General features: G+C 44.4%; 1 protein-coding gene, 1 non-coding gene and 2 pseudogenes across 3 annotated transcripts; 1 reads left to right on the top strand and 3 right to left on the bottom strand.

Moving 5' to 3' along the window:
• The first annotated feature begins 15115 nt into the window (after window positions 1-15115).
• NEDD4 (NEDD4 E3 ubiquitin protein ligase) lies at window positions 15116-166533 on the top strand. Of its 2 annotated transcripts, XM_062205969.1 has the most exons (29): window positions 15116-15251; window positions 34995-35068; window positions 38358-38436; window positions 38536-38574; window positions 67356-67409; window positions 116747-116797; window positions 118149-118210; window positions 120492-120594; window positions 126653-126819; window positions 128587-128704; window positions 128790-128957; window positions 134369-134434; window positions 138493-138612; window positions 140160-140363; window positions 141301-141381; window positions 141604-141658; window positions 141749-141807; window positions 142812-142877; window positions 149269-149498; window positions 150157-150278; window positions 150368-150438; window positions 151490-151585; window positions 151911-151984; window positions 152248-152308; window positions 158058-158117; window positions 158202-158309; window positions 159664-159760; window positions 163062-163134; window positions 163629-166528. In XM_062205969.1, exons 1-29 carry the CDS (start codon window positions 15207-15209, stop codon window positions 163729-163731), a joined length of 2706 nt encoding a protein of 901 aa, XP_062061953.1. In that variant the 5' UTR covers window positions 15116-15206; the 3' UTR covers window positions 163732-166528. The 2 variants fall into 2 exon arrangements, with proteins under 2 accessions (XP_062061953.1, XP_062061952.1); XM_062205968.1 differs by lacking the exons at window positions 15116-15251; window positions 34995-35068; window positions 38358-38436; window positions 38536-38574; window positions 67356-67409 and adding an exon at window positions 74567-76573 and having other exon boundaries at window positions 163629-166533.
• LOC133770832 (small nucleolar RNA SNORA38) lies at window positions 83902-84015 on the bottom strand. Its single transcript, XR_009867514.1, has one exon. It is a non-coding gene; the product is annotated as a small nucleolar RNA SNORA38 (small nucleolar RNA).
• A 56980-nt stretch (window positions 166534-223513) lies between the features above and the next one.
• Window positions 223514-225246, bottom strand: LOC133770585 (serine/arginine-rich splicing factor 6-like; annotated as a pseudogene).
• A 3178-nt stretch (window positions 225247-228424) lies between these two features.
• On the bottom strand, window positions 228425-230053 carry LOC133769574 (alpha-enolase-like; annotated as a pseudogene).
• Between the last annotated feature and the right edge of the window lie 12399 nt (window positions 230054-242452).

Genomic DNA, 242452 nt, shown 5'->3' with positions numbered 1-242452 from the left:
ACATTTGGTTGTTTCTAATTTAGAGATATTAGAAGCAAAGCTACAAATGAATATTCTTGTACATGTTTTTTTTCAAGTTTTTATTTTCTAAAGGTAGAACTGCCGGGTGATAAGGTAAGTATGTATTCAAATTTATTAGATTATTGCCAAATAAATTTCCAAAGAAGCTGTATTTTTATATTCTACCCATAGACAAAGTTCCAGTTGCTCCAGATTCTTGCCAGCACTCCATATTATCATTTAAGACTTTGTATCTTTACTGTTATTTGGGTAGTGTTATCTCACTGTGTACCTTCCCCTGGTGACTAATGGTGCTGAACACTCTCTTTTGTTATGCTCATTGATCAGTTAGTCACCCTTCTCTGTGACTGCCAGTTTAAGCATTTTGCCTATCTTGTTAATGGGTTTTGTGTCTTTCTTAATTCCCAGGAGAGTATTTGATTGGTCTTAGCACTGAGTTATGGATGTGGCTAGTTGTGGTTGGCATGCTTTCTGTTATACAAAGTAGTAATAATGAACAGTTTCCAAAGGAAGATCCCCTGGGCAGGCAGAAACTGATGATAGATGCTTTATAATAGTTGTAAGTTAAAAACTGATCTCTGTGCTTCATTCTTTTTAAATGACAGTATCCCAGAGCCATCATAAACAATATTTTGATTCCTTGTTTGAATAGAAATCTTGTTATCCAGAACATCCTCTTGTTTTTATTAATTCTAAAATTATTTCCTTCAAATAATAGCATCAAATAAGAATTAGGGATAATGTTGGTCAAACCTTATACCAATTCACATCTAATAGGCAGAGAAAGAGAGTGTGTGCTTTTATCCACTGGTTCACTCTCCAAATTCCTGTAACATCTGGAGCTGGACCTGAGGGTGAAGCTGGAAAACAGGAATGCAATCCAGGTCTCCCCGTTACTTGGCTATCAACACACTGCCTCTCAGGATCTGCATTGGCAGGAAGCTAGAGTCAAGGATTGAACCCAGGTACGCCAATGAGAGATGATGCATTTTGACTGCTAGGCCAAACTCTCACTCCTATATTTTGTCCTAAAGCCTTATGTTATTGTAACACTGTATAATTAACAGTATTTTTCATTTATTATCTCAACCCTGTCTTAAGTAATTCTTTTTGTTTAAAGTTTATTTATTTATTTGAAAATCAGAGTTAGCAGGAGGGAGGAATAGAGATCTTCTATTCACTGGTTCACTCTGCTGTCTCCCATGTTGGGTGGCAGGGGCCCAAGTAGTTGGAGCATCTTCTGCTGCTTTCCCAAGTCATTAGCAGGGAGCTGGATCAGAAGTGGAGCAGCAGGAACATGAACCAGTGCCCCGTGGGATGCTTGTGTTGGAGAGGCTGGCTTTACCAGCTACGCTACAATGTCAGGCCCTTAAGTAATTCTTTATAATACAAAAAGTAAATTAAAGCACTCTTCTTTTAAAAAATTAATCCATTATAGATAAGGCTATGGTTAGTTCCTTTTGACCTTAATTCCCCAAAATTCCATATCCTTCTCCTGTGCCAGGAGTAACTTTTTTTTCTTACAGATTTATTTATTTATTCAAGAGGCAGATTTACAGACTGAGAGAGGGAAAGACAGAGAGAGAGAGATCTTCCATCTGCTGGTTCACTCCCCAAAAGGCTGCAACCAGCCAGGGTTGATCCAGGTCGAAGCCAGCAGCCAGGAGCTTCTTTCTGGTCTCCCACGTGGATGCAGGGGCCCAAGCACTTGGACCATCTTCCACTGTTTTTCCAGGCACATTAGCAGGGAGCTGGATGGGAAGTGGAGAAGCCAGAATACAAACTGGTGCCCATATGAGATTACCAGTGCCTATATGAGATGCCGGCACTACAGGCAGTGGCTGTACCTGCTACACCATAGTGGCAGCCCCAGAAACAACCATTTTTATGTCTGATGTCCACTGTTCACTTACCCAGTAAATAGTATATATATGTTATTCTATAACTTTCTCTTTTTCTTCAACACGTTGTCCTGTCATCAATGATGTTACCTACTTTATCTAATTCATACATTTCAGCAGCATTATAAAAATATGCAGTATCAATATACCATGATTTATTTAAATGATTTCCCTATTAAAATTAATTATGTTGTTTGGATTTTATCTTGTTTCCTATAAATTTTTTCCACATAATAGGGAAAACATTCTTACAGACAAGATTGACCAACAAAGCTCACCATGGAAAAAGAAAAAAAAAAAAAAAAGAACATCACACTTCCAGTCAATATGTTTGTGTTTATCCTACAGTAAAACTGTGGTGTTCCTGAGCATCGGCTGGCACATGTAGTAGGGAACACCCTCCTGTTCTAAAGCCTGTGGTTCTGCAAGTAATCCCAATTATAGGTGCCACGTTGTTTGTCTTTAATTCTCACTGTACACAAGGCAGGTATAGCATAAAAATGTCAAAACATCAGCTTAAAAATAACTTCATTTTTGCCTCAGAAATAAGTCAGGAGAAGGAAGAAGAATTGAAATCTAACTTATTTATTTTTAAGAATGCTTGCAAAGTTTTCACTGCTGCTGAGTCTCTTCAACCAAAAGCTAAACAAGTTTGTGCAGGCAGATAAGACCTTTAGCGTAATTTATAAGTGGTTGCATGCAAAAACCCTGCAGCCATCTTATCACTCATCATCTTTTAATAACAAAACTTGAATGTTACTCTGTATTTGGTTAAGAAGACTTGAAGACAGTTTTCTCAATGCTTAAACATTTGAGGCTGTGTGTAAATGAAATGTGTGAAAGAAATGACTTCTTTGCCTCAGAAGTGATGCATTTAAAGAAAAGAAGACAATTACAGTGGGTGTAGCTCATCACTGAATGCCCCACTTGGGATGTCCGCACATTGATCGAGTGCCAGGGTTCAAGTCCTGGCTCCACTCCCAATTCCAGCTTCCTGCTCACGCATACCTTGGGAAGCAGCAGGAGTTAGTTGAAGTGCTTGGGTCCCTGCCACCCATATCATCAAGTTATTGCCTTCTGGCCTTGGCCTGATGCAGCCCTGGCTCTTAGGACATTTGGAGAGTGAACCAGCAGATGGGAGATCTCTCTGTCTCCCTTTCAAATCAATATAAATCAATTATATTTTTAAAAACCACACACACACACACACACACATACTCCCTCCCCTCTAGGATACTAGTGAGCACTTCCAATTTCTTGCTAACCTATCGCCTTATTCTCATATGGAGATATTAGCTTCATTCACATGTTAGAATCATTTGAAATAATAATGGAGAATCATACGGCCTTCAGTAGGAATTCTCATTTACAATGCTTTTAGTCTTCATGTTGGAATAATATAGAAGCAGTAGATTAAATGTTTGATCCAAACTCATTTTTTAAAATATGTATTTATTTTAAATTCAGAATTACACACAGAGAGAAGGAGAGGCAGAAAGAGAGAGAGAGAGAGAGGTCTTCCATTCGCTGGTTCACTCCCCAATTGGCTGCAACGGCTGGAGCCACAATGATCCGAAGCCAGGAGCCAGAAGCTTCTTCCAGGTCTCCCCTGGGTGCAGGGGCCCAAACTTGGGCCATCTTCTTCTGCTTTCCCAGGCCATAGCAGAGAGCTGGATTGGAAGAGGAGCAGCCGGGACTTGAACCAGTGCCCAAATGGGATGCTGGCACTGCAGGCAGCAGCTTTACCCACTATACCACAGTGCCGGCCCCAATCTGGGGTCATTTTTAAGGACAGATTCTCTAATTGAGAATTAAAGGAACTCACACCATCAATGTCTTTTATTCTTCCAGGGAACTATAGACAACCTTTTGCATTCAAATTGTTGCCTCTCTGTCTTTGTGATAACCCAAGCAAATATCACCACACAAGTCCTAGGTGCTCATTTTAACTAAAAGATCAACAAGTCATTGTAGAAAGAACACAGTGTTAAGAAAAAGCCTGAAGGGGCCAGCAGTATGGCATAACATGTTAAGGCATTGCCTATGACACCAGCATCTCATATATAGGTAGCAGTTCCTGCTCTGAATGCTCTACTTCCAATCCAGCTCCCTGCTAATGCACCTGGGAAAGTAGCAAAGGAAGGCCCAAGTCCTTGGGCCCCTTGGACCCATGTGGGATACCTGGCTGGAGTCCCAGACTCCTGGCTTTGCCCTGGCCCCTTCAGGAACAACCCTGTGCTTCATACAACCCTTGTCTGTTCCAAGAAATACCCTTCTTAAAATTAATCAGAAACCTTTTCAGTAGCCTTCTTTCAAAGACGATGTTTGTGGGACCGGCACTGTGGCATAGTAAGTTAAGCCTCCGCCTGCGGCATTGGCATCCCATATGGGCACCTGTTCAAATTCAGCTGCTCCACTTCTGATCCAGCTCTCTTCTATAGCCTGGGAAAGCAGTAGAAGATAGCCGAAACACTTGGGCCCCTGCACCCATATGAGAGACCCGGAAGAAGCTTCTGGCTCCTGGCTTTGGATTGGCACAGCTCTAGCCATTGCAGCCATTTGGAGAGTGAACCAGTGCATGGTAGACCTTTCTCTCTGTCTCTCCCTTTCTCTGTTTGTAACTCTACCTCTCAAATAAATAAATAAATCTTAAAAAAAAAAAAAAAAAGACCAAAGACAATGTTTGTAACCAATTATGTTCTTTTTTTTTTTTTTTTTTTTTTTTGACAGAGTGGACAGTGAGAGAGAGATAGGGAGAAAGGTCTTCCTTTACCATTGGTTCACCCTCCAATGGCCACTGTGGCTGGCGCGCTGCAGCCGGCACACCATGCTGATCTGAAGCCAGGAGCCAGGTGCCTAGCCCTGGTCTCCCATGAAGGTGCAGGGCCCAAGGACTTGGGCCATTCTTCACTGCATTCCCGGGCCACAGCAGAGAGCTGGACTGGAAGAGGGGCAACCGGGACAGAATCCGGCGCCCTGACCAGGACTAGAACCCGGTGTACCAGCACCACAGGCAGAGGATTAGCCTATTGAGCCATGGTGCGGCAGCCCCAATTATGTTCTAAAGAAAGTATTCACCAACCTGTGAGAAATTCATTCCCACTTCCCTGAAGCCCACCTGTTTGGGCCAAGCCAATATTTGTTCCCACTGTAATGATAAATAAAAATTTGCCATCGTGGAATAAATCCTGACTCAAATCTGGCCACTTTGGGTACTTCCCAAGACTCATTAGAAGTACTTGGTTTATGTCTCCCAGACCTGGATCACACATTCTTCCCTGGATAAACCTTAAATTCACCTTTTCTCAGAGCCCGTTGATTGCTGTTGACACTTCCGTAGTAACTGGTTACCTTTTTTCAGCCCCTCTTTTCATTTTATCACTAAAAATGGCTAATAGCTACAACTGAGCGTCCTTTTTATTTTATATTTGAGGGCTAAAGCAATAGCATTTGCTCAAAGGTTTTGAATTACAAAGTATTACTGCTTTAAATACAGCTTATGTATTGTAGGTATATACAATAAGAAAAGAGCATAAAATCCATAATTATAGAGATTTTGTGAGGAAAATGTATGAGCTTTCCGTATGTATTTTTCCCTCATGCTGCCTTCCATTTAACGTGGAACTGTTGATTGGTTATTCTGTGTCAAATAGTATAATAAATACACACAGCTTCGATCTTCAGCTACCTCTAAGACTAACTCCAGAAGAGCTGCAAGACCATTTATAAGGGCATGTTTTGGCTACAATAACATGGTATGGATATATATGTTTTTAAGAATAAAAACTGGGGCAGGGATTATGGCACAATGGGCTCAACTGCTCCTTGACACCAACAGCCCCCATTGGAGTGCCTGGGTTCAAGACAAAACTCTGTTCCCAGCCAGCATTCCTGCTACCACCTGTTCTGAGAGGCAGCAGATGACGCCTCACGTACTAGGGAACCCTGCTACACATGTCGGAGACCTGCCTGCAGCTTCTGCTGTACAGAGTCTTGGCTGTAGAGTGCATCTAGTGAGTAAAGACTCGGCGCCCCTTTCCCCTCTTCCCTTCCCCCTACCCCTGCCTCCCGTTTGTGGAGATCCTTCGTGCCTACCCTGACCCTTCTCAACTCCCTGCAGTGCAAATGGCAAAGCAGGGAAGCTGCACAGGGCAGCTATGAAACAGATCAGAGGAAAGTTCCCTGAGGCTTCACAGAGCCCCCTGCTCTTCTGCCAGCTGCCTTCTAGCCCCTGCCCCCAGTACTGCACATTCCCTCCTTAGCTGGAGAAAAACTCAGTTCCAAACACGCTCTGTGTGCAGTCTGTTCACAAGAATAGACTGCTGCCAGCCTCTTTGCTTCAAATAAAGCAACCTGTCTCCGTTAAGGTCAGTCTCTCTCTTTTTCCATCTCTCCTTTCTGGGGGTACAAAAGGCCAGAACCCAGAGCTATTCCATACCTAGCAGGGAGTGGACCAGCAGATGGGAGATTCTCTCTCTCTCTCTCTCTCTCTCTCTCTCTCTCTCTCTCAAATAACTACAAAATAAACATTTTAAAATAAAAATGCCAAGGTAGGAAGGAAAAGAATTTCCATTGTAAAACAAATCAGTGGTGGGAAGGAGTAGGAGGCAGGCAGAACCTAAGAACGTGAGGATACTCAGAAGTTTCTAGCCTCCAAGACTGGAGAAGTAACAGTGCCATTTCCAGAAACACAGGCTGTAGAGTGATGAGTGGTGGGTTTTTGGATCTATTACATTTTGAGTTTCTTCATGGTATTCAGAGACATCTTAAGGAAAATAGGAGTCTGAAGCTGAGGAAAGAGATAATGTTGTAGAAGCTGAGACAAGATATTATTGTGAAATTCTGCTGTTGATAACTGTTTTTGAATTCCTGGAATCCTGTCGCCCTGTCCTCCCCCCAGCCAGGAAGTGTGAAGCTCTCTCTGTCTCACCGCCCTCAGGGTATGGCTGTTACTATAGAAATGAAAAGAGAAAGATGACTCAATGTTCAGTTTGTATGTTTCAAAATACAGCTTTGAATCTCCTGGCAAAGAAAACAAGCTGGGAGAAAAGGGGGTTTGTGTGTGTGTGTGTGTGAGTGTGTCTCAAAAGCCTGGATTTTGAGTATTAAGAGCCAAAGTTGAATCCATAAGCAACAGGTTTCAGTAGAGTGGCTGATGGTGAAAGAGCCAGTATCCCCGCTGGAAGCAAGGTAGAGATGAGGGTCTCTGAGCAGGACCTCCCCTCCCTGCCTCCATCCTCACTGCTGAGACTTGTGGGGCACAACCATGGGATTCCCTAACAACTGTGGAGACCTAGAGGAAATGCAGTGTGTTCCACCTGCTGTCAGCAGCCAGGGGAGATGTGAAGCCCAGCTATTCCCCTCTGCTGGCACCATCTCGCAGCAGTGGCTGCCATACAAATGACAGACAAATGACTGACAGAGTATGGCTCTCATTATCATTCATATGTTTACTTATTTACTTATTGATTTCCCTACAGGTGACCAATTTTCAGTTGCTGCTGTCACCCCTCCACCAAGTGGATCCTTGCTGAACACACACTGGCCTCATCACACACACAGGTGCCCTGTGTCTAGCTGACTCTCTCAGGGGTACCTGCACCTCCTGGGGATGCCCACCTCAACCTGCTAAGACCCCACATCCCAACTCCCACTGCCTACCTCTATGTAGACTACTTCATTTTCTCCCCACACTTCTGTGAGAAGCCAGAGTTAACACTCATATTGCCAAAGTAGGATTTGTATCAAGAATATGTAAACAAAGTGGGCATTTAGCCTAGCAATGAAGATGCCAGCGAAGACCCCCATCGTATCATATCGGTGCTCTTGTCCCAGGTCAGTGTCAGGGTTCCACTCCCAGCTTCAGCTCCTGACTCCTTTCCTGCTGATACAGACCAGGGGAGGCAGCAGGGATGGCTCAAGTGATAGAGTTCCTGACACCCATGTGGAGACCTGGATTGAGTTCCTGGCTCCCAGCCTTGGTCTCAGTGAGGGGGCCCTTGAGAGCAGTTGGGGAGTCAACAGTGGATAGGAGCTCTCTCTCTCTCTGCCTTTCAAAAAATTAATAATAGGCCGGCGCCGCGGCTTACTAGGCTAATCCTCCGCCTTGCAGCGCCAGCATACCGGGTTGTAGTCCCAGTCGGGGCGCTGGATTCTGTCCCGGTTGCCCCTCTTACAGGCCAGCTCTCTGCTGTGGCCAAGGAGTGCAGTGGAGGATGGCCCAAGTGCTTGGGCCCTGCACCCCATGGGAGACCAGGAGAAGCACCTGGCTCCTGCCATCGGATCGGCGCGGTGCGCCAGCCGCAGCGCGCCTACCACGGCGGCCATTGGAGGGTGAACCAACGGCAAAGGAAGACCTTTCTCTCTGTCTCTCTCTCACTGTCCACTCTGCCTGTCAAAAATAAAAAAAAAAAAAATTAAAAAAAAGAAAAGAAACAAAAAATTAATAATAAAAAGAATATATCAATACCTAGGAAGATTGGTGCAAGACAAACAACTCAAAAAAGAAAAAAAGACTTGGGGTCCGGTGCTGTGGCGTAGCAGCTAAAGCCGCTGTCTGCAGTGCCAGCATCCCACCCATATGGGCGTCTGTTTGAGTCCTGGCTGCTCCACTTCTGATCCAGCTCTCTGCTATGGCCTGGAAAAGCAATGGAAGATGGTCCATGTGTGTCCCTGCACCTGCATGGGAAAACTGGAGAAAGCTCCTGGCTCCTGGCTTCAGATGGGCACAGCTCTGGCCATTGCGGCCAACTGGGGAGAGAACTAGCAATGGATGACCTCTCTCTCTCTCTCTCTGCCTCTCCTTTCCTCTCTGCGTAACTCTGACTTTCAAATAAATCAATAAATCTTTAAAAAAAAAGAAGAAGAAAAAAGACTTGAATAAGCAATTTTAGAAAAGAAAATAAAAATAATATATATGAAAATTTGCTCAACCTCATTAAAAACTAGTAAAATGCAAATTCAAATCAAAATGAGAAATCAATTTATAGTTACAAGAGTAACAAAACATTGAGTGTAGGCAAACAGGAACAGCAATAAGGACTTTTCAAGCTATTAGTGGGAATGTAAGCTTATATACTCCTTTGGAGGAGACTTTGACATTATACAAAAATGTGCTTTTTAGGCTCAGCTATAAAAACCATTCTTAAGACAGGTACCCTGGAGAAGCTCTTTTACATTCATTCCAAGAAACCCGTGTATCTGTGTTTATAGAGGCATTATTTGTATTAGCACACAAAAAGAAAACCCAAAACAATTATATCTCTAAACATTTTTTAAAGAATGAAATATTGTTTCTCACTGCTCAGAATGTGAAGTGCAAATTACTAAATATGTTATGGAAAAGAAGGTTCGAACAAAAATCATTGTTCTGTATTTGGGGTACAGATGGGGCAAAGTTTTATATTTACTTCATTTTTTTAAAGATGTAGGTATTTGAAAGACAGAGTTACAGAGAGGCAGAGGCAGAGAGAGGTCTTCCATCCGCTGGTTCACTCTGATACAGGCTGGCAGATAATAGTCTCAAATTGATTAGATTTGTAAGCTGAAGAACATGCCTTGGTCCTGCCCCCTGTGTGATCTCAGGCCCCTGCCAGACCTCAGCTGAAGGACCACCTGGCAATCAGACCATGTAACCACGCCCCTTTGGAAGTGGATACAAGGACTGGAATACAATGGGCCCTACCCTTATTGCCTGTGCCTTTGGGGCCTCTGCCCTTCGCCCTGTGTGCTCCACATGGCTCCTGGCCTGCTCTCTGCCTGGTATGGATCCAACTTAGCTTCTAGACCTCTTTGTCCCCTAATTAAAGCCCTGACTTTCCTATGCATTTCTCTCACTGAATAAAATGCTTAAAAACTTACCATGTCAGGGCCGGCGCTGTGGTGCAGTGGGTTAATGCCCTGGCCTGAAGCGCCAGCATCCCATATGGGCGCCTGTTCGAGATCTGGCTGCTCCACTTCAGATCCAGCTCTCTGCTATGGCCTGGGAAAGCAGTAGAAGATGGCCCAAGTCCTTGGGCCCCTGCACCCACGTGGGAGACCCGGAAGAAGCTCCTGGCTCCTGGCTTTGGATCGGCACAGCTCCAGCCGTTGCAGCTATCTGGGGAGTGAACCATCAGATGGAAGACCTCTCTCTCTCTGCCTCTCCTGTCTCTGTGTAACTCTGACTTTCCAATAAATAAATAAATCTTAAAACAAACAAACAAAAAAACTTACCATGTAATCTGATCTATTTTGTGCCGGTATTCAGAATTCTTTGAATAGATGGCAAGAACCCACAGGAAAATTACTAAGCTGGATGATATCAACTCCCCAGATGGCTGCAACAGTGAGAAGGAGGAAGGGAGAGAGAGCGAGAGAATGAGAGGGGAGCCTTCCATCCACTGGTTCACTCCCCAGATGGCTGCAAGGGCCAGAGCTGGGCCCATCTGAAGCCAGAAGCTTATTCCTGATCTCCCACATGGATGCAGGGGCCCAAGCACTTGGACCATCTTCTAGTGCTTTCCCAGACCACAGCAGAAAGCTGGATCAGAAGTGGAGCAGCTGGGAGTTGAACAGGTGCCCATATGGGATAGTGGTGTTGCTGATGGTGGCTTTACCCACTATACAACCATGCCGGCACCTAATTCATTTTTTTAAAAAAGTAAAATAGGTAGCAGGTAAAGCCTCTGCCTGCAGTGCTGGCATCCCCTATGGGTACAAGTTTTGTATCCCAGCTGCTCCACTTCCAATCCAGCTCCCTGCTAATGTGCCTGGAAAAGCAGTGGAAGATGATTCAAGTCCTTGGGCCCTCACACCCACGTGGGAGACCTGGAAGAAGCTCCTGGCTCCTGGCTTTGGATAGGCGCTGCTCCGGCCATTGCAGCCATTGGAGAGTAAACTGGAGGATGGAAGACCTCCCTCTTTGCCTCTCTCGATGGAAGACCTCCCTCTTTGCCTCTCTCTCTCTCTCTCTCTTTGTAACTCTGCCTCTCAGATAAATAAAAATATTTTTAAAATGTAAAATGGGGTGACTCTTTGAACACTATAAATGCAAATTGATATTTTTATCTTTAAAGATAATGTACCTTTGAGCAAGGATTGGCACTCACTGATACTTCTTTATCTCAACTGATACAACCTGAACCAACATTAAATCTCAGACATACCATTGTTATTTATCTAAACAATGTGCTGAAAATATTTAAAACAGCTAAACCATATAACAAGAGATCTTTCAAACTGAAAACAAAATGAACACCCAAGGTCCAACAACAGAAGAATGACTGTTATATTCATCCAATAGAATCTTTTTTAAAGATTTATTTATTTATTTGAAAATTGGAGTTACACAGAGAGAGAAGGAGAGGCAGAGAGATCGAGGTCCTCCATCTGTTGGTCCACTCCCTAACTGGCTGCAATGGCTGGAGCTGCACCCATCCAAAGCCAGGAGCTTCTTCCAGGTCTCCCACGTGGGTGCAGGGGCCCAAATACTTGGGCCATCCTCCACTGCTTTCCCAGGCCACAGCAGAGAGCTGGATGGGAAGTGGAGCAGCCGGGACTCAAACTGGCAGCACCTCTATGGGATGCCAGTACTGCAGGTGGCAGCTTCACCTGCCACGTCCCAGTGCCAGCCCCATCCAATAGAATATTACACAGCAGTGAAAAAATCAGTTACTACAACACAAGTCACATGAATTGACCCCAAAAATAGGATGTCAAGTGAAGAAAACGCAAGTCACTTACGATTTCATTTATATGAAGTTCCAAGAAGCAAAAATGAGCAATGTGTTTAGAAAGAGCCACACATGTGGTAAACAACTTTTTTCAAGATTATTTATTTGAAAGGCAGAGAAAGAGAAAGAGAGGGAAGGAGGAGGAGGACGGGGAGAGAGAGATTGATTTCTACCACTGGCTCACTCCCCAGATGCCCACAACAGTCCAAGCCAGGAGCCCAGAACTCCTTCCAGGCATCTCATGTGGGTGACACAGCAGTTAAATATGGCTTGGAATGCCTACCCCCCATTTCAAATTGCCTGGGATTGAGTCCTGCCTCCTCTTCTGATCCAGCTCCCTGCTATTGCACTTCGGAATCAGCAGACGATGACCCTAGCGCTTGGGCTTCTGGAAGGCACCTGGGAGAGACACGGGTGGAGTTCTGATCTCCTGGTTTTGACCTGTGCCAGCCTCAGCGGTTGCAAGCACTTGGCCGAGGGAACCAGCTGATGGGAGATTTTGCTCCTCATCTCTCCCTCGTTTGGTCAGTCTGCCTTTCAAATAAAGGGAAAGTGTGTGAAAAATGAAATGAAAAGATGCTTATGTTAAAAATCAAGAAAATGGTAAATGGAATTCAGAATTGGAGTTATCTCTTGGGAGTCAGGAAACAGGTTGAATAGGAGGGTAGAGAGTAGGCAAAAACGGTTTGGGTAATATTCTCATAATAGTGGGTGATAGATACACAAGGTACATTTTATTGTTATTTTTTATACCTTACATATTTTTTTTTTTTGACAGGCAGAGTGGACAGTGAGAGAGAGACAGAGAGAAAGGTCTTCCTTTTGCCGTTGGTTCACCCTCCAATGGCCGCCAAGGCCGGCGTGCTGCAGCCAGCGCACCGCGCTGATCCGATGGCAGGAACCAGGTGCTTTTCCTGGTCTCCCATGGGGTGCAGGGCCCAAGCACTTGGGCCATCCTCCACTGCACTCCCTGGCCACAGCAGAGAGCTGGCCTGGAAGAGGGGCAACCGGGACAGAATCCGGAGCCCCGACCGGGACTAGAACCCGGTGTGCCGGCGCCGTGGCTCAACAGGCTAATCCTCCACCTTGCGGTGCCGGCCTATACCTTACATATTTTTATACTCTTTTGTATGTACTCAAAATGTACATTTCAGGGGCCTGCATCGTGGTGCAGTTGGTTAAGCAGCTGCCTGTGATAATGGCATCCTTTATGGGCACCGGTTTGAGTCCTGGCTGTTCCACTTCCCATCCAGCTCCCCGCCAATGCACCTGAGAAAGCAGCAGCAGATGGCACAAATATTTGGGCCCTTGCACCTACGTGGGACACTCAGATGGAGTTCCAGGCTCCTGACTTTGGCCTGGTCCAGCTCTAACCATTGTGGCCATTTGGGGAATGAACCAGTGCATGAAGGGAGCATAGGTTCAAAAATAAAAGATAAAACAGTGATGCCATTGGCACTGTCTGAATTACCTGTGCTCTGGGGATTAGTCCTAGCAGAGCTATGAGGCTTGGAGCAAACTCTACACACAGTATCCCATTCCTCTTACATAGTTATACAGTTACTGGACGGTTGGTTATTGGACCACCAGCTGACACACCTCCAGTATCCGAACTTCATGTTACTTTCAGGTGCCAGCTGCACAGGGCCCAGCCTGGCTGAGATAATTGCTCTAGTTCATCATATATCAGTAGTAGTCTGTTTAATTCTTCATTATGATTTTGGATCTAGACAGACAGAAAACGGATTAATGACACTTGGAATTGTTTCCACTACTACCTATTTGCTGTATCAAGTGTTTAACTTTATAATCCCTCGGGGATTGATTTCATTGCCAATTTTAGGCTGCATATATACTTGTGGATTCGTTACCTGTTGGTAACAGCAAGGTAAGCTGTTTCTATATCTCTGTAATTATGCCCTGAAATGACATGAATGGCTCACTTAAATGTAAAAAACATGTATCATGAGAAATTGGGGGAAAATATTCCCAAATTAAAGGGGCACACACTATTTTCAGATTATTTTATTTGTGACGCCCCCTCACACAAACACTACACAGTTATGTGACAGTTTCTAAAACTGAAGTTAATACTGTGGCTTCTTAAATTTAGATAAACAATTCCTGACATCCTAGACTTTTCACTCATTTATTTAAATATCTCTTCTTTCCTGCAATGCACATAACATTTGGAGTGTGTATTAACAGAATTCAGATAATATGAAACAGACCTTGCCAAACATAAAGTACAAAATCTTACATAAGCTGTAATACAGGCTGCAGTATTGCTCCCACCTAGCGGCATCTTGAGCCACTAGGAATCTTTCCAACATACTCGGAATTCTTTTAGGAAAATTACGTTTTTGGGGCCTGGCACTGTGGTGTAGTAGGTTAAGCCTCCGCTTAAGCCGCAAGCATCCCATATGGGCACCGGTTCGAGTCCTGGCTGCTCCTCTTCTGCTCCAGCTCTCTGCTGTGGCCTGGGAAAGCAGTGGAGGATGGCCCAAGTGCTTAGGCCTCTGCACCCACTGGGAGACCAGGAAGAAGCTCCTGGCTGCTGGCTGTGGATCAGGCCAGCTCCCATCTTTGTGGCCATTTCGGGAGTGAACCAGCAGATGGGAGACCTTTCTGTCCCTCCTTCTCTCTGTTACTCTGCCTCTCAAATAAACACATCTTAAAAAATAAAAATTTTGTTTTGGGATTGTAGGGTTTTGAAAACTTCTTCCACTGTACAAACACGAACAAGATATGAATTCTGCCGTAGACAACAAGAGCTTCTATTTCCCCCATTCCCTTCTATAGGCGCTTTATTCGGTGGGAGTCTTCCTGCGACCCAGCAGACACGGATATTCAAAAATCCTCATCATTCCCTCGCACAGGAGGTTTTCTAGCGCATTTACTCCCCCACTCCCTTCCAGTCACCGCTTAGCTAAGCGGGCTTACGGGGTTAAGTCTAAGAGCTGGATAGACAAGACCCCTGGACGGCAGACGGCTTACGATCTGGCTCAGGGACTAAAACCACAGCGAGACCAGGTCCCAGACCGATGGGGTCCCTTGGAGGCTGCCCTCCTGCTGCCACGCTCGCGCGGGGCTTTCCCCGGCGGTGCCCAGGTCCAGCTGCTGTTGGAATGGGCATCCCAAGCCAAGAAGCAAGCGCTGGGGTTTCCAGACAGAGGCCACGCGTGTCTGTCCCCGGGTGTTTACTCCGAGGCCGCCTTCTGAGTGGGCTCCCGGCGAGACCTGCGGCTTGGGGAAACCGCAGCTGCTTTTCGCTGGGGAGGGTCCACGCTCCCGGGTGAGCCCACCGCGCGCGCTCCTCGGGCCGAGGCCCACAGCGCGCTCTCCCCGGCCACGCGCGCCGCCGCCGGCCCTTTCCCGCCGCGCGGTCCCGTGCCGCCCGCGCGCGCCCGCCGGGGGAGGTACCGCTGCCGCGGGGCGAGCGCCGCCTCCTCTTCCTCCAACTCCTCCCCGCCTCCTGCCCCTTCTCCTCCTCCTCCTCCTCCTCCTCCACGCTCCGGTTCCCAGCCCTGGGCGGGGGCGAGCGCGGCCGCTTTGCGGGAAGCTTTCGGAAATGGCAACTAGCGCGGTGGAGGTGTTCGGGCTCCTGGAGGACGAGGTGCGGGGGCCGCGGGGCCGCGGGGCTGCGGGGCGGGCTTCCCAGGGCGCCGTCCATCCTCCGGACCCGCGCAGGCAGGGCGGCGCCGGCGGCTCCGGCCAGGGGCGCTGCCGTCCGCGCCCCCCCCCCCCCCCCCCCCCGCCCCGTGCCTGCGCGAGCCCGGGCGGCGGCGCGCGGGCCGGCTCGGGGGCACTCCGCGGGCTGCCCCCTCCCCGGCTCCCCTGGGCAGCCGCCTGCCTGGTCAGTTTCCGCCAGGAAGTGTGCGGCGGCGAGCGGGCCGCGTGTGCGCGGGGACCACAGCGCCCCGCCAGCCCCTTCCTGCCGCCCCCGCCCCGGGTGCGGGAGCTCCCCGGGGGCGGGGCGAGTCTCCCTGCAGCTCAGCATCCCCGCGGCGGAAGAGCGTGTTGGGGCGCGGGCCGGCCGGACTGAACTTTACCGACTTGGGGCTGGAGACTTCCAAGCGGGTCTTTTTTTTTTTTTTTGGTATTTTCCCCTCCCTTCTTATCTGAAACATCCTCTTTCAGTCTCCTAACCGGAGTCGGGCATGGGAGAGCTGGCAGATAGTGTTTCCTGCGCGCCTTCAGCAACAAGTGTGGGGAGTTCATGCCTTGTTTCTCCGCTCTTGGCTGCTGTTAAGTAACAGCCGGAAAGAAAGATACTTTTAAAAGAACTTCCCACGACTGTTTCCTCTGAGAACTAAACCCTGGAGTGCCGCGATTTGAGGCGTGTGTCCGCAGCTCAGTGGCTTACGCTGATTGTCCCTTGCCCTTCTTGCAAGTCAGGCGTTTTGGAAATGCGATATGGCTTCCCTATGTTCTTGGAGATTGTCTCTGAACTGGGGATGGGTGGAGAATGAAAAGGCTGTGTGTTCAGTGACAGATACAGGCTAGGAAAACAATCACATCTATTCGTTCCTGCTGGCTGATTAAGCCTCACGTGCACCTGTTCTCAACATGCGACCACCCACACACACCGCACCCCCCCCCCCCCCCCCAGTTAATTGGAAAGTCAGCACCTTATTGCTTTGCTTAGTTGTCTTCTGATAGGGTCTGCACAGTGCCTTCTCTTGGGAATGTAATGTCTTCAGAGGTCTTGAACTTCTCTTGAGAGTTCTTGGTTCATGAACAGTGAGCAGTTAGTGAATGCAGGCAAGTTAACTCGGAGTGTTGAGAATGCTTATGGGATGTGATTAGAATTTAGTTTCCTAGTTACTGCTGTGGGAAGAGAAGGCAAGCAGGGCTGGGTAGATGGTGACAGCTCGGCTGTCCCTCAGAAACAATGGTGTTAGAGCTAAAGATAACATTCCAGGGAATGGCCCTACGACTGCCCTGAAAAGGCCACCTGGAAGAGAGAATGTCGCATGGCACCTGTGGTAGCTTTCTTCCTGTGAACAGATCCCCAGCCATGGAACTGCCGATGCAGAGAGCTTCAGGCTGGCTTTGGACTTTGATTTCCCTGCTGCTGTTAACTGAGAGGCAGGCCTTGTGTTCTGAATTTCCCATCTGACCCCCTCCAGCAGAGCCGATTGAGCATGGCACACAGGAAAGCTGTCCTTCTCCCTGTCTTCTCCTTTTTTTTTTTTGACAGGCAGAGTAGATAGTGAGAGAGACAGGTCTTCCTTTTTGCCGCTGGTTCACCCTCCAATGGCTGCTGCGGCCGGCGCATCTCGCTGATCCGAAGCCAGGAGCCAGGTGCTTCTCCTGGTCTCCCATGCGGGTGCAGGGCCCAAGCACTTGGGCCATCCTCCACTGCACTCCCAGGCCTGGAAGAGGGGCAACTGGGATAGAATCCGGCGCCCCAACCGACTAGAACCCGGTGTGCCGGCGCCGCAAGGTGGAGGATTAGCCTGTTAAGCCACAGCGCCGGCCCCTGTCTTCTCCTTCTAAGACACGATCTTGGTTTCCAAGTTGTCTGCTTCTTGCATCACCCCTCTACCCAGTTGAAATAAAGCTACTTGGGGCAGTAGGCAGTGAGGGCTGAAGACCAGAAGCTGCACCCTTTGAAATGTGGAGTTCCCGGGCTGGCTAAAGGGTTGGGACTTCTGGAGAGTTTCCTGGGGCCGCCTACCCTGTTTGTGTGATGAGGGTCTTGGTGTAGATGTGTGACTTGTGTTTCTTCTCATCTCCCGAGGTTTACTTGTCTATATCTAGCAAGAGAGTGGGGTAGGATGGGAGATGTGATGTTTTAATTGTGTTATTAATTCAATAGAGGTTAATTAACTGCTCTGTGTCTTGTATTCTGCTAGGTACCAGGGAAACAGAGAAAACAAGATGGCCTTGGTCTTTAAGGAGCTTACCACCTACTAGAAAAGACAAGAATCGCTTGTCTTCTGGTAGTGGTTGCCATCCCACGTGTATCACTTGCTGTTTATTTACAGGTCCTTCACACAAGTAACAGAGGGCTTGGAAAACTCAACCTAACCCTCTTTGAAAAAAAAACACCATTGTAGATATGTTGTTTCTAAAGCCCACAGAATAGTCCTGGGATAGGACTAACAGCCCTCTGCTCTTGATGACAAGTAGCTCTTCCATTGCAGCTAAAAGAGGGGATTCTTACTTTAAACTTGAGATTGAAACAAGGAGAACAATGTGTAGAAGTGGATAAAAGATAGGAAATTGTAAACTGTATATAGTGAATAGCCACTGAGTCACACTGTGGGAGCTATTAGTGTTAAGGATGGTGAAGTTAGCATCATAATACCCTCTTTTCACTTTTCAGTGAGAGTGAGCTCTTCTATGTGTAAGTGGATTTCCATGAAGATGGCCCTGGCTCTGGGTGCACCATTTCACATGAATGCATGAACAACCAAGGAAGAAGTGTAATGTAATGTGTACCAAATTGGTTCTGACAGTCTTTTGGGGTTGACAGTACAGAAGACTCTCCCGAATTGTTGGTGGGGGATACAGATTCTGGGAAGAAAGCTCCTAAACCTTCATGCGCCGCCCACAAAGAAGGAGCAGCCTGGTTGAGGTGCATCTGTGTTAGTAATCATCCCAACCTCTGATGGGCTGTTTGTGCCACTACTGCTTTTTTGTAGTTCTTTAGCTCCAGAACCATTCTCAAGTATTTTTCCTAAGTCTCCATGGGACTAAAGAAGTGTGTAAATACTACAGCTTTGTTTTTTAATAATTTATTGTAAAATTATTGAAACCAACAGAATCGTTGAAATTGCTGCATAAAGAACTCAGGAACCTTCTCGTGCAGATTCTCCAAATGTTAACATCTCACCACAGTTGCTCCATAACCTCTTGTTTTGTTTTGCCATTTTAATCATTCTTTCTGTGAACTGTTTGGAGGCAAGCGACAGACACAGTGTCCCATCCTCTCTAAATATTCTAGCATGTACTTTTCTAAAAAATTTCTTCCTACAGAACATCCATGCATTTCCCCAAACTAGGAAATCAAGATTGATGAAACAGTACCGTTCATTGCTCAGATACTTTTCTAATCATTTCTTTTTCCTTTGGAGTGGAAGATCCCTTTTGGACGTTGGACACATGTTGCCTTTCCTTGTCTTGTGCTAGCAGTCTCTCACACTCTGTACCACTTCCTCCATCTCTCTGGCTCTTGATAGTTTTAGGGAGTTCAGGCTGTGCATCCTATAGGAGAGTCATCAACTTGGGTCTTAACACTAGTCAGCTTTTCATTACTTTAACTATAAAATACCCGAGAGGAGCTTTCTAGGAAGGAAGGTTTATTTCTGCCTACAGTTTTGGAGGTTTGCAGTCCAAGATTGGGCAGCCCTATTGGTTTAGGCATCTGATGAGGCTGGAAGATGGCAGAGGGATGATCACGTGTTGAGCCAGGTGGCACACTGTTCATCTACCCAGGATGGGATATTGCCTTAGCAAGTCATCATGATTTGATCATGGAGCTTCACCCCAGCAACCTAATCCAATCCAATCACTTCCCAAAGGCCCTGCTTCAGACACCATGGTTGGACCAAAGCCTCCATTGTAATCCATCATTAACATGGATTCATTAACTGTGACCCTGTGGTGTGGAGACTTACATGTCTACTTGTTTGGGAAGCCACATCATGTTCAGACCACAGTGTGTCTGTTTAATGTATAAGTCCATGTTGAGGTCACGCTGTATTGGCAGGGATGTCAGTGCTTCACATCAAGGGGGTGAGTGACGCCTTGTGCCATCACTGCCAGTGACAGCCTTGATCACTTGGTCATGTTGGCGTCTGCCAAGTTTTTTTCCTTGAAAAGTCACTGATTTGTTTCTTTGTAATTGATTAGTATTTTGTGGGGAAGTATTCTGAGTTTGTATCAGGATCCTATTTCTCATAACACTCTTGTCCCCAGTTTTAGCATCCATTGATGCCTTCTATCAGATTCACTATTTTTTATCTCTATAGTTGATATTCTGTGTCAGAAGAGCTTTTCCTTTCCTCTTGCTTGTTTTTTCACTTATTTATATCAGCACAGATTTGTGCAGCCCCACTTAGTGAATTATGTTACTGTCATTAATTATCTTTTTTTTAAAAAAGATTTATTTATTTATTTATTTGAAAGTCAGAGTTAGAGAGAGGAGAGGCAGAGAGAGAGAAAGAGAGGTCTTCCATCCGCTGGTTCACTCCCCAATTGGCTGCAACGGCCAGAGCTGCACTGATCCAAAGCCAGGAGCCAGGTGCTGCTTATGGCTCTCTCACGCAGGTACAGGGGCCCAAGGACTTGGGCCATCTTCTGCTTTCCCAGGCCATAGCAGAGAGCTGGATCGGAAATGGAGCAGCTGGGTCTCGAACCAGCGCCCACATGGGATGCTGGCGCTTCAGGCTAGGGCATTAACCCACTGCGCCACAGCACTGGCTCCAGTCATTAATTATCTTGTTCAAATGGTCCCAGTTTGGCCAGTGGGAGTCCTTTCAACAAAGTTCCTAGGTCTTTGTGTCAAATCATCCTTTGAACACTGCTCTGGTATATGGTGTTTAGGCTTGTACTTTGCCTGGCTCAGCCCTGCCTGGAATCAGCAGTTTTTCTTAAGAGCATTGAGTTCATTTGGTAGCATAGGGGTTTTAGAAGCCAAAATATAGGTGCTTGTTATATTCACTGCTTCTAGGATGTGCTCTTTGGCCATCTCAATGAACAGAGTTTAAAAAAAAAAAAAAGTGTGTGTGTGTGTTTGTGTACGTACTACACACACACATCTGTAGCCATTTCTGTGTCAATCTGTGCATGAATATTTAAAATTCTTGGATTCATACTCCTCCAATTGAAATCTAACACTATGGCTCCTTCCTAGCCATAAGTACCTTCTTTAACAGTGAAAAATCTGGTTTTCCTAATCTTTCATGTATGTGCCTGTTTGTTCACTGCATTTACTTATGTGTTCACTGTGACTGATTTCCCAGCACGCAGACGCCACCGCTGTGTCTGTGTTCTGCTTTTGGCTCTTTGCCTCCTTGGACCTGTTGCATCCACTGCTATGGTATCTCCACGTGGCCCTCCTCTGCCTCCATGCTAGCGGGCACCCTGCTAACGCATCTCGCTGTGGCACCTCCTTCCTTCCTTCAGTGCCCCTTGCTGGTGTGCGTGCCGACCACTCACCTCTATGAAACTCCACTCTCCCCACAGACCCTGCCTATTGTGGGCCTGCTGTTGACACCTCTGTTCACAAGATTCATATGTCACATGGGAATAGACAGAATCTTGGAGCTGGAAAGGACCTTGTAAACACATCATTTTTTTTTTCTTTTTTTTTTTAACTTTTATTTAATGAATATAAATTTCCAAAGTACAGCTTATGGATTACAATGGCTCCCCCCCCATAACTTCCCTTCCACCCATAGCCCTCCCCTTTCCCGCTCCCTCTCCCCTTCCATTCACATCAAGATTCATTTTCAATTATCTTTATATACAGAAGATCAGTTTACTATATATTAAATAAAGATTTCAACAGTTTGCACCCACATAGAAACACAAAGTGAAACATACTGTTTGAGTACTAGTTATAGCATTAAATCACAATGTACAGCACATTAAGGACAGAGATCCTACATGAGGAGTAAGTGCACAGTGACTCCTGTTGTTGACTTTACAAAGTAAACACATCATGTAGGGTGAGCAGGAGTGTAGAAAATGCTTGGAATTTTGGCCTGTCACATACTTTGTGACATTGCCTAATTATCTGTCAGAGGATGTTATTCTGATACTTATTTATTTGAGATCCAGACAGATGGAGGCAGTTGTCATCTGCTGGTTCACTCCCCACATCCCTGCAAAGGCTTGGCTGTGTTGAAGCTGGGAGAGGGGAACTCAGTTCAGGTTTGCCCTATGAGTGGCAGAAATTCAATCACTTGAGCCATCGCCAGCTGCTCCCCAGGGCCTGCATTAGCAGGAAGCTGGAGTCAGGAACTGGAGCCGGGTCGCAAACCCAGGGGCTCTGGTATGGGCTGTGGGCTTCTTAACCATTAGGCTCAGTTCTCACCCTGAACAGAATTTAAATCAACCGATTGGCCCACCCCCTGGCTATCTCTGATATTAGAAATATTCTAATGGAGACACATGAAAACTGATTGAACACAGTTATTACTCAGTGTGTCATCGTCATCCATTCCAGTACTGCTTTAAGTCAAACTGCCAATTTTTGAATTGCTACACCCGCTGTTGTGGTGAGTTCCGTCACTACTGATGTTACTGATGTCCGCCCTGTAGCTTCTGTTTTTCCTGGCTCCCTTGCAATCCTATCCATGTATTAAGAGGGTGAATTAATGAACAAGGTGAGAGAAGTCTGGTGATAAATGCAGGGAGAAAGGCACAGCACAAACAAATGGAAAAGGGTTTTGATAATACTTTTCTGAAAGTCTTGAAGAATTATCTGTGATCTAGTACTGTAACTCATGGCTTGACCCAAGTGTCTGGCTTCCAAGTGAGATATGTTGGGGCAATGAAGAGAGTAATGGAAACAAAGAATCATATGTTTTAGTAAAAATACTCTCCAGGAAAAAAGAGTCACCTTAATTATTACAATATGTCTCTTATTGAGCACCTGCTACTCATGCCATGTTAGATGTTTTCATATTTTTGCTGTGAACATGGCAACAATCTTGCACAATTAGACAGTGTCATCCTCATTTTAGGGATAGGGAATCTGAGATGGTGATTTGCTCAAGGATGCCCTGAGCAGCCTGCTGTTCCCTGTAGGTAGCAGATGAGGGACTGAAACCCTTATGATACTAAATCTCTTTAATTTAGTGCCACAGACTTGATCTTTCCATTTTTCTGCTGTGAATAGTTCCCCAAGTAAAATCATTTAGCAAAGAGATTCTTAGATCATGAAGTGTACAGTTAACCTCTAGTTGTTCATAGGTCTTTACTTGGTCATTTTTAAAAAAATAGTTATTTTTTATTCGAAAGGCAGATTGGCCGGCGCCGTGGCTCAATAGGCTAATCCTCTGCCTGCGGCGCCGGCACATTGGGTTCTAGTCCTGGTCGGGGCGCCGGATTCTATCCCAGTTGCTCCTCTTCCAGTCCAGCTCTCTGCTGTGGCCCGGGAGTGCAGTGGAGGATGGCCCAAGTCCTTGGGCCCTGCACCCACATGGGAGACCAGGAGAAGCGCCTGGCTCCTGGCTTCAGATCAGCGAGGTGCTCCGGCCTCAGCGGCCATTGGGGGGTGAACCAACGGAAAAAGGAAGACCTTTCTCTCTGTCTCTGTCTCTCACTGTCCACTTGCCTGTCAAAAAGAAATAGTTATTTTTTATTCGAAAGGCAGGTTTACAAAAGCAGAGAGAGAAGTCTTCCATCTGCTGGTTCACTTCCCAGAATGCCGCAACAGCCAGAGCTAAGCCAATCCAAAGCCAGGAGCCAGAAGCTTCTTCTGGGTCTCCCACGTGGTGCAGGAGCCCAAGGACTCAGGCCATCTTCCACTGCTTTCCCAGGCCATAACAGAGAGCTGGATTGGAAGAGGAGCAGCTAGAACTCGAACCAGCCCCATATGGGATGCCAGCACTGCAAGCAGTGACTTTACCCACTATTCCACAGTGCCGGCCCCTTCACATCTTTTGTCTTCATGTGTCATAACTTCTAGGGAGATCCCTGACATGCTTGAATTCTGAATTTCAGTAACTGGGTTTTTTTAACTTAATATTTATTATTTTTGTGATAAAATATTTTTTAAGATTTATTTATTTATTTGAAAGAGTTACACAGAGAGAAGAGAGGCAAAGAGAAAGAGAGAGGTCTTTCATCTGATGGTTCACTCCCCAATTGGCTGCAATGGCCAGAGCTGCCCTGGTCCAAAGCCAGGAGCCAGGAGCTGCTTCCGGGTCTCCCATGTGGGTGCAGGGGCCCAAGGACTTGGGCCATCTTCTACTATTGTCCCAGGCCTTAGCAGAGAGCTGGATCGGAATTGGAGCAGCCAGGTCTTGAACCGGCATCTGTATGGGATGCCAGTGCTTCAGGCCAGGGCATTAACCCACTGCACCACAGCACTGGCCCCTGATAAAATGTTTTTTAATTTACATTTTAGTAAAAGGCTTGCTGGTCCACTAGGAGTTCAACAAATAAAAAGACCGTAGTCCAGCAGGAAACTAGTTAATGGCTATACACAATAATCAAATGAAAAGATGAAAAGTTGTTCAACCTCCCTCATATAAACTTTAAAATGTCATAAAGTCATTGACACTATAGTACTGTATGCTTTCAACTTGTTTAGCAGAGATTTAAAGCAAAGTTTGGCAAACTACTATTTGTGGAAAAACCAATATAGGCATTTCTTTTTTTTGGTTTGTGTGCTTATTTTTTGATTTTAGTCCCCACATGTAAGGGAGAACTTGTAATCTGGGGCTTTCTGTGTTGCGCTGCATTTACTCAACACTGATGTCCTCCAGTCCCCACCATCTTGCTGCCAGTGACAGAGTCCTTAACCAGTGTTTGTTGATGCTTACGTGTCAGACTTTGGGTTGGGCCGTGAGGCTAAATGATGGACAACAGACTTCACTGAATTTGTAGTCCAGGGATGGGATATTAAATAAATAGTCACAAATCATCAATGTTTTATAAATGTTAGGAAGGAAAAAAAAGTAAGATGAGAGCAACTCAGAAAATTAGCCTTTTCTGTTGTGGAGGAGGGGAGTGACTACCCAGGAGGGCCGAGGAAGCCACGTTTACGTTGAAATTAAGGGTGCCGAGGAGTGAGCCCGGAGAGTGAGGCCCAAAGCCTTCCAGGTAGAAATGCTGGAGCTGGAGAGCACAGGGCAGGTTAGAGTGGTGCAGGAAGAGGGGCGGGGCAGGAGAGGGGCTGGGAAGCAGAGAGGAGAGGAAATGAGGCTGGAAAGGAGAGAACAGGACAGGGATTTGGAATTGGATCCCAAGTGGAATTGACATTATTAACTGTGCATGAACACACACAGCATCTTCATTACATATTGTTATTGTTGTTCATAATGTTTGTTCCTCACATACCAGGGTGCTTCAAAAAGCTAACAGTGTCCATGTCCCATACTGGAGTGTGTGCGTTCGATTCCTGACTCCAACTCCCGGCTAATGTAGATCCTGGGAGGTAGCTGGGATGGATTAAGTAATTGAGTTCCTGACACTTCCATGGGAAACCTGCACTGGGTTCTTGCTCCTGGCTCTGGCTCCAGTCCAGCTGTGCCCAAGCCACAGATAATATTTGCAGGCAGTGAACCAGTGGATGGGAATTCTGTGCCCATCCATCTCTCCTTTTTGTTTCTATTCTATCTCTAGCTCTCTGCTTCTCAAATTAAAAACAAAAAAGGGGTAGGTGTATATGGTACAATTTTTTTTAAATCAATGTATACAAAGGATCTTTAAAAACTTCATGGAATGGGGCCAATGCTGTTGGTGAAATCGGTTAAGCCGCCTCCTGCAATGCCGGCATCTTTTGTAGGTGCTAGTTCAAGTCCCGGCTACTTCACTTCCGATCCAGGTCCCTGCTAATGTACCTGGGAAGCTAGTGGAAGGTGGGCCAGGTATTTGGGTCCCTGCACCCACAGGGGAGACCGAAAGAAGCTCCTAACTTCGGCCTGGCCCAGGCCCAGCAGTTGCAGCCATTTGGGGACTGAACCAGCAGATCTCGCTCACTCTCTCTCTAACTCTGCCTTTCAAATAAATACATCTTAAAAAAAAAAAAAAAACTCATGGAAATGTGTATTATAAAAAAGTATGCATGAATTTCAAAATTTTCTGCACCCAGATAAGCATATCTTTTCATTTTTTCCCACAAGCTTCTTGAAGTACCCTCATGGCTACCATTTTATTTGCTCATTTTTGCTTCTTGCATCGCTGGCTTTCCATCTGGGATCACTTTTTTTTTTTTTTTTTTTCATCTGAAGTCCTCATCTAAAGTTTGTTTAACAGAGTGTTTGATGGTAATGATTTTCTGAATTTTTATTTTTCTCTGAAAATGTTTCAGTTTGCCTGCCTTCTTTTGCCTGGGTGTGGGGAGAAGAAAAAACGTATGGTGAAGTGTACATATTATATATATACGATCTGATGATTTTCAGCCTGTGTGGCCAACAACCTAATGAAGATCTAGAATATTTCTATTGCTCCAAAATAGTCTCTTGAGCCCTTGTCCAGTCAGCTCCCGTCTACTCTCCATCAGCAACCATCGCGTGGGTGATTTTTTTTTTTTTTTGACAGGCAGAGTGGACAGGGAGAGAGAGAGACAGAGAGAAAGGTCTTCCTTTGCCGTTGGTTCACCCTCCAATGGCTGCCACGGCCGGCGTGCTGCGGCCGGCACACCACACTGATCCGAAGGCAGGAGCCAGGTGCTTCTCCTGGTCTCCCATGGGGTGCAGGGCCCAAGCACTTGGGCCATCCTCCTCTGCCACAACAGAGAGCTGGCCTGGAAGAGGGGCAACCTGGACAGAATCCGGCGCCCCGACCAGGACTAGAACCCAGTGTGCTGGCACCGCAAGGTGGAGGATTAGCCTGTTAAGCCGTGGCGCCGGCCGATTTTTGCCCATTCTGTAGCATCACATACGTGGAACTGAATACTGTGTACTCCTTTTTTGTCTTCCTTTTTAAACAATGATTTACTTACTTGAGAAGTGGAGTGGAAAGAACAAGAGCATTCTGCCATTCACGGGTTTACTACTCAAATGCCGACAGTGGCCAAGCTAAGCAGGCTGAAGTCAAGAGATGGAAACTCAACCCAGGTCCCCTCCATAGGTGGCAAGGACCCAGCTACGTGCTCCATTGTCACTGTTGCCCCAAGATCTGCATTAGCAGGAAGCTTGAGTCAGGAGCTGGAGGTAGGGGTTGAACCCAGGTATTCTGATGTAGGACTCGGATATCCTAACTGGTATCTTAATTACTAGGCCAAATGCCCACTCGGCTTTTTTTTTCCCCCAAAGAAACCTTTTATTTAATGAGTACATTCATAAGTACAACTTTAGGAATATAGTGATTCTTCTCACCAAATCCACCCTCCCACCTCCACTCCCACCCCAGCCCCTCCTCCCTCTCCCATTCCCAGTCCCATTCTCCATTAAGATTCATTTTCAATTAACTTTATACACAGAGGACCAACTCTATGCTAAGAGTTCAACAATTTGCGCACCCGCGCATGCGAGTGCACACACACACAGACACAAAACTGAGAAGTTTTACAGTTAACTCTCATATACAACTCATTGAGGATGAAAGTCCTGTATGGGAAGTAAGTGCACAGTGACTTCTGTTGTTAATTTAACAATCAACACTCTTAGGTATGATGTCAGTGATCACCCAACCACTCTGGTTTTTAAAAACAAAACAAAACAGTGGTTTTGAGAGCCATCCATGTGGTTGGTTCTATCAGTAGCTCAGTCTCACGCAATGCCTTAACCCACGGCACCAAAGGGCCACCCCCAACCCCAGCTTTCTTTAAATGTGCATGCTGGGAGCCAGCAGTTGGTGGCTCACGTAGTTGGGTCACCTATGTGGGAGACCTGAAGTGGGCCCCCAACTGCTGGCTTTGGCATGGCATAGTCCCAGCTGTTGCAGGCACTGGAGAGTAAGCCAGTGGATGGGTGCCCTCTTTCTGTCTCCTTGCCTTTCGAGTAAATAAAAAATAAGTAATTTCTTTAAAGAATTTGCTGTTCGTGGCAGTTACATAGCATGCAGAGTGAGGTTCCGTGTTCTGAATGAGGAACATGCCTATAACTGCATTAACCATGGCAGTTCCTTTTCCTCCCCCTGTGTACTGTTCCTGCGGTTCCTAACATCAGTATCCATCAGAATCACCTGGAGAGTGATTCAGAAAGTGCAGGGCCTGAGACTTGGCTTACGCAATGAATTCCCATGTGATGTTCATACTGCCGGTCCCACGGAATACACTTTGCAAGCCTCTGCGCTCTCCCAAGTGTGGGGATTCTGGCTATGTGTTATCTCGGTTATTTCTGTCGAAAGTTCCTGAGGAGTTTTGACTCATTCACACAAAATATTTAGCAATCATATACCCTGGCTTTCCCAATATACTCCTGATTTCATTTGTTTTATTTCCTGGGGCAGGGCTGGGCTGGTGTTTTAACTTTTGTAAGGTGTTTCAAATAAATTTACACATCAGAAAAGGCAGCCTGCTCTCAACCCATAGATTCCAATTGTCAGTTTGGGAAATATGGTCACCATAAATCATATATTTGTCTGTTGCTTCCTGAAAAAGAAAATACATCCACCCCTCCCACTCTAGCAATTTTTTATTAAGCACTTATCCAGTGTTTACGTTATTACTACACACTATATAAATGCAGCTTTATGTGCATCAGTGTCCCATGTTTACTTGTACATTTTTGTGCTTTAGTTCTCTGCACACCTATCACAGACTTTGCCAACTGTCAGAGCGTGACGCTGCTCAGTGCACTGAAAACTCTGTGTTTATGTAAAACTAACGCTGTCCACGTCCTTTCCCTCCCTGTGATTGGAGGCAGCCTTCTGCTGGGCTGCATCTGGAACACCTGCTCCCTCTACCTGTTGTGCAGCGTCACCTGGAGCTTTCCACTTGCGGGAAATTTCCTCTTCTGTGGGAAATTCTGCTTCCCTTGTGGGAATTCTCCGCGTCTCTTTTCTGGGTTGAATCCACTGTTTCCTTGATCTCTTGTCTCCCTCCTGCCCAATTTATTCCCTTATTTGGTGGCGTTCATCTCCCGTATGAATGGGCAGGTACTGCTGAATGCAGAATTTCACAGTCCAGTGAGGAGTTACCATTTCCCTGTGGGCGTCTCCTGCGTCCATGCTTAGAGCATGCCTTCACTCCTTGGGTCACGCAGTTTCCTGGGAGAGGAGGCCTCCCGTCTCCTCTAGGTGGGCAGAGATCTGGCCATCAGTGTTCTTGAACAGGTGTTGGGGGAGGAGATGGTGGGCTCCCAGAGCAAACTTTTTATTGCTTTTAATAAGGTGTCATGGGGTCACCACAGTGGCATAGCAGGTAAAACTGCCACCTGCAGTGCTGGCATTCCATATGGGCACCAGTTCAAGTCCCATCTGCTCCACTTCCTATCTAGCTCTCTGTTATGGCCTGGGAAAGCACTGGGTGATGGCCCAGGTCCTTGGACCCCTGCACCTGCATGGGAGACCTGGAGGAAGCTCCTGGCTCCTGGCTTCGGATTGTCCCAGCTCCAGGCGTTGTGGCCACTTGGAGAGTAAACTAGCAGATGGAAGACTCTCTCTCTCTCTCTCTCTCTCTCTCTCTCCCTCTCCCTCCCTCTCCCTCTCTCCCCCTCTCTCCTCCCTCTCCTTCTCCCCCCTTCCTCCCTCCCTCTGTAACTCTGCCTTTCAAATTAATTAATTAATTAAAAGAAAATAATAAGGTGCCCTATTCCTTCCTTCAGCCACTTCAGAAAGGCTTGTTGTTCATCACCACTTCGGCAGGCAGCCTCCCGCGTGCGATGTGTTCTGCTGCAGGGGGGGGCGTCCTCCAGATGGCTTGGTCTGGCCCTGCCAAGGCAACTGCAGGCAGGACCTGAAATTCAGTAAATCTGGAGCAGGCTAGGTTTTTTTTTTTTTTTGACAGGCAGAGTGGACAATGAGAGAGAGAGACAGAGAGAAAGGTCTTCCTTTGTCGTTGGTTCACCCTCCAATGGCCGCCGCAGCTGGCGCGCTGCGGCTGGTGCACCGCGCTGATCTGATGGCAGGAGCCAGGTGCTTCTCCTGGTCTCCCATGTGGGTGCAGGGCCCAAGCACTTGGGCCATCCTCCACTGCACTCCCTGGCCACAGCATAGAGCTGGCCTGGAAGAGGGGCAACCGGGACAGAATCTGGCGCCCCGACCGGGTCTAGAACCCAGGGTGCCGGCACCGCAGGCGGAGGATTAGCCTGTTGAGCTGTGGCACTGGCTAGCAGGCTAGTTTTTAAGTTGATCATTTTGTGTGGTCTGCACATGATGGTATAAATCTCCAAACGGCCTTTGGCAGAGAAGAGGTTCCCCACCTCAGCATTAGAAGATGCAAAGATAAGTTTCTGAGGCCCAAGAACTCCATAGTTTTATTAGTGAAGAAAGGCATAAAGTTTATTGCTTCCAACAGATAATAGTATATGATGCAGCTGTCACCATTTGACATTAAGAAGATTAATTTCAACTATGAAGCATTTTAGAAAAGACATTTGGGCTATGAAGAAAAGAACTTTTTGAGAAGAAAAACTAGGTAAAATTTACAAAATGTTTCAGAAAAACAAAAACCTTCAGGATGTCATTACTTTTTTTTTTTTTTAAGAATTATTTTATTTATTTGAAAGAGGAGTTACAGAGAAGTAGAGCCAGAGAGAGAGAGAGAGGTCTTCCATTCCACTAGTTTACTCCCCAAATAACCTCAACAGCCAGAGCTGTGCTGATCCGAAGCCAGGAGCCAGGAGCTTCCTCCATGTCTCCCACACGGGTGCAGGGGCCCAAGGACTTAAGCCATCTTCCACTGCTTTCCCAGGCCAAAACAGAGAGATGGATAGGAAAAGGAGCAGCCAGGACTCGAACCGGCGCCCATATGGGATGCTGGCGCAGCAGGTTGGGGCTTTAACCCACTGCACCACCGCACCAGTCCCAGGATGTTATTACTTTAACAGAGATTCCTATTGTTGCATATTTTCTTCTAACCTGCATTGATCTGTGTACCTTTTGTTTACGGTTATCGTAGAATAGATCTGCAACATTCTGATTTTTCTAGTTAGCATCGTTAGTCTGTCATTAAGTAATAATTTAATTTCTGATAATTTCAGAGGATTCTGCTTGGATATAGAGGACTTTGACAGTGAAGCTGTATGGGAATCTATTTTTTTAATATTAAAAAATATATTTGAAAGGCATTGTTAGAGAGGGAGAGAGAGAGAGCTTCCATTTACCAGTTCACCCCCCTCCCCAAATGGCCACAACTGCCAAGACTGGGCCAGGCTGAAGTCAGGAGCCAGAAACAAAAATCCACATACTTTGGCCATCTGCTGCTGCTTTCCTAGGCTTATTAGCAGGGAGCTGAATTGGAAATGAAGCAACCAGGACACAAACTGTTACTCCATTATGGGATGCCAGTATCACAGGTGGCGGCTTGACCTGTGCCACAGAGCTAGCCCCAGGAATCTAGTTTGCACTTACAGTCAGAAAGTTAAACTCAGGGTATATTGAAATTTTTATTTATTTGAGAGAGAGTGAGCACACAAGAGCATATCCATCAACTGGTTCATTCCTCATATGCCCAGAGCAGCCAGGACTGACCCAGGCCAACACCAGAAACTGGGAATTCAGTCCATGTCTCCTACATGGGTGGCAGGGACCCACCTACTTGGGCCATCACCTGCTCTCTCCTAGGGTATGCATTCGAAGGAAGCTGGAATTGGAAGCAGAGCTAGGATTTGAACTCAGACACTCCACTAGGGGCTGCAGGCATCCCCAGCAGGATCTTAACCACCGTGTCAAATGTCTGTCCCCACAAGGCATATTGGGGAAAAAAAGTGTAGATTGTGAGAGTAAAGGCACAACAGAGGAATGGAAGGATAACGAGTAACAAACAATGGCGTCTTCCAAGAACTTTGAGAGATGGAAAAACCTAAAGCCCTGCCTTTCCTCGTCCTGACTTTAATGAATACTTCTTACAGTTTTGTCTAGGAGAGTTTCCAGTCAAGGTCAGCATGGATGATTTTTAATATCAAGAGCTTAAAAAAAAAAAAAATGGACTTGGGCCGGTACTATGGTGTAGCAGGTAAAGCTGCCACTTGCGGTGCTGGCATCCCATATGTGACCCTGCTGCCCCACTTCCAATCCAGCTCCCTGCTAATAGCCTGGGAAAGCAGCAGAAGATGGCCCAAATGCTTGGGCCCCTGCACCCACGTGGAAGATGCAAAAGAGGCTCCTGGCTTCAGATCTCCCCAGCTTTAGCCATTGGACCATTTGGGGAGTGAACCAGTGGATGGGAGCGCTCTCTCTCTCTCTCTCTCTCTCTAACTCTGCCTTTCAAATAAAATAAATACATCTTTTAAAAAATTAGTGGACTGACCTTTTAGAGGGTTATAACTGCCTTTCTTCAGTGATGATCATATGCAGATGATAAGCACTGTCTGAGCTTAGAAATGATGATATGGAGCCAGTGCTGTGGCACAGTGGGTAGAGCTGCTGCCTGCAGTGCTGGCTTCCCACATGGGTGCAGCTTCAAGACCCAGCTGCTCCACTTCCAATGCAGCTCTCAGCTGTGGCCTGGGAAAGCAGTGGAAGATGGCCCAAGTGCTTGGGTTCTGCACCCAAGCACACCTGGCTCCTGGCTTCAGATCAGCCCAGCTCTGGCTGTTGCAGCCATTTGAGGAGTAATCCTGTGGATGGAAGACCTCAGTCTCTGCCTCTGCCTCTCTGTAACTCTACCTTTCAAATAAATCTTTGAAAAACAAAGTGATGATACCAAGATAACATTATTTGCTATTGTCACTTTAAAATTTAAAAAATAATTCATTTTGTTTGAAAGACAGATGGAGAGAGATGTTCCATCTCTGATTCATTTCCCAAATGCCCTCAACATGTAGGGCAAGGCCCAGCCAAATCCAGGAACTCAATCTGGCTCCCCTGTATGAGATCAAAGGCCCAAGTCTAAGCCACAACCTGCTGCCTCCCAGGATGTGCATCAGCAGGAAGCTGGATCAGAAGCAGAGCAGCTAGGACTCTGATATGGACTGCAGGCATCACTAGAAGCTATGTAACTGCTGTGCCAAGCACCCACCCCATATTGTCACCTTTGATCACACTTTACCCCGTGAACAAATGTCTACTTGTTAAGACATAACAGAAAAGACTTTTTAATTTTCAGAATTCAGTCTTGAAGATTTATACCTATGTAGTGTAAATAAATACTTCAGTGTGTATCTTCCCAGTCAGCTGGTGTAGTGAGAATTTGGTTGTGAGGGCCGATGGCATAATTCAGTTAGTTCATTTATTCTCCAATAACTTGGGGTAACTGTCTTCAGAGTTTTGGGAATCATCCCTCTTAGAAAACTGAAATTTCAACTTCTTCTCTGGGTTTTAGTTCTTTTATTTTTTTGATGATTTTACTTATTTATTTTGAGTGGTAAAGTTACAGATGGTGAGGCGGAGAGACAGAGAGAGACAGGTCTTCCATCCGCTGGTTCACTGCCCAGATGGCCGCAACAGCCAGAGCTGAGCTGATCTGAAGCCAGAGCGAGGAGCTTCTTCCGGGTCTCCCACACAGGTGCAGGGGCCCAAGAACTTGGGCCATCTTCTATTGCTTTCCCAGGCCATGGCAGAGAGCTGGATCAGAAGAGTAGCCAGAGCTCTAACCGGCACCCATATGGGATACTGGTGCTGCAGGTGGAGGATTAACCTACTGCACTACCACGCCAGCCCCTAAGTTCTTTTATACCTGATACCCAAGGATTTCCTTTCTTTCTAATGAGATTAGCTGTGTGTTTAATTTTATTTGGTGATGAAGGAAAGTTACATTTCATTCAGCATCTCCAGTCAGGGTTTTTGATGGTCTCTCAATCTACCATCTGGGTTTCAGAGCTAATGGAATAGTCTGATTGCCTTATTTATGTAGTGAGACCTCCAGGAAAAGGGTGGTTGGAAGTCTTCCGACATGGAAGGAGATTAAATAGTCTATGATGTCTATTTTTTCTCCCACGCAGACCTCTCCTCAGAAGGAATGCAAGCCGCTGCTTGCCAGTGGAATCATTTTGGAAAAGAATCAGCTTGCTATCTGTTGCACTGCAGTATTTCATATTTGTGGATCTGAATACTGTTTTGCTTAGGTCCCTGTATATATAACTGCAAGTTGGTCCAGGAGTTCCATTGGAAAGCAGGGGAACCATCACAACGTGGAGCTCCTGCATTACTGCTTTAGGACTCCTATCAACCTCCACTGCACCTGACAGCAGACTAGCCTTCTCCCTTGTTACTGGGGACGTTGGGTGTCAGTTTGTGTGTTTCACGGGCATTCTCCGTGAGTTCTTGTATTAGGTTGATTATATTTTACTTATTCATCACTAGGAGTTCTTCATATCTTCTGAATCGTCATTTGTCTTCAGGTACTTCTGTGTGTTCCCTTGCTTTGTTCATTGTGCTCATGACACCTTTTTTAATATAAAAGGTATATAATTTTAATGGTGTGAAATCTAACAAATTATCCCATTAGGGTTTGTTTCTTTTTAAATCTTTCCTATTCACATGTCATAGAAAAAGTCTTGTGAATTTTTTAAAGCTTTCTTTTCCATTTTTAGACTTTATCTGGGATTTGGTTCTATGTGTGGTATAAAGATAGTGACAGAATGTTGTTCTTATTTAATTTTTCACTCATTATGAATTTTTAAAGTATTTATTAAGATTATAAGAAAATCAAGGAGGAAGACAGAATTATATTGAATTTGTAGGCTACTTTGGATAAAATGGTCCACTTAATGATACTGAATATTTCCATCCAGGAACATAGTGAATTTCTCCATTTATGGAGAAATATTATTTAGTAAAATTTGATTCTTTTTTCTAACATATTTTTACATTTCTGTTAAGTTTTATTTCTGCATCTGACATCTGTTTACTTCTGATGTTTTTAAATGTGCGTGCTGTTTCATAATGTTATTACCCACCTTGTATTTTGAACAGTTCTAAATGTACAGTAAAAACAACAGTGTAATGAACAACTACATATACAAAATTGGATTCACAAATTGATAGCATTTTTGCTTATTCCCTTTATTTCCATATACCAAAGGCAGTTATATTCAAATTTTATATGTTAGTGAAATATTTAGTGAAATTCTAAGCCACTTGAGAATAATTTGCAGACTTTGACACTTTATCTGTAAATACTTTAATATATTCTCTTAAAATAAAGACATTCTTACATGTAACTTCAATACAGTCATGATGTCTAAGATGTTTAATATTTTATACTTTATGGTATTAACACATTATTACCTATAGTTTAGTGAATGAGAGTTTGAAAATAATTACTTTTTTTAGGAGATTACTATAAATGAATATGAACTTTTCATTTTGTATTATATTCATAGCAACAATGATAAATTCATATTAGTTATACTTGGCTTTAGATTTCTTGGAATCAGTGATAAATTCTTATTCAGTATAATAATGTGATTCTAGTTTTTTTGCTCTTTGTTGATAATTATATCATCTGCAAATAATTTAGTTTTGTTTTTTCCTACATAATTTTTATAAAAGATTTCTCCAATTTTTAAATATCAAAATTGTGTATATATATGTATATATAAACATACACATATATATATTTAAAGACTTCTTAGCTAAGTTATAGGTTCACAAAAATAAACTAAAAATTTTTGTGTTGTAGGAGAATTCACGTATTGTGAGAGTTAAAGTTATAGCTGGAATAGGCCTTGCCAAGAAGGATATCTTGGGAGCTAGGTAAGTCTATGAGGTTGGTTATGATTGTAAAATGTGGCATTTGTTAATTTTTCCTAAACTTTGGTTAAATGAAAAATTCAACAATATTAAAAATCGTTACATTGTGTTTGTGGTGTTTATAATTTACTAAATGTTTTGGAGTCTGAATTACAGAATTTGTGAAGTTAGGTAAAGGCACAGATGGATTTCACATTTTTTGTACTAAAATAACTTTATCTTTTAATTCCACTTTCCACAAACTTCTTGAACTCTTCTCATATAGTAGGGAAGTAAAAACACAGGAGCATATCAGTTAGTGTGGAATTGTGCGTTTGAGAAAACCCAGCACCTTCCTCATTCATGATGAAAACTTTCAGTAAACTACAAAAACATGTAAAAATTAATCAATGTCATTCACCATATTACCAGAAGGAAAGAAAAAGAGACAGTCATTTCAATAGAAACAGAAAAGGCATCTGACAGAAATTCACCATGCTTGAAGGGAGGAGAGAACTTCCATTTTGATTATGGTCCTGTCTAAATAATGTTGGAGTTTATGAACTCAAGAGGCTTCCATAGCCTTGGCAGCTCATGACAAGAGCCTCAGGTGATCACTGACGTCATAAATAAGAGTGTCAATTGTTAAATCAACAACAGGAGTCACTGTGCACTTGCTCCCCATGTAGGACCTCTGTCCTTAATGTGTGGTACTATGAGTATTAATGGTAAAACTAGTCTTCAAACAGTACCTTATACTTTGTGTCCGTGTGAGTACAAACTGTTGAAATCTTTACTTAGTATAGAGTTGATCTTCTGTATATAAAGATAATTAAAAATGAATCTTAATGAAGAATGGGATGGGAGAGGGAATAGGAGATGGGATGGTTTGTGGATAGGAGGGTGGTTATGGTGGGAAGAGCCACTGTGATCCAGAAGTTGTACTTTCAAAATTTATATTTATTAAATAAAATTTCTCTACAAAAAAAATTCACTGTGCTTTCAAGGTAGAAGCTCTGAGAACAAATGAAAATGCCCTGAACCTGGTTAACACTATGAGAAAACCAGTAGAGAAAGACATCCTTTTTTTAAAGATTTATTTTATTTATTTGAAAGAGTTACAGAGAGAAGTAGAGACAGAGAGAGGTCTACCATCTTCTGGTTCACTCCCCAGATGGCCACAACAGCTGGAGCTGCACCAATCAAAAGCCAGGGGCCAGGAGCTTCTTCTGGATTGCCCACATGGGTGCAGGGGCCCAAGGACTTGGGCCATCTTCTACTGCTATCCCAGGCCATAGCAGAGAGCTGGATCAGAAGAGGAGCAGCCAGGACTAGAACCGGCACCCATATGGGATGGCGGCATTTCAGGCCAGGGCATTAATCCGCTGCGCCACAGTGCCAGCCCCAGAGAATGACATACTTAATGGCAACCGGTTTGAATGCTTTCTGTTTAATCATGGGAATAAGGGAAAGCTGTCTGTTTTCACACTCTGTTCGACACTGTGCTGGATGTCCTAGCCACATTTTATTGGCAAGGGAAAAAAAGTCATGCAGATCACAAAGGAAGAAGTAAAATTACCTGTCTTTCCAGAGGACATGGTCATGCATGTAGAAAACCCTAAGAAAGCTCCTAGAACTAAAATTCAGTTTTAGCATGGATGCATGACAAAGTCATTGTACTGGATGGAAAAAGAATACTAAAAACCTCTGTTTATGGGACAGGCCTTGTGGTGTAGCAGGTTAAGCTTCCACTTAGAACACCCACATGTGCCTCAGAGTGCCTGGGATTGATTGCCACCACTGCTTCGGATGTGTGCCTGGGAAGCTGCAGGTGACGGCTCAAGTACTTGGGTTCGTGCTACTATATGGGAGACCTGTTTGGAACTCCTGGCTCCTGGTTTTGTCCTGGCCCAGCCCTGGCTCTTGTGGACATTTAAGGTGTGAATCAGCAGATGGAGAACGCCAACACATTTCAAGAGGAGAATAAAGTGCTTGCAATACCTGGTACTGCAACTACAGATCTGTGTGGGACACAGTGAAACCCGTCCTTTATCATACATCATACAGAAAATTATTAAAACCCCAAAACTATAAAACTTCTAAAAGAACTCATAGGAGAAAATTTGTGGTTTACTGAGTTACACAAAGATTTTGCAGTAGTGTCCCCACAAGCAGGAGCCACGGGAGGTGGCAGGAAGCTGCAGGAGGAGGGTTAGCTGCACAGAAGAGGAGGCTTCCTGGACCACTCAGGTTGGGGCAGGGATGAGTCCTGATGAATACCTGTATCTTGGGTGGCTTGGATTTTTGTTCAAATGAAGTAAGAGGTGGAGTGGTGTGAGGAATGAGATGGAGAGAGAGGGCATTGGTGGCCCAAGAATGGTGAGTTCCTGGGATACACAAGGAAAGTGGAAGAAATTTGGTTGTGGACAAGTAACATGTGCAAAGTCTCGTACTTTGCAAACCTGTGTATCACAAGATTGTCCTCCACATCTGCTTGTCAGACGGGGATATGGAACACCGTTAGTTTTAATGGCAAGGAGTTTATTTTTTAAGAAATGTTTGTGGGGCTGGCATTGTGGCAGAGTGGGTAAGCAGCCACCTATGCTGCCAACATGGGAGTGCCGGTTTGGGTTCCAGCTGCTCTGCTTCCAACCCAACTCCCTGTTAATGCACCTGGGAAGGCAGCAGATAATGGCCAAAGTACTTGGGCCCCTGCTACCCATACAGGAGACCTAGATGGAGTTCCAGGCTCCTAGCTTTGGCCTGGCCCAACACCAGCCACTTCAGCCATTTAGAGAGTGAGCCAGCCAATGGAAGATAGTTTCTGTCTCTCTCTGTCTCTACTTTTCAAATAAATTAAAAAAATATTTTTTAACTAAAAAGAAAGAAAAACAAGAGTTTGTAGCCATGAGATTAACTTGGAACTACCTGAGGTCTTGTAAAACCAACCTTAGAGTTGTTGAAATAACCATCTGAACTCACAGGCAGAAGGAATGTAATAAAAATCGAGGAGATTTTCAAAAATATAAAGACCTAAATCAGTAACCTATGATTGAAAGGTTTTCTTTCCAGTTCATCATCAAAATGTTTTACTAACGTGGTACTTTAACTTTTTAAGAAGATGCAAAATCCACCACCCTTATTACCATGCCCAAAGAACCCTGACATTTAAGAACAGGAAATAATTGTAGAAATTGTTAACAGAGGAAAACTCTGGGAACTGTTTAGTTGGGGACTCTGAGCTTGGGCTAAGCAATAACTAAAATGTCTGTTTTCTTTCTTTCCTCTTTTTTTTTTTTTTGAATTTTTGCAGCGACCCTTATGTGAGAGTGACGTTATATGACCCAATGAATGGAGTTTTTACAAGCGTGCAAACAAAAACCATTAAAAAGGTTAGATTCCATGATATTCAAAAAAACTGCAATGTCTTTTGTTTGATTGTTATGGCAAAATGTTTTAAAATTAATTATACTGTATTTATTATCTTTTAGAGTTTGAATCCAAAGTGGAATGAAGAAATACTATTCAGAGTGAGTATGCATTTTATTTTATTAAAACAAATAATGTTTCTCAATAGGTTAGATCTACAAGTTCTCACTGGTAATATTGTAAAATATGGGTATCCTCATGTTGACATGGCCTTGGAGCCATTTCTGTTATTGTGAAACATGAAAGTAAAGTACTGGGTAGGCAAAAGACGACTGTGAAACTGGAATTATTTAATTCTAACAAGCAGAACTGATTCAGAGACTATAAATAGTCTTACTCCAATTTAACAGATTTTGTTGTTTTCCTTTAAAAATGATTTAATACTGTGTCTTCCCAACTGTTATTAAATAGACTGACCAGGCAAGAGCTGATGAAGCCCTAGCAAGAAATCTGTTTCTTCTTACACTTCCTTCATTCACGTTGCTTCCCGCAAGCCTACCTCACTATACCATAAGAATAAACTGTACTCAGCATTACTCCAGGATTCCTGAGGGCTTTCAAACTGACAGGGTCTCATTGTACCTGTTTATCATCATTCTCACTGTTGTCACCATCAACACCCTACTGGCAGTGGTAGAGAGACAGAGAGAGAGAGCTTCCATCTGCTGGTTTACTTCCCACGTGGCCACAATGGCTGGTCCAAGGTGAAGCCAAGAGACAGTAACTTCATTCAGATCTCCCATGTGGGTGGCTGGCCAATCACCTGGGCCAGCTTCTGCCTTCCCAGGCACATTAGCTGGGAGCTAGATCAGAAGAAGAGCAGCTAAGGACTCAAACCAGCGCTCTGAAATGGGACGCCTGCTTCCCCAGCAATGGTTTAACCCACTGCCCCACAACACTGGCCCCTAAGAGATGTTTTTTGTTTGCTAAAAAACATTGAAAGCCATGCCTAGTTATAATATACATTTTCTATGAACCTTTTGAGAATTTCTCTGTGCATGGATTTCAAAATTTTTTTTGCTTATCTTTTAATTCATTTTCCCATGAATATTTTTTAAAGTTTTTAAAAATTTTAACTGATGCATAAAATTGTACACATTGGGGCCAGCATTTGTACTAATGGTCACGATGCCAGTTAAGATGCCGACATCCCATATCTGAGTGCTTGGGTTTCAGTCCTGGCTCCCATTGATACTTGAACCCTGGGAAGCAGAAGGTGATGGGAGAAGTGGTTGAATCCCTGCCGCCCACTTGGAAGACCTGGATTGAATTTTTAGCTCCTGGCCCAGCCTCAGTGAACCAGCAGATGGCAGCTCTCCTGAGTGCGCGCTCTCTCGCACGTTCTCTCTCTCTCTCTTATTCTCACTTTCACTCTCAAACAAAAAACTTGTACATAGTTCTGGCATCATACCAGATGAATTTTTTCCAGGAACTTTTTGTTTTGTGATTTATTTATTTATTTGAAAGGCAGAGTTACAGAGAGGCCTTCTATCAACTGGTTCTCTCCCCAAATGGCTGCAACAGCTGGAGCTGGGCTGATCCAAAGCCAGGAGCCTGGAGCTGCTTCTGGGTCGCCCACGTGCGTGCAGGGGCCCAAGCACTTGGGCCATCTTCTGTTGCTTTCCCAGGCCACAGCAGGGAGCTGGATGGAACCTGAAGCAGCTGAGACTCGAACCAGTGTCCATATAGAATGCCGGCACCGCAGGCAGTGGCTTTACCCTCTATGCCACAGTGCCGGCCCCTCCATGAACTTTTTAAAATACCTTTGTATATCAGTGATCTCCCCTTCTCCATCGGAGTAATCCCACTTGTATCCTCCGTAAAACGTGCTTGGCCTTATATTCCCCTTTAGCTGTGGACTCATTTCTCTGTTCATCCGAATAACCAGCATTTTGGGGAGAGTTGTCTGCCCCTGCCATTTCTGCTTCTTCAGTATGCTCAGTAACCCACGGTAATCTGACTCACACCCCGTCACTCCAGTGAAACTGCCCTTATTGAGGTCACCACCGAGTTCCGTGTCGCCAAGTTCATCTCATCTCATTTCACTCATGTTCTCAGCAGCTGTTGACATGGCTGACCATCCCCGTCACACCCGCCCCTCTGCAGGCCTCTATGGTGCCACATTTGATTTCAGTCAGAAAAACAGAAGCCACTCATGTGTAGTCCACACTTGAGGATTATTTTTTTTTTCACTTGTAATAAAGTGAATGAGAAGGGAAGAACTTTCTGAAGCAAAGGTCAGAGAAACTGTTGCTAAAGATCCAAACCCCACTGGGTTTCCTATTTTGTCGTTCAGAGACATTTTTCCCCCACTCTGTTCAGGAGGACATAAAAAGAACATAAATCAGTTTGGAAATTTTGGATTCTTGAAGAAATAGTATTGAGTCAGTTGAATAGTCATATGGAGAAAAATGAATTTTTACTCTTTCAACAGAATAAATTCCAGATTTGATAATGTCTGGTTCTGATTGCTTCTTTGGCACGGTATTGCTTAGGAGACAGCTTTTAAAAGTCCCAAGTGGTGAAGTTTTCATGTATTTACAATTTTATTTTACCTATTTTATTGTATTTTCTCCAAAATAATGTTTTCAATGTTTTGCAGTTTTCTGTGTACCTCTGACTTTTTTCTTTTCTCATATCATTGGTTTGCTCACATCAGGACATGTTTAGTCATAAAAATGGTGGATGTATAACTTTCTCATTCTCAGTTTTAATGGGAATGCATGCTGCATGTCTCCATCAAACATGGATAACCTTTCTTTGACCATTTTAAAGAGGTGAACAGCTATTGCTTTTTTTTATTTCAAGAATTTATGAAAAAAAGATCAAGAGATTGACAAGTCCAGTTTTAGCCATAATGCAATTAATAGGGTGTTAAGCTTAACCTTGTATACTGGATTATTGTAAACAGGTGTACTGCTGGGTTGATGGAGTACTGGGGAGATGTTGGTCCAAGGGTACAAATCTTCAGTTGCAAGATAAGTAAGTTCTCTTGAGTCTAATGCACAGCATAGCGGCTCTAATACTCTCGTTCTCAAAGCTAGTAGTACTGTTCTGTTTTCTTGAGATTTGCTAAGAGTAGATTTTAAGTTTCTTTATATGTACATACAAACATTCTCACACAAAATGGGAACTACAAGTGGTGATAGATGTGTTATTTGATTGTCATAGTCATTTCACAAAATATATGCATATCAAATCATCACATTATGCCTTGAATATGTATAAATTTTATTTGCAAGCTATGCTTCAAAAAATCTGGAAAAAGGAAGAAACATATAATAAAATAGGTTAAAGCTAAAAAGAAGCAAAAGACCATATCATGCAAAAAGTAATCAAAGCCGAAGTGGTTGTATTAATGTCAGACAAAATAGACAAGAACAGGGAAAATCACCATGGATAAAGGGGGACATAACAGTGATAAAAGGGTCAGTTTATGAAAAATCCAAAACAATGCATTTTTTAAAAATTCATTTTCTTTTTTTTATTATTGTTGTTGCTTTTATTATTATTATTATTATTTATTTGAAAGTCAGAGTTACACAGATTGAAAAGGAGAGGCAGGGAGAGAGAGAGAGAGAGAGAGAGAGAGAGGTCATCCATTCGCTGGTTCTCTCCCCAGTTTGCTGCAATGGCCGAAGCTGCGCCAAACAGATGCCAGGAGCCAGGAGCTTCTTCCAGGTCTCCCACAAGTGTGCAGGGGCCCAAGAACTTGGGCCAACTTCTACTGTTGTCTCAGGCCATAGTAGAGAGCTGAATTGAAGTGGAACAGCCAGGACATGAACCAGCACCCATATGGTATGCTGACACTGCAGGCGGTGGCTTTACCCACTACACCACAGCACCAGCCCCAAATCACTTTTTCTTTTTAAGATTTTTAAAAAATATTTAATTATTTATTTGAAAGAGTTACACAGAGAGAGAAGAGACAGAGACAGAGAGAGAGAGAGAAGTCTTCCATCTGATGGTTCACTCCGCAGTTGGCCTTAACGGTCGGAGCCGTGCCGATCCAGGATCCAGGGGCTTCCTCCAGGTTTCCCACATGGGTGCAGGGGCCCAAGGACTTGGGCCATCTTCTACTGCTTTCCCAGGCCATAGCAGAGAGCTGGACCGGAAGTGTAGCAGCCAGGTCTCGAACCGGCGCCCATATGGGATGCCAGCACTGCAGGCCAGGGCATTAACCCACTGCACCACAGTGCTGGCCCCTCTTTTTAAGATTTATTTATTTATTTGAAAGACAGAGTTACAGAGAGGTAGACACACACACACACACAGAGAGAGGTCTTCCATTCACTGGTTCACTCCCCAAATGGCCACAACGGCCAGAGCTGTGCCAATCCTATACCCGGAGCTTCTTCTGGGTCTCTCATGTGGGTGCAGAGGCCCAAGGACTTGGGCTGTCTTCTGTTGCTTTCTCAGGCACATTGGCAGGGAGCTGGGTCAGAAGTGGCACAACGAGGCTCAAACCAGCGCCCATATGGGATGCTGGCATTGCAAGTGGTAGCTTTACCCGCTACACCACAGTGCCAGCCCCTGTCAAATCACTTTTACCTAATTGATATCTGTGGACTTTCTGTGTTGCAACAGCAGAATACTGTTTTTGAATGCACAAGGGATATTTACTGAGTAATCTGGGCCAAAAGTCAAACCTTGATGATTTTGAAAGAGCAGAAATCATACAATTATGATCTGACTGTAGTGGAACTAAAATAGGAATCAAAAGGCCGGCGCCGCAGCTCTCTAGGCTAATCCTCCGCCTGCAGCGCCAGTACCCCAGGTTCTAGTCCCGGTTGGGGTGCCAAATTCTGTCCCAGTTGCTCCTCTTCCAGTTCAGCTCTCTGCTGTGGCCCGGGAAGACAGTGGAGGATGGTCCAAGTGCTTGGGCCCTGCACCCGCATGGGAGACCAGGAGAAGCACCTGGCTCCTGGCTTCGGATCAGCGCAGCGCGCCGGCCGTAGCAGCCATTTGGGGGGTGAACCAACGGAAGGGAGACCTTTCTTTCTGTCTCTCTCACTGTCTAACTCTGCCTGTCAAAAAAAAAAAAAAAAGGCATCAATAACAAAAGCTATCTGGAATATCCCCCAAATATTTAAAGTTAAACAGTACTTGCAAATAACCCATGGATCAAATAAGAATTTTCGAGGGAAATTTTAAAATATTTTAACAGAATAAAAATAAAGATACAACACCAAAATGTTTAGATTGTGGCTAACACAGTTCTTAGAGGGAAGTGCAGCATTAAATGGTTATACTAGTAAAGAAAAAAAGATCTGGAATTGTTGAGCTTCTACCTTAGGAAACTAGAAAGTAGCATTATTGGAAAACCTACAGACATTAAAAGGATAATTAGGGATACTTTGAAAAACTCTGTGCTTGTGAATTCAATAATTTAGATGAAATGGACCAATTCCTTTAATATGCATATGAAGGATCTTCAAAAAGTTCAAAGAAAATGTATATGATGAAAAAAACCATGCATGAATTTCAAATATTTTTGTACCAAAAAAAGTCCTTATCTTTTTATTCCATTTTTCTATGAACCACCAAATCACACTTAGGAAAAACTAGATTACCTAACATGGCCCTATATCTTTTTTTAAAAAGATTGAATTTGAAAGTAAACACCTTCCAACAAAGAAAATATCAGGCCAGATATTCCACTGTTGAATTTATCACAGTTTAAGAATTAAATAATGTCCAGTTCTACACAGTGAGTTCTCATAATGTCCATTCTGAAAGGGCCAGTAATTTGGCTTAACATGGATGGATGCTTTTTGCCTTTCTTGTCCACGAAGTCTCAGCCAGCACAATTACTGGGGGCTTCGAGGACGCATGACCCATGCAGATGGCAATGACCAGTTTGTCCTCCCAGGGGACCCATTTCATAGAGAGAGGGTGCATGAGTGAGCCTTGGGAGCCTGGGTCAGTGAGAGGCATCCACCACGTCACTCACCACACCATCCAGAAGCAAGCGGCCTCATAGAGTGCTGGAATGACCTACCAAAAGCAGTTGGAAGTCACATTCCTGAAGGATGGGTGCCATTGTTTGGGATAAAGTTTATTCATTAGATCAGAGCCTCGGTATGTGTCTGTCTTTCCAACAGGAAGTGCTCATGGATCCTGGACAAAGCAGTAGAAGTAGGAGTGGCTCCACTTAACCTCTGCCTGTGATACCCTGGAGGACTTTGTGCTTCTAAGCTCACAACCCTGGGCTCTGAGGATTAGAGGTTCATATTCTCAAATGGAACACGCTCTTTCCAGGGGACACAGGAAGGGTCCCAGCTGCTTCCAGACACCTTGTATCCAGGAACCAGCAGAAAATTACAACTATTACTTAGTTGAGATTGTTTGTGTGGCTTTTCTCCAGGATCTATTGGGTTTCTACAGGGACCAGACTAGAGGTTAAATGGACACGTTATAGGAACCACTTTATATCTTTTGTGTCTTCAGGGGTGACCCTGATCTCTGACATTCCCACTGGGTTGCAATATTTTCTTTATTTTTTTAAAGATTTATTTATTTATTTGAGAGGACGAGTTACAGAGAGAGGAAGTCTTCATCCACTGGTTCACTTCCAAAATGGCCACAATGGTCAGAGCTAAGCCAATCCAGAACTAGGAGCGAGGAGCGTCTTCAGAGTCTCTCATGTGGGTGCAGGGGCCCAAGCGCTTGGACCATCTTCCACTGCTTTCAGGCCATAGCAGAGAGCTGGATCGGAAGAGGAACAGCCAGCACATGAACTGGCACCCATATGGAATGCTGGCACCGCAGGCAGAGGCTTAGCTTATTACACCACAATGCCCGTCCCTTTATTTTTTTAAGCAGCCTTGTTGAAATATAATTTGTGTGACATTTAATACATTCACTTAAAGATTATAACTCAGGTGGTTTTTAATATCTTCCCAGAGTTGTATATCAATTTTAGAACATTTTCATCACTCCATAAAAAAACTCCATACTCACTAGCTGTAAGTCTCCAGTTTCCCCAGATGCCTGTACCCCTCCCCAAGCAACTGAAATTCTACCCTCTGTCATACTGTATGTGGTCTTTGTGCAGAAGGATTCTTTCATTTAGCATATTTTTCTTTTTTTCTTTCTTTTTTTTTTGATTTATTTATTTATTCATTATTTATTTATTTGAAAGTCAGAGTTACACAGAGAGAGGAGAGGCAGAGAGAGATATCTCCATCTACTGATTCACTCCCCAGTTGGCTGCAATAGCCAGAGCTGCACTGATCCAAAGCCAGGAGCCTGGAGCTTCTTCCAGGTCTCCCACACAGGTGCAGGGGCCCAAGGACTTGTGCCATCTTCTACTGCTTTTCCAGGCCATAGCAGAGAGCTGACCAGAAGTGGAGCAGCCGGATCTTGAACCGGCACTCATGTGAGATGTTAGCGCTTCAGGCAGCGGCTTTACCCACAATGCCATAGCACCAGCTCCAGTATAATGTTTTCAAGAGTCAATGTGTTGTAGTATGTATTAATAATCATTTTTTTAAAGGAGATTTTTTTTTACTTTGAAAGAGTTGGAGAGAGAGAGCACGCACTTCCATCTTCTGGTTCACTCCTGGATGGCTGCAGCCACCAGGGCTGGCCCAAGCTGAAGCCAGGAGCTAGGAGCTCCATCTGGGTCTCCCACATGGATGGCATGGGCCCAAACAGTTGGACTGTTTTTCTCTGCTTTTCCCAGGCCATTAGCAAGGAGCTTGATTGGAAGTGGAGCAACTGGGAGAGCAACCGGCACCCACATGGAAAGTTAGCATCACAGGTGACAGTGTGACTGCTTTACTGTAACACCAGCCCCAGTACTTCATTTTTAAAATTGCAAAATACTGTCCTACACATTTTATTTATCCGTGTTTCAGTTGATGGACATCTGAGTCTTTAACATTATGTAGCTATTATGAATAATGGTGCTATGAACATTTGTGAACAAGTGTTTGTGTGGGATATATATATATATTCACTTTCTTGGGTATATACATTGTAGTGGAATCGCTTGGTCATATGAAATCCAGTGGTGCTGTGCGTTCCCACCAGCAGGGTCTGAGAACTATGATTTCTCCACATTTGCTGCAGCACCTGGTATTATCTGTTTTTATTATAACTCTTCTGATGGGTATGAAGTGGTGTCTCACAGGGGCTGTGATTGGTATTTCTCTAATGGCTAATGATTTTGAGCATCTTTCTGTGTGCTTATTGGCCATTTGTGCATCTTCTTTGGAAAATTGCGTACTCACATCCTTTGCCCATTTTGCAATCAGGTTGTCATTTTATTACTAAGTTGGCATAGTTTAAATATCCTATATACCAGTCCTAATCAATTATATATTTACAGAATTTTTCTCCCATTCTCTGCATTGTCTTTTTACTTTATTGTTAATGTTCTTTGAAACACAGAAGTTTCTCATTCTGATGATAGTAAATCAAAAACAATATTGATTAGATATGATCTGTTTTCCTTTTGTTGCTAGTGCTTTTGGTATCGTATCTAATCAACACTGGTTTTGATTTACTGTCTTGACCAGGGGCTCTCTATTAGCCTTTTCATTATACTCTTCTTCCATGGGCTGTAGATCCCATGGTAAGGATTGGCGATCTCACTACCAGACATGTCAATTCCAATTTTACACTTGAGAATCAGGGAATGACCACTGGGTGGATCCAGTGCACACACAGCCAGTGTACTCACTGTCACCTGGAATTTAGCCAGTCCGTTTATTATCTGGACCCTGTATATCCTTGCTCTCCTAGCAGGGCCATGATGATGCCGTGGGTCTCCAGGCATGGACACAGATCTTGTTTCCAACATTGCTAAATAAGCCCAAGCATCATTTTCCCCTAATACATAGTTACCCAAGTGCCATAGGTTCATTTGGAGAAGGAAAGGAAGGCCCTTGCAATATACTCTTCTTGCTGTCACTTAGAGTCCTTCTTCAGCCAATGGAATCTGGATCTCAGAACCTTAAAAGGATGGGGAATGGAAGAAGCAATCATGATTTTTTTTTTATAACTAGTGCAACCATCCTTAGCCTCCTATCTTTCCATTCTTGCCTTATGATTGTAGGTGTTAGGCAGCGCTTGCGTTGGCCACCTGCCTGTTTTGGCCCTGGAGGTGCCATGCTCTGTTTTCTGCGAGTCAAGTCTACTTCACTGCCCTTCCAGCCTGGCTGATCATTACCATAAATGTTGCCCCCCTTGCTCCTGGCAGTTAAATGCCATCTCATAACTCTTGTTATTGGCAAGTGTTGGGGAGGGTCATCCCAGTCATGGTTATTAACAAGCCCAGTTCTTTGACCACCACTCCCACCATCAGTCCTGGGTTGCAGCAGGGAGGCAGTAATGAACTTGGTGATGTCACTGACTGAGCAGCAAGCTGCTGATGACTCCAGTTAATGGTGTGTCCTCTGGGCCCTTCCATGGGATACGTGTATCTGGTAGGTCTTTTGGCCTCCCATAATTGGTTCCAGCATTCCTGCTTTTCTCTGCTGTGTTGTTCCTTACCCTGCCATCTGCCAGGGCAGCTCAGGAATTCACTTGGTTGGACCATGATTCTTTTTTTTTTTTCAGCTTTCTAGGTGCCACCCTAACAGCAAGTTTGCCTCATCTCACACGGTCCTTGACAGAGTGTTAAATCCCTTGTCCTGAAAAAAAGGTGCCTCCAAGTCAATTCTTGCTCATATCATCTTACCTTTCTGCCCCTTTCATCAAGCATCCTAGTCCCAGGGGGTTCCTCTGGCGCCTACTGGTACATGCTGGCTAATTCCTGAAGCTTCTTTGAGATGCAGTTGCTTTGATCTTTTATCGGGCTCTGGGCTCCGCTCCGTTACACTAGAATTGGACACTGATCCTTACTTCAGCAGCCAGAAAAGAAGTTGGGGGCAAATCCTGAGGGATGAAGCCTTTCTTTGAGGTGAGAAGTCTCGGACTGCGCCTGCTGCCTGAGGGAGTCACTCATTACACTCTCATTACAGAGGGGCGGGTGGCTCCGTGGGCTCAGAGGATCTGGGGACCTGCAGAGCTAAAATTGTCAGGAGCGTCCACCCGGATCCTCCTGTCCCAGGTGTCAGGGTCCCAGGTTTTCCCAGCCAGGACTCGGCTGCCTTAAACACCTGCTGTGGCAGAGCATTTAAATGTTGCTGGAGCTCTGTGCCTCTGCCGTCTGCTCTGTCGGAGTCTGGTCCTCAGTTTGTCCTCTTCTCCACTCCAAGGGATACAGCCCTCTTTACTGACCACCAAAGGGGCATTCTGTCCTCATATTTAACCTCTAGCTGTTTATCAATTTCCCCTCTTCTCCCATTATCTCCCTGTAAGACATAGATAAATACAGTAATAACTAGCCTACTCCACTATCTTTGTTGGCATTATTCTGTCCATAGATTTCAAGTGCCTTAGATGTCATCCAGCCGAGGGTGTTTCCCTCCACCGGTACATTTCTGCAGGACACCATTAAAGAAATGGGGATTGGGGCCAGTGCCACGGCTCACTAGGCTAATCCTCCGCCTGTGGCGCTGGCACCCTGGGTTCTAGTCCCCGTTGGGGCACCAGGTACCAGTCCTGGTTGCTGCTCTTCCAGTCCAGCTCTCTGCTATGGCCCAGGAGGGCAGTGGAAGATGGCCCAAGTGCTTGGGTCCCTGCACCTGCATGGGAGACTGGGAGAAAGCACCCAGCTCCTGGCTTCTGATTGACGCGGCGCCAGCAGTGGCGGCCATTAGGGGAGTGAACCAATGGAAAAGGAAGACCTTTCTCTCTGTCTCTCTCTCACTGTCTATAACTCTCTCGGTCTCTCTCTCTCTGTCTAACTCTGCCTGTCAAAAAAGAAAAAAAAAAAAAGAAAAGAAAAGAAATGGGAATTGGGCCACCAGCTTGTGCCAGGGACTTTATGTGTCCCACTTTCAACCTAGGAAGGATGCTTTTCACTGGCTAGAATGTTGTGGTCTGGTCCCCAAGGCACCTACCCATCCCTCCTGTGTTGATCTGGGCCCTCTGAGAGACAGACAACAAGTTGTGATGAGACATGCAAGCGATCTGCTAAGAAAGCACCTGTGAAGGTTGACGAGGAGGAGGCCAGGGAAGAGAGGCTTCCGATCACGATGCAGGTCTGATGCCGATGCGAGGAAAGTGTTGAAAGGCGGGGTAGATGCAGCCTCCCACTGCAGCCCGTCTCTGAGAATGTCTTGTTCAGAACTCTGGGGAGTCTACAAGCAGAGGTTTGTTAGAGAAGTCCAGTGTTGGGGAGTACTGGGTAAGCTCTAGAACCTTCTGTGCTCAGTATTTGCCTACAAACAAGCAAAGGCAACTCAGCAGGTAGATGTAAAGGTACATGTTCAGCTGGGGGCTGTCAGTCAATGGACTTCTGGCAGCAGGTTCTCTGGAAAGAGAGCCAGAGAAATCCAAGTGGATGAATATTGTCATTTTTAGAGCAGTCACTAACAGATTAAACTAGAACAGTATGTGTAGAAATGCAATTAAGGAAATAAAATGGAATACCAAGAAATACTCATTAGTAAAAAAAAAAAAAAAAGGAAATGAGGAATAAAGGCAATTGAAAAGAAACAGAGGGCCGGTGCCGTGGCTCACTAGGCTAATCCTCTGCCTTGCGGCGCCGGCACACCGGGTTCTAGTCCCGGTCGGGGCGCCGGATTCTGTCCCGGTTGCCCCTCTTCCAGGCCAGCTCTCTGCTATGGCCCGGGAGTGCAGTGGAGGATGGCCCAAGTGCTTGGGCCCTGCACCCCATGGGAGACCAGGGTAAGCACCTGGCTCCTGCCTTAGGATCAGCGTGGTGCACTGGCCGCAGCACACCAGCTGCGGCGGCCATTGGAGGGTGAACCAACGGCAAAGGAAGACCTTTCTCTCTGTCTCTCTCACTGTCCACTCTGCCTGTCCAAAAAAAAAAAAAACCAGAAAATGATTGTCAAAAAAACAAGCGTTTTATGACAGAATAATACCGATCATTAATTACCAAAAACAAACAAACAAACAAACAAAAAAACATGATTTAACTATATGTGTTTCCAGGAGTGTGGAAACTAAAAGGATAGAAAAAGATATACAATGCAAACAGCTGAGGAGGAGTGTTAATAGTTATATTAACAGTAGCTGAAGTAGGCTTCAGGACAGTCAGAGATATAGGGACATTTCATGATCAGAAAAAGGTTCGTTCATCAAGAAGACATACACCTTAAATGTTCATTCACTCAGTAACAGGACTTTGATACTAGAAACAAAAATTGAGAGAACTAAATACAGAAATAAACAAGTGCACAGTAATTGAAGATATTATCGCTCCTTTCTCAGTAACTGAAAAAAACATCAGGAAGTACATACTTGATTTGAACAACACTGTCAATCATGTTTAGAATGCTATGGCTAATACCTGAAGAATATACAATTGTTTTATATGCCCATGCCCCTGGGACACTGACCAAGATAGATCATACTGGGTTATACAATTAGTTCTCTGGTCATAACAGATTTAAATTATAATTCAGTAACATGCAAATGCATATGGAAAGTCTTCAGATGTTTAGAAATTAAGCAACATGATTTAAAATAATCCATGGATCAAAAATAAATCATGAAATAAATTAGAAAACAATTTGATTAATAAAGTAAAACATAACAAAACATGGATGAAGCTAATTCAGTGCTCAAAGAGAAAATTATATCTTTAAATACCTGCATATTAACAAAGATTTAAAACCAGTGCTATAAACCTCCACCTTAATCCTTAAAAAGGAAGGCAATAAGAAAGGAGTTTAATGAAATAGAAAATGAACAAAAAGTAGAAAAAAGAAATGAAGCTGGGGCCAGCATTGTGGTGTAGCGGGTAAAGCTGCTGCCTGGGATGTCAGCATCTCATTTGGGCACCAGTTCAAATCTCAGCTGCTCCACTTTCAATCCAGCTTCCTGCTAATGGCCTGGGAAAAGCAGTGGAAGATGGCCCTTGTGCTTGGGCCCCTGCACCCACATTGGAGACGCTGGTGAAGCTCCTGGCTCCTGGCTTTGGCCTGGCCCAGCCCCAGCAGCTGTGACCATGTGGGCAGTGAACCCTCAGATGGAAGACCTCTCTCTTTTTGTCTTTCCTTCTCTGGAACTCCTTCAAATAAAAATTAATAAATGGGGGCTGGCGCTGTGACATAGTGGGTAAAGCTACCGCCTCCAGTGCCGGCATACCATATGGGTGCCAGTTCAAGTTCCGGATGCTTCACTTCTGATCCAGCTCTCTGCTATGGCCTGGGAAAGCAGTGGAAGATGACCCAAATCCTTGGCCCCCTGCACCTACATGGGAGACCCAGAAGAAGCTCTAGGCTCCTGGCTTCAGATAGGCACAGCTCCAGCCGTTGCGGCCAATTGGGGAGTGAACTAGCACATGGAAGACCTCTCTCTGTCTCTCTCTGCCTCTCCTTCTCTTTATGTGTAGCACTGACTTTCAAATAAATAACTAAATCTTTAAAAAAATAAATAAATGTTTAAAACAAGAAAAAAAAAGTTAATAAAGTTGGTAGACTAAAGCCAGCCCATATAAAAGTGAAAGAGAACAGGCAGGCAGTTTGTACAGTAGGAAAGACACTGCATGGGTCACCTGCATCCCATTTCAGTCCTTGAATTCGAGTCCTGGCTCCACTTCTGATCCAGCTTCCTGCTAATGTACACCTTGGGAGGCAGCACATGATGACTCAAGTACCTGGGTCCCTGGTTCCCACATGGGAGACCTGGATTGAGTTCTGGGCTCCTGGCTTCCACCTGTTCCAGCTCCTATTGCAGGAATTCAGGAAGTAAACCAGCGAATGGAAGGTATCTCTCCCTCTTTCTCTCTCTGCTTATTAAATAATAAAATTAATGAAAAAAATTAGAAAGAGCTCAACTAACCACTGTTAGAAATGAGAGGAGGGAATATCATACAGACGTTAAGGTAATATTGGAAACAACTTTGTGCCGTTGATTTTAATGACTTAATTAAAATGGACAAATTCTTTAAGAGTCACATTCTGCCAAAACTTTTATGAGTAGACACTGAAAGCAGGGATGTCTGTTGGAATTGAAACTATAATTAAAAAGTTTAAATTGCAAGTTTAAATCTTTCTGCTATTGCGGATGCTGTTGCTCGAGTGTTAGAATGCTTACTCTGGGCCCACGCCGTGGCTCAACAGGCTAATCCTCCGCCTTGCGGCGCCGGCACACCGGGTTTTAGTCCTGGCCGGGACGCCGGATTCTGTCCCATTGCCTCTCTTCCAGGCCAGCTCTCTGCTATGGCCCGGGAGTGCAGTGGAGGATGGCCCAAGTGCTTGGGCCCTGCACCCGCATGGGAGACCAGGGTAAGCACCTGGCTCCTGCCTTGGGATCAGCGTGGTGCGCCGGCCACAGCACGCCGGCCGCGGCGGCCATTGGAGGGTGAACCAACAGCAAAGGAGGACCTTTCTCTCTGTCTCTCTCTCTCACTGTCCACTCTGCCTGTCAAAAATTAAAAAAAAAAAAAAAAGAATGCTTACTCTGCTTGAGGAAAGCAACCTTGAGTTGACGCTGATGCTGCCACTGAATTTCCACTGAGTGCATTTACAATATGCAGCAGACTCTGTGATGTTGGTGAAGTGTTTGTCTGTTTACAGTTTGTTCTCTCACCTCTGAGCTTTCTCTGAGTGGGAGCAGAGTATGCTGTCCCAAATAGCCACCTTAGCAGAAGGATTGTGTTGGACTCCGCAGGTGCATTCTCCCCTATGTTTCCATACTACTAGTCACTTGAAGACTGTATTTAAAAAAACAAACAAATGAACAAACAAGAAATCCACTTGAAAGACCTGCTTGGCTTTGTCCAGAATCTTTATCTCGGGGTTAACACTGGGGACTTGTTAATGCCAACTCAGGTAAATGGTACCTTCTAATTGATTGCTGTGTCAGGTGTTGGGGAAACTGGCCCGTTTTAAATTTACCTTGTGTTGTGCATAACTCTGTTCTGGGGAACTCTGTTCATCATGGAGTGCAAATGATGGCCTCCTGTAAGCATTGTGTAGGAATCCCAAACGCTGTTTCCTTTCTTTAGAGAGCACACAAGCCTCTGAGGCTAACCTTCCATTCCAACTCTGTTATCTGAATCCCAGTGCGTGTAGCTAGAAATCAAAATTGTGTGATTTTTTTAATTCAAAAAAAGAAAATGCTTTAAAGTCCATACTACTTGTGAATTAGAAATGTAACCACAGAAATAAGAAGACCATTTAAAGAAACAAATTAGCCAGTGTATTGGGATATAGTTGATATAGAGCTGATGAGTTTAAACATGTATCTGTGAAACCATCACCACATCCAAAGTATTAAATGTCCCCATGCCTCCTGCCTGCCCCTACTTTTCTGGGAGGTCATAAGTATATAACTTGAAAGCTACCATTTTAACAATCTTTTTGGCATGCAGTAGGCACCAGACATTCTAGAAGTTATCCTATGTCAGACGCTTGGGCCCAATGAATAACCCCATTTCCATCTCTGTGCACCCCTTGAACCTACCATTCTGCCCCTGCTGCTATGAGTTTGACTATTTTAGGTACTTTATGTAAGTGTCATTGTGTAGTATTTGTGTTTCTGAGGTTGGCTTATTGCACTTAGAACAATGTCCTCAAGGTTCATTTGTGTTGTCACAAACAACACTTGGTTGAAGCTGAATAGCCATTCACTGTATGTATGTGCCGCATTTTCTTTATTTTTCCTTCAGTGGACATTTAGGCTGTTTCCAGGTCTTAGCTGCTAAGAATAATCCTGCAGTGAATGCTAGAGTTCAGCTATCTTTTTGATTTAGTGATTTATTGTCTCCAGATACATACCCAGAAGTGGGATTACTAGATTATCTGGAAGTTCTATTTTTTAATTTTTTGAGAAACCTATGTAGAGGTTATATTTTACATTCCATCAGTACTGCAAATGTGTCCAATTTTGTGCACATCCTTGTCGGCATTTCTCATCTCTTCTTTGTTTTTTTAATAATAGCTTTCCTAGGGGCTAGTGCTGTGGCATAGCAAGTAAAGCTGCTGCCTGCAATACCAGCATCCCATATGGACACCAGTTTGAGTCCTAGCTGCTCCACTTCTGATCCAGCTCTCTGCTAATATACCCGGAAAAGCACCATAAAATTGCCTAAGTACTTGGGTTCCTGCCCCCACTGGGAGACCTAGATAAAGCTCCTAGCTCCTGACTTCAGCCTGGATCAGGCCTGGCTGTTGTGGCCATTTAAGGAGTGAACCAGCAGGTAGAAGATACCTCTGTCTCTGTCTTTCTCTCTCTCTTTCTGTCTTTGCCTCTCCATCTCTGTAACTTTGCCTTTCAAATAAATAAAATAAATCTTTAAATGATAATAATAATAGTTATCCTAGTGGTTAGTTATTATTACTAAGTTATATATACTTATTAGCTGTCTCATGGTTTTGGTTTATATTTTCCTGATGATTATAGTGATTTTTTTTTAATTCATTTTACTCATTTGAAAGAGCCACAGAGAGAGGGAGGGAGAGACAAAGAGAGAAATCGTCCATCTGCTGGTTCATTCCCCAAATGGCTGCAACAGCCAGGGCTGGGCCAGACCAAAGCCAGGAGCCAGGAGATTTCTCCAGGTCTCCCACGTGGGTACAGGGGCCCAAGTACCTGAGCCATCTTCTGCTGCTTTCCCAGGCATGCCAGTAAGGAGCTGGATCAGAAGTGGAGCAGCCAGGACTCGAACCAGCCCATAAGGTATGCCATCATTGCAGTTGGTGGCTTAACTTAACCACTACACCATCACACTGGCCGTGATTACAGTGATTTTAAGCTTTTTCATGTATCTGTGGCCTCTTCATTTTCTTTGGAGAAATATATAGTCAATTTTTAAAATTGGTTATTTGTTTTTTTTTGACAGGCAGAGTTAGTGAGAGAGAGACAGAGAGAAAGGTCTTCCTTTTTTGTTGGTCTGCCCCCCTAATGGCCGCTACAGCTGGTGCTGCGCTGATCCGAAGCCAGGAGCCAGGTGCTTCCTCCTGGTCTCCTATGCGGGTGTAGGGCCCAAGGACCTGGGCCATCCTCCACTGCCTTCCTGGGCCACAGCAGAGAGCTGGACTGGAAGAGGAGCAACCGGGACTAGAATTCCAGTGCCCATGTGGGATGCTGGTGCCGCAGGCGGAGGATTAGCCAAGTGAGCTGCGGCACTGGCCTAAATTGGTTATTAAGTGGTTCTTACTGAGTTGTAGGAGTTCCTCCTGTATTTTGGAGATTGTGTAAGATGCCTTTCCCTGTTGTGTATGCCTGGTACCTTTGTTTTTTTTTTTTTTTAATTATTGGGTTTTTTTTTTTTTTAAGATTTATTTATTTACTTGAAAGAGTTAAACAGAGAGAAGGAGAGGCAGAGAGAGAGAGAGGTCTTCTATCCGCTGGTTCACTCTCCAGTTGGCCTCAACGGCCGGAGCTGCACTGATCCAAAGGCAGGAGCCAGCAGCTTCTTCCGGGTCTCCCACACAGGTGCAGGGGTCCAAGGATTTGAGCCATCTTCTACTGCTTTTCCAGGCCATTCCAGGGAGCTGGATTGAAAGTGGAGCAGCTGAGATGCAAACTGGCGCCCATATGGGATGCCGGCACTGCTTGGTACCTTTGTTGAAGACCAATTCACTGTAGATTGTGGGTTTATTGCATGGCTATTTCTTCTAATCCCTTGGTCTCTGTCTTTATGCCTAAAGCATACTGTTTTTAATTATTGTAGCTTTTGAAATCAGGAAGTATAAGGCTCCCACTGTGTTCTTTCTCAAGGGTCTTTGGTAGTTTAGTTCAGGATCATTTATAGTTCCATATGAATTTTAGCATTGTTTTTTCTATTTCTGTAAATTAAAAAAAGCCATTGGAGTTTGACAGGGATAAGCCTTGAATCTGCAGATTGCTTTGGGCAGAATGGACATTTTAGCAATATTAAGTCCTTCCAATCCATAAACACAGGATGTCTGCCCATTTATTTGTGCCTTGAAAAAAGGCCATTTATGTTGGATGAATAAGGCTTGGGACTCTACTCTCTCTTAGTCTTTTATTTTACTATCCTTCCACTATTACCAAGTGTTCTAGCTAGAATTTATTCTGGGACTATAGGCTGCATGTGTGTTTCAGTCTGAAATTTTGTAAATTTATTATGAAGATAACTAGATAAATTTGTGGGGCTCAGTGCTAGTTCATCACAGCTAGAAGAGCTGAAACACATGATAATGTAATGCTTTCTTACAGAGACATTATCCTGTGTGTTCCTTTATTTTCCTTTTTGTCATTTATATCATGATTTACACATAGCCCATAAAATTTACAACTGAATGTGTCCAAAATGTCTGTTGGGATACTATATTATAGTAAAAACTTGGTTGATGGGCATTCAGCCAATGGAAATTGTGGTCAGAAGTTGAAGGGACCTTTTATATCTTTGAGAAAACAGGAAGTTCGGAGAAAGTTTTCATGGAGAACTGTTATTGGTATGTTAAAAAAACGGAAAACTCCACATTGAAGTCAGTGTTCAGTAGCAAATCACAATAAAACCTACAGTTACAGCTGCTCAGATGAGACCAGGCAGGCAAGTTTACAAGAGGGAGAAATGTCCAACACATCAGGTACAGTGTAGGTATTCTGTATTCTGTGCGTAAACATTGTATATGCACATCTCAAAGAGAGCTCCACACCAATTCCGGTATTCCCATGGTGCTCTGTTTATGTCTTCTGCATGCATACTCATTAGATTTCCATAATGTATACAACTACATGTGTATTTTTCTAATACATTATAGAGGTAACTTGTTTATAATATCTGTTATAAGAAATAAAAAGCAGCCATAATTTCATCTCCGTAAAACCACAGCTGTTTTGTGTCATCTTCTAGCATGTTTTCCTATATATTTTTATTCCTATGTTTGTGCTCTAGTAAATCCACACCCAGATTGTGCTGTGATATTTTCCCTTATGTATTTCTGCTGCACCTTGCTAAAGCTTATTGAGATGGCAACAGTCCCTGCTTTCAATGACACTTATTATCTGGTGTAGACACTTTGAACAACTGACTTAAAATAATCCCCAGTGCACTCAGTGGTATGAAAAGGGAAGCGGAGTATTGAGTCAGTATGAGGGGCTCACTTAGCCTTAGGGGTGTAGGGAGAGCCCGTGCGAGGAAGTTTATCATCCAGGATGTTTGCAGGTTCAAATCCTAAGTGCAATAGCAACTCAGACTGGTGCACACAAAAGCCACCTTTATTATTGCCAAGGACAGGAAGCCTGGAGGAAGGTGGGTGCCTATGTTAGCTGAAGGAAGTCATGCCTGACCCAGCTGTTCTGGGGGTCCCTTGGTGCTCTCTACCTTGATCACAGGATGTTGACAGCAGTTCCAAATGCCATACCCTCACATGACAATGTCCAGGGACAGAATTGGGAGAGTTCTGCCCCCTACCCAGTGTCTCTTTCCAAAAGAAGAACCTTTTCATAAAAGGCCCCCAGGAGACTATGTCTCTTCCCTCTTGGTCCAGACTTGTGTCATGTGCCTATTTCTAACCCACTTGTTGCTCAGGAGAATGGAATTGCTATCTGTGAGACAGGGGGAGCAAGTCAGCTCTCGTGGGTAAATGGCTTTCTGTCCCTGATGCAAGGTGTCTTCCTATATTTGAATAAAATCAGAATTCAGTGAGCTGGAAAGAAGGGGGAGGCACTCCATCAGAGCACTAAGTGAATTATGGTGGAGCTTTGTTTGGGATTTTGAAATTATTTGGATTTTGGAATATTTGCATATACATATGCATATGTATACAATATACATATACTTGGGATGGGACCCAAGTCTAAACATGACATTCATTTATAATTCATATACACCTTACTACATATACCCTGAAGGTAAGTTGATACAATATTTCTATTGGGCCTGCATTATGACTACAATGTGTCACATGATGCCAGGTATGGGATCTTCCAATTGTAACATCATCTCAGCACTCAAAGTTTCAGATGTTGGAGCATATCAGATTTCACTTTTTGGATTAGCAATGCTCAGCCTATACATCCACATAATGAAATCCTAATCAATTGTTTTTAAAAAGATCTATATGCATTGATAGAACATTAGTTTGAGAATATGTTAAATGAAGGAACAAAGGACATGGGATGTAGAATGCCTCTATGTGAAAACAAAACCTCGGCCGGCGCCGTGGCTCAATAGGCTAATCCTCCACCTTGCGGCGCCGGCACACCGGATTCTAGTCCCGGTCTGGGTGCCGGATTCTGTCCCGGTTGCCCCTCTTCCAGGCCAGCTCTCTGCTATGGCCCGGGAGTGCAGTGGAGGATGGCCCAAGTGCTTGGGCCCTGCACCCCATGGGAGACCAGGATAAGCACCTGGCTCCTGGCTTCGGATCAGCACGGTGTGCCGGCCGCAACGCGCCTACCGTGGCGGCCATTGGAGGGTGAACCAACGGCAAAAGAAGACCTTTCTCTCTGTCTGTCTCTCTCACTGTCCACTCTGCCTGTCAAAAAGAAAAAAAAAAAAAAAGAAAACAAAACCTCAAAAACTGCTCACTTATATACTGGTATTTGTAGAATATACTTTAAGAAGAACCTAAAAAATTGCTTACCACAGAGTTTTTGATCTGGAGGTGGACAAGAATAAAAGGGAGATTTATAATTCACTGTACAACCTTTTCCACTATATGCGTTTTCCCCCCATGGCCTTGTATCTATAATTTTCATAAAATTTGTTAATAGAAATAACTGAGCACTGGCACTGTGGTGCTGCCTGCAGTGCCAGGATCCCATATGAGCGCCGGTTTGAGCCCTGGCTGTTCCACTTCTGATCCAGCTCCTTGCTAATGCACATGGGAAGGCAGCAGAGGATGATTCAAGTGCTTGTGCTCTGTGCTCACATTGGAGACTGGGATGAAGGTTGTGGCTCCGGGCTCCTAGCTTTGGCCTGGCCCAAACCTGGCTATTGTAGCCATTTGGGGAATGAACCATCAGATGGAAGACCTCTCTCTCTCTCTCTCTCTCTCTCTCTCTCTCTTTGTTTCTCTCAGCCTCTCCCTCTCTCTCTAACTCTGCCTTTCAAATAAATACTCTTAAAAAAAGGGGGGGGGGGGCGGCCCTGTAACACAGCAGGTAAAGTCACTGCCTACATTGCCAACATTCCATATGAGCGCCAGTTCGAGTCCCGGCTGCTCCCCTTCTGATCCAACTCCCTGCTAATGTGCCTGAGAAAGCAGTAGAAAATGGCCCAAGTCCTTGGGCCCCTGGCTTCAGATAGGCTCAGTTCTGGCTGTTGTGGCCATTTGGGGAGTGAATCAACAGATGGAAGACTTTTCTGTATCTTTCTCTGCCTCTCTGTAATTCTAACTTTCAAATAAATAAATAAATCTTTTTTAAAAAAAGTAATGAACTCTCTGTATACAGAAACAAAGTATAAAGACTTAAACGTAAATAAAAATGCCAAACTACTTTATATACATATATATGTGTATGTGTATATATATATGTGTGTGTGTGTATATGCAATGCTTTATGCTTGTAAAAATACTTAATTTAAATGTTTACACAATTTTTATTGAAATTTTACATACAACAGTATCCACACAAAAACTGTGCACAGATATTCTTAGCTGCATTATTCAAAATAGCCAGGAAGCAGAAACACCCCACATGTCCATCAGCAGATGAACAAAATGAGGTGAATGCACACAATGAAGTATTACTCGTGCTTCAAAAGGAAAGAGCTGACACACAACATCATGGATGGAAAATATACTTTAGCAACACAAAAGAATATGGTTACAAAAAACAGATGACTCCATTTATGTCAAGTGGCCAGAATAGGGAACTCTGTGGAGAGAGAGAAGAGAGGAATGGCTGCCTGGGGTGGGAAGGTTGGGACATGAGGAAGGTCTGCTGAGAGGCACGGGGTTTCTTTTGGGGGCAGTGCATATGTTCTAAAATGGGGTAATGATCAGACAGTCTATGAAAAACCATTGAATTATATAACTTTAAGGGGTCAACTGAAAGGTATGTGAACTATATCTCAATAAAGCTATTTTTAAAGATGTTCCTACATTGTTTCTTCATACAGCTCCTGGCGGAATTTCCAGTAACATTGCTTCAGGTTATTTCTGAATACAGCAGAATTATACACTTACCAGTACCTTCATAGTTTTTTTAAAATTGGGTACTGTAGCAAATTTTTTATATCTTTAAAAGTTTAAAACTTATTTTCATTTTGTTTAAAAGACAGAAAGAAACAGATGGAACGAGATCTACCATATACTGGTTCACTCCCAAAATTATTTTTTTAAAAGATTTATTTATTTATTTGAAAGGCAGAGTTACAGAGAAGCACACAGAAAGAGGTCTTCCATCTGCTGGTTCACTCCCCCAATGGCTGCCAACTGCTGGAGCTGTGCAGATCCAAAGCCAGGAGCCCGTAGCCCCCTCCAGGTCTCCCATGTGGGTGCAAGGACCCAAGGACTTGGGCCATCTTCTGCTGCTTTCCTAGGCCATAACAGAGAGCTGGATCAGAAGTGGAGCAGCCAGACCCGAACCCACACCCATGTGGGATGCCGGCACTGCAGGTGGTGCCCCCCGTCCCCAAAATCTTAAAGTATCCAGATGTGGGCCAGATCAAAGCCAGAAGCCTAGAACTGAATTCATGTCTCCCACATGGGTGTCAGGGACCCAAATACTTGAGCCACCCTCTGTAGCCTCCCAGGGTGAGCATTAGCAGGAAGTTGGATTGGAAACAGGAGCTGGGACTCCAGCCAGGCATTCCAGTATGGGATGTGGGCATCTTAACTGCTGTGCCAAATACCCATCCCCTGCTCTACTCTTTTACGTGTTTATAGACTTACATTCTTACTTTTTTTTTTCAAATATCTCATCACTGCTATTTTTATTTTTTTTTCTTTTGCCTTTCCTTTCAGTATTACTATGAACTCTTTTTTTCTGTGACCATAGCTTTAGTTTTTGAGAGACACATAGACAAATTTCTATCCACTGATGCACTTCCAAATGTCCACAATGGCCAGAGCTAAGCCAGGCTGAAACCAGGAGCCAGGAATTCAAGCCATATAAATGGCAGGGACTCAACTCGAATAGGCACCATCACCTGCTCCTCCTAGGGTATCCTTTAGCAGGAAGCTGGAATTGGGAGCCAGAGTTGGAAATCAAACTCAGGTACTATGATATGGGATGTGGCCCCCTAAGCTGAACACCTACCCATACTTTTACTTCTAATAATTTTTAAGTCTAATCAAAGAATTCATCCCTAGTTTTAAAATCAGAGAAAAGACTAACAGTGAAAATAAACAGATTCTGGAACTCCATCCTCTCTCCTCTTTCTGCTTCCTGGAAAGAACCACCTTGCAATGTTTCTGTTAATTGTTCTGGTCATTTCTCCCATACTGAGGAATGGCTCATACATGTGTGTCCCAATTGATTTCCAGCTGTGATAGTTAAATAAATGGAGCCAACTTAGGTTTGGTCTTCACAGAATTCTAGGTTGAATAGTGTGTTTCCTCAGAAACTTGAAGGCTTCTCTTGATCATCTTTTAGCATTGCGTTGCTATTGAAAATTATGACTTACATTTGTCTTATCACTCTAAAATTTGATAATTAGCTGTATCCTACTATTTTACAATTTCACAGTGATACCACATGTACAATATTAGAAATCCTTTGCGTTGAGCTTTTGATGAGCATTTCAACTTAAAGACTTCAGCTTTGCAAGTTTTCTGTGTGAATAATTTCTCTAATGATTTTCTACCATCTGTGTAATCATTTGGGCATTCCAACTGGTTGGATGCTGGGTCACCTAGACTGATTATTCCCCATCAGAATGCCTCCTGTGCACCCCAGAATCAGAAAATGATTTGAAGTGATGACTTTCTCACATCTTCCAGCGATGATCTTAGCCAGTGCCATTCCAGAGACATAGGAGATAAATTAATAGGTGACATACAGTGAACATCTTAGGGTAGGGATCACCAAATGTTTTTCTTGAAGGGCCAGTCAGTAATTATTTTAGATGTTGTGGGCCAGGAGGCAAAATTAAGGCTTTTGTGTTGGTGTTTAATGTACCTTCTGAAAATTGTAAAGACATTATCTCATGGGCTATACAAACAAAACAACTCAAAAAACAGGGTAGGCTCCTGGCTGGATTTTGCCTGCTGGTCATAGTTTTCCCAACTTATGTCTTAGGGCATTCGAGGTTCATCCTTGTGCTGAATCTGTTCAGAAATTCCTTTTTTCATTTTCTCCAATACTCTTCCTTCAACTTAGCTTTTTGTTCCGCATTTTGGGAGATTTCTGTGAACTTACCTTAACCTCCTTCCATTTGAGTTCAGTGGTCATTTTTAGTTACAGCATCTCTTCCTGGTTCTCCAGTCACTCCCTTTCTGCACTACTCTATTATTATTTTATGGATGCAAGACTTACAATCTTACAATTTCTCAGACTGCTATTTACAGTTTTAACATTGGTTTCTTCTGTTCTCCAAATTGTCTCTTTTTCTCTAGGGGACAGTTTGTATGTAAGTCCATGCTCTCTGGTAATCTAGTTTTTGATGAAAAATTGATAAAGTAGAGATACCATCTATTACTTCTGTGCATAAAATGCTCCTATGTTCAACACGTAAATATTTTATTTTTGTTACCATTTTTATTTGATGTCTTGAAATAGATGTTTACATTTTTGTTAAATCCCTACCTGAAATCAAGTGCAAAGAGGAAAAGAAATCCTCATCATGTTGTCTGTGTGTGTGTGTGCGTGTGCACGCGCTTGTGTACCCAAGGAAAATGTCTGAGACAGTTTCTGGTTGGGGTTGCCCCATTGAGTCACCACTGTGTTCCTTGGGTGATGTTCTACTTCTTCTGCTCTATTTCATTTCCATCCCTGCTGTGATTCTGTACCAAGGAAACATCACAAACACTCACCTGCAGATGGCCCTCTCATGTTATGTATGCTTTAATAGTTTTATGTCTTAGAAACCCTTTTCCTGTGATTTAAATAAGATCTCAGGAGACTGTGCTTGGGTTGCCATCTAGAATTAGTAGTTTTGATTGTATTGTGTATTTCTGCTATTCACCAAAGCAATGTAAGTAAGTCTTTTATGATGTTTATAATCTGGTAGGGTGATATCCCGTACACGGTTACCCAGTTTACTTTAACAAAATGCAAAATGTACTAAGTCCTGTAATAAACTATTTTGGGAACCAAGAAGTAGGAATGAACAGAGAGGTATGGCTTGAGGTAGGGATTGACATTTGAGCTGAGGCTTGAATGATGGGTGGAAATTGGATGTGCAGAGTAGATGTGTTGCAAGCGGAGAGACCTTAGGATGTGCAGAAATACGGGCCAGAATATGCACTAAGCAGCCAGTTTTTATTGTGTTTAGAGCATAAGGTACAAGTATATTTGGGTGGGCAGAAGGGCAGTTGTAGGAGATGAGGCTAGAAAGGCAGATCGGACTCAAATTACGAAGGTTTGTTTATTTTGTGGTCAAGTGATGGGATTTTTATTACTTAAGACCATTGGAAAAAACTTTTGAGCAGGGCAATAAAGAGGACCTAACCTATCTTTCAGGTAAGTCACTCCAGTGGTAGCAGGAGTTATAGATTAAAAGGATAAGATGGCAAGATGGTTGAGGTGGGGAGTCCTGCTTGGAAGCTGTTAATTATATCCTGAACCAGGATAAAACATTTCATTTTTTTAAAGCAATATTCATTACTGATGCTTTTGAGTTTGTCCCTCAAAGTATTTCTTCTCACCCAGTCTCTCTCCCTACACTGACTTGGCTATCCTAGGCAAAGCTTTAAACAGACTTCCTACCTGGGTTATTAGAACCACAGTTCCTATGGACTCTGGCATCTCAGTCCAATGCATTTTGTATGTGACTGACAAGAGTAGTATTATGTACAGCCTAAATCATGTCATTTCTCCTTTAAAAATTTCTTTCTCTTCCTACCAAATATTTTTTAATTAATTAATTTATTTGAAAGAGTTACACAGAGAGAGAAGGAGAGGCAGAAAGAGAGGAAGAGAGAGGTCCTCCACCCGCTGGTTTACTCCCCAGTTGGCTGCAATGGCCAGAGCTACACCGATCTGAAGCCAGGACCCAGGAGCTTCCTCTGGGTTCCCCACGCAGGTGCAGGGGCCCAAGGAGTTGGACCATCTTCTGCTTTCCCCCAGGCCATAGCAGAGAGCTGGATCGGAAACAGAGCAGCCAGGACTCAAACTGGTGCCCATATGGGATGCTGGCACTGCTGGTGACAGCTTAACCCGCTTCACCAGAGCACTGACCCCCACCACTCAAATCTTTTCACACCTCTTCTGGATTTCAGAGTCGTTACCTGGCCTTTCTTCTAATTAACTAATCTTCTTATCACGCTCACTCCATAGAGCATGCGCATTCTGCCCCTCCCCTACTTTCCTCCTGTAGCCTCTTCTGTCAATCTTCTCGCGTCTCAAGTCTCAGTGCAAATTCCATGTCCTTCCCCCAAATTTCTGCATCTTTGACAAGACTGTTGTTTTACACTGTGTTTCTATCCCCATGATATCGAGCCATTAGCCAAGGCTTCTGTCCTCAGGTGTTCCATGGTTACTGTGTGGCTTAGGAGTGCCGGCTGTCATAACCACATTCTGAGCAGTATAGGGAAAGGCAGTCTGTCCCAGCTGACTGATCCTGTTGAAGAACTCTCCCAGAAATCCCCTCCAATGACTGCTACCAGCTTTGCTTCTTTGATCACTCCTAGGTGCAAGGGACACATTTTCAGGGTTGCCATGTTGAACAATTTCAGAGGACACCATTCACATAGAGAATAATGCATGGAATAGTCTGGAGTATTCAGTTTCCTGGCCTGGGTAATGACACAATATGTAAAAAGTTAGCAAGCTGTTTAGTTAAGATTAGCACAATTTATCCTTTATTGAATAGATGTTATACTTCGATTTTTAAAGATTAGTATTGCAACTAATCTAAGAAACTCAGGAGTTGTGCAGTATGATAAGGCCAGGCACTTGGCTGTAGGTGAAATTAGGATTATTTCTCACAAGGAAAGGAGATTGGACATTGGGTTAGGTCTCTAGATATCTTGTCATATGTGTAGGACTTGTTTTCTGAAGACTATTATCAGTACTATGGATGTGTACACCAAAGTTGTAAAATATCACAGTGTTCGATGTAATATATGTATTTTAGGTCAAAATTCAACCTAAGCATGAGTATTTTTTACATATCACCTTAACTTTGCTACAAAAAAATATGACAGATTTTTCTTAGAGAGCAAGTGTTTAGCCTAATAGTTAAGACACCCAGGGCCGATGTTGTGGCTTAACAGGTAAAGCTGCCACCTGCAGTGCCAGCATCCCATATGGACACTGGTTTGCGCCTTGGATGCTCCTCTTCCAATCCAGCTCCCTGCTAATGACTTGGGAAAAGCAGTGGAAGATGGCCCAAGTGCTTGGGCCCCTGCTACCAATGTGGGAGATCTGGAGGAAGCTCATGGCTCCTGGCTTCAGCCTGTCCCAACCCTGGCCATTGTGGCCAGCTGGGGAGCCAACCAATGGATAGAAGACTCTCTCCCTGTCTTTCCTCTCCTTGTAACTCATAACTTTCAAATAAATAAAAAAATTTAAAATATACACACCCAAGTCCCCGCATTGGAGTACCTGAGTTTGATTCCTAACTTTAGCTCCTGACTGTAGCTTCCTGCTAACGTAGACCCTTGGAGCCAGCAGGTAATGGATGAAGTGATTAGATTCTTGCCACTCGTATGGGAGGCTGAGATTTGAGTTCCTGGTTTACTCCCGGGCCTGCCCAACCAACTCAGGTTGTTGCAGCCATCTGGGGGAGTGAACTAGCAGATTGGAGTGTGCTCTTATCCCTCTCTCTCTCTCTCCTTTTGTCCTTTCCCCTTTCTCTCTCTCTCAAATAAGTAAAATAAAAATGTTTTCTTTCTTTTAAATAGTAAGTAGATTTCTAACTTGAGCTTGAAACATTCTGCAAAAATGAAAGCATCAGGGGCCAACATTGAGGTATAGTGGATAGAACCACTGGCTGTGACACCATCATCCCGTATAAGTGCTGGTTCATGTCCTGGCTGCTCCACTTCTGATCTAGCTCCTCGCTAATGGTCTAGGAAAATCAGGAAAGCTGGCCCAAGTACTTGGGCTCCTGCCACCCATGCATAAGAGGATGCTCCTGGCCCTTGGCTCCTGGCTTCAGCCTGGCCCACCTCTGGCCATTGTAGCCATTTAGGGAGTGAAACAGCAGATGGAAGATCTCTGTCTCTCCCTTTCTCTGTAATTCTGACTTTCAAATAAATAAGTACATCTTTTTAAAAAATAAAAATGAAAGCATTGGCTTTGAAAAACAAAATACTGTATCATTTTTACTTATGTGCTATAGAACAAACAGTAAGTGAAAACTCTATGTATCATTGACTGCTTATGTACCTGATACCTTTGAAGCAATAAATGGATCTATTAAGTCGTTACTGAGTCAGAACTCTAGTTCCCATAAAATCAGCCTTCACTTTTGAGCATTCTAAATTGATAAATAAAAGGTGAATAAATAAAGCTAATCATAAGTTAAAGTCAGGTCTGTATTTCAAGTGTCTGCTAACATTTGAATAATCTTGGAAATTTACTTCCTTTTGTTCTAATTTAGAACACTGTAAACAAATAAATGACCACATCCACTTTGTTGTTAGGATAAACCACTGGGAAATGAGTGGCACCTGACCAGGCTGCTCTTGTATTTCATGTGATTTAGAATTCCACGTACATAGCAGGAATTAGCAAATAGCAACAAACTTAAGCATTTGCTTCTCAGTGTCTGTGGGTTGATGCTCGTTGGTTTTTAAAGAAGGGTTCTGTTTCGCCCATGCAGGTCCACCCTCAGCAGCACCGACTCCTCTTTGAAGTGTTTGATGAAAATCGCCTGGTAAGTTACACTGCATGACACAGGCAGCGGGGGTGCATTTCTGTGGGTGGGGTTGGGGGCCCTGTAAGCAGGACATCTGTGATCTGAGAGGTGGTTTGCAGTGTTGTGGGGCTCTAGCTAAATGGTGAGGGAGATGCAATTTTTTTTAATCTCCTTTCTGTGCAACTCTCTACTTTCTCATTCTCCTCCTAAGCAACTCTTGTGGCTGTCAACAAATTTAAAGAGGTCTCAGTCAAGACCAGCAGGGACAGGAGATGGCAGGGAAAGCTTCCTCCATGCCTTGCCTTCCCTCCCACTCCTCTATGAAGCCTAATTGGCAGCTGAAAACTCTGGGAGACTTTGCTTAGAGTGTGTGCACCTGTGCCTCCACACTTCTGTGGCTTTTCTTGGGGTTACCTGTACCACTTGACTGTCCCACATCCTCTTTTTTTTTTCTTTTTTAAGATTTATTTATTTATTTGAAAGGCAGAGTTACAGAGAGGCAGAGAGAGAAAGAAAGAGGTCTTCCATCCTCTGGTTCACTCCCTAAATGGCCGCATCGGCCGGAGCTGGGCCGATCTGAAGCCAGGAGCCAGGAACATCTTCCAGGTCTCCCACGTGGGTACAGGAGCCCAAGGACCTGGGCCATCTTCTGCTTTCCCAGGCCTTAGCGGTGAGCTGGATCGGAAGTGGAGCAGCCGGGACTCGAACAGGCGCCCATAAGGGTTGCCGACACTGCAGGCAGTGGCTTTACCTACAATGCCACAGCACTGACCCTGTCCCACTCACTCTTCTTGCCGTCCTTCTGTGAAGGAAATCTGCCCTCTTCATGGTGATGAGGACTGAGCATAGAAATCCCCTGGAAGACTGCCAGCAGTTACAGAGCACGAAAGCAAAGCACGGACTGATCGGTCCGATTCCTGGTGTCCTAAGTTATGTTGACATCTTATGATAATTTTGTCTACTTGGGATTCTATTTCAAATCATCTTTGTGGCTTCTTACAGTTATATTTTAAACCTGTAAGATTTGAATAGTAAACATAAAACTAGTAGTATGTGTTCAGAGTGGAGCAGGTAATAAACTCAAGCACAGAAAAAGAAACTGTTTCACTCATTTATAACTAACCAAAAACCCTGAATTTTTCAAAAGAGTCTGTTTTTAGTGTTAGCATAACGTACTCACCCCCACTTCCAGAAACAGGAATTGTCCCAGTAATGAAAATATTGTCAGTGAACTCTTCAACGAATAAGCAAAAGTACTTTTTGCTGTCCAAAGAGAATTCATCACGGGCTGGCCATCTGATTTTTTTTATGGTCTAGTGATAGCTGTCAATGATTCAGTTACCAGTTGTTTTCAGTGGCAACAATTTTGTTTTCTATTTGCATTTCTCTTTTTATATAGGATAGGCAACATCTCCCTCCTCCCTCGCCCCCGCTCCATTTCTGCAGGTCTGTTTTCCTTCTAGATGGGACCAGGTGAAATTTACTATTGGTGTTTTCTTTTCATATCATGAAGTTTGTCTAACAAATTTTGACTTTGAATGTGAAGACAACGATCTGTATATCTACTACTCAGCTTAGGGACTGGAACATTCCCAGCACCTTTGAAGCCCTCTCTGTCCTCCCTCCTTCTTCAATAGCATCACCTTTTCATGCTACAAGAGTGGTAGCCACTGTCCTGAATTTTGCTTACAATTTCATTGCTTTTAGAAATATTTTTAGGCTGGTGCCGTGGCTCAACAGGCTAATCCTCCTCCTGTGGCACCGGCACACCAGGTTCTAGTCCCAGTCGGGGCGCCGGATTCTGTCCCGGTTGCCCCTCTTCCAGGCCAGCTCTCTGCTATGGCCTGGGAGTGCAGTGGAGGATGGCCCAAGTGCTTGGGCCCTGCACCCCATGGGAGACCAGGAGAAGCACCTGGCTCCTGCCTTCAGATCAGCGCGGTGCGCCGTCCGCAGTGGCCACTGGAGGGTGAACCAATGGCAAAGGAAGACCTTTCTCTCTGTCTCTCTCTCTCTCTCACTGTCCACTCTGCCTGTCAAAAATAAAATAAAAAAAAAGAATAAAAAAAAGAAATATTTTTAGTCATACATGTCTTCAAAAAGTTTATGGGAAATGGAATTAAATGATACATTTATTTGGGGGGCAAAATAACCTGAACCTTTTTATATGAGGGGACTTCAAAAGGCCATGGAAAATGAATATTGGGCTGGCGCTGTGGCACAGTGGGTTAAACAGCTGTCTGCAGTGCTGCAAGCCAAATGTTAGCACTGGTTCAAGCCCCAGCTGCTCTATTTCTGATCCAGCTCCCTGCAGATATACCTGGGAAAGCAGTAGAAGATGGCCCAAGTCCTTAGGTCCCTGTCATCCATGGAGGAGACCCAGGAAGAAGCTCCTGGTTCCTGACTTTGGACTGGCCCTACCCCAGCCATTGCCACCATTTGGGGAGTGAACCAGTGGATGGAAGGTCTCTCTCTCTCTCTCTCTCTCCCTCCCTCTCTCTCTCTCTCTCTCTCCTTTCTCTCTATCTCTGTCTTTCAAATAAATAAATAAATCTTTTAAAAAAAAGAAAATATTTTAAAAAAATCTATGCATACATTTCAAATTTTTTTGCACCAAAATAAATTTGTCTTCTTTTTTTTATTACTTGAGAGTCACTGAAAGATGACACAAAGAAAGAGAGCTCTCATCCACTGGTTCACTCCCCAAATGTCCGAAGTAGCGATAGATAGGCTGAAGCCAAGAGTAAGGGTCTCCATTCATGTCTCCTGTGTGTTTGGCCAGGACCCAAGTACATGCCTCTCATGGTGTGTATTAGTAGGAAACTGGAGACAGGAGCTGGAACTGGGACCCAAACCTAGGTACTCTGACTTAAACCACTAGGCCAGATGATTGCTCTTTTAATTCCATTTTCCACAAAGTTCCATAAAACCCACATGTAAATCACTAAAAACTTATTTCATTGCATATTTTAAATTTATAAAACATTCCTCTCCCAATGCCTTTCCGATCATGTTTTTGCTTAATGATGCATTTGTGAGATTGTTCCATTATGACACATTTTCACCTATGTACAATTATCCATCAGCAGCAAGCATCATAATACCATCATTTGTTAATCCTTCTTAATCGACAGGAGTGTTATTTCTAGTTTTGGTTTTTTGATGTTTTGTTTGTTTGTTTTGCTATTATCAGTTGATAAACATACCTGCTGTGTCTCCTCAAGTACTTGACCAATGTATTAGTCGAGATACTATGGATTACCCCTCCAAAGCATTCTTTTAAAGTTCTGCCTCTGTTAGACAAATCATTCAATTCTTCTAAAAGCAAATAACAGCATTTTCCTTGCTTATCTGATAAGTGTATTATGACAATACAGTGACTATGAAAGCACTTGGAAAATTCATCATGATACAATTGTCAAGTGTTGCCTAACATTCATGGACATATGCTATGCATTTAAAGCTCTCAGATGCCACATTTTTTGTGTTCACTAACTATGCCATTTAATGAATCTACTGTATTAAATGCTCTGCTATGCATTAGAAATAGAATTTTCTTAAGGACCTCAATTTACCAGCAAAAGGGAGCCAGAGATCATTAAAATAGGAAGGTGTGTGTCAGTCTAGTTTTTCTATCTATTGCCAATCCTAGCAATTGAAATATAGAGATCATCTGAGACTTTGTAGCAACTATAGCCTCTATGCCACTGTCTTTATTCTCCTATAGCATTTCCAGCCAAATTAAGGACATATCATTTTCCTTGCAAATTCTGTTTGGAAATGTAGAGTGATGAACACAGATACAATTTTAAACAGAGACAATTTCTAGGCATCTGGAAAACATTTGCAATATAAGCGATATTGGCTTTCAAGAAAGAGTAGGCTGATGTATTCCTGGTTTTTTTTCCAGCCCGTTTTAAGGCGTGAGGATTATAGTCAGTTGGTGGTGACGATAGTGGTGGTTCTGTTCATAGAGATGGGACATTTCAGAATGGTGTGCCTTTAAATAAAACTGCCCGCCAGTACACAAGTTAGTGACAGGCAGGCTGCAGATTCAGATAAGTAAAGATTAACGTTTCAGACTTGAGTCGGAAATCTAAAGGGCAGCAGAGGAAGCTGGGGACCCAGGCAGGGTTTTCTGTGTTGAGTCGAGAGGCAGTATTGCTTATTTCTTGGGAGAGCTCTGACTTGTCTCTGAAGCTCTTCAACTGATTGGATGAGGTGATCTGCATGCCGTAACTTCCTCCGATTGCAGTGTGGATCACATCTAAAAAGACCCTCACAGCAACATCTGGGCACCACAGCTTAGCCAGGTTGACACATAGCGTTCACCATCACAGTGGGTTTTGGCCTTCATAGTTCTGCTCAATAATTAGGCTTACCCAGAGCTTAACCATACCACATTATTTTTGGCAAACAGTCAACAACCAAATAGCTAAGACTGTGGGGTCAGAAGTTTGAATTCTTTTTTTTTTAAGATTTATTTATTTATATGAAAGTCAGAGGTACACAAAAGAGAAGGAGCAGCAGAGAGAGAGAGAGAGAAAAGTCTTCCATCCACTGGTTCATTCCCCAGTTGGCCACAGTAGCTGGAGCTGTGCTGATCAGGAGCCAGGAGCTTCTTTTGGTCTCTCACACGGGTTCAGGGGCCCAAGGACTTGGGCCATCTGCTGCTTTCCCAGGACATAGCAAAGAGCTGGATGGGAAGAGGAGGAGCCAGGACTCAAACCGGTACCCATATGGGATGCTGGTCCTGCGGGCATCAGCTTTACCCTCTACACCACAGCACTGGCCCCAGGAGCTTGAATTCTTAGTCTCCATTTCACTAACCAGTCTTTTGGCATCTCCTGGATAAGCGGCTACTTTGACTGCAGATCCCCAATTCTGTAAGAATGGTACAGACCCTGTGCTGCTCCAGATCCGAGACAGCCTAACAAATTCTTCAACCTCTCTGCAATTTAAACTCTTACTTGGAGGACTGGCAAGTACCTGTGATGCTCTTAACTTTACTTTCTCTTGGCCGAAGCCCTCCTCTCATTCAGTTTTGCAAGCATCATTCTTTTTTGTTCCAGTGCAAAGATTTTGAATATTTCTTTGGATGTAGCAGCTAGATTAACCCTCAAAATGTATGTGTGTGTGTCTATCTGTGTGTGTATATATATTCCTGAAAGAAAGTGTTGGGCAGTCAGAGTGGCCACGGTGACATCATGCATGCAAGCATACATCCAGCCTCCTGTCTGGTATGACTAGGCACTTGCTTTGGGGCCCCACACAAGCTCAGGAGGATCAGGAGAAATGTATAGTTATGGTATGGTACTCTGTTATGGTATTGTACTCTGGAAGCTTAAAACCTACTTAAGGGACACGAAGCTGATGATTATAAGAATGGCTTGCTGTTCACCTGGACAGATACCTGGAATTCATTACTTTATATTAATAATCAGAAGATCTCATTAACTGGAAGTTTTAGGCCACAGGCATGAGCATTTGTATCTCACTGATCAGCCTAGGTGGAAGTGATTTGTTCTATAAGGTATTAGACCCCTAACTTAGTCCAAGAAGAAATGCTGAAGTCATTTGAAGGCAAAATAAAACATCAGGGCTCTTTCATCTTTAAAGAAAAGGGATAAGGAAATATTTACCGAAATCTGTAAAATTCATAAAGGAGGTAGGTCATGTAAAACCTAAATAAGGTAATAATTGTATAACTAAGTTCACAAACTGTTATCCGCATTTTAAAACACAGTAGTATCTTATTCCAGTTAGATGTAATTTGATAAATTCCCAGATTTCTATTTTGTGATCTTAATTGATTAAAAATACCATGTAGAAAGTTTTGATTGAAAACAGGTCTAGCTTAAGCAGTTTTCTTTTTTTAAACAAAGTGTGAGTATATGTTTTACATATTTGCTTTTACTTAGGAAAAAAAAACTGACTTAGAAAAATACAACTTGGGTGTAGTAGCATGTGGTGTAAACAGCTGAACTATTTTGCTTTTTACTTTCCTATGAATGAGCCAGTATATATTTATTACTGGAGTTCCAGCTATAAAATTCAGGTAAGGGGTTTAAATATACCCTAGAGTATTATTTAAAAATAAATTTGTTTCTTTCAAATAGAATACCAAGCTTAGTCTGTGACATTTGGGAGAGAAATTAAAATATTAAACTTTTATTGCCTAATAAACTTAAAATAAAGTAAAGGTTAAATAAATACAAAGTAGAAAAAATATATATACAAAATCACAACCTCTAAAAGAAACAGACAGTCCACTGTTCTCTACTGTGGGAGTTTTATCAGCGCCAGCAATTCCACCTGTAGGGCAGTGCCAGTCCTCAGAAATGTAAACAAATATGTACTTTGTTTATATAAAGAAATACGTAGTGTGGCTTGTATTTCTTTATAGATATCACACTGCTAAATGGATTGTTTCAAGGCACCAGTAGGGGCCAGCAAAGAGCTCTTAAGAGTTTTTCAGAACAGAATTGGCATTGAGATATGTTTATTTGATGTGTTAAATCCTTTTTAGACTTCTTTACTTACCACAGCACTCTTGTAAGTGAATGGGTTGCAGAGACAGTGGAATAAAATATCCTATGTGTTCAGAATATATTGGGGGATAGTTCTTCTGTCTAATCTGCATATATTTTGAAAGGAATGTTTGCTTAGGCTGTCTCTTGGCAGAGTTTTAATAGTCAAAATACGAACGGCATCATTTAAAGACTGTACCACTTGGCTCGAAAAGAGCTTAAAATTTCAGCAGAAAATGCTTGGTGACAGCTTCTCAAACTTTCTCAGACCTATGCTTCATTCTTACAATAGTATAACCAGGCTGGTTTCAGAGTGTAATCCTCAAGCTTTCGCTTTTTATAACTGGTATTTGGAAGCTGAAGTACTTATCTCTTTGATTTAATGCTAAAGGTTTAATTCACTCCCCAAGTTTGGGTGTTTCCAAGTTTATACAACTGTTTGAATTTTCTTGTTAAACGTTTGTTACCAGCCCCGGGTCCTTTCTACATTAACTAACTTGACTAGATTCCTAGTATAGCTACTATTTGGAAATTCAATCTTTGATTTGATACTCAATTACATGGGGTTTCATTCCTACCAACTTCCTGTAATTCTATACCTTTGGGTAAAAATATTAGTGGCCAAACTGCTGGAGAAGGTAAAGGCACTGTGATTCACAGAGTTAAGTGTTCATTTAGTAGAGCTGGGGTGAAAAAACACTGTTTCGACTTGAAATGCTAGAAGATTGTTGTTCTTGTGTTACTCATTCATGCAAATTGGAGAAGGTATAATTGAAACAAGGTTGGCTGTGTTTGAGTCAGTGTGCTGCAGCTGAGCTCAGCTTAAAGGTCGCTGGAAATCGAGTGCTTTGTAAGTGAAGGCATTTTGACTACAAGCGATTCAAGACATTTTGGAATCGTCAGTCTCAGGAATGGGCCGTCTTTTTCCTCCTGTGATATCTGGTATCTAATGGTTTCCTGAGGGTAAAGGCTGCTACTTCGTAGCTCTTTCAGGCACCACCAATGATTTTTTCTTTTGCTGCGGTGCAGCTGCTTCTAGCCTGTCTCCCGACAGAGATCTTTGTTATGACTTTCAGCCCTTAACATGTTTGGAAATGAGAACAAATGGCACAAAGCTTACGATTGCACTTTGCAGCCAGAAGAAGTAATACTTACCCTTTGTCAGAGACCTCCGGAGATGATTTGGATAGCCATGTCCACATGTGCTTCAAAAAACCAACACGGATTTCAGCGTCTAACGTGGTGCAAATGAAGCTGACTCCCAGACAGACTGCCCTAGCTCCATTAATAAAGGAAAGCGTTAAGGCTCAGGAAAGATCATCTGTTCCTGCATCTGAAAATGTTCATAAAAAGAGCAGCTGTCTACAGATTTCGCTGCAGCCAACAAGGTACAGTGGATGTCTTCCGTCTTGCAGTGTCTTGGCTGATGGTGATGATGCGTCTTCGTTTGCTTGTGTCTTGAAGGATGACATTGACAGCAGTGCTGTGGTTGATAATGAACTGAATGCTGTGAGTGATGGCAACCTTTTGAGCAGTTCTGCCATTTGCAGTGGTAGCCTCAGTAACTTTTCAGCCAGTGATAATGGATCTTACAGCAGCACCGGTAGTGATTATGGGTCATGTGCAAGTATCACAAGTGGAGGATCGTACACAAACAGTATCATCAGCGACAGTAGTGGTTATACTTTTCCCTCAAGCGATGATACTTTTTTTGGTGGAAATTTATATTCTGACAGCACCTCCAACAGAAGTGTGCCAAACAGGAATACTACTCCCTGTGAAAGTTTTTCAAGAAGTACAAGTACTGTTCCTTTTGTCCAGGATGACTTGGAGCCTGGAATAGAGATTATGAAATTGCCATTGAGCAGGAACCCGAAAATTCCACTCAAGCGCTGCTCATCCTTAGTGATTTTTCCTAGGAGTCCTTCAAATACCCCACCAACTTCTCCAACAACTACAGGGACTCTTCCAAGCAAAGGCTCCTACCAAACTTCTCACCAGTTGCTTGTGTCTCCTAGCGAAATTGCACATAATGAAGATGGTACTATTTCTAAGGGATTTCTTTCCACAGCCATCAATGGACTTCGGTTATCTAAAACAATTTGCACTGCTGGAGAAGTGAGAGACATCCGGTCGCTTCATGGGAAGGGCTCATTGCAGAAGAAAATTGTCCTTTCAAATAATAGTCCGAAACAGACTGCCTGTGAGAAGTCGCCTGAAGGATATTCTTGCCTTTCAGTGCATTTCACCCAACACAAGGTGACCACAGTAGATGGCAAAAATATGAGTGGTCATTGTAAACCAGAGAAGTCGGGAGTTAAGCTTAATTCCGATTCAGAATGTAGCAAGCTCGAGCACAAGACATCTGCCTGTTTGCCATCTTCCCAAAATGCAGATTACCAAGTAAATGTCAGTGGAGAGTTGGAAAGACCAAATTCACAGATAAACAAAAGCCATGCCATTTTACAAAGGAGTATTTCATTGGGAGGAACTTATCCAAATATTGCCTGTTTATCCAGCCTTAAGCACAATTGTTCTAAGGGGGGACCATCTCAATTACTCATAAAGTTTGCATCTGGAAATGAAGGTGAAGTTGACAGTTTATTAAGAGAGAGCAAAAGAGATGTCACAAGTGAACTGTCTAATTCTTGTAAGGTAAGTTTCCTTTGGTCTTGGTATATGATAATTTTACACTAGAATAGCTTACTGAAATATTTCGTTAACATTTATTAAGTTAGCATTTCCTGATCCTAAGCTACCAAGTATTATATAGTCAGAAACATTATATTTATAAATCCAAAGAATCTCTGATAGTTTTCTCACTTTGTTAATTTAGCAGTTTCCTGTATATTATATATATATATATTTCCTATATCTTTTTGAACCTCTCCTAAGTGATTTAAGCAATAAAATGTTTATATGGCATAACAGCAAGTTTTAAATAATAACCTACTTCAAAACATTGTATCTTAGTTTATTTTTTTTCCTCAAGTGGCGTCCTATTTTATTAAATAACTCCTTATTTTATTCCTACTTTCAAAAATGCTCATTTACTGTCCTCCCCTCCCTTATTATTGTGAAATAAAGTAAAACAGAATATTTCCAAATGATAGTAAACAAAAAGCTATGTGAAATGTGAAGATCTTATTACAAATGAATGTAGAAGAAAAATTTCTATAAAATATATGTATTTATAACATCGCTGATAAAACTACCATACTGCATGTGTAAAGCAGAGGAAAAATAAGTGGCATCTGCGTTTGTATAGACCCCAACCACAGGAATTTTGTTTCCACCCTATTTTTCTTTAGCCACCAGTTAATACTGCCTTCTAAAATATAACTCATTCTTTTCAACAATATTAAATTCTGAGTTTTCTATGTGTGAATTTGGTTTCAGTTGCTAGGCATTTCCCATAATTTTCTATTTAGCTTAATAATTTGTTGTTTTGACAAGTTTGTTTTATTATACTAGTGATTTTAACTCTAGTAAATCTTAGCCAAAACAATTCTTTATATAATATGGCCTTTCCAAAGTATTTAAAGTATTTTGAACACAAATAGATTTTTGAGTTTCTGTATTTGGAAGCTCTTGCCAGAGTCTAGGAAATTTACAATTTTTTTCTGACTAAACCTCTTCTAGATGACAGGACATAATGGGTTTTTTTCTTTTTGTGGGGGGAGGGACATATCTGTTTCTGTTTATGTAACATTCAATATCTGTATTAAAGATTAAAACAGAAAAAAAAAAAACAACTTCTGGACAAGTAGTTTTAGGTCGATGTGAAGTAATAGCTCATTTGTTTTCTGTCTTTAGAGATCTGATAAATATAATCATTGTTGCCCATGCCCAGAGTTAATATAGGCAGTGTCTTACTGAGGATGAAATAAGATCAGATTTCAAATTCTGATGTATGTTTTAGAATTACTCACTCCATTTAGAAAACTTGTTTAAAATCAGCTTTCGGGAGATTATAATCCCTTTGACTATTTTCCCCTACAGAAAGAAATGAAATGACACTGTAAAGAAACATTAAAAGTTGTCGATTTGAACCTAATACTAGTTGCAAATTTATTTTACACTTAATTAAATAATTAATCTGTAAAGAAGAATTAATGTAAAAATATTTATAGAAATAGTAACGCAGTTGATTTTCTGGCAATATTATAAGCTGGTTTTGTTGGTGCTTTTGAAAAAGAGTATTTTTAAAGGGCTTTTTATGGAATGTGAATTAAATGCCTTTTGCATTGCTGGGAATATACATTTTTAGCAGTTTTATTTACATCTAGGTATGCCACCTTAAATTTTTTTTGCAGTAATCAAACACCTAGTTTTGTGCAGACTTTATTTTATAGTGAATTATTGGATTATAAAATAGTGCAGAAGTATGCAGTTTGCCAGAGAGCTTTAAAGTAGTCCTCCCTTAAATGTTCATTAAATAATTTTGTAAAAGTATTGTAAACAGTAGTGACAGCTAAGTTCCTTTTATACTAGATCTAAATTGCTGTAATTGATAAGTATTGTAAAGCAGGGAGTTATTTTATGAGGAACACACTAATACTGCTTTTTCTAAACATAGCAGTGGCAACAATAATGGGGTTTTAGAAATAATCCTTTGTTTATCAATAATTATATATTAATCTAATTATAGTGGTATATTGTAACTCACTTATAAATAAACAGCTCCCAAAATATTTCCCATGTCTCCAGTTAGTCTGGGTTCGTATTCTGATATGCTGAGTCTGGACTCACAGTTAACAAGTTGATATTAGAGTAGCATTTAGTAATGTCAGCTATCTGTACCGAGCAGCCGAGAAATTAAATCACTGCTTTGCCAGGAGACCCTGGTTTCTACAGCCCTGAGAGGTCTAGATTCTTTTCTGTGTGTTCAGCTACCAGTTTGCAGCAGCACAGTATCGAGTTTCTAGCTGCCTGTGATCAACAGCTCATTAATGACTAATTTTTAAAATCCAGTGAGAACTTTTACCTGTATCTGGGACACAGGCTCTGTTCTGTGTTTACAGCTTAGAATAAAGATGAGACTCTGCAGTCTGTGTGATAGTGTTTATCTGTAAGGCAGGGCAGAGAACATAACAATATCTGGCATTTGGTTACTCTATGTGCCTCTATTTGAACACTGGTACTTTTGTCAAGGCTATGTAACGACTGTTGACCTGAAACCGGAGATTCAGTGTTTTATCATTGTGTGCAGTATTTTCTTAGCTCAATCAGTTGAGGAGCTAAGGTGCTTCTTAGGGCAGAATTTTTACTAGATTTCTAAAATCTGTATAGCAGTTACTTTCTCCTGTTATTATTATTTTTTAATCTTTTATTTTCTGTCTCCTGTGTGATAATAATGCATGTGCAGAGACTTCATTACCCTAGTGTTTGATGTTTCTTAGCATTTTGCTGTTTCGTAGTATTTTCTTAGTATTTCTACATGTCTTCCATTCTTTGCTGATATGCATATTTTCATTAGAAACATATTTTTAGTTTTTGTTATAAACCTTTTTATGCATTTCCTGCTATTTAATTCTGAGTAGGTAAATTGCTTAAACCTGCTATAGCAGAACTTGATTCAAATGTATGTCTCAATGAATTCAAAATCTTTAACACTAATCTCAGGATTATACCTTTCAATCATTTCTCTATTTAGCTGTTCTTCCTAAAATAAATGTTTTAAATGCATACTAATTTTAGCATCGCATTATTTTCCCAGTCATTATTTTACTAGACTTAGCAGAATATTCAGACATTTGGTTGAGTTTATTTTGAACAACACTTGATATTTTCTATAAAAATCAATGTAATTTATAAATATTGACTCTAAAACTGTGATGCAGAAATGTTAATGACCAGTTTTAGAAATTGGGTGAACAATGTATTTGTGTATTTCTTGGAACTGAGGATTGATGTTCATTTCAGGGAGGCTCAGGGAGCCAATTCTGGGTTTGGAAATACTTTGCATTCTCTGTAGATCTAGCTTCTTCAGTTCACGTGTCTATCACACATTTGAGTGCCAGGCACTGTCCCAAGTGCTGGGAATAAAAATGAATAAAACACATTCTCTATTTTGGGGCAAGTCCCTTCTCGTTGACCTTTACTAGGCTACACACTGGCAAACCAAAAAAAAAAATATTTTTTTCAGTGTAATGTGCTAAAATAGAGGTGGATATGAAAGAGATCTGACAGTGTTCTTCTGGAGGAGGGGGCCTGGTCAGTGGAGGAAGGCCCCCCAGAGAGGGTGATGTTAGATACGTGACTCAGAGTTCCCCAGGCAGAGAAATCAAGGAGAGCAGAGGGCAGGCTTCTCAGTCTCAGCACTGCTGGCGTGTAGGGCTGGCCGCATCTCTGAGGTGAGGGGCTGTCCTGGGCACCCCTGCCCACCAAATGTCAGTAACACCCCTGTTCCCCAGAGGGATAACCAGATAAGACCTCCAGGCTTTGCCCAATGTCCCTGAGGGGCACAGTTGCCCCCTCTTGAGAATCACTGCTTTAGACGGCAGCAGCAGCAACACACACAGGGCTAGCGATGTGTAAGAACCGCCGGCAGTCAAAGCAGCAGAGGGTGCGGAGGACTGGGAGGAGATGAGGCCCTGCTAGTGGGCTGGGGTTGCGTGAGGTCTAGTGCCTCCTGCTGGAGAGAAAGGGGCCCGTCTCCTGCTAACAGCACTGGTTAGGCAGTCCAGGGTCTGTGTTGTGGCAGTGGTTCAGCTGCCACTTGAGACCCCAGCATCCCGTATCAGTGTACCAGGTTGGAGTCCTGGCTGCTCTGCTTCCGGTCCCGCTCCTTGCTAATGCACCTGGGAAAGCAGTGGAGGATGGCCCAAGTGCTTGGGCCCCTGAACCCACATGGAAGACCTGGATGTAGTTCCTGGCTCCTGGCTTCAGCCTGTCCCACACCTGCCTATTATAGACATTTGGGGAGTGAACCAGCACATGGAACATCTCTTGGACTCACTCTACTTTCAAAAAAAAAATGGCCTTAAAAGCTAGGTAGGCCATGGAAGACTTTATTTCAGAGTATAAAGTGCTTGCATTTATGTCTTTAGAAGATGAACTTTGGTGACACCATGGATTATCAACAAACCAGTCTTCTTTTGACAGACAGAATTAGACAGTGAGAGAGAGAGAGACAGAGAGAAAGGTCTTCCTTCCGTTGGTTCACCCCCATAATGGCCACCACCGCTGGCGCACCACGCTGATCTGAAGCCAGGAGCCAGGTGCTTCCTCCTGGTCTCCCATGCAGGTGCAGGGCCAAGGACTTGGGCCATCCTCCACTGTTCTCCCAGTTCACAGCAGAGAGCTGGACTTGAAGAGGAGCAACCAGGACAGAACTGACGCCCCAACCGGGACTAGAACCCGGGGTGCTGGCGCCGCAGGCAGAGGATTAACCAAGTGAGCTGCGGCGCCAGCCCAAACCAGTCTTCTTAACGTGGGTGACTGAGTGAATGGTGAAGTCATGACTTAGGGAGTTCAGGAGGAAGAGGCAGACAGGGAAGGTGAAAAAGTGACCTGTTGTTAGGTGGTGCAAAGAGGCTGTCCCCAGGTGCTGCTGTGTGTCTGGTGGGGCAGCTGGAGACAAAGTCCAGGCCTGCAGAAATAAGCAAAGGCTGGGGAGGTCAGTTGGGCGTTAGGCAGAGGGTCAGAGCCTCATGTGAGGCGGAGTCATCAGGGGAAAGCATGAAGCGAGATGGGGAAGGAGGGTAAGTCTGAATGCTGGGGCCCAGCAGCCTTAGCCGCGTGGTGAAAGGACAGGTAAAGAGGAAGCAAGTTCGAGTTACTAGAGAGGCCGGGAGAGAATGGTGGCCTGCAGGGAAGGGGCGAGGAGGAAGGACAGGTGCATGGTGGGGGGCAGCATACAGTGCCGCAGACGACTTGTGTAGCCACTGGACATAGCAATTAGGAGGTCCTTAGTGACATTAGCAGGAGTCGACTCTAAGGAATGCTGGGATGGAAAGCTAGGTGGAACAAAGAGTGAAATAAGGAAGTAGGAACAACTAACTTGAGCTGCTTGCTTAAATCCATAAATTCTGTGCAGGCCAGCATAGGCAAGGTACGCGGCTATGTAGGAGATGTGGTGCTAGGTGCATATGAGGTGGGTAAGACCCTGCCTACAAGGAGACTACAGCCTCTATTCCAGGAGGAGACAAGGTTGTAGCTGTGTGCTTTTCCACCTCAGAATTAAGTGAATAAGGACAGCAAAGACAGAAGTGGAGAGTCCACGACACCCAATGAAGGAGACCCAGAATTAGAAGTGAGCCTTGGGACTGTCTGTGAATATTCACAACTCGTTTGGGGCAGCATTACTCTAACTTTCTCAGTCCCCGCCCTATCCCCATAAATAAGACAAAGCAAATAGAGCTTCCATGTAGAGAACAAGTCAGGCCTTTCACCTGATTCCTGGAAACTCTCTGGAGAACAGCAGCTCTGTCTGCGTCACTGCCTTCTCACAAGACATGGAACCCATCATGTGTTCTAGGGACTCAGCCTTCTGGATTCTCCCTCCCTTTACAGTATGAATTATGGGGAACACAAGAGACCAGGAGCAGCCAGGACCAGAGCCCGTGTAGACAGAGGGGCTTGGCAGAGCCCCTGGGTGTGGTGAGACACTGTGTTGAGGTCAGGAAGGTGGTTAGCAGAAGGAGCAAATGAGTGCAGAGAAGGGGAGGCAGTTGTCCTGTCAACGTTTCCAGGAAATACCTGAAGGATTGCTCACGTGTCTGGTTCAGTGTGCTTTCTTCCTCCTTGAGTGGGGTTGGAAGACCATGGTCAGATGCAGACAGATACAAGAAAAACTTCGCAAAACAAAGGGGGACTTGAACTGTCCCAGTTCCATGAGATGTCTTGGGGGATGCTCTCAACATGGGAGCAGTTGTTGAAAAGCAGTTTCACCTTTGCTAAGAGTTGACCACACTGCTGAGAGCGGCACTCAGAGCTCAGAAGGGCAAGCTGCTAGCCTATGTGTATTCCTTGGAATTTTTTTGTTTTTTTTTTTTTAAAGATTTTTTAAAATTTAATTGAAAGGCAGAGTGACAGAAGGAGGGAGAGAAAGAAATCTTCCATCTGCCTTTTCACTCCCCAAATGGCTGATTCAGCCAGGCCTAGGTCAGGCCAAAGCTAGGATCCCGGAACTTCACCTGGGTCTCCCATGTGGTTGACAGGGATTCAAGTACTTGGACCATCTTCTGCTGCTTTCCCAGGCATGTTACAGGGGGCTGGACCAAAAGTTGAGGAGCTGGGACTAGAAAGGGGCATTCTGATATGGGATGCCACATAACAGGTAGCAACTTAAACTGCTGTACCACACTGCCGGCCCCCGGGTTTGTATCTTGTACAGACAGTTCATGCACTAGTTACAACAAAGAACACCTTGAATCAGCCAATCCAACACATTTCTCATTATGCTTAGGACATAAGAAGGGCGGAAAATTGATAGGCCTTCTATTGACTTAGAGGTATTATATAACCATAACAACATGGTTAAACAGTTTTATTTACTCTTACTAAAAAATAGATATAACTAAGTAAAATTAAATTTATGGCAGTATATTGCTAGTACAGTGGATAATGTTTTAAGACCTGATTATTAAGTACAGAAATACTCTCAACAGATCTTTATCTTTTGTTCCCCTCTTGCAAAAGGCTGGCAGTGTAATATTTTATGATATAGCTAATATAATCTCATCAAGAATTACTCCCTTTTTTCTCTCAAATTTCTGCTTGTGGACTGCCTCTAATACTTTATTAAGGATTGCAATTGAAGATTGGCTGTTAAGATGTCAGCTGGACCACTGATTTTACAGATTTTCAAGTGCATGTAATTATTTCAAGGATGCAGATGCTAGTTTACTTGATCTGGGAGGGGACCTGAGTGATTTCTGATAGATAGATAGATAGATAGATAGATAGATAGATGTATGTATATATATATGTGTGTGTACATTATATATATAAATAAACATATATGTGTATGTATTCTTCAATGTGGAATGGTTGGTGTTGTGCCTGCAGGGAGCAGGCTGGCCCCAGAGATTCCCCAAGTCCACATTTCTTTGCCTCCAGGTCTTACATGGATTTCTGTATTTCTAACAAGCTACCAGATTATACCGTTACTCCTAATTCTCTATATACACTTTGAGAAGCAATGCCTAAAACCATTCTTAATGAAAATCTTAATACAGTTCATAATTGAAGTGCTATTATAATGAAAAATTATTTAAAAACATATCCACACACTTCAGATGCCAGTTGTATATACAGAAGAACTGAAATTTTTATTATAAAAAATAAGAAGCTTCCCTTGATTTTAGGGGCAAAAGGTATACTTGTGACCAGGGCCAAAATAATTTGCAAAGAGTTTTAAATCCACTTAGGCATCTAAATTAGCATTTGATTGAAAACATGTAATATAGGAGAGATTATTTAGACAACTATAATTTTAAGGGCAAGGCTGCCTACTTGCCTTGTAAAAGAACTACAGTATGAGTCCTGAAAAATTGTGACCCTTAAAATTTCCAGGAGTACCTTTTCGTTTCATTGAGAAACTTAAAAATAGCGGTCTGCAAAGCATGCAATTCTACTTGAAGAAAGCTCTTTAATTCCTGAGGGCTGTAATTCTGGTGTATGTTATTTTTCACATCAATGCCTAAGTGTTATTTATTAAAATAACAATATGTTGTTTTGAAATTGTTTAAATAAAAGTATTTAAATCTCCCATTGCCGTGTGTAATGAGTGGAAACAGCCTCTGTGATCAATGCTTAGTCATGAGCAATCCTGTGCATAGCTTCTTAGCAGAACATCTAAAGACCATTGCCTTTTAGCTCTTTTTTTTTTTTTTTTTTTTTTTTTTTTTTGACAGGCAGAGTGGACAGTGAGAGAGAGAGAGAGAGACAGAGAGAAAGGTCTTCCTTTGCCATTGGTTCACCCTCCAATGGCCGCCGCGGCCGGCGTGCTGCGGCCGGCGTACCGCGCTGATCCAATGGCAGGAGCCAGGTGCTTCTCCTGGTCTCCCATGCGGGTGCAGGGCCCAAGCACTTGGGCCATCCTCCACTGCACTCCCGGGCCACAGCAGAGAGCTGGCCTGGAAAAGGGGCAACCGGGACAGAATCCAGCGCCCCGACTGGGACTAGAACCCAGTGTGCCGGCCCCGCAAGGCGGAGGATTAGCCTGTTGAGCCACGGCGCCGGCGCTATTTAGCTCTTTAATGCTACTTTAAATCAGTCACAACTTCTCAAGTGTATCTCAACACCTGAAAATCTTAGGAACTGTTCTTCTCTTGGAGTAGTTTAAGAAATCCTATTGGTTTAATACTTCCCTGAATAAGAAGTTTTTATTGTAATGTAAATTTAAAATATATTATCTCAGAAACTAAAATCAAGGAAAGAAAGGCAGAAGAAAGGAGGATGGGAGGGATGGGGGAAGGGATAGCGTTATGTTCTTAGACTTGTATCTACAAATCATATTGAATCTGTTAAAAATTTATTAAAATTAAAAATGAAATTAAAAATAAAAACACCTAAAAAATAATATAACCTGTAAAACTTCACCTTAATGCTACCCTTTTATTACTTTATAAATTTCAACTTGATGTCATTATCTTCTGTTGTCTATAAGCAGTGAGAACTTACTAATTTTTACTGTATAATAAGCATTGAAAATGAGTTCTTTTTCTGTTTGACAAAAATAGAAATCTTATTGGTGACTGACTTTTAGTAGTCTTTGTGGATGCTTGTGGCTTAGCCTAATTTCAGAGAGCTTTGTGAGATACTAAACATTTCAAATAAAAGATGAGAACCAAGAAACACAGCAAGAAAAAAGCTAAAAATGGAGATGTAGAAATAGGTAGACCAGCAAGCAGACAGGCAAATATAACTCTTTTAGAATTGATCCTTGAGAAGGGATTAAGCCACTGGGCAATCTTTTCTGGGCTCTCATTTATTAGAGAATAATTCCCTAAATCAGGGACTTCTGATCTTGTTTCTGCTGGATATCCTTTGAGCAGTGCCTAACTCAAAATAGACAATAACTGTTTATGAAAGTCATGAATGCAGCCCCAACCCTTTGGGATGATGTGGAGGCGGCTGCAGAATCCTGATGGGTGAAGGTGACGAGAGAGCCTTGCACAGATCACCAAAGCAGGATCCTTAAGTGATGAGTGTAATGAAGAGCGGGCACTACTGCATGCTTCATCCTTTGCGTGGAAGAGTGGCACTCTTAAATGAATACCTTGTCCCTGGGATGGATGCCAGTGGAATATTATGATCGTGACTCAAGGATTAGTTTCCACAGTGGAGTCTGATTCATAGCCTACATATTCCACTAACTGGTACCGTTGAACTGTGTGGGTAGAGGCTCCAATCAAGCTTTCTGAAAAGAAACTTGAAGGGAAAAAGACTTTGACAGGTTTTTAAGAAAAATCCATTTGACTGACTTTATGTTTATCATGTTTAGCTTCCATCCAGATTTGAGGTAAGGGTTAGGATTCTCAGGGTAGTTCCTGGAGTCTCAAGTAACTGTTTTAGCCAAGAATGACCTTTACTTTTATTCCAAGGCTGACAGACTGAACCATCTTAAAGAGTTGCAGAGCTTAATGAGTTTAACAAGTATTTATCAGAAATAGAATATGTGCCTTCCATATTTGAAGAACTTATAATTAATTGGAAGACAGAATAATCCATAGAAAACAGAACACGGTAGTATAACATATTAATATACATATAACATGCTTCAGGCAAGTGAACATCTAACCTCTGAGACAGGTGATTGTATAGTTTTAAATTAACTTTAACTTTTTATCAGAGTAACACATGTCTATTTTAAAAATCAGATGTTATTTCTCTGAAGGTTTGCTTTCTTTGTGTTCTCTCTTCCTATAATTCCTTTTAGCCAAAGTGTGTACTTCTTGGGTTAATCTTATAATTTTTCTGTTTTCTGTTTCTTTGCCTCCTTATTCTGCCTTCTGGAAGAGTTCTCCCTTTGATTTAAGAAAAATTGATTAATTTTCATTTCTACAGTTCTCCCTTGTTTTCTGGTGATTCTCTATTCTTCATATCCCATTTGTTATATCAGTACAATCTCTTATTTCTCTGAGAATATTTTAGTTCAATTTCTTTCTGCTTTGTTTTCTGAGTTTTGTTCTGAGTCTTACATTGTCCCCAGTTCCTGTGGGTCCCTTTGCTATTGTTTTTGGACATTTTCCTCCGGGTGTTCCTGTGTGAGTGCCGCTGTGGAGCTGCCTGCAGGCTCTGTTACTGGTGGGCCTCACTGTTGGGTAGACGTCAGTATCTGGAGGTCTTTTTTCTGAAGTCAGGTTCTTTCTCCTGAGAAGAAGCTTCAAAGGATTGCCCAGTTATGTTTCATAGCTGTGCTTGGTGAGAAACCGGAGTTAAGGTGACTTGTTTCTGTAGGTTCTGCATCAAGTTCATTCAGGATAAACCATGTCTTGAAAGTTATATTTAGTGTGCTTAGAGGTTCTGAAGGTATCTACTTTACAGTCAATGAGTTGCCTGATTTCATTCCTATTTTCTGAGATGCTTTGCATATGTTCTAGAAGCGTATATACTGCTAGAAAGACTGAATTAAGCATTCCTTATGATAGAAAGTGTGGTTTTCAAGGTGGGGCATTGTAGTGCAGTGGGTTAAACCGCCTTTTGCAATACTGGGCTGATTCAAGTCCTGGCTACTGCATTTCTGACCCAGCTTCCTGGTAACGTGCTTGAGAGGGCAGCAGATGATGGCTCAAGAACTTGTGTCCCTGCCAGCCATAGGGGAGACCCAGATGGAGTTCTGAGCCCCTGACTTCGGCCTGGCCCAGCCCCATCTGTTGAGGTCAGTTGGGGAATAAATCAGCAGATGGAAGATACCCCTCTCCCTCTCTCTGTCCCTCTGCCTTTCAAATAAATTAATTAATTAAATCTTTTTTTAAAAAAAAAAAGGAAAAGAAGATGTAATTTTCTTCACATGTTTCTCTGCTTTTTTCATTCATAAGACTATATGTCAATATAAATATGTATGTCTGTCCTTTACAGGAAGATAATCAACTTATTAAAAATGCTTTTTGTGGGGCTAGGCTTAACCTTGCTTGGGATATCTGCATACCATATCAGAGTTCAAGTCCCTGCTCTACTTCCAATTCCAGCTTCCTGCTAATGCATACCGTGGGAGGCAGTAAGTGATGGCTCAAGTAGTTGGGTTCCTGCCACCCAGGTGGGAGACTGGATGGAGTCCCCATCTTCTGGCCCTCGCCTGGCCCAGCCCAGGCTGTTGCAGGCGTTTGGGGAGTGAACCAGCAGATGGAAGATCTTTCTGTAGCTTTTCCTATTGATCTGCCTCTGAAAAACAAAAATAAAGATGGAAAAAAAATCCCTCCTACCCATCTATATGTAAAAGTTTAGAGCAGTCAGCACTTCTTATAGGTTATATTTCAAAAAACTCTGAGATAGAGATTATATTAGAAGAGAACAAACTCAGAAAAGTTAGACTTAATTATTCAAGATCATAAACCCAGTAGCTATCATATTCAGGCCACAATTAAGCTCCTTAATATATTCTAAAGCAACTTTCTATGACACCACTCACCAGAAGGGCTTTATCCTGCGTTGGGAGAACCCTACAGGAGAAAGCTGTTTGCAGAAGCTTATTTTGATAAAAATAACATCAGAAAGAAGAGAAAAATAGAGTCTAAAGGAAACATTCCATTCCAGCTATGATCTGATGAATACCTTTTACATTCTAAAGAACTTATATTCTACAACAAGTCCATTTTTATTGCTGTGAAAACCAAGTTCAGAGATTATTCGTTCACGTGTTACTAAGGAGTCAGTTTCTCTTGCAATTTGTGCCACAAGATATATAATTACCTTGTTCTTTTGATTACTTTTCATTGGTCACACAGGATAGAGCTTCATAAAAGTTTATGGAAAACTCACATCATCTCCTTGAAGCCCCCCCATAGTTACCTCGTTTCTGAGTTTCATGTCACGTTCCTTTTTTCAATATCTATTATAAACCACCTACATCATCATCAACTACCTGTTCTTTTTTTTTTTTTCAACTATTTTAAAACATTATTATGGAGCATTGCAAACACTCACAAAAGTAGAAAGAAAAATGCAGTGAACAGCCATGTGTGCCTGTCTCACCCAGTTTCAAAAACTATCAACATTTTGTCAATCGTTCCTCCCATCCTCTCCCCTATTTTTATTTGCTGGAATCTTTTTTTTTTTTACATAATTTTCCTCAATCATATTTTACCTATAAATGTTTCTGAATATATCTGTGATAGATATGTACCTTTAAAATGTTTTGGATTATTTAGTTATTTATTTGAGAGAGAGAGAGAGAGAGAGCGAGCTTCCATCCACTGGTTCACATCCCAAATGCCTGCAACAGCCTGGGCTGTACCATGCTGAAGCCAGGAGCCTGGAATTCCATCCACATCTCAGATGCAGGGGTTGTTACCTCACTGCTGCCTCCCAGGGGCTTTGTTAGCAGCAGTGAGGCCTCAGTTAGTTGGCCTAGCAGTTAAGATGTTCTTGGGATGCCATCACCCCACGTCAGAGGGCCTGGGTTTGACTCCCAGCTCCACTCCTGATTCCAGCTGCCTGTGAATGTGTACCCTGGGAGTCGGCAGGTGATGGCTCAAGAAACAGGATTCTTGCCATCCACATGGGAGACTCAAATTGAGTTCCAAGCTCCTGGCTTCAACCTGGCCCAGCCTCAGCCATTAGCAGGCTCTCTCTTTCTCTCCCTCTCCCTTCCTCCCTCCCTCTCCCTCTCTTCTGTGTCTCTCTCTGCCATTCAAATAAATAAATAAAAATTTAACTAATCTTCTAGGTATTATCTCTGTTTCTGGTTCATGTTTTTAACAAAAGATCAAATCTACAAAAAAAAAATCACAGTATGCCTATTTATGTTTAAATGTTTACTTGGCAGTTACTGAACAAAAGCAAAGATATTTAGCTATTATAATTTTACATCCATCTAATTATCTTTTGGGGATGTCCATAAGCAGCTCAGTTTTTTAGTTAGTGCATTTCTTAAAAATTCTCCTCGTAAGCTGTCTTTTCTTTTACTGTAAGTAATTATGTATTTGGCTGTTGGGGTTTTTTCCTCAGCCTTCTTACCCTGGAGTGTCATTTGTAGATTTTATCAGACTGCTGGTAAATCTTCTGAAATATACTGATGCTGGTTTTTTTAAGCAGCCAGTCAGATCTATTTATAATTGAATTTTTCCCAAGCTTCTCCAGCTGGCAGGTACCACTGGACACAAAATAATAATTACAACCCAAAGTTCACCAGCTTAGTCCTCTTCCACTCACAGAGGATCCCAGCAGCTGTCGGGTACCGGGGGATGTTTCTGGGCTTCCGTGGGATGGCTGCAAGCACTCATGAACAAGGTTCCCTCTGGCTGTGTCCTCCTGGACTGTGGCTCTTCCTTCTTAGGGGACTTCTTTCCCAGAAGCATCCTTTAAAAAGCTTCTATCAACCTTTCCTTAGTATGATGAGTCAGCCTACTTGGGACAAAACAAGTGGAGTCATGATTCTGAATACGGTGTAGTGGCAGATCAGCCAGCCCTGGGGGCGTGTCTGAACTCTAGACATAGCAAGAACTAAGAATAAAGTCTTAAAGCTGAAAAATACTATTTTTACTAAACACCTTCTTAGAACACAACTGTCCAATAGAGGAGCAAGTAGCCACATGTGACTGATGAGATTTAAATTAAGTTAAATGAGATTTAAAATTCTGAGCCTCATTTGCACTAGAAACATTCCAAATGCTCTCCACACCTCTGATGAGTGACTCCTGCATTTGGACAGCACAGATACAGAACATTCCTATTATTGCCAGCAGTTCTAGTGGACAGGGTTCGCCTAGAACATTAAGTTTCAGAGCTACAGGGCATTGATACCCCTGTAACTTGACAGTGCCCCAGTGTATTGGGCAAGGCGCCTGACAGTGCAGCACTTGTGGCTGTGGCTAAAGGAGTGGAGCTGCGTCCAGTGGCCTTATTTTTCTCCACCAGTACCTGCCTTGCTGTTTAAGTAAGAAAATGTTGGTTCTTAAAGGGATCCATTGAGTTCTTATTTTCTTAAACAACAGTAACCCATGTCCCTTTTTTCCTCCCTGTTTTCTTTTATACATTATATTCTTCAATAAAAATGACATGCATTTTCAACCTTGGGAGAAATCTTAAAAGATGTTTACAGATTAGATAATTTTACATTTGATCAGATAGGTAACCAAATTACAAGAATCATCCATTCCTGCTTCTAAAACAAAAAAACTGAGAAAGCATTACTCATTTCAAAACAAAAATTTTTAGAGAGAACATCTTATGCTATCACTACATAGAGTAGTCTTGTGTCAAGAGAGAACGTGGACTGAGGAGGGAAGGAAACTATTTGGGAATCATTTGATAATTATTTTGTTTAGAAATATTCTTTGGCCATACGTACAATCTTTGTACATGGTTCTCGCCGTTTGTTATACTGAGACTCAGTCTTTGAATGTTCTCACTGTGCATCGTTTTGTTTAATACTGTTCGTTGATTAGGGAAGATACTATGGGAAATTTAACAGACATGGTTTAAACATATTAAAGGAAGGCAGAGAGTTGAAACACTTGTGACTTCAAGGATGCTTAATGAGTTCCCTGCTGTTTCCAGGAAATGAACAGGAAGAGCACCGCACTAAAGTCTATAGAATGGAAGCTGCAAAGGGCAGGCATTCGGCACAGTGGGCAAGCTGCCGCTTGGGCTGCCTGGCTTCTCTGCTTCTGATAGCGTCCTGCTGATGCACGCCTTTGGAAGCAGCAGGTGATGGCTCAAGAAGTTGGGTCCCTACACTCACATGGGATACCTGGGTGTATCCTGGAGTCCTGGTTTCAGCTTGGCCCAACCCTGGCTATTGTGGGCATATGGGAAGTGAACCAAGAGAATGGAAGATCTTTGTCACTCTGGCTTTCTTTCTTTCTTTTTTTTTTTTTGATACATTCTCCTTTTTTTAAATTTTTATTTATTTGACAGGTAGAGCTATAGACAGTGAGAGACAGAGAGACAGAGAGAAAGGTCTTCCTTTTTCCGTTGGTTCAACCCCCAAGTGGCCACCACAGCTGGCGCTGCACCGATCCGAAGCCAGGAGCCAGGTGCTTCCTCCTGGTCTCCCACGCGGGTGCAGGACCCAAGCACTTGGGCCATGCTCCACTGCCCTCCCGGGCCACAGCAGAGAGCTGGACTGGAAGAGGAGCAGCCAGGACTAGAACCCGGCCCATATGGGATGCTGGTGCCACAGGCGGAGGATTAACCTAGTGCGCCACAGCACTGGCCCCTCTCTGGGTTTCAATTAAATGAAAATAAATAATTTTTAAAAGAAAACTTTGATAAATACTAATTATTAATAGTGTTTTCCAGACTGACTAATGCTAGCTGTTGTTTAATATACAAAAGAAACCTCTTTAATATGCAGTTTGGTGGTTTTTAAATTTCAGTTTCAGTTATGAGGAGTCTTCAAAATATTCATGGAAAGTGCATTTTATGAAAAACTCTTCATGTATTTTCAAGATTCTTTTTGCGCCAAAATCTCTTCATTCCATTTTTCCCACAAGCTTTCTGAGGTAGCCTCGTTTCTTTACATATGATTATAACTGGAATCTGGAACAGTAAGTCACATACGGTGATAAGCTAAGTCATAACTTCCTGCAGTGCTCGGCGCATTGCTGGGTCCTTCACCATATGGAAAACCTTAGAATTATTCTTTACCCTCCCTTTAGACATTGTTTAAACATTCTTAGATTATGTTTAAACTAATCTGGGTAGTTTTATATGAATCTAGGTCCACTCAAGTTGTGAATTTCACCACTCACGGATATGTATGTGTTTAACTTGGGGTTAGTGTCATAAGGAAGTCAGGATTGTCATCTCATGAGCCTTGAAAACTAGAGATTGACGTAAAATACCCTGATCTGCCAAACTTTACCAACTATAAAGCATTGTATTCTGTGGGCCAGGGATGGGAATGTGGCTCATAGCCACTAGAGGGCAGGAAAGGTCAGGAACGAATGGGGAAGGCTGGGGACAAGTATAGGGAAAGCTTGGACCACTGTAATTGCACCAGGAACATTTACCATACCCAACACAGTGAGAAACAGAGCAGGGAATCAAGAAACCAGGCAGGAGCCAAATGTTACCATGTCATCACACGGGTGGCAGAAACCTAAGTTCAAGGCCAGGTTGAGGAAGGCATTCAGATTGCAGGGAGTTGAGTGGGTCATCTGTGCCTCGTGATGACTGCCCAATTCTGTTAAACATACTGACCCTATAAAAGTGGGCAGGTGGTGCTGAGCCCAACATCTAAAATATCAAGGGAAACTGGAAACCATCTTTTTAAAAAATATTGTAGCATTTTCTGTTACAACTGCTGATTCATTACTTTTTTCTGTATTGAATGTTGGATTTTTTACTCTTTTCTGCCTGGTAAATTTCCTCTGCTTCGTACTCTATTCTTAATAGTTTTTATTAAGTAGGGATTAATTGAGACAAACATGAGTTAGCATAATTTTCCATTAAGTCACGCTCTTTTGATTTTTGGAAGCTATTTGATAATTTACAGTTTATCTCTACATATTGAATACCTACAAAGGCAAGGAACATTGTGAGATAACAAAGAATAAAACAATTTTCAAAAAATTCTATGAATGTATACAGGAGAAAGAGTTTTGTACTTTTCCTTTACAATTTTAATTGTATGTGCGTGTAAGTCAGCCATGCAAGATGATAGCTCCGTGGTGGGAGAAACACTCCCCTGCCCTCAGCACAGAGCCAGTCTCTTACATTTGGTGACCTTGGGGAATGTACAGTCAAATTGAGTAGAAGAGTACCAGAATATAGGTGTTGAGACAGATACAAGGTGAAACAGAAAATTGGCAATTTAATATCAAGAAAATTTACATTAAAATGGCATTGAGCTGGACCTTATCACTAGATAGGATATACACAAGGCAAAAATGAGAAAAAGAACTTCCAGGAAGAAGGAGCAGAGTAATTTTTATTGGGGATACTTAGATTAATAGAGAAGGATGCAAAGTAGGTTGGGAAACAAATGTAGATGGCCTAGAACCACATGGTAAAGAATTTACAGTTTTTCCCCTGGACCAACTTTTTTTTTTCTAAGGTGTATTATTTGCAAGGCAAAGTTACAGAGCGAGAAGGAGTAACAGAGAGATCTTCTATCCCCTGCTTCACTACCCAAATGGCCACAATGGCCGAGGCGAAGTAGCCTGAAACCAAGAGCCAGGAACTCTATCCAGGTCTCCCATATGGTGGCAGAGGTCCAAGTACTTTGGGCCGCTTCCCAGGTGCATTAGCAGGAAGCTGGATTGGAAGTGGAGCAGCCGAGAATCAAACCAGCACTCATGTGGGATGCCAGTGTTGCAGGCAGCAGGTTAACCCTGTATATCACAACACTGACCCCTGGGCCAGTATTTTTGGAATGCTTCTTGGATCAGTCCCTAAAATAGCTCATGTAAAACCTGTCCCATTTTCAAATAAGTTTATGTGATATCACATGCTCCATGTCTTAGAATGATAAATTGTACACTGAAACTAAGTTTCTAAAGTCCAGGAAATAAACTTTGAAATCTGGTTTACCTAGATGTATCCCAGTTCCATAGCCACCTTTGAACTCTTGCTGTCTGGCAAATTCATTGTTCCTCAGCACACACTTAGGAAATGATGTTGATGGAACAGGTTTTCAATTTAGCAAGTCTTCTTTTTTAAAAATAATTTTCATAATATAAGTGCAAATCTTAACTTCTTACAATGTAAATCCGCAAGAAACGCAGATACATAGACACCTGACTCCTTTGGCTTCCTTTAGAGGGATTCTGTTCTGTTACGTATAATTGTCTTGATTTACATTGTATGTCAGTCTTAAAAGGACCATTCCCATTTGAAAGTAGGCAGGATGTAAATAGATACATTTAGATGATTCTGCTCATTTATCTTCAGCTGTTACGGGTCACCATTTACTCTTCATGGTGTTTTCCAAAAATCCAATAGAGATGGGGTTCTCAACATGAGTTGTTGGACTAGCGGGTTGTTGTATCACCTGAGAACTTGGAAGAACTGGAGATTCACAGCTGCACCCCTTACTGCTGAGTCAGACATTGCAGAGGTGGGGCCCTGTAATGGGCCTTTAAAAGCCTTCCAGATGATTCTGACACACACTGATACCTGAGAACCACCAGAGTGGGTAACTCAGCCAAACGGCAGCACGCTGAGAGCAGCAGCCTCCATGCTACTTTCCTCAGTTTATCCGTTTTAGAGGTCATCTTCTCACTTAACTTGTTTTTAAATTAAATAGCTGAGGTTTTGCAGCTTTGCTCCTTGGTTTCTTAGATGTAAAATCACTGTATCTTTCGTCAACAGTGGCAGCCATCAGCTAGTTTTGTTTCCCCTTTGAACTGCATAAAGAGAATATTAGCTTCCCATTCTCCCTTTCCCAAGTAGCTTGGCAGACATTCCTCAAAAGAAAAAATTAATTTATGGGGCTTCAGAAGTGTGAATCTCTGTGACTGTTTTCAATAAAAAAATGAATGTTTCTGAAAGCAAGAATCTTATCCCTTTTCTCAGTTTTCTAGCTGTGAGTGTTGCCTGGTTGAGGTATGCCTATAAACCTCTTGTTATTTTCCTTTGTTTAGAAATACAAATGTGAAGCAGTGAGATGAGTCCTTCCCCTTTTTAGAGGGAAGAGTGAAGTTGAAATAAATGCAGAACTTTTTTTCTCACCTTTTAGGGTCATCTAGCTTACATCAACATACATAAAATGTGTGTTGGATATATTAAATGTTAACTTGGAAAATAATTATAAGATTCTATTCCTATTTGGTGACCCATGGCTTTCCTGTTATTCCTTTTCTGCTTCAGAGTTGTGCTTTTCTGTAGTATATTAAATGGTTTATATTTTTTAAATCGTCTCAGTAAATTACAACTGAAATCTTAGGGCATGTAAACATAAAGCTGCCAGGGAAAATTGCCTGTACTCGCCTGATTTCACAGGTGTGTGATGTCTGCTCGGTGGATAGCTGAAAAGAAATGGAAATTCAGAGAAAGAGAACTCAGTCTGCAAGCGATTTAGACAGTGGCTTCTCCTGACTTCCCCACCAGCTCCTACCCTGTCCAGTGCAAACCCTTTTAAGGCTGTGAGGGTTGATAAGGCCTATAGAATGTGTGTTTCCAGGCCGGCGCCGCGGCTCACTAGGCTAATCCTCCGCCTTGCGGCGCCGGCACACCGGGTTCTAGTCCGGGTCGGGGCGCCGGTTCTGTCCCGGCTGCCCCTCTTCCAGGCCAGCTCTCTGCTGTGGCCAGGGAGTGCAGTGGAGGATGGCTCAAGTGCTTGGGCCCTGCACCCCATGGGAGACCAGGATAGGCACCTGGCTCCTGCCATCGGATCAGCGCGGTGCGCCGGCCGCAGCGCGCCTACCACGGCGGCCATTGGAGGGTGAACCAACGGCAAAAGGAAGACCTTTCTCTCTCTCTCTCTCTCTCTCACTGTCCACTCTGCCTGTCAAAAAATAAAAAAAAGAATGTGTTTCCAAATTTTCAAGTAGGCTGAAACTGTTTTCAAAGAGCAAAATACAGTGAGGTCTTAATAGTCAGCTCTCCCAGAGTCTGGGTGCACAGTAGATCACAAGCTTGGGGCACTGAATTTTTTTTTAAGATTTATTTATTTATCTAAGAGGCAGAGTTAGAGACAGAGAGAGGGAGAGACAGAGAGAGAGGTCTTGCATATGATGGTTTACTCCCCAGATGGCCACAACAGCTGGAACTGGGCTAATATGGAGTTTGGAGCCAGGAGCTTCTTCTCAGTGTCTCAAACAGGTGCAAGGACCCAAGCACTTGGGCCACGTTCTGCTATTTTCCCAGGCTGTCAGCAGGGAGCTGGATCAGAAGTGGAGCAGCTGGGACTTGAACCAGAGCTCATATGGGATGCCAGTACCGCAGGCCAGATGCTTAACCTACTACACCACAGCACCAGCCCCAAAACACTGAATATTCACTTTAAGAAAAGACACCTAGGCATGGGTGGTTGGTGTGAGTGGTTAAGAAATGGCTCGGGACTCCCACATCTCATATCAGAATGCATGGGTTTGAGTCCTGGCTTCTTTTCCAATTCTAGCTTCCTGATGATACATACCCTGGAAAGCAAACAGCAGTGGCTCAGATAGTTGGGACCCTGCCTATGGGAGACCTAGATTGAGTTTCTAGCTCCTGATTTCAATCTGGCCCAGCCCCAACTGTTGTGGGTATTTGGGGGAATGAACCAGCAGATGGAAGATCTCTCTGGGTCTCCTGACTCTATTTAAATAAACCTTTCAAATAAATTAAGTAAATGAAATTTTTAAAGATTTATGGTATTTATGTGAAAGGCAGAATTAGAGAGATCTTCCATCTGCTGGTTCATTCCCCAGATGGCCACAATGGCCAGGGATGGGCTGGGCTAGACCGAAGCCAGGAGCCAGGACCTTCATCTAATCTCCCACATGGGTGCAGGGGCCCACGTACTTGGGTCATCCTCCACTGCTTTCCCAGGCACATTAGCAGGGAGCTGGATTGAGAGTACAGCAGCTGGGGCCTGCACTGTGGCACAGCGGATTAAAGTCCTAGCCTGCAGCACCTGCATCCCATATGGGCACTGGTTCAAGTTCCAGCTGCTCCTCTTCTTATCATAGCTCTCTGCTATGGCCTGGGAAAGCAGCAGAAGATGGCCCAAGTCCTTGGGCACCTGCACCCATGTGGGAGACCTGGAAAAAGCTCCTGGCTCCTGGCTTCAGATCAGCTCAGCCTTGGCCCTTACCGTCATTTGGGGAGTAAACCAGTGGATAGAAAACTTTCTCTCTCCCCCACCCCCTTCTCTCTGGCTATCTCTCTCTCTATAACTCTTTCAAATAAAATAAGATAAAATACAATAAAAGAAAGTACAGCAGCTGGTACTGGAACCAAGGCCCATATGGGATGCTGGCATTGCAGGCGGCAGCTTAACCCATTATGCCACAATGCCAGCCCCAAGTAAGTGAACTTTTAAAAAAAAATTTTTTTTAAAAAGGCATCTTGGACCTAGCCCTGTGGCTTAGTGGGTTAAGCCTCAGCCTGTGGCACCAGTGTCCCATATGGGTGCCTGTTCAAGGCCTAGCCGCTCCACTTCCATTCCAGCTCCCTGATGATGCACCTGGAAAGGCAGCGGAGGATGTCTCCAATGTTTGGGCCCTTGCACCCTTGTGGGAGACCCAGAGAGAGCTGCTGGCTTCAGCCTGTCCCAGCCTCGGTCATTGTGGTCATTTGGGAAGTGAACCAGCAGGTGGAAGATCACCCTGTCTCTCCTCCTCTCTCTGTAACTCTGCCTTTCAAATAAATAAAAATAAATCTTTTTAAAGAAAAAAACAGGAAATTAGTTAAATTTAGAGTAGTTTTTATAATGATTTTTTCTATTATAATAAATCCATGTACTATGGCTTTTCAGAAGGAAGATATCATTTAAATAATAGTTTTTATAAAATTTTGGAAGTGAAAATTATATTGTTGCATATCAGAAGATACTAAAAATGATCCATTCATATAGTTTCTCCTATTTTTCTCAGAGATTCACATGTGAGAACATCCTTTATATCAAAATATTGGCTTTTCAAGTATTAAATGAGAAACACATTTAATTTCTTCACTTACAAACAGTAGGAGGATTTAAACTCGACCTTAAACAAATAAGCTCTTAATTTCACCTTCGTGTCTCAGCTTTGGAGTTTGGACTTCTCTCTGGTCTTTCATAATCTTTAAAATTGCTCTGGATTTCTTGGCATAATGTAAATAATGGTATTAACAGTAGCTTGAACATTTTTATGGCTTAAATTCATTCAATTTGTCTTTTTTCTACCTGCCTCGGGTTTGTTTTTGTTTTTGTTTTGTTTTGTTTTGTTTTTCAGAATTAGATAATCTGTTCAGAGGAACAATGACTTTTACACCCAGAGAATTTGAACACAGCTCTGTAAAAACCGTACTTTTTAGCACTGATTCAGATATTAAAGCAAATGGAAGTTTCTTGATCTTGACTAATTTGATCTTGATCTTTTCTTTGAAAAAGGTAGCTTAAATTTATATGTGTTTTCTGGCTCACTCAGGATCCTACTTTCTTACGTAACTTTAATCAGTCATTGAGATTAGTTTCTATTTCACATTAGCTTACTGTACCCTTTATTATTACACAAAATAAGAATTATCTTGGTGGGGAGGGAGCAGCGCACTAGGTTAATCCTCTGCTTGCAGCACTGGGACCCCATATGGGTACCAGATTCTAGTCCCGGTTGCCCCTCTTCCAGTCCAGCTCTCTGCTGTGGCCCAGAAAGACAACGGAGGATGGCCCAGGTGCTTTGGCACCTGCACCCGCATGGGAGACCGGGAGGAAGCACCTGGCTCCTGGCTTCGGATCGGCAACCAACCGTAGCGGCCGTTTGGGGAGTGAACCAATGGAAGGAAGACCTTTCTCTCCGTCTCTCTCACTGTCTAACTCTATCTGTCAAATAAATTAAAAAAAAAAAAAAAAAGAATAATCTTGGGTGTTTATGCAAAGTGATCATTCCACATGTAACAAATAAGGCTTTGTTTGTAATGGCAAAAGATTGGAAACAATCAAAATGTCTGTCAGTAGGGAGCTGGTAAAATAAATTTGGTATTCCATATGATGGCATACCACACAACCATTAAAAAAGGTACAGCATGTCTCTGTGCTTTGGTGTTGTACAAGGTCTTGGAGACAGCATTGGAGGAGAGAAAGCAAAATGCAAAGAAGTGTGTCAGAGGGGTTGGCATTGTCATGCAGCCATTAAGCTGCCACTTGCCACACTGGCGTCGTATTAGAGCACCGGTTCTAGTTCTAGCTGCTTGCCTTCTTGCGATCCAGCTTCCTGCTAATGTGCCTGATGAGGCAGCATAGGATGGCTCAAGTGCTTGGACCCCTGCACCCACATGGGAGACCCAGATGACGTTCTAGACTCCTGACTTTGGCTTGAGCCAGCTTCAACCACTGTGACTTTTTTTTTTTTTTTTTTTTTGACAGGCAGAGTGGACAGTGAGAGAGAGACAGAGAGAAAGGTCTTCCTTTGTCGTTGGTTCACCCTCCAATGGCCGCTGCGGCTGGCGCGCTGCGGCCGGCGCACCGCGCTGTTCCGATGGCAGGAGCCAGGTGCTTATCCTGGTCTCCCATGGGGTGCAGAGCCCAAACACTTGGGCCATCCTCCACTGCACTCCCTGGCCACAGCAGAGAGCTGGCCTGGAAGAGGGGCAACCGGGACAGGATCGGTGCCCCGACCCGGACTAGAACCCGGTGTGCCGGCGCCGCAAGGCGGAGGATTAGCCTGTTGAGCCACGGCGCCGGCCCAACCACTGTGACTTTTTTGGGAAGGAACCAGTGAATGGAAAACTTCTCACACACACCCCACCCCCAGTCACTGTCTTTCAGATAAATCTTTTTTTCTTTTTTAAGAAAAAAAAAGTATTTCTGCAAGAACTCTGAATCCTCAGACACAAAATCGCAGCTCTCCCCTGAGGACAGAACGCAGACTTGGACACCTGCAGACTAGAAACCCTTTCATTGCCTTTTTTACCTCGAACCCTGTGCTATGTGTTACTTACTGAGATCCTAGTCTGAAAACTGAACACCCATACACTATATTCAGTGTTGCTGATTTAAAAGCATGATGAAAATTAGAAGTTTGATGTTACACCAAAAACTGTGGCTATTATTTTTGGATTCTGAAGAAGTGATTTTTCTTTTTAACACTTTTTTTTATATCATAGATTTACCTCAGGAAATTACTTATAGCACATTTGTAGAGATGTTTTTAAAGTGTTCTTCAAAGTTGTGACACATAAGCTTGTTTTTAAAATTCTGGGTTTTTTTCCCTCACATTGGAGTCTGTGAAAGCAGAACATTCAGCCACTATTCTTATCAGACTTAGTAACATTCTGTCCTCCTAAATTGAGTGCATCTGTAGCTCTCAGTGAAATTTTTACAAAAACAGCTATTTGGATTTTTTTTTCTTTTTACATTCTAAAAATTGTTTTCAGTAATTCATGTCACTAAGATGTTAGAAAAAGTATGATTTATTAACTAAACTGTGTCCGCTACACAGATGGTCCCATTTAAAATCACCTGGTGTTCTAAATGCTCTCTCGGATCCTCAGGCATTTTTAATTGACATTTCACCAAATATAGGTTTGCTTCATGCAGTACACTGCATGCAGTCCAGATATAGGATAACTCCTGCGAAGCAGTTCTCGATGTTCGGCATTTGGGACAATTGTTGGCCAGGGAAACGTTAACGACCATCACAGACTGACTTGCCTTCCGAGGAATGAGTTTAAAACTTTGAATTTTCCTTTTTAAATGGAAAAAGAACCCCTAATTGTTCTGTATTTATAGCAACCATATGCCCCAGACTTTCCAGGGTAGTTCCCAGTTTCCTGTTCTCCGTCTTTCTCAGACCAATGCATATTGATTTTTAGTTTGGAAAATTGTTCATTCCCCTAATATTGAAAATAGAGTTCTTTGGGATCATTTCCTTTTACAGAGAAATCAAGAACCTCATTTCAGATCATTAATTTTAAAGAAAGAAGGCAATATTTGAAATGCATTTTTTAATGCCAGAACTACTTAGGGCACACAAGTTCTTGCCACGTAAGATTTTTGTTCTGTGCTTTTGTGTTTCCCATGAGGAATCAATGAACAGGGAATATGGAGCAGTTAAAAACTGGTGATTTCTTAGGGAGATGGGAAGGGATATGTTTTCTCTTTCACTCCCTGACTACGCACTACCTCTGCAGTGGAGACTGAAGTTATAGGTTAAGACTTGTAAGTTAACAGATGTTTAAAACCAAGAGGGAGCATAATCAGCACAAGAACCAATGCTCAATGCCATTGAGTAGCAGGAAAATGCAGACAACACCTCAGTGATCCACCACTTCACACCCACAAGGAGGAGTAGCATCAAAAGGCAGGTGAATAGTGGCAAAGACAGGAGAAATTGGAACCTTCAGACATTGCTGACGGGAATGTAAAAGGTGTCACCACTTTGGAGAACAGCCTGGTAGTTCTTCCAAGGTTGAACAGAATTAGCATGTGACTGACCCAGCAGGTCCACCCTGGAAATGTATACCCAAGAGAAATGAAAACATAGGTTGGCACAAAAACTTGCTGTCAGGTGTTCCTAGCACTATCACTTAAAATAGCCAAAAAGTGGAAACAACCCAAATGTCAACTGATAAATGCATAAATAAAATATAGTGTATCCATGCAGTATAAAATTCAGGAATAAAATACTGATTCTTGCTATAATATGGATACACTCTGAAAACATGATAGTTAATGAAAGAAGCCATAGAAGCCCAAATATTATATAACACATTTATGTGAAATTCCAGATTAGACAAATCCATAGACAGGAAGTGGTTGGTGGTTGTCTAGGACTGAGGGGAGAGGGCAAAATAAGGAGTGACTGCTAATGGGTGTGAGCTTTCTTTTGGGATGATGAAAATGTTCTGGAATGATTGTGCTGTTGGTTGTACAAAACTGAAAATACTAAAAAAAAATTGTTCACTTTAAATGGATAAATTGTGTGGTATAAGAATTGTATCTCAAGCTATTTTCTTTTAAAAGAAGAGTCTTCTGTAGTTTGATTGACACATACTGTCTTATATGTTCTGTTGTAGTGATTTTCAGTCAGGGACGATTTTGACATTATGACAGTGCCAGCAGACATTTTTGCTGGTCACAGCTGGAGGAGGGGTGCCACTGACAGCCAATGGGTGGAGGCCAGGATGTCACCCAGCATCCTTCAATGCACAAGATAGCCCTCAAAACAAAACAATTACCTGACTCCGGTTGTCGAGTTAAGAAGTTAAGAAACCCTGTTCTATGGCTTTGTTACTCTAGTGGAAACTCAGCCAGGATTTTTAAACATTATAAGGTCACAAATCATCAAACAGGTGGATGTTCGTTTTACTAAGGACAAGGCTGTGTGTGAAGACTGAACACAGAATGTGGTTTTTAACGTTTTTCTAATTTTTGGTTAACATGATAAATGTACATCTTATGGAGTGAAATGTAATATTTCAACATGTGTACAGCATTTACTGATCAAATGATGATAATTAACATTTCCATCTCTGTATAATTTCTTTTGTTTAGGGCCTTCCAGTTCCTCTCTTGTAGTTCTTCATAAATTACATATTATTGTGAACTGTAGTGATCTCACTATGTTGTGGAATACTTGTCTGTGTTCCAGTACCCATTATCCAATCCCCACGTAGACCCCCTTCCCTCAACCCTCATCAGCCTTCAGTAATCACTAATCTACATTAAAATTAACTTTTTTAAAAGATTTATTTATTATTTAAAAAGCAGAGTTACAGAGAGGTAGAGAGAGTGGGGCGGAGTCTTCCATCTGTTGGTTCACTCCCCAAATGGACACAGTGGCCAGAGCTGGGCCAATCTGAAGCCAGGAGCCAGGGGCTTCATCCATGTCTCCCATGTGGGTGCAGGAGCCCAAGCACTTGGGCCATCTTCTGTGCTTTCCCAGGCCATAGCAGAAAGCTAGATCAGAAGTGGAGCAGCCAGGGCTTGAACCAGTGCACTTATGGGATGCCAGTCCTTCAGGCCACGGCTTTATTCGCTATGCCACAGCACTGACCCCATTAAGATTGACTTTTTTTTCTTTTTTTCTTTTTTTTTGACAGGCCGAGTTAGACAGTGAGAGAGAGAGAGACAGAGAGAAAGGTCTTCCTTTTTCCGTTGGTTCAACCCCCAAGTGGCCACTACAGCTGCTGCGCTGCACCGATCCAAAGCCAGGAGCCAGGTGCTTCCTCCTGGTCTCCTATGTGGGTGCAGGGCCCAAGCACTTAGGCCATCCTCCACTGCCTTTCCGGGCCACAGCAGAGAGCTGGACTGGAAGAGGAGCAACCGGGACAGAACTGGCACCCCGACCGGGACTAGAACCCAGGGTGCCAGCACCACAGGTGGAGGATTAGCCAAGTGAGCCGCGGCGCCGGCCTACTTTCTTTTAACTTCCACACGTGAGAGAGAATATATATTTGTCTATCTGTGTCTGCCTTATTTCACTTAACATAATGTCCTCAAATTCCATTCCTTTTGGTGCAGATGACAGGATTTAATTCTTTTTTATTTCTGAATAATATTCCACTGGGTATATATGACATGTTCTTTATCCATTCATCCACCTGTGGACATATAGGCTAATTCCACATCTTGCCTATTGTGAATAATCCTGCAATGAATTGGGGAGTGCAGAATCTTTCATATGCTGGTTTCATTTCCTTTGGATATGTACCCAGAAGTGGGATAGCTGGATAATATGAAAGATATATTTTAATTTGTTTTAGCAATCTCCATACTGGTTTCCAAAATAGCAGTATTTATTCACATTCTCACCAGTAGTGTCTAAGAATCCCTTTTTCTCTACTTCCTTGTTAGTTTTTTCCCTTTAGATAATAGCCATTCTGACTGGGGTGAGATGATTTCTCACTGTGGTTTTGATTTGCATTTCCCTGATGGTGAATGATTCTGTGAATTTTTTCATACATTTGTAGGCCATTTGTAGTTCTTTTTTTGAGTCATGTCTATTCAGATCATTTACCCATTTTAATTGGATTTTGGGTTTTTTTAGTTTGTTACACAAAATGTCTTCCAGAAATTCATGAAAATGCTTATTATGAAAAATGCATTGATTTAATTTTATACTAAAATAAAGATATTTAAATGTGATTTCTGCAAACTTTTAAAAGTATTTTTTATATTCTGGATAGTAATGCTTTAATTTGTCAAGTAAATAGTTTGCATGTGTTTTCTCCAATTCTGATGGCTTGTGATTCCATCCAATTCTGATGGCTGTTTTTCCTTTGCTGTGCAGAAATGTTCTTAATTTGATATAATTCTATTTGTTGGTTTTTCACTTGTTGTGGTCTGATTCCAAAACATCATGGCTTAGATGAACATATTGAACTGTTTCTCCTGTGCTTTCTACTGAAAATTCTGCAGTTTCAGGTGTTACTTTTAGGTCTTTGATCCATTTTGAATTGATTTTGAACAGGAAAAGAGATGGAAGGAGGGTATCAATGTTCTGTCGTATGCATGTGAATATCCAAATTTCCCAGCATCTTCCTCCAATGTATGTTTTGGTGCCTTTGTCAGTAATCAAATGACAGTTGATTTGCAAGTTTATTTGGGGGAATTTCTATTGGATTGGATTGGTGTGTGTCTATTTTCATGCCAGTACCCTGCTGTTTTGGTTACTAAATCTCTGTGATATAGCTTGAAATCATGTATCCTGACACATCTAGCTTTGTTCTTTTTGTTCAAGTTTTTTGTTTGTTTGTTTGTTTTGTCTTGGTTTTTGTGTTTTTGTTTTGCTATTTGACTTCTTTTCTGCTTCCATGTGAATTTTAAGATTTTTTTTTCTAAGTCAGTGAAGAATCATTGCATTTTGATGGGACTTGCATTGAATCTTGAAATTACTTTGGGTAGTATGGGCGTTTTAACATTATTAATTACACTAATCCATGAACAAAGGAGGTCTTCCTATTTGTGTGTATATGTGTGTTGTCTTCAATTGCTTTGACCAGATTTTGTAAATCTCATCATAACATTCTTTCGTTTCCTTGATTGCATTTATTCTCAAGTAATATTTTGTAACTTGTGAATGGGATTCCTTTCATGATTTTTCTCTTCAAGTTTATTCTTAGAGTATAAAATGCAACTAGTTTTTGTATATTGATGTTGTATCCTACATATTTACTGAATTTGTTTCTAAGCTTTAATAGTCTTCTGGTGGAGTTTTTCCATTTGTAGAATCATATCATCTGCAAACAGGGATAATCTCAATTCCTCCTTTCCTATTGCTGGGCCTTTTATTTCCTTCTCTCGCCTGTCAGTGGCGCTTTCAGGACCCCCTTGCGTAGGAGCAGTGAGAGCGAACACCCTGGTCTGTTTCCCAGATCTTAGAGGATATGCTTTCAGTTTTTCCTTATTCAATGTAATGTTCCTTGTGGATTTGTCATATGTAGCCTTTATTATGTTGAGATATAATTTTGAGATGTAATTTGTCCAAGATTTTCGTCATGAAGGGATGTTCAATGTTATTGAGTGCTTTTTTCTGTATCTGTTGAAATGAGCATATCATCTTAGCCTTTGTTACGTTGATGTGATATATTGCATTGGTTGGTTTTCCTTATGTTGAACCATCCCTGAATCCCTGGATGTCTCCTTTTTAATTTCTAGTCTTCATTTGAATCTTTTCTCTTTTTTTCTCTGTTAGTCTAGCTAAAGATAAAGCTAGTCTGTTTTGGGGGTTGTTTTGTTTTGTTTTGCTCTGTTTCATTTATTTCTTCTTTGGTTTGTTCTTGTTTTTCTAGGTCCTTGATATGTGTCCTTAGGTTGTGTAGACTACTTATGTGGAGTTCTAGTTTAATACCACATGTACTTTAAAGGGTACTATGCAGCCTCTTGTGGTATATTTGAAATCTTTCTATTCTCTGATGCAGTATTTCTTGCTCTAAGCTTTCCTTTCATGCTACTTCTACTGTATCCCATAAGCTTTGGTGTTTCATATTTCCCTTTTCATTTTTCTTTAAATTTCCTTTTTGATTTCTTCAGTGATCCACTATCTTTAAAAAATATCTATTTATTTATTTGAAAAGCAGAAATAGAGAGAATCTTCATCCGCTGGTTCATTCCTCAGATGGTGTTAACCGCCAGGTCTGGACCAGGCCTGGGCCAGGCCAAAGCCAGGAACCAGGAGCTTCTCCTGGGTCTCCCACATGGGTGCAGGGGTCCAAGGACTTGGGCCATCCTCCACTGCTTTCCCAGGCCATTAGCAGAGAGCTGGATCGGAAGAGGACTAGCCAGGACTCCACGCGGTACCCCTCTGGGATGTCTCCACTGCAGGTGGAGGCTTCATCCTCTGTGCCATAGTGCCAGCCCCTAGAGATCAATTTGATTCCTGACTTCTCTAGACTCTCCATATCAATTACAGAGTGTTTTTTTAATTCTATCTCATCTCCTTAATTTCTGTCTATATTTCCTAGCACATATTCCTTTCTTACATGGCACTTCTGTTCTCCTCCTCTTTGTCTACACTCCTTATACCAGAGAGTACCTGCTGTCCTTCAGGGCACAGTGGGGGTTCCGTCTCCAACAGTGTGGGGCAGATGCAGGGGAGCTTCCCCTGTGTGCTAAATCCCTGTGCAATCCAGTCTTTCACCTAGGGGGCCATGAGTAGTGATCCACTATTTGTTCAGTAAGATGCTATTCAGGCTCCATATATTTTTATAACTTCTGAAGTTACTTTTATCATTTACTTCTCATTCCATTGTGATCGGAAGATATACATGATAAGAATTCAATGGTTTTTTTGTTGTTGTTGAGGCTTGTTTTGTGGCCTTCTATGTGGCCTATTTTGGAGAATGTTCATGTTTGATGAAAAAAACTGTGCACTCTGCAGATGATGGACGGAAGGTTCTGTAATTGTCCGTCAGGGCTGTAGTATAGTTTACCTCTGATGGTTGTTGATTTTTTTGTCTGGAAGATCTGCCCACTGATGAAAGTGGGATATTTGTCTCTCACCCATTATTGCATTGGAACCTATTTCTCTTTTTAGATATAATAATGTTTGTTTTTATAAAATGGATTCTCCAGCATTAGGTGCATGTATATTTATAATTGTTGTATATACTTTTTGAATTGATCTCTTGGGGCTGGCGCTGTGGCACAGTGGGTTAACACTCTGTCCTGAAGCACTGGCATCCCATATGGGCACCGGTTCGAGACCCGGCTGTTCCACTTCCGATCCAGCTCTGGCCGCAACAGCCGGAGCTAGGCCGATCCGAAGCCAGGAGCCAGGATCTTCTTCTCAGTCTCCCACAGGGGTACAGGGGCCCAACTTGGGCCATCTTTCACTGCTTGCCCAGAGCATAGAAGAGAGCTGGATCGAAAGTGGAGCAGTTGGGACTTGAACTGGCATCCATATGGGATGCCAGCACTGTAGGCGGTGTATTTAGCCGCTGCGCCACAGTGCCGGCCCCTTCTGTATTTTCTTGAATTTCATTGAATTTCCTTAAAATCATCCTTTGGAATTCCTTATCAAATACTTTGCCAATACTTTAAGTTCTGTTGCTGGAGCTACCGTGTTCCTTGGGAAGTATCATGTTATCTTGTTTTTCTTTTTTTTGTTTTTCTTTTTTTTTTTTCTTTTTTTTTTTTTTTTTGACAGGCAGAGTGGACAGGGAGAGAGAGAGACAGAGAGAAAGGTCTTCCTTTTGCCGTTGGTTCACCCTCCAGTGGCCACTGAGGCCGGCGCGCTGCGGCCGGCGCACCACGCTGATCCAAAGGCAGGAGCCAGGTGCTTCTCCTGATCTCCCATGGGGTGCAGGGTCCAAGCACTTGGGCCATCCTCCACTGCCTTCCCGAGCCATAGCAGAGAGCTGGCCTGGAAGAGGGGCAACCGGGACAGAATCCGGTGCCCCGACCGGGACTAGAACCTGGTGTGCTGGCGCCGCAAGGCGGAGGATTAGCCTATTGAGCCACGGCACCGGCCATTATCTTGTTTTTCAGATTTCTCATGTTCCTCAGTTGAGATTCGCATAGCTAGTGGATCATTTACTCTTTTGCTTTTATATGGTGGCTTTCCTAATAAATGGATTTCTTCTGAAGATGAGATTTAGGGTGTCAGCTTGGTAGACTTGTTAGCTTTGGTTCCGGTTAAGTGCCATGGTATTGTCTCCTTATACTTTGTTCAGCTGTAATTGATAGCTTTAGGATTAGTGTGTGCAGCAGCAGAGTCAGAAGCTCATCTGTGTCCAGGAGTTACTAGGAGATGGGGACACCCTAATGGCCCAGATAAGTGTGGTGCCCACAGCAGTGGGGCTGGGGTGCCTGCACGTGTCTACTTCAGCACACCTGGGAAGGTGCAATGCAGCGTGTATACATTACAGCAGGAATGCACTTGTCTGTCTCTTTAGGCAGTTCTGGGGTGAGGTGGGGCCACCGTGTTGTATCTGGGCAGCTGTGGTAAGGTGCATGTGCCAGCAATAGCCTGGCAGTGTTCAGTCTCCGTGGGCTGTACAAGGATGGAACTTCTCCAGCAGGTCCCATCCAAGTATGGTGCTGTCTTGCGGCAGAGTGCCTCGGTGGCACCAAGCATACCCATCAGTGAGGGACTGTGTGGGGCTGGAGCCATGCTGATGTGCCTGGAGGGGTGAGACACAGCTTGTGGGGAATGTGCCTGTCAGTCTCTGGAGACAGTGTAGGGGCTGGAGTCACTCCAGCCTGCCCTGGCAGGGGAGGAGCAGCTCGGATGGCAGTGCTGCAGTCTCTGGGGAGTGTACAGGGTGGCCTCTCTCTTGCGTGCAGGGTGATGCAGCACAGCTCCTACAGCACACATTGTCCATCTCCACAGGCCATGCGAGGAGCCACACTAGTGGCCCTGGAGGGAGAGTTGGGTAGAGCAGCAAGGGCAGGGCATGCTTGGGTTTGTCTTAACTGGGCTCGCAGCAGCAGCCTGCTTGGAAGAGGTGCTTTGTGACCTGGGTTTCCCCCTCTGAATCACTGTAGATGTGTGCCCTCCTCAAGAGCTTCCCCACTGGGCTTGGGGTATGCAAGGGCTACAGGATCCCCCAACACCAGCAGAAATCTCAGGGGTCGTTGTGGCTGTTGGGACCGCCTCTGTGTACCTACTCCCGGTCACGAGAAGGCTTCCGTACAATCAGACTGGTCTGAGCGGGGCATAGGAGGTGGTAGCTGCAAGGAATTTCTCTCTCTTTACCAGACCATCTGGAGTTTCCACGTACCAGTTTCTTCTTGACATCTGCACTATATTCCAGCACTTTCCTCTGGATATTCTAGCTGGATAGTAGCTGTTTGTTCTTCAAGTTTTTTGGTGTCTGTTTATTTGTTTGTTTTTATTCTGCCTAAAGTTTATTTTTAGAACCAGCACAGAACACCGGGCCTATGCAGACAGACTGTAGCCCAGAGCTCACACCCGTCCTTCTGTCCTCACATGGGCAGGCAGAGGCCTTTACTGTGGAGGCTTCGTGGGGACCTGGACACAATTGGGAGCCTGAGCTGGAAATGAAATGAAGCTGAGCTGAAGCCAGAGCCTGGTCCTAGAGCCTTGGGCCTTAGCCAGCAGAGCCCGAGATCCTTGGTACTGTGGGTACAAGCATGCTTCCCAAGCTTGGCACAGACTGCATAGGCAAGTCAGCTGAGCTTGAGGATGACATCCTTTGGGATCTTTTTTTTTTAAGATTTATTTATTTTATTTGAAAAGCAGAGTTACATAGAGGCAGAGACAGAGAGAGAGAGAGAGGTCTTCCATCTGCTGGTTTACTCCCCAGATGGCTGCAACAGCTGGAGCTGGGCTGATCTGAAGCTAGGAGCCAGGGGCTTTTTCCAGGTCTCCCACATGGGTGCAGGGGTCCAAGGACTTGGGCCATCTTCCACTGCTTTCCCAGGCCATAGCAGAGAGCTGGATCGGAAGAGAAACAGCCAGGACTTGAACCAGCACCCATATAGCATGCCGGCACTGCAGGTGGCGGCTTTACCTGCTACGCCACAGCACCAGCCCCTCTTTGGGATCTTACACTTCACCCTCCTGGCTCTACAAGGGCCTTGGATGGTTTTACACGTGCGTTCATGATCTTGATCTTTGCGTCACAGCCTGCATCTTCTGGTCCTTCTTGTGTTTCTTGACACAGTGCTTGTAACTCAGGAACTTGGAGTTTAACCCATTAACGGATTCATATATTTGTGATAGGGGTTTCTCGACGCCCTTTCTGTGCCATTTTTGGGACTGCTGGTGTGTGGTATGTTTCTCAGATGGCCCTGACTGCACAGTGAGTTACAGATGGCATCAGATCTGTCCTTGTTTGATGCTTCTTTGTGGAAGGGAGGTGCATGCAATGCCTCTGTTCAACCATCTTGCCAGAATTTCCTGATTTTTTCCTTAAACCTAATCCTAAACCTAAGTTAACAAGATGACTCTCTTAACTAAAATATTTTTTCGTCAGTCAGCCTGGTTGAGCTTTTGCTATTTTTGTTGTATTTTATTTATTTACTTAAAGTTTCCTAAAAATTGGCTTTATGGGCCCCAGCAGTGGCTTAAGTTGCCACTTTCCGTGCCAGCATCCCATATGGGCACCAGTTAGAGTCCTAGATGCTCTGCTTCTGATTCAGCTCCCTGCTGATGTGCTTGGGAAGGCAGCAGAAGATGGCCACAGTGTTTGGGCCCCTTCCATCCTCATGGGAGACCCAGGTAGAGTTCCAGGCTCCCGACTTTGGTCTGGCCTTGCCATTGTGGCCCTTTGGGGAGTGAACCAGCAGATGGAAGATCTCTCTCTGCCTGTCTGTCTCTCCTTCTCTCTCTCTCTAACTCTGCCTTTCAAATAAGTAAAATCTTTTTATTTTTAAAGGAACCCAGTTAAATAATTGGGATTATGGATTATAACATCTACTGATAAAAACAGGAGTCAAGAAATGTACTATAGGTCTGGTGCCATGGCTCACTTGGTTAATCCTCTGCCTGCGGCACCGGCATCCCATATGGGTGCCGGGTTCTAGTCCCGGTTGCTCCTTTTCCAGTCCAGCTCTCTGCTGTGGCCTGGGAAGGAAGTGGAGGATGGCCCAGGTGCTTGGGCGCCTGTACCCGCATGGGAGACCAGGAAAAAGCACCTGGCTCCTGGCTTTGGATCGGTGCAGCGCCGGCCGTAGTGGCCATTTGGGGAGTGAACCAACGGAAGGAAGACCTTTCTGTCTCTCTCTCACTGTCTATAACTCTACCTGTCAAATAAAAAAGAATGTACTATATAACACAGCCTTGAAAGTGTCATTGTCCATTTCAAAAATTATCATCAACCTGTGTTCTGCAGTACATATGTATTCCCCTAAACTCATTTGCCAAGTATCAAATCTGTAGTCATACTGTTCTTGTATACAGTTATCTGAAATATCCACAGATTGGAACAGGAGTTTCATTCCAAGACACAGAAGCTAACATTTATTGATTACTTATTGTGTGCTATGTATTTGGCAGAGCACTTTCTGTATATTTATTACCTCATTTAATTATCATAAAACCTCGTTAGGCACATATGACTATTCATTTTTCTAAGATCTATCTTGTAACTCTGTCTCTTCCTACTCTAGGATGTTGTGGTCGTCCTCTTCTTTCTAGGTCTTATTCAACTGTGAATTTGAGAGTTCCCTTCCTCCTCATTGTGGGAATCCTCTCTCTTCTATCTTAAATCCCCTGCATCTTCCCTTATCATGATGTTCTCCCTTGTTTTGGTGAATTATATCCTCTACTACCTTCCTGAGAACACAACTGTCTGAAAATGTCTTTATTCTATCCTCTTAATTGGTGAAGATAGTTTTGTTGGGTATAGAATTCTATGTAGGAAATATTTTTGTCATGAAGGTAGAAGAATCACTCTCGATTCAGTTTTGTATTTGATCCATTTTGTATCTTCCAGAGCCTTTAGGTCTTCTTTAGCTCTAGTGCTCTGAAATGTTACAGTGGTATGCCTTGCTGTGCACACTGTTTTTCTTTCCTGCATTTTGCATAATATGACTCCTTTCACTCAAGGAAAGTATGTTAAAATGCTTCTTTGATAATGTCCTCCCTTTTTTCTTTGTGAATTATCCATTATCTAGATAATGACTTTTAGAATTTTAAAAAAGCTTATTGGGTAGAGAGCCCACGAGAGAGCCAGAGAGATTTTTCATCTACTGGTTCACTCCCCAAATGCCACAGTAGCTGGAGCTGAGCCAACCTATAAACATTTTGAAAAATGGACACAATTCAGATCTCCCTTGTGGTGGCAGTGACCCAACTGCTGCTGTAGGGTGTGCATTACAGGAAGCTGGAATCAGAAGTAGAGTCGGGATTTGAACACAGGCACTCATATAGGATGCAGGTATCCCAACTAGCATTTTAGCTGCTGAGACAAATGTTCACTTCAGATTTCAATTTTATTCTGTAATTTCCTTGTTTCTGGGATCCTGTAGTCCTTTTTTTTTTTTTTCTTTTTTAGCTCTACTTTCTGAGAAATTTAATTCCTTCTTCTAGCTGTATTTTAAGATTTATTTTTTTAATTTCTAAGAGATAGCTCTTGTTCTATAATTGCTTCTCCCTCTTTTTTTTTTTTTTTTTTTTTTTTTTTTGTAGCATCCTGTTCTGTTTGACAGATGTTTCATAGTCTCTTGTCTCTGAGGATTTTTTTTAGTGTACTGATATTAATTTCCTGTAGTCTGACTTGATTATGGTTCTCTGACTCCTCTTTTCTTATTGATTTAGGTTTCTGTTTTTCAGATTATAAACATTACTCAAGTGTTTAGTTATCCCTAACTATGCATCCTGTAAAAGCTTTTTGCTCATGGGCAGCTAGGAACTAGTGGACTTCACTTTGAGGTGATCACTTTATTGAAAGACTTCCAGTTTTCAACACCTGTAGGTCTTTTCATTGGGTTTCTTAGTTTCAGAGATTCTTATCCTGGAGACTATACATTTATCTGCCTATATTCTAGAAGCCAAATAAAAAAATGGTAGTTGGGAGGATGCTTACTAGTATGAATTTCACTTACCTCCCTGATCACTTTCCTCTGTCTGCTTTTATCTGCTTTCCAATCTCCCTGCCTTGTTTCTCCTACAATTAATGTAAAATGGAATTAGGCATCATTCTTTTGTGTCTGGTTTTTCTTTTCATTAAACTTTATATCTTTGAGATTCATCCATGTTGTTTTGTGTATCAGTTTGTTTGTTTTTATTGCTGAGTAATTCTATTAAACACATATACCAGTTTTGTCTCCTGAAGCATATATGTTGTTTCCTGCGTAGACTATTATGAATAAAATTCTATAAACATTTTGAAAAATTAATTTTAAAGAACACATGTTTTGGGGTCGGTGCTGTGGAGTAGCAGATAAAGCCACTGCCTGCAGTGCTGACATCCCATATGGGCATCGGTTTGAGTCCCGGCTGCTCCTCTTCCGATCCAGCTCTCTGCTATGGCCTGGGAAAGCAGTAAAAGATGACCCAAGTCCTTGGGCCCCTGCACTCATGTGGGAGACCCAGAAAAAGCTCCTGGCTTCTGGCTTCAAATCAGCACAGCTCTGGCCGTTGCGGCCATCTGGGGAATGAACCAGCAGATGAAAGACTTTCTCTCTCTCTCTCCCTCTGCCTCTGCTTCTCTGTAACTCTGCCTTCCAAATAAATAAATAAATCTTTTAAGAAAAAAAACATATGTTTTCATTTTTCTTGGGAAAATAGCAAGGAGTGAAATTTCTTGGTCACAACACAGTATATGTTTAACTTTGTGTAATACATGTTTAACTTTGTGTATTTTGTGTTTAACTATGTGGTGTATGTTTTATTTTTTACATCATATTTTAAAGAGGGTTCTGATTGCTCCTCAGTCTCACCAGTATTGGTTATTGTCAGACTTTTTAATCTTAGCTCTTCTAAAGAGTTTGAAGTGATACCTCATTGTGATTTTTTTTCTCATTGTGATTTTAATTTGTTTCCCTGATGACTAATAGTGGTGACTATTAACCCTTCATTCATCTTCTTATTTGAAATATCTTTTCAAGTCATCTACCCATTTTAATTGCGTAGTTTCTTTATGTTTCTTTATGACATCCACGCTGTCTCCCTGGGTCTGCAAGAGCCTGGAGTCAGGAGCCCGAGACAAGCATGGAACCCAGGCACTCCAATGTGGGATACAGGCATTTTAACTAGCATCCTAAAAACTAGGAAAAATACCCACTCCTCCTTTAATTCTTGATGAATATTTTTGCTAGTTATAAAATTCTAGATTTTTTTTCTTTTTGTACTTAATAGATTCTTTTGTCTCCTGGATCCCATTGTTTTGATTAGAAGTCTGCTATTATTTGTATTGTTCCCTGCCTGTAATTCATTATATCTGTGTGGTGACCTTAAATATTTTCTCTTTATTTTTTGTTTCAGCATTTAATAATGATGCACCTACCTATGTTTTCCCAACCTTAGTTCACTGAGATTATTGAATGTCTAAGTTTGTGTATTTCCAAATGTTGGAATATTTTGACTGCTTTTTTTTTCCCCCAAATATCTTTCTGCCCTGTCCGTCCCATCCTCTTTCTGAAGACTCCAGTTACACATATGCTAGACTGCTTGAAAATTTTCCACAAGTCCTCTTTGATTTTCACACTAGTTAAATCATTTTGATACATCTTCAAGTTCATGGAACTTTCCTCCCATTATCTTGTCATGTATTCAAGCTTTCCACTTATTTTTATTTCACACATTGATTTTTCAGTTCTAAAATGCACATTTTTATTTCCTTTTTACAGTTGCCATTTCACTACTGAGATTTCCTATGTGACCTATGTGATTTCACTGTGACCTTATTTTCCTGTTTAAGTTCTTGAGCATCTTTAGAATAGCTTTTTGTATTAGTCTTCTTTTTGTTACCTTAATTAAAATACCTGTGAGTAGCTTCTTAGGGAAGATTTATTTCAGCTTACAGTTTGGAAATGAACAGTTCAAGATCAGATGGCCCCATAGTCCAGTGTCTGCTGGAAGCTGGTAATGGTGGATGTGGAGGATTGATCACATGGTGAGCCAGGAAGGAGAAGGAGGGGGGGGGGGTGGAAGAGAGAGAGTGTGAGAGAGAGAAAGAGTGAGAGAGAGAGAGGCAGAGCGCAGCTAGGCAAAACTTGAATTCAAACAGTCAACACTCTGAAAAACCACCTTCTGAGGGCATGCCCCAGTGAATCTCTCAGATTCTGTAATATCAAGTCTCTACCCTTAGTCCATCAACCATTAGCATTAAGACATCAGAGTGTAAACATGTTGGATGAATTTTTCAGCAACAAGTTCTATTCAACCCATAACATTGTTTTAATTTCTGTCTGCTTATCCCAAGATCGGGGTCATTTTGTGGATGGCTTCTGTTCATTGCTTCTTCTATTGGTACTAGATTGCATTTTCCCATTTCTTTTCACGTCTAGACATTTTTTATTGTATGCTGGTCAATGTAATACTTCATGAATTTTATTATATTTCCCTAAGCAGTGTTGATTTTTGTTCTGGAAAGTTAACTTAGCTGAAGTCCGAATGCTCTCTCCTCTTTGTTAAACATCAGCTGAAATCTGTGCCTAGTCCTTTCATCTTACTGCTAAGTTTCACTTGAGCAGTTTCAGGGTAAGTTAGGGATTTGGATAAAGTTCATATATAGACTCAGAGGATCTCTTATGACTTCTTCCTTTCTGAGATTTAGCACTTATTTTTCAATTTTGCCAAGACCAAACTAGGTCTTCCAGCTCCTCAAACCAGTAATATTTCAGATTTCTGCTTAGGTTGTACACAGTGCACACCATGTGGGCTACGGAGTGTTGCCAGATGAAAAGTCATATGAATATGAACTCTACCTGGTGCAGTTAATTCTTTCCAGAATTGACTCATCTCCAGTTTCTACTTTTTTCTCATTATTCTATTTTTCATTCAAATAGTTGTTTTTATTTCTTTCCAAATTTAATATTATCTGCAGAAGTATACACACTATTCTGTCATTCTTAGAATATATACCACATTGCTTTCTATTTTCTATTGATGCACAAGAAGATTAAACAAAACATCTTATATATTGTCTTTGAGTAATGGAAAAAAGCTCTTTAAAATCTTCTAATGGAATTGCTCATATTTCTAATCTAATTTTCTATTGTTTCTTTTATAGACAAGAGATGATTTCCTCGGTCAAGTGGATGTTCCTCTGTATCCATTACCGGTTGGTATAAATGTGTTTGATTTTGTACTTTGTTTTTATTAATTTTAATTTAATAAAGAATTATATACACTATAGTGAATGTAAGTATTTTATTTTTTGAACACAGTGTTTTCTAAAAACTCATCTCTGTTCTTCATTTCAAGTTTCTCTTTAAGATTTTCCAGTAAGAAACAGAAAGCCAGTGAAGTTTGTTGGCATCATGAAAGCTTTGGTTAAGGATAATCAGTTTGGAAATACTCACTGAAAACTAGAATAAACAGAGCCTAGGATTACAGAAGGAAATTAAGATAGTCTATAGCAACATAATCATGAAACATTGACAATCTGGACTAAGCAGAAAGCAGTGGAGGAAAATAGATTTAGGAAACATTTCAGAATAAAATGTTGTTGAATCAAGTGTCAGAGTTTGAAAAAAAATAACCAAAAAGGAAAGATAATACAGATTGCACGTGGAAGATAAGGATGGTATCTCCAGAAAAATAGGGCAGAGGAAAAACTATTTTATTTTTAAATACATGAGATTTATTTGTGGGCATATTTAATTTCAATAAAAAACAGAAAAAATGAACATTTGAAGTGTATACCTGAAAGAGATGCAAAAATAAATTATTTAGGGAAAGAGAACTGAAATGATTAGAGTTATAACTGAAGTTATTGACAGGTAACAGCAGAATATCAGAATATGGAAATGTCCAAATTTGAGAGTTTAGAGGCAAGGACCAGGTGTTGAACTTCAGTCAACATGGATGGATTAGAGGAGAGAGACAAGGCAGCCAGTAGGAGAAAAGAGAAGGCCTAGTAAATTAATGTCATGAAAACTTCAGAAAGAAGTTTAAAGACAGAAGAGGTAGTTAATGCAAAACACAGCGAAGTACGTGATCATTTTAAAACACAAAGGATTGCTGAACTTGATTACAAAAGAGAGACAGAGGAGAAAAATACTTCTTTATCTTTTCAGACTTTGAAGATTACTATTAGTGCTCTACAATGTTTAGAAATTATACACTTCCAATAATATATTGAACCCAGTCTTGCTTTCCTGGCTGTTTACTTTTTGGTTCTCCTAAGACTGAGCAGCTGACACTGTGTGTTCTGCATATTCTTTTGGGTACCAGCATTTGCCTTGTTCTCTTTTACCCCCTTTAGCTCCATAATCCACCTGCTCAACTAGTTTTAGACTGAGTTGTGATGCTGGCTGACAAGGTCAAGTGATCGACTTTAATGAACTAAAGCTACTTTCTTCTCACTTCTAATTTCATTTATGCCTTAGGTCACAGTTTGTGAATATTATTGAAAAGTGCATATTTTTGGTGTTATAGCTATATCTTGAAAACCTATTGTTTTATTCTAGACAGAAAATCCCAGAATGGAGAGACCATATACATTTAAGGATTTTGTTCTTCATCCAAGAAGGTCAGTAAATATAAAATCATAGCATTTTAAGTGTTTAATCTCTTGTTACAACTTATGGTAGCCTCTTTGGAAATTGAGGGCCTAAACATTTATAAACAAACTACTTCTAAATATTACATAATTATTTTTTAAAGCTTTATTGTTATTTGTATTTAAAAGTTGTACATGCACATTGCAAAAAAGTTCTGAAAATACAGAAAAGTGATCACACGCATTTGGAAAAGATTTTTCTTCCTAATATTTATCAGACTGGAAACTGAAAATTTTCATTATTTCAGATCTTCAAGTGTAGGTAACTTTCTCATACTATGCTTTAAAAAACACAAACAAAGCAATTCATCTAAAACAAACACCCAACATGATACTCACAAAGCCATTTTCAGAAAGTCCTCATAACTACATTTTACATACTTTAATAAAAACGTACTTTAGCAGATTCAAATATCTAGAGAAAATAACATGAGAGAAGACTGGAATTTAAAGCCCAGACAGTATGCTCATAATTCCATTTTCCTAAACTGAAATACTGAATTTTTATTAAACCTTGAAATTTAACCTATGCCTGTGAATAAAACTCCCTTTGATCTTCTCAGAATCAGGCAAAATGTCGTCAAAACTTGTGTGGATTTGTTGTTAAAAAGGTCAGAGTAAAGCAGATAACGGGCATCAGTATTCATCTTGTTTTTTAAACAGAAAATGCTTTGGAAGATGTGCTAATGTGAGCTAGTAAGAAGTTTACTCTAAAATGATTTTTACATCACTCTTCATAATGTAAACAGTAAAACAAAAGAGACAGTGCTGTGTGTGTTGGTGTTTACTCTGTATAAAAGAAATCACATATTCCATTCAAAAAGAAGTCTGGAATGTAAATCTGTTTTCCTTCCTCAACTTCAGAAAGGTTGCAACATCTGCATACCAAATATTTCTTCTCTCATTCATTTGCCCTAGTAGCCTGCTTTTTCATTTGTCATTTGCCTTTTAGTGTCCTTATCTTCAAAAATATATAATGATTTGTAACTTTTGTCTATATTGATATTGTTGTAAATGCAGAAAGAACGGTTTTTTTCCAGAAAGAAAATAGAAAATTCTTAGATTTGCTTGAGTCTCATTAAGTCAAAACCTATGGGTTTATTTCCTGGTTGGAAAAATACAAAACATACATTTGTAGAGAAATTTTTCAGTAGAACATTATCCGAGCACATTTTCTGTATTTGTCTCTTATAGCAACAAGTCAGAGTGTTCAAATCCCTCACATAAATAAATATTCAGGGCCTCAAAATAAGCATCAGAGATTTTACTGACAACTCAGGAAAGGGTACGCAAAATTTGGTAATCACTTAAAGATGGGATAAAAGGATTAGGAGTTGTTTGTGTACACAGACAGAATTGCTATCTATAAAAATTAAAACTATATAGAAAGAACAAGCAAAGATTTCTTAATTAAATCTTAGGTGTTAGAATTCATAGGAATAATAGATAGAATTAAGTCTTAAAACAGTATGAAAGATTTAAAAAGAAATTTAAAATATCCCAACAGTGGACAACAACCTTGAGTTTAGACAGCTCATTATTCAAAGAGATAATAGAGTATGAAAATCGGGAAAGGAATGTATGGCAGATTCAGACACTGTTAGGAAAAGGTGGCAGGTTGCAGACAATTAGCAGGTCTCGTTCTCGGCTTTTCTGTTGTCCTGTACAGTATGGCCAGGTTAGTATTCCTAAAGCACATGTCTGAGGAAACTTTTCTGCATTGCAAAAATTCCCAGTGGCTTCCCAGCATAGGCAAAGTAAAGTCTGAAGTTCTCTTCCTCTCCATGACTTAATCATCCGGACCATCCCTGCCTCCCCCACCCCCCTGTATGTGTCCTGTAATTCAACCACACTCACCTGCTGCCACCTGCTTCGTCACACCCGATTTCCCATCTGTTTCCTGGTTCTTGGCTCTTCTGTCCGCTCCTGTGCCTTCCCCACATTGCTGCAGATCAAAATCCTGCCCAATCTTCTAGCCCGAGCTCCGTGGTAACTTGATTCTGGAATTCTCTCTGCTCTTTCCCTTAAGCTTCCTTAGCATCTTATTTATGACATAAGTTATTTATGTGTGTTTGCTTTTCTCTACCATCTATTCCTTTTCCTAGATGTCTTCCGCCCTGGAACTTCTGTATGTATCTATCTCCCCTAGTAGCTTCCCTCATAGCTGATAGATATTCAAAGAACGCTTACTAAATGAATGCTTTTCTTATTAGTGTTAAAGTGATGTGAATAATTATTTTCTTTTCTACAGTCACAAATCAAGAGTTAAAGGTTATCTGAGATTAAAAATGACTTACTTACCTAAAACCAGTGGCTCAGAAGATGATAACACAGAACAGGCTGAGGAATTAGAGGTGAGATTTTATAAATATTTGGTTAAACTAAAAAGAAAATATCTAATTTTCTACTTTATTTTACTCCAAAGAAAAATAACTTCATTCAGTGAACTTAATGTGTGCAATGAAAATTATTTACCTGAACATTTATTTCACCGAAACATTGGCTAACAGTTTCTTTCCTCTCAATGTTCCTATAGAATGAATGGCCCTTCTGTTTATAGATGGAAGCATTTTTGTAATTAAGTCATTCACTGTCTCTAATTTTTTGGTTTTCTGAAGCCATGCCATGTTCTCCATTAAATTAAGAACATAGTCTAATATTTGTAAGTTAAATATATGGATATTTTGAGGGACTCCACTAACTAGGAACTCTTTTTATGACATGTAATTCCTATTACCTTTCCTGTCCTGGTATGGAACCTCTTAGGAAACAAAGAAAGAGAGGCAGAGAACTCAGGTGATCTAATAAAAAGCCAAATTTATTTGGGGCAAGTGGAGGGTAACAGACCTTCCTGGGCAACAGGGTAAGAGGGGTGTCCCCCTGAAGTACCTGAGTGGAGCTCCGTGCACCTGGATAAGTGAAGAAGGCAGAGAGAGTGCACTTGGAGTAGACTTGGACCCTATCACAGGCGCTGGTGCCAGCCAGCACATGACCCTGTGTGAGTCACTGGACACTGAACCTCAGCCGCTTCCTCATTTAGAGCAACAGGGTTACCCCACAGATGACCTTCCAGCAGACAAATTCATAATTTAAAAGGGGTGCAGGGCCGGCGCTGCGGCTCAATAGGCTAATCCTCCGCCTGCGGCGCCGGCACACCGGGTTCTAGTCCCACTCGGGGCGCCGGATTCTGTCCCGGTTGCTCCTCTTCCAGTCCAGCTCTCTGCTGTGGCCCGGGAGGGCAGTGGAGGATGGCCCAAGTGCTTGGGCCCTGCACCCACATGGGAGACCAGGAGAAGCACCTGGCTCCTGCCTTCGGATCAGCGCAGTGCGCCGGCCACAGCGTGCAGCAGCAGCCATTGGAGGGTGAACCAACAGAAAAAAGGAAGACCTTTCTCTCTCTCTCTCTCTCACTGTCTACTCTGTCAAAAAAAAAAAGCGGGGGGGGGGGGCAGAAAACAACTGCTCTTTGAGATTGCCTTTGAAGGTACATTAATGTCAAAAGGTAGCAGCACTGAGCTAGTGCTGTGGCATAGCCGGTTAAGCCACCTTCTGCAGTGCCAGCATCCCTTCATCCCATATGGATGCTGGTTCAAGTCCCAGCTGCTCCACTTCTAATCCAGCTCCCTACTAATGTGCCTGGAAAAGCAGTAGAAGGTAGTCCAAGTCCTTGGGCCCCTGCACCCATGTGGGAGACCAGGAAGAAGCTCCTGGCTGCTGGGTTCCTATCAGCCCAGCTCTGGCTGTTGCAGCCATCGGGGAGTGAACTAGGGGATGGAAGACTTCCCTCTCCCTGTCTGTCTCTCCCTCTCTCTCTTTGTAACTCTGCTTTTCAAATAAATAAATCCTTAAAAATAAAAAAAAATAAAAAAAGGTTCCAGCATTTACTCAATAACATTTACTGAAAGCACACAGTGTATGGCGCCAAATTGCTTTGGAGCATTCTTTTTTAAGTTTATTTATTAGTTTTTATTTATTTGAAAGGTAGAGAAAAAAGAAGGGAAAGCAAGGGAAGGGAAAGGAGGGGGGGAGGAAAGTAAGGGAGGGAGGGAGAGAGAAAGAAAAAGGGAGGGGTAGAGAAGAAGAAGGGAAGAGAGAGAGTGAAGGGAAGAGAGAAAGAGGAGGGAAGGAATCGATCTTCCATCTGCTTGTTCATTCCCCAGGTGCTCTCAGCAGCCAGGTTAGACCAGGCTAAAGCTAAGAGCTGGGGTCTCCTCCCAGGTCTCCCCTGTTGGTAGCAAGGACCCAAGTCTTGATTCATCATCTCCCAGGGTATGCATTAGCTGGATCAGAAGCGGAAGCAGATCTCAATCCCAGGCACTTGGAAATGGATGCAAGCAGCAACTTAACATGCTGCGCCACACTGCCCACCGTTGGAGCATTCTTCTTTTTGTGCTTCCCTTTACAGTCTTGCCTCTTTAAGGGTCTGCTTCTGTCTCCATGGAACTGTATAACTGGACTCCCTTCAATGGGCTGGGCTCTGATTCATAAGCCCATATGCCTTGAGAAATAAAGTTTGCAACAAAGCATTCTGGGAGTTTTCTTAGTGCACTAATGAGATTTTGCTTTGTGGAAGAATTTATAGTAATAGAAGGAAAGAACTTTTTTCTTCAAATCATACAGAATAGATAACCTCTAATTTGACAAAGAACTAGTTATCCTAAGTCTTTGTTCATGTATTTGATTACATGTTTTTCTTACCTTTTTCTCTGATTTTTCCTAAAATAACCATTTTTAAAGTTGTGAATGCATCTGTTGGGTAGAGGCTGCTCTACCTGGCCTTTTGGTACACAGGGTGTCTTGCATAATGGAACTTGTGTCTGAAATGAAGGATGGCTGCTGGAAAGAAAGAAAACCCTTTATATAGTAACTTAAAAAATTAACAGTGTTTCATTACTTAGTGGCCTGCTCCAAGTTTTTCCCACACGCACATATCACAGGTAGCTCATTCACAGTTCAGCTTTGTGGGGAGAGCTGCTTAGCTTCAGTCTGTGGTCTCACGTCTCAATGTTTGGATTCCCTCGGAATGCACCTTATAATTTCAGGAGATGTAAGCCTGTAGGAGTTTATTTATGAAAGACCCTAGGAATTCAAACATGTGGATCTGTGCTTATTTATCTTCTGTGTAGCTGATGACCAGAGAAGCCTTGCCCGGTTCTTTGACATGTAGTTTGGGACTGAATACATACAATTCTACTATTTAAAGAAAACAATTGGCATTTTGAATAGAGGCTCACTCCTGGGCAGTTTGTATACCTTAGTGGAGTGTGGCTATAGCAGTTACGTAACATTTGGTTTTTGTGCCTTTGCAACTTTAGAGTTAGCTGTATGTGTTTTAAAGATTAACAGTATGTGTCAGAACTCTAAATGTTTTCTTTCTAACACCATTTGACTGTTAAATTGTGGGTAATTGTATATTAGCTTTGAGGTCAGTAATGAAGGTTCATTGATTCTAGGACTATTATTTTATGAAGAATAGTGACTAATACATGTTTAATAGGAGGCATTCTATCCTGAAAAATTGAAAACTCAGTCTTTCTAAACCCTGTTTGAATGTTCAGCTGTACTTCCTCAAACTAAAAATGGGATTTTTTTAAAAGACCCTTAATTAAATTAAAATTTTCTTTCTCTTCTCAAATTTAATAACAAGAAGGCATTATAAAAATATCCTTAAGAGAAAACTCAGTTTTTAAAGGTATATTCTTTTGGTACCATTTTCCTAGCTCTGAATATTTTTATAATCCTTTACAGCAGTAGTGAGATGGCCTTTTATTCATAAACTTAATTACTTTTTCAGGAAAATAACCAGTGACAATATTCAACAGACAAATCTTTTAATCACTTTTTTCAAGAGTAAAATATAAAAACTTAACTCATTAGCCTTTGAAATTGAGACCAGAAAAATAAAATGATTGAATCTATGGAAGACTAACTTGTAGTTAATGCTATATCTGGTACTATGATCATTTTAAAGGAAAGGAAAGGAGAGAGAAGAAAGGTAATATAGATGGAGAAACAAAGAGATTAGAGGAACAGAAGGGGATGGAATTTGGGTAATAAAAAATTAAAGAGATGTCAGTTCTTAATAGAAGTAAAAAATATAACAAGTGCTAAGATAAAATGAAAGCCAGTTTTATTTCTAATTAGGATCTCTCCCAAAAAACCCTTCTCTCTGCTTTCCCCCCTCCCCCTCGCCTGCTGGTCTTCCTCAGTCTATAATCTCCCACCAGAACCAGCCTGAGCGGATCAGCCTTTTCTCTCTGTTGCCAAAAACCATTCCTTTCATTTATAATTCCTCTCCCTGACTCCTGTTCAGGTCTAGTCTCCAACACAAAAACATTCTCTTCTGCCTTCCAAGCCATTGGCTGTGTGGCACCCACAGTCATTCCCTACAGAATCTGTGTCTGGAACAGAAATCCAGGAAATAGTAGAGAAATTATTCTTTTCCTATTCTCCTAATACCACAAATGTTTCCTAATTCATCTTTTTTTTTTTTTTTTAACTTTGACTTTGTGGTTTTGCCACATTCAGATTTGGTGATTTTCTAGTTAAATTTATGGGTCTTCTCTTAGACCCTCAGGATTTGATCTCATACTTAACAGCTTACCACTCTTAGAATATATTTTTTAAATTTCCTAAGGTTCTAATATGGAGAAGAGGGTACTTAAACATTAAACACTTAAATATTACTCAGTCTGTAATTTATCCTGATGTGAGCAGTGAGGTAGGGATCCAAATTAAATTTTTTTTCCAAGTGGTTGCCCATTTTCTAAGTCATTTGCCTATTTTCCTACAAATTTGAGATGCCTTTATTGTATACTAATACTTTGTATTTCGGTCTCTTTCTGTCAAATCCATTCTGCTGAGCTGTCTGTCTGTGTGTGCATAAGTGCCACACGACATTAATTATTGTGGCTTCCTATGTTTTATTTATCAAGACTAACCTCCCTCTGCTCTTCTTTTTTAGATTCATGCTGGTAGTTCTTCCTTGTTTGTGTTTCTGGTTGAACTTCAGGATTGGCTTGTTTCATTATTTAAGACACCCCTAATGTAACTTTATCAGAATCTTGGCAAATTTATGGATTAACTTGGGAAGAATTGACACCTCTGTGAGGTTGAGTTTTCCCAGCCGAGATCATATTGTACATTCCTTCAAGTCTTCTTTTATTTCTTTTAGGAGCATTTTAAAGTTTTCTTCACTAATGCTTTCCTAACCACCTGGGTATTTAGTAGAGCCTCTTAGCTACTACCTTTTCTATTAAGAGGTTTCTCATATAGAAGCTTGTTCTAACTCTCGCTGCCCTCCTTATTCACTTACCTCCTTATTTTAGGCTAGCTAAGGCTTCACCCATATTTTGCCTCTTTCTAGTTTCTAAGAAAGCAAACTTCCAGTGCATTTTTTAAAATCTTTCTTTGACTGTTTTATGACCTGACCAAAATACCTTCTCTTGGTCCAGAGGAGAAAGAGAAAAATCAGACAAAAGAATCATGACTTTTCAGTCACTAGAGAATTCCCTGAAGCAATTACTTCTAAATCACTTGCCCATTTTTATCATGCCTCTATATAATTAGCCTTTATCTAATGATTTTTTTTAATAATTACTAGTTGCTGCCGTTAGCAAGGTATTTTCCCTATGGTAGGGACAGCTACAGAAGAAGAATAACCAGAGTCCTGTTCTTTATTCACTTGCTTATAATTTAGAGCATAGCCTAAAGCGACACTAATTTAAACCATGTTTCTTTATTTCTCAATGCTCTCTGAGTTACATCCTTATTTAATAGGTTTGTGGTCGTTTTCACTTATTAGAGACCCATTAAAACTTCTTTGAGGCCGGCGCCGCAGCTCAATAGGCTAATCCTCCGCCTTGCAGCGCCGGCACACCGGGTTCTAGTCCCGGTCGGGGCACCGATCCTGTCCCGGTTGCCCCTCTTCCAGGCCAGCTCTCTGCTGTGGCCCGGGAGTGCAGTGGAGGATGGCCCATGTGCTTGGGCCCTGCACCCCATGGGAGACCAGGAGAAGCACCTGGCTCCTGCCATCGGATCAGCGCGGTGCGCCGGCCGCAACACGCCTACCGCGGCGGCCATTGGAGGTGAACCAATGGCAAAAAGGAAGACCTTTCTCTCTATCTCTCTCTCTCACTGTCCACTCTGCCTGTCAAAAATTAAAAAAAAAAAAAAAAAAAAAAAAACTTCTTTGAAAAAATTTAAGATGCCTTAAACAATAACTGTCCCACAAAGTCTTCATTATCATAAAGTTTATATTTAAATTTTGAGCTTCCATGTTCGTATTCGTAGAATCTTCTTAAAAGTTGACCGTGTACTGACTGTCTCTGCGTCTTCTGGAACTGAATATGCCAAATCTCTTCTACACGGAGAAGTCAGCGCAGACCTAACGGTTTCTCTTCTGTTTGGCAGCCTGGCTGGGTTGTTTTGGACCAACCAGATGCTGCTTGCCATTTGCAACAGCAACAGGAGCCTTCCCCTCTACCTCCAGGATGGGAAGAGAGGCAGGATATCCTGGGAAGGACCTACTATGTAAACCATGAATCTAGAAGGACACAGTGGAAGCGACCAACCCCTCAGTAAGTGCTGATGCCGTTCATACCTGTAATCTGGATCCATCTTAACTGCTAGTTTTTATTTTGAATTCATATCTCAAATGGATTCCTAATAGTATAGGGATTGATCTATATATTGTATAGGTATACCAGGAATTTGGGGCATAGGACTTAAAAAATGCGACCTCAGCTGTTTCTTTTTTTTTTTTTTGATAGTATTCAAATTATTTGAATCACAGGTACTACTCTTATCACTGCTTCTTACTTTTAATAAATTGTTGATTACTGTGCAATCCCAAATGGTATGTTTTTCTAATTTATTTTTTAAACCTTTAAAATTGTATTCAGTTTGTTATATGATAAAATGTTACTTTCTGCAGATTATTTGTAAAATACAAAGGACTTGGTAATAAAGGTTTCATGTTCAGCACCCCTTTGCCGCTCTGGTGAGGGTACATGTAACTTCCAGTGTGCACAAATCAAAGAAAGAATTACCTTCAACAAATTCTCAACTTACGTCTCCTCAGTGACATTTTTCTTTTACTGTCATCAGAGTAAATTGATAAGTTCTCCCATTATTCATATTTATTGTCAAACTCTCTTCCCACTTCTTCCATATAGCCTGATGCAGTCTTTCTTTGGTCTTCTGTTTGACAGAGACTTGAAATTTTTCTTAGGTGTCCAGCAACCTCCTCATTTGTGGCTTTGATGTTTTGTATCTGATACATGCCAAGAACTTTCATTGATATTTTCCATTCGCAAATTTTTCCAAAGCAAATCAGCAGTCCGAGTCCTTCATGGCACGGAGGCATTGAGCGCTGTAGAATGACACAAAGGTTGCAAAACTGAAGATACCAGAAAATTCTGCAGAGTTGCCCTATTGCATACCTCAGTATTGTGGCCTGCCCAACTTTTAGCAGAATCATTTCTTTCACTGTGGCTGGTGTTGTTTTCAAGTAGCCAAAATCTAATTCTTAGGGAAAAATCCCTGAAGCATTTTCCCTTAGAACCATCTGCCCCAATTGTTTTCTCCAGCTACAGTACATTAAGAACTGGTCCTCTGATTATCATGGCCTTGTATGGTATAAAATAAATTAGCAGTACTTTTGTTATTAAATATTTTTTAAAAAATTTTTTACCTGACAGTCTAATTATATTAAATACAACTAACTAGAATGAGAAAACTTATAAATGACTACATAAAGGTGTTCAATCTAATTTATCATATGTTTCTTAAGCCTTTATTGCCGTTCTTTTATTATTGATCTGAATGACTATAAATGACCAAAACCAGATAACCAGTTAACCCCTAATTTATGAAGCTTTTTATTACAGAGCCCTTAGACTGACTCTTTCACTGTGCCTTCTGCATTCTTGCATGCGGAACCCTACTCTTGGCTTAAGACCCGTTCTAGAAAATCTGCTTTTTGATTCATGAAGATTGTATGTACCTCTAGAGCTATTTCAGATTTCTTTTTTGTGAAACATGTTGTTTATTCAACAAATGCCTTGTGAGTGCCCAGATGTGCCAGACATAATTTTAGACACACTGATGTACTAAAATATCAAAGTCAGATGTGTTTTACATTTTCACAAAATCTTTAATTCCATGAGGTTCTCAGGAGGTACCAGTATAGCTGCGAATTAATTTGTGCATGTGGAAATAGCCTCTGGCCAAAAACAGTACATTTTAATCTGATGCTGGTGTTTCTTCAAATGATCACAGAATCTTTGCCTATCATTTGAACTTTCTTAGCACATAGCTGATGGCTTTTTGTGGTTCTAAATTAGGGACAGCCTAACAGATGCTGAGAATGGTGACATTCAGCTGCAAGCCCAGCGGGCGTTCACCACCAGGAGGCAGATATCCGAGGAAACAGAAAGTGCTGAGAACCGAGACTCTTCCGAGGTATACGCGTTTTCTTGTTCTGGGTGACGGGCTCGTGTTATGGACGTTACGTATGTGTGGCTCAAACGTCTTCTGTTCGTTTTAGAACTGGGAAATTATAAGAGAGGATGAAGCCACCCTGTGTGGCAGTCAGGCCTTCCCATCACCTGCACCATCCAGGAGCGCGGATGTTCAGACTCATCTTGCGGATGAACTGAATGCCAGACTTGCTGTCTGTGGAAATTCAGCCACTAGCCAGCCGGGATCCAGCTCAGTAAGATGCTCTTAGATTTTGTTGTAACTTCAGCATTTTATAGTACACATATGATTCTGCTCAACACCTTTTACCTGACATTTTAAGTGGTACATTTTAATAGGTGAGAGATTTGGAAACTTTACAGCATGATCATCTTACAAATATCCCCACTAATAGTATGAAACACAGCCATGGATAGTCCAGATTGTCACTGGGGTCTACATGTTCGCTATGGCAATGCCCTCTGGCCAAAACCCACCAGGAGCACACTTGTAAATGAACAAGTGGGGTTCAAGGAAGAACACACAGCCATCAGCGTTTTGGCAAGAGCGTGCGAGAAAAGACTTGGAGGATTTGGGGCTACACATGTGGTTTTGAGGAGAGTTTACACAGGTGGGACTTTGCCGTACATTGGTTGCTGTCAGGAAGCAGGAGGAATTCTGTGATTGTATATTAGTCTGCATTTCGCTACTGTAACTAAAATACTCGAGGAGCTTCTTGGGAAAGAAGCGGTTTATTTCAGCTTACAGTTAAGGTTACGGTTCGGGATCGGGAAGCTCTGTAGCCTGGAGTCTGATGGAGGTTGGACATGGCAGATATGGAGAAATGATTACATGGTGAGCCAGCAAGCAGAGAGAGAAGCCAGGCCGAAACTTGAACTCAGATAATAAACAACCCAGGGCTGAAGTTGTGGCATGCTGGGTAAAGCCGTTGCCTACAATGCCAGCATCCCATGTGGGGGCCAGTTCCAGTCCCAGTTGCTCCACCTCTCTGCTATGGCCTAGGAAAGCAGTGGAGGATGGCCCAAGTGCTTGGACCCCTCTACCCATGTGGGAGACCCAGAAGAAGCTTCTGGTTCCTGGCTTCTGCCTGGCCCAGTCCTGGCTATTGCAGCCATTTGGGAAGTGAACCAGCAGATGGAAGATCTCTTTGTCTATCTCTTCATCTCTCTGTTTCTCCCTCTTTCTCTATAACTTTGCCTTTCAAATAAAGAAAATCTTTAAAGATTAATAATAAGAAAAATAATAATAACCAACCCTCTTGTGAGAACCACCCTGCAAGGGTATGCCCCCAGTGACCTAAACCCCTCCCACCAGACCTGCCTCTATAGATGCCATAATTAGATCAAGGCTCCACCCTTCATCCATTAGGCATTGACATGACAACATCAGGTTTTCCTTTTTTTTTTTTTTAATTTCTTTTGGTTTGGTTTGGTTTTATTTTTTATTTCTTTTTTTGTTTGTTTTTTATTTTTTATAACATCAGGTTTTTATATTTTTTAAATTTTTTTATTTCCCCCATGAAACCTTTTATTTAAGGAATACAAACTTCATTTCATAAATACAACTTTAGGAATATATTGAGTCTTCCCACCATACCTACACTCCCACTCTTCTTATTCCTCCCTATCCTATTCCCGTTCTTATTTTTTACTAAGATCTATTTTCAGTTAACTTTATATACATATGATTACCTCTATATTAAGTAAAGAGTTCAACAAATTGCATGAAAAAGAAAAAAACTGAAAAACTGTTCCTCAGCAATCAAGACAAGAGCTGTTCAAAGTCATTGCATCTCAAAGTGTTAATTTCACTTCTACAGATTACCTTTTAGGTGCTCTATTAGTTATCACAGATCAGGGAGAACATATGGTATTTGTCCCTTTGAGTCTAGCTTATTTAACTAGGTATGTTGTTTTCCTGTTTCATCCATTTTGTTGCAAATGATAGGATCTCATTTTTTTTTACCACTGTGTAGTATCCCATAGTGTACATATCCCATAATTTCTTTATCCAGTATTCATTTGATGAATTTGGGTTGATTCCATATCTTAAGTATCATGAATTGAGCTGCAGTAAACATGGAGGTGCAGATAATTCTTTCATATGCTAATTTCATTTCCCTTGGGTAAATTCTCAGGAGTGGAATGCCTGGGTCATATAGTAGGTCTGTATTCAGATTTCTGAAGTGTCTCCATACTGTCATCCATAGTGGCTGTATCCACCAACTGTGGATTAGGGTTCCTTTTTCCCCACATCCTCGCCAGCATTTGCTGTTTGTTGATTTCTGTATGATAGCCATTCTAATGGGGGTGAGGTGAAACCTCATTATAGTTTTGATTTGAATTTCCCTGATGGCTAGGGATCCTGAACGTTTTTTTCATGTGTCTTTTGGGCATTTGGATTTCCTCTTTTGAAAAATGCCTGTTTAGGCCGGCGCCATGGCTTAACAGGCTAATCCTCCGCCTTGCGGTGCCAGCACACAGGGTTCTAGTCCCGGTTGGGGCGCCGGATTCTATCCCGGTTTCCCCTCTTCCAGGCCAGCTCTCTGCTATGGCCCGGGAAGGCAGTGGAGGATGGCCAAAGTCCTTAGGCCCTGCACCCGCATGGGAGACCAGGAGAAGCACCTGGCTTCTGGCTTCGGAGCAGCACAATGCACCGGCCACAGCGGCCATTGAAGGGTGAACCAACGGCAAAAAGGAAGACCTTTCTCTCTGTCTCTCTCTCACTGTCCGCTCTGCCTGTCAGAAAAAAAAAAAAAGAAAGAAAAGAAAAATGCCTGTTTAAGTCCTTTGCCCATTTCTTAACTGGGTTGTTTTGTTGTTGTTTAGTTTCTTGATCTTTTTATAAATTCTGGTTATTAATTCTTTATCAGTTGCATAGTTTGCAAATAATTTCTCCCATTCTGTTGGTTTCCTCTTCACTTTGGTGAGTGTTGTGCAGTGCAAAAATTCACAATTTGACGTAATCCCATTTGTCAATTTTGACTTTGATTGCCTGTGCCTCTGGGCTCTTTTCTGAGAACTCTTTGCCTATGCCAGTGTCCTGCAGGGTTTCCCCAATGTTCTGTAATAATTCAATGGTAGACCACATCAGTTTAAACAGTCTGCATAAATTTGAGAGAGACAAGTCCTACTTAACCCACAATAGTGTATCTCAGATCTTATCTATTGTGACGCTAAGGCTATGATTGATAAAGAACAGTCCTCATGTTCTCCAGGAAAGGCTGATATTTGGTGTTTGGTGGCTTTGAGAGGGCTCCTGTTCTGTCTGTGTTCAGACTTATTATGGAATTGTCTTGATCTTGTCTTCATCCTACCAGACAGGGCCAGGCCAGCTCCTGCATGTCAGGGGCTGCTTTCGTCTTTCTCACCTATCATGAAGGTTACAATTCTATCACAGATGCTGCCAAACACATGTGTGAATTGCTGGTGATTATTCTGACCAAACAAGGGGAGAGAGGACATTCTTCAGTCCAGGAACCCGTATAAAAGTTGTTATGTACAGGGTCCAGAAACAGATATCACAGCATCACTGCCATGATGAGGTCTTTGTGCCTAATTCTTTAATCTCTGTTATCAAAGGAGATTCAGCAGATGACAAATATTTTCTAAGCACACTGTGGTTGATTCTCTGGGTTCCTTGTCTGACTCAATTCATAAGTATTTACAGAGGGCTGGCCATATATGCAAGACATTATGTGCTAGTTACTGGGGATACCACGTTAAATAAAGCAAAGTACCCTGCCCTCACGGAACTTTAGTGCAGGGGTCAGCAGTCCACAGCCTTCGGGCCAAAGCAACAGCATATTACCATAAATGAAGTTTCCTTGTGATACAGCTGTGTCCATTTACTTTAGTGTTGCCTGTGGCTGGCTTTCACACTGTATCATCAGTGTTGGCCAGATGGCCCTCAGCAAATAAGATAGTATTTCAAAAAGTTGGGGGGCAGGTGTTATAGCCCAGCTTGGGATGCCTACATTCTGTATCAGAGCGCCTAGGACAGAGTCCTGCCTCCGCCTCTCCTTCCAACCCAGCTTTCCTCTAATGTTTCCTGGGAGGCAGTAGATGATGGCCCAAGCTCTTGAGTCCTTGCACTGTCATGGGATAACCTGGGTGGAGTTTCTGGCTCCTGGCTTTTTCCTGGCCCAGCACAGCTGTTTCGGGCATGTGGGAAGTGAACCATCAGACCAAAAATCTGTCTGTCTCATTCCCTGTTGCTCTGCCTTTCAAATAAAAATTTAAAAATAATATGGGTTTTACAAACTTTTAAAAATATTTTAGATATTTTATTTGATAGAGTTTCAGAGAGAGAGAGAGGTTTCTTCCATCTGCTGGTTCACCTCTAAATGGCCATAATGAACAGAGCTGGGTCAGACCAAAGCTAGAACCCCAGGGGCTTCATCCGAGTCTCTTGAGTATAAGGGCCCAAGCTCTTGCACCATCTTCTGCTGCTTTCCCAGGCCATAGCAGAGAGCTGGATCAAAAGTGGAGCAGCCAGGACTCAAACTGGTGCCCTTATGGGATGCCAACATCACAGATGGCAGCTTTTTCTGCTGTGCCATGGCACTGGCCCCAGGTTTTTTTTTTTTTTTTAAAGAAAAGATTTTGCTTATTTTATTTTATAGGTAGAGTTACAGAGAGAGAGAGAGAGAAGACTAAGCAAACTTTTTAGAAAATTTTTAATTTTTCTGAAAGGTAGAGACAGATACACACAAAGATGTTTCCATCGACTCAATATAATTTTTTACCCCAAAGATCATCTTGTGCCTGGTACTAGATAACTTGCTTTTTTCACTTGCCCTGTCTTAGACATCGAACCATTTCAGTAAATAGAGATGTACTCCATTTAAAACCAACAAAAACAGTCCTCAAACTCTGGCATGTTCCATTGTCCAGGTAATCCTTAAGGTATTTCACCCTTTCCTGTGTGATAGATTGTTTACAGTTCTTTGCTATTATAAAGGTTGATGTCATTAAAAAACAAAACCGGGTATTTCAGAGAGTGACAGCAGCCAAGGAAGGAAAGACAATGGGTTTTCCATTCCGGGAATGCTTAGGGCGCAGGTGGTGAGGCAGGGAGTAGCCATCAGGAAGAGGCCGGCCGGGCTGGAACACTGAGTTGTGGGCCAGGGGCAGCCGGCACTCCTAGCAGTGATGGGTCGCATCCACGCGGCCGAACACGCGCTCTGGCCACAGCCTGCGGTGTGGAGAACGCACTGGAGGAAGGAAGACTTGAAACCGGGAGACCTTCAAGGACCCTGGTGCCGTAATACTCAAGGTGACAAAGGATGAAAACTTGACAGGAAAAAAAAAAAAAAAAAACGACTTGAGCTGAAAGGGAGGGGGCCTTAGCGCTCCTGCAGGGGACTGAGCAGGCCCTGGCTGCTGACGTGAGGAAGCCCAGAGAAGGAACACACTGGCGAGGGGCGATGGGGAATCCGGAGGCCGTTTTGGATCCTTAGTGGAGGGGGTGTGTGTGAGACATGCCAGGCAGGGGTCGGGGAGGCAGTGCGGCCCTGGGGGAGACACGGAGAGGCCTGGGCCGGGCATGGCTGAGGGTCTGCACACCATCTCGGTCGTCCTCGCTCGCAAGGTGCCCTTGCCAAACCAGGATCTAAGTGTCCTTGCTTTGTTTCTGTTTCCCAAGAATCACTCCAGCAGAAGAGGCAGCTTACAAGCCTACACTTTTGAGGAACAGCCTACGCTTCCTGTGGTGAGTATCTCTGCCCCCACCGCCGGCCGGTAAACTAAAGTCAGCCACTGAGATGGCCGAGCAGTGACAATGCGTTAGGATGCCTGCCACCCCCATGGGAGTGCCCGGGTTCAAGTCTCAGCTCTGCTCCCAATTCCGGGTTCCTGCCAAGGTGGACCCCAGAGATTAGCTGTGATGACTCAACAAGTTGGATGCCTGCCACCCACAGGGAAATCCCAAATTGATTTCCCAGCTCTGTGTTTCCAATGGCCAGGTCTTGGCCAATTGGGAGCATCTGGGAAGTGAACCAGTGGACGGGAATTCTGTGTGTGTATTTGGCTGTCTGGTGTCCTTTCCTCTCTCTCTTTCTCTCTTTCTATTTTCTTTCTCTCTCTCTCTCTCTACCACTCAAATTTTTAAAATTGAAAAAGCAACACTGAAGTCAAGTGCCAGTGCTGTGGGTGAGACCTGGGTTTGTCACCTGAAGCTCTGTGCCAGCCGGGGGTCTTCTCCCTCCTCCTCAGTGGTATGCCCAGCCCAGCCCTGACGCAGCCTGGACCTTTAGAACAGATGTTGAAGGGACCAGCATGGCACAGCATGTTAGGCCAGCACTTGAGGAGCTCACATCCCAAATCAGAGTGCTGGGTCACGTCCCAGCACTTCACTTCCAATCCAGCTCCCTGCTCATGGACCTGGGAAGTAGTTGCCGATGGCTTAAACAGTTGAGTTCCTGCCCCTGAGTTGGAAGACCCAGATACGGAGTGTCTGCCTCCTGGCTTCAGCCTGGCCAAACCCCAGCAGTTGTGACCATTTAGGGAGTGAGCCAGTAGATGGAAAATATCTCTCCCCAGCACCATCACTCTGCCTTTAAAATACATAAACAGATAAAAAGAACTTCATACCTGGACTATTGACTCCTTTTAGGTCTCCCAGAGACCATCCTCTTTTTATTTATTTACTTATTTATTTATTTTTGACAGGTAGAGTAGACAGAGAGAGAGAGAGAGAAAGGTTTTCTTTTTCCATTAGTTCACCCTCCAATGGCCGCTGCGGCTAGCGCACCGCACTGATCCAAAGCCAGGAGCCAGGTGCTTCTCCTGGTCTTCCAAGCAGGTGCAGGACCCAAGGACTTGGACCATCCTCCTCTGCACTCCCGGGCTACAGCAGAGAGCTGGCCTGGAAGAGGAGCAACCGGGACAGAATCCGGCGCCCCGACCGGGACTAGAATCTGGGGTGCTGGTGCCGCAGGCGGAGGATTAGCCTATTGAGCTGCAGCGTTGGTGGGCCATCCTCTTAACCTCAGTCACATCTCATTTCTCCGAGTTTGTCTCTCACTTACATCATCCCTATTTTTTTTTAAATCAGATGAAAACTTGCAGACTTTTCAACTCACCCTTCTTTTGTTAAATTTTTTTTTTTTATTTTTTAGTTTATTTAGTTGAAAGAGTTACAGAGAGAGAGAGAGAGAGAGAGAGAGAGAGAGCTTCCATCTGCTGGTTCACTTCCCAAGTGCCCGAAACAGCCAGAAGTGAGCCAGGCTGAAGCCAGGAGCCCAGAACTCCATCTGGGTCTCCACCCAAGATGGAGTGGCAGGGACCCAAGTATTTGAAGCGTCTCCCAGGCACTGTCTCCCAGAGCAGCCCTGCTTCCTTAACTCCCCACAGAAACGTCCTGCTGCCTTCGTCCCATCTGAGCCTCTCACCAACAGGCTGTTTCCACCAACGGATTCTCTCCTCCCTCCAATCAATGCACACTGGCGCCTCTCACTTTCGAATAGCCTCCTTGCTTTTTTTCACCAATCATTTGTAATTTTGAAAATTGGGCTCTGTTTCTGCTTTTGTCAAAGTTCCCACACAGAACCACAAAGTCTCCAAAGGACTCAGTTGTTCACCTGTCCCCAAACAAGAGCCAAGCCATAAGAGAGGGACCCACGTCCTAGGCTGAGGAAGGAGGATGTTCCTGCCTGTGCAGTCCTGGCCCAGTCAGCACTGCCCACCACCAAGAGGTCCGGTGCCTCCCGGAGACCGCCCTTGGCAGCTTACTGTGACTTAGTGTCACTTGGCTGGCCTCCTCCCTTAGCCCGGAGGCTGCTTAGGCAGAGATCGTGGTGTTTCTCCCACTGCACCTGTAATGTGCTCCACACGGCACAGAGGTTGCATTTCCCATTGATTGGCCGGCACTCATCGAAGAAATGGGGTCATTTTGAGATTCATATTTTGTTTGTTTCAAAGACAGAACAGTAGAGACAGAGAGTTAGGGAGATCTTCGATCCACTGGTTCATTCCCCAAATGGCTACAACAACCAGAGCCAGGCCAGGCTGCGAGCCAGGAGCCAGGAACTCCATCCAGGTCTCCCACATGGGTGGCAGGGGCCAAAGCGCTGGGGCCATCCTCTGCTGCCTTCCCAGGCACGTTAGCAGGAAGCTAGATTAGAGGGAGGAAGGCCAGGACTTGAACCCGTGCTCCCTTGGGGGGTACCAGTGTTGCAGGTGGCAGCTAACGCACTGTGCCACAACACTGGCCCCCTTGAAACAGTTTTAAGTATACCAGGTGAGCAGCAGGGGTTAGGGCAGATTCATTTCTTATGTTTGGTAAAAGCTATTCCCGTGCCTTCTTCTCTTACTACACTGGTTGGTTTTACACCTTTCTTGAGTTTTGGAAATTGATCCTTTCACACATACATCACTACACATGAAATGTAAAAGCCTTCCCCTCACCCCGCATCCTTGCTTCAGTACGTACATCTTCGCTCAGTCCCAAGAGACCCCTCGCGTCTGTTCTCTGTGGCTGTAGTTGACGTTTCACACAGAGGGAGTCAGAGCCTGCAGTCCTGGGTGCCTGGCCTCTCACGCAGCGTGATGTTTTTCAGTTTCATCCACATTATTGCACGTCTTGGTAGTCCCTGGTAGCCACCCCCACCCGTATACTGCATTCCATTTAGTCGCCTGCTGATAGAAGTGTGGGAACCTGGGCAACATGGAATTCCATGGTGTGCCGTCTAACAACCCATCATATTTGTCAGTGAGGTGCTGACAGCTGCCGTGTGCCTCGTAAGCAGTGGCCCCAGCGAAGAGCCTGGCGGTGGTGGTCTTCATGGTGTCAGGCACTTTAGGGGAGACAAGGCAAGTGACAAAAAGAGGGCGGGCATTCAGCACAGTGGTTAGGATGCCACTTTGGACACCTGCATCCCATCGTGCAGTGCTTGGTTGGAATGCCAGCCCTGCTGTTGATTCCAAGTTCCTACAGATGTAAGCTCTGGAAGGCTCAAGTACTTGAGTCCCTGCCACCCACACGGAAGACCCAGGTGAAGTTCCTTGCTCCTGGCTTTAGCTTGGCCCAGCCCCTGTTGTCGTAGATACTTGGAGAGTGAACCCAAAGGGAAGAGTACCCCCTCACCCCGTACTATGTCCCTCCGTCCCTCCCTCTTTCAAATAAATAAAAATATTTAAAAATCAGTACCAAAAAGAAGGCCAAACCTGGGACTATTTTAAGTAAACCTGGAAATAATGATACTTTCCTTACTCCTTTGTAACACATAGCATTTCCTTACCCTTATAGAAACAAGACAAGGGTAGCTTTTGACTTGGCATGGACATATTGATTCCATTCATTATATGCAATATGCGTTAGCAGCTTATGTCCGTTTTTTAAGCTTCCGTGTACTCCTCAGCAGAATGGGCCAGTTTTAGCAATTATCTCATGGAGTTTTGTGTTGGGCTTGCATGACATAAGGTATGTTAAAGCATTTAGGATGTGGTTGTTACTGCTTTGTTAGTAATGTTATTAGATTATTTATTAGTCATATGCTTTATTAGTGATGTTATTAGATTAGTTATTAGTGCTGTTATTATCTATGCTGTTTTCTTCCCAAGTGAAATGCATACACTTTATGTTGTACATGCTAAGATGATTTAGAATATGTTCTATTTGACTAAATTAAACATACATAATTTGTCCATTTTCCATTGTAGTAATGGAAAATAAAATGTGCTCACTCTAAAAGAGCTAGCACTGAAGGAATGTGGTACTCTTTCAAGGATTTTTGTGAATATTTCATTGTTCTTTATTCTTCACTTAAGCTTTTGCCTACTTCATCTGGACTACCACCAGGTTGGGAAGAAAAACAAGACGACAGAGGACGATCGTACTACGTAGATCACAATTCCAGGACAACCACCTGGACAAAGCCTGCTGTACAGGTGCCTGCAGTCTGTGAACTTGTTTTTGATAGAATTTGAAGTGCACACTGGATACTTCTAGCACCTTCTAATTGCAATCATCCCTTGGCAGGGATAAAGGATTGATTCCGGGAGCCCTGTGGATACTGAAATCCATGAATGCTCAAGTGCCTTGTAAAAACTGGCACATTTGGATGTAACCTACGCACATCCTCTAACTGTCTCTAGATTGTTTATAATACCTAGTGCGGTGTAAATGCTAGGCAAATAATTGTCATAATATATTGTTAAGGGACAGTTAAGGGCAAGGGTGAATGTCCGTACATGTTCAGTTCTGATCATTTTTTTTTTTTTTAATGCATTGAATCCATGGTTGATTGAATCCTTAGGGAGTGGCCGACTGGATTTAGCTTTTGGCATTGATGCTAAGTGTCTACCTTTTCCTCTGGATCTGTCATGCACATGAATTGCCACTGATTATTGCATAAAACATGTCCAGTAGGGACTAAAAGGACAAAGTAAATGACCCACTCCATTGGATGCTTTTGTAATTTGAATCCTTATCATCATTATTTTCCTAGACAATGATCTCAGTGATGAATATTTTAAAAAATTAGCGCTTTGTCCTTGGCAAAAGTGAGCACATTTGGTTGTACTTCCCAGTAAATGCTTCACAAAACACTGAATCTCATCAGCCTTTTTTCATTGAGAAGTTTTTAACAAGGAACAGTGTAGAGGATACTGCAACAAATACCTGTAGAGTCAGCACCCTGAAACGACCACCGTTAACATTCCCATGTTCATTTCAAGATGGTTTCTTTTTTATTAAAGTCCTGCAGATAAAGCTAAACTTGTAGCCATACCCTGGTCCTGTTCTCCAGGGGATCCACCGACTCGGACTGTGTGTTCACCCAGCCTATTTTAAATACGTACACAGAGAGCTAAACAATGCAAAATGTTGCTCAAGTCCATGTGTTTCACACTTTGCATGGGTGTCATGCAGTGTAAGTTTAAATCCTTTTTTGCCCAAAATTGTTTTAAAGCCCTATCCATGTCACTATAAATAGTTCTAGTATGTTTCTGCTAACTGATGATTAATGTAATGTCCCATCATGTGACTATATCATGTTTTGATTATCCATTTCTATAGAGGCTATTTGCCATTCATTTTGTTTACCAAACTCTGGAACCCACTTCTGTGTATGGAGTATGATCCAGTCTGTGCGTCCCGGGAAAGCACAAACAACCTCCTGGTGTAGACAGGACAGCCCCACCCCGGCAACAGGGGTGCACAGTTTCCTCAGTCAGGTGCACTGTGACAGACTGACTGTCAGCTACCATCTTACTGCTTAAGAATTAGCTCAAAAATGATAAATCGCTACAAAAGCAAGGTTTGACAAAACACTTCTAGAAATTTTGATAACTACAAAATTGTTGCTGGAAAATTAACTACATTTGCAAACAAGCCTCAGACGTTTGGGTCCCATGTATAAGTGTCTTATACATGAACCGCAGTTATTTGTGAGTCTTCTGTAAAATATTACAGCATGGTTTAATTCATGTGCTAGGCCACAGTGGAGACCAGTCAGCCGTCATCAAGCCAGAGCTCGCCCGCCGGCCCCCAGGCGCAGGTGCCTCCCGGAGACTTGGCACAGCAGGTGCCCCAGCTGGCAGAAGTGGAGCAAGGATTCCTCCCCAAGGGCTGGGAAGTCCGGCACGCGCCCAACGGGAGGCCGTTCTTTATTGACCACAACACCAAAACCACCACCTGGGTAACTCCCCTACTCTGCAGTTCAGACTCCTTGCGGTCTCTCAGCGTGCATTTAGTGTGACCGGCCTTCCCTAGTATTCATTAAAGAGGTGTTGAATTCCTAGTATTATTTATTCAAGGCACACTTGTGTCTCTTTTTAATTGTTTTGTTTAATTGTTATGCAGTGTTCATATATACTTCCCACAGCCAGTGTTTTAGTTCACTAGCTACAATGAATAGGAAAATACTCAGTGATAATCCTTTACTCTTATGTGAGACTTCATAGATCAAAAATACTGCTGAATCCATACCTCATTTATTTTTTTTAAGACTTATTTTTATTTATTTGAAAGAGTTACAGAGAGAGGTAGAGACAGAGAAGTCTTCAATATGCTGGTTCACTCCCTAGATGGCTGCAATGGCTGGAGCTGCGCCGATCCGGAGCCAGGAGCTTCTTCCAGGGCTCCCACATGAGTGCAGGGACCCAAGGACTTGGGCCATCTACTGTTTTGCCAGGCCATAGCAGGGAGCTGGATTGGAAGTGGAGCAGCCAGGTCTCAAACTGGCGCCCATATGCGATGCCAGCACTTCAGGCCAGGGTGTTAACCCACTGTGCCACAGCACTGGCCCCCCCACCAGTTTTTATGTTTAGAAAAGCCCTCTATAATGACCCAGTTCCCAGAGAGTAAGGCAGAACCCTTGTTTGGTTCCCGTGGAAGAGAGGATCAGTAGGAAGTGACCCTCATCCATCCCTTTAATTCTGTAGCCTGATGCTGGTACATTGTAGAAGGAAAAATTGTTATATCACAGATTAAGGAAATCAGATATAATAGAATATAGTTAAAAGAGAATATTTTAGACGTGCATTGCTATTCAAAGGTGTGTTCATAGAGCAACTTTCATAATTTTCAAATTTGTTTGTGTATGTTTTGTTCTTTATTTACTCTGCCGAAAAAAGGAAGATCCAAGATTGAAGATTCCAGCTCATCTGCGAGCAAAGGCACCACTGGATTCATCCAACGATCTGGGGCCTTTACCTGTAAGTGTACAGAACTGCCACTGACCCGGCATGGCAATCTCCAACATTTTCTATTCGGAACATAGTGTTTCTTTAATCATTGTAATTAGTGTCATTATTAAAGCGTTAATGGCTTCTAAGAATGGAATATGCAAATTAAACTAGCCGTATGACCAGTGCTGTCTTTCTACCTATACATCTGAAACTCGTCCTAAAACATCTGAAATGCATTCTTAATTACAGCCAGGATGGGAAGAGAGGACTCACACAGATGGAAGAATATTCTACATAAATCACAGTACGTACAAAGTGATTTTTCATTACGTTTTCTGTGACAGTTGAAGTGTGTGCCTGAGAAAAAGACAGCTTTTTGTTTTCTTCCCTTCAGATATTAAAAAAACACAATGGGAAGACCCTCGGTTGCAGAATGCAGCCATCACCGGACCAGTAAGTCTCTCTGTATTGGGGTGTGCTGATGAGAGTGTCCCCTCAGTTCTTTCTACCTGTTTCGTCGAGGGCATAACCCCACAGGCACAGAGGAGAGCACATTTGCCCTGCTGTCCTCTCCCCACTGGGCCTACTCCAGGTCTTAGATGAAAAGGTGGAATAAAGCCATTGTCCTCACACTGTGCTGTCGCCTTGACGGGCCAGCGAGCCAGACAGAGAGCTACAGCCCTGGGCTGCTGAGCCGAGGCTGAGATCCGCCGTTGTCTAAGAAACAACGTTGATGACCCTCAGCACATCAGACAGGTGCCATGGTGGGCCAGGGTGAGGAAGCACCTGCGCTCTTTTAGCTCCTGGGTCAGGTCTTGAGCTTTTTGGCAGCAGTCATGTAGATGCCCCTGGGTGAGGCACACTCGGGCTTTACCGTGGCTGCTGTCATGTATTGTGATTGTGCTCTTGGGTCAAGTTGGGGAGAGGGAAGTCAGTATCCTCCCTGGCACAGCTCCTTTTCTCCTTTCCTGCCTCACAAAAATAAGTAAAATTGAAGATACGGTTCTTTTAAATTACTTTGTAGTATCTTGATGTGCAGTTTTAAAATAATGGATAAAAAAGGCAGCTCCTCAGAGTTCAAGGGAAAAGTACATTTTTCAAATTGTTCCTTTAATGGAGAAATCACTGTGAAAGTCCTTTTAGAAATGGAAAATTTTGTTTCTAATATTTCTCTACTTGGAAGAAATTTCCTGTTTCTGGCATGTTGCATTTCAAGAATATTGCATGATGAAAATTACAGCCATAGGAACTGCTGAGCAAAACTTTACCTTAAACAGAGAAATTAATTTTTTTTAGTTTTGTCTTTGTTTTCCTTCAAACTAAACTTTTCTTTCCAATAATCTCTTCTAATGCCTTTAGCTTATGTTCATAAAATACCCAGAAGGGGACTTTATAAATTGTTCCAGAATGAAAACAACCTAAACTTTCTTTATTTTTCCAAATTTTTTCAACTGAAGGCAGTGCCCTACTCCAGGGATTACAAGAGAAAGTATGAGTTCTTCCGAAGAAAGTTGAAGAAGCAGGTTAGTGACAACTTACAATGTGTATCATTATAGAGATCAAGGGTAACAGGAAATGCATCTTTAAAAGTAGCAGAGAATGTATTCTGTGTTTATAACCTGGAGTGAATAGTTTCTCACAGGAAAGGGGTGCTTTTTTTTCTTGGTAGCTGTTGTAGGATCATTAGAGACCTTACTTATTTTATAGCTCGATTTATTTTTCAAGATATTTTGCAACATTCGGAAATCGTATTAGACGTGTGTTTTAAAGGGCTGTAACCTGGTGTGCCCTCCTGGGATGTGTGGGGCTTGGTTTCCGAAGATTGAGCGAGAGTAGCTCAGAAGATTATCTTCTGGCCGCATCTTTGATTGTGTTGGAGGACCTGCTGGATTCGTGCACTGCGTTCTCTGCTGTTTTCCACTGACAGTCATTCATTCTCTGCAGCTTCACGTATCACACATAACCACACGTTTGTATATAAAAATACAGCTGTGAGTGGCATCGTGATCATTATCTTCTTGTGCTTACCAGACATGGTTATTGTATTTTTCCATCACCAGAGATTACATTTGGAACTCAGCTCATTCCCCCTCTATTTTATTTCTGTTGGTGTCCACCATTTTCAATGCCTTTCCACTTTGCTCATCCTTTCCCTCTTTTCCTGCAGGTTAGGAATACCACCACTAGGTGGCGATGTTGAGTTATGCGTTCTTATTGTCTAAGCCGGAAGCCTGCTTCCCCAAAGATTAAGATGGTGGATCTGCAATTACAGAATTTTCATCCAAAATTTTAACAGAGAGCAGGCATTGGCCTACCAGTAAAGACACCCACGTTCCATATCAGAGTACCTGGATTCGATACCTGCAGCTCCTGACTCCAGCTTTCTGCCACAGCAGATCTGGGAGTGACAGCTCCAGTACCTAGGTTCCTGCTACCCCTGTGGGAGACCAGGCTTGAGTCTCGGGCTTCCTGCTCCGGCCCAGCCCAGTGGGCCACTGCAGGCATTTGGGGGGTGAACAGAGAAAGATACTTCTCTCTCTCTCTCTCATTCTCTCACTCTTTCTGCCTCTCAGATAAAAATTTAAAAATTTATTTTAATCTCAACAAAAATGAAATATGATAGTTTTTTTTTTATGTGCAGCTATTTTATGGCCTAATAAAATACTTACATATCCGCAACCTTTTACATTCATCTTAAAAAACAACTTCATATCAGAATTACTCTGAAAAGTTTACTGCTCCTAGGGCTTCAGATTTAAAGATTTGTTGATTTATTTTTGTGGTAAATGCTTTTATTCTCTAAAAACAAATGTATTTTTTTAACTTGAGGTTCAAGGAGAAAGCTACCATCCACTGATTCACTCCCCCAGTTGCACACAACAGCTGGAGCTGGGCCAAGCCAAAGACAGGAGCTGGGAACTCAATCATAGTCTCCCAGAGACCCAACTACTTGAGCCCTTAGGGTGTGCATTAGCAGGAAGCTGGAGTCGGAACAGAGCCGGGATTCCAGGATGGGATGTGGGCACTCAAGCAGCGTCTTAATCACCAGACCAGACGCCCGCCCCTAAGTGTGTTTGTTCTTAACAAGAATGTGCTGATGGAGCAGAAGTACCAGCTCCTCCATTGCGGCTGTGAGCATTTAACTCACCACACGTCTAACTGTCAGCATCTTCTAGGCAACAGGAGATAAGAGACAAGTCCTTATTAACAGGCCACAGAATACAAACACCGCAATGAAGGCAGTAATATTTACTGAACTCTTACCATATACCAGGCATTCTTCTTAGGATAAATGTAGTTTTCATCTAATCTCTACAATAACTCTGTAAGGAAGGGGCTGTTACCACATTCTACAGGCGAGAAAACTGAGGCACGAGGAGCTAGGAAATGTGATGAAGTCTCTCTAGGTAGAAAAACCAGATTCATGGGCCGGTGCTGTGGCTCAGCGGGTTAAAGCTGTGGCCCGCGATGCCAGCATCCCATATGGGAACAGGTTCAAGTCCCAGCTGTTCTACTTCTGATCTAGCTCTCTGCTAATGCACCTGGGAAGGCAACAGAAGATGGCCCAAGTCCTTGGGCCCCTGCACCCACATGGAGACCCAGAAGAAGCTTCTGGCCCCTGGCCTCAGCCTGGTCCTGCCCTGGTCATTGCGGCCATTGAGGGAGTGAACTCAGCGGATGGAAGATCTCTCTCTGTCTCTTCTCTTTCTGTAACTCTGCCTCTCAAATGAATAAATAAATCTTAAAAAGAAAGAAAGAAAAAAGCCGGATTCAGACAAATCGTTTCACTTCAGAGCCAACACTCCTGACCAACGTGACATAAGTTGGCGATCTAGAGATAAACTTTGTTCAGAAAACACCCAGAATGCCACAGTGGTACCTAAAGGCATCAGCATGTAAAAGAGAAGCTGGGAGACACAGAGTCTTTCCGGAAGGAGAGGGGAGCACCGGGAGGAGACCAAATCCTCACCTTAGCAGAAAGTTCCGAGCAGGATGTGAAAGGCAGAATCCAGGACGAGCGCTCCGCCTACAGTTAGGAGGCCCTCAGCCTCCATCGGAGGACCTGGGTATGGTCTCCCAGCTCTCGCCCCTCAGTGGGGGCTCAAGTAATTGGGTCCCTGCCACCCACACGGGAGACCTGGAGCAAATTCTCACTCCAGCCCAGCCCAGCTGTAGCCACTGCAGGTGTCTAGAGAGTGGCCCAGTGCAGGGGAGGATTCATATTCTCTCTCTCTCTCTCTCTCTATCTATCTCTGACTCTCTCTCTCTCTCTCCCTCCCTCCTTTCCTCTCTAAGTAAATAAAACTTTGAAAAATAAAATCCATATCTAGACAGCACAAAAGCAGAATATAAGAACAGAAGTGAAAAAATATATTGAGGGGCTGTCACTGGTGCAGTGGATTAAGCCTCCGCCTGCAGTGCTGGCTCCCCATACGGGTACCAATTCATGTTGGACAGCTCCTCTTCCAATCCAGCTCCCTGCTAATGTGCCTGAGAAAGCAGCAGAGGATGGCCCAAGTGCTTGCATGCCTGCACCCACATGGGGAGACCCAGAAGAAGTTCCTAGCTCCTGGCTCCTAGCTTTGGCCTGGCCCAGCCCTGACTATTGCAGCCATTTGGGGAATGAACCTGCAGATGGAAGATCTCTCCCTCTCTCTCTTTCTCTAAAATACTACTGGCGTTGGAATAAAAAAAAAAATCTTTGAAATGAGCGCCTGAAATGCTTGAACTCTATTGTAACCTTTCCCTCTATGTCTCATGAGTTAGGAACAATGCTGCCTAACAGTTCTGCAGCTGCCCACGTGGCAGATCCCACATAAGCACTGCATTTCATCTCAGAAGCTCCACAAGGTAGTTTTGATGTGATCCCTACGTTAGTGCCGAGAATGGTAAGCCTTCGAGAAGACATGCAGCGTGCCTTAAGTCACACCCCCTCACGTGGTGGAGGCAGCATTTGAACACAGGGCCTGACGCCGGGATGCGTGCACTTGTGTGCCACCCCGTTCAAACCCTAAGGTCTCTCCCCTCCTTCCATGACTGTCGCTCCCTCACAGTCCGCCTGCCTTTTCCCACGGGGGCTTTTTCAGGGGTCTGCAGCTGACTGGTGTGCCTCTTGTCTTCCCTCCTTAAAGCAAAGTTCTTTATTTTATTTTATTTTATTTTTTATTTTTTGACAGGCAGAGTGGACAGTGAGAGAGAGAGACAGAGAGAAAGGTCTTCCTTTGCCGTTGGTTCACCCTCCAATGGCCGCTGCGGCCGGCACACCGCACTGATCCGAAGGCAGGAGCCGGGTGCTTATCCTGGTCTCCCATGTGGGTGCAGGGCCCAAGGACTTGGGCCATCCTCCACTGCACTCCCTGGCCACAGCAGAGAGCTGGCCTGGAAGAGGAGCAACCGAGACAGAATCCGGCGCCCCGAGCGGGACTAGAACCCGGTGTGCCGGTGCCGCAAGGTGGAGGATTAGCCTAGTGAGCCGCGGCGCCAGCCAGCAAAGTTCTTTAAACCCTATCCATTCAGGTGCTGAAAACCCAGCAGTCTGATCATGCAGCTCCACACTCGCCCTCTGCCTCATCCCAGACTGCTTGTCCGCCTCTCCCTTCACTTGGAGCCGTGTTTTCCCGTCTCCTGCTCCCACTGTCCCAGCAGCTGTGTCTCGCCCTCTCACTGTTGTGCTCTGACCTGCCCTTCCTGGGCCCTCCCTCCCCTCCTCTCCTGTCCAGAGCTGCCTCCATTGCCTTGTTTTCTACTAGTAACTTGGACTTTTTTGCTTTTCCGAGCACTGCCTCCATGTCTCTATAGCAGTTGACCTACTCTTTCAAGTTTCAGATTTAGGAGCATTCACACCTCTGTCTCACAGTTCCACCCATCAGACCCCTTGAGGAAGCAAGGGTTTTTACTACCTTTCCCTGCCCTGGCTGGCCTCACTGGATGGCTGCCCATCCCAGGGCCTCGCCCAGGGCAGGTGAGTGACTTACCAGCTGCCTAGCAGCCAGCCTGAAATTGCTTTTCTCCCATCTTGTCATTCTGTGAATTGCACAAGCGGTGGAGGAAACAGCTTCTGGGAGGCAGTCTCCCGGCTTCGCCCCAGGTTCTGCTTCCTGAGGTCTCGGCAACTCACTGTCCACTGCAGCCTGAAAATGTTAAACATGGAAAGTTCTAGAAATAAGCCACTCATTCCTCTTCAATAATGTTTGTTATAGGCCGGCACCGCGGCTCACTAGGCTAATCCTCCACCTTGCGGCGCCGGCACACCAGGTTCTAGTCCCGGTCGGGGCGCCGGTTCTGTCCCGGTTGCCCCTCTTCCAGGCCAGCTCTCTGCTGTGGCCAGGGAGTGCAGTGGAGGATGGCCCAAGTGCTTGGGCCCTGCACCCCATGGGAGACCAGGATGGGCACCTGGCTCCTGCCATCGGATCAGTGCGGTGTGCCGGCCGCAGCGCGCCAGCCGCGGCGGCCATTGGAGGGTGAACCAACGGCAAAGGAAGACCTTTCTCTCTGTCTCTCTCTCTCACTGTCCACTCTGCCTGTCAAAAATTTAAAAAAAAAATGTTTGTTATAATTGTTCTCTTTTATGATTATTGTTAATCTCTTGCTGTGCCTGGTTTACAAATTAGGCTTTATCCTAGGGTGTGTGTGTGTGGAGAAAGCATCAGACAGGTGCGGTTTGGCCCTGTGTGTCCTTTCAGGCATCCATGGGACATCGTGGAATGTCCACCCTGTGGATCAGGATGACGGCCATCCAAGGCTTCAGTTACTGTGTTTCTATCGGGCTTTTCTTTTTCCTTAAATGTATGAAAAATGATTTTTTTTTCCCTTAGAGTTAAGCCTCTCTTTTTGTTTTTGAATCTTAATAGTGTGTTTTCTCTTACTGATTTCCACTTGAAAATTGCACACACACCACTCAGGAATAAAAGATCCAGCAATATTGTTAGAACATGTGTAATCCTATCTGCCTAAGACATAGTTATCTACACTTGTAACACAAACAGAGGATGCACACGGGGTCAGTGCACCAGTGTCGCTATTTGCTGCAGACCAGAGACTGGGGAGCTTTCTTAGCATCCTCAGTTTCTCCATCTGTAGAGTAGAGATGGTACTAGCAGCTTCTTCGTAGTTCTGTCATGAAGAACACATGGGTTAACCGTTAAAATTGTGCCTGGTACAATCTATAAGTGTCAGCATCTGTTCCTGGGTGAAGCAGGAGACAGTCTGAGGAAGGAAAATGGTGGTAGGGAAGCACCTCGGCAGACAGGCAAGCAGCAGGTACCAGGCGGTGGCTAGACAGTGAGGCAGAGAAGGGCTTCCCTGGGACCTGGCGTGCAAAGGGCTGTTCCTGAAACGCCTTCAGCTGAGCATCGTCACCCCCTCACCGGCCCCGTCAGATACATCAGAAGTGGGTATTAGGAAGTGGGAACTGAAATGTATGCATTCATTTCTTCCATGGAGGAAAATTAAGGAAATACAGCAGGCCCAGCCTGGTGGTGAAGTGGGTTAAGCCACCACTGGACACTGGCATCCCGTATCGGAGTACCAGTTTGAGTCCCGGCTGCTGTGCTTCTGATCCACCTTCCTGCTAGTGCATCTGGGGAAGCAGCAGCAGATGGCCCAAGCACTTGGGCCCCTGCCACTCACAGAGGGGAACCAGGATGGAGTTGCAGGCTCCTGGCTTCAGCCTGGCCAGGCCCCCCCCATTGCAGCCATTTGGGAAGTGAGCCAGAGGATGGAAGATTGATCAATCAGTCTCTCTCTCTCTCTCTCAAATAAATAAAATAAGCCATTTTAACAGAGCTCATTATGTTCTCCCCTGCACTGGGGGAAAGACAGCGGCAGAGCGCGCGTCGGAGCTTTCCTGAGAGGCCCGTGTGTCGTTACGCAGCGTTCACTTAAGTCACAAGTTCCTCCTCTCTGCGTTTTCAGAATGACATTCCAAACAAGTTTGAGATGAAGCTCCGCCGGGCCACCGTGCTCGAGGACTCCTACCGGAGAATCATGGGCGTCAAGCGAGCAGACTTCCTCAAGGCCCGGCTCTGGATTGAGTTCGACGGTGAAAAGGGGTTAGATTATGGAGGCGTCGCCAGAGAATGGTTCTTCCTGATCTCAAAGGAAATGTTTAACCCTTACTATGGGCTGTTTGAATATTCTGCTACGTAAGTTCCTGTTCAACCTCTTACACACAAGGGAGACATCACTGTGTACAAAGTGGCAGTTACATGATACGAGGGAGATGTGGGTTCTGGAATACCAGGGAGGGGAGGCCGCAAATGATGTTGTAGAAGTGACTTTTTTAAGCGGTTGTGGTAGCACATACCTCACATAAGATTTCCCACTCTGACCGTGGGACGTGAGCACTGTGACGCCAGCTACAGTCACGCTGCTGTGCGGTCACTACCGCTGCTCCAGACCATTTTGTCTTCTCAGGGTGAAGCTCTGACTTCTGTTCCCTGCGATCGCCATCCGTTCTCCTTTCTGTCTTTGCATATTCAGCTACCCCACTTCCCTCACGTGAGCGGAGTCACACAGCGTTTGTCCTTGGCTCCGGCTTATTGTACTTGCCACGCCGTCTCCAGGGTGCGTCCGTGGCACAATCACCTTCCTAAGGCTAAAGAATACCCACAACATCAGTGGGTGTTTGTATTATTTCCTCCTTTTGAGAGAATTTACTGCTTTTCAAACCATTCAATCCAGTGGCCAAATGTGGTTCTGATCAACTCCAAAGAAGAAGGAGATCCATTTATACTTATTTGTCAGCTTAAACATTTTGTCTGTATTACCAACAGAAGTATTTCCGTGTGGTTCTCTCTGCAGGGACAATTACACCCTACAGATAAATCCAAACTCTGGGTTGTGTAATGAAGATCACCTCTCTTACTTCAAGTTCATTGGCCGAGTGGCTGGGATGGCAGTGTATCACGGCAAGCTGTTGGATGGTTAGTGTCAAGTATAAACCTTGTTTTAGTGTAATAATCCATCTTCTTTCATGTTTTAGTAATTCCAAATATCGTTGATTTTTTTCAAGGTTTTTTCATTCGCCCATTTTACAAGATGATGCTACACAAACCGATCACACTTCATGATATGGAGTCAGTGGTATGTCTTTTCATTTGTAATGTGAATGAAATATGATTTAACAGGCAACTGGATATTTTAAAGTATTGGCTTTTTAATGATATAGAAATTAACAAATAATAACCTTTCAAAATAGAAATGAATATTTTACCATGAAAATTTTCTAAATGTAATCAAGTTTAAAGACTGTTACGGTGGACACTTGTATATCTACCACCTACAAGTGACTTTTCAACTTTTCCTGTGTTTATTTCATTGCATACCTATCCATCTGTCCATCCCTTAATCCATTAATCCACTGTAGTTTTTTTCATGCATTTCCTCTTAAGCGGCAGATACATACCAGTAAACTTCCCCCTAAATACTTGCTTTGCAGCAGTTCTGTATCTTTTATGTCAATATTTGAGTTGGGATAATGGCATGTATCTTAAATTTGGTAGTGTGGAGGCGTGGCCTCGTGATTAGTCCCCAACAAAGAAACAGAGATGCTGATTAAGACCTTGACTCCCTACGCTCCCTTAGCTGCTGCGGAGCCCTAACGTGGCATGCACACATGGGTTCCAGGACAGCCTTCTCTGTTAGTACCAGGTAGATTGCTTCTTGCTTCCATGTCACAAGTCATCAGTGCAATCAGCATGGTTTTTCACGTCATAACATCAGTCATTTCAGTTGTTTAGTTGAGCTTCCACTTGGGTGTAGACAAGCTACCAAGCTACACTCGGTGTAGACAAGAAACTCCTCATAGTTACCTGAACATTTCATAAACCTCTCATCGGCTGGATGACTTCTGTGGAGGTTGGGACTTATCTGAAAACTGCTCTGTTTAACCCTTTAACTGGGTAACAAAATCTGCTTTCACATGGAGATGTTTCTGAACTTTTAAACAGGAATCCTCCACTGGCTGATACATGTCTAGCCCTGCATGGCCCCTCGTCCCTTCTTAAAGCACACGTATGTGTGTATGGAAGAGATGCTCACGTGACCCTTTCGTCTTTCACCCAGTATTCTGACCTGGAGCTCAGGTGTCTTCTTTATGTATATGCATTTTAAATATGAAATTTTTCCCATCTAGGATGGTGAATATTACAACTCACTAAGATGGATTCTTGAAAATGACCCAACAGAACTGGACCTCAGGTTTATCATAGATGAAGAACTTTTTGGACAGGTTTGTACCCTTTGACCAGTGAAAATTGTGTAAAAAACCTTGGCAGCTTCAGTTTAGATGTTGGTGCACATACTCAACACATTCCTCTGCTCTGCTTTTACATTCATGTTCCAGTAACAAGAGCTCTCAGTACAAATTTGTGCTTTTTTTGACATTTGATTCATTCCATATTTATTTTAGTAAAACTAATATTTAAGTTTTCTAAGCTTCTAGCTTTCGAATGGATTTAATGTAAAACACCAGGTTTTGGGTGTAACTGTAATATGTATACCTTTGAAATCTTTCTCACTAAAATAACAAATCAAGGTATTATGTTTAATTTTAGACACATCAACATGAGTTGAAAAATGGTGGATCAGAAATAGTTGTCACCAATAAGAACAAAAAGGAATATATTTAGTAAGTATTTTATTAGTGTTTTACTGAGAATAATTTTGCACTTTTTTGTAAGATTCTTCTTACCTTCTTCCCCCACCTTGCTGTGGCCCCAGTCTTGATGTTCTTCTTTTATTTCTATAACAATGCAGTATTATCGATTCATATCAACTTTTTGGCATGAGCTTAGCTAGCCTTTATTTTTTGTTTCTAACTTGAATAACTCCGGCTTAAATTTTTTTTCTTGGTTTATGAGAAAAAGTGTGAAATGTTTTATTTCTTTTTAGTCTTGTAATACAATGGCGGTTTGTAAACCGAATCCAGAAGCAAATGGCTGCATTTAAAGAGGTATTCATTTTCTTTTGTTTTCTCACAATTTCAAAGTACAATCTGTAAATTTCAAATATTGGGCTTCATTCATCACATCTTAGAAAAATAAGTATATGGCTTGTTTTGTAAACTACCCTAAGCTATGTTTTTAGACAACAAAATATTCCTTGAATAGTTGTTCACCATTAAAATTCTATCATTCAAGAACTCTAGACAGAACCATGCAGTTCCATTTTCACCTTTTCCTCTTCCCACTCCCCTCCTCTGAGTAGCCCCAGGTGGGCAATGGCACGGAGTGCTCTAGGACAGTGCAGCAGGACTGGCTTTTTCCTAGGTAGAATCACATCATGGAAGACCCAGATGAAGCTTCTGGCTCCTGGCTTCAGTCTGGCCCAGCATTGGCTGTTGTGGCCATCTGAGGAGTCAACCAGTGGATGGAAGATCCCTGTGTCTCCATCTCTCCCTCTCTCTGTAACTCTGACTTTCAAATGAGTAAATTAATCTTTTAAAAAGATAAAATTCTTTAAAAATTGGGGAGGAGGAGAGAAATGGTATTGTGGTATAGCGCTGCCACTTGTGTGATGCCAGCATTCATGTGACATCATTCATGTGGACTGATTCGAGTCCTAGCTGTTCTGTTTCCAGTAGAGCTCTCTGCTAATGTGTCTGGAAAGGTAGCACAAGAAGATCCAAGTTCTTGGACCCCTGCCACCCATGTAGATGAACTTTGCTCCTGGCTTTTAGCACGTCCCGGCCCTGGCTGTTGTGGCCATTTGGGGAGTGAAGCAGCATATGGAATATCTCACTTTCTCTCTTTGTTCATGTTTCTGTCATTCTGCCTTTCAAATAGATAAATCTTTTTTTAAAAAAATTTAATTAAAAATTTTAATTTTTAAAACTTTGGTTTTTATTTTATTTGAAAGGTAGAATTACAGAGAGAGGAGGAGGAAGGGAAGAAGGTGAGAAAGGGGAGGCAGGGAGAGAGAGAGATCTTCCATCTACTGGTTCACTCCCCAAATAGCACAACAGCCATGACTGGTCCAGGCAGAAGCCAGGAGCCAGGAGCTTCTTCCAGGTCTCCCACATGGGTGCAGAGACATAAGCACTTGGGTCACCTTCTGCTGCTTCCAAAGTGCATTAGCAGGGAGCCGGATCAGAAGTGGAAAAGCTGGGTCTTGAACCATTGCCCACATGGGATGCTGGCATCACAGGTGGAGGCTTAACCCACTGTGCCACAATGTCAGCCCCAGGACTTTGTTTCTCAATATAAGTTCTATCTAGTTTGTAACAGACAACAGCAACCATTTAGTCATCCTTAAAGAACTGCAAGTCCTTAAACTCTTCCATGGCAGTGCAAACTTGTTTTTTATATTATTAACTGAAGAAAAGTAGGTGTCCTTTAAACACACTTTAAGATTAGGAAACAAAGAGCCAAATCAGGACTGTTAAGTGGATGCCTGATGGTTTCCCGTGGAAACTCAAAGAACTGCCCTTGCTTGATGAAAGGAAAAGGCAGGAGCATTGTCATGGTGGAGACAGGCTCGCTGGAGAAGCTTCCCAGGCATGTTTTTGCTAAGGCTCCAACTGACTTTGTCAAAAACACTCTCATAATCAGCACCTGTTACTGTTCTTTGGCCCTCCAGAAAGTCAACACGCAGAATGCTTTGAGCATCCAAAAAAAATGTCACCAAGACCTGTGCTCTCGACCAGCCTACCCTTGCCAAAGTCTGGGTCCCAGCTTAACCTGAGTCTCCCACGTGGGTGGCAGGGACCCCGCTTTTGCTTTAAATGGGCCCTTTCCACCTCTTTTGTTAATTTGACTTACATAAGGTGAACAAATTCCATGTATTTCCTATGTACAGGGTTAAGAGCCTAATGATACTTCCTGCCCTACGCTGCCTCCTGCCCCTGCGCCCACCCTCCTTCCTTTATTTTCTTTTATGTTTTACAATGGCATACCTTCAGTTTATTTATAATGACAAGCTTAATCCTCCACTAAATAAAGAATTCACTGAGTAGTAAGTAGAAAAACCAGTGTTCCTCAAGAGTATAGACAAGGGCTGTAAACAGCATCAAATCTCATCAGTTTTAGTCATGTACATTACATTTTTTATACTTTGTATATTAGTTACCACAAATCAGGGAAAACATATGATACGTCTTTTTGGGACTGTCTTATTTCACTATGCATAATGGTTTCCAGTTGCATCCATTTTGTTTCAAAAGACAGGATTTCATTTTTTATGGCTGAATAGTAGTCCATAGTATATATTTACCACACTTTCTTTTTTTTTTTTTTTTTTTTTTTTTTTTTTTTTTTTTGACAGGCAGAGTGGATAGTGAGAGAGAGACAGAGAGAAAGGTCTTCCTTTTGCCGTTGGTTCACCCTCCAATGGCCGCCGCGGTAGCGCGCTGCGGCCGGCGCACCGCGCTGTTCCGATGGCAGGAGCCAGGTGCTTCTCCTGGTCTCCCATGGGGTGCAGGGCCCAAGCACTTGGGCCATCCTCCACTGCACTCCCTAGCCACAGCAGAGAGCTGGCCTGGAAGAGGGGCAACCGGGACAGGATCGGTGCCCCGACCGGGACTAGAACCCGGTGTGCCGGCGCCGCAAGGCGGAGGATTAGCCTAGTGAGCCGCGGCGCCGGCCAAACTTTCTTTATACAGTTATCAGTTGATGGACATCTGGGTTGATTCCATATCCTAGCTATTGTGAATTGAGCTGCTATAAACATGAGGGCACAGATAACTCGTTCTTATGTTGATTTCATTTAATTTGGGTAAATTCCCAGGAGTAGGATGGCTGGGTCGTATGGTAGATCTATTTTCAGGTTCCTGAGGAATCTCCATCCTGTCTTCCAGATGGCTGTTCTAGTTACATTCCCACCAACAATGAATCAGAGTACCTTTTTCCCCACATCCTCACCAGCATTGTGTTTTGATTTTTGGATGATAGCCATTCTAGCTGAAGTGAGGTGAAACCTCATTGTGGTTTTGATTTGCATGTTCTGTGGCTAGTGATCCTGAGCATTTTCTCATGTGTCTGTTGGCCATTTGAATTCCATCCTTTGAAAAATGTCTCTTCATGTTCTTACCCCTTCCTTAACTGGATTATTTGTTGTTGAGCTCTTTATAGATTCTGAATATTAAACCTTTATCAGTTGTATAGTTTGCAAATATTTTATTAGATTCTTTCAGTTGCTCTTTGTTGAGTGTTTCCTTTGTAGTGCAGAAGCGTCTTAGCTTGATGTAATCCCATTTGTCTGTTTTTGCTTTTATTCTGGGGTCTTTTCTAAAAAATCTCTGCCTATGCCAATGTTTTGCAGAATTTCCTCAATGTTTTCCTCTAGTAATTTGATGCTATCAGGTCATAGATCCAGCTCCTTGATCCCTTCAGAGTTGATGTTTGTGTAAGGTGTAAGGTAGGGGTCTTATTTCATACTTCTGCATGCAGAGATCCGTTTCTCCCAGCATCACTTGTTGAAGAGAGTGTCCTTGCTCCAGGGATTGGTTTTTTAGCTCCTTTGTCAAAGATTAGTTGATTGTAGGTGCTTGGATTGATTTCTGGGGTTTCTGTTCTGTTAATGTTGGTCTGTATGTCTACTTTTGTGCCAGAATCAGGCTGCTTTGATTATAACTTCCCTGTAGTACATCTTGAAATCTGGTATTGTGATGTCTCTGGCTTTGTTTTTGTTGTTTTAAGATTGTGTTAGCTATTCAGGGTCTCTTTGTGTTTTCATATGAATTTAGCATCTTTTTTTTCTAGATCTGAGAAGAATGTCTTGGTGGCCCTCAGTTTGTCTTTAGGATCACACTGGTAAAATCATGTTTTATCTCCTGCATAGTTCTTCTAAGAAATTCTTCAGGATCTTCATCCCCCATGTTTACAGTTTCATTGAAATCTCTGCTCCTGTCTGTGGCCAATCTGGGTGCAGCATTTTGGCACCTATCGAGCAGAAAGTTGGCTCCACTTTAATTTTGCGGTCAGAATTGTAGAAGCTGAACCAGTCGGGACGTCCGTGGTGTCGGTTATTGTTTCTGCTGTTAATTGCCAGTCCTCTTCAGTGAGGGCATGAACAGATTAGTTTTTTTCTTGCAAGTTGGCATGGATGCTCTGCTGCTAGAGGTTTCATCGTCAAACTCATTTTGTCCCTTTTGAAGATGAATTATATTCATTTCTAAAGTGCTGACTTCTTTGGGGCATAGTCCCTATAAACTTTTTGTAAAGCATCGATGATTCCACTATTCTGCCACCACACTTCACCATAAGTTTGATGGGGTTTTGGATTTTTTGCTTTTTGTTGTTGTGGTTGTTGTTTAAAGATTTCTTTACTTATTTATCTGAAAGGCAGAGTTAGAGAGAGAGAAAGAGAGAACTCCTATCTGCTAGTTCACTCCTCAGATGGGCACAACAGCCAGGGATGGGTCAGGCCAGAGCCAGGAGCTTCTTCCAACTCTCCCACATGAGTGGCAGGGGCCCAAGCACTTGGGCCATCCTCTACTGCTTTCCCAGGTCATTAGCAGGGAACTGGACAGGAAATGGAGCAGCTGGGACACAAATCAGCACCCATATGGGGTACCACACTGCAGCTGGCAGCTTGACCTGCTGTGCAACAGCACTGGCCCATTTGATGTTTGTCTTTGCTTCGTGTTGCTCTGATAAGAGCTCTTTTCAAACTATTCTTATCTTTAGTACCTCAGATTGATCCATTTCCTTTATGTTCTAACAAGTTATTGCAAGTGGAATGCAAAAAAAAATTAAAATCTATGCATCATGTTTTCATAATAAACATTTTCTATAAAATTCTGGAGACTTCTTATGTATCATTGCTTTCTTCATCAAAAGTCTTGAGCAGTCTGCCTGGTGCTGTGCTGTGATCCATAGAGAAGCAAAGGTCCTGTATTCAAGGAACTTAGGTAACGATGGAAATGCACAGCGACAGGTTAGAGGAAGGGACAAGGACGGGCCAGGGGACCTGTCCACCACACAGAAGAGAGAACAGGAAACGCCATGCCGGGCTGAGGGAGCCGCAGGGTGGAATGTGGCAGGAGGACAGCTGGAGGCGTACTGGAGAGGGTGCAGGCAGCTTAGGATGCTGGCTTAGAGGATTCTGGTGAAAAGGAACAAGCAGAATGGCTACGCAGTGGAGTTTCTCTAAGTCCAGGGGAGGGAGGGAAGGCAGCATTAAAGGCCATTCAAAGGGCGAACCGCCCGGGTTCTATACACGTTTCAGCCAGGTCGTTCTGGCCGGGGTGTGTAAAGTGAGTTAGGCGAGGACAAGACCAGTTCAGCAGCCATGGGAAGAAGGTAGGGAGGTGCTGGCTTTTGTGTTTTGTTTAAAGCCGACAGGGCTTGCACAAATGTAAATGTGTAAGGCGGTGTGGTGAGGGAAGCGCCCTGAGGAAGCCCAGGGGGCGCTCCCACCACCGTCTCCACTGCAGTGGAGCTGGGGTACGTGGGCGTGCGCCCAGCTGAGGGCGCCCCCACTCGGCCGAGTGCCTCAGGTAGAAACGATCTGTGTCAAAAAGGGCTGGTGTGGAGGAGGGGGGAGCTAGGGCGGTGTGAGGAAGCTTTAAAATGGCCACTTTGAGGAGAGAAAGGGAGAGCGGGCTCTGACTGGGGACAGGCTCTGTTTGGGTCCCCAGCAGTGAGGTCTCAGTTCAGCGCCCTTGGATCTTCAGCAGTAGCTAAAGCATCTTCATGTGGATGTGGGCTCTCTCCAGCGGCATCCAGACGCTAATCAAGTTTACAAATTTTCTCCTCTACTAGGGATTTTTTGAACTGATACCACAGGATCTCATTAAAATTTTCGATGAAAATGAACTAGAGGTAAGAAATACTATTTTTATGTTAAAACAGGAATGGTGTACCCATTACTGTCCTTGTTAAAGTCTGATATTCCTTACTGTGTAGCTTCTTATGTGCGGCCTGGGAGACGTGGATGTGAATGACTGGAGAGAACATACGAAGTATAAAAATGGCTACAGCAGCAGTCACCAAGTGATACAGTGGTTTTGGAAGGTAATTGGAAACTTTGATTTTTGTAAAATACTTTTTGACAAATTCGATCTTATTTAAGTCAATTCTTGATTAACCGTATGAGTTGATCATATATAGATAATGCAGGAAAAATATATAGCCCAACAAAGATTGTCTTGAATTTTATACTGTATCATACATCTTCTGGGTATGGTCCCCACTTACATACATATTTAGAGATGCGTAAATACAGTGTCCGGATGTAATGAGGTGCGGTAAGGCAGAGATGTTCACATAGTTTCTTCCTAGACAGGAGGCTCTCAGGAGCACTGTAGTAACCTGCAGTGTGTTCTTGGTCACACCTGCACGGCTGCCTTACTGTCTTAGAGAGAAGTGCGGGTGGCACTGCAGGATACCAATAAACACTAATAAATACAATTCGTAAAAAGCCACGACTCACATCTGAAGAGAAATTTTTATCAATTCATTAGGCTGTAATCCCATTTTAAAGAGTTCTGCTGTATAGTCTTGGATATAAAGTTTTCAAGAACTTCATAAACAACTCATAAAGACAAATTTAAGGGCTGGCGCCGCAGCTCACTAGGCTAATCCTCCGCCTAGTGGCGCCGGCACACCAGGTTCTAGTCCCGGTCGGGGCACCGATCCTGTCCCGGTTGCCCCTCTTCCAGGCCAGCTCTCTGCTGTGGCCAGGGAGTGCAGTGGAGGATGGCCCAAGTGCTTGGGCCCTGCACCCCATGGGAGATCAGGAGAAGCACCTGGCTCCTGCCTTCAGATCAGCGCGGTGCACCGGCCGCAGCGCACCTACCGCGGCGGCCATTGGAGGGTGAACCAACGGCAAAAGGAAGACCTTTCTCTCTCTCTCTCACTGTCCACTCTGCCTGTCAAAAAAAAATAATAAAAATATGGCCGGCACCGTGGCTTAACAGGCTAATCCTCCGCCTTGCAGGGCCGGTACACCGGGTTCTAGTCCCGGTTGGGGCGCCGGATTCTATCCCGGTTGCCCTTCTTCCAGGCCAGCTCTCTGCTATGGCCCGGGAAGGCAGTGGAGGATGGCCCAAGTGCTTGAGCCCTGCACCCGCATGGGAGACCAGGAGAAGCACCTGGCTCCTGGCTTCGGATCAGCGAGATGCGCTGGCCACAGCGGCCATTGGAGGGTGAACTAACGGCAAAAAGGAAGACCTTTCTCTCTGTCTCTCTCTCTCACTATCCACTCTGCCTGTCAAAAAAATAAATAAATAAAAATAAAAAAAAAGACAAATTTAAAAGAAACATGCAGATTCAGCAAGTCATTACTATTCCTCTAACTAAATTCTGATGGCAGATTTTTTTCAACTTCTTTCCCATGCCATTCTCCAAATGTTTTTCTCTGATCCAGGCTGTTTTAATGATGGATTCGGAGAAAAGAATAAGATTACTTCAGTTTGTCACTGGCACATCCCGTGTGCCTATGAATGGATTTGCTGAACTCTATGGTAAGGATTTTCTGCAAGTTATTTTTAAATGGAACAGTGCTACGTGTCTTTGTCATGGTGAGTTAGTCTTCGGGCTCCCGTCATTTATGCTAGTGTTTAGCTTAATGAAAGTTTTCAAATGATATCATTAGTACATTGAAGTCAGCCAAAATGTATCCATCTTCACAGCATCTAATCAGATGAAGGAAAAAAACTGGAAGTGTGAAATGGTTTGAGATACTTCCCATCGTCGAATTTTATTTTGTTATTATTTACTTTTATTGATTTTAGGCAGACATATAAGAGCAAGACCTGCCATCTGCTGTTTCACTCCCACATCAGCCAGGGCTGGGCCGTACCAAATCTAGGAGCCCTAACTCCACCCAGGTCTCCTATGCAGGTGACAGGAACCCAAGAGCTTTATCCTTAACCTGCTGCCTCCCACCATGAATCAGAAGCTCAGCTTGGACTCTAGTCCAGGCATTCCAGTGTGGGATGCAGGCATCCCCAGCAGTTTCTAAACTGCTGCCTGCCCCTTCATTCTTGAATTTGAAATCCTGCTCCCATTACAAAAAAAATCATTACTTCTAAGAGGATAGTTCAAGGGAGCATTTAAACTTCCACAGAATCTTAGTAAGTGTACTGCAGAAAAGCAAAGGATATCATAGTAGAATACAATTGGGGAAATGCTGGGATAAACATTAGTTAAATAGATTTCTTCAAGATTTGTTCAGACCTCGACTATATAAAAAAGAAAGAAAGAAAGAGAAACAGAAAACAAAAAGCAGAATTTCCAAACCTTACTTGATCACAGATATTTTACTTCTGTGGTGGGAGTTAGGGAGTGGAGAATCTCCTTGGGCTATTATTCCTCATTTTGGGGGGGAAGTAGCAGAACCGGGACGAGTGTGAACGTTATCTCTTAATATGCAGAAGTTAGTGTCAGTGCAGCTTTTCTATAAAGTGAAATTCTGTATATCTGTCAAATTATTTTCCAGTAGATTCACATAGAGTTATGTTCTCTTTAAAAAAAAAAACAAAAAAACAAAAAAAAAACTACTGTTTCCAATATAGATTACAACAACTTTTCTCACACTGGTTAATATTCTGTTTACTGCAGTGATATTACTTGCTTTTAAACATAGCAACAACAAATCTTATTGAAAAGGTATAGCTGAAGTTGAAGTCCTACTAAACAGTAAATAAGGTTGGGGGCCAGCGCTGGGGCATAGAAGGTTAAACCTTCGGCTGCAATGCCAGCATCCCATATGGCAGCAGTTCGAGTCCCGGCTGCTCCACTTCTGGTCCAGCTCCCTGCTAATGCACCTGGGAAAGCAGCAGATGATGACCCAAATGCTTGGGCCCCTGCACCCATGTGGGAGACCCAGAAGAAGCACCCGGTTTCTGGCTTCAGATCAGCCCAGCCCCAGCAGCCATTTGGGGAATGAACCAGTGGATGGAAGACCCCCCCCTCCCCCTCCGCCCCCGCCACCTCCTCTGTCTCTGTATTTCTGCCTTTCAATTAAATAAATAAATCTTAACAATAAGGTTGTTGGGAACTACTGCTCAGGTAGCCTAAGCTGAATTTTCCATTCAGAAGAATCTGTCGCTGTCTGGTGGGAGTGTTCAGCCCCTCTCTGTCCTCCTAGGCAAACCTGGTCCCCTGTGAAACTTCATTTATATGTGCTTGCAGCACTTGTCAGCAGCACCCACTTGCCTGCCTCTGGTGACACAGTGATTAGATTTGCCACTAACCAATTCACTTTTTTCTTTGCTAATTGGATTTCTTAGGCTTTGTGTTTTTAATGGTTTCGCTTTACACCCCTTCCTTCAGCTTCTCTGGCCAGTTAGAGACAATCAAGGCAGGGCAAACACATGCCCCTGTGCCTCTCTAACTCCACTTTCCTCTTTTGTGCAACACCAGGCCACACCCATTCCCTGGATTCATGAACTGTCTAAACTTTGGAGGAAATATTCCATGCACGGAGCCAGAGTTGTGTTACACTATAAATCCTCATTTTTCTGTATTTCCAGAAAGTAGAAGTTGTTTCAGAATGTTAACATTACAGTTCAATATTGTGTAGCCAGTAAGTAACAAAAAGTTCATGAAGTTTTTAATCAGTTGACTTAGAATATTCACAGTTGGTTGTTTAGGTCTAAGAATCATTAGAGAAATATATACAATATGATTTCATATTATGGAAAATGATGAGACCGAAACTTTAGCTGTGAACATAATTATAATGAGTAATGTGTGAAAAGTTATGCTTTTGAGAAACTGTTAATGAGAATATTAAATATTTTTAGTGTTCTTCTGGCAGTTATACATACACATACACATTCACATTTGGGTATAATTATAAGACATGAAGAGAAGTTTGGAAAGTTACAGATTGGGTTGTCAACATCAATTACATGGTGGTTGGGGGATGTTGAGGATTAGAAGAGGAGGAGCTAAATGGAAACTTTGAAGGGAAAAAAAGTTTCTAAAAATGTCCATAAAAGAAAAATGTAGACTGTATAATATGATCACTTGCACAGAATGATTCAGGATACAGTATTTACCCAGAGTCCATGGTTAGAGTTAAGATTTTTTTTACATCTTTTTTCTTTATTATTAATTTTTGTTTTATTTGAAAGACAGAGACAGAGATCTCCCATTCGCTGGCTCATTCCCAGTGTGTCTTCAGGCTGATGCCAGGAGCCCAGAACTCCATCTGGGTCTCCCACATGGGTAGCAGGGACCCAAGGGCTTGGGCCATCATCTGCTGCACACCAGGGTCCACAGTATCAGGAAACCGGATCGGAAGTGGAGTAGCCGAGACTGCAACCAGGCATTCCAGCTGTAGATGCAGCCGTCCCAAGTCAGGACTTAACCACTGTGCCAAACATCTGCCCCACCTTTCCTGTGCTTCACTCTAGCACTTTAAATTTTTTCAATAGATTACTTAATCAGGAAAAAAAAAAAGTAAAGCTATTCCCAGTGTAACTCGAAAAGAAAACATTCATGTTCTCCATGAGCCTATGAAGGAAGTTGTATATGTAAATGTAAGTGTATCCAGCACTAGGAAACAGCCAAAGCATCATCAGCCATACCACACCAGGCACAGGTCCACGGTGGCCACAGATGGAATGATGGCCACATGATGAAGCTGTCAAGCCCAGAACAGGCTTCATTTCTCTGGAAGTCAAAAAAAAAAAAAAAAAAAAAAAAGCCAGATTAGTTTTCTGGATGTCTGGGTTCTACATTGGGAAAAATGGGTTTTGAAATGTTTATTCCTGGTGGAGTCAATGAAACTAGAGAAACTCTTCTTCCTTACAGGCTCAAATGGACCACAGTCGTTCACAGTTGAACAGTGGGGTACCCCCGAAAAATTGCCGAGGGCTCATACCTGGTAAGCAGTTGCTGAGCTTCATGGTCCAGCGTGTCCTCACAGAACCAAGTTCCTCCTGCTGTCAGCCTAGGTAGGGTAGGTCTAGCTCCCTCGGGGTCTGTGTGGCTGGCAGCCATAGATGAGGAAGAGTCAGTGACACTGAACCAGGTACAGTGGTCCTTTACCAGGTAGACCTGGGCCCAAAGTCCAGGTAGCTGAACATTGGAGAGGCCCGTCTAAGTGTTGACTGTAGGTTGCCTCTATTTCCTGAGTGATGGGCTATCCCAAGAGAGCTAGAAGATGCCCTCTGGGAGGCTAACATGGCAGTGGGACCCAGATATTCGGAAGTCAAGGTGGAAGTGGGAGAACCCTACCCAGGAGTCCTGGGGAGGGCCCATGCCTGGAGGCCATTCCTACCCCTGGTGAGCAGACATCTGTTGCTGTTGTGAAACCTGCTTGTCATGATGCTTGCTTTGTCAGTGTCCTTCCTAACCAGTCCCTCTCTGTCCTTGCAGCTTTAATCGCTTGGATTTGCCACCCTATGAGTCCTTTGAAGAATTATGGGATAAGCTTCAGATGGCCATTGAAAACACTCAGGGTTTTGATGGAGTTGATTAGAGTACCAATAACCATCTATGGTGTTTTTACTGTCGCAGTTTTATAAGCAGAATCTTCCAGGGAACTACTAAAAGTTGGCCGCTGGTTGGAGAAAATCATAAAAAAAAAAACAAAAAACATTAGAATAAGTAGTATGACAACTATACCATTATTTCACTCAGTGTGTTGCACAGACACAGTTGTTGCATTCTGTCTTTAGAGGTCACGCTATAGGATCTAAGTCCTGTGTGCCTGAAACAGTGAGTTTTGTCCTTAACATTTACCTCTTTTACAGTATTTGCCAGGCAGTTCTTTCTTAAACTACTGAAATTATAACTGTGAAATATTTGTGATAACTGTCATGTGTGAAAAGTTTGATGCTTTTTGAAAAGGAAAACTAAAATGGGGGGGAGGGTGGTGCTTTAATTTTTGAGTAAACTACAATATATTACTGCTATTCATAGCTATTTATTATTTTGTAGCCCTGCCTTATGCACCTTACTGCCCAGATTTTTAGGAAAAAAAAAAAAAAAACTTGGAAAGTGCATTACCTATATTTTTAGTTAACTGACTCACTTGCAAAAAATTGTTTACTTCACTGTAAAAGTATTTGGCTTGTGTTAATAGGCAGTTTTACTAAACAAGGTGGCTCATGAGACATGTGAAGCAAATTCTTATTTGCAATGGGTGAAAAGTATTAATGCCTTTCTCTTGCCTTTATAGCATATGGTTCTTTGATATAGCCATTGTTTTTTCATGTTTTCATGTAGTTAGAATTCCTTTGAACATTAAAGCTCTATGAAGCAGTATTTCTAAATATGACTTGAAGAACTAAGTTAAATGTATAGCAAGAATTTGCCTTTAGTAGTCATTCTTTACACTTGCACAATTATGTAGTAAATATATGTTTACAGGGTTTAATGTGTTTACAGGTTAAGCTAATTTCTGTAGTTGCATTTTTATATTTTTAGTATCACTTTAGTAAAAAAAAAAAAAAAACCAAATACCTTATTAAAAATAACCAAAGAGTAGTTGTAATGCATAATTTGTGTTAAATTTGTTACCGTTTTTCTTAGCTTTTTAAGAAACACTGTTTACTATGAAAATGATGATGTTTCATTACAAGTCCAAAACTCTAGGCAGAAGGCTACAGGGAGAATTCCGCTTTAACTGAATTGAAGTACAGAAAGACATGCCCATGTGTTCAACAAACATTTACCGAAGACCTGCCGTGCCCGTAGCGCTGTGCCAGGCCCTGGAGGTCAGAGTTGTTAGCTTCAGAGAAACCCAGCTCAGTTCTCAATGCGTAAATGAATTTGTGACTAGTTGAAAGTAGGGGTGACGAGGCCAAAAGGACACTGTGCACATGCAAGGATAGAGTACGCCAGGATTCTGTGTGCTTCATCCCAGGATTTACATAATTACTTAGCTGATGCTCTTACAAAAATTAAACCTATTTCTCAATATATCTTGGTGGTTTAGGAAAAATTGTAAATATATGTTATGAATCATCTGAAATACATGTATATGCTCTGTGAAAACTGCAAAAAGTACTTCTGGCTATTACTGGCTTCAGTTTGCTGGAGTATAATATGGTGAGTACCCATTAGCACCTGGTAGAGAGCTGCACTGTGACTGTGGCAAAACCACTTTTCAGATGCCACAGCCTCAGCTTGGTTTAGGGAAGGCAATCCACGGATCCACGCACCCTGTGTCAGTGTCTTCAGCAGTGTCTGCCAGCGTTCAGGTACGTCCGCCAGGTGTCCTCCTGGCTGTTCACCTATACCTGTGTCAACGGAAGCAAGTTTTGTAACCTCTCTGGGCTCCTGTCTCTTCATTTGTCAAGTGAAAGTGTCCACGCCCACCCTTATCGTCAAAACCTGAGTGTTGTTAAGTTCCCAAGAGAGGAGACGTGGGAGAAGCTCTGTAAAGGACTGGCCGTTAGATTTGGTCGCATCAGGAGTGCAGCCTGCCTGTGCTCCTAGGAAGAATCTCCTCCTTTAAAACGGAAAGGACTTCTGACAGACAAGGAAGCGGGAGCATGCCTGCCACACATGCCCATGTGTGTGTCCCTCTCTGTGTCTCCACGTGGATCTGACCATCAGAATTCAGTTTTCCACATCAGCAAAGTATTATTAAAACGGGGCAATTCATTTTGGAAGTGTGCTCCCTGCATAGAACGGAATGTGAAAACTATTTTTGTTAAAACAGAATTTTACCAAATGATTATTTAAATGTCACGTCTGTAAATACAGCACATGCCAGAAATTGAGAAAATACAAAGGTTTCATTTCACCTGACCGACAGATACCCATATGCCTGGTCCTGCTACTCAGAAAGAATCTGGTGTGAGTGGAACCAGACACTCTGCTGCCAGCTCCCAGCTGTAGCCCATCATTCCCTCCATCTCCCAGGTGTGGGCCGGCAGCCCAGAAGGAGCCAGTATCCAGCCACACAGCCCCGCCTCACAGACAGAAAAATATCTCAAATGCATTCTGCTGGCGAGTCAGTGGGCTCCTGGTCACTAAGCAAGGATATCCTATTTTTCTAGACATTGTAAGCACATCACTTCAGCCTATATTTTCTCTATTCAAAAAATTGTAACAGACTTCAAATTATATTACAAATGCATCATAACCAAAATCTAAATGGTATGTTTCCATGTATTTATAATGCTGAAGTTATTCCATATAAGTATCAAACACAATTCGTTTTGATTATAAACTATTTGACTTTAAAAAAAAAATTTGAGATGATAAATACATATCGAGATTAATGTATCAGATGCAAACTTTATAAAATTTTTTAAATCTGGATTTCACAAATAAAGCTCTATTCTAATTTTTAAAAGAAAACCTCTGACTCATTTTTAAATAGAAATGTTTCCAAGCCAGTGTGCAGGGGATGTCTTTCAGTGTAGCCCTTTTCACAACGCCTAACACTTTTTTTTTTTAAAGATTTTTTAAATTTTATTTATTTATTTATTTTTTTGACAGGCAGAGTGGATAGTGAGAGAGAGAGACAGAGAGAAAGGTCTTCCTTTTTGCCGTTGGTTCACCCTCCAATGGCCGCTGTGGCCGGCGCATCTCGCTGATCCGAAGCCAGAAGCCAGGTGCTTCTCCTGGTCTCCCATGCGGGTGCAGGGCCCAAGCACTTGGGCCATCCTCCACTGCCTTCCCGGGCTATAGCAGAGAGCTGACCTGGAAGAGGGGCAACCGGGATAGAATCCGGCGCCCCAACCGGGACTAGAACCCGGTGTGCCAGCGCTGCAAGGTGGAAGATTAGCCTGTTAAACCACGGCGCCGGCCAAGATTTATTTATTTTAAAGGCAGAAAAAGGGAGAGTCAGAGATCTTCCATCCACTGCTTCACTTCCTAAATGGCCACAACAGCCAGAGCTGGGCCAGTCCAAACCAGGAGCTTCATCCAGGTCTCCCTTGTGGATGCAGGGGCCCAAGAAGTTGGACCATCTTCTGCTGCTTCCCCAGGCACAACAGCCAGAGCTGCACCAATCCAAAGCCAGGAGTCAGGAGCTTTGGGCCATCCTTCACAGCTTTCCCAGGCCATAGTAGAGAGCTGGATCAGAAGTGGAGCAGCCGGTACTCTAACTGGTGCCCATATGGGATGCTGGCGCCACAGGCAGCAGCTTTACCCTCTATGCCACAGCACTGGCCCCAGTCTTTATTTAAAGATAAAAAAAATAGAGTATCTTTTCCTCCTTCAGCCCCTAGAGGTTTCCCATGTAGAAGGGGGAAACTCACACTGCACCCCCTCAAGCCCGCCCTTGGGAAGGTGCATACACGACCCCATGTCCCTGCAAAATCCAGGCCGTAGCGTTCAGCCCTGGGGCCCAGGCCACCGCCTCCTCAGCTTCCACCCTCCCTGTTGCATAGTGGGGCAGTAACTAGCACACACCGTTCATCTCCCGCACAAGAAGCCCCTGCTGTATCGTCCCTCACCACCGAAATTCATTTGACAAGTGTTATTAAGCTAAGGTGTCAGAATCTCAGGACCCCGGATGAATCAAGGGCCTCAGGGGATTGTGTGTGTGCCTCAGAAGTGCAGCATGGCCACTGACCTAGGTGCCTCTCTCCGTGTCTGCCACTGCAGCATGGCCACTGACCCAGGTGCCTCTCTCCGTGTCCGCCACTCCGGCCCTGCAGTCTCCTCCCAGCCCCTGCATCACACACTGGGATATCCTTTGTAATGTGCAAGTCTGATCAGGTTCCTCTAGTGCCAGAAGACCCCGGGAGCTTCCCGGAGTCAGAAGCAAGAAGCCCGGTCCCATACACACGGAAGGCAGTGTGTCCCCAGCCTAACGGATCAGCTCTACCACATATCCTACCTCGCTGTGGCACCCTTCGTTCTGTCCAAACCAGGCTTCTTGCAGCCCCTAACAAACTTCTGTGCCTGCCCTGCCTGGGACACGTGCACCCCTCATCTCCGCCTGAGATGTCACTCCTTTTGGGAGGGCACTGTAGCCTCGATTGGGTACACACCAGCATGGATGACACTGCTACAGTTCTTTGCATAATTCTCTCCTACAAAACTCCTGGCAGCCTGCGGACAGAAGATGGTTTGTGTACCCTTTTTTCGTATGTTCATTTCCCAACATAAATACCTGATGAACTTGATCTGATGAATGCTGTCTGTGTAGACAGCCCATAAAGCACACATTCATCGAACACCCACGGTGAACCTGGAGCTCTGAAACGTGCAGGAAGGCTCTGCGTTTGAGCAGACGCTGGGGACTCCATAAATGTACGTGCGCAGAGGGACCTTGGTTGAGAGCCTGCCAAGTGCCCAGGTCTGCCAGTAAACACTTTATGTGGATCCCATTTAATCTTCATAAAAACTCAGTGAGGCAGGTTTTATAGGCTCCAGGAGGAGTAATTCACCTGAGGCCACACAGTTCGTCAGCCCGTTGGATGAGGAACCACAACAAGAAGAGAAGCCATGGAGTCCAACAGAGAAATAGCAAGGTATGTTCGTTTTCTTCTGTACAACAAATAGCTACAAACTCAGCAGCTAAAAACAACATGAGCTTCTGTGGCTCAGAAGTCTTCGTGGGCTCAGCCGAGTTCTCTGCTCGGGGTCTCAAGACCAAAATCAAGCGTCAGCCAGCTGGGCGCTTACCTGCTTCCATGGTCTTCCAGGTTGTTGGCAGAATCCGGTTCCGTGGGGCTGTAGGCCTGAAGGCCTTGCTCTCCTCGCAGCCTCTCAGCGTTGGGGGGTGGGGGGTGATGGCTCACCTAGCTGGCACCCACCTTCCTCATCCTACACTCCGCTCCCCCTCCAAGCCAACACTGCCTCCCTCACGCTGCAGATCTCGCTTTCCTTTCCCTCCTGCAGCCCTTTTCCACCACCAGGTGTAGAAAGTCCTCTGCCTTCCAAGGCTTGCTTGACTAAACTAGGCCCACCTGGCTGATCTCCGGGGGCGAACAGCCACAGAGCCAGATCTCATCCCGCTCACAAGTCGCAGCACTTAGTGGGGCATCAGATCGTCTGGATTGGTCCTGGAAAATCCTACCACCTACACAAGATAAAAGCAAAGGACAGAAAGGTAAAAAGTATAGAGATTCTGCCCGAAAAGCACTTTGTCTTATGTAGCGTGCTCTTCAGTTTTCTATTCATGTCAGTAAAATACCAGATAAACAGCAGCTCGTAGAATTCAACTTCAGCGGTTAGAAATTCATGAGTCACTACCACTGCTTTACGGTTTTTCTCAATAGCATCAGGGTTCAATTGGCCTGAAGCGAGAATCAGCTCGTCCTTAGGAGCTTCCTTATTGTGCAGAGAGACAGCTGCTCTTTTCTGTTTGAGAGTTTGGTATTCTTTCTAGCGAAATCATGTTTGGGGTTATGAAGTGGGTCCAAATCCAAATACAGCCAAGAAAGGATGAAAACAGTTCACAGCCCAGAGTTGCTAATCATTCATCATGGATGTGTTGACACCTGCTTTAAATATCCAGCGAGAAGGGCAGGGGAGGGCCTCCAGATGCCCAAGGAACTGACGGTTCCTGAGCAATCTCACGACCCCAGAGCTGCATTTTTTCTCCTTGTGAAGTTAAACAGAGATCAAAGCTGGGACTCTAGGTGCATGAGCGACCTTCAGGGCATTACTTGGGTCCTGATTTAAGTTCTCTTAGGAAAAATTATTATCAAGGCCAACCCCATGCCTTGCTGAGAGTTTTCTTTTAATAAGCACATTTTATAAATGAGAAATTCTTGTGTCTCTCAAACTAATAAGAGGTAATGAGCACCGTCGAGTAAGGATAATCTCAGTTTAAACAAACAGGATTTTCATTGAATCAGGCTTGAAAACACAATCCAGATTAATGACTTTCTTACTACTCACTCCCTGGGCACTGGTCCAAGTGTAGCATAAATATTCTCCCAGACTTGATGACAGTGAAATATCTGATGTTTAGCCCTCTAAAGGGATAACCAAGTTCTCAGTGATGAATGGCTAGCCGCCAAGTAGGTTTGCTTTTTCAGGGTTGCTGTTTGTTGTAACGGGTAATGCTGGTGACTAGATGTTGCTGGTGTGTGGTTTTAAGCTCTGAGGAATTCCGCAGTGTTTTATCCTCTGTCTGCCTCATCGGGAGAAGCATGAGAAGAGAAAAAGAGAAAGCTCTGTTAATTCAGACCCTACTGGGACTCAGATAGCTGTGTCTGCCCCTGGGGTGAAATTTGCATACTTGCCCTATTGCTAGCTGGGGACAATGTGAAAAGGAATGAGGGGGGGTGGTTATTGTAAGTCCTTCTAATTACTAATTTAGGCATTGAGGAGATAGGGAGGTGGGTGACTAGAGAAATACACAGCAACACTGCCCTTCTTTATAACGTATAGTAAGGACATGTGAGACTTTGCCTTGAGCCACGGTCTAGTCCAGAGCTATCCAGTAGGCATATTGGTGATGTGGAATGGTCATTATAATTTCTTTCTAATTCATATCCAAAGTGTCATTTCAACCTATAATCAATTATCAAAATTTCAGCTTCTTGACACTTAAGTCTTCAAAATCCATAGTGTATCTTGGGTTCACAGCACATGTCAACTCACACTAGCCACATTTCAAATGGCCGCATGCATCTGGTGCTGTGGCGTTGGACAGAGACACTGGAATGAATGGGCCTCGGGCTGTGCTTCACTGGACACAAGGTAGTTGAGAAACAGCTAGAAGTTGTTCACCGGTGATGTGCTAAACAAGCTTGCTCCCTCTGGGCAGCCCCAGAGATGGTACAAGTTCCTTGAGAAAAACCAAATATCGAAAATCAAGCACCTCCTAATTGATAGTCAGTGGTTGGTGATTCCAAAAATTTATGCTTGGAGGCATAAGGGGGGTGGGCTATTTGGAAGGGGAACTGGGTTTGCATTGCAAGCTCACTGCTTTCACCTGGGTTATGTGTACTAGAAGAGCCTTGGGTAAGAGACTGGGTGAAAATTTCAGGGAGGTTGGTTGAACCCCAAGTCATGCCTGAGTCGGCTGCTGGAGCCGCGGGAGCCAGGGCAGGAATCTTGCTGCAAGCCACTGTCTAAAGCTGAGGTTGTCCCCAGCACCGATACTGAAGGTGTCCCATACCGACCGAGGGTCCTGGAAGCTGCAGGCAGCTGGGTCTGGGACCTTGAAAGACCATCACCAGGACAGGGGAAGGGGACAGAGCCTGGGGTGGTTTGTCAGGGTTTAAAAGACCCAGAAACCTAGGGCTGTGATGAGACAGGACAACAGGGAGGGGAGGACGGCTGCCCAGGAAGGAGCTCCACAGGGTCGCAGGGGGTCACCTGGGAGCCAACCTCTATGACATGGGGGAAGGCAGAGGCTGTGGGAGCGGCATCTGTTTGTTTTTTTCTGGTGCAAGGAGAATAACAAAATGCCATCAGGAGGGCTAATCGGCTGCAGATGGAGAACTCCTGGCTGGGAGCTCGGTCCAGCTGAAGCCTTTGAACTGGACCCAGCCCTCTAATTTTCAGCAGTGTGTGTGGCCTGTGAAAAAAGAAAGAGTGACATTAAGCGAGGACTCCTTGGAGATAATTATCAGTTACTCCCAGTGGGTGAAATGGCAGAGATTGTGTTGGTCTGGAGAAATAGTAGGAGAACATAGAAATAAATCGTGGAAAGAATCTGACCTGGATCCCATCAGGAAAAATGGGGGAACTATTAGAAACTTCACAAGCCAAAGGGTGACAGGATTCAGTCTGAAGGAACTTCAAACAATTCATGGAAAATGGAATTTAGTTTGTTTTGGTGCAAAAACATTTGTTTTGAAAGTCATGCGTTTTCCATAAACATCTTGAAGCCCCATTGTATGTACTTTAGAAGGTTCTTTCTACTTGTTTAAAGGCAGCAGGGCTGGGAGCGAGCACCGGTTTCGAGAGCATCGCAGTGCAGGTGAGAGATGATCTGGGGAAGTGGGAAGAAGTGAGTGGGCTCTTGTTGGAAGGGGAGGGGCACAAAGGAACGCAGGCCGCTGCCTAAGCATGTGACTGGGCACCTGCATGAGGGTTGCCAGAAACACAATTCCCAGTTCTGAGTGTGGTGACATCAGAGCACATCTCCGTGCCCGTACGTGTGCATCTACTGGGGATTAAAAATTTAGAAGTTACCAGCAAACAACGAGAGGGCCATGGTCAGTGTGCAGCAAACGAAGACAGCAGAGGCAATCAAACACCATTCCTGAGAAGTAGATTTTATATTTTGTGTTCCATAGAATAACCGAGAAGGTCCTTGAAGGAAGACTAGAAGCCACGTACTTGGTAGTGTTTTTCTAACTAAAACCAAGTTTTGGGGTTCATCTTCTTTCTTTACTGGGAATGCCAGGATCTCTGTTCTCTCTGTTGCCCGGTTCAGCTCAGGGCTGCCATCCTGCCCATCCCCCTACCAAGGTGTGCACGCCTAGAGCCTGATGATGGCCTGGGCTCCATTTCCAGCTTGCCCTCTGCCAGGCAAAATGTCCTGTCCTTGCTGCCCTGCCCTGTGACGTGGGCCTCTCGCCACTCTTCACCTTCGAATCATAGGTGCTGGAAGGCTGGACGCCGTGGGAGGCCATCTCTGCACTTGTGTGTAACTTCAAGTCAGGGACAGCCCTGTTACTTCTATAAGGACAGGCAGGCGGGTGGAGAAACCAAATCAGGGGAAGCACAATGAGAGTGAGTGCTGGGGCCTTTGGGGACGTCTTGGAGAGAGGAAGAAGTGATGGCAGCTGAGGTAGGGAAGCCTCATGGGGCACCAAGGAGACGGGGGAGCAAGCTGCTCAGCACGGATGGCGCCAGAGGCCTGTGGTCTCAAGCAACCGCCTACAACAAGACTGGCAGCTCCAAGACAGGGCAGACCAGGTGGCAGTCCCTGGGAAGGCTGCCTCACTGCCCTGGTCCCTCTAATGACTAGGTGACCCGAAGTACCCTAAACAGGTAAAGGTGACCCCCTCTGGGCTGGCCCCCCTAGCAGGAAAGAACAGAGAGCTTCAAGAGCAATTGGATAGCCCCCACCTGCTCACCCACGCCTGAACCTAACAGCAAATAAGAACTCAGCCTTCCATGCCTAAAAGACTGAAATAAGGGAAAGGCTGGTCCAGAAATGACAGACTTGGGGAAAGAAATGCTTCCCTGGGGGCCTCTCCAGTCCCTCCTGGGCTCTGATTACTCGAAGCCAGCCTAAGACCAAAAGGTTCGGCAGGAGCAGAGTTCCCGGTGTGGGCATGGTGTTCATGGTTGCAGCGTAGGTTGCTGATTGTGTTCTCATCTGCATGAGATTTTGCTTGGGGCTTTTGTGTAGGAGAAACACTTCACCAATCTCCATGCCGCAAAATACTCCCAAGTATTGAATTACTCAAAAGATGCTTACTATTCATGGGCATGAACTCAGGGAACAACTATGCTTACACCAAATGGGACAGACATAAATGTGAGGTTTTCTGTAATTATATTGGCTCCCCAGTTAAATATAACAGATCTGACTTCTCCGAGTCTACAGAATCTTTTCCAAAATGACAGGAACTTTTTCCCTTTGACTCAACAGCCGTCTGCCCTGCCAGCCCCGTGCCAGCCCTGTCCTCATTTCAAAGCCTGATAGCCAGGTGAGGGAGGGTTGGGAGTTGTTTCAGCTGGTAGAGCACAGGTTGTTGAGCCCTTTAAAGTGATCTAGCATTCGTGCAGCCGTGGCTGGGAGGGTGACTCAGCCGCTAAGTGAGGGGAGCCTTTTTAAAATCATGACAAATACGTTGGCTGTTTAATTGTTCCTAATTAGGACAGTGGAGAGGGCTGGACACCACGCTCGCTGAGTCACTCTCACATTTCAGTAGCACTTTTCATTCTCTGTAATGCATTCTCACATTATCATCCCATCTTGGTCCATTCCAGTAAAGTACACAGGGCACAAATCATCATTGTCACTTGATAGCTCAGAAAGGTAAAACAAGACACAGCAAGGGTTTGCCTTTGGTCACACAGTAAATGAGGAGCAGATCTCGCTCTAGAAGTGAGGTCAGCCTCTTTGGGTGGTCCCCTGACCCAGGCTTCATACAACTGCCCAACTTTGGGCCGAGGCCTAGCAAGCTCCCCCATGTCCCACTGTGCCTGACCTCCAGGTGAATTATTTCACCTGCGTGAGATCTGGTGAGGTTTGGAGGCGGCGTCTCTGTTTGGGGTGTCAGTTGTATAGTCATTACCCGTTCCTTTCTCCAGATAGAATGGGTGCCGATAAACTTGATGTGTGCTGCCCATCACTAGGCCTAGGACTAATGGGCAGTAGGACCTAACAAGATTTGCATTTTTTTCATATAACCTTATTAGGTTCTAAAAATAGGACTTTTAGTAAAGAATAGTCTCAAAATAATTATAGATGCGATAAAGGGTAAAATTTTCTAAATAGTTGAACCTTAAAAATAATTAGAAAACTAATGTGTCAGATGCTTTGCATCCAGTGATTTTTAAAGAGAGCTTGGGAAAGATTCTCTGGCTGGGGGGGCTGAGTCAGAGTGTTTGTTCTGTCTCAGTTCTTTTTTCTCTGTCTGTCATCCTTTACATGCATGTGTGTGAGGGTAGGAAGGTGAGCGGGTACATGCAATACAGACAACGTGTGATTATTCCATTATAGGGACTTGGCTGTCCTGCCTATAAAACCTGATGTACTCACTTCCTTTTTTCTCTTTCCCAGTATTCTTGAAAGTTTCTGTCTCGACTCATTGGTTCCATCAGTTATGCTGGCCTCCCCTTCCCCTCTCTTCAAGAAGAGAGAAGCTGTTTATCTTTCTCAAGAAATTTTATGGCTTAGGTGGGAAAGATCTGGCTTCCTGCAGAGCACTGAGAGGAAGATCCAAAAAAGAAAATAATCCCCTATCTCTGGCATTTCCTGGCTGCCCAAAGCATCCCTCTGCAGCTGACATTGATAAAAACTTCATCAAAGGCATTGGTCAATCAGCTATAGGCTTTTAAACCATCACTTACCCTCTGAGATTAGCATGTAAGATGTTGGTCTTTCTCCTGCAGAAAATGTGACAAATTTGATTTCCAGTGTGGTTTCACATTCCTGAAAGTGCAATGCAGTTGCCGAAGTGGTTGAAAAACAAGTACATTTTAAAATGTAATTTGACAGTCCTGACAGATGCAGGAGCATTCTCTAACAAATGGAAAGACACCTCCTATTCTTTCTAGAAGCTTAATTTAAAAATCTGATGTGATACCACCACACTTTTTTAGACAATTTGCTATTAAGCTTCACAAATGCAAGAATAGGCAGAAGAACCCAGAAGAAAAGGTGTAAGAGATGAGCAGCCCAACAACGCGTTAAAATACACTCTATATCCTCCATAGTTAAAGGTACAGGGGCATGTGTTGGGCTCACTTGTTAAAGCACTGTTTGGGGCTGGCGCTGCAGCTCACTAGGCTAATCCTCCACCTGCGGCACCGGCACACCAGGTTCTAGTCCTGGTTGCTCCTCTTCCAGTCCAGCTCTCTGCTGTGGCCCTGGAAGGCAGTGGAAGATGGCCCAAGTGCTTGGGCCCTGCACCCACATGGGAGATCAGGAGGAAGCACCTGGCTCCTGGCTTCGAATCGGCACAGCACACCAGCCGAAGCAGCCATTTGGGGGGGGGGGGGGGTGTGAATTAACGGAAGGAAGACCTTTCTCTCTTTCTCTGTCTCTCTAACACTGCCTGTCAAAAAAAAAAAAAAAAAAGCACTGTTTGTGTCATGCATGTCCCCTATCACAGTGCCCAGGTTCAAGGCCTGGCTCTGCTTCTGTTGCCAGCTTCCTGCTAGTATGTACATTACAGTCGGTGATGGCTGCAGTGGTTGGTCCTTGCCACCCATCATTGATCTATGGTTATGTAAAATGGGTGGAAGATATATGAGAAACCCTTGTACTATTTTTTTGCATATTTGCAGATTTCCTTTAAATTGAAAATCATTTGAAAATATAAAGGAGATAATGTAGTTTGAAACCTATATCATTGCAACTACTGGATCCCTACTTCTTCCCCTAGAGTTTTAGCTATTTCCCGTGTCTATATATAAAGCAATGTTTTGGCCTCAATTCCTTTGTTGATCAATTGTACATATTAGGAATTTCCCACTTTGTAGATGATCTAGATCTTTTATTTTACTTCTTACCACCCTAAGTCCCCAGTACTGTTATACTCCAATTGCAACAGCTGACAATCAGTAAGCAACAATCATGCTGTTATGTCAGGGTAAGTATTGTTTCAAATAGTACATTCACTGTCATCGATGTTCCGCCTCTTGTGCTAGCTTTATTTTTTTTCCCCAGGAATTTCTCATTTGCTTTATTTTATGTTTATTCTGCCAATGGCCTTTATCCTACCCCTCAATTACTTCCAAACTCTTTATAGCTCAAGTGTTCTATGAGCTCTGCATTGTCCCTGGAGCTGCCTTCCCTGGAATCCAGTCCTGTCTGCCTGCCCCAGTTTGGCCTGCTTGTTCCAAGAATTCCTGGGATCCCTTCACGACCCTCTAAGACTGGATCCAATATTCCCTAGATCCTATTTTTTTTCCCCTCCTCAATTTGTTCCTTATTTTTCTAGAACATTTCTTTGGGTAAATTCCTAAGAAAGAATAAAATAGCTTGAACCTTTACATTTCTGAAAATATCTTGGCTTCACCCTCTACTCAAATGATAATAAAAATTTCCAGTTGGTAATCTTTTCCCTCCAGAGTTTAAGGTCTGTGTCTGCTATCTTCTCACGTTCCTAAATGTTGTCGCTTTGCAGATACCCTGTTTTACTCTTCCTTGATGCATTTAGGATCATTTTCATTCCCACTATTACGAACTTACCTGTTCTGTGTAGGCATGGATCTATTGTGTTAATTTATTATGCTAGACATTCAGGATAAATTTTTTAAATTTTTTTATTTTTTTGACAGGCAGAGTGGACAGTGAGAGAGAAAGACAAGGAGAAAGGTCTTCCTTTGCCGTTGGTTCACCCTCCAATGGCCGCCGCGGCCAGCATGCTGTGGCCGGCGCACCGCGCTGATCCGAAGGCAGGAGCCAGGTGCTTCTCCTGGTCTCCCATGGGGTGCAGGGCCCAAGCACTTGGGCCATCATCCTCCACTGCACTCCCTGGCCACAGCAGAGAGCTGGCCTGGAAGAGGGGCAACCGGGACTAGAACCCGGTGTGCCAGCTCCGCAAGGCGGAGAATTAGCCTATTGAGCCACGGCGCCAGCCCAGGATAATTTTAATTATAGTGTCACTTGTTGCCATTAATTCATTTTAACCAACTGTCTGGTGATCCTTGGATTTCTGTTCATGTTATTTTATTTTGCTAAGGAAACAGATCCTGGCTTCCAAGAGTTGTATGTGTGAGACAGGGGAAAGGTGGTCTTCTCATCCTCCTCCCAGCATGGCCTGGCACAGGAGAAGGCTCTGGCCTGGACTGAAGCCTTGGCTCCCTTCCTGGGACTCCTGTGTGAGTTCTGCTAGGACCTCGAGCTCCAAGCTGAGCAAGGCAAGAAGGTAAAGGCAGTTGTAGAGGTGTTTTCCTGGGGCCACAGGCCTGCGGAGCTGGGTAAGCTCTTTAACTAGCACTGGTGATTATTACAGAGTAGCACTCCCTTTACAGCTTTCCACTCAAAACAGGCCTGCTCCAGTGTTTAGTCTCTCTGGGGGGCAGCTGGAAAGGCCACTTCGCTTCACAGCTAAGGAGAGGTTACAAGGCAATGAAGATATTTTTGTCTCTTCTTTTTCAATGATTATTCCCATGCTGTGGCAGCCACTGCGGCAGCTAAGAGAGAATTGGAACATCAGCCCTGGTTGGACCCTCCCCTTGTCTGTCAGAGATTTAGAAGTCAGAGTTGGAATTAATGGAGCCTGAGTAGCCACAGTCGGGCAACCATCACTGATTGCACAAGGTGCTTTGCCCCGATAGGAAGAGCAAATGCCAGAATAATTAGGTGGTCTGGATTCTATGTCGTCTCCATCACAGCAAATGCAGTAATTGCTCAAATGAAGATGTGTTCTAACACATGGATGGATCTAGGTAAGGATAATGTTCTACAGCTAGTAACGCTAGTTGCAATGAAAAATAATAACGATAATCTTGGTCATAAAACTTATTCTGGGGCCAGCGCTGTGGGGTAGTGGGCTAAGCCTCTGCCTGCAGCACCAGCATCCCATATGGGTGCCGGTTTGTATCCCAGCTGCTCCTCTTGGATCCAGCTCTCTGCTATGGCCTGGAAAAGCAGTAGAACATACCCCAAGTGCTTGGGCCCCCTGTACTCACATGAGAGACCCAGAGGAAGCTTCTGGCTCCTGGCTTTGGCCTGGCCCAGCCCCAGCCATTATGGCCATTTGGGGAGTGAATCAGCAGATGGAAGATCTCTCTCTGTCTCTGCATGTCTCTGTCTATAACTCTACCTCTCAAATAAATCTTTTAAAAAATTATCCTTACATGGGAACATTAGCTTTGATAATATTTAAATTGAGCCTGATGTATACAGCCTGTTTGCTCATTAACCCCTCAGAGCCGCCTCCTGGGGCAGAGGAGACAGGTGTCAGTACCAATCCCATTCTGCAGATGGAGACACAGAGACCTGGAGAAGTCCTGACACCAGTTAGCAGTCCCCCGGTGTCTCAGGCTCATCAGCCAACACACTCAGTGTGTCCCTCGGCTTGGGGCATGGTGGACAGAGGCCAACAGCCCACGCCACAGCTCCTGCCCCCTCCCCATTTTCTCTGGGCAGCTGAGTGATAGAAGCTGGTGTCAGCAGGACATGGTTCCTGCCCTGACCTCAGGAATGGGTGGCCAGCGGGAGGAGGGGGAGGCAGAATGGGATCATGTGGAACATTTAGGATTCCCCAACTTGGCCGGAACAAATTCTGCAACTGCCCCCGACACACACTCTTCCAAATAACCTGTAACAATTATGAAAATGATTGCCAGGAAGGAACATATTAGAATGCAAATCAAGTACAGTTGTGACTGTAAATCATTAAGAAAAAATGCCATTTCCATTTATAGAGTCAAGTGTAGGCACTCAGGATTGTTGGTGCGGCCAACAGTGCTTACAGCAGAAACCTGGAGAGAGCCATAAAGATAATGGGGTCCAGGTCCCTCATTTTGCAGACGAGAGCCCAGAGATGGGGCAGGCAGCTACAAAGCAGGCACTTGTGTCAGTTGGGAAAAGGTTCAGCTGCAAGCACTGTGCAGCTGGCCGTACAAGGGTGTCCATCTCACAGAATGGTCTAGAAGTGGGCAGTGCTTGCCTGGGTGTTCCTGAACCCACATGAGAGAAGTCAGCCCTGTTCCTCACTAGCCAGTCCTCTTGCTAGGCTCTGGGGACACTGTAAGACCAGAGATGGGGGCTGGGTAGTGACAAGGGAAGCTTTGTCAAGGACCATGGGAGGAGCCAACCGGGTTTTTTTTTTTTTTTTTTTTAAGGGTTTATTTCTTTTATTTGAAAGGCACAGTTGCAGAGAGGCAGAGGAAGAGAGAGAGGTCTTCCATCCGCTGATTCATTCCCCAGAGGGCCACAACAGCAGGAGGAGCTGAGCCAATCCAAAGCCAGGAACCAGGAGCTTCCTCCAGAGCTCCCACGGGCACAGGGGCCCAAGTACATGGGCCATCTTCCACTGCTTTCCCAGGCCATAGCAGAGAGCTGGATTGGAAGTGGAGCAGCCAGGACTAGAACTGGCACCCAAATGGATTGCTGAAACTGCAGGTGGTGGCTTTACCCACTATGCCACAGCACTGGCCCCACCAGACTGGTGTCAGGAGGACATGGTTCCGGCCCTGACTGACCTTAACGGAGAGGTGTGCAGTAGAAGTTGGACTGCTAACACCTGGGAGACAAACAATACAGATCCTCTGTTGCCCACGAGGCCAGAGCTAGGACCAGGAAGCAAACTTGTCAGATGACAAACTGATTTAACAATAGGAAAAAGTTTTTAATTTAAAATTTTCTGTATTTTCAGTTAGTTGAAAGGCAGAGAGACACAAAGACAGAGATCTTCCATCCAGTGGTTCACTCCCCATTTGCCTGCAACAGCTAAGGCTCAGCCACGCTGAAACCAGGAACCAGAAGCTCCAGGTTCTCCTTCATGGATGGCAGGAACCCAAGTACCTGAGCCATCACCTGCTGCCTCCCTGGGAGCACATTAACAGGAAATTCCACTGGAAGCAGAGATGGGACTCGAACCCAGGGCTCCACGATGGGACATGGCCATCCCAAATGGCATCTGAACCACCGTGCCAAACACCCACCCCACGGCAGGAATCATTTAAAAGACAGGCGCTCACTAGAAATAGGACACCTCTGAAACTAGTGGATTTTCTGGAGGTGTTCCAGCTAGATAAGGAATTGGAGAGGAAGTGTGTGTGTGTGTGTGTGTGGGTGTGTGTGTGTGTGTGACAGAGAGAGAGAGAGAGAGAGAGAGAGAGAGAGAGAGAGAGAGAGAGAGAAAGGTGATAGCATTGAATGAAGACATTATCTCCAAATTGCCTGTTGTAGTAGTTAACAAGTGTCTGTTGGGTTTCAACTGTGTTCCACATAAGGACCGTGTTTTCCAAAGAAGAAGTTGGTCTGACTTTTGTGGGGAACAAAAGAAAAACAGTGGAGAGAAGAAGGTGTCTTGATGAATGATATTCACCAACTGCCTGCTCGGGAACAACTTGCCTCCTCCCTGGGGACCACCCCCTCTACAGAATGAGCCTGTTCTCATCCTGGCTGACAGGACCAGTGACCAGGGCAAAGTGGCCTTGTGTTTGCAGACACATAGGAGCCTGGCTCTCCTGCCTGTTGCACGTGACATGTGTGTGTCTGAAAGGTCCCCAGGAAATACCATAAAGGGAAGGGAACGTGGTCACTGGTTAGCCATCACTTGGACCCCTCTAAGCCTCACTTGTCTTACCTGGAAGTTGGGAGATGACACATCTTCCTAATCTGATCTAGTTGTTGTAAGGATGGCACTGTGCTTTGCTTGGTGCTTAACTCAGGATTCCACGGGCGTTGGCTCAGTTCCTCATTCTCTCTCTGCCACCAATACTATCACATTGCTTTTCCAGGCCCGGGTTTCCTCTCCTGGAAAGTGAGGAGGTTGGACTGGAACAAAGTCTGCAATGTCACCCAGCTCCGAACCTCCTGGTGCCCAAAACATGGCAGCAACGGTTTTCGCAGCCTTCTCTTGGAAGCCGTCTCTGCCAGGAGGTGGCACCACTCATTCATGTTTCCAGCAGGGACTGGCTGACCATTTGTTAGTCTCGCCTCGGCTTTGAAAAGGAGCCTGAAAACTCGCCTGCTTGGTAGCTGCCTCTAAACTGACTTTAAAAACCCTGCTGCCGATGCGGGGCTGGATTTTCCACTCTCTTGCTTGCTGCACGCACATCAAAGTTGTCTGTCTTCTCAGTGGGCAGGTCCATTCTTAGAAAAGCGGTAAAAAGAGAAACGAAGGGATGCAGGAGGAGAGGGGACAACGTCCCACTGCGTCCTTCCCTTTGCTTAGAAACAAACCTGCAGATACCAGAGAGCATGTGCTGAGGAATTGCACCCACAATCAGCCATTTGCATGCTGTTCAGGAGGCACAAATGGCCAGTTGGGCTGACCGTTGCCTAATTGCCACACAGGGGATCACAGATACAGTTTTGCCGCCTCAATCTCTGACAGCAGCGAAGCTGAAGAGGCCCCCACAATGTGACCTTCCAGTCCTGTTTGGGTCGCTCTGAGCAGAATCAGTGTTGTGGACAGTGAGCTGGACAGGAAGAGAGCTAGAGGCCCATGGCGGGGGTAGGAGTGTGTGGGGGGGGGGTGCTGAATTCTTAATTTTACCCAAGGCCAGATCTTGATCTGTAAAGTAAATTTCACATAAAAATTCTCCCAACTCTAGCCACCTTTGACTTTTCTCAAGAAACAGAAGAAGAAGGGAGGGGAGGAGAGAGGATGGAAGAAAGAGAGAAGGAAGGGGAGAGGGAGATAAAAGGAGAAATGTACATCTGTGTTGAAATAGTTAAGGTTCAGATAGACTATTCTGCCTTTTCTCTGCTGAGATTGTAAGAGTTGGGGAGGGAGTAGAACTAGAGTGGCCCGTCTGCTACCAGCTGGCCCCAAGCGCTTTACACACATAGCATGTGCTAAGCACAGGTTGTCAGGCTGGGAAATTAGGGGCCAGATCAAATGATCCTGGGGGCTCATCTTGACCTTTCGAATGTTAGGTTGTCAGTGTTTTCTTCTGTACCAGCCTCAGTAGGAAACTGAAGATGTATCCATTCTGAAGATTACTTTCAGACCCCATGCAAGACTTTTCCTTTGTCATTCAAAAAAGAAAAGAACCCACAGTGATTCCTTGTCTGTGACAAAGTGAAGCAGGCAGGACAGTGTCCTCTCAGGCAGATGATGTTTGTTTGCCAGAAAGATCACATCACACACTGGCCAAGTCTCACTGACAGCAGTGTACGTCTTGTTAAGGAAAGTCCTTCTTGATTACTAATGAGCCGTGTGCTTCCAAAAGCACATTTAGTAACCCAGGTCTTTTCTGTCAGGGTTCGAGAGGTGGAACAGCAGCAGGCAGAGGGTTGCCAGCTGCACCACCGTGCGGACTCCCCGGATGCTGGCTTTTCAATGGGTAGGGGAGGCTGGGTGGATGCACCTAGAACATTCCCTCCTGCTCTTGCCCCAGCCCATCTGCAGAATGGGAGCAGGTGGCATGTGGGCAAGAGCATAGCCAGGGTCTCCCTCTTCAGTGCTTGTGGAAAGAGGACTTCTCAGTCAAGGCTGTGGCTTTCTCTCTCCTGGCCTGGTGAATGAATTCTACTCCAAAGTCAGCCATGCATCTCACAATGCCACCAACGAAGTCCACAAGAGCTTTTTTAGAAAATCTTTTCAATAATTTTATCATTTAATGGGCATTTATAATGTTCCATTCATAGATCTAAAATGTAAAAATAAATCTTTTTTCAACTTGTTAAGGAAGTATAGGGGCCAGCACTATGGCACAGTGGGTTAAAGTGCCAGCCTACAGCACCTGTATCCCATATGGGCATTGGTTCAAGTCCCTGCTGCTCCTCTTCTGATCCAGCTCTCTACTACGGCCTGGGAAAGCAGTAGAAGATGATCCAAGTCTTTGGGCCCCTGCACCCACGTGCAAGACCCGGAAGAAGCTCCTGGCTTCGGATCAGCTCAGCTCTGACCATTGTGGTCATTTCAGGAATGAACCAGCAGAATGAAAGACCTCTCTTTCTCTCTCTCTGGTTCTACCTTTCTCTGTAACTCTGTCTTTCAAATAAATAAAAGCGAATTCTTAAAAAAAAAGAAATATATAAGAACTTTGGATATAGACATGGAAGGACCTTATGTACAAGAAAACAATGACACCCTCTCCAAGCACCAGGCTCTCTAACTTTGTTTTTAAAGATTTATTTATTTATTTGAATGACAGAGTAAGGGGGAGGGAGAGAGAGAGAATATATCTTCATTTGCTGCTTTATTCTCCAAATGGCCACGACTGGTGAGGGCTGGGCCAGGCCAAAGCTAGGAGCCTGGAACTCCATCCAGGTCTCTAATGTGGGTGTCAGGGGCCCAAGCACTTATGCCACCTTCTGCTGACTTCCCAGGCATGTTAGCAAGGAGCTGGGCCAGAGTAGAGCAGCTAGAACTCCACCCTGCCCTCCTGTGGGATGCCAGCATTGCAAGCGACAGCTTAACCCACTACACCACAACACTGGCCCCAAAGTAAGTTTTGTTAGCCCATTTCTTAGATAAAGACTGAGTAACTTGTCCTGAATCACACTGCTTCTAGGTAACAGAAAAGAACTGAAATCTGTATGTCAGATCCAAAGCCTGTACTTCTTTGGTACAAATGTTGTCTGTCATTTCCATGTGCTGGGCACCGTTCTAAGTCAGAAGGGCCAAACCCAAGATAGGTGCGGCCTGCTTGCCTGCACCTGCATGGGTTTGGAGATTTTTGTTTTGTTTTTCATTAGGAAGGGGAGAGAACTATCCAACTGGTTCACACCCTAAATGTCCACAACAGCTGAGAATGAGCCAGGGTCAAAACTGGGATCTGGGACTCGCATTTAGGTGGCAGGGTCCCCAACACCTGAACTATCACTACTGCCTCCCAGGGTGCATGTTAACAAGATGCTGGAAATTGGGACCCAGAGCCAGGACTGACACCTGGGGGTTCTGACACTGGATGTTGTTGTCCTAACCAGCATCTGGACTTCTTAACTAGGCATCTACCCTTGTACTGAGAATTTGTCAAAGGAAGAAACTATAGCATCCAGGAATGATTCAGTGGTGGTGGTGGGGGTCTGAGGTCTGAGGTGAGAAAGGAGCAGGTGACCTTGGACCAAGAGTTGGATCTGTGCCAGAACTTTCCGTAGGTGGACTCAGGACAGTCTGATGGGCAGGGGGATGGCGCCAGTTCACCCTTACCCCTGCTACACTGCTCGGAACTCTGTGAAAAGCTCAGGTAAACATCAGCCGAGAGGCTGCCGCTCATTTCCATGCAGACCAGCTGGAGTGAGTCTGGCGCTCAGTTGAGTGTCATCTCGGCCACATTCCCTGCAGCCATGGAATTCTCGAAGGACCAGGCTTCACATCTCTGCTCACGCCTGCGTCCTATGTGGCTTTCACCTCAGTCTCCTTATTGCTGATAATCACTGCTGTGTAGGGTTGTTATGAGGGTGGCATAGGATGGTTTATAGAAGTGTGCAGCACAGTTCTGGCATGGTCTGAGCCTTCTACACAGCTCTCTGGGTTTCTCTTCTAATTAACTCATTGCTCTGATGTTTCCAGATTTCCAACTCTAACTGCCTCCCCTCAGCATGAACCCACGCCCTGGTCAGCCTTGTCTTAAAAAACAAGACTAAACAAATCTTTCTCTACCTACTTGGGGAGCTATCATCCTACTGCTCTCTTCATGGAGCCCTCAGTCTCCTTGAGAGAAGACTCGTGGACTGCCAGTTCCAAAGAACAGAGAGTTTTTCTCATGTATTTCTCTGTCCCCCTGTGTCTAGCCCAGTGCTTTGGCTACCTAATAAATTATATTCAGCAAATGACTGCGTGTCTCCATTTCTTCAGTAGATTCCCAATGTCCTTTCAGGCTAGCTTCTGCTCTCTCCATACTTCCAAAACTTTTTTCACTCCAAAGTGACCACTGCTAGGAAGGCATATGGCACCACCTTTAAAATGCCACATGGGGGGTCAGTGCTGTTGCACAGTGGGTTAAAGCCCGGGTCTGCAGTGCTGGCATCCCATATATGTGCTGGTTCAAGTCCCGGCTGCTCCACTTCCGATCCAGCTCTCTGCTATGGTCTGGGGAAGGAGTGGAAGTCCTTGGGCCTCTGCATCCACGTGGGAGACCCAGAAGAAGCTCCTGGCTCCTGGCTTCAGATCAGCGCAGCTCCAGCTGTTGTGGTCATTTGGGGAGGGAACCAGCGGATGGAAGACTTTCTCTCTCTCCTCTCTCTCTCTTTCTCTCTCTCTCTTTCTCTTTCTCCTCTCTTTTTTGCTCCCTCTCTCTCTCTCTGCCTCTGCCTCTCTGTAACTCTGCCTTTCAAATAAATAAATACTTAAAAAAAAAAAAAAAGATGCCGCATGTGATACCTGAATCTCGTATCAGAGTACCTGGAATCAAGTCCCAGCTCCACTCCCAACTCCATCTTTCTGCTAATGAGCACCCTGGGAGGCAGCAAGTGATGACCCAAGTAGCTGGGTCCCTGCTACCCACTTGGGAGGCTCAGATTGGTTTCCAGGCTCCTGGCTTTGCCCCGCCCCAGCTCCAGGTGTTACAGGCATTTGGGAAATGAACCAAAAGACAAGGGCGAGCACTCACGCTCGCTCGCTCGCTCTCTCGCTCGCTCTCTCTCTCTCCTTTCAAATAAAATGAAATTAATTAATTAATCAAATTTTAAATAACTGCTGTTTTCATTATTGAAGCCGGGTATTGCTCTCCATCCTCTTCTCAAACTCTGCATGGTCGATGTAGTTCTTTCAGACAGGGTTTTACTTCACAGCACAGAGTAAGTGCAGGCGTTTTCCCAGGGACGCAGACAAGCCTGGGTTTCCTAGTTGCTCAGGTACCCACCTACTCAGCTGTATCCTCCGAAGTCTTCCAAGGCTGCCTCTCTTTGATGGGGGCGAGTGGCAGAAGTCGGTGAACATCCTGGAAACCCCCTGCCCTGTTCTCAACACAGGAAACCATCTCTTCCCTCCTCCGACATGCTTTACTCTGCCTTATCTGTGATGCCCTCGTGGAACGACTCCTTCCTATTTTGAGTTGTGGTTATTTATAATCGCGTCTGTGTCACCTACCATGTGGATGCCCTGTGAGGGCAGGACACAGGCTTTTTCACATCTTCCCATCACAGAAACAAACCAACTGAAAGAACTGCTAATGGAAAGAAGAGAAGGCTCTGGATACTTGTGGAAGACATGCCCATGGAGAACTTTAGAACAGGTTCTTTAATCCAAGGAGACTTGTAAAGCCCTGGAATATGCCAGCCCTGGGCTAGACACAGTAGGATGAAATAGAAACGGACCCTGAGAGCAAAGACTTCACTTACAATTTTATTGGGACAAGACACAGATACCGATAAATTAAGTGGAAACTCAAAAATGTATGAAATAAAAGAGAATTCAAAGACTCAACCATGAGCAACATGGTAGAGGAAAAAACACCTCTGCCCATCCATCTTTCTCTCTCTTTCTCTCTCTCTCTCTGCCTTTCAAATATATAACAATTAAAAAGATGGGGGAAGGTAGAACTTACTATAAACTCTTTATAAAAGATTTATTTGTTTATGAGGCAGAGCTATGGTATTGGAGGAAGTGAGAGAGAAAGGGATCAGCCATCTGCTAATGGTTTACTTCCCAAATGGCCAAAATGGCCAGGTCTACACCAGTCCAAAGCCAGGAGCCAAGAATTCCATCCAGGTCTCCCACATGGGTGGCAGGGACCCAGCTACTTGGATCATCTTCCACTGCTTTCCTAGATCTGTGAGCAGGAAGCTAAATCAGAAGCATGGTAGTGGGGACTTGAACCTGTACTTCTGTATGAAATGGTGGCATCACACCTGGTGGCTTAACTTACTGTGCCACAACACCAGCACCATGCTGAACTCTTTTAACTCTTTCACTTACAGTAATTTGCTGGATTATTGGATGTGTATATCTTAGCATTTATTATGGTCCATATACTACAGGTTTGGGGCACTGCTGTATTTAAAATCCAGGTAGGTCCAGTGCAGCAGAGTGGATGAGAGTGGGAGCTCTAGGTGAGCCAGAGCTGGATTTCAGTCCTGACTCCATCTCTGTGACTTCCATGGGTCCCTCAAAGCCTGAATTCCAACAGTCCTATGAGACAGGAATCATAATGCCTATTCTCAAGTGGCATGCAGATATTTAATGAGCACCTACTATGTGTTTGAAACTCTTCCGGATCCAGGGAACCAACAGCCAATTTAGTTGACCTGATGGGACATGAAGAGTGAGCTCTATGCAAACCGTTGAGCATAGTGCTGGCACAAGTGCCATCCTTCCATAAACAGTCACCATGAGTATTCTAAGCACCTGATAAGGCTGAATTCTCTCTCACCAGGCCCAACTCAATGTCCACCTATTTTGGGACGCTGCCCCTAACCACTGTAGTCATTGCATTCTTCTGGGTAGTCGGGAGATTGTTCTGTTATATCCACAACAGGTGCCTAATCACAAGCTGTCTTATGATTTTATTGCCTCCCAGCTTGTCTGGGGCAGTGGTGAGCCTGGAGGCGAGGAGCCTGTATGAAGGAGGGGAGGAGAGATGATTCAGATCCCAGCTGGCCCCAGACTGATGGGACACTGGGACTCCTTTCTACATGACCCTGTACTGCAGGCCTGACTTGGCCTAGACGTGGACCCAACAGCCACAGTAGCAGTCTGACCCCAGGCCAGGCTTAGGAAAGGAGATGAGGGACACCTAGCAATGTCTGGCTGGCTGGCAGCCATGGACACATGGTCTCTGATCTGGCAGCTGCCATCCTGGAGTAGGACAAGTTCAGTCTATCCCTAATATCGCTAAATACCACAGTGCCGCTGTACCACAGAGAACACTTCCAAATGTAATCAGAACAAATGTGGATTGTAATTAAGTTAAAGCCCCTCCCAGCAGTGATCTGATTCCACAGCTGAGCCCAGGAGGCAGCATGGGAGCCCTGAACACCTGCCACTTTCTGGCTGCTCTTGGCTGATTCCAAACACTCACTGCCCAGGAGGGTGGGATTAATACTCGTCTTCCAGGCTCCTGGCTCTGCCCAGGGTTCTCTTCCCTTTGGATTTCACTCCCTCGGCTTCCTGCAATGAGACTGGTTGATCAGCAAAACAAACCAGGATTGGTATCCTCATTTGTAATCTGATTTGTTTTAGGTCTAGTCCAGGCTTGTCTGAGGCCAGGTTATCACACATTCTGAAAACTAGTGATCAGACCTTGTATCTTGCTGTTTTCAAGGTAAGGATGGTTTATTCGACACTCCATCATGGGACCCAGTCAGCAATCTTGGTCTGATTGTTCTTTTTTGAAAATTAATTGAAAGACCGAGTAGCAGAGAGAGAAAGAGAAAGGGAGAAATCTTCCATCCTCTGGTTCACTCCCCAAATTCCCACAACAGCCTAGGCTTGGCCAGACCAAAGCCAGGAGCTTGAAACTCAATTTGGGTCTTCCACACTGGTGGTAGGGACCCATGTATTTGAGCCATCACTGCCGTCTGCCAGAATGCACATCAGTAGGAGGCTGAATTGGAAGCAGAGCCAGGACTCATACCCAGGCCCTCTGATGTAGAATATGAGTATCTAGAACAGCATCTTAATGGCTGTACCAAATGCCCACCCTTGCTTTTTCAAAATACTTGATGCTCAATGGTAGCCATAGAATGCTATGGTCTGAATGTATCTCCCAAACTGCATGTGTTGAAATTTTGTGGTCAACATGCTAGTGTTAAGAGGTGGGGTTTTTAGGAGGTGTTTCTGTCTCAAGGATGGCGCCCCCCTGGGTGGGATTCAGGTGCATTCCTTTGTGTCTCTTCTGCCACGTGAGGACACTGCAACGAGGTGCCGTCCTGGAAACAGGAAACAGGCCCCATTGACACTGAAGTTGCCACGGAGTTGGTCTTGATCTGTCCAGTCTCCCTGATTGTGAGAGAATAAATTCCTGTTCTTCATAAATTACTCAATCTGTGGGATTTTGTTGAAGTAGCACAAGCAGGCATGGTTGGTCAGATGGATGCTCTTTGACGTACAGTGGGGATATGTTCTGATATTCCTATCAGAAGTCGAAAATTGGCCGGCGCCGTGGCTTAACAGGCTAATCCTCCGCCTTGCGGCACCGGCACACCAGGTTCTAGTCCCGCCGGGACGCTGGATTCTGTCCCATTGCCCCTCTTCCAGGCCAGCTCTCTGCTATGGCCCGGGAAGGCAGTGGAGGATGGCCCAAGTCCTTGGGCCCTGCACCCGCATGGGAGACCAGGAGAAGCACCTGGCTCCTGGCTTCGGATCAGCGCGATGCGCCAGCCGCAGTGGCCACCGGAGGGTGAACCAGCGGCAAAAAGGAAGACCTTTCTCTCTGTCTCCCTCTCTCTCACTATCCACTCTGCCTGTCAAAAAAAAAAAAAAAAAAAAGTCGAAAATGATAGAGGCTGGGCCCGGCGCCATGGCTCACTTGGTTAATCCTCCACCTGCAGTGCCAGCATCCTATATGGGCGCCAGGTTCTAGTCCCGGTTGCTCCTCTTCAGGTCCAGCTCTCTGCTGTGGCCCAGGAAGGCAGTGGAGGATGGCCCAAGTGCTTGGGCCCTGCACCTGCGTGGGAGACCAGGAGGAAGCACCTGGCTCCTGGCTTTGGATCGGTGCAGCACCGGCTAAAGTGGCCATTTGCGAGGTGAATCAACAGAAGGAAGACCTTTCTCTCTGTTTCACTCTCTCTGTCTGTAACTCTGTCAAATAAAATAAATAAAATAAAATAGGCTAGGAATGCATCTGGTTTGTCCAGCCTACAAAGCATGATAGCTTAGCAGTACGGTATGCTGTCAGTCATTTCCCCTCCTGATCTGGTGGCTGACCAGGAGCTGTGGCTCGATGCTGCCTCCTGCATCATGCCACACACCACTAGCCCAGAAGATCAAAATTCTAGAGTCTGGGCTGGGTGTTGTGCCACGGTAATTAAGCCACTACTTGAGACACTTGCAATCCCTCACAGTGTGTCTGCTTGGAGTCCCAGCTACTTTGGTTCCAATCCAGTTTCCTACTAACGTGCTCCTGACAGGCAGTGAGTGATGGCACGAGTGGTTGGGTCACTAACTCCCATGCAGGATACCCGAATGGAGTTGTGGCTCCTGGCTTTGGCCTTGCCCAGCCCTGGCTGTTGTGGGCATTCGAAGAGTGAGCCAGAAGATGAAAGATTCTCTCTTTCTTTATCTCTTTCTCTCTCTCTCTCTCTCTCTGCCTTTCAATTAAATAACAACGAATAAACTTTAAAAATTCTAAATTCTGGGCCGGCGCCGTGGCTTAACAGGCTAATCCTCCGCCTTGCGGCGCCGGCACACCGGGTTCTAGTCCTGGTTGGGGCACCGGACTCTATCCCGGTTGCCCCTCTTCCAGGCCAGCTCTCTGCTATGGCCCGGGAAGGCAGTGGAGGATGGCCCAAGTGCTTGGGCCCTGCACCCGCATGGGAGACCAGGAGAAGCACCTGGTTCCTGGCTTCGGATCAGCAAGATGCGCCGGCCACAGCGGCCATTGGAGGGTGAACCAACGGCAAAAAGGAAGACCTTCCTCTCTGTCTCTCTCTCTCACTATCCACTCTGCCTGTCAAAAAAAAAAAAATTCTAAATTCTAAAGTACAGTTTCTGTAGGATGTGTATCACATTTCTCATCATTGGAAAGTCAAAAAACTGTTAGGTCAAACCATCAGAACATGTACATCAGGGATTACTTGTATATATAAAGAAAGTCATAGTGATAAAAATTTGACCCAGTTTTGTGAATCCAGGTATCCCGAATGTCAGTGCAAACATGTTGAGCAGGCTTTATGTCATGAATGCCACTTCATGTCATGAAATGAAGAGTTGGTACCCTTCGTAGAACTTAAATGATTATTGGTTCTTTTAAAAATTTTTTTTATTTTTTAAAAAAGATTCACTTATTTATTTGAAAGGCAGAGTTACAAAGAAGCAGAGACAGAGAGAGAGAGAGAGAGAAGCCTTCCATCCTCTGGTTCACTCCCCAAATGGCTGCAACAGCCAGAGTGTGCCCAATCCAAAGCCAGAAGCTAGGAGCTTCCTCTGGGTCTCCCAGGTGGGTCAAAGCCCAAGGATTTGGTCCATCTTCTACTGCCCTCCAGGCCATAACAGAGAGCTGGATGTGAAATGGAACAGCCAGGACTCGAACCAATACCCACATGGGATGCCAGCACTGCAGGCAGCAGCTCTACTTGCTACGCCACAGTGCCAGCACCTGGTTCTTTCTCCAAAAAGATGTATTTATTTTAAAAGTCAGAGTTACAGAGAGAAAGAGACAGCAACAGAGAGAGAGAGAGAGAGAGAGAGAGAGAGAGAGAGCTTCAAGCCTCTGGTTCACTTCCCAGATGGCCACAATGGCCAGGGCTGGGCCAAGCCAAAATCAGGAGCCAGGAACTTCTTCTGGGTCTCCCACATGGGTGGTAGGGGCCCAGACACTTGGACCATTCTCCGCTGCTTTTCCCAGACCATTAGAGAGCTAGATCAGAAGTGAAACAGCCAGGACACAAACAGGGGCCCATATGGGATGCCAGCGCTGCAGACAGCAGCTTCACCTGCTATGCTACAATGTTGGCCCCTGATTCTTTCTCCAAAACAAACTTTAGGGAGTCCCTACCACTCCTTGATCACTTCCCCCTCACCAATCTTAACATTACTGCTGTTGGGCCTTTCATGCTAATACAGGAGCCTCCTCCTGATCCCAATACCCCCACCCAGCCAACTGCCCTCCTTCCCACTGTCAACTCATCCTGGAAACTGCTTTCAGACTGATTCCTAAAAGCATCAGCTCCTCGGGACAGGAATCTTTTTTTTTTTAAGATTTATTTATGTATTTGAAAGGCAGAGTTACATGGTGCCTCATGGGTGTTTATGATGGATTACTTGATGGGTCAACTTGGCTGGGCTATGGTGCCCCATTGCTTGCTCAGACACCAAGCTAGATGTTACTGTGGAAGTGTTATTTTAGATGAGATTAATATGTGAGCCAACAGTGAGTAAAGAAGATTATCATCCATAAAGCAGGTAGACCGCCGGCACCGTGGCTCACTAGGCTAATCCTCTGCCTGAGGCGCCAGCACACCAGGTTCTAGTCCCGGTTGGGGCACTGGATTCTGTCCCGGTTGCCCCTCTTCCAGGCCAGTTCTCTGCTGTGGCCCAGGAGTGCAGTGGAGGATGGCTCAGGTCCTCGGGCCCTGCACCTGCATGGGATACCAGGAGAAGCACCTGGCTCCTGGCTTCGGATCAGCATGGTGCGCCGGCCGAAGCGCGCTGCTCGCAGTGGCCATTGGAGGGTGAACCAACGGTAAAGGAAGACCTTTCTCTCTGTCTCTCTCTCTCACTGTCCACTCTGCCTGTCAAAAAGAAGAAAGTAGGTGGACCTCTTACAATCAGTTCAGAGCCTTAGGAGAACGTTCTGAGGGCTCCAAAAGAGGCAGGAATTCTGCCGCTAGGCTCGAGGCTGCAGCGTCAGCGCTGGTTAGAATTTCTAGCCTGCTGGCCAATCTTATAACTTTCAGACTTGCCAGCTTCTCTGTTGCAGAAGCCGATTCTTTATGAAATAAATTTCAGTCTCTTTCTCTTTCTCTTTCCACCCCTCCCTGCCCACTGTGTGTGTGTAAGTGTCTGTGTGGGCATGGACACATTCCTTTTATTTCTGTTTTTCTGGAGAACCCTGGCTAATACAGTACTGAAGATTCATTGAATGTTAAAAATGCTTTTATCCCATAAGTAAAACAACATATTCCTTGCTTTAAAACTTCTCAGAATGTAGTAGACTGAAAATGTCGCTAACGAGGGAAAAGCAAACCTGTCCTACTTTTTTTAATATTTATTTATTTATTTGAAAATCAGAGTTACACAGAGGAGAGGCGCAGAGAGAGAGAGAGAGGTCATCCATCCTTTGGTTCACTCCCCAATTGGCCACATCGACCGGAGCTTTGCCAATCCAAAGCCAGGAGCCAGGAGCTTCTTCCGGGTCTCCCATGCGGGTTCAGGGGCCCAAGGACTTGGGGCATCTTCTACTGCTTTCCCAGGCCATAACAGAGAGCTGGATTGGAAGAGGAAATGGGAACTTCCAGAGCTCTCCTAATGCTCAATAGAGCATTTAAACTTCTCTGTTGAGACCCCCATACACACAGAGAATAGGCCACCAGCATTTAAACTTCTCGACCATTGAGACCGCCATACCCACAGAGGATGGCCACCTACCCCTCCACTCTTCCTTTCCACTTCTGCTCATCAGCATCCCAAGGACAGTGCATGACGCCCCCTGGAGCTGTTCATCTGTTATTGCATTGCCAAAAGGAAAACGTGCCCCTGTCTCTTTTTTTCCTCTATTTGTTCAGTCACAGGGTTGTTAGTGAGGATCCCAGACCAGTAAGGGTGAACACCTTGCATAGGCAGAGCCTGTTGGGAACTCCGCTCTGGAAGGGGAACCTGTGAACTGGATCTCCTTGGGACAGTCTACAAGATTGATTGATTGTCTTGGGGTCCAGGGAGAGAAATCTTCTGCCACCCCCATCCTATGGTTTTCCCTATAACTGATGCCAGAGGCTCCTGACAACCATCCCTACAGCCCCAGCAGCTGCCTCTGATCCCAGCAAGAAATCCCACTACCTGCTGAAATTCGCCAGAGATCAGAAGGGTAAATTAAGCTCTTGGCCTTTTACACCTTAATGTGAGTTAGCATCAGCATTGCCTTTCTCTTAATATTAAAGTTGAAGAAATGGGATTTGGGGAGGGGTTACTCCAGCTGTTTGCTATTCTGACTTATAACAGCCTACTAACAAGAGGTGGGAACCCGCCTCTCCAAGCAAACAGGTATAGTTCCCGTTACCTAAAATTCCCATAATGGTCTTAGAGCACGTCCCCTACAGCCCCTCTAACCTCTGACCTTGTGAGAGAAGGCCTCCCCTCCCCTTGGCTGCTACAGAATGACCAGCCACATACCCAGGGTGTGTTATGAGTGTGTGCTCAGCCTCTTATTAGCTGTGATCTCGGGCAGTCATGAGAACCCTGTTTCCTTATCTAAAAAATGGGTATTATAAGGATCACGCTACTTCAGAGTTGTAAGGTCAACATCCAACATAAGCAAATACCAAGTGCTTGGCTCAGGGCCTGGGGCACAGTTAGTACTCTGTGTGTTCACTCTGATTTTGGAACAATGGAGAGGGATGCTTGGGAGAGACGACCTGGGAGTGAGCCACTGCTGTACTGCTCTGTTAATGCATCATTCACCGTGAGAGATGCTGCCATGTACCAAGCAGGCCAGCCAGATAGACATCATCCTGCCTGCAGGGCCTGAAGACCTGGAGGGAAGCAAGTCTGTGAACAGATCACAGACAGCTGCGAGCTGATGAAGGAGCCCAGGGATCCGAGAAGAAAATGGGACGAGGAGGAGAGTGACTTCACGCAGGTGGCTCAGAAAGGAGAATTCAAGCTGAGACCCAGGAAATGAGCACAAGCAAGCAGGGCGCTGGGTGACAAAGAGCAGACGGGAAGGAGTGGAGCCATGGAACAGGTGCCGAGGCTGAACCTGCACACCAGCAACTTGTGCTGCGGGGTGGGGTCCTCTTCCCTGCCACCTCCCCTCCCTTCCCCCCTCTTGCATGAGATTGGATGGATAGTACCTCCTTACTTAGGGCTACAAGGAGAGTGGATCCCAGCTGCCTAAACCCCGGAATCCTGACTGCCTGCAGAGCTGGTGGAGGGAGCACTTAAAGCCTCTCTGACGTCTCTGGGGTTATCAGTGTGCCCAGGGCTCAGGGCCCCATCTTCCTCTCCTGGAAGTAGAAGACAGAGTCAGACTGACCACCTGCACCCTGCTCCTCCTCCCTCCTCCCAGCTAAGCTTTCCCCTCCCAGCCTTCCTCCCTTTCCCACCTGCCTTCGGAGCTGGCGCCGGGAGGGAACCCACAGAACCTGGACAGGTTTTTCTAGGACAAAAGCAGAGAGACACCAGAGAGTGTCCTTCTGCCCATCAGCAGCCTCTGGCAGAGAGCCCTGTCTCAACCCATCAAGAAGCCTTTTGTTACCTGCTGCTTGGGGATTATGGACCCAACTGGCTCCTCTGCAAAGGTTATCGCTTTAGAATTCCTCCCTGGCTTTTCTGTGCAGCAGTTCTGCCACCAAGCATGAGATGTGTGTGTGTGTGTGTGTGTGTGTGGATCCATTAAGGGACAGCCTGGAGTCCTTCAACATAGGTGGGGCCTTGGTTGTGAAAAGCTAAATCCAGCCTTGCAAATCATGCCAGTAGGAAAATATCATTGTCCAGATGACAGAGCTGACTGCCTTTGCCACACAGAGGAAGGGTTTTGAGAGCAGACCCTGTGGCTTTTTGTGACCAAACTGTTCCTGGCCCACTGTCACCCCACAAATTATTCACCAGTGGAAACAGTCACCTGTCACGTTTTCACCGAACTGTTGGAGCAACACTGTTGCATGACAATTTCAGTCTCTTCCAGGTAACCGCTCTCATTCCCCCCCCCCACCAGCAACAGAATCGTAGATAGCAAACAGACTAAGAAGCTGCCAGAGTGCTTGGTGGATGCTCTCCATATGGGTCAGGGGGACTTGGCCACCCTGAGAACCGGGGCCCAGCCAGCAACAAGGTGACAGGGACAGGAGTTCCCAGAGAGATGTTGGCAAGAAGCACATAAGGCCCCGCTGAAAAATGCGGCTGTTACAGCATCAGAGAGCTGCTAGGGACCCATCCTCCCGTCTTGCCTGTCCTGAACGCTCACCTCTTGTGGAACCAGTTTGTCTTGCCATTACCTCCTTCAAGAAGCCCAAGTGGTGCAACCCATCTGCACCCCAGGGGTCCCGATGATCCCAAGATGACACTTGTACGGGGGAGTGTGGAGCTGTCATATTTGGGGTTGTTTTTTACAGCAGGGCCTGGGTGAGCAGGGGTGAGTAGGTGGTGCTGGGAAGCAACCTTGCCGACGGAGAAATCTGTTTATCTTCACACTCAGAGAGGCCATCGCTCTTCCCATGACAGCCGAGGGTACTGTAGCGAGCACATTCCAGGCGCAGAGAGATGTGGGCTTCTGGGCCAAGTGGCCTTCTCCTCACCAGCCCAGCAGCCGTCTCTGTGAGATACAATGGGTGAGAGCAGCAGGAAGCTCACTCCGTCTTTCCCCCTAGGCCTTCAGAAGAACTGTTGATCAAAGGAGAAGCGGTATTTGTGAAGAGCTGAGAAAACTTGAAAGAAAATCACGGTGGGCATGGATATTTGTTTATATTTTCTGAGTTCTGGGGTAGTCTGGTCCACAGCCACACAATGCCTCTGCCTTCTCGCCATCCTCCCCACCCCCACCATCCATGCCCCCCAAAAAGATAGCTTTGCTAAAAAGTAAATTTTTTCTTAGAGTTCTGTAATATTTCTAAGGAATGAAACCATTCATGATTTAATAGGCTAAGAGAGCTGTTTCGGATTTTGCCATTTTTAAGGTCCTTGAAAGTTAAGACTCTCAGCAATGTTCTTAACTTTATCTGTGAGTCCTCAAAAAGGAAGGGTCATGGATGCAAACTGATAGAGAGAAACCAAATGTGTGTGTGTGTGTGTGTAGGGGACACGTTTTCAGATCAAAGAGTTTCATTTGGTGTCCATCCTTCCTCTTCTTGCTCCCCTTCCCCCATCCCAAATCTGTTTGAAAAGGACCCAGAGCTCTTTTCCCACACACAGGGCTGACCTGATAGTGGAGGAATGAATGGGGGAGGGGTCTGTTCTGGTGTGGCCAACTCAGTGTCTGATCTAAAGAGAAATCCCGGTGAAAGGAAAGTGAGCGGTTGCCATACAGGACAGAGGTACAAAGAGTAAAAGCAGTGGCTCACTTTGATTTAAAGGATAAGTCAGTGGTTGCACTGTGTTTGCTGCAGGGCCTAAGGCTGCAGGTACTAATAATTAACAAGGAATGAGCGTTTGGCATATTCTAGGCATGGCATTCAGTGCTGTACAGTGGTCTAGTTTATTTAATCCTGTCCACGCGAGGAAATCAAGGTTAAATGATGCTCATGGGCTCAAGGCTGCATTGACCAGTAAAGGCAATGTTTATGCCAGGTCTTTCAGACTTCAAAAATAGAGCTGTTGGATACCATGCAGTAAACGTGGCTGTCCACTTACATGGATGTAAATCCATGTAGAAAGTTCTTTGCCAAGAGCTAGGCAATACACGTTGTCTACTACAATGCAAACAAAATTAGTAACATATGGTGGCAAACATGGATGTCTTTGTCCCCGCCTGACGGATGGGGACCTTACTGTGTTCATAACTGTCACACATCTGGAAACAGATGCTGGCCTTGGAGTCAGATATGTTCCAGACATGCTCAGGTCTCCCTGCTTCCCCCTTGGAAAAACCTTTGCTGGATCCCGCTGTGCCTTCCAGCCATGATCCCGTTCCCTCTTCCTCTTCCCTGCCAAACTTTCTGAATGAAAAATGAAGCCACTCATCCTCCCGTTGCCTCAGCCCCACCCCCTGCACGCGGTGTCCTCCCATTGCTCTCCTGAAACATTTCAGAGGTCACCAGTGAACCACTCATTTCCAAACCCATGACACTTCCTCCATCCTCACTCTCCTTGGCCTTCCCCAGGCATTTGGTGGCCAGCCTAGTCTCAGCTCTGTAATTCTGCCCTGCATGGATCCATACATTGCTTTCACTTTCTCCACTGTGACTCTTCAGAGAAGAGTCTTTGAGAACCAGGTTTGCCTCATTCTCTCTTTCTCTTCAAATTTTTATTTATATGTTTATTTATTGGAGAGGCAGAGAAAGATGACAGAGGGAGAGGGAGAATGCTAGTGCAAGCCCCAAATGCCTGAAGTTGTGGGGGAGAGGGGTGGCCAAAGCTGAGAGCTCAAAACTCAGCCCAGGTCACCCGCGTGGGAGGCAGGACTCCTCACCTTCAACCATCACCTGCTGCTTCCCCGGGTCTCTATTAGCAGGAAGCTGGAATTGAGAGCACAGCCAGAGCTAGGACTTGATCCCAGGTACTCCGATATGGGACACAGGTGTCCTAACTGCTAAGCCAAACACCCACCCACATTATCTTTTTTTTGTAAAGGTTTGTTTGAAAGGCAGTGACAGAGAGGCAGCCACAGAGATAGAGAAAGAGAGAGTCTTCCATCTGCTGGCTCACTCTCCAAATGGCCGCAATGGCCAGAGCTGGGCCAATCTGAAGCCAGGAGCTTCTTCTGGGTCTCTGATGTGTGTGCAGGGACCCAAGGACTTGGTCCGTCTTCTACTGCTTTCCCAGGCCATAGCAGAGAGCTGGATCAAAAGTGGGGCAGCCGGGAGTCAAACCAGTGCCCATGGGGGATGCCGGTGCTGCAGGCAGCAGCTTAACCAACTATGCCACAACACCATCCCCTGCCCCCATTATCTTTAACTTCTGACATTTTGCCTTAAGAATAACTATCATCAGCTTCCCCTCCAGTATTTGGAGCAACACCCGAAAATTCCACTCCCATCTTAAGATGCAGAAGTGCTGTGAGTTATCACTGAAGTGTATCAGTTGACATCCAGTGGAGTGGACTTGACACAAGAATTTCATGTTTTCTGGCTCCACTGGACTCTGGGCCACTTGCTGAAGTGGTGCTTCTAGTACTTCGCAAGCCCAGTGCCCATGCTCACTGCTGCTGACCTCCTCTCTCTTGAGCCTTCCACTTGCTCTTCACCAACTCTCACTTCACAGAGGAGGTAAGACTGTCTCAGCCTTGGAGTTAGAATGACATGGGTTCGGCCGGCGCCATGGCTTAACAGGCTAATCCTCTGCCTTGCGGCACCGGCACACCGGGTTCTAGTCCCAGTTGGGGCACCGGATTCTGTCCCGGTTGCCCCCCTTCCAGGCCAGCTCTCTGCTATGGCCCGGGAAGGCAGTGGAGGATGGCCCAAGTGCTTGGGCCCTGCACCTGCATGGGAGACCAGGAGAAGCACCTGGCTCCTGGCTTTGAATCAGTGCGGTGCACTGGCCGCAGCGACCATTGGAGGGTGAACCAACAGCAAAAGGAAGACCTTTCTCTCTGTCTCTCCCTCTCTCACTGTCCACTCTGCCTCTCAAAAGAAAGAAAAAAAAAAAAAGAATGACATGGGTTCAAGTCTCTGCTCTGAGCCTCATTTGCTGAATGACTTGGGTAATTTGTAAGATGAGAACTATAATCGACTGACTTGCATCTCCCCAAGATACTGCACCCACAGAGACTCAGAATGTAAGCTTACTTGGAAATAAAGTAGCTGCAGATGTAATCAGTTAACATGAGGTCCTACCTAGAGCAGGGTTAGCCCTGATCCCAGTATGGCTGTTTTCTTTGTAAGAAGGCCAGGGAAAGGGCCGGCGCTGTGGCGCAGCAGGTTAAAGCCCACCCTGAAGTGCTGGCATTCCATATGAGTGCTGGTTCTAGTCCTAGCTCCTCCTCCTTTCAATTTTTTTTTTCCTGGACAGCCAGAATTAGACAGTGAGAGAGAGAGAGACAGAGAGAAGTTCTTCCTTCTGTTGGTTCACTTCCCAAATGGCTGAGCGGAGAGCTGGACTGGAAGAGGAGCAACCGGGACTAGAACCCAGGTGCTGGCGCCACAGGTGGAGGATTAGCCTAGTGAGCCGTGGCGCCAGCCATGGCTGCTCCTCTTACAATCCAGCTCTCTGCTGTGGCCTGGGAAAGCAGTAGAAGATGGCCCAAGTGCTTGGGCACCTGCACCCGTGTGGGAGACCCAGAGGAAGCTCCTGGCTTCGGATTGGTGCAGCTCCAGCCATTGCGGCCATCTGGGGAGTGAACCAGCAGATGGAAGACCTCTCTCTCTCTCTCTCTCTCTCTCTCTCTGTAACTTTGTCTTTCAAATAAATAAAATAAATCCTTATGTTACCGGAGAAATGGCAGGGTTCTTGTCTTTTGCGCAAGAAAGAATTCAGGCATGAGACAGAGTAGCAGAAAGTAAAAGTAGCAAAGTTTATTAGGGAAGGGACATCTGCAAGAACGGATGGGCACCTCTCCAGACAGGACCTGAGAGAGAGTGCCGTCCCTCGGGCAGGGGGAGGAGCGAGGTTACATGGTTGAGTAGAGAGATTACACCTGGGCAGACCAGGTGGGAGGCTCAGCAGAGAGGCAGAGGTCTGAGCGCACAGTCCGGTGGAGGCCAGGGGTTTTTAAGGAGATGGGTCTCTGTCTTCACACATTTCCTCCTGAAACAAAGGATTTTATGGCTGTAAACATTAAGAGGCTCCCCTGAAGGTATCAGACAGGAGGAAGCCTAGCTGGCGCCATCCTGGGTTCAGAGGAAGGGGCAGCAGGACCCCCTAGAGAATGGGGATCCGGAGCAGGGTGTTTGAAATGCAGATACTGGGCATCTGGGAGATTGTAGAAGATTTGTCAGGCAGAAGGGGCGGGGACCTCCACCTGGCAGGTTATCAGGTAGAAAGGGGCAGGATGCGAAAGCCGGGCTGCCCCTGAAACATTATCGGGATGACTTTAAGATGTAGATGCATATGCTGGATATAGGTGTCTTCTCTTTAGGCCTGTCACACACACATAAGCTCATATCTAACTTCCTACCTAACACTTAAAAAGAAGAAGAAGAAGGCCAGGGGAGACCCTGGGAGAACTCTGCCTGAAGATGAAGGCAGAGACTGGAATGACACAGCTACAAGTCAAGGAACACACAGATAATCAGTAAACCAAAAGCCAGGAGAAGAGCGTGATGCAGGTGCTCCTCCAGAACCCCCAGAGGGAACCAATCTTGCCCACACCTTGATCCTGGATTTCTTGTCTGTAGGACGGTGAGACATTAATGTCTGTTGTTTAAGTGTCTGATACACTGTCGGAGCAGCAGGAGGAAACTCAGACCTGAACAACCCCTGAGTTGGAAGAAATAAAGGAACAGATCACATTGTCTGTGATCAGCCCCCCTCACACTTTTCAGCACCAAAGTGCCTGCCCTTGCAGCTAAATATTATCTTCCCCGTGGTTTCAAAGGGAGAGCCACGCTTTTCCTGAGCTCGACATGAAATAACCTCACTGTCCAGGCTCTGGCTCTGAGCCCTTCTTTGCTCCCTGAAATCCTGCCAGCAGTTGAGTCTGCTTTCTGAAGCTACCGGGCTGCCGGAGCCATGTCTCAGGCCTCCAAGGGCATGCTCCTTCCCCTCCGCCGCCTCTGCTTACTTGACCCCTTCTCGAACCCTCCATACCCGCTGCCTCAACTTAAATCACGCCCTCAGGTTTCCATCAACTTGAACAGAGAACAATCTCTGGAACTTAGGACTGTGGCCAACTGCCATCCTTTTTCTCTTTTTACTAACAGCTGATTCTTCAAATACCCAGTCCAACTCAGCAGTGGGGTTAAGACTGATTTCTTTGTCATGTGTGCTTTTGCTCCCTCCAGCTGTCCCCTCTCCAGTCTACAAAACATTAAGGACAACAGTAGCATTAATTAAAAAAAAAAAAAAAAAGACTTGTTTCACTCTCCATCTTTTTAAGACTAGACAATGATAGCTTTTCTTCTTACCCAATATTTGCTTCCTTGGCAAATTAAGTTAGGGCTTCACCTGCTCTGTTCTCTATTCCTCTTCCAAACTCTTCAAACAGAGAGCTTAGTGGTGAGGCAGATGCTGCTATGGTTCTGTGTGTTTTACAAAGACAACTCTTTGAGGAGTGGCTCCAGCTCCCAGGGGTGAGCATCAGACACTAAACCACCCTACATGACCCTGTGACCTTGGCCATAGCTGATGGATCCAGGAGATGGCTAAACCCCCTCAGCTCCTGCCCTAGAACATGAGGTATGGAGGGGAGAGACCAGGAGCTTGGACCTTGTTGGTGCTGAGTCCATCAATGGCGGACTCCAGAGAGAAGGTTGACTTCCACTGCTCAAGCACCCAGAATGGCCCTGGGTTCTTTCCGTCCTGAATCTGAGTCATCTGGTTCTGAGTCCAAAATAGACCCTACAGAGACTTCTGCTTTCCAGTCTGGCTTGGAAGTCACCATTCTCAACCACACGAGAGAAAAAAACAAACTGAAGAAACTGAAAATCAATAACTCTTCTCAGAGCAGAGAACATCAGAGAAGCAAGGCAACAGGGCAAAGTGCTGCCCCCAGAATTGGAGAGGGACAGGAGGATCCAGAGCAGCAGTCAGCAGAACAGAAACCCAAGAAGAAAACTCCATGGGAACCAGGAGTGTGGCTCTTTTATCCAGCTAACAACAAATTATACCTTTTGTTAGTATTCTCGTTCATGATTTAACCTGGAGAGCGTTGGCTTATGTTGTTCAATCTCAATGAACACTATCTATTCACACACTGTTTGCATAGTCAGTAACCATTAAGTGCCTACTAAATAGAAGGTTGCATACTGGCTTCTGTGGGAAAGCATAGAATTCCAACTTCCCTGGTTCATAGAAGCTAACAGAAGCAGATTTACAAAGGCACTCTAAATACAAGTTTGATTATGGTCATGGGCTAAAATATATATTATTTTATATTAGAGAGAGAGAGAGAGAAAGAAAGAGAGAGAGAGAGAGTCACCAGGAAGTGCTATGGGAAATTAAGTTTGGGTGCATATTTGGGAAAGCTTTATAAAAAGCAATGATATTTGAACTGTGTCTAAGAGAACTGCTGTGGGCATAGATGGGGATGGGAAGAGGTATCTGCTCTATCAGGAGACAAATGTGCGAGGCCAGGTGTGGAGGGAGAGGCAAGGATATGTTTGAAGAGCAGTCAATCATTCAATAGAGGGAACTGACAGTATAAAGAACTGGAGAACCAGAAGATGAAGTGCTCGGCGCCGTCCTCGTCCAGCAAGAGACAGAGACCGAACACTTTGCACGGGGTTCCTTTATTGCTCGGCAAGCAGGAGATCCAGCTTCGATCTCTTCTGGGCAGGAACTTTCCTTACACCCGCGTAGCAAGGGTTTATATGCACAATACACGTCACAAATCAGGTGATAGGCTAGAAGCGCGGGGATAGGACAATCTCGTGGCAAGGCGGGAAGGAGCGAGCTAGAGCGGGAAATCTAAGGCGGGAAGGAGCGAGCAAGAGCGGGAACTCCCTGAGATGAGGAAGAACCCGGAAGCAGGGAGTCGGCGCCATCTTAGGGGCACGGTTCCTCCGGTCTGGTTCCCTACATCTCCCTCCTTTTGTTTTTGCACAAATCACATCCCCGACGGCCCTGGCTCATGAGGGCCGGGAGAATATTTACTAGGCAGAGAGTAGAGGTGCATACCCAGCGTGCTTGTGATCCGTTAGTTACGGAACTTCAAGGGCCTGGCCACAACCCCTGATGTCTCCGTTAGGGATCAGTTTTTATTCCCTTTTGCTGGGGCAGGCTGGGAATTGAACCTGCATGCATATGCATATGCTCTCCCAGGACCCCCGGAACCCCCGGGTGGACTCCTGCTGCAGTACCTTTGGTCTCGCATACCCAGTTTTCGCTCCCCGTCAGGGATGGGTGATACAGCCCAATGAATGAGAGGGGGAACAAGACAACTCGAGGAAGGTGTGTGCCTGATGGAGGCATTGTCCATATGTGAGGCGTGAGTAGGGATGGGGGGACGAGGGTTTTAATCGCTGGTATGGACCCGGTCATAAGTCATGCGAGCCAGCATGGCATATGCGTCCGGATCACGGTGATGGAGAGCAGCATACGCTGCCGCGCGGAACTGATGTCTGACGCTCTCCAACTTGTTGTTGATGAAGGAGCTCACCCAGCGAAGTACACAGGGACGTCTCGTTGTTTTGTTGCAATTTGTCGTCCTGTGAGAGCGTGGTAATCTCGGTTATCTCGGGGGAGATGTCGTCCGTAGGTGATAGAGGTGTATCTTGTGGCGGCGGGGCTGTTTTTCTGACCAATCTTTCCGGTATCCAGAGAGGTTCTCTTCCAGATTCCTGTGGGAAGACACAGACCGCGCCTCGGTTCCAGCATAATACCGGATCCGGGCCGTACCACTTTCCCGTGAGGACATCTTTCCAACGGACATAGCCTCGTGAAGATGGCTCCTTTAACATGTGTCTCTCAGCGGGGGACATAGAATGATCTGTCAAATTCAAAAAGTTTATAGTAAACAGTGCAAGGGAGAGGCGCATTCGAGGGGTTTTGCCCGTGGCAATTCCCTCCTTTTGTTTTAAGAGAAAAGCCTTGAGGGTTCGATGAGCCCTTTCAATTATGGCCTGTCCCTGAGGGTTATAAGGGATTCCAGTTTTATGTTGTACCTGCATACGGGTGCAGAAATCTTGGAATGATTTACTTGTGTATGCAGGACCATTATCTGTTTTTAAAGTTTTTGGTTTGCCCCAGGCTGCCCATGCAGCAAGGCAGTGATTAATGACATGGGTGGTACGCTCACCCGTCTCCAGAGAAGCAAAAATTACTTGGGAACAGGTGTCAACTGACACATGAACATACTTTAAGGTCCCAAACTCGGATATGTGGGTGACATCCATCTGCCAGATATGTCCTGGTAGTAATCCTCGGGGATTAACCCCCACCGAAGGCACAGGGGTTAAAGTAGGGCATGCGGCACAATGGCGAACAATATCGCGAGCGGCAGCACGAGAAAGACCGAATTTGGCGGCAAGGGTTTTTGCGTTTACATGGAACTCTGAATGAAACTGGATAGCCTGCTCTTCTGGGGAAGAAAATTGGAGTATCCAAATGGGGCGTGTGGCTTGATCAGCTATAGCATTGCCTGTGGTCATGGGTCCAGGTAAGGAAGAATGAGCTCTAATATGAGTAATAAAGAAAGGAGCAGACCGATTCCAAATAGATTTTTGCAGGGTGAGGAAAACTGTCGCTACGGAGGATGAAGAATTGACTAGTCCTGCGGCCTCAAGGATAGACACAGAATTAACCACATAGCGTGAATCAGACACAATATTGACAGGTCCGGGGAAATCAGAGAAGACTTGGTTAACTATAAGAAGTTCAGTTACCTGGGGGGAGTTAGTAGCGAATTGGAATGTTTTTGGCACAGATCCTGAAACAACATATGCACCGACTCCTGTTTTAGAACCGTCGGTATACACTACTGGGGCTCCCTGTAAGGGCTTTTGGGATGTGGACTTTGGAAAAATAACTGGGTGAGACTGAACAAAGGTTAGCAAAGGATCAGAGGGTGTTCTGTTTGTAATAGTTGCGGAAGTGGAGCAGACTAAAACCGCCCAAGCATCAGTACAAGCGATTAGCACACGTACCTGTTCCATGGAATAGGGGACAACAATGGTGGATGGTTTGCGTCCAAAATGTTGGATAGCCCTCTGAATGGCTAGGAGAGTTATCTCCGCCACTGCCACGGGATAGTAACTAATAGATCTAGTAGATGACATTGAGGGATGGATCCAGAGGAGAGGCCCATCCTGCCATAGGACCGCGGTGGGCTGTTTAAGGGTGTCGAGGACCCAAAGAGTAAGGTCTCCCGCAGGGTCCCAACGTTTTAGGGCAGCTTTACTAAGGGCATCGTTGACAATTGACAGTGCTTGTTTGGCCTCAGAGGTGAAGGTTCGGGGGGAAGCAAGATCCGGGTCTCCTTTAAGTATATTAAAGAGGGGCTGCAATGCAGCATTAGGAATGTTAAGGTAGGGCCTAATCCAATTGATATCCCCTAAAAGTTTTTGTAAGTCATTTAGAGTGGAGATAGCATTGATTTTTATTTGAATTTTTTGAGGTCTAATTTGAGTAGGGGCGACTATAGCCCCAAGATAAGAAACTACAGACGACAATTGCACCTTATTAGGTGCAATATGCAGCCCTGCCCCTTCCAGCACTTGTTGGAGTGTACTGTATAAGGCCAGGAGCCTCTCTGCTGTGGGGGCTGCACACAGTAGGTCGTCCATATAATGTAGGCACCTGCAGTCGGAATATCGGTCTCTAAGAGGTTTTAGTACTTGGGCTACATAGACTTGACACATGGTGGGGCTATTAGTCATACCCTGAGGCAAGACTGTCCACTCCCAACGCTTGTCCGGTTGTTCCTGGTTCTGGGTGGGGACAGTAAAAGCAAAACGTGGGGTATCCTTTTTGTCCAATGGAATGGAAAAGAAACAATCCTTAAGATCTATTACAATAACAGGCCATTGGTTGGGAAGTGCCGAAAGCAGAGGAAGACCACGTTGCACAGGGCCCATAGGCTGCATCTGTGCGTTGACTGCCCTAAGATCATGTAAGAGTCTCCATTGACCTAATTTTTTGCGGATGGCAAAAATAGGCGTATTCCATGGAGAGGTGGATGGGATCAAATGACCAGCGTTGACCTGCTCCAAGACCAGAGTGTTGACTGCCTCCAGTTTCTCCTGAGATAGGGGCCACTGTGGAACCCAGACGGGTACGTCCGTTAGCCACGAGATGGGTAAAGGCTCCACTGGTTTAGGAGGCGAAACAGTGACCCCTAGGAAAAACCCAGGCCAACTTTACTTGGTCTTTGTTTTGGTTCAATGGGGGAAGGGTGGCCCTGGAGCTGGACACCGAGTCCCTTGCCTGGGACGTAACCCATATTTTGTAGCATAGATCGTACTGCAGGGGAAGTGGTGACCAAAGCAACATCCATTTCTGCCAGGACGTCTCTCCCCCAAAGGGAAATGGGTAGAGGTAAAATGAATGGAGAAAACTGTCCTCTATGACCCTCGCTATCCTGCCATGACAACAAGGCTGCACTGATTTTTGGGAAATGAGCAAAACCAAGTCCTTGCAAGGTTTGTTCCGCCACATTTGTAGGCCATGTACTAGGCCAGTCCTTTGTTGCTATAATGGATTTGTCGGCTCCTGTGTCTAAAAGTCCCTTAATGTCCTTGCCATTAATCTGCAACACTAAAGTGGGACGTTCATTTAAAAGCATATGTAAGCCGGTAAAATTAATGCCAGAGGACCCAAAGTTACCAGCGCCGCGAACGTGGTTTTTAGCTGGGATTAAAGAGTGAAGACTGGGCAGTAATAACATTTGTGCGATACGGTCTCCAGGATTGATTACTAAAGGTCCCTGAGGGGCCTGAACCATGATCTTTACTTTACCAGTGAAATCAGAGTCAACTACCCCGGGGATCACAGCTAGCCCTCGGAGGGCGGCGGAGGACCGACCCAACACTAATCCAACCGAATCCGGGGGCAGAGGACCGGAGCAGTCGCTCTCCACTAATTGTACCCCCATCTCCGGAGTTAAGAGGAGAGGGGAGGTGGCGCGGAGGTCCAGGCCTGCGGACCCGTGAGTGGCACGGGCTGAGGGTGCACTGGGTGTAGCGCAGACACGGGAGGTGGAACCTGAGAGTAGATTTGATTTTGGGGGCTCCTCGCTGGGTTGGGGAGCCCCCTCTGGCCGTTTTTTGGCCCCTGGGCGCTACCTGTAAGTGGGTTGCCATCGATATCGAAAGCAGAACGGCATACCTCTGCCCTATGAGGGCCCTTGCGGCAACGGCGACAAGGCTCTATGCCTGAAGGCTGTGCCGTGGAATACCCATGGCTGAGATTGGGGCAATCACGTTTTCTGTGACCCGGTTGATGACATTGGAAGCAAAGTCCTGAAGATATGGGGGGTCGGGTCGATTTAGATTTTGGACTGTTTTCTTTGACTTTTGCCAGCATCGCAGCTAGGCCCGCATTAGTAAGTGGCCCACCGGTATCTCTGCAGTATTTTAACCAGGAGTCCAGAGATTTATGTCTATATTGTCGAAGAATGTTTTTGCACTCTTTATTAGCCTGCTCAAAAATAATTTGTTTGACCAGTGGCTGAACGTCAACCTCGGAAGGGAAAATACGCGACGCAGCCTCAAGTATGCGAGCGACAAAATCAGCGAAGGGTTCGGCCGTGCCCTGAACGATCTTGGTGAGGTGGCTAGCTGAGTCACTTGGATTGGACGCCTGCCTCCACGCACGTTGGGCACAGTTGGAAATTTGCCTGTATACTTGTCTAGGGAATTGGGTCTGGTCAGCCTGATAAGGTCCACGCCCTAAAAGCATATCAGCATTCCACGTAGGGTGGCCGTCCTCAGCATTTTCATCTGCCTGGTCATGACAGCACTCTGTATTCATAGATTGCCACAAAAGAAAGCCGCCTGGACTTAAACAGGCCCGAGCCAATTGGGTCCAGTCGCTAGGTGTTAAAATGGACTGGCCGACTGATTCAAGGAGTGACAATGTGAATGGGGCTGTGGGTCCATAGTCATGGACCGCAGCCTTAAGTTGTTTTAATACTGTCATGTCCAATGGTTCGTGCCGGGCCTCTCGCGTGCCCAAAGCCAAAACAGGGTAAGCCTGAGCGGGGGCAGCGGGAGCGCCAGTTCGCAACTGTTTCCAGGCTTGTTGATGAAACTGTCTGCCTGAAAAAGGTGGCACATTTGGGACGTTTAATGGCCATGGCGGCACGGGTGTTAGATGGGGCTGAGGCACGCCTACATGACCGCCAGTAGGAGGCGCTGCGTCTTTAATCTGATGGGCGGGCACGACATCGATAGGAGGAGCCGTAGGCACTAGAGGGCGTAAACAGGCATCTTTTAACTTTTGCCGCAGCTGCGCATACGTAGGAGGCGGGGATTTAGGATCGCCGTCCCCTTCCCCCTCAGACTCAGAGGAGGCGGAGCCACATTCGGAGCCTGAGGCCAGTGAGGAAGTCTGGCATCCCGTGTCCTTAAATTGTATGAGGTCCCGGGCGCCGTCCGAGCTCTGAGAACGAACTTCCTCGAGAGCCTCGCGAACCGCCGTAAGAGTCGGGCGGTCCGCTCCCACCGACCTCTCCTCTTGGAGGCACGCCCGCAGTAGTTCCCATAAGGGGAGAACAACGGGGTCGATATCGGGTTCCTGGGGATCGTTAACTGTGCGCCGGAGATCCTTTCCTAATTTCTCCCAAGACTCAAGAGTTATTTGGCCCTCGTGGGTGAGCCACGGCGCAAAGAAATCAACACTTCCAAGGAACCTGACAAGTGTGGTCTTAGAAACCTTAATCCCTTTGCTACGCAATAATGCTTTTAACGGATTAAGCAACATTGAATGGCTAGATGAATTTCCCATTTTCAGTTTAAAGCGGGAAGACACGTCCGCTATCTTATTTTCAGTTTAAAGCGGGGGAACAAGTCTGCTATTCTTTCAGTTTAAAGCGGGGAAACACGTCCGCTATTCTTTCAGTTTAAAGCGGGGAAACACGTCCGCTATCTTAGGGTGCGTCCACCCTCCAACCACGAGATATACCTCACTCGCGGGGCCCAGACGGTAAGACTGACCTCGCTTACCTTCTACTTACCGGGCAACGTAGAGGAAGCTCCCCGTACGGGCCACCAGCTGCTCGGCGCCGTCCTCGTCCAGCAAGAGACAGAGACCGAACACTTTGCACGGGGTTCCTTTATTGCTCGGCAAGCAGGAGATCCAGCTTCGATCTCTTCTGGGCAGGAACTTTCCTTACACCCGCGTAGCAAGGGTTTATATGCACAATACACGTCACAAATCAGGTGATAGGCTAGAAGCGCGGGGATAGGACAATCTCGTGGCAAGGCGGGAAGGAGCGAGCTAGAGCGGGAAATCTAAGGCGGGAAGGAGCGAGCAAGAGCGGGAACTCCCTGAGATGAGGAAGAACCCGGAAGCAGGGAGTCGGCGCCATCTTAGGGGCACGGTTCCTCCGGTCTGGTTCCCTACAATGAAGGATAGAGAGTAGGAAGAAAAAGGGCAGATGTTTGGTACAGAAGTTAAGTCACCTTTCAGGATGCTCACATCCTAAATGGGAATGCTGGGATTCAAGTTCCACCTCTACTTACATACACACACACACACACATTTTATTTATTTGAATGACAGAGTTACAGAGAGGGATAGAGACACAGAAAAGGAAAGATCTCTGCTATCTCTCCTTTTTTTAAGATTTATTTATTTAGCGGTGCCGGCACACCGGGTTCTAGTCCCGGTTGGGGCGCCGGATTCTATCCCAGTTGCCCCTCTTCCAGGCCAGCTCTCTGCTATGGCCTGGGAAGGCAGTGGAGGATGGCCCAAGTCCTTGGGCCCTGCACCCGCATGGGAGACTAGGAGAAGCACCTGGCTCCTGGCTTTGGATCAGCGAGATGCGCCGGCCGCAGCGGCCATTGGAGGGTGAACCAACGGCACAAAGGAAGACCTTTCTCTCTGTCTCTCTCACTATCCACTCTGCCTGTCAAAAAATTTTTTTAAAAAAAATTATTTATTTATTTGAAAGTCAGAGTTACACAGAGGAGAAGCAGAGAGAGAGAGAGGTCTTCTGTCCGATGGTTCACTCCCCAGATGGCTGCAACGGCTGGAGCTGCCCTGATCCAAAGCCAGGAGATAGGAGCTTCTTCCAGGTCTCCTATGCAGGTGCAGGGGCCCAAGGACTTGGGCCATCTTCTACTGCTTTCCCAGGTCATAGCAGAGAGCTAGATTGGAAGAGGAGCAGCCGGGATTAGAACCAGTGACCATATGAAATGCCAGCGCTTCAGGCTGGGCTTTAACCTGCTGCGCCACAGCACCGACCCCTCTCTGCTATCTCTTGATTCACCCCCCAAATGGCTGCAATAGCCATAGCTGGGCCAAGCCGTAGCCAGGAGCCTAGAACTTCATCCAGTTCTCTCACGTGGTTGGCAGTGGCCCAAGCTCCTAGGACGTCTTCCATTGCTTTTCTGGGCACACTAGCATGGAGCTGGAGCTGAAGTGAAGCATCTGGGATTTAAACTGGCACCCATATGGGATGTTGGCATTGCAGGTGGCAGCTTAACCCACGGCCCCCACCTCCACTTCTGATCCAGCTTCCTGGTAAATGTGCACCCTGAGAGGCTGCAAATGATGGCTCAAGTTTTTGGATTCCTGCCACTCACATGAGAGACCAGGATTGAGTTCTAGGCTCCTCACTTAAGCCTAGCCCAGCCCTGGCCCTTGTGAGTATTTGGGGAGTGAACCAGTGAATGGAAAAATCTCTCTTTGTGTGTGTGTGTGTATAGAGAGAGACACACAGAGAGAGACTTTACCTAACACATAAATAAATTAAATAAATAAACTGTAAACTAAATTCTATAGTTCCTTCCTGAAGGAATTGTGTGAAAGAAAACAGGGGTAGTCAGCTGCCTCCTTGATGAGAAGGGGCCGGCAGAGCTGGTTCTGTGACGATAGGAGCCTTGGTTAGGTGTCAGAATACATCTTTTTTACCCTTCACACCCTGTCCTGTGGCCACTGTTCCACCATTTGCATTTTGGTCCCATCCCTGATTCTTTTTTTGTTTTTTAAGGGAAAGGGTTTATTGGTGGGGGAAACCTGACAGACCAGCAAAGAAGGAAAAGAGAGCGTAAGAGAGAGATAAAGAGAGGGGGAGAGAGCCCCCTGTTCAGAAAAAGGTCCTGTTAAACCTTTGCCAGGGGGCAGGCAGGGAAGTAGAATCCCCTTAGGGTGGGGGTGGAGCTGACACCTGTGATTGGGCCATGTGGTCACCTGGCTTCCAGCAATGGCCCCTGATTCTTGAGTCTGGGCTTTTCCAAGCTGGAAGTAATCTTACAGATCAGAGGGTTCACAGATGAGGCAACTAGAGTGTGGAGGAATTCAGAAAGCGGTCCAAGGCTGAGCAGCTACTCTGTCACACAGGTGAGTGATTCTAAGCAGGTCATTTAACCCTCGAGGCCTCAGGGCCTTCATCTGTAAATGGGCGCCAAAGCTCTGCTCATTTCACAGGGCTGTGGCTAGGAGTGAATAAGACAGCGAAGAAAATGTGCTTAGAACAGTACCTGGAACACGTAAAAGTGTGTATTGTTACTACTGTTGACTGTTCAGATATCATTCTTGGGTCGTCACCTAGAGCTTTGAACATGTGATCTGTGCCTCCATTTGGTCAACAAATATTTGCCAAGCACCTTACCGTGCACCAAGCACTGTGCATCCAGATTCAGCCCCTGCCCTCAGATTTTTCGTAAGTCAGCGTCTGCTGGTGTGACATAGGCCTGGAGAGCTACGATACTGCTACCGGCATCAGTAAAGACTTCAAGGAAAGAAGACATTTGGTCTTATTTTTTTTAAGATTTTTATTTATTTATTTGAGAGGTAGAGTTATAGACAGTGAGGAGAGATGGAGATAGAGGTCTACCTTCCGTTTGTTCACTCCCCAAATGACCACCATGGCTGGAGCTGCGCTGATCTGAATCCAGGAGCCAGGTGCTTCTACCTGGTCTCCCACATGGGTGCAGGGCCCAATCACCTGGGCCATCTTCTACTGCTTTCTCAGGCCACAGCAGAGAGCTGGATTGGAAGAGGAGCAGCCGGGACTAGAGCCGGTGCCCATATGGGATGCCGGAGCTGCAGGCAGAGGATTAACCTACTGCGCCACAGCGCCAGGCCCCAATATTTGGTCTTCTTTAAGGATGAGTTTGCTGGCAAAGGCTCAGAGCTGAGAAGAGTGTAGTCAAGGCAGAGTGGTGAGAAGGGTGAATACAGAGGGAGCCTGGGACCGGATTGCAAAAGGCTCATAACTAAATTGCAAGCTTCCTGTCTGTCCCCTTGAGGTAATTAGCGTAGTTCTTAATTCAAAAAATTACTTGATTGATTTATTTTCCCCCTTTGACATGCACAGAAAAAAAAAATGAATTCACTGCGTGATCACCATGGTGTGTTTCTGATTCTCAAATCTATGCTTCCAGTTCTCTTTTCTCTACCCTGATCCCTGCCTTTCCAGATGCTGGTGTGGTTGAAATAGGAAGAGTTCCCCCACCCCAGTATTTCCTGTTGCCCCTCCACTCTTCCTTTAAGGGGACCGTTAGACCAAAGGACATTCAGTGACTTCTTACGTGGTGGAGTGGTGGGGGAGGGGATGCTTCTGATATTTAGAAGTCCAAACCTTGGTGGGGACCCTGAGGACACAGGAGAAAAACTTGTTGCATGCATCAGACCAAAGACAGCTGAGACCACAGGTGGGCTTGGGGAAGCTGACAGCAAAGGGCACTTGTAGACCCCAGAGGCAGCAGAGTGGACGATAGGGCTGCTGCTCTGGGGTAGCTGAATGATTTGCCCTGAGTTTGGAAGGCACAGAGAAGTATCAAGGCACAAGACACAGCTCAGCCACAAGCTGTGTGGGTTGAAGACTGTACAAGATGGTGCACGTGAGTCTGCTCTCTGGAATTTACATGCAACCACAAAGAGACTTTATTTATTTGAGAGGTAGAGTTACAGACAGAAAGAGAGAGAGAGAGAGAGGTCTTCCATCTGCTGGTTCACTCCCCAGACGGCCGCAACAGCCAGAGTTGCTCCAGTCTGAAGCCAGGAGCCAGGAGCTTCTTCCAGGTCTCCCAAGCAGATGCAGGGGCCCAAACACTTGGACCATCTTCCACTGCTTTCCCAGGCCATTAGCAGGGAACTGGATTGGAAGTGTAGCTGCTGGGACTAGAACCAACGTCCATATGGAATGCCGGCTCCGTTGGCAGAATCCTATTCTACTGCACACAGTGCCAGCCCCCAAATTCTCTTAACTACTATTAATTTTACCCCCAGAGAAATAAATAGGACTAGTAGAAAAGTAAATTTACTTTTTTACATATCTGAGGCTTGGTGCTACCTCCAACACCTACATAGAAAATGCAACTGTAGTAAACTTAAGTTACTGTGTATTCCCATCCAGCTCTCTGCTATAGCCTGGGAAAGCAGTGGAAGATGGCTCAAGTGCTTGGGCCCCTGTACCCATATGGGAGACCCAGAAGAAGCTCCTGGCTCCTGGCTTCAGATTGGCTCAGCTCCAGCCATTGCAGCCACCTGGGGAGTGAACCAGTGGGTGGCAGACCTCTCTCTGCCTCTGCCTCTCTGAAACTCTGCCTTTCAAATAAATAAATAAGTCTTTAAAAATTTTTTTCTTTTAAATAGATAGGTGCCCTTAATCCTGGTCTCCCATGTACATGGCAGTGGCCCAAACACTTGGGCCATCTGCTGCTGCTTTCCCCAGACCATTAGCAGGCAGCTGGACCAGAAATGGAGCAGCCAGGACATGAACCAATGCCAATATTGGATGCAGACATCACAGGTTGTAGCTTTACCCACTATGCCACAATGCCAGCCCCTACCTAAATTTTCTTTACAGTAATCCTAAATATAAGAATTATTACCCAGGGTGGTGAGCATTTGGTATAGCAGTTAAAGTGGCACTTGAATGCCCAATCCCATATTGGAGTGCCTGGGTTTGAGTCTCAACTATGCTCTTGATTCCAACTTTTTGCTAATGTGTTCTCTGGGGAGAAAGCAGGTAATGGCTCACATAGTTAGGTCGTTGTCACCCATGTGGAAGACTTGGATGCAATTCTCAGCTCTCAGCTTCCACTGGTATAAAATGAAAATAAATAAATAAATAAATATTTAAAATATAATATGGGTATAAAAATTTAAAAATATAATTTCTGGGGGCAGCGCTGTGGCATAGCAGGTAAAGCTGCCACCTTCAGTGCTGACATCCCATATGGGCACCGGTTCGAGTATCGGCTGCCCCACTTCCACTTCCAATCCAGCTCCCTGCTAATGTGCCTAGGAAAGCAGAGGAACATGATCCAAGTGCTTGGGCCCCAATATCCCTGTGGGAAACCCAGAAGAAGCTCCAAGCTCCTGGCTTTGGATTGGCCCAGCTCCCGCCATTGCTGCCATTTGGGGAGTGAATCAGCAGATGGAAGACCTCTCTCCCTCTGCTTCTCTGTAACTCTGCCTTTCAAATTAATAAATAAATAAATCTATTATTCTCTTTCCAACCTTGACCCTAACCTAATAGTGCCTAACCCACTATTAAGATTTTCCAAGATGTTCTATATCATCCAAGATGCTCTGTACCTGTATCACTGCTTTTTCCTGTGTTTTAATTTCTTTTCTTTTCTTTCTTTCTTTTTTTTTTTTGACAGGCAGAGTGGACAGTGAGAGAGAGAGAGACAGAGAGAAAGGTCTTCCTTTGTGCCGTTGGTTCACCCTCCAATGGCCGCCGTGGCCAGTGCACTGCACTGATTCAAAGCCAGGAGCCAGGTGCTTCTCCTGGTCTCCCATGCGGGTGCAGGGCCCAAGCACTTGGGCCATCCTCCACTGCCTTCCCGGGCCATAGCAGAGAGCTGGCCTGGAAGAGGGGCAACAGGGATAGAATCCAGTGCCCCAACCAGGACTAGAACCTGGTGTGCCGGCGCCGCAGGCGGAGGATTAGCCTATTGAGCCGTGGCGCCAGCCCCTATGTTTTCTTAACCAAAGTCATTTAAACTAAGCCTCCAAGGTAATATTGTCTTTCTTTAAAAAAAAAAAAAAAAAGATTTATTTTTTTGAGAGGCAAAGTTACAGAGAGAGGGAGAAACAGAGAGAGAGGTCTTCCATCGGCTGGTTCACTCCCCAGATGGCCGCAACAGCCGGAGCTGGGCCAATCTGAAGCCAGGAGCCAAGAGTTTCTTCCAGGTCTCCCATGTGGGTACAGGGGCCTAAACACCAGGACCATCCTCTGCTGCTTTCCCAGGTCATCATCAGGGAGCTGGATTGGAAGTGGAGCAGCCGGGCCTCAAACTGGTACCCATATGGAATGCCGGCGCCACAGGCAGAGACAACCTACTACGCCACAGTGCCGGCCCCAATGATCTTTTCTTTGATGTTTTTTCCTGCTCTCCATCCTGCTAGTATAATTTCACGTTTCTCTTCCTTTATATGATTTTCAAATTAAAATTGAATTGTTCAAGAACCTACTCATTGCTTCCCACCTGTCTGCCTCTCACCATTTGCTGTCTCCTCTGTGACTTTATTCAGGCTGTTTTCCTTCTCCCTGGAGCATCCTCCCTGACCGTTGTTCTCCCAGCCATATCTTTCCAGAAAATCATACCCAGACTAACCTAAAATGCTACCTCCTACAAGAAGCCTTCCAGGAGCTTCCCATCAAAATTGCTCTTTCTTCTTCCACTCTCACAGAGCCCTGCTGTCTTCTATAAGGTTGTATTTGAGTTCTACCAAATGGGGGACCCAGATGTTATGCGTGTGTGTGTCTTATGCATCTCCCTTGCTCACATTCAGAGATCTTTACTCGGACAAACATTTGTGGACTTGAACCAGATGGAAACAAATGCAGATTTCTCAGTCGGGTGTTCAGGGTCCATCCTTCCCACATTCTGTTCCTCTAACGTTATACATTAGGTTTTTGTGGGGCCGTGATCATTAGAACAATCATTTCCTCTTCTTCCCCTGGTTATTTCCTCCTCAAATGCAGGCGGAAGGAGCCGGAGGAGCATCTGGCAGCCAGAGCTGCCTGTGCACCCGTGCAGACCTCAACAGGCGCACACCACAGTGTGTATGGGCCCGGGGGGGCGGGGGGGGGCGGAGGAGGCTCTGGACTTCTGCAAGTGGGGAGGGAGGGGCTCATGGTTCTAGGGAGCTGAGATCACTGCAGCTGGAAGCCTGGAAAAGATTCAGAAGTCAAAACTCAGCGTCCAGCGGATTCCAGGATATAGAGAGGTAGAAAGGATTCACAGTGAAGCCTTGTAGATTTCCTTTCAAATGGATGGAGAGAAGCTAATGAGAGTCAATTAAGGCATACAAGAGCAAATCGCTGAATTTCTCACTTTAAAAGATGTCTGTTCAAATGTGCATTAAATGTTCACACAAAGTCCTTCTGTTTTTGAAGATTTATTTATTCATTTGAAAGGCCATGCAACAAAGGAGGTGGGGGGAAGAGATCTTCCATCCACTGGTTCACTCCCCAGATACTTGCAAAAATCAGGGTTGGACCAGGCTGAGGCCAGGAGCCAGGAACTTCATCAGGGTCTCCCATGTGGGCAGCAGGGACTCAGCCACCTGGACCATTACCTGCTGCCTCCCTGGGTGCACATGAGCAGGATGCTGGATTGGAAATGGAGGTGGAACTCAGTCCCAGGCACTCTGGTATGGGATGTGGGTTTCCCAGGTGAGGGCTTAACCCTCTGCACCACAACACCTACCCCTTAAGGTTGTTTTAACAAGAAATTGTTGTGCAAAGCACTATTTGTAAAGGGTTGAAATTTGCATAAGTACTATACAAGTTACCTGCCAGAGAAACCAAATACAAACATATGCTGAGCAAATACCACAGGGGAGGGTTTAGACACTTGCATTCAATTTCCTAAGTCCATTGGAGCTAAAAGCAAACAGTTAATACTTGAGGTCTGTGTAGCAAATGCGTTACTCCACCTTCTCCAGTGCCAGTAACTATACAAAGAGAATAGTTTTCAAGAACAAAAGTAATCCAATGTCTTCATTCCTAGAGAAAGGAGATATTGTAGAAAACAGAATGTGGCCTGTTTTTAATTTTTACAAGTCAGGAACAACAACAGAAAAGCAAGATCATTTTAGCTAACAAAGTAAGATGTAAAATCTATCATGCAGTCCAACTTCCTCATTTCATTAATGAGGAAAAAAATCAGTCCTCAAAAAGCTGGAACGACTTGCCCAAGGTAATCGAGGACATCGATTCATAAACACTGAAGTCAAAGAGAAATAACCTTAAGAAGTGGAAGCCACATTTTCAATTAAAAATTCTAACAAACTGCAAAAGGAATGAGGAGATCCTTCATCTCAGTCTCACTGGCTCCTGACACCCTACCTGTTAACAGTAAGAAGTTGGATGCACAGTGTCTAGTTGTCCCTGTGCCCTCGGGCTGGGGAGCTTAACTGTGAATCAGTTTTCAAATCCTGGTGGCTTCCAGAAGACCAGGACAGGGAGGGTGAGGCCAGAGAGAGGAGAAGGAGGGATGGACATGTGAGGCCTTTGAAAAACACCCACTGAAGGCAAAGAGCTCTCTTGCAGCCAACTCTGACCCCTCCTGACCTCATGACCTTGTCACCGAAGGGCAGCTTTGTCCAGGCTGGCGGTGCAACCTTCGTCACTCGCAACTGTGTCTTTAAAGGGGTCACCTTTGGGCCGGAAACTTTCCTTTTCATTCACATACCGCCCCAAAGCCTCTTTGGCTTCTATTAATAAATTCGAGCTGTCAGACTTAAAACCGTTTTCTCTAACGCAAGACATTGCCATGATTTTTGACTGACGCAAGTTAGTCTACAGACGCAGGTGAATTCTCCAGTTGGGGAAATTGAGCACCTTTCGTGTAGACTCTCACAGATCAAACACGGTGTGGGCCCCTGGACGCCTCATGCTGCCGGGTGAGAAGGAGAGCACACAACGTAGCTGGAAACTGAACTTTTGGGGGTTCAGATGCATTCGGTCTTTGGAGGACCTGATAAAAGTGTGGCTGAGATACAGGCAGACGCTTAAAGAGAAAGGAGTCTGCAGCCTAAATACACACACAGCCATCCTAATTTATCGGTTGTCACACACATAGTCAAATATTGGAAGATCAAGAATGACTTCAGAGTAAGGATTGTCTGTGTGCAAGCAGACAGTTAAACTGACTGCAGGTTTCAGTCTCCCTCAAAGCAAGAACGCAGTCCACAGAAGTGTTTTCCATAGTCCCTAGCCCTCAACCTCCTTATATTTACTGTGACGATTCCTTCTTTCTAATGAAGTTACCTCGTCTGACTAGTCTTCAGATTCAAGTAAGGTACTCTCCACATTCAGCAAGCCTCCCTTGTAAGACTGAGGTTTGCTTCCAAGTTCTGGTTCTCAGAGTTCTTTCCTTAATTAAATTGGATTCAACCACACTGTGTTGGATGTTAGGCATTCAGAACTAAATGCAGCCTAACCCCTAACCACAATGAGACCAGAATGAGGGAAAGGGAAACTGACCGTAAACAGATGTGTGTGAGTCAGAAGACAGTGAGAGACAGACAGCGTGCACGCACACAGGTGTGGTGGCGGCAGGACAATCGGTAGGAAAGATTTCATGCGCAGGGTGTGGCACTGTGGAAGCTGCCGCCTGTACCTCCTCAGTTGGCCTCAACGCCTGGAATCCATGCCCTAGAGTCCCGACCTGCGTAGTTATCCGTCTTTGTGACTCGTAGAAGGTAGTGGGAGTGCAGCATGTTCCTTCAGAGGCCAGATCATAAAAGATATGGCAACTTGTCCTCTGCTCTCTTGGGTCTTTCACCCTGGGCCCAGCCCATAGCCCTGTCTTGAGCACAGCCAAGCTGCAGGAGAGAGCCCCAAGGAGGAGGAACTGAGGCCTCATTCAGTGACTCAGCTGCGTGAGTCACCTGGGACGAACCTCCAGATGACAGCCTGGCTGACACCCTGATTCAACCTCATGACAAACTGCCTTAGGATGCTCCTGACTCCCGGACCCACTGGGCCAGCCAGATGGTAACCCTTTCCCCAAGTTGTCAGTGTTGTAATCCCCAGAACCTGTGACTACGTTATATGACATGGTAAACAGCAATCAAGCTGACAGAGGGAATGAAGATTGATAATCACCACCTGGCCTTAAAATAAGGAAGTTGGGCAAAGCCGCTACCTGCAGCGCCAGCATTCCATATGGGTGCGGGTTCGAGTCCTGGCTGCTCCACTTCCAATCCAGCTCTCTGCTGTGGCCTGGGAAAGCAGTAGAAGATGATCCAAGTCCTTTGGAACCTGAGCCTGAATCCACGTGGAAGACCCAGAGGAAGTACCTGGCTCCTAGTTTTGGATCAGCTCAGCTCCAGCCATTGCAGACATCTGGGGAGTGAACCAGTGGATGGAAGACCTCTCTCTGTAACTCTGCCTCTCAAATAAATAAATCTTAAAAAAAAAAAAAAAAGAAATGGCTTCTGGGCAAAGATAAAGTTCAAAGTATTCATAGGAGAATATGCTATATAAGAGAACTTGAAAAGTTGAATGAAAAATGGAATCTAAAGATAAGTTTATTTTGATGCAGAAAAGTTGAAATTCTGCTGCCTGCAACACCCATATAGGCAACGATTTGAGTCCCAGCAGCTACACTTCCAATCCAGCTCCCTGCTAATGCACCTGGAAAAGCAGGAGAAGATGCCCCAAGTGTTTGGGCCCCTGCACCCATGTGGGAGACACGAATGAAGCTTCTGGCACCTGGCTGCAGCCTGGCCCAGCCCCTGCTTGTTGTGGCCATTTAGGCAGTGAACCAGCAAACAGAAGACCTCCCCCACCCCCCCGCTTCTCTGCCATTCAAATACATAAAATAAATCTAAAAAAAGAAGAAAAGTTGAAGTTCATGCATTTGGAAGGGGGAGTCTTCAAAAAGTCTATGGAGATGAATATTATGAAAAAATGCACGAATTCCAAAATTTTTTTGTGTTAAAATAGACACCGTTTTATTCCATTTTCCACAAAATAAAGATGAAGCTCACTGTAGAATTCTTTGTTAAGCCCTAACAAAGACTCAAGGCAGGAGCTAGTGTTGTGGTGCAGATTTGAGTCGCATCTGCTCCCTGGTCCAACTCCCTTCTAATGCATCTGGGAAAGCAGCAGATGATGACCCAAGTACTTGGGCCCTCGCCATCCGTGTAGGAGACCCAGAAGGAGTTCCAGGATCCTTTTGGCCTGGCCCAGCCCCAGTCATTGCAGCCAGTGAACCAGCAGATAGATGTGTGTGTGTGTGTCCCTCCCTCCCTCTCTTTCAATAAATTTTGACACTCTTTCAAATAAATTAAAAAAAAATCAAAGAACAGTTCAGTTTAACATGAAGGTTCTTTTGGGGGACTTTGGGAGGGCACAAATGTGCTTTGCATGTGGATGGGACATGAAACGCTGGGGACCAGAAGCCAAACTGTGAATGGCCAGCTTCCAAGGTGATCTCCATCTTTGCGTAGAACCCTCTCAAGTCATCAGGCTTGGTCCATAAAATAAGTAGGATATGGCAGAACTACTGGTGTATCATTTCTTTGGCATTTCAATGTCATTAAAGACAATGTCAGTTTTGGCTTGCTGTCTTGTATCTCTCAGTTGTTAAATCAAAAAGTTAATTAAACCCATCAGCCAGAGGCAGTTGTTCTTCAGCTAAGCAGGAGAGCAAGAAGGTGGATGCACTAGGAATCTGGTTATAAAAAGAACAGATTAAAAACAAAAGCCTATTTTAAACTTGCAGCTAAGACTTGAAAGTATCTTAATAATAAGAGCTAGAGCTGGTTGTTTGCTATGTTCTAGGAATTTGACATATCTTATCCCACTCAATCCTTGTAACCCTAAGAGACAGGTGCTACCTCTGTTTTACCAGGCAAGAACGTCAGGTTCAGAAAGGGTGAAGCCCTTCAGCCGCATCCCTCAGCTGGTAAGCACACTGCTCCTGAAAGCCATTCTGCCTCTGTCACTTCGACCACAGACACCAGCATTTTTTCTCTCTGACCAGACCAGGAAGCCTGTTGACTGCTGCCAAGAGTACTTACTGGCTTTCCTTATGAACTATGGCAGGAACTGTATGTTCACACTGAAATCCACTCCCTTTTCTTCTGGAACCCATCTAAACTACATTTTCCAGCCCCCAGGCACTGAGATTTAATCGTACAGTTGAGTTCTGGCCAGTAGCAAATGGTCTGAGATGACGCACCGTCTGTCCTCTGTGTCTGCGGGTTCCCCATATGTGGAGTCAGTGAACTGAAGATCAAGAATACTTTTTTAAGAATTGAATCTTCAGGGCTGGTGCTGTGACATAAGAAGTTAAGCTTCCACCTGCAACACCAGCATCCCATATGGTTGCCAGTTCCAGACCTGGCTGTTCCACTTCTGATCCTGCTCCCTGCTGATGTGCCTGAGAAAGCAGGGGCTGATGGCCCAAGTGCTTGGGCCTCTGCATCCATGTGGGAGACCCAGAAGAAGCTCTGGGCTCCTGGCTTGGAACTGGCTCAGCTCTGGCCACTGTGGCCATTTTGGGAGTTAACCAGTAGATGGAAGACCTCTCCATCTCTCCCTCTTTCTGTCTGTAACTCTGCCTCTCAAATAAGTCTTCAAAAACAATTGCATCTTTACTGGCCATGTATAGACCTTTCCTTGTCATTATTCCCAAAATGATACAGTAGAACATCTATTTATATGATACTTACATTGTATTAGGTATCATAATTAATCTACTTATTTTTTAATTTTTTAAAAGAGATTTTATTTATTTATTTGAGAGGTAGAGTTACAGACAGAGAGAGAGGTCTTCCATCCACTGGTTCACTCCCCAAATGGCCGCAATTTCTGGAGCTGGGCCAAGCAGAAGTCAGGAGCCAGGAGTTTCTTCCAGGTCTCCCATGCAGGTGTAGGGGCCCAAGCACAAGGGCCATCTTCTGCTGCTTTCCCAGGCCATAGCAGAGAGCTGGATCAGAAGAGGAGCAGCTGGGACATGAGCCAGAGCCCATATGGGACGTCAGTGCCCCAAGCAGAGGCTTTGCCCATAATAAGTAATCTAGAAATTAAAGTATGGGGGGGATGAGTAGATGACATGCAAATACTGTGTATTTGATATATTTTCTTTCTTTCTTTCTTTCTTTCTTTCTTTCTTTCTTTCTTTCTTTCTTTCTTTCTTTCTTTAATTTTTGGCAGGCAGAGTGGACAGTGAGAGAGAGATGGAGAGAAAGGTCTTCCTTTTGCCGTTGGTTCACCCTCCAATGGCCACCGCGACCCGCGCGCTGTGGCCGGGGTGCCGCGCTGATCCGAAGCCAGGAGCCAGATGCTTCTCCTGGTCTCCCATGCGGGTGCAGGGCTCAAGCACTTGGGCCATCCTCCACTGCACTCCCGGGCCACAGCAGAGAACTGGCCTGGAAGAGGGGCAACCGGGACAGAATCCGGCACCCCGACCAGGACTAGAACCTGGTGTGCCGGCGCCGCAGGCGGAGGATTAGCCTATTGAGCTCGCAGCGCCGGCCTATTTGATGCATTTTCTTTCTTTTTTTTTTTTTTGTTGTTATTCAAACTGAATAATTTATTGCTGGTCTGAGGCTTGCCTTGCTTTACACTTCCGCAGAATTACATTTTTTCCACGAATAGGAGATAAACATTGAAAGAATTTAATAGTGACCTATTCAATAAGGCAATCATCTTGGTAGCAAACTTTTATTTAAATCTTACATAACCCAGGCTTTATAAAAAGCCAACATAATTGAAAATTTGGTTCTCCCTTTAAAGCCTTAAGTATCCGAAGCTTGAAACTGTTAATTTAAAAATAAGCAACAAATAAAACAACAAAAACCCCTGCAGCAGATCCTGCTGAAATACTTAAAAAAATCTAATTGAGCTTAATCTTTACAAAAGCTATTTTAGCTCAAAAGCTATAAAATCAAAGTTATCTTTATTCTACAAAGAAGGGAGAAGGTCTTTGACTTCATGCCACCATTTTAGAACCTCATCTTTTTCATCAAATTTGGCCACAAATCAAATTTCTGTGTGCCCCTGTTTTCAGGAGATTCCTCTTGTTGCAGAGGACAAGCACAAACATGGAAGAGTAACTGCCTAAGCAAGTAGGAAAGAGTTCTGTACTAGTGTGCAAAGAGTGGAGAGTTCTGAGTTAATCTCTGGAACTCGACCTGGACCTTGACCTCGAACCAGATCTAGAACGGGACCTTGAAGTTGCTCTTTTTGGTGGAGGGGACACAGAACGAGCCTTTGAGGGCGGAACAGGTAGGGGTGAATTGGAATGAGGCTGGCTCCTTGATCTGGATTTTGACTTTATGTCACCTTTTCCATTTTCTTTGGGGGACCGAGATCGAGACCGAGACCTGCTTCGGGATTTCTCATACTCATCCTTAGATCTGCTTCGAGAACGTGCCCGAGAGCCCCGATCAGACTTGGGTTTGGATTTGCTCTTCGATCTAGATTTCCTGCTTTTTGATCGAGAACGCGATCCACCTTTGCTCCGCGACCTGGATGGGGAGCGACTTTTAGAAATACTTCGAGATCTACTGCGGCTGCTCCTGCGACTCCTACTTCGTGGCCTTCTTCTAGAACGTGACCTAGATCTGCTTCCAGAGTAAGATCGCCTATGGCTTGTTCGTGGCTTATCTTCAATAAGCCTAATATTTCTGCCATTTATTTCTGTACCATCCCGTTTATCCAAAGCACGCTTCACGTCCGAGTAGGAGCGAAATTCAATTACACCTTCATTTGTGCGTTCTTTGTGAGCATCCGCATAGGTTACTTCACCTGCTTGGCGCATGGAATCTTTTAAACCTTGCCAACTGCACAGACTAGAAAGGTTGTCTACAATGAGCGGGTACTCTGTACGAACAGGTGGTCAAATTTGTCTCCGCCAGAGGTTCTCCGACTGCTGTATCCACCACCTCCACTGCAGCTTCCGTAGCTGTAGCCGTGGCGGTTGCGGCGCGGGCCCCGGGCGTGCTCCACGCCGCAGAGCTCCTTGCCCGTTCAGCTCGCAAACAGCGCCGTCGGCGTCGCGGGAGTCCTCGAGGAGTCGGCCATAGCCACTGAAAAAGCGCTGTGTGTCCTTCTCCCGGACGTGGTAGCCCAGGCGTCCTATGTAGACGCGCGGCCTGTCCGCGGCGGGCGTGGTCCCGGAGGCTGGCTGTGTGGCCGCGGTGCGGGTGCCGGGACGCCGAAAGCCCGAACACGCGCCTCACACCGCAGCGGCGGCCGAGTCCAGCCACACAATTGATGATACATTTTCTATAAGGGACTTGGGTATCTGTGGATTCTGGTAGCTGTAAGGAGTTCTGGGCCCCACCCCTCAGATATGGAGAGATGACTGAGCTCCATACAACCTCCAAGCATAATCCTGTGCTCTCTGGATCCCTGACAGGCACACGGATCTTCATCCACCAGTCAAGAATATTTACACTGGGTCTGACCCAAGTGTGAATTGAGCTTAATTGTATTAAACCATGGAATGTTTTGAAAATTTTATGTATTTGAGAGAGAGGGAAACAAAGAGAGACAGACATACAGAGAGCTCCCATCTGCTGGTACACTCCGTAACTGCCTAGAACAGCTTGGACTAGAGCCAGGAGACAGCGACATAATTCAGGTCTCCCATTTGGGTAGCAGGAACCGAATTACTTGAGCCATCACAGCTGTCTCCTACTGTCTGCATTGGTACGAAGCTGGAGTCAGGAGCTGGGCTGGGAATTGAACTCAGATACTCCTGTATGGTACAGGAGTGTTTTAACCATGTGTTAGCCACTAGGCGAAATTTCCACCCCTAAACCACAGAATTTTACAGTAGCTATCATTATTTATCATAAGTAATAATAGCCTAGCAAAACAATATGGATAAATAGAAATTGATCAATTCATTTCATAAATTGCAAAGCACCTTCTTTATACTAAGAAACTGTATATCTGGTCATGGTTGTTTCAAATATCTAATTATTTTAGAGTTAAATGATCAAATTCTTATAATGTACAATGATCATTATATGTAATGTAACTATCTAGAAAAGGTATACATATATATACTCTGTAAGCAGATTTGTAGGCCTATTTGGTAACACAGGTTGATTTGAACTTTGCTGGTCATTATAGATATGGAATTGGATACCCCTGCATGGATTCTAATAGTTCAGGCAGAGGAAAGTTCCAGAGATATGGTATTTTTCTGACATTTTGTAAACTAAGAATCTATATTATATTCACTGAAATCACGAGTTTGAGTATTAAATGCTTAATTGACATGGAGCTCAACTGCACATTATATATGAAAAGTAATATCGGGGCTGGCACCGTGGCATAGCAGGTAAAGTTGCTACTTGCAGTGCTGGCATCCCATATGGGCGCCGGTTCGGGTCCTGGCTGCTCCATTTCTGATTCAGCTCTTTGCTATGGCCTGGGAAAGCAGTGGAAGATCGTCCAAGTCCATGGGCCCCTGCAGCTGCGTGGGAGACCTAGAGGAAGCTCTGGCTGTTGTGGCCAATTGGGGAATTAACCAGCAGATGGAAAACCTCTCTATCAGCCTCTCCTCACTCTCTGTATAACTCTTTCAAGTAAGTAAACAAATCTTAAAAAAAAAAAAAAAAGAATATCACTCCCATTTGTTGAGTATTTACTACAACCTAGGGACTCTGCCAAGCTACTTGTATATGTATTATTTAATTTATTCATTATAACAACCTTATGACATAGGTTCTATTATTATCCACATGTAATAAATGAGGAATCTGAAGTTTAGGACATTGACTTGTCCAAGATCTTAAAGTAAATCATGGAAATAAAATGTGAACCTAAGTAGTCAAACTTGATAATAGTTCTTAATAGCTACAGCTGTAAAAATGGAAATTCAGAAAGAAGTCTTCATGCAGGTACTCAGTTCGTTTTAGGAGTTAGAATGAAGTTTGGTAGTTAAAATGAATGCTATTATTTTGTAATTTAAGACTTGAATTTCTGTTGGACTCAAAAAATAAACCAAAACAACTTAGTGAATGAGAGATGGGTTTAATAAAATTAGAATTTATGTTTTTAGAAAACAGAGCATTCATACAACAACTTAGAGCCATGAAAGTTAGTCTTATAAGACTGAGGCAAGTGTCATATTCCTGTTCTCAGACTGGACGGGAGCCCAAAGACATTCATTTGGTAGTCAAACCAAAAGGTGCCTCTTTTTTTTTTTTTTTTTTTTTTTTTTTTTTTTTTTTTTTTTTTTTTTTTAGTATTACAGGGGTGAGTGTTTAGTCTAGCAGTCACAATGCTGCTTGAGATGCCCACATTCCATATCAGAATGCCTGGTCAGGTCCCAGTTCCACTCTGGGTTCCAGCTTCCTGTTACTGCCCACCCTGGGAGGCAGCGGGGATAGGTAAGATGGTTGGGTCTATGCAGTCCATGTGGAAGAACTGGATTGAGTTACTGGGCTCCTGGCTTTGGCCGGGCGCAAATCCAGCTGCTACAGGAACTTGGAGAGCACAGTAGCAGAGGGGATCTTTCCTTGCCTATGTCTTTGGTGGTCTCGCTCACTCTCTCTGTCTCTCTTTCTCTTTGTCCATCTGCCTCCAGAGTAAATAAATACAGAATATTACCAAATAGCTAGTGAGATATACTATGAGATCAAATTTGTGAAAACATTTACTAAACCATAAATAATATATAAGTGAAAAGCATTACTATATGGTATTTGTTTTATTTCATAGGAAACACTGTTTTTGAAATTTATCTTTTTCCAGAGATTTAAAACTGGAATAAATTGAGCAAATGACAGAAATTAACTTCTCATAATATTTTTTTAAAAGTCTAATTTTTCTAAAGTCATAGGCAAGGAACTATGAACAGGAGGTATAAATACACATTAGTAAAATTGTTACTCTCAAAAAATTGACAACTCAGCTAGATCCAAGTGTTTGTCAAAAAAAAAAAAATTAAAATTCACTCAAGCCAAGGTACAAGGTAGTGAGATTTAAGAACATCTTAGATAAAAAAGATAACCCTACAAGTTTCCAAAGAGAAAAAATAACCACATTCAAAGAACCAGGAGTCAGGATGGTCTATGAGACTCCTCAATGCAAACCAATGCCAGGAGACAAAAGATGCCTTTATAATTTGAAAGATGGTGATTTTCAAATGAGAATTTTTATTTTGCCAGACTATCAATCAAGTGTAAGAATAGAACAAAACCATCTCAGATATTCAGAGACTCAGATAATACATCTTAGGCACCTTTTTTTTTTTTTTTTTTTTTTTTTTTTGAAGACCTACTCCAGGATATGCTTCAACAAAAAGGGGAAAGAAACAAGCAAGAAGATGACAAAGGACCCAGGAGCCATGGCTCCACGTCTGCAGGATGGAAAGGGAAGTGCAGGGGGACAGGTTCAGCAGGCCAAGAGTGTCACAGCCCAGTGACGTGGGAAGGGAAGCCGTGGCCAGGAGGGAAGGCGTGCACGGCATTCCATGCTTTCATCATGACTCTTTTCTCTCTGTACGTGTGATTCTTTTTTTTTTTCCCACATGAAGCTTTTTATTTGCACATAAACCCACTGGGATCTTGCCTGTGGTGACCTTGGAGATGACAATGGAGGTGTACACAGCTCCTGATGATTGGTGGAAGTGAGATGAGAAAATAATGACTGGCCCAAGGATAGGATTGCAGAGCCAGGGTTCCCAACAGGAGTCCCGGTGTTCAAGTTGGCTTCTGCACAAGTTCTAAGGAAGCAGTGGTGGGGGAGGGGAGCTAACTACCACAGGCCCTGGTGAGCACTGGTCAGGGGCCTGGAGCTGCCTTCACCATTGTCAGGGCCATATCCAATCAGCCAGCTGGGACTGAGGGCTTGGGCTCACTGGGCCACATCTAACTTAGTCAGGGGCTTTCTAAGTTCCTGCCAGCAAACTCGGCCTTGTTGCCCAATTCCTCATCGATTCTGGTTGTACCTGGACAAAGGCTCAGATCTGCAAGGTGCACCAGTCTTGATCTGGCTGGTGCAGAGCCCCACCACCAGGTCAGCAATGGAAGTCTCTTCTGTCTTCCCAGAACGATGAGACACCATGATGCTGCAACCATTAGATTGGGCCAACTTGCATGCCTGAAGGGACTCTGTCATGGAGCTGATCTGGTTCATTTTCAACCCATAGGCTTGGTGATCAATTTTGAATTGGTCACTGTATTATCATCCCCTACTACCTGGATGCCTGCACTAGCCATGAACTTCTGCCAAGCTTCCCAGTCATCCTAGTCAAAGGGGCCTTCCATGGACACCACTGGGTATTTATTGATGGAGGCCTTGTGCAGGTAGACCAGCTGGCCAGGTGTAATGTACCTGATGGATCATCAGGAAATTGAAGTCCAGATCATACTTGTCAGGCCTGAAGAACTCAGAGGCAACTACATCCATGCCAATGACAACCTTATCAGTGTAGCCAGGTTTCACAATGGCATTCTTTTTTTTTTTTCTTAAGATTTATTTATTTTACTTGGAAGTCACAGTTACACAGAGAGAGGAGAGGCAGAGAGAGAGAGAGAGAGAGAGAGAGAGAGAGAGAGAAAGAGAGGTCTTCCATCCGCTGGTTCATTCCCTAGATGGCTACAATGGCTGGAGCTGCGCCTATCCAAAACCAGGAGCCAGGAGCTTCTTCCGGGTCTCCCACACGTGGGCCACCTTCCACTGCTTTCCCAGGCCATAGCAGAGAGCTGGATTGGAAGTGGAGCAGCCGGGTCTTGAACCAGTGCCCATATGGGATGCTGGTACTGCAGGCCGCGGCATTACCCGCTATGCCACAGCGCCAGCCCTGACACAATGGCATTCTTCAGCAACTCCAGGGCTTCTTTATTCCAGGATGTTGGGAGCAAACTCACCTTCATCCCCCACACTGGTGGCATCTTTTCCGTAATTCTCCTTGATGACATTCTTCAGGTTGTGGTAAGCCTCAGCTCCATGTGCACGGCTTCCCAGAAGTTGGCTGCTCTGATGGGCAGGATCATGAACTCCTGTGTGGACAGCTAGTTGCTGGTGTGAGAGCTGCTGTTGATGACACTGAACATGGGGACTGGTAGGATGACTTTAGAGTTGCCAGCCACGTCAGCAATGTGGTGGTACAGGGGCACCCCCTTTTCCACAGCACCAGCTTTGCAGACAGCAAGGGACACCCCCAGGATGGCGTTTGCACCAAACTTAGATTTATTTTCTGTCCCATCCATCTCAACCATCAGTTTGTCAATCTTCCTCTATCTACTCCAGGACGTTCTTGCCAGCCAGCACAGGCACCATAGTTTTATTGCTGTGCTCAACAGCCATTGAGACACCCTCCCCACGTGGCAAGGCTTGTCATGGTCCTGCAGCTCCAGGGCTCCGTAGATTCCAGCTGAAGCACCACTGGGCACAGCGGCTCTGGAAAGACCTTTTGAGGTGTAGAGGTCAACCTCAACCGTGGGATTCCCACGAGAGTCAAAGACTTTTCTGGCACAGATCTTGAGGGTAGACATGGTGAATTTCTGGCTGCCGGACCAGAAATTTTTTTCTTTCCTGGCTCAGGAAAGAAGCAGCGGTTGCTGCAGACACCCACATGAGCGTTGAGAGAGCACCTGTGAACTTTAATAATATTTACATGAATTATTCAAAGCGTATCTAGTCTTCAATTGTGCTTTCCACCATCTAAATGCATTCCTACCCCGCAGCCAGCAGCTCTGATTGTCGGGTATCCCAGCGCCTTATCAGTGTTTGTTTATGTGTCCGGCTCTGCGGTTATGATGTGAGTGTTCTGACAGGCAGAGCCCTGCCATTTCTTCTTAATTTTCTCAGCATCCAGCAAGGTAGACAGCAAATGGTTGCCAAATTAAGCCAAAAACTGATTAAGATGGCCACCTTGGAGAGAAGAAATTCCTCAAAAAGAGCATTTTATGTTTATTTAATGGAATCTTAAATGAGAAAATAGGCTGGCGCCGCGGCTCACTAGGCTAATCCTCTGCCTGCAGCGCCAGCATCCCGGGTTCTAGTCCCGGTCGGGGCACCAGATTCTGTACTGGTTGCCCCTCTTCCAGTCCAGCTCTCTGCTGTGGCCCGGGAGTGCAGTGGAGGATGGCCCAAGCCCTTGGGCCCTGCACCCGCATGGGAGACCAGGAGAAGCACCTGGCTCCTGGCTTTGGATCAGTGTGGTGCGCCGGCCACAGCGGCCATTAAGGGGTGAACCAACAGTAAAGGAAGACCTTTCTCTCTGTCTCTCTCTCTCTCACTGTCCATTCCTGTAAAAAAAAAAAAAGAAAGAGAGAAAATAGTGTATTTTAAACCACTAACATTTCAGGAATATTGTTTTTAAAAATGTTTATTTATTTTTCATCACCCATACACAGGGACACACATACCCCACACAAATCTTCTATCCTCTGATTCATTTGCCAAACGCCAGTAAGAGTTGGAGCTGGGCCAGGCCAGAGCTAGGAACCAAGAACTCAATCCAGGTCTCCCACATGGGTAGTAGGGGCCAAGGTACTTAATTAAGCTATCATCATTGCCTCCCGGGTGTATATGAGCAGGGAGCTGGGATCGAGAGCAGAGCTAGGACTTTAATGCAGGCACTCTGATACGGACTGCAGGCTGCAGTAGCATCGCAACCACTGGGCCAAACACCTGCCCCTCAGGGATCTTAAACTATCAACAAAATGAAATCATTATTTCTACAAGAAACATGAATTGGCTTAACAGCTATTGAAGGCCTGCTCTGTGCCAGAAATCCTTGTGCCTGCAGCAAACTAGTTGAAGTCATCTTGTGGGACAGAGAGGACATTAGTAGATCACAAGTAAATACATACAAGCGAAAGGAAACCAAGCAGAGTGAGGAGGCAGAGAATGTCTTGGGGGAGAAGTGGGAGCTATGAGTGGCCAGGGAGGTCTCACTCCCTGTCCTCTTTCTCCTCAGCCTCCGTCTACCCTAGCAGAAAACAGCACAGCCTTAGGAAACACTCAAGAGTTCAGTCAGGACAGCCCTGAGCTATGATTTCTCAAGTAGATGTGGAAGAAAAGGAGAGGGAGCTCCTCCCTCCTGGCCTTGTTGTAAAGCAAAAAAGTAGAACAACTTCTGCGGAATTCAGAAAGGATTCCCTGAACTCTCAAAGGCCAAGAAAGGCCACTGGGAAGACTCTGAAGAAATGAACCCTTCTTCATCAGAGCTTTGGATGGAAGAAGGTGCCCAGAACACCATTCCACTTCAATTGCTGTTCAGTAATAAAAGAGATTTGATTGGTATAAATGAGAATATAATTATTCAGTTGATAGAAAAGCTAAAGAAAAGTTTAAGCACAATGAAAATCTCTTCTAAGTCTTTTTCAAAAAGACTTATTTATTTATTTGAAAAGTTACAGAGAAGGAGAGGCAGAGAGAGAGAGAGAGAGAGAAGTGAGAGGTCTTCTATCCACTGGTTCATTCCCCAGTTGGCCACAATAGCCGGAGCTGTGCCAATCAGAAGCCAGGAGCCAGGAGATTCTTCTGGGTCTCCAATGTGGATGCAGGGGTCCAAGAACTTGGACCATCTTCTACTGCTTTCCTCTAAGTCTTAAAACATATGTGATTAAATTTTATCAGCACCAGTGATAAATAAGTCATAGCTGTCTCCCCCAAAATATATAGTTACACATTTTCATATTGGAAAATGAGAAAATTTTCAAAAAAAATGCTAATCAGAGCAATGGAATGATAATCTGTTTGAATGGTATAACTTTAAAAAGTTTGTGAAAGGGGCCGGTGCGTGGCGCACTAGGTTAATCCTCTGCCTGTGGCGCTGGCATCCCATGTGGGTGCCAGTTCTAGTCCCAGTTGCTCCTCTTCCAGTCCAGCTCTCTGCTGTGGCCTGGGATAGCAGTAGAGGATGGCCCAAGTGCTTGGGTCCCCATATCCGCATGGGAGACCGGAAAGAAGCACCTGGCTTCTGGCTTTAGATCGGCGCAGTTCCGGCTGTTGCAGTCATTCGGGGAGTCAACCAGAAGAAGGAAGACCTTTCTCTCTGTCTCCATCTCTCACTGTCTGTAAGTCTACCTGTCAAATAAATAAATAAAATCTTAAAATAAAATAAAAAGTTTGTGAAGAATGCAGACTATGAAAAAACTACGGAGGCTGGCGCTGTGGTGTAGCTGGTCAAGCCGCCACCTGTGGTGTCAGCATCTCATATGGGTTTGAGACCTGGCTGCTCCTCTTCCAATCCAGCTCTCTGCTAATGTGCCTGGGAAAGCAGTAGAAGATGGCCCAAGTCCTTGGGCCCCTGCATCCACTTGGGAGGCCCAGAAGAATCTCCTGGCTCCTGGCTTTGGATCAGCTCAGCTCTAGCTGTTGCAGCTATTTGGGGAGTGAACCAGCAGATGGAAGATCTCTCTCTCTCTCCCTTTCTCTGCCTCTGCCTCTCTGTAACTCTGTGTTTCAAATAAATTAATTAATTTTTAAAAAAGTGAGAGAGAGAGAGACCTTCCATCCACTAGTTCTATTCTTCACACGGATGCCTGCTTGCAATAGTGAGAGCTGGGTCAGCCTGAAGCTGGGAGCTAGGAACTCAATCCAGGTCTCCTATATGGTTGGCAGGAACCCAAGTATTTGAGCCATCATCTTCCGCCTCCTAGGATATGTATTAAGAGGATGCTGGATCAGAAGTGGGGGAACTGGGACTTAAACCAAGCACTCCAATATGGGATGTGGGCATCCACAGCAGGCTCTTAACTGCTGTGCCAAACCATATAGTTTTCTTATAACTGTATCTCCAACATCTATCAGTGCCTTGAACACATTTTATGCTCAGTGTTTTGTTGAATGAGTGGATGTGGCCAGTCCTTATCTAAGATTCTTCCCATTGCTGGTGCATGTCCAAGGGGATTCCCAGTGCTCTTGGCCTCAGATCTAAATATTCTGTGCTTCCCTCTGCTGCGAGCCCTCTCCTGCCTCAGCTTCCCTGTCCTTGAGTGACCCCCTCAGTGCTAGTACCTACTGAGTTACCTCTGGCTCCTGTTTCCTAACTCTCTTCTGCTGTATTGGAAATTGCTGTACTAATAACAAATCCTGACTAAGGAGTCCCCGGGGACCTCTCTTCTTAGTTTCAACCTTCCAAGTCAACTACCAGGCTGGAAAAAGTTCTCATTCTATCATGCAACATGTTAGTTATGCATTGTGTTATATCCAAAAATCAGAGAAACATGTCCTCAATCCAATAACGATAGATGTTGACCAGACAAGGACAACCTCAAGTACAGGTCTCCCAGAGACCTTTCTCCCAATTGCTCTCTGTCCACTTACTCAGCATTGTGGCAGAGTAATTCATTATTCCACCAGTCAAAAGGTATCTCTTCAGTTCCTCTGAATTACAAGGCAGTGCCCTCTACCTTGTGGGGACCACAAAGGTGAATCAGATATGACGTGTGTCCTTCAGATGCCTACTGACTAGTACTAAAACATGTACAAGTTATGCGCCACAAAGATAAAAAACCACCGTAAGATTTCAAACAATCTGACATGTGTGCTGCCCTTGGAAATGTAGTTAATATTTAGAAAAGTCTTGATTACTGCATGTGTGCAAAAGGTAAAGCTTAGAGAAGATCTTGGAGTCAGGAAAATATAAGTTCTATCAGGGAAATACCAGATCAGCCACTCTAACCTGAGTCTTAAATACATACAGAAAAAAAATGGCTATAAAGATGCAATAGCAGGTTGGGGCTAGACTGGGGGCATTAGGATTAAGGAGTTTATAATGTACACTTTGGCATTTTATAGGCAACAGAGACATTTTACAGGCAATGAGGAGGCAGTAAAAGTTTTTTGGTCAGAAGAAAACTGGAAAATTCACCTGGTAGTGACTATAAAGAGGGGTTGGAATATAAAAAGATTGGAAGGTTTGGGGGAAGTCTAGTGAGGATCCACCTAATGGATCCTCCTAATCCTTACATGAGAGTCACTGAGAGCTGAGATATGGGCAGTGGCAGGAGAAATTAAATGGAGGAGATGAAGAATTTGAAAAATACAGGCAACAGGGCATCTTTGAGTAGGAGTGAATAGAAATCTCACTCAAATGTTATTTTGCATAATCCCTTTAACTTCCAATCAACATTTCTTTACTTAGTCCATAAGAACAGCATGAGAAGTGGGTGACCAAGCGTCTTGTCAAAACCAAGATGTGTTTTGCTTTTCCATTTTTCTTGACCTGCACTGATACACACATCCTTAGGAAACATAGGCTCTCGCTGCTTTATCATCATAGCCTTTCTTGTGCATTCACAAAAAAATTTTTATTATGGAAAAAATCCACATAATGTAAATGACCTTCTTTATAATTTGACATGTACAGTACAGTATTGGCATGTATGTTGATATACAATAGATCTCTAGAACTTTCTTCATCTTCCATGGCTGAAACTCCATATCTATTGAACACCTTCCTGTTTTTCATGCCCCCTGGTTCCTGGTAGTAACCCACATTCTACTTTCTATTTCTATGAGTTTGATTACTTTAGACACCTCCATGTGAGTATAAGCAGAATCATGCGGTATTTGTCTTATGGTTTGATTGGCTTATGTCACATGGCATAATGTCTCCAAGTTTTTTTAATCCATTTTGTAGCATATGACAGGATTTCCTTCTCTTTTTTAAGACTAAATAATATCCAGTAAGAAGCTATTTTCGTATTGCATATTATTCTTTAAGGCTGACCAATATTCTATAACATCCACCACTCCCTTGTAGACACTTAGTTTACTCTCACATCTTGACTATTTTGAATTAAGTTGCAATGGATATGGGTATGCAAATATCCCTTCAAGATCCTGGTGGGGTTTTTTAAGATTTATTTATTTATTTATTTTAATTGAAAGGCAGAGTTAAAGAGAAAGAGAGGGACAGAGGGAAACAGATTTTTCTGTCTGCTGGTTCACTTCCCATATGGCCACAACCGCCAGGGCTATGTCAGCCTGTAGCCAGGAGCCTGGAACGCCATCTGAGTCTCCTACATGGGTGGCAGAGGCCCAAGTACTTGGACTATCTTCCACTGCTTTTCCAGGAGCACTAGCAGGGAGCTAGATCAGAAGTGATCCAGTTGGGACTGGAACCAGCACAGGTGGTGGTTTAACCCACTGCACCACAACACCAGCCCCTAATAAATAATTCTTTGGAATACCTTTCAGTATATCCAAGAGTAGAATTACTGGATCATATGATAGTTGTACTCTTTTGAAGAACCTCTATAATGTTGTGCAGAACAATGATATCACTGTACATTCCCAACAGTATCCACTTTTAAAATTACCCATTTTACTATGTCTCTCTCTTTTTTAAAGAGTTTATTCATTTGTAAGGCAGAATTACATAGTTACAGAGGGAAAGACACAGAGAGAAAAAAATGTTCCATCCACTGGTTCACTCCCTAAATTGCCACTACAACCAGGGCTGGGTCAGGCCGAAAACAGGAGCCAGGAGCTTCTTCCAGGTCTCCCACATGGGTGCAGGGGCCCAAGGACTTGGGCCACCTTCCTCTGCTTATCCAGTCCATTAGCAGGGAGTTGGATCAGAAGTGGAGCAGGGGGGAATTGAATCAGCGTCCATATGGGATGCCGGTGTTGTAGACAGTAGCTTAACCTGCTCCACCACTGCGCCAGCCCCTAGAATGTTTCTGATGACAAATACTAAGCTCATTAGCAAATGCTTTTTGAAATGTGAATATCAAGGCATATGAACCTGGTGTGGTCCTGGTCTTCTGATCAACATAGCAAGATCTCAATAAATATTGGTTAAATGAAAAACTGAAGAACTCTCTAGGCTCATGCACGTGGGAGACCTGGAAAAAGCTCCTGGCTCCTGGCTTCAGCCTGGTCCAACCCCAGCCACTGCAGCCATCTGGTGAGTGAACCAGTGCATGGAAGATTCCTTTGTTTCTCTCTCTCTCTGGAACTCTTTCAAATAAATAAGTATAAATAAGTAAATCTTTTAAAAAATGAATTTGTAGCTATTTATTATAATTTGATGGGTGAAGATATGTGGTTTTCCCCCTCAGAAGCTGGATGAGGAGACATGAATTTATTAAAATTTTTTGTTTTACAAAACCTACCGCCGGCGCCGCGGCTCACTAGGCTAATCCTCCGCCTCGCGGCGCCGGCACACCGGGTTCTAGTCCCGGTCGGGGCACCGATTCTGTCCCAGTTGCCCCTCTTCCAGGCCAGCTCTCTGCTGTGGTCAGGGGGTACAGTGGAGGATGGCCCAAGTGCTTGGGCCCTGCACCCCATGGGAGACCAGGATAAGCACCTGGCTCCTGCCATCGGATCAGTGCAGTGCGCTGGCTGCAGCGCGCCAGCCGCGGTGGCCATTGGAGGGTGAACCAATGGCAAAGGAAGACCTTTCTCTATGTCTCTCTCTCACTGTCCACTCTGCCTGTCAAAAAAAATAAAAATAAAAAAACCTACCAATCAGATTTTAGTTCTTTAAAAAAAAATAGAGGGGTTGGCGCTGTGGCATAATAGATAAAGCCACTGCCTGGAATGCTGGCATCCCATATGGGTGCTGGTTCTAGTCGTGGCTATCCCACTTCTGATCTGGCTCCCTGCTAATGTGCCTGGGAAAGCAGCAGAAGATGGCCCAGGTCCTTGGCCCCTGCAACCATGAAGGAGACCCAGAAAAAGCTCCTGTCTTCGGATCAGCCAGCTCTGGCCACTGCGGCCATCTGGGGAGTGAACCAGCAGATGGAAGATTTCTGTCTCTTCCCTCTCTCTCCCTGTAACTGTTACTTTAAATAAATACATAAATAAATCTTGAGAGAGAGAGAGAGGGAGGGAGGGAGGGAGGCAATTCCCATCTGCTGGTTCACTCCCCAGAAGTTCAGAATGGCCTGGGGCTGGACTGGGACTACAGCTGGAATTGGCAACTCAATCCAGATCTCCCACATAGCTGGCAGGAACCCAATCACTGCAGGCAGGGTCTGCATTATCAGGAGCCAGAGACGGCTATTGAACCCAGGCTCTCAGATATGGGATGTGTGCATCTTGCCTGGTATCTTAACGGGAAGGTCAAACTTCTACTCCTTCAGTTCTCTTTTTTTTTTAACTTTTATTAATGAATATAAATTTCCAAAGTACAGTTTATGGATTACAATGGCTTTCCCCCCCCATCACTTCCCTCCCACCTGCAACCCTCCCCTCTCCCACTCACTCTTCCATTCCATTCACATCAAGATTCATTTTCAATTCTCTTTATATACAGGAGATCAATTTAGCATATATTAAGTAAAGCTTTCAACAGTTTGCACCCACACAGAAACACAAAGTGAAAAATACGGTTTGAGCACTAGTTATAGCATTAAATCACAATGTACAGCACATTAAGGACAGAGATCCTACATGAGGAGTAAATGCACAGTGACTCCTGTTGTTGACTTAACAAATTGACATTCTTGTTTATGGCATCAGTAATCACCCTAGGCTCTTGTCATGAGTTGCCAAGGCTATGGAGGCCTTTTGAGTTCGCCAACTCTGATCATATTTAGACAAGGTCATAGTCAAAGTGGAAGTTCTCCCTTCAGAGAAAGGCACCTCCTTCTTTGATGACCTGTTCCTTCCACTGGGATCTCACTCACAGAGATCTTTCATTTAGGTCTTTTTTTTTTTTTTTTTTTGCCAGAGTATCTTGCTTTCCATGCCTGAAATACTCTCATGGGCTTTTCAGCTGGATCCGAATTCCTTAAGGGCTGATTCTGAGGCCAGTGTGCTGTTTAGGACATCTGCCATTCTATGAGTCTGCTGTGTATCCCGCTTCCCATGTTGGATTGTTCTCTCCATTTATTTTTTTTTTATTCTACCAGTTAGTATTTGCAGATACTAGTCTTGTTTATATGATCCCTTTGACTCTTAGTCCTATCATTATGATCAATTGTGAACAGAAATTGATCACTTGGACTAGTGAGATGGCATTTATACATGCCACCTTGATGGGATTGAATTGGAATCCCCTGGCACGTTTCTAACTCTACCATTTGGGGCAAGTCCGATTGAGCATGTCCCCAATTGTACATCTCTTCCATCTCTTATTCCCACTCTTAAATTTAACAGGGATCACTTTTTAGTTAAATTTCAACACTTAAGAATAATTGTGCATTAATTACAGAATTCAACCAATAGCATTAGGTAGAACAAAAAAAAATACTAAAAAAGGATAAAGTATTAAGTTGTTCATCAACAGTCAGGGCAAGGGCTGATCAAGTCACCGTTTCTCATAGTGTCCATTTCGCTTCAACAGGTTTCCTTTTTGGTGCTCAGTTAGTTGTCACTGATCACGGAGAACATATGATATTTGTCCCTTTGGGACTGGCTTATTTCACTCACCATGTTTTCCAGATTCCTCCATTTTGTTGCAAATGACCGGATTTCTTTTTTTTTTTTTTTCTTACTGTTGTATGGTATTCTATAGAGTACATATCCCATAATTTCTTTATCCAGTCTACTGTTGATGGACATTTGGGTTGGTTCCAGGTCTTAGCTATTGTGAATTGAGCTGCAATAAACATTCAGGTGCAGACCGCTTTTTTGTTTGCCAATTTAATTTCCTTTGGGTAAATTCCAAGCAGTGGGATGGTTGGGTTGCATGGTAGGGTTATATTCAGGTTTCTGAGGAATCTCCAGACTGACTTCCATAGTGGCTTAACCAGTTTGCATTCCCACCAACAGTGGGTCAGTGTCCCTTTTCCCCCACATCCTCTCCAGCATCTGTTGTTGGTAGATTTCTGAATGTGAGCCATTCTCACCGGGGTGAGGTGAAACCTCATTGTGGTTTTGATTTGCATTTCCCTGATTGCTAGTGACCCTGAACATTTTTTCATGTGTCTGTTGGCCATTTGGATTTCCTCTTTGGAAAAATGTCTATTAAGGTCCTTGGCCCATCTCTTAAGTGGGTTGTTTGTTTTGATGTTGTGGAGTTTCTTGATCTCTTTGTAGATTCTGGTTATTAATCCTTTATCTGTTGCATAGTTTGCAAATATTTTTTCCCATTCTGTCGGTTGCCTCTTCACTCTCCTGACTGTTTCTTTTGCAGTACAGAAACTTCTCAATTTGATGCAATCCCAAAAGTTAATTTTGGCTTTGACTGCCTGTGCCACTGGGGTCTTTTCCAAGATGTCTTTGCCGGTGCCAATATCTTGCAGGGTTTCTTCAATGTTCTCTAATAATTTAATGGTGTCAGGTCGTAGATTCAGGTCTTTAATCCATGTTGAGTGGATTTTTGTGTAAGGTGTAAGGTAGGGGTCTTGCTTCATGCTTCTGCACATGGAAATCCAGTTTTCCCAGCACCATTTATTGAATAGACTGTCCTTGCTCCAGGAATTGGTTTTAGATCCTTGATCAAATATAAGTTGGCTGTAGATGTTTGGGTTGATTTCTGGTGTTTCTATTCTGTTTCATTGGTCTATCCATCTGTTTCTGTATCAGCACCATGCTGTTTTGATTACAACTGCCCTGTAGTATGTCCTGAAATCTGATATTGTGGTGCCTCCAGCTTTGTTTTTGTTGTACAAGATTGCTTTAGCTATTCGAGGTCTCCTGTGTCTCCATATGATTTTCAGCATCATTTTTTCTAGATCTGAGAAGAATGTCTTTGGTATTTTGATTGGTATCCCACTGAATCTATAAATTGCTTTTGGGAAAATGGACATTTTGATGATGTTGATCCTTCCAATCCATGAGCATGGAAGATTTTTCCATTTTTTGGTATCCTCTTCTATTTCTTTCTTTAAGATTTTATAATTCTCATCATAGAGATCTTTAATGTCCTTGGTTAAGTTTATTCCAAGGTGTTTGATTGTTTTTGTAGCTATTGTGAATGGGATTGATCTTAGAAGTTCTTTCTCAGATGTGGCATTGCCTGTGTATACAAAGGCTGTTGATTTTTGTGCATTGATTTTATATCCTGCTACTTTGCCAAACTCTTCTATGAGTTCCAATAGTCTCTTAGTAGAGTTCTTTGGATCCCCTAAATAAAGAATCATATCATCTGCAAAGAGGGATAGTTTGAGTTCTCCCTTCCCAAATTGTATCCCTTTAATTTCTTTTTCTTGACTGATGGCTCTGGCTAAAACTTCCAGAACTACATTGAATAGCAGTGGTGAGGGTGGGCATCCCTGTCTGGTACCAGATTTCAGTGGAAATGCTTCCAACTTTTCCCCATTCAATAGGATGCTGGCCATGGGTTTTTCATAAATTGCTTTGATTGTATTGAGGAATGTTCTTTCTATACCCAATTTGCTTAGAATTTTCATCATGAAAGGGTGTTGAATTTTATTGAATGCTTTCTCTGCATCTGTTGAGATAATCATGTGGTTTTTCTTCTGCAGTTTGTTAATGTGGTGTATCACATTGATTTATTTGCGAACATTGAACCATCCCTGCATACCAGGGATAAATCCCACTTGTTCTGGGTGGATGATTTTTCCTTCAGTTCTCTTTTAACTACACAGACTCGACTCTTTCTAGGCTGAAAGTAATTGTCCTTGGTTTAGAACATGAAAGCAAAATAGAGTTTAGGTGGTTGTTCCTCTCCATGAGATTTTTCTCCCATGGTACATCTTTGGGAGGGTAGACGCCCAAACACTTCTTAACTCTTTCAGAGCCAGTGAAAGAACTATTCACAGAGATCAACAGAAGTGATAATTAGGATAATCACCAATTCTTTAAATTTGATTCTCAAAAACTTGAATTTTTCAAAATTAATTCTACCCTAGAAAGATAACATTTCACCACTCTTGGGAATATTTACCTAGTAACCAAAAAAATGGCATTTGTAGAGCTATGCACTATTTTCCATGTATTATATCACAGTAGTCCATGGGTATATACTGAATCCTAATGAGATTAAGTTTGAGAGCATGAGTAACATGCTTTGGTGTCTATGTAACGCCAAAATTTGAATTCTGATCGGTTACATACCAAAAAAATCAGACTTTTATCCATTCAGTGGGACCTACTGTCTGCAAGGTACTGTGCTGGTAGGAAACGGTGCAGCACTCGAGAACTGGGTAACAGACTCTTTAATAGCCTATGTAGCTTTAGTACATGATGTAAGTTGGGTATAGATAGTATGCATAAATGGGCTCACGAAAACAGTTGCTGTGTTACTAAAAAACAGTGTTCAATAAATCCTGCTGCCAACAAGAATAATGTAAAAACAACAAGAAGGATAGGACTGGCATTACGGAGCAGCAGGTTAAGCCACTGCGTGAAATCCCCAGCATCCTACATGAGCACTGGCTGCTCTGCTTCTGATCCAGCTCCCTGTTAACGCGCCTGGGAAAGCAGTGGGAAGATGGCTCAAATACATGGGTCCCTGCCACCCACTTGGTAGACCCAGATGGAATTCCAGGCTCCTGGCTTTTCAGCCTGGCCCAGCTCTCGCCACTGAGGTCATTTGGGGAGTGAACCATCAGGTAGGAGACCTCTAACCCTGTTTTTCCAATAAATAAAGCTTAAAAAAAAAAGGAAGGAAAAGGGCCAGCACTGTGGCACACAGAGGGTTAAAGCCCTGGCCTACAAATGCGAGCATCCCATATGGGTGCTGGTTTCAGTCCTGGCTGCACCACTTCTGATCCAGCTTCCTGCTAATGCACCTGGGACAGCAGCCAGAGGATGGCACAAGTCCTTGGGCCTCTTGCATCCATGTTGGAGACCCGGAAGAAGCTCCTGGCTCCTGATCAGCCCAGCTCTGGCTGTTGCAGCTATTTGGGGAAAATTAAATAACTACAGGCCGGCGCCGTGGCTTAACAGGCTAATCCTCCACCTTGCAGCGCCGGCACACCAGGTTCTAGTCCCGGTTGGGGCGCCAGATTCTGTCCCGGTTGCCCCTCTTCCAGGCCAGCTCTCTGCTATGGCTCAGGAAGGCAGTGGAGGATGGC

This window comes from Lepus europaeus, chromosome 11 (genome assembly GCF_033115175.1).
Source record: "Lepus europaeus isolate LE1 chromosome 11, mLepTim1.pri, whole genome shotgun sequence".
NCBI classification, from domain to species: domain Eukaryota; kingdom Metazoa; phylum Chordata; class Mammalia; order Lagomorpha; family Leporidae; genus Lepus; species Lepus europaeus.
The sequence above is the reverse complement of the archived record's forward strand: the minus strand, read 5'-3'. Positions and strand labels throughout refer to the sequence as shown.

Coding starts and splice junctions, on each gene's coding strand:
- NEDD4 (XM_062205968.1), top strand. CDS start 75,023: ATGGCACAAAGCTTACGATTGCACTTTGCAGCCAGAAGAAGTAATACT. Junction 141,808..142,811: donor ATGCAGCCATCACCGGACCA/GTAAGTCTCTCT, acceptor TTTCAACTGAAG/GCAGTGCCCTACTCCAGGGA. Junction 149,499..150,156: donor CTGTTTGAATATTCTGCTAC/GTAAGTTCCTGT, acceptor TTCTCTCTGCAG/GGACAATTACACCCTACAGA.